General features: G+C 46.0%; 4 protein-coding genes and 1 long non-coding RNA gene across 9 annotated transcripts in view; 2 read left to right on the forward strand and 3 right to left on the reverse strand.

The window, feature by feature from the left end:
* The first annotated feature begins 25118 nt into the window (after positions 1 to 25118).
* Positions 25119 to 71473, forward strand: LOC130117028 (PI-PLC X domain-containing protein 1-like). Of its 4 annotated transcripts, none has more exons than XM_056285167.1 (8): positions 25119 to 25131; positions 27031 to 27183; positions 30249 to 30385; positions 46000 to 46122; positions 60348 to 60503; positions 60951 to 61063; positions 69452 to 69522; positions 69787 to 71473. In XM_056285167.1, the coding sequence occupies exons 2-8, from the start codon at positions 27081 to 27083 to the stop codon at positions 70032 to 70034; spliced, it is 951 nt and encodes a 316-aa protein (XP_056141142.1). In that variant the 5' UTR covers positions 25119 to 25131; positions 27031 to 27080; the 3' UTR covers positions 70035 to 71473. The 4 variants fall into 4 exon arrangements, with proteins under 4 accessions (XP_056141142.1, XP_056141157.1, XP_056141149.1 ...); XM_056285182.1 differs by lacking the exon at positions 25119 to 25131 and adding an exon at positions 30030 to 30137 and having other exon boundaries at positions 27082 to 27183; XM_056285174.1 differs by lacking the exon at positions 25119 to 25131 and adding an exon at positions 30030 to 30133 and having other exon boundaries at positions 27082 to 27183.
* Positions 71474 to 121794: 50321 nt separating this feature from the next.
* On the forward strand, positions 121795 to 156032 carry ppid (peptidylprolyl isomerase D). Its single transcript, XM_056286904.1, has 10 exons — positions 121795 to 121941; positions 122635 to 122775; positions 136870 to 136976; positions 138125 to 138313; positions 138749 to 138871; positions 139197 to 139303; positions 142763 to 142907; positions 148715 to 148801; positions 154643 to 154685; positions 155598 to 156032. The coding sequence occupies exons 1-10, from the start codon at positions 121857 to 121859 to the stop codon at positions 155684 to 155686; spliced, it is 1116 nt and encodes a 371-aa protein (XP_056142879.1). The 5' UTR covers positions 121795 to 121856; the 3' UTR covers positions 155687 to 156032.
* Positions 138113 to 138877, reverse strand: LOC130118522 (uncharacterized). Its single transcript, XR_008810762.1, has 3 exons — positions 138833 to 138877; positions 138328 to 138424; positions 138113 to 138247 (listed from the first exon to the last, which is right to left on the reverse strand). It is a non-coding gene; the product is annotated as an uncharacterized LOC130118522 (long non-coding RNA).
* Positions 156033 to 156237: 205 nt separating the features above from the next.
* Positions 156238 to 240098, reverse strand: etfdh (electron transfer flavoprotein dehydrogenase). The gene is made up of 13 exons (XM_056286790.1): positions 240036 to 240098; positions 238930 to 239088; positions 220564 to 220793; positions 220185 to 220266; positions 217319 to 217437; positions 210809 to 210886; positions 201264 to 201410; positions 189176 to 189316; positions 188151 to 188294; positions 180171 to 180339; positions 175286 to 175468; positions 173507 to 173728; positions 156238 to 157508 (listed from the first exon to the last, which is right to left on the reverse strand). The coding sequence occupies exons 1-13, from the start codon at positions 240064 to 240066 to the stop codon at positions 157345 to 157347; spliced, it is 1869 nt and encodes a 622-aa protein (XP_056142765.1). The 5' UTR covers positions 240067 to 240098; the 3' UTR covers positions 156238 to 157344.
* A 28317-nt stretch (positions 240099 to 268415) lies between these two features.
* The window catches only part of LOC130124727 (transmembrane protein 144-like), a 47771-nt gene continuing 27828 nt past the window's right edge, over positions 268416 to 288358 (reverse strand). For both annotated transcript variants that reach the window (XM_056294060.1, XM_056294067.1), the window contains exons 9-11: positions 274109 to 274206; positions 269623 to 269676; positions 268416 to 268800 (exon numbers count right to left, since the gene is read on the reverse strand). In XM_056294060.1, the coding sequence (XP_056150035.1) occupies positions 268717 to 268800; positions 269623 to 269676; positions 274109 to 274206 (236 nt within the window). In that variant the 3' untranslated portion in view covers positions 268416 to 268716. The remainder of the gene's footprint in view (positions 268801 to 269622; positions 269677 to 274108; positions 274207 to 288358) is intronic.

A 288358-nucleotide genomic window follows, 5' to 3' on the forward strand; every position in this document is an offset into this window, starting at 1 on the left:
GTGTTTTTCTTTTCTTTTCTTTTCCTTATGTTAAACCAATCGACATGTGTGTTATGGGTATCTCTCATTTATTGTTTCATCATTTATTCGTGGTTTAATGTTACTGGGGACTATGTTGTGTTGTAGATGGATTTTGAGCATTCACATAAGTTTTTTCCAAATGTCAACACTGGGTTTTTTCTTGTGATATGGCTCCTCAGATTAGTGTAGGTAACTTTTCGAGTTTTTACTCATTTCTAGTGCAGAGTGAGGTGAGATGTGTGGCGGGAAAGGACATGGGATGATTGTGACTTCTGTCTGATTGCTGAGTTTATACGGAGTGTTTTGCTATACATCTGATGCATCTCAGTTGGCTTACAACTGACAGACAGGCCTCACAGTCATTTTGTGTGAGGCGGGATGTTCCCAACACATATATCCATTGTTATGTGTTCTTTGTTGTTTTATCTAGATGATTTGACATATCTAGATGATTTGATGTTTTATCTAGATGATTTGATGTTTTATCTAGATGATTTGATGTTTTATCTAGATGGTTTTATGTTTTATCTAGGTGATTTGATGTTTTATCTAGGTGATTTGATGTTTTATCTAGATGGTTTGATGTTTTATCTAGATGATTTGATGTTTTATCTAGATGGTTTGATGTTTTATCTAGATGATTTGCTGTTTTATCTAGATGATTTGATGTTTTATCCAGATGATTTGATGTTTTATCTAGATGGTTTGATATTTTATCTGGATGGTTTGATGGTTTATCTAGATGGTTTGATGTTTTATCTAGATGGTTTGATGTTTTATCTAGATGATTTGATGTTTTATCTAGATGATTTGATGTTTTATCTAGATGGTTTGATGTTTTATCTAGATGGTTTGATGTTTTATCTAGATGATTTGATGTTTTATCTAGATGATTTGATGTTTTATCTAGGTGATTTGATGTTTTATCTAGATGATTTGATGTTTTATCTAGATGATTTGATGTTTTATCTAGCTGATTTGATGTTTTATCTAGGTGATTTGATGTTTCATCTAGATGATTTGATGTTTAGATGGTTTGGTGCTTTATCTAGATGGTTTGATGTTTTATCTACATGGGGTTGATGTTTTTTCTGGATGTTTTGATGTTTTATCTAGATGATTTGACGTTTATCTAGGTGATTTGATATTTTATCTAGATGATTTGACGTTTTATCTAGGTGATTTGATGTTTTAGCTAGATGGTTTGATGTTTTATCTAGATGATTTGATGTTTTATCTACATGGGTTGATGTTTTATCTGGATATCCAAAGGAATTGAATCGAGTGCAACTGGACTTGGATATATGTCCGTGAAGACGTTTCGCCTCTCATCCAAGAGGCTTCATAAGTTCATGCCTTTCTGACTAGACCAAGCTACTCTGACTGGCTGGTGATGGAATTCAGATATTTATGTTCTTTGAAGTCGTTATCAGAGCTAATGATGTCCATGGCTCTTTGTGTTCCGATGTTTAACAACGCCCGTCGTTATCATAGGTATTGATATTCATGGCTCTTTGTGATCCGATGTTAAGCAGCGACGGTCGTTGGGGGTGTTGGTTTCGACTTCGTTAGTGTTCCATTCAGTGGTCTTGGGTCGTTGGAGCCATTAGTGACCAACTGCTGTTCTTGGAGGCTAGACTTCTTGAGTCTCCTGGGTAGAGATGAAAGGACGGCATTGTAAGTGGGAGATAGGTGGTGTCGCAGACCTCCTCCTCTGTTGAGGGATGGTTTTTCCAGTCTCGCATAGATGGCTTCCTTCACCCGCCTTTCAAACCATCTATCTTCTCTGTCCAAAATGTGTACATTGCTGTCCTCGGAGGAGTGTGTCTTCTCCTTTAGGTGTAGATAGACTGCTGAGTCTTGTCCTGAGGAGTGTGGCCTTCTGTGTTGGGCCATCCGTTTGTGTAGTGGTTGTTTGGTTTCTCCTATGTATAGGTCAGTGCAATCCTCATTACATTGTACGGCATACACCAGATTGCTTTTCCGGGTGTGTGGTACACGGTCTTTGGGATGAACCAGTCTTTGTTGGAGTGTGTTGCTGGGTTTGAAGTATACCGGGATGCGGTGTTCGTTAAAAATTCTCCTGAGTTTCTTGGAGACCCCAGAAACATACGGGATGACTGTGCTCTTCCTTCTGTTCCTTTCCCCCTCATCGCTCACCCGGTTGGTCTTTCTGGAACGTGTTGCAGTTTTCACAAAGGTCCAACTGGGGTAGCCGCAGGTTTTTAAAGCTCCCCTCAGTTGTTTGTGTTCTTCTCGTTGGGCCTGAGTGCTGCTGGGCACATTGTCAACTCTGTGTTGCAGAGTTCTGATGACGCCCAGTTTGTGTTCCAGAGGGTAGTGTGAGTCGAAAAGTAGATATTGGTATCTATGTGTAGGTTTCCTGTAAACCCCAATGTGGAGGCTCCTGTCTTCCCCAATGTGGACGTCACAGTCCAAAAAGGGCAAACTGTTGTTCTTTACGTCTTCCCTCGTGAACTTAATGTTCTTGTCCACTGAGTTGATGTGTTTGGTAAACGCTTGCACCTCTTGTGTTTGGATTTTGACCCATGTGTCGCCCACATATCTGAACCAGTGGCTCGGAGGTGTTCCTCTGAAGGAGTTCAGGGCCCTGTGTTCTACCTCTTCCATATATAAGTTGGCCACAATGGGCGATACTGGTGAGCCCATTGCACAGCCGTGTTTCTGTCTGTAAAACTGGCCCCTGAATTGGAAATATGTAGTGTTCAGGCAAAGGTCCAGTAGTTGGCAAATCTGGTCTGGGCTGAGGTTGGTCCTATTGTGGAAGGTGTCGTCCCATAGCAAACGTTGCCTCACAGTTTCCAAAGCCTCCATGGTTGGGATGCAGGTGAATAATGAGGTCACGTTGTAGGATACCATGGTTTCATCCAGTTCCAGTTTTACGCCTTGGACCTTATTCACAAAGTCAATGGAGTTTTGGATATGGTGAGGTGTTTCGCCCACTAAAGGGGTCAAGATGTTGGCTATATGTTTGGCAAGTTGTACGTGACCGAGTTTATGCTGCTGATGATGGGCCTGAGGGGGCTTCCATCTTTATGGATCTTAGGGAGTCCATATATGCATGGAATGTTATCTTGTGGGTAGAGACGGAGGTATTGTACCTGATCAATGGTTCCTCCTTTCTGTAGTTTCTGTAGGTACTCTATTATTCTCCTCTTGTAACCACTAGTAGGATCACGTCTCAGAGGTTCATAGGTGTCGGTGTCGCTGAGTAATGACGTGATCTTGGCGTGGTAGTCTGTTGTGTTGAGGATAACCGTGCATCTCCCCTTATCTGCTGGAAGGATAGTGATGTTTTTGTCCTTGCTCAGGGCTGTCACGGCTTTCCTTTCCTCCATGGTTAGGTTGGAAGGAGGGAGTTTCGCATTGGACAGAGCTGCTGATACCTTTAACCTAAGCTGTTCCGCCTCGGTCTCCGTTAGATTGTTTTTCCTTATGGCTGATTCTGTGGATGTGATGAGGTCAACTATAGGTAGTTGTTTGGGTGTCATGGCGAAGTTCAGTCCTTTGGCTAAGACCTCCTTCTCTGATTGGGTAAGTACCTTGTCCGACAGATTCTTGATCCATCTGTTCTGCGTTCTGTTTTGTGTGGGCTGTTCTGTCTTTTGTCTCCAGGTAAGTATATCTGCTTGGCTAGTGATGTTGGTTCGTCGCTGTAAGTTTTGAAACTTCCTTGTCTGCCTTTCTTTGGTTTTGTGGTGTTGAGATAGTTGGGCTTTCTTGGTGAAATCAGTGATCCTCTCCAAGACTGCACCAGGCAAGTGGGATGTTATTTGCTGGAGTAGTTGGTCAGATTTCTCCTTCAGCCCTTCAATAGTGAAATGGACCTGTCTCACTCTTTCATTCAGGAGTTGATTATGTGCCTTCTCTATGATTCTGTCTGCTCTATGTCCTTTCATTGTGGTACACAGGCGCAGGCTAGTGGGTATGAGCCTGTGTTGTCTGCATCTCAGATTGAATCGCAAGTGTTTCTGTAGTCTGCAATCTTCCGAGCCATCCTTTCATATTCCCTCACCATTTTTTTTCCCAAGATGGCGGCACGCTAGTCGCAGTGGCTACTGCGGCTCCCTGTTCAGTGCTATGTTTTCGTTGTTATTCACATGTTAGTTTTAAGTTTATTTACAAGTGTAGGTCATGCTCTCTTCTACAGCCGTCAGGAACTTTTAAACCTCAGAACGGATTACTCACTTCCCTCCACCATCACGGACAATTTCCCCATCGATATTATCCGCTCACCGGCCTCACAGTGGAAACGCTGCCCCCGTCGGCAACGTAAACAAAAGAGGGGGAAACGAGGCGGGCTACATGCTAAGCTAAAGGCTGCAGAACTGCTGTCGGCTGATGTTTACGGAGACTTGGCTCAACAGCAACATAGCGACTCGGCAGTTGAGCTAGCGGGCCGCACAGCCTTCCGTGCCGACAGGACAGCGGACTCCGGCAAGACCCGCGGAGGAGGTTTGAGTATTTATGTCAGTAACTCTTGGTGCAAAAATATAAAGATGGTTGAAAGGCATTGCTCTGCTGATCTGGAGCTCCTTATGATTCAGTGCAGGCCTTTCTACCTGCCCCGGGAGCTAACGGCCATTACCATCGCCGCTGTATACATCCCCCCACATGCTAATGCTAAGGTAGCACTTAAGCAGCTACAATGAGCCATCAGCAGACAACAGACCCAACACCCGGACAATGCCTTTATCATAAGGGGTGACTTTAATCAGGCTAATCTCAGGGCTGTATTGCCCAAATTCCATCAGCATGTCTCCTGCCCCACTAGAGGACAAAACACCCTGGACCATCTCTATAGAAACATTAAGGACTCATACAAAGCTACTCCCTGCCCTCATCTGGGGCATTCTGACCACCTCTGCCTGTTCCTGGTCCTAGCCTACAAATCCCTAATAAAATGGGTCAAGCCAGCAATAAAGACGATCACTGTCCGGCCAGAAGGAACAGTCTCTGAACTCCAGGACTGTTTTGAAAACACAGACTGGAGTATTTTTGCACATTCAGCTATTCATGGCTCCTATACAGACATTACTGAACACACATCTGCCATACTAGCCTACATTAACTTTTGCACTGAGAGTGTCACAACAAAGAAATCAGTCCGCACCTTTCCAAACCAGAAACCCTGGATGACCAGTGAGGTCCAGCAGCTGCTGAATGTCCGGGATGCAGCGTTCAAGTCAGGTAACTGTGAGGCCTACAGCGCAGCCAGATCCAACCTCAAAAGGGTATCAGAACAGCCAAACATAAATTTTCCCTACGAATAGAGGACCACTTTCATAATAACTCTAATCCCCGGTGAATGTGGCAAGGCATGCAGTCTATCACAGACTACAAAAGCTCTAATCGCGGTCCCACTGCCCATGATGCCTCCCTGCCAGACAAGCTAAATCATTTCTATGCCCGCTTCGACAAGGACAATACTGACCCAGCCACAAAAATCCCCAGCCACCCAGAAAACCCGGTGCTCACTCTATCAGTCACAGAGGTCAGAGAATCACTGCGCAGAGTGAACACACGGAAGGCTGCTGGACCAGACGGCATACCGGGTTGGGTCTACCGGGAATGTGCCGACCAGCTGGCTGAGGTCTTCACACCTGTATTTAACCTCTCATTGTCCCAATCTAAAGGCCCGGCATGCTTTAAGACCACCTCTATCATTCCTGTCTTCAAGAAACCAACATCCATATGTCTGAATGACTACCGCCCATAGCACTCACCCCCATTGCCATGAAGTGCTTTGAAAGACTGGTTCTGGCTCACATCAAAAACATTATCCCCCCACATTTGACCCACATCAGTTCGCCTACCGTCCCAAAAGGTCTACTGAGGATGCCATTGCCACTGCCCTGCACATTGCTCTGACCCACCTTGAACTTAACAACACATACATCCGGATGCTGTTTATAGATTACAGCTCTGCCTTCAACACTACCATCCCCACCAAACTAACCACCAAACTCCTCTCCCTTGGCCTCAACCCCTCTCTCTGTAACTGGATCCTGGACTTCCCAACCAACAGACTTCAGTCTGTTAGGTTAGGTGATCACACCTCCTCCACCCTGACCCTCAGCACAGGTGCCCCTCAAGGCTGTGTTCTGAGCCCCCTCCTTTTATCCCTCTTTACCCACGACTGCCTGCCAACTCACCCTTCAAATGTTATAGTTAAGTTTGCAAATGACACCACAGTCATTGGCCATATCACCAACAATGACGAGACGGCCTACAGAGACGAGATTGAGCACCTCACATCATGGTGTACAACCAACAATCTTGTCCTTAATGTGCAGAAGACAAAGGAGCTGATTGTGGACTTCAGGAGGTTTAGAAGCTGCAACCACTCCCCCATACCCGTCACAAGGGTGGAAGTGGATCGTGTTTCCAGCTTTAAATTTCTTTGAGTCCACATCAGCGAGGAGCTTTCATGGACATTAAACACCCAGGCCCTTGTGAAAAAGGCCCAACAACGCCTGCATTTCCTGAGGAGCCTGAGGAGCACCCTTCTACCCCCCAAAATTCTCACCAACTTCTACCACTGCACCATAGAGAGCATCCTGACCATCTGCATCTCAGTGTGGTACGGCAACTGCACCTCAGTAGACCAGAAAGCTCTGCAGCGGATCGTCAAGGCAGCCCAGCATATCACCGGTACCCAGCTCCCAACCATAAAAGACAATTATTACAAACGCTGCCTTCGAAGGGGTCTGAGCATCAGCAGAGATCCCACCCACCCCAACCATGGACTGCTCTCCCCCCTGCGCTCTGGGAGGCGCTACAGGAGCCTCAGAGCCCGCACTACCAGGCTCAAAAACAGCTTCTTTCCACAAACTGTTGCCCACCTGAACCTGGCTACCCACTGAATGTCCGTAGATATTTTTAAATATTTTGTACTCCAGCTCTTTTCTTTTAACTTATTTTTAGCTTTTGGTCTTCATGTGTGTATATCTTATGTTGTGTTTGCTGTGTTTGTCTGTGTCTGTCTTGCACTGTTTGCTGAAGCCACAGCCCTCATTTCATTTTTAACATGTCCCTGCACATTGTTGTTAATGACAATAAATTGAATTGAATTGAACTGAGTTAAGGGTGTCGGACCCAAATTGTTCCGCAACATGTCTGTGGATAATTTGATGTTTTATCTAGATGATTTGATGTTTTATCTAAATGGATTGATGTTTATCTAGATGATTTGATTTTTTTAACATTTAGATGAATTGATGTTTTATCTAGATGATTTGATGTTTTTTCTAGATGTTTTGTTGTTTCATCTACATGGGTTGATGTTTTATCTGGATGATTTGATGTTTTATCTAGATGATTTGATGTTTTATCTAGATGATTTGACATATCTAGATGGTTTGATGTTTTATTTAGGTGATATTATGTTTTATCTAGATGATTTGATGTTTTGTCTAGATGATTTGACATATTATCTAGATAGTTTGATGTTCTATTTAGATGATTTTATGTTTTATCTAGATGATTTGGTGTTTTATCTAGATGGTTTGATGCTTTATTTAGATTATTTGATGTTTTATCTGGATGATTTGATGTTTTATCTAGATGGATTGATGTTTACCTAGATGATTTGATTGTTTTTTTTTATCTAGCTGAATTGACGTTTTATCTAGATGATTTGATGTTTTATCTAGATGGATTGATGTTCATCTAGATGATTTGATGTTTTATCTGGATGCTTTGATGTTTTATCTTGATGATTTTATGTTTTATCTAGGTGATTTGATGTTTTATTTAGATGGTTTGATGTTTTATGTAGATGATTTGCTGTTTTATCTTGATGATTTGTTGTTTGTTTTTGTTTTTTTCCAATTTTCCCCCTTTTTCTCCCCAATTTGTATCTGCTCCACCCCCTCTCTGCCAAACCAGGGACACCCTGACAGACCAGATGAGGCAGTAGTGCAGTGACCAGGACACATACCCAAATCCAACTTCCCACCCGCAGACACGGCCAAATGTGTCTGTAGGGACGCCCGACCAAGCCGGAGGTAACACGAGGATTCGACCCGGCGAACAATTTGATGTTTTATCTAGATGATTTGATGTTTTATCTAGATGATTTGATGTTTTATCTAGATGATTTGTTGATTTATCTAGACGATCAGTGTGCATATTAATTTCTGGAGTGATTCTGAATTGCTCGTTCATCTAGAATAGTGTAAGTATCATCTTTCCTGCTTTACAATTTGCTATTAGTCTTATTCCAGCTGCTTGAGTATTAGGCCTTTTGTCTATACATCTGCTGCTGGTTCCTAGTGGGATCATATTCTAGCTGTAGCTGTCTTACTCTATTTACCTACTTGTCTTATTTACTTATTCTAGCTGTTTTTCACCTAGTGTGTCCTTAAATATTTCTTGTTGCCTAGCTGTTTTGACTTAGTTATCCTTTTAGCTTATAAATATATTCCTTGGTAACTTGCTGTTTGCAGTTTTAATAGTATTGTGTGATGTTTGATAGAGTTTTACGTAAGTGACCAGTTTCTGGGCAATAGGTCCATTTCTAGTTTACCTCTTTAGCCAAGTGGGTGTTAAGTGGCCAGGGTGTGGCCAGAACATCACAGGGATTTATAAGTCTGGTCTCATTCAGTTTCAATCAAGTGTGCATTTTAACTTCTGGAGCGATTCTGAATTGCTGGTTCGTCTAGTATAGAGTAAGTATCATCTTTCTTGCTTAACAAGTTGCTATTAGTCTTATTCCAGCTGCTTGACTATTAGTCCTTTTGTCTATATATCTGCTGCTGGTTCCTAGTGGGATCTTATTCTAGCTGTAGCTGTCTTATTCTATTTACTTATTTGTCTTATTTACTTAATGTAGCTGTAGCTGTTTTTTCACCTAGTGTGCCCTTAAATATTTCTTCTTGCCTAGCTGTTTTGACTTAGTTACCCTTTTAGCTTATAAATATATTCCTTGGTAACTTGCTGTTTGCAGTTTTAATAGTATTGTGTGAGGTTTGATAGAGTTTTACATAAGTGTCCAGTTTCTGGGCAATAAGCCTTTTTTCAGTGTAACTCTTTGGCCAATTGGGTGTTAAGTGGCCAGGGTGTGGCCTGTACTCATGGCAGAAAATTAGCAATCAGTGTTCTTTAAATCACTGCTGCTACTTGGAAGCGTTATCTTCCAAGCGTCAGGCAAACAAGCCTATATTGAACGAAGGCTAGAGTGAAAAAAAGGCAAGCACAACTTTTTCAAGCCAAGACTTCGTCAAGCACGGACTGCTCTTTTTAGATCCGGTCAGCCATCTGTATTTTGTGTACCCAGTATAGACTATGTGTTTCCTTTGCATTCCTGTCCTTTCCTCTTCCCTGGGCTGGCATAGACGTTGGGTCACTGCTAGGTGCTGTGACCCTACCAATCTCATCTATCCCACTCCACTCACGTTGAGCAAGTGGTGACAGGAGGGCTCTGGAATTGCCAGTCTGCAGTGCTGAATGCTGAGTTTATCTCAGGCTATGCATCCTTGCTCTCCCTCAACTTTCTTGCTCTAACTGAGACCTGGATCATGCCAGAAAACACTACCACACCCGCAGCTCTGTCTGATGTGTACTCTTTTTCTTACACTCCCAGAGCTGGGAGGCGGGGTGGTGGTACTGGCCTGCTAATCTCCCTGAAATGGAAATACTCTCTTGTTTCCATTCCACAATTTTTGCCGCCCGCTTTTGAATTTCATGCTGTTACTGTCTCTTATCCACTCAAACTCACCATCGTGGTTGTATACCCCCCACCAGTCTCCCTCGGTGAGTTTCTGGAGGAGCTTGACACACTTGTCTCGCACTTCCCTGTTGATGACTTTGCACTTATCCTTCTTGGTGACTTCAACATGCACACTAACAAGCTAGATCCTCTTCTCTCTTTCCTCTCCTCCTTTGACCTTCACCTCTCACCCTCTCCTCCTACCCACAAGGCCGGCAAGCAGCTGGACCTTATCTTTAGTAGACACTGTCCTATTACCAATCTCTCTGTTACTCCCCTCCAGCTCTCTGACCACTATTTCATGTCCTAGACACCTCCGCTCTCTCTCCGCCACTGATCTTTCTTCCTCTGTTACCTCTATCCTCTCTACAATTGAATCTTTCTCTCTCCTACCCCCTGACACTGCTACTGGTCTTCTTCTCTCTACCCTCTCCTCTTCTCTGGACAATCTCTGTCCCCTCACCTCCAGGCCTGCACGTCCAACTCCACCTACCCCTTGGCTGACCGACTCAGTATGTACTGACAGACGGAGCCTGAGAGTGGCAGAGCGCAAATGGAGAAAAGGCAAACTCCCAGAGGACCTTCTCAACTTCCAAACTCTTCCTTTCCACTCCTCCTCCCTTTCTGCTGCTAAGGCTGCCTTCTATCGCTCTAAAATCCTATCCTCTGCCTCTAATCCTAAGAAACTCTTTGAAACCTTCTCTACACTTCTTCAACCCCCACCTCCTCCTCCTACTTCCTCCATTCTCCCTGATGACTTCGCTAACTTCTTTGACAAGAAGGTTAACGACATCAGATCCTCCTTTTATCACCACCCGGTTAGTGCTGCTTGCACTATCTCACCCTCTGCACCCTCCCTCACCTCTCCACATCCCACCCTATTCCACCTCGCTCCCCTCTCCCCCGATGAGGTTCTAAACCTCATCACATCCAGTCGCCCCACCACATGCTCCCTTGACCTGGTCCCCTCCCCTCTTCTTCAGTCTTGCACCTGAACTCCTTCACTATCTAACACACCTCATCAACACCTCCCTCCAGACAAGATGTTTTCCATCTGCCTTCAAGACTGCTAGAGTCACCCCCCTTCTCAATAAACCATCACTTAACCCCTCTGACGTCAAAAACTACAGACCAGTTTCCCTTCTACCCTTTCTATCCAAAACTTTCAAACGTGCTGTCTTTAACCAATTTTCTTTGTACCTCCACCAGAACAACCTCCTGGACCCCAACCAGTCTGGGTTCAGGGTCGGTCACTTGACAGAGACGGCCCTCCTTGCAGTGACAGAATCGCTGCACTCTGCAAGAGCAAACTCTCTCTCCTCTGTCCTGATACTCCTGGTCCTGTCAGCTGCGTTCGACACAGTGAACCACCACATCCTCCTCTCTACCCTCGAGGGGATGGGTGTCACAGGCTCTGCACTCTCAATGTTTGCATCCTACCTGATGGGTCGCTCCTACCAGGTGACATGGAGGGGATCTGTGTCAGAGCCTCGCAGACTGACTACAGGCGTTTCACATGGTTCGGTTCTGGGTCCTCTCCTTTTCTCCCTGTACACGACAACCCTGGGTTCTGTTATTCACTCGCATGACTTCTCTTACCATTGTTATGCCGATGATACCCAGCTGATCTTGTCCTTTCCTTCCTCTGACACACAAGTAGAGACACGCATTGCTGCGTGCTTGACTGACATCTCGGAGTGTATGGCGACACACCACCTGAAGCTCAATCAGGACAAGACAGAGCTGATGTTCCTCCCGGGGAAAGGTTGCCCGCATCGAGACCTGGCCATCACCATTGACAACACCGTGGTGACGCCAACTCGAACTGTGAGGAATCTGGGTGTGATCCTGGACGACCAACTGTCGTTTGCTGAAAACATTGCATCAGTTGCTCGCTCCTGCAGATTTCTCCTCTATAACATCAGGAGGATTCGCCCATTCCTCTCCGACGAGATGGCACAGGTGCTCATCCAGGCTCTGGTCATCTCCCAGCTGGACTACCGCAACTTCCTCCTTGCCGGCGCCCCGGCGTCGGCCATTAGACCTCTGGAGCTTGTTCAGAAAGCTGCAGCTTTCTGGTGTTCTGGTGGTCAACCCCCCTACGTTCTCCCACACAACTCCCCTTCTCATGTCCCTACACTGGCTCCCAGTAGCTGCTCGCATCCAGTTTAAGACTCTGGTGGTAACCTACAGGGCAGTGAAAGGAACAGCCTCTTCCTATCTCCAGGCCATGGTCAAGCCCTACACTCACGCCTGACCACTTCGCTCGTCTGCCTCAGGACACCTGGTTGCCCCATCGCTCAGAGGCCCTTGCTGCCGATCGACCCGGTCACGGTTCTTTTCTGTCCTGGCCCCACAGTGGTGGAATGAACTCCCCACTGATGTCAAGATAGCGGAGTCGCTGCCCATCTTTCGGCACAGGGTGAAAACTCACCTCTTCAAGAACTACTACCCTCTTACTTGTTCTTAGCACCTATTGTATTCACTCATTTAAAAATAAAAAAAAATCTAATTCTTGCCCTTTTACTTTAGCACTGGTTTTGCTCTTAGATGCTTGTTTAGATGCACTTATGTCCTCTGATGACTAGTAGTTCTCCTGATTTCCTACGTTAAATGATGCACTTATTGTAAGTCGCTTTGAATAAAAGCGTCAGCTAAGTGACTGTAATGTAATGTAAATGATTTGTTGTTTTATCTAGGTGATTTGATGTTTTATCTTGGCCACTTGCTGTTTTATCTAGATGATTTGCTGTTTTATCTACATGATTTGATGGTTTATCGAGATGATTTGATGGTTTATCTTGATGATTTGATGTTTGATAAAATATTTAGATGATAAAATATTTTATTTAAATACTGTAGCAAAATCGGGGGGGGGGGCAGCCGGGGAACCGTTGCCACAGCTGGGACGCGACCTCGTATCTCCCGCACCGTGGGCGACAACGTTCACCAGTCAACTAAAGTGCCTAACCCGTTAGCCAGAACCTAACGTGTTTACTTATCCGTGCACATTACACTACCCGCCCTCCTTCGGGACGCGTGTCCCCGCGCCTCAGCATATCAGCTCTCTATGCCCTCACGCCTCTGGGCGTACGCGCTTCCGATGGCCTCACGGTCTCACCATCCCATTTCTGACACCAATGTAGCGAATTCAGGGGGCACCACGCGGGACAACGTTAACCAGTCGACTAAAGGGTCCGACCCTTTAATTTCCCGAAGGAGGGGGTAGTGTAACGTGCACGGATGAGTAGACACGTTAGCCCTTGGCTAACGGGTCGGACACTTTAGTCGACTGGTTAACGTTGTCGCCCGCGGTGCGGGAGATACGGGTTCGTGTTCCGGCTGTGGCGACGGTTCCCCGGCTGCTCCCCGGAATTCGCTACAATAGTTTATCTAGATAAAATTGACAACCTTCATAGGGTGAAGAGCTCGGACATCCGGAGGGAGCTTGGAGTAGAGCCGCTGCTCCTTCGCATCGAAAGTAGCCTGTTGAGACGGTTCGGGCATCTGATTAGGATGCCTCCTGGGTGCCTTCCTTTGTAGGTTTACAGGCACGGCCAACTGGGAGGAGACCCCGGGGTAGACCCAGAACGCACTCGAGGGACTACATGTCCAATCTGGCCTGGGAACGCCTTGGGATCCCACAGGAGGAGCTGGGGCGCGTTGCTGGGGAGAGGGACGTCTGGAGTGCCCTTCTTAGCTTGCTGCCACCGCAACAAGACCCTGGAAAAGCGGCTGAAGATGAGATAAGATCTTAATGACTTGATCTGTTATCTAGATGATTTGATGTTTATCTGGATGATTTGATGTTTTATCTAGATGATTTGATGTTTTATCTAGACGATTTGATGTTTTATCTAGATGATTTGATGTTTTATCTAGATGATTTGATGTTTTATCTAGACGATTTGATGTTTTATCTTGACGATTTGCTGTTTTATCTAGGTGATTTGATGTTTTATCTAGATGATAAGTTTTATCTAGATGGTTTGATTTGTTGTTGATTAAAAGTAATCAAAAGGGGGGGTGCTGTCAGTATTAGTTAATGTGTACCGGCTCTTTAAGACTCTTCTGTTCACCGATGACGTCACCAGCACCACATCGACAATACAGGAAGTGCAGTAGTCAACAGAAAACCTGATAAAGTCTCGAGACGTTTTGTTCACGATATCGCTATTCTCTACATACATTTCATGCTTTTGGATGCACTGTCGGTATGTTAGTATTCTTAACAAAAGTCTAAATCACATTTGATAGTCATATTAGTTTGGCTTGATGTACATATTTAGTATTTTATCGTATGAGTTCATAATATTACATGTGCTGTTATTAGCTAAAGCTAACGCTAGCGAATTAATTGGATGTGATAATCCCTTGTCATCACTTTAGCCAAAACACTCACCTTCGTTGGTCAATAATAAAGTGTATGCTAGAAATTGTAGAGCAGTAACACACTTGAAATTCAAATGTGATTCCATAGTCATCTTGTTGATGTGTTGAACTTCGTATACTTGTTGTGTTGTATGTCTTGACTTTAATGGTTGACTGGAAGTCAACCATTAAATGGAGTGGAGCTAAGCACCCTCTTCAGCGTGGTGATTGGAGGGGGGGGTTGTCTATCTGCCAGTTTATGCAGGGCGTATAGGGGTGGCAGGGGGATTGTGAGGGCAATTCATATATGTATGTTGCTTACTTTTAATCACTGACCACAGATCAGCTCTACTGTGTTCACATTGTCTGAATGGATGCCTGGGGCTCTTGTGTAGCAGGATGAAGGTGGTGTTAAAAGTGCCTCTTAGTGTAAATATGGTAAGGACCTGATAACAGAGGGAGGGGTGAATGCCCTTTGAGTGTCATGGGAAGCGGACCTGGAGGGTCCTGGGAGAAGGTAAGGACAAAGGGAGATGACCTCTTGGAACAATAAACAAGTTCTGTTACACAGCAGGAGGACAGTTCACCAAGATAAGTTGTCTCCTCCAAGACGGGATGAGGGACAGACTCTTAAGTATGCACCATTGTGGTAGAAACTGCCTCCTCTCCATGACAAGGAGACTCTGGGTAAACATCATTGTAATCGAAGCAATGGGCATTTTTCTGCTGCATGGTATAAAGATGGTGTGCTCTGAGATCAGGGCACACACACACATCTGAACTTATGAATCTGTTCATTGAATATATATTAAAATTGTGTGACAATACTGTAATAGATTTTTGTCTCGCTCCTCATTTAATGTCTGAGTAGAATTAAATAATTGCCACGACATGGACAACTGGTATATGGAGGAAGTGGGAAAGAGGCTCTGATGTCCTATCCAGGGACACCACCTAGCCATTGGTTCAGATTTGTGGACGACACCTGGGTTAAAATTAAATATCAGGATGTAGCTCATTTCACCGACCACATTAACTCCGTGGACACCACATAAAGTTCACCAGGGAGGATGTGGAACATGACAGGGTAGTCTTCATACACTGTGAAATTACAGTTGGTGATGGGGGACATTTGTTTGTTGATGTTTACTGCAAACTTACACATACTGATCAGTACGTAAGGTTTGACTCTCATCGTCCACTGGAGCACAAACTAGGAGTCATCAGGACGCTGGACCACCGAGCTGACAACGTCCCCACCGACACAGCGGCCGGGGAAGGGGAGAAATCCCACGTTAAACAGGCCCTGGTTAAGTGTGGTTACCCTAACTGCAAGTTTGTCTAAGCCTGCTCTGGACATTTCCCCTGCTGAGTGAAAACCATGCTTAATTAAGCGGAATATTGTGTACAAAGAAGTAGGAAATACATTTTTCCAACTGAAAATAATTCATAGATGGCACTGGACACCACAAAAATTGCACAGGAGGAATCTCATACCAGATGACTGCTGGTGGAAATGTAAGAGAGCTGGGGCCTCTATTTCACATAGACTTTGGTTATGCCCAGTACTAAAGGACTGGTTGAATAACATTCAACAAGTTTTATTCGAAGCTGTTAAGAGGCAATCCCAACCACCATAAAGTTGTTTATGTTGGGCTTAACAACAGAACTCAAGGACTCCGGCCTCCCCTCCTTTGAAAAGGGGTGGATTATCCTGGCCACGACAACTGCCAAACGTATACTGTTGAGACACTGGAAAAAAGAATACCACCTCCCTATGAAGAATGGGCTATAAATATGGCTCAGCTGGCTAGCTATGACAGGGTCTCATACTCTCTTTTGGGCAAGATGGACCAATGTGAGCTTACCTGGGGCCCATTTGTGGCTTGGTCAACAAAGACATAGAGGTGGAATTGTGTATTGAATGCTGTTATATGGTATTGTTGCTGAATTTTGAGGGGTAATTTTATTTATTTATTATTATGATACAAATGTCCTTTAACTTCATGCCATAATACAACATAATAAGCGGGCGGGTCCATTCCTTGGGCCTATGGTTAGAATAAGGCCGAAGTCTATTTGATGGATAGTGCCTTTCTTGGGATGTGAGATGTTCCAAGTAGTGCAATCTTCTGTACTTCTTGTATTCTGATGTTACCCGGGATCCGTTGGGTGTATTTCTCCATCCTTTTTTTTGCAAGTCTCAGGGCTCCTGTCACTACTGGTATTGTTGTGGTTTTTACAAGTCCCAGGGCTCCTGTCACTACTGGTATTGTTGTGGTTTTTAAAAGTACCAGGGCTCCTGTCACTACTGGTATTGTTGTGGTTTTTACAAGTCTCAGGGCTGCTATCACCACTGGTCTTGTTGTGGTTTTTACAAGTCCCAGGGCTCCTATCACTACTGGTACTGTTGTGGTTTTTACAAGTCGCAGGGCTCCTACCACCACTGGTATTGTTGTGGTTTTCATTCCCCACATTCGTTCAGTCTGGATTTCAAGGTCTTTATATTTGGACAGTTTTTCAGTTACTTTTACTGAGGTGCTCCTTTCAAGCGGGATGGACATGTCGATGATTAGGCAGCTTTTTCTTTTTTGTTCTTGATGATGATGTCTGGTCTGTTGGCCTTTATCTCGTGATCTGTCTGTACTGGCATGTCCCATAAGATTGTGATGTAGTCTTTTTCTGTTACTGTTTGGGGCTCGTACGCGTACCATTTTCCTTCTGTGTTTGTAAAAAAGGCTCCGACATTTATAGGTGCCCGTCCCTTTAAGACTGCCTGCCCCTTTAAGACTCTGGCCAGATTCTCCTGCTGTGAGTGACGCAGCCTAGGTTTAGTTTTAGTTTTGCTAGATGCCTTGCCTAGCACACATTGAGACTGTGTTCGTGTTATAAGTAAACAGTACATGTAGTTTTCCCCTGCAATTCTCGTATACGTGTATAGTGAATTTGTCCTCGTTTGTCCTTTGTTGCGACCCAGCTTGTCTTTGAGTCACTGACGAAAAAACTCGATATAATTTATGCTGGATTTCAATACAGTTCACACAAACGAAGTCCAAGTCTCCCCTTCATTCCTGTGTTCTGACCAACACACCATCCTGTTTACTCTCTACCTAAGACAAACTAGCCATTCCAAATTATCCCACTAACAAATTGGTCCTTCGAGCCGGATGAGAGTATTCAGGATGGAGTCAGACGAAGAGAGATATCTTGATGTGAGGCCTAAATGACAGATACATCCACCTGCCAGACTGCAAGACTATGAGGTGGACTACGTGGGATATCGCCAGAGAGACCTGCCAGAATGGAGCCTGCCACCTCCAACCCTAGAGATGAGAGTGTCACCACCATGGGAGGGCCCAGTCCAGATGACCCCGTGCCTGATATCCCAGACTCACCCAGAGAGCTACCATGGGAATGCTGCTCAATACGAGATTCCTCAGCTAGCACCAAGTCGCACCCAATGGAGAGATCGGTATAGTGATGCCTGACCTGCACACACACTCTCATATCAGCAGAATCAGTACACCTCCCATTCCCATTCGGAAATGAGAGCTATACAAGAGGCGAATGCTAGGCTGCACCAAACACAACAGGCCTTCCAGGCAGGTCTGAAGGAACTTCATGAGGCACGAGCTGAGCTGAAAGAGCTAATTGAGGTCGCCCGCTCACTGAAAGCAGACACAAGTTGGGTACCCAGCCTAGCCTCAAACTACAGCACCTACGAACCTCCACAAGCCAAAGCTGAAGCCTGGGGCCATCATGTTAAAGCGGAACCGGAGGAGGAGGAAGACTGGCCACCACCCCCACCATGGCCTGAGCTTGATGAGGATCTGCATGGAGGTTTGAGCAAACTTAAACTGCATAAACAAGAGTTCAACAGCAGACAACTCTACCACACTCCTTACAATCCACACCTGCCTTCCAAGCCTCCATCCCCCATAGAAAAGCATCCTCAGCCTTCAGCCCCTGCACCCAAGAGGATCCTGTCCTACCCCCCTCCACAACCCTCTCAGCCGCTGTCACGCCCTGCTCCAGCACCTGCAGGCTTCATGCATCCGACAAGCAACATGTAAAGACTGACGTTTGCCTTGGGAAACGGACAGTGACAGTCCTGCATGGCACTGGAGAGCCTTCAGAGACTGCCTCCCGGCCACAGAAGGAGAGTTAGGAGAACAGGGACGGCAAAGGTAAAGTCTATTGCGCCTACTGCGAGAGCACTGAGCTACCTCAGTCAGTGCAGGGATGTCGCCGAACTAAAGACCAGCTCAAAGAGTGGATCCAGGTTAACAAACGGTGCTGGCGTTGCGCGCGAAAACATCAAGCAGCCCAGTGCACGTTGAAGAAGCCCTGCAATATCTGCCAGGGAAACACCTCCGTGCTCTTCACGAGATAAATACAAAGGCGGCGAAGAGCAGCAAAGAAACAGCAGCTAATGAAGTGAGCTGCTGTACCAACTCTATTCCTAACTCCCTTTACCTGGACGGACCTGGAGCTGAAAATCGTGCCTTGTTAAAGGTTGTCCCAGTGCTCGTACACTATGGAGAGCGCACCCTGGACACCTTTGCAATCCTCGACGACGGGTCCGAGAGGACCATGCTACTCTCAGCCGCAGCTAAGTCCCTTGGCATGAAAGGCTTCCCCGAAGATCTCCCTCTGCGCACAGTCCGACAGGACATTGAAGTACTCCATGGACACTCTGTGTCCTTCCGGGTCTCCACAGCTGCAAACCTCCAGTGTAGTTATAAGATAGATGGTGCCTTCACTGCCAGACGACTCAGATTAGCCCAGCATACCTACCCTGTTGACCGCCTGCAAAGGAAGTTCACCCACCTACGTGGCCTTCCCATACCTGCCCTGAAAGAATCCAAGCCATTACTCCTGATAGGCTCTGATCATCCCCATCTGATAACCCCTGTGGAGCCTGTGAGGCTCGGCCCACCTGGAGGCCCAGCAGCAGTCCACACCAGGCTTGGGTGGACCCTTCAGGGCCCCGTCCCACCCATGGGACGGCCAGCCCTTTTTACGCAGTGCCTGTTCACCTCATCTCCGCCACCAACTGATGAGCTATACCAACACGTCGAAAGGCTTTGACAAGTCAACACCCTACCCTACCGGCACGAGAGAGAGGTGACCCGGTCAAAGCAGGATCAGCAAGCGGTGGCAATGCTTGAAGCCAAGACAGTCCGTATAAGCGTAGTTGGAACCCTCAGGTATGCCACACCACTGCTGCGCCACGCCAACATGCCGCCATTGCATGCACCGAAGGAGTCGGTCATGCCCCTGCTGCATAGCACCGAGAGACGGCTCATGAAGGACCCTGAGAAAGCGGATGCCTACAAGGCAGAAATGCAGAAGCTCATCGAAGCAGGAGCCGTGCGAGAAATCAATCAGGATACGGCTGACACAGAAGGTTGGTACATCCCCCACCATCTTGTCAGCCATAACGGAAAGAATTGCCTTGTCTTCAACTGCTCACACCAATACCTCGGACAGACCCTCAACCAGCACCTGCTAGCGGGCCCTACCCTCGGCGCCCCCCTACTGGGAGTCTTGGTTAGATTCCGCGAGCACGCTGTTGCAGTTAGTGGAGACATAAAAGGAATGCTTCATCAGGTGCGCCTCCTCCCTGATGATCGCCCCCTGCTCAGGTTCTTATGGAGAGACTTGCGAGTTGATGAGCCTCCGAGAACATTCGAGTGGCAGGTGTTGCCGTTCGGCACGACGTGCAGCCCCTGCTGTGCCACCTACGCCCTGCAGCGCCACGTTGTCGACCACAGCCAGCCTGAGGATGAGCGGAGATTCTCTGTGGAGAATTGCTTCTATGTCGACAACTGCCTACAGAGTGTGCATACACCAGGAGAAGCCAAGCTGCTGGTGGACCGGCTCAGAGAACTCCTGGCCTCTGCAAGCTTCGATCTGCGTCAATGGGCCTGCAATGATACAAGCGTCCTGAGCCACCTACCTCAAGAAGCCAGATCAGGAAGCCTGGACCTGTGGCTGGCACAAGATAAGTCCAACCCCCTGGAATCATCACTCGGCCTCAGCTGGAACTGGGAAACAGACTCTCTGGGCTACAAACACAGGCCTGTGGTCTACGATGCCCCAACTCTGAGGAGTATCTACAGAGTCCTAGCTTCGCAATATGATCCCCTGGGGTACCTCCTACCCTTCACCACTCGAGCGAAGCTCATCATCCGACAACTATGGAGCAAACAATATGGTTGGGATGACTCTAACCTGCCCTCAGAACTCCTGCAAGCCTGGTCCAGCTGGGAAGCTGAGCTCGAGTCCCTACCTCTCCTTACCTTTCCGCGTGCCTACACACCTGCAGACGTCAACCTAGAGGGCGCCACCCGCGAAGTGCACATCTTCGCCGACGCCTCGGAGCAAGCCTATGGAGCAGTAGCCTACATGAGGACTGAGGACAAGGAAGGCCGGACACACCTGTCCTTCATGCTTAACCGCTCGTGAGTAGCTCCTAGACGTCTGTTATCCATCCCACGCCTGGAGCTCTGTGCAGCTCTTGTGGCAGCGCAGCTAGCTCACATCCTAGAGAAGGAACTTACCCTGACAGTAGCTCGCACCGTGTTGTGGTCAGACTCCACTACCGTACTAACCTGGCTGCACTCCCAGTCGTGCCGCTACAAGGTTTTTGTGGGAGCCAGAGTAGCAGAGATCCAGGAGCTGACGGGGGACTGCACCTGGCGCTATGTAGACTCTGCGAACAATCCTGCGGACGACCTGACTAGGGGAAGACCCTGGAAGTCCTCAAGGAGCCAAACAGATGGTCACAAGGCCCTCCCTTCCTCCTTCAGAGTCCAGACACCTGGCCTGAGGGCCTCATCTCTGAACCACCCGAGGACAGTGCAGAGCTCAAGAAAACCGCCTTCTGTGGGGTGACGGTTATCTCTCCACTATCCGACAGCCTGGATGACAATGAGTACAACACCTGGCAGGAGCTCCTGGATGGTACTGCTCAAGAACTGCAGGGACAGAACCCCTCCAGTTCTCCACCCACTGCTGAAGAATATCGTCGAGCGGAGGTGACCATCTTTCAGCGAGCCCAACAACAGTCTTTTCCTGAGGACTACAAAGTCCTTACCGCTGGGAAACCTGTCTCATCTGGCAGTCGCCTATTTACCTTAGCTCCTGAAATAGACGAGGCCACGGATCTTATAAGAGTAGGTGGTCGACTCCGATGCCTAGAAGGCCTTGAGGATGCGACTTTACACCCTGCGGTTCTGGACGCCTCACACCCAGTCACTCGCCTGCTCATCCAGAAGTACGACGGCGATCTCCACCACCCTGGGCTAGAGAGGGTCTTTGCAGAACTGTGGAGGTCTTTCTGGATACTTCGCGGCCGAGAGGCCATTCGCAGACATCAGCATGCATGTCCTGACTGTCAGCGCTGGAGAGCTAAGCCTTCCATCCCCAAAATGGCTGACTTTCCCGCTGCCCGTCTCCGACTCCACAAAGCAGCCTTCCACTCCACTGGTGTGGATTGTTTTGGCCCTATGTTAGTGAAGGTGGGCAGACGCAACTAGAAACGGTGGGGGATTATATTCAAGTGCTTAACAACTCGAGCTGTGCACTTGGATCTCCTCCGAAACCTGGATGCCGATGCCTACCTCATGGCCCTGAGGCGTTTCACCGCCAGAAGAGGAACCCCTGCGGAGATGTGGTCAGACCAAGGGACCAACTTTAAAGGCGGGGATCGGGAACTTAGAGAGGCCTTTGCAAGCATGGCGCCAACCTTGCAGAAACAGCTTGCTCGCCAGCAGATTAAGTTCTGCTTTAACCCCCCAGCAGCACCACACTTCGGCGGAGTGTGGGAAAGAGAAGTCCGTTCAGTCAAATCTGCGCTCTACACCTGTGTGGGGGCCCAACCCCTGCACGAAGATGTCCTTCTCACGGTGCTGCTGGAAGTTGAGGCAATCCTCAATTCCAAACCGCTGGGTTATGTGTCTGCAGACATCACGGATGTGGACCCCGTGACTCAAAACAGTCTGCTCCTGGGGCGGCCTGATGGATCACTTCCCCAAGGGGTCTACCCTGAGATGGAGATCTTGAGCGGCAGACGCTGGCGGCATTCGCAGATCCTAGCTGACCAATTCTGGTCACGATTCATCAGACCCGACAGAAATGGCACCGTTCTCCTCCCAATCTGCTGGAGAAAGCCGTTGTCATGCTGGTGGACCCCCAGCTGCCTCGGGCCCGGGGGCCCATTGGACATGTAGTCAAGGTTCACCGCAGCGACGATGGGTGTATCAGATCAGCTGATGTAAACATCAAGGGACATGTGTACACCCGGCCGGTAGCTCGGCTGGTGGCACTACTGGATCTCCCGTCTGGGGAGGATGAACCTTCGCAGAGCGCAGTCCCCCCTGAACTTGACTGATGAGCCTTTAGTTGGAAGCAAATGTGCCCTGCACATTTGGGGGCGGCTGTAAAAAAGGCTCCGACATTTATAGGTGCCCGTCCCTTTAAGACTGCCTGCCCCTTTAAGACTCTGGCCAGATTCTCCTGCTGTGAGTGACGCAGCCTAGGTTTAGTTTTAGTTTTGCTAGATGCCTTGCCTAGCACACATTTAGACTGTGTTCGTGTTATAAGTACACAGTACATGTAGTTTTCCCCTGCAATTCTCGTATACGTGTATAGTGAATTTGTCCTCGTTTGTCCTTTGTTGCGACCCAGCTTGTCTTTGAGTCACTGACGAAAAAACTCGATATAATTTATGCTGGATTTCAATACAGTTCACACAAACGAAGTCCAAGTCTCCTCTTCATTCCTGTGTTCTTACTGACACACCATCCTGTTTACTCTCTACCTAAGACAAACTAGCCATTCCAAATTATCCCACTAACAGTGTTGGTGTTGAATTCTTTGCAGGCGTTGTTGTGTCTTTGTAGGTATTTAGTTTTGGCCAGCTCAGGACACCCTGCCACCATATGGTCAATGGTTTCCTGGAATTGACCACATATCCTGCACACTGGGTCTGTGCCATCTTGGAGGATTCTGCTCCGGTAGTAATTGGTCTTGATGGCCTGGTCTTGGGCAGCGATGATAAAGCCTTCTGTTTGGATTTCAGCCCAGCTGTTTTGAGCCATTGGTTGGTCATATGTTGGTCTACATCTTTCTCACCTACTCTTTTTGGGTATTGCCCATGCATTTGTTTCCCTTCCCATTTTTGTTTCATTTGTTCGTGGGCATGACACTGCTTTTTGTTTGACTTTTTGGGCATGGATGGTTGGAGCTTCGTTTTCAGGTTGCGGTGTTTCAGGGAGGTTGAGATCTCTTCTGAACATTGTGGCTTGGTTAGCTACGGAGTACTTTTTGTTTTGTTTTTCATGCTCTCAAGCAATCATGAGAAGGGGGTCATTTTTGGTGTTAAGGTAAGTATCTAGGCCTATCGTTGTTGTTTTGTAGGCAGTTTCCAGTTGGGTTAGACCCCTGCCACCCTCGTTTCTGGGGAGGTACAATCTAGCCACATCTGATATTGGATGGTGCATCCTCTCTAAGGTGAGTATTTTTATAGTTTTTCTATCTAGTTTCCTGATCTCTTCTCATTTCCAGTCGACGATGTTGAAGCTGTAAGTTAGGACTGGTGTAGCCAGGGTGTTGATGGCTTCCATTCGGTTGGATGCATTAAGTTCGGATTTTGTTACCATTCGTATTCATCTGTAGTACTCCTTTCTGTTCTTTTCTTTCATTTTGGCAAGTAGTATCCCATCCCCTTCTGTCTTTATTATTATTATTATTATTATTATTTTCTGTCCTGTCTTTCTCTTTGAAAAACGTTAATAAAATTGTTCATTGCAAATAAAAAAAGTTGATGGAGTAATCAATGTTGCACCAATTGGAGTACTTTGAATCGCAGAGCATGGCTTCAGTGAATATTCCAGCAAAAAAAGGCAGGACAATGCATGACTACACAACGTCCAAAGTGTAGGTATTCAAAATTGTCAAATAATTATACAAGGTTTGTAATTCCAATTAATATTTCATCTCTTCTTCTTCTTCTTTTGGCTTGGTCCCTGTTTCGCAGGGGTCGCCACAGAGGATTTGATAGTCTCCACCAGTACCCTGTGAGGAGACAGCGGTGATGGTGGCTCTTGTTAACCCAGGCGTCAACTGATCTGTTATAGTCTTGTCAATCTGCATAATGATTTGGAAAAGTTCCACGTCAGTTGTCCTTCCTGACACAACACTAACTATGGATGGCGCACAGGTAAAGGTCTGGATGGCATCCCAGTGTTCATGGACTTCCACCCGTACCTGTCGCTAATCTTTCACCTATTGGTAGCTCTGACGTTCTGCCTACTACTGCTCACTTCCACAAGATGCTTAAATGTGAGTTCATAAACATCAGATCACCGTCTACCAACGCCTTACTGATAGGTGATGTGATTCATGGACAGTTTCGATATGACTGGGTTATGTGAAACATGGCTGAAACCAGATGTTTTCCTTCCCTTAAATGAAGCTTCCCCACCCGACTATGCTTATGCCCATGTAGCTCGGGCAAATAAACAAGGCGGGGGTGTTGCCTTAACATATAATGCTATTTTCAATCTGACTTCTGGACTTGAATCTAAATTCCAGTCTTTTGAGGCTCTTGTTCTGGGTCCATCTCCCACAGCCATGAACAGACTGGGCTCAGTCCAGATTATGGTCCTCTATCGGCCTCCTGGCTGTTACTCTCTGTTTCTTGAAGAATTTGTCTCAGGTGTTGTTACTGGTTCTGATGAGAGTCCAATGCGTGCTCGTTTCAATATTCACCTGAATAAGACTGCTGGTCCTCTAAGCAAACCCTTCTTGTGTGTGTGTGTGTGCGCGTTTGTGCGGGTATGCCTATGTGTGTGATGATGATGTGTGTGCGCGCGCGCGCGCGTGTTAGGGGCGGGTAGATTGTCGACACGTGGTTGGGTGTTTTCGTGGGCGGCTGTAGAAGGAAAGGAAGCGGCGACACGGAAGCTGTGTCGTACTTCACGGGAGGACGAGCCGAGGTACAGAACCCACACGTCTGGTCTTTACTGACTTCTATTTTACACGTCTGTTCTTTACTGACTTCTATTTTACACGTCTGTTCTTTACTGACTTATATTTTACACGTCTGATTTTACTGACTTCTATTTTACACGTCTGTTCTTTCTGTCTTTCTATTTTACACGTCTGTTCTTTACTGACTTCTATTTTACACGTCTGTTCTTTCTATCTTTCTATTTTACACGTCTGTTCTTTACTGACTTCTATTTTACACGTCTGTTCTTTCTATCTTTCTATTTTACACGTCTGTTCTTTCTGTCTTTCTGTTTTACACGTCTGGTCTTTACTGACTTCTATTTTACACGTCTGTTCTTTCTATCTTTCTATTTTACACGTCCGTTCTTTACTGACTTATATTTTACACGTCTGATTTTACTGACTTCTATTTTACACGTCTGTTCTTTCTATCTTTCTATTTTACACGTCTGTTCTTTACTGACTTCTATTTTACACGTCTGTTCTTTCTATCTTTCTGTTTTACACGTCTGTTCTTTACTGACTTATATTTTACACGTCTGTTCTTTACTGACTTATATTTTACACGTCTGTTCTTCCTATCTTTCTATTTTACACGTCTGTTCTTTCTATCTTTCTATTTTACACGTCTGTTCTTTCTGTCTTTCTGTTTTACACGTCTGGTCTTTACTGACTTCTATTTTACACGTCTGTTCTTTCTATCTTTCTATTTTACACGTCTGTTCTTTACTGACTTCTATTTTACACGTCTGATTTTACTGACTTCTATTTTACACGTCTGTTCTTTCTATCTTTCTATTTTACACGTCTGTTCTTTACTGACTTCTATTTTACACGTCTGTTCTTTCTATCTTTCTGTTTTACACGTCTGTTCTTTACTGACTTATATTTTACACGTCTGTTCTTCCTATCTTTCTATTTTACACGTCTGTTCTTTCTATCTTTCTATTTTACACGTCTGTTCTTTATTGACTTATATTTTACACGTCTGTTCTTTATTGACTTATATTTTACACGTCTGTTCTTTACTGACTTCTATTTTACACGTCTGTTCTTTCTATCTTTCTGTTTTACACGTCTGTTCTTTCTATCTTTCTATTTTACACGTCTGTTCTTTATTGACTTATATTTTACATGTCTGTTCTTTATTGACTTATATTTTACACGTCTGTTCTTTCTATTTTACACGTCTGTTCTTTATTGACTTCTATTTTACACGTCTGTTCTTTCTATCTTTCTATTTTACACGTCTGTTCTTTACTGACTTATATTTTACACGTCTGTTCTTTACTGACTTATATTTTACACGTCTGTTCTTTATTGACTTATATTTTACACGTCTGTTCTTTATTGACTTATATTTTACACGTCTGTTCTTTACTGACTTATATTTTACACGTCTGTTCTTTACTGACTTATATTTTACACGTCTGTTCTTTACTGACTTATATTTTACACGTCTGTTCTTTACTGACTTATATTTTACACGTCTGTTCTTTACTGACTTATATTTTACACGTCTGTTCTTTACTGACTTATATTTTACACGTCTGTTCTTTATTGACTTATATTTTACACGTCTGATCTTTCTATTTTACACGTCTGTTCTTTACTGACTTATATTTTACACGTCTGTTCTTTATTGACTTATATTTTACACGTCTGATCTTTCTGTCTATTTTACACGTCCGTTCTTTACTGACTTATATTTTAGACGTCTGTTCTTTCTATCTTTCTATTTTACACGTCTGTTCTTTCTATCTTTCTGTTTTACACGTCTGTTCTTTCTATCTTTCTATTTTACACGTCTGTTCTTTATTGACTTATATTTTACACGTCTGTTCTTTCTGTCTTTCTACTTTACACGTCTGTTCTTCCCCCAGTTACACAGCATCCGGGGATCTACCAGTCTGGCACGCGAAGAGGGCGAGACATGGCCGGAGGAGGCTGGGCATGTGACGGAAGAAACGCCGACTGGATGTCTCGTCTTCCGGCTGAGGCGCGGGACGTCCCGCTGTGGGACTTGGCTATCCCCGGTGGGTTATCAGTGAACTGCCCTCATAGCACCTGCCCTAAACACACTTCAATACATACGGTTTCCCCAGAATCACGGTGGTGTCGTAGCAGTTAAGGTGGCTGCTATACTTGACGTCCAGTGGGGCTGCCTGGCTTCAGCGCAGCCGCTGCACACATTCACACGTTTCATGTGGCCGAACACATTATAGGGTAGATGTTCACACTCAGTACACAGCTTCAAGACAACACGAGTGTTTATTGAAATACAAGCGTGCTTTCTCGACTGTAAAACATCGTATCTCTCTCACTTAATAAATATCAATAAACATAACCCCAGATTTCTCTTTGACACTGTATCTAAACTTCCTAAAAAGCAGTTGTCTATTAACTGCACACCATTCACATGAATTTCTAGACTTTTTCTGCAATAAGGTTGAGGAGATCTTAAACAAAATTAGTTCTTCAACTCCATCTACTCCGGCAGATCCTGTCTTACTAAATCATATCTACACAATGAGTCACTGTCAGTTCCAGTTATTACAGCTTTTGAGACTATCTCACTTGATACTTTGACTAAGTTCGTGTCAGCTTCTAAACCAACTGCTTGCCTACTTGATCCCTTACCAGCAAAACGTTTTAAAGACCTCTGGCCTTTTCTTGGACCTACAATGCTAGAGATCGTTAATTTATCACTTACTACTGGCACTGTTCCCAGCAGTTTTAAGACAGCTGTGGTTAAACCTCTACTTAAAAATCCGCACCTTGATCCAGGGTCTCTTAATAACTATCGGCCAGTCTCTAATCTTCCATTCTTCTCTAAAGTACTTGAGAGAGTTGTGTATCAACAACTTTCGACCCATATAAAAGAAAACTATCTATATGAACCTTTTCAGTCGGCTTTCAGGCCCTGTCACTCCACTGAAACTGCTCTGACCAGAGTGGTAAATGATCTTCTACTGGCTATCGACTCTGATTCCACTTCTGTGCTTCTACTACTGGACCTCAGTGCAGCCTTTGACACCATTGATGAATGTATAATTTTAGATAGATTAAATTGTAATTTTGGTGTCTCTGGCTTAGCTCTCTCTTGGCTTAAGTCCTACTTATCTGGAAGAACACATTGTGTCTGCTATAATAATATTATATAAAAATGTTCTGACATTAAATATGGTGTACCTCAGGGCTCAGTACTTGGCCCTCTACTTTTCTCTCTTTACATTACACCTCTTGGCCAAATTATACGCAGTTATGGAATACGTTTCCATTGCTATGCTGATGATACTCAGTTGTATGTGCCTATAAGGGCTGATGATCATACTCAAATCACTAATTTAGAGGCGTGCTTGGCTACTGTGAAAAACTGGATGTCACTTAACTTTCTGCTTTTAAATTCAGATAAAACCGAGATGCTGGTCATTGGCCCTGCTAGACACAGACACCAATTTGATCAAGTAACGATAACGATCGACAACTCTGTGGTTTCACAAAGTGTGGCAGCCAAAAATCTTGGTGTTACATTTGATCCTGGCCTTTCCTTTGATAAGCACATTAAAGAAATCACCAAGACTGACTTTTTTCACTTACGTAACATAGCTAAAATTCGGTCTTTTCTCTCCATGGCTGACGCAGAGACTCTAATACATGCATTTGTTTCATCCAGACTTGATTACTGTAATGTTCTGTTCTCAGGTCTGCCACATTCTAGTACTAAAAGTCTTCAGATGGTTCAGAAGGCTGCTGCTAGAATCCTAACTAAAACTAGGAAATTTGACCATATTACACCAATTCTTGCCTCCCTTCATTGGCTTCCTATCCATGTTAGATCAGAATACAAGGTGCTTCTGCTGACTTATAAAATCCTAAATCGGCTTGCCCCATCCTACCTGTCTGATCTCCTTAAACCTTACATGCCATCTCGAGCACTTCGTTCTCAAAATACAGGGCTCCTGTGTGTCCCCAAAGTTAAAAAGAAGTCAGCTGGTGGCAGGGCCTTTTCCTATCGGGCTCCATTGTTGTGGAATAACCTGCCTGCTGCCATCAGACAATCGGAGCCTGTTGAGTCTTTAAATCCAAACTTAAAACTCATCTTTTTGCCTTAGCTTACAATTAGTTGCCTTTAAGTTGAGTGCTTTACAACCTGTACTGGATGGTGGGTTGGTTTTCTGTCTCAATGAATTTACCAACCACTGTTCTGCCGACGAGATTATCGAGTATAGATTACAGAGTATAGATTATGAAGAATTGATGACTTAATTGATTATGGCTAATGACTATTGCAAACTGTTCTCTTCTTTAACATGTCTTTTCTCTCTCTGAATGATGTCTTCTCCTTTCTCTTTTTCTGTGTGTGAATGGTGTCATGTGAGTCTCTCTTGCATGCATGTGCAGTCGGTTCTCCTCCCAGGTCTCCGTGTTGATGTTGGCCATCATTTGGATGCTGCCTGCCCTTCCTCTCCTCACATAAGTTTTTCTTTTATTACATGATGATGCTGGTCGCGTGGCTTGGGTCCTGGACTGCTCCGTTGGCACGTGGACACTGCTTGGCATCCTGTGAATCATGTTCTTCATAAATGTGATGTCCATTATAATTCTGTTATCCTCTTTCAATGTTGTATCGTGTAAATTGCGTGAACACAACATCCATTGCACGCTGTCCGTCTTGGGAGAGAGATCCCTCCTCTGTTGCTCTCCCTGAGGTTTCTTCTTATTGTTTCTCCCTGTTAAAGGGGTTTATTTTAGGGAGTTGTTCCTTATCCGATGAGAGGGTCTAAGGACAGGATGTTGTGTTGCTGTTAAGCCCACTGAGGCACATTTGTGACATTGGGCTATACAAATACAATTGATTTGATTTGATTTGATTACACAGCGTGAAGACAACATGAGTGGAACTGAAACTGCTACCTCTAATATCTCTAAGCGTCGTCCAGAGTTGATAAAGGAGCGGACTCACTGATCCTGGGAAGTGATGCTGTAGGTCTGATGATCTTTCTTTGTGTCGTACCTTTGACTGTCTTTCTTCCTGTCTTTCTTCACACTCTCTCTCTTATCTCTTTCTGTCTCTGTCTCCTTCTGTCTCTGGGAACAGGAAGCCATGACACCATGTCTTTTTGTCTTGATGTCTCCTCTCCTGTACTGCTGTCTGAGTCCTGCTTCCTCATCATGATGGACAGGCTATTCCCCTGCTGGACCCGTCCTTGTGTCTACCGCTGGGCCACCACACAGGTCAACACACACACACACACACACACACACACACACACACACACACACACACACACACACACACACACACACACACACACACACACACATGCAAACAAAACAAGCCGTAGTCATGGTTTCCGACCCTCGACTTTCTTGGCTAATGTGTGTGGAGCCCTAACTTTGTATGTTTGTGCTGTAGTGGTGCCCAGGTAAGGGTTCTTAAATTGGCACAAACTAAACTGAACTCGCTTTTTTGCTGCTTATCAGCGTCGGTGACAGTGTGGTTTTAAAATTCATGTATCCATAGTGTAATGTTGACTGTGAGTTCAATAATGTACGTAGATTTCCTAGGTGTTCTGGGAAAAGCCCCTCTTGGTGCCAGCTAGTGGTTGTCACAGGGTCCTTTGAAACTCCTCACTGGAAAAGCGCAGGTGTAGTCAGAAAACATGATGATGGTGGGATCTATTATGCCAGCCTCCCAATGTGCAGATAGTGAGGATATTTACAACATAAATGCAAAAACATGAAAAACAGAGAACAAAATACTCTAAACACAGGATTGCAAAATATTACAAAAAGGAGTTCCTCAATAACTCAATTATCTTTAAAAAAAAGTGTGGCTAAAAAGAATTTACAACAGTACTACAACACTGCACCGAAGCAAAGTAGCTGTTAACCTCCTGTGTAACCAAACTAATTCTGACTCCACCAGGGCCAAAGGCAGCCCCCCTTTTAAACTGGTGCTGGAAAAAAATCTGGTCTGCATGACAACACTTTTCTGGTTATGAGATTTTGTGATGTCATCAAGTACTCTTAATGTTGCCGCACTTTCACTTCTCCAAAGCCTGTGTCTGCAGCTATTCTCAGCATCTCATATGACTGACAGGTGGTGCCATTTATTATCAGCTAATGTTAGTGTGCAGGAATGCTCAAATATACGCCATAAAACATCGCTAACCAACTTTTTTCTTTTGAATTTATTAGGATTATGGGGGCTTTGTCTATATTGTGTCAATTCATATCGTACGTAACGGGGCGGTTTGTATCGTGTATGTTGTGTCAGTTTATATCATTTTTATTGTGGCTATTTGTATCATCTATATTGTGTTAATTCATATCCTCTATATTGTGTTAATTCATATCATCTATATTGTGTGGTTTGTGTTGTCGATATTGTGGCGGTTCATAGCACCTATAGTGTTGTGGTTCATAACTTGTGTCAGGGCTCATAAGTGGTGTTGTGAATTATTACCCAAAGCATCTAAGTTTTAGTGAAGAGGGGAGATCCCTCTGTGGTATTTGATCCTGATATGACCCAGCTAACTCAGTTTCACTCTCCATTGTTTACTCTGGTACCAAGCAGCAAGTCGTATGCATGAGCATTGTGGATTGATTTGTAATCAATCGCACTACCCACATCCCCCTCCCCACCATCCTGTATCCACCCAGAAAATTTCTACTTTAGGATTTGAGGAGGGAACAGAGGTGGACATTTTCCATCTATTTCATGACCCTTTAAAAAACTTTACATTTACTTAAATTAACAAACAGATAACCCATGCTAACCAGCTTCACAGGACATAGAATTTTAATGTGTTCTTGTGAGTTTTGACATGTAAAAAAAAAATGCTTTACTTGAGAAAATATTATTTACCACCATTGATTTAACAGATATAGGGGGAAAAAAACTGCATCAAAAATGTTGCTAAAAAATGTTTTTTTTTTACATTTTAATTTTTGAAATGATAAATACAAACTACGATTTGGTTGACGTAGGCTAGAAAATAGATTTCTAAATCAAAGTAAAACCTGAGCTTGCTGAAATCAATACGAGACAACCTGTGTACTTTTTCTAAAGGGAAATTTCACTGATGGTTTTTGTGTACTGATGAGTAATGTTCATTACTGACAATGTATCCAGGTTGCACCACATAGTGTATTAAAGAGCTAACTATGTATGGTGATGCCAGTGACTTCCAGGGAAAGGCTGGATGACAACCGCAAATAGGGTGGTGACACTGGAAAGACAGTGGACAGCTCGGAGACACTGCAACTGGGGCAGGGAGGGTTAGAACCCCAAGCTGCAGCTCTAGATGGAGCACCCATAAATATGCTACAAAGAGCCTTTCAGAGAAATACCCCCAAGGGGGCCCGAGAGGGGGGAAGGGTGAGTACTCAGAATGAATGGATATACTGGTAATGACCCAAGCCAATCAGCAAATGACTACGAGTGCAGTCTGCAGATGCAGCAAGGTCTGCAAAAACCCAAGAGGTCAAAAGATCCACCAGACCAAGTTGGGCTGCTTGTGGAAGGAGCAAGTGGTGCAACACACAGTGTAAGAACCTGATACAGCATTTACTGAGATGGAGGAGGAGCTAGGCCCAGAGACACCCTGCGTAAGCAGCATCGCCCTGTATGGGTATAACACCAAACTACAGCTTCGTCTCAGCAGTCTGGTAGAGGAGTTCAAGGTCACCTGAGCCAGAGAAGTCCTGCTCTACCAAGATTCTGCTGACACCAAGGTCTCCTCTGCGGGTATCGAGGTCAGAAGAGGAAGGAAGTGGCATGCACAGGAGGCAGTTGAGTGGGCTGAGGCAAGGGTGCTTCATAGCATCCTGATGGGCACTGTGGCAACTGGTCAGGCTCCGGAGCAACTCAAGACCTTGCTACAGTAGAGCCCAAGGAAAGGAGAGGCGAAAGCTGATCCAGCAGGAGGTATGCAGAGTGGTGGAGGAAGCTTGCTACAGGTCCTGGGACTCTTGGGGATTTGTGGGCTGCAAAGAAGAAGAGCCATTAGGAACATATTGGAAGCCACAGGAAAGGCTTCCCATTGGCTCTAGGTGAAGAGGGGTGACGTCTGGCATAATGCGCTACCTGGATACCAAGGATCCTGTTTGTGGACTTCAGCTCAACGTTCGACAACATCATTCCAGAAATCCTCTCCCAGCTCACTGTATCCCCCACCATCTGTCAGTGGATCACCAGCTTCCTGACAGGAAGGAAACAGCAGGTTAGGCTGGGGGGAGTCACTTCTGGTATACAGACAGTCAGCACTGGTGCTCCCCAGAGATGTGTTCGCTCCCCATTGCTCTTCTCCCTCTACACCAACGACTACCCCTCCAAGTTCCACTTATTAAACTACTGAAGCTTGCAGAGAACACTACAGTCATCGGACCCATCCAGGATGGTGATGAGTCTGCATATCAGTGGGAGGTTGAGCAGCTGGTGCTCTGATGTAGTCAGCACAACTTGGAACTGAACATGCTCAAGGCTTTGGTGATGACAGTGGACTTTAGGAGACACCCCTAAGCACTGCTCCCCCTCACAATATCCAACAACTCTGTGTCAACTGTGGTGACCTTCAAGTTTATTGGAACTACCACTACCAAATCAGTACCACTATCAACTCCATCCTCAAAAAGGCCCAGCAGAGGATGTTCTTTCTACGGTAATTGAGGAAATTTGGTCTGCCACTGGAGCTGTTGAGCCAGTTCTACACTGCAGTCACTGAAGCTGTCCTGTGCACATCCATCACGGTCTGGTTCGGAGCAGCAACAAGACTGGATAGGAACAGACTGCAGTGAACAGTAAGTTCAGCAGAATAAAATCATTGGCACTACCCTGCCCACCCTGCAGGACTTGTACACCTCTAGAGACCAGAAACGGGTTAGCAGAATCAGCACAGTGCCCCCAACATCCAGGACACACTTTTTTTGAACTCCTACCCTCTGGCAAGTCCAGCTGAACTGATTCAACTTTCTTTCTCAGATGCAATAAATCGGATCAAGAATGTGTTTGTCTGAGTGCATAGGAAAATAAATATATTGCTGTAATCCAAAACTGTCTAGGCATGATGTAAAATCCCTTGTTAGAGTTTAGTTGACATTATCCATATGTATATTAAAATCACCCAGCAATAATATATTGGAGGACAAATAATATAAGAAGGTTAGAAAAAGAGAAAGTTCATTTAAGAAACCGTTATTGGGCTAGGGTGGTTGATAAACAGTGGCTAGTGTGGTAGGATTTGACCCACTGATTTGTAAGGCAATGATCTCAAATGAAACAGGCACAGTTATAGAAGACATGTTCCACTTTTCACTGTATCGCGACACCACCACCCTGACAGTGGCATGGGATTTGCAGGTGTATACAAACTCAGGAGGAATAGTTTTCTTAAGCTGTGAAAAGACATTAGGTTGCTGCCAAGTGTCAGTCAAGCAAAAACCATCAAATTCATGATCATTCATTCATTCATCTTCAGCCGCTTCTCCGGGGTAGGGTCGCGGTGACAGCAAGCTAAGTAGGGCACTCCAGACGTCCCTCTCCCCAGAAATGCCCTCCAGCTCCTCCTGGGGAATCCCAAGGCGTTTCCAGGCCAGATTGGACATGTACTCCTTCCAGCGAGTTCTGGGTCTACCCCGGGGTCTCCTCCCAATTGGCCATGCCCAGAAAACCTCCAAAGGAAGGCGCCTAGGGGGCATCCTGATCAGATGCCCGAACCACCTCAACTGGCTCCTTTCGACACTAAGGAACAGCGGCTGTACTCCGAACTCCTTCTGGATGTCTGAGCTCCTCACCCTATTTCTATGGCTGAGCCATAACACCCTACGGAGGAAACTCATTTCACATGCTTGTATCTGCGATCTCGCCCTTTTGGTCACTAACCAAAGCTCATGTCCACAGGTGAGGGTTGGAACGAAGATTGTCTGGTAAATTGAGAGCTTTGCCTTCTGGCTCAGCTTCCTCTTCACCACAACGGTCCGGTACAACGTCCATAATAGTGCTGATGCTGCACCAATCCGCCTGTCAATCTCCCGCTTCATCCTACCCTCACTCATGAGCAAGACCCTGAGACACTTGAACTCCTTCACTTGAGGCAACAACTCATCCCCAAACCGGAGGGAACAATCCACCATTTTCTGGTAGATAACCATGGCCTCAGACTTGGAGGTGCTGATTCTCATCCCGGCCATTTTACATTCAGCTGCAAACTGCCCCAGTGCACACTGGAAGTCGGGTTCTGATGAAGCCAACAAAACCACATCATCTGCGAAGAGCAGAGATACAATTCTGAGGTTCCCAAAATGGACACACTCCTCACCTTGGCTGTGCTTTGAGATCCTGTCCATGAATATTACAAACAGAATTGGAGACAAGTGACAACCTTGCTGGAGTCCAACACCCACCGAAAACGCGTTTGACTGTGTGCCGAGTGCGGACAGAGCTCTCACTTTGGTTAAACAAGGACCGGATGGCTTGTAGCAACTGCCCCAGCACCCCCCACAGAGTATCCCGGGTACACGATCATAAGCCTTCTCCAAGTTCACATAACACATGTAGACTGGCTGGTCAAACTCCCATGTCCCCATCAGCACTTTGAGATCCTGTCCATGAATATCACAAACAGAATCGGACAAGGGACAATCTTGGCGGAGTCCAACACCCACCGAAAACGTGTTTGAATTTGTGCTGAGAATGTGGACACAGCTCTCACTTTGGAGGATTGGATGGCTTGTAGCAACTGCCCTGGTACCCCATACTCCCGCAGAACCCCCAACAGAGTGCCCTGGGGTACACGGTCATAAGCCTTCTCCAAGTCCACAAAACACATGTAGACAGGCTGGTCAAACTCTCATGCCTCCCTCAGCATTTCCGCAAGGGTAAAGAGTTGGTCCGATGTTCCACAGCCAGGACAGAATCTGCATTGTTCCTCCTGGACCTGAGGTTCAACAATCGATCAGAGCCTCCTTTCCAGCACCCTAGAGTAGGCTTTCCCCTGGAGGTTGAGCAATGTGATGCCCCAATAATTGGAGCACACCCTCCGGTCCCCCTTTTTAAATATGGGAACCACCACCCCAGTCTGCCACTCCACAGGTACTGTCCCCGACCTCCACGCGACACTGAAGAGGCGTCTCAACCAAGACAGCCCAACAATGTCCAGAGCCTTCAGCATCTCAGGGCGACTCTCATCCACACCCAGCGCCTTGCCACTGAGGAGCTTTTTAACTACCTCAGAGACCTCTGCCAGGGATATGGGTTGGGCTTCCCCTGAGTCTTCAGACTCTACCTCCTCCACTGAGGACGTGTTCGACGGGTTCAGGAGTTCCTCAAAGTGTTCTTTCCACCACTTGACAACCTCCCCAGTCCGGGTCAACAGTTCCCCTCCCTGGCTGAACACAGCCCGAGTCAAGCCCTGCTTCCCCTCCCTGAGTCACCGAATGGTTTGCCAGAACTTGTTTGAGGCCAACTGAATGTCCTCCTCCATAGCATCGCCAAACTCCTCCTACACCCGAGTTTTTGCTTCCACGACCACTGAAGCCACAGCCCTTCTGGCCTCCCGGCACCTGTCTGCTGCTTCAGTAATCCTCTGGGCCAACCAAGCCCGAAAGGCCTCTTTCTTCAGCCTGACGGCTTCCCTCACCACCGGTGTCCACCAGCGGGTTCTTAGGTTGCCGCCTCGACAGGCACTGTTGACCTTATGACCACAGCTCCTGCCTGCCGCATCTGCAATAGAGGCTTTGAATGTGACGCACTCAGAATCCATGTCCCCATTCTCCCTCGGGATACATGAGAACTTCTTCCAGATACGGGAGTTGAAGACCTCACGGACAGGGGCCTCTGCCAGACGTTCCCAGTGCACCCTCACTACACGTTTGGGTTTGCCAGGTCTGTCCGGCAGCCTTCCCGCCATCTGATCCAACTCACAATGAGATGGTGATCAGTTGACAGCTCTGCTCCTCTCTTCACCCGAGTGTCCAAAACATATGGCCGCAGATCTGATGATATGACCACAAAGTCTATCATCTATCTTTGGCCTAAGGTATTCTGGTACCAAACACACTTATGAACTACCTTATGTTCAGATATGATGTTTGTTATGGCCAATCCATGACTTACAGCAGTTTAATAACAAGGCTCCACTCAGGTTCAGATCGGGGAGGCCGTTCCTCCCAATCACGCCCCTCCAGGTTTCTCCACCAATGCCGACATGAGCGTTGAAGTCCGCCAGCAGAACTATAGAGTCCTGGGGTGGAGCTCTATCCAGGACACCACCCAGAGACTCCAAGAAGGCCGGATACTCCAAACTTTTGTTTGGTGTGTAAGCACGCACAACAGTCAGAGCCTTCCCCCCAGCGACTCAGTCATATAGAGGTGACCCTCTCATTCCCCGGGGAGAACTCCAACACGGCGGCGCTCAACTGGGGACTTGTAAGTATCCCCACACCCGCTCAGCACCTGTCACCTTGGCCAACTGTGGGAAAGTAATGAGTCTAGCTCCTCTCCAGCAATTTGGTACCAGAGCCCATGCTATGTGTGGAGGTGAACCCAACTATATCTAGTTGGTACCGCTCCACCTCCCGCACCAGCCCAGCTCAGGCTCCTTCCCTGCAAGAGAGGTGACATTCCACATCCCGAGGACCAATCTGCAATGCCAGAAGTCGGCACACCCCGTTCCCCCCTTTGCTTGCCACCTGGCCTGCATTGCACCCTACCCTAATGCTCATCGCCACGTGTGGTGGGTCCATGAGGTGGTGGCTCCATGTTGTTTTTTCGGGCTGTGCCCGACCGGGCACCATGGGCCAAGGCCCAGCCACCAGATACTTGCCGACGAGTTCAATTCCCAAGTTTGGCTCCAGGAGGAGCCCCGGTTTCCCTTTTCCGGGCGAGGTGCTGTAAGTCTGATCTGAATGATCATTCGGTAGTTCATGAAATAGAAGTCCCTTGTTAGTTAGCAAGCGGATGTTAAATAACCTGATGGTGAGATTGTTTTTCGCGAGTTGCTTCTCTGTTGCTATCCCTGAGGTTTCTTCCCATTTTTTCTCCCTGTTAAAGGGTTTTTTTTTTTCTTTTTTTTAAGGGAGTTGTCGCTTACCCGATGTGAGGGTCTAAGGAGAAGATGTTGTGTTGCTGTAAAGCCCCTCGAGGCAAATTTGTAATTTGTGATATTGGGCCATACAAATAGAATTGACGTGAATTGACCTGAGTTTGACACACGCTGTGGTCAATAGTCCGTCTGGATTTTTTTGAGGGACAAGTAATGGAAGACCAGAAGGAACGTATTGGTTTTGTGTCATCAAGATTGAAGCTCCGGTGGGATCAGTGGTGAATGTATTTCTGATGAAAATTACAAGCAATATCCAGGTGAAGATGCAATGCCGGTGGTGGCCCAGAGAGGTGGGGTTGTAGTTGAAAAAGTTCAGATGCCATATAATGAAGTAACAGTGTTACTGGATGGAGTATAAAAAATAGGGTAATCCAGGCAAACATAATCCATATAAGCAGCCTATTGATCCACATTGTTGCCGGTGTCATACCAAATGCAGGCTCTGAAGTAGAACAACAGCAGCTGGGGGAGGTGAGCTGGGGGCGGCATGGTGGCCCAGTGGTTAGCACTGTCACTTCACAGCAAGAAGGTTCTGGGTTTGAACCCCAGGGTTGTCCAATCTTTGGGGTCATCCCAGGTCGTCCTCTGTGTGGAATTTCCATGGTCTCCCCATGTCTGTGGTGAGTTTACTCCGGGTGCTCCAGTTTCCCCCCACCATAAAAAAAGACATGTATGTTAGGGTCAATACTCCTGTGTGTGCCCCTGACCAAGCCAATGGGAAAAGAACTGAGTTGGTCCCCGGGTGCTGCATTGCAGCTGCCCACTGCTCCTAGATACACAGCTAGGATGGGTTAAATGCAGAGAAGAATTTCCCTGCTGGGATTTACAAAGTATATCTAAATTAAAAAAAAATCCACTGGCAGGTATGAATCAATTAGTAGCCCAAAATACACAGGATTATCAGATAAAAACAAGCAAACAGGTTTCTGAAATTGTCAGCAGAATGAGGCGCTGTTCATTTGGATAAAGGAACAATACAGACGACAAAGCAAAAATCAACAGAAAGATCCAGAGAAGAGTGGCAGCTTGTCACACCAGCGTTCACCCTTCAGGACCAACCGGTAAACTTATGGTTTACTCAAGTCTGCCTTATTTCCTGCAACAGTGTCACATACTGACCAATCAATACAATTCAATGCAATGCAAATTTTCAAATGTAAATACATGTGTCTATGTCTTCTCCTTTCTCTTTTTCTGTGTGTGAATGGTGTCATGTGAGTCTCTCTTGCATGCATGTGCAGTCGGTTCTCCTTCCAGGTCTCCATGGTGATGGTGGCCGCCATTTGGATGCTGCCTGCCCTTCCTCTCCTCACATAAGTTTTTCTTATTACATGATGATGCTGGTCGCGTGGCTTGGGTCCTGGACTGCTCCGTTGGCATGTGGACACTGCTTGGCATCCTGTGCATCATGTTCTTCATAAATTTTATATCCATTATAATTCTGTTCTCCTCTTTCAATGTTGTATCGTGTAAATTGCGTGAACACAACATCCATTGCACGCTGTCCGTCTTGGGAGAGAGATCCTCCTCTGGTGCTCTCCCTGAGGTTTCTTCCTATTTTTTCTCCCTGTTAAAAGGGTTTAGTTTTAGGGAGGTGTTGCTCATCCGATGAGAGGGTCTAAGGACAGGATGTTGTGTTGCTGTTAAGCCCACTGAGGCACATTTGTAATTTGTGATATTGGGCTATACAAATAAAATTGATTTGTTTTGATTTTGAACTGCTTTATACAGGTTACAATTATTGCTGTTATTGTTGTAGTTCTAACTAATACTACTGCTACTTTTGGCTGTTCCCGTTAGGGGGCGCCACAGCGGATCATCCATTTCCATCTCTTCCTGTCCTCTGCATCTTCCTCTGTCACACCAGCCACCTGCATGTCCTCCCTCACCACATCCATAAACCTCCTCTTTGGCCTTCCTCTTCTCCTCTTCCCTGGCAGCTCCATATTCAGCATCCTTCTCCCAGTATACCCAGCATCTCTCCTCCACACATGTCCACACCATCTCCAACTTGTCTCTCTTGCTTTGTCTCCAAACCGTCCAACTTGAGCTGTCCCTCTAATATATTCGTTCCTAATCCTGTCCTTCTTCATCACTCCCAGTGAAAATCTTATCATCTTCAACTCTGCCACCTCCAGCTCCTCCTCCTGTCTTTTCATCAGTGCCACTGTCTCCAACCATATAACATAGCTGGTCTCACCACCATCTTGTAAACCTTCCCTTTAACTCTTGCTGGTACCCTTCTGTCACACATCACTCCTGACACTCTTCTCCACCCACTCCACCCTGCCTGCACTCTCTTCTTCACCTCTCTCCTGCACTCCCCGTTACTTTGGACAGTTGACCCCAAGTATTTAAACTCAAATGCCTTCATCACCTCCACTCCTTGCATCCTCACCATTCCACTGTCCTCCCTCTCATTCACTCATAGGTATTCTGTCTTGCTCCTACTGACTTTCATTCCTCTTCTCTCCAGTGCATACCTCCACCTCTCCAGGCTCTCCTCAACCTGCACCCTACTCTCGCTACAGATCACAATGTCATCCACAAACGTCATCGTCCACAGAGACTCCTGCCTGATCTTATCTGTCAACCTGTCCATCACCATTGCAAAGAAGAAAGGGCTCAGAGCCGATCCTTGATGTAATCCCACCTCCACCTTGAACCCATCTGTCATTCCAACCACACACTTCACCACTGCTACACCTCTCTCCTGCACTCCCCGTTAACTTTGGAGAGTTGACCTCAAGTATTTAAACTCATACACCTTCATCACCTCTACTCCTTGCATCCTCACCATTCCACTGTCCTCCCTCTTTCATGATAGGTTGTGGAGTCGTGGTATGATTTATGGTACAGTGTATGGGCAATAAAGTATATAAGCAATATGGTATATTATATGCGCCAGGTGAATCGGCCATACTAATTGTCCCTAGGTCTGAATGTATGTGTTTGTGTGTGTGTGTGTGTGTGTGTGGGCCCTGTGATGGACTGGCGGCCTGTCCAGGGTGTCTCCCTGCCTGCCGCCCAGTGACTGCTGGGATAGGTTCTAGCATCCCATGGCCCCGGTTGGGATGGGCGGCTCGGATAATGGATGGATGGATGGTATAATATATGGGCATAGGTTGTTGATTACTCAACCATAACAATTGTCTGTATAGTGGTGACATAGTACCTGTTGTGCGTACATACTTGCCTCCACTGTCAAGTCAGTTTTTGTACAGCCCAATATCACAAATTACAAATGTGCCTCAGGGGGCTTTACAGCAACACGACATCCAATCTTTAGACCCTCGCATCGGATAAAGAACAACTCCCTGAAACCTTTAACAGGGAGGATAAACAGGGAGAAACCTCAGGGAGCGCAACAGAGGAGGATCTCTCTCCCAAGACGCACAACGTGACATGATGCTGTGTTACACAATTTGCACAATACAACACTGAAAGAGGATAACACAGTTACAATGGAATTATAAAATATATGAAAAATATGATGAGGAGGATGCCAAGCAGTGTCCAGATGTCACCGAAACAGTCCAGGACCCAAGCCACGTGCCCACGTCACCATGTAGACAAAAAAAACCCAACATTAGTCACATCTTAGTGAGAGAAGGGTATAACATCAAAAAACAGGATAACAACATTATATGAATTCATAACATATATGACAAGAAAATGTGATGAGGGGGATGCCAAGCAGTGTCCAGGTGGTGACCACCATCACCATGGAGATCTGGGAGGAGGACCTACTACACATGCACACAGGGCAGACTCACATCGCACCATTCACACACAGAGGAGGAGAAAGGAGAAGATGTCGTTCAGAGAGAGAAAAGACATGTGAGAGAAGAGAACAGTTTGCAGTAGTCAGAATCTATAATCTATACTCTATAATCTATAATCTATACTCTATAGTCTATAATCTATACTCTATAGTCTATAATCTATACTCTATAATCTATACTCTATACTCTATAATCTATACTCTATAATCTATCGTCAATAATCTATAATCTCGTCGGCAGTGTCATGTTTTTTTAAGCAATATATTTATTGAATTTTGTTTGCAAATTACATCAAAACAAGTAATAGCACAGTACAGCAAACATTTTCACCCTACCCCCCCATAACCCCGTCCCTATAACAAGTAATACAATTCAAAGCAGGGTTAAAGAAGATAAAGATAAAAATTAAATTAATAAAAATAATAAAATAAAATAATAATTTCTTTCACAGACTGATTAGAGGGTGTGTTTTTTTTCAGTTACTTTTACGCATATAAACAGTCAGATAGAGTTGTTCTGCTCCCCCAGAGCTTGTTCTTGCTGAAGCAAGTTACCAACATTAGTATTACGTCTTAAGAAATACAGAAACAATCCCCAGATTTTATCAAAAACACTTTGTTTACGTCTAACAATATACATTATCTTTTCCATTGACATGTTTGAAGCCATTTCTTTAACCCACATACCAATTCTTGGTCCATCAACACTTTTCCAATTAAGAGCAATTACACGTTTTGCTTGTAATATACACATATCTATAAATCTGAACTCATTGCTATGTAAATGTGGGGTGGTAGGATATAAACCAAGAATAAAAAGCTTTGGACTCAATGGTAATTTCTTTGACAAAATTTGATCAATCATATCAACAACATCTTGCCAGAAGGTTTTCACTTCCACACATTCCCATATACAGTGAAACAGCGTCCCCCTTGCCTCACTACACTTAATACAGGTATCAGGAATATTGTCATTAAACTTGTGCAATTTAACAGGAGTTATATATGTACGCATCAGCCATTTATGCTGTAGAAGCTTTAGGTTGCTGCTAACTGTCTGTCTCTGGGCCTCTTTACATGCCTCACTCCATTCTTCTAAAGATATTTCCTCCTCTATATCTCCTTCCCATAATCTCAGTTTTGTCTCTGATGATTCATCAGATCCAGATACAAATAAGTCATACATAGTTGAAATTAAACCTTTATCATAACAGTGTTTTGTGACTGCAACTTCTAATATAGAAATGGTAGGAATGTCTAATGAATGGCTTTGACAGGATGATATAAAACTCCTTAGCTGAAGATTTTTGAAAAAATGATTCCTTTGAATGTCATACTTGGTAGATATTTCCTCAAAGGACATGAATACTTCATCCTCCTCCCTGTACATGTCTTGTACTTTCCTTAACCAGTGTCATGTTGTTATTCCATTACTTTCTTCCTTTTTAAATGTTCCTCCTTTTTCTCCCCAATTGTATCCGGCCAATTACCCCAGTCTTCCGAGCCGTCCCGGTCTCTGCTCCACCCCCTCTGCTGATCCGGGGAGGGCTGCAGACTCCCACATGCCTCCTCCCATACATGTGGAGTCACCAGCCGCTTCTTTTCACCTGACAGTGAGGAGTTTCACCAGGAGGGACGTAGCGCGTGGAAGGATCACGCTATTCCCCCCCAGTTCCCCCTCCCCCCTGAATAGGCGCCCCGACTTTACCAGAGGAGGCGCTAGTGCAGTGACCAGGACAGCGCGCTGGACCAGGACACATACCCACATCTGGCTTCCCACCTGCAGACACGGCAAATTGTGTCTGTAGGGACACCCAACCACCAAGCTGGAGGTAACACGGATTCAGTTCAGATTCGAACTGGTGATCCCCGTGTTGGTAGGCAACAGAATAGACCCCCACGCCACCGGGTCGCCTCGTTCCATTTATTTCTTCTGTTTTTGTTTGCTGTTTGTTTTCTTTTTTCTTGTTTTGTGTGAGTGATGTCTGCAAGTGCTAAAAGTTGCTGTGTACCGGGGTTAAAGTCCTGGTGTGAATAGGCACACTGGGCCAGTAAAGTTGATCCTCATTCTGATCTAATGTCTTTTTCAGTTGACACTGATGTGTATCCGTGCCAACAGACTGGTTTTGCCGGGTTTTTAAGAATTGAGCAAAATAAAACATAATACAATGTTGGGTGATATTGGGAAGACATGCCATCTTGTCTACTTCGTTAGTTCTGCCCGTGGCGCTGATTGGCTAGTCGTTAGTCCCCTTGCAGCGCTGATTGGCTAGTCGTTAGTCCCCTTGCAGTACTGATTGGCTAGCCGTTAGTCCCCTTGTGGCGCAGATTTGCTTGTCGTTAGTCCCCTTGCAGCGCTGATTGGCTAGTCGTTAGTCCCCTTGCGGCGCTGATTGGCTAGCCGTTAGTCCCCTTGTGGCGCTGATTGGCTAGCCGTTAGTCCCCTTGTGGCGCTGATTGGCTAGTGGGTAGTCCCCTTGTGGCGCTGATTGGCTTGTCGTTAGTCCCCTTGCAGCACTGATTGGCTAGTCATTAGTCCCCTTGTGGCACTGATTGGCTAGTCGTTAGTCCCCTTGTGGAGCTGATTGGCTAGTCGTTAGTCCCCTTGCGGCGCTGATTGGCTAGTCATTAGTCCCCTTGCGGCGCTGATTGGCTAGTCGTTAGTCCCCTTGTGGCGCTAATTGGCTAGTCGTTCGTCCCCTTGTGGCACTGATTGGCTAGTCGTTAGTCCCCTATCGGCGCTGATTGGCTAGTCGTTAGTCCCCTTGCGGCGCTGATTGGCTAGTCGTTAGTCCCCTTGCGGTGCTGATTGGCTAGTCGTTAGTCCCCTTGCGGCGCTGATTGGCTAGTCGTTAGTCCCCTTGTAGCTCTAATTGGCTAGTCGTTAGTCCCCTTGTGGCGCTGATTGGCTAGCCGTTAGTCCCCTTGTGGCGCTGATTGGCTAGTCATTAGTCCCCTTGCAGCGCTGATTGGCTAGTCGTTAGTCCCCTTGTGGCGCTGATTGGCTAGTCGTTAGTTCCCTTGCAGCGCTGATTGGCTAGTCATTAGTTCTGCCCTTGGCGCTGATTGGCTAGTCGTTAGTCCCCTTGCAGCGCTGATTGGCTAGTTGTTAGTCCCCTTGTGGCGCTGATTGGCTAATCGTTAGTCCCCTTGTGGCGCTGGTTGGCTAGTCGTTAGTCCCCTTGTGGCGCTGACTGGCTAGTCGTTAGTCCCCTTGCGGTGCTGATTGGCTAGTCGTTAGTCCCCTTGCAGCGCTGATTGGCTAGTCATTAGTTCTGCCCTTGGCCCTGATTGGCTAGTCATCAGTTCTGCCCTTGGCCCTGATTGGCTAGTCGTTAGTCCCCATGCGGCGTTCATTGGATAATCCTTTTTTCGACTGAGAAACGGCTGTTCCATGTCATGATGCCAGAGCAGAAGAATCAGTCACCTTGGTGGAGTGGGCAGAGTCTATGATCTGGTTTCAGGCAGATACTGATGGAGAAATCAGTGTTGCCCTGCTCGTAGAGTCCTCCCCACAGCACATACACGTACTAGAATGCATTTTGCGCAAGCTTCTGTATTGTCGTCTCTAAGACCCTCTGCTCTGCACCTGTGTTGTGGGACATCATGTACAGCTCAGCCCAGACAACGTGAATTTGTTTTTGAACAGCGTGTTCTGCAAAGGCGCAGAAATGATCAGGAACAACTGCAGGTGTTTTTCATGCACTATCCCCATTGCAGATAGACAGACATAAGGTTGAAAATCAGTGAACTTTCCCTTTAAGAAAAATCAGCATGTCCACATGTTCAGGGTTAAATCTTAAACACCTTCCTGTTTTGTTTTGGGTTTTTGTGTGCCAGAGATCCAAACATTAATGTGTTCATTTGGGGGCATTCCTAATACATGTGTATCTCTGTACACAGGGGTTAATTAATCTGTGTGTGTGTGTGCGTGTGTGTGTGTGTGTGTGTGTGTGTAGAACTTTACCATCAGTGAACAGTGTGATTTGGGTGTACGGTTCTTTGACCTGAGAATCGCCAAGAAGCCATCAGGGGACAGAGTTTACTTTGCACATGGGCTCTACACACTGCAGACTGTTAAGGTACACACACACACACACACACACACACACACACACACACACACACGTTATGCGTAATTTCCTCATTGTGAGACAGTGCTGTGAAAAGCAGATGTGTGCACAACAGCCGGTGATAGCCCAGGTTGCGTGCAGGTGCTACTCTTAGCTAATGTAAACTCGAGGATTTTGTGTTTGCAGAAGACAAAGTTATCCTAGGTGGGATTCAGGTGTTATTCTTGAACTTAGTTTTTATTTCAGTTTCAACAACTTATACAACCAAATTCACAACCTTGCCTGCTGTTTTTTTCTTTTCTTTTTTTCAGCTGTACCTATATGGTTTACAGATAATTTAACAAAAGGGAGTTTAAAAAAAACAACAACAAAAAAACCCTTTAGCTTGAAGTTAGTTGTAATGGCGGTATAAATTAAAGACTTGAATAATTAAAAAAAGGGAAGGAGGGGTCGAGGTCGGGGAGGGGAGTTGTGTATGAATGTGTGTAGTGGTATGGGTGCGTGTATATGCATAGACAGATAAGATGACTTGAGAAGATGGAGACCGCATGTATGATGCAGAACGTATACAAGGGTCTGCAACACTTCGCTGTCTCAGTATGGCCATGGCCGGGCTCCTCCACCTTTTAAGAAATATATAGTGAATAAATAAATAAATATATAATATATCAGAAATATATCTTTCTGAAGTCTCAAAGAGTATGTTATTTGTTCCATCTGATATATTTCCCATACTTTCTCAGTCCATAAATTGTATGTTGGGGGTCAGGTTTTAACCACCTAATTGTGATGCATTTAATTGCTGCTGTTAGTAATATTTGTAAAAAAGTATTTTTTAGCTCGTCCATCAATCTTTTGTGAAGTTTTGGTGGAATACTTCTTTAAGTACCCCAAACACCTCTTCCCAAAATGTTCTTAATTTAGGACATGTCCAAGATATGTGGGTATGGTTGCCAATTTATGTTCTACAATTTCTCCAGCATTTATTTGAGTGTGTTGGGCCCATTTTAGCCACTGTTTCTGGTGTCTGAAAGAATCTCATAGTTACCTTCCATTTGAATTCCCTCCATGTATTTGAACTGGTTACTAGATTTGCTTCAGTACATATTTCTTCCCACATGTCCTGTGGTGTATCTGTATTCATTTCAGTTTCCCGTCTTCATTTTATCTGCAGTGTATTATTCATATTCAAGCCTGAAAATATTTGGTAAACATGACTTATGACTTTCTTATCCCCGATCCCTGTTTGTAATTTTATCAAGAACTCTTCAATTGGAGTGGGCACCAACACTCTATCCCACTCTTTATGTTTTGTTAAAAAGTCCCTTAGTTGTAAATATCTGAAAAAAATCTTAATAGGAAGCATACACTCCACTCTCAGCTCTTCAAATGATTTGAGGATGCCGTCCTTATGAAGTTGGTGTAGATTAGTGAGTCCACGTTCTGACCATTTTCTAAAACCTGCATCTATATGGGAGGGTACAAAATCCTTTATAAATCCAATTCTAGTTGGTGCAGAAATTACTTTAGGCAATCCAAATGACAGTTTTATTTTCCTCCAGGTGTTTAGTGTAACTCTAGTCCATCTACCCACCTGAGTTGCTTTTAAGGGGACTCAAAGGAGTTGAATCAAGTGCAACTGGACTTGGTATATATCCGTGAAGACGTTTCGCCTCTCATCCAAGAGGCTTCCTCAGTTCTGCCTTTCTGACTAGACCAAGCTAGTCTGACTGGCTGCTGATGAGACTCAGAATTTATCCTCTAGGAGTCGTTGTCAGAGCTCTTGATATGCGTGGCTCTCCTGTGCTCCGATTAATGACGGGCGCGGCCATAACATCGGTACACAAAAGAGCCACTCATATCTATGGCTCTGTTAGCGACGAGCGTTGGTAAACATCGGGACACAAAGAGCCAAGCATATCAATAGCTCTGACAACGACTCCTAGAGGATAAATTCTGAGTCTCATCAGCAGCCAGTCAGACTAGCTTGGTCTAGTCAGAAAGGCACGAACTGAGGAAGCCTCTTGGATGAGAGGCGAAACGTCTTCACGGATATATACCAAGTCCAGTTGCACTTGATTCAACTCCTTTGGATAACCATGACGACCTGGATCAATGAGAACATTCACGTACATTTTAAGGGGACATCTATGAAAGGCAAGGTCTGTAGGGGCTTCACATTCAAGCGTTTTTCTATGTTAAGCCAACGAGAACGTGTAAGATCCTGAATCCATATTGTTAACGGTTTTAACTGTGCAGCCCAAAAATAATATCTTAGATTCGGGAGTTGGAGGCCTCCATGCGGTTTAGATAGCTGTAATGTTTTTAGTCTAATTCTTGGTCATTTTCCTTGCCATATAAATTTTGAAATGAGCCTGTCTAATTTATCAAATATAGATTTAGGAATATCAATAAGTATCATCTGAAATGGATAGAGTAGCTTAGGTAGCACATTCATACGTATACTCTCAATACAGCCCAACAGAGACAGGGGAAGTATTGACCACTGGTCCAAATCCTTACTGATATTATGAACTATGCATTTGTAATTTGCATCATATCGCTTTCCTAGCGATGGGGGGATTTGAATACCAAGATATTTAATGCCATCTTTAGGCCATTTAAACCCACTCTGGAGTTTGACCGTTTGAGGAATTCTACCACTTATATCCATTGCCATTGTTTTGTCCACATTTACTTTATAACCCGAGAAGTACCCATATATGGAAATAAGATCCTTTAAGTGTGGGATTGTTGTTGTAGGTTCGGCTATATATAAAAGCACATCATCTTCGTATAAAGATAATTTGTATTCTCATTTATTGTCAGTCCCTTTATGTTGTTGTCATCTCTGATAACTGTGCTAGTGGTTCAATACTAATATCGAACAGTAGGGGTGAAAGAGAGCAGCCCTGTCTGCAGCCACGTTCTAGGGCAAATCGGTTTGATAGAGCCACATTTACTTTAACAGCAGCTTGTGGATTAGAATATAGTGTTTGTATCCACTTTATGAAATTAGGGCCAAACTGGAATCGTTTCAGTGTTTGAAGCAAGTATTGCCAGGATACTTGATCGAATGCCTTCTGGGCATCGAGGGATAATATCATTGCTGCCTCCTCCTTGACTTTCGGGTGATTCATTAAATTTGATAGTCTTAATATTGTCCCCATTGTATCTTCCTATGATAAACCTGGTCTGATCAGGATGAATAAGTTCTGTGATAATTTTATTGACGCGTCTCGATAGAATAGCTGTTAGTATACGCAGGTCTCCATTCAGTAGTGAAATAGGCCTGTATGATTAGCATTTGGTGGGGTCCTTGCCTTCCTTATGTATTACAACTATTGTCACTTCTCTCCAGGAGGGGGGCCATTTATCCAGATTGTAGTGCATGGTGGTAAGCTTTTAATAGAAAAGGTGATACTGTCTCTTTTATAAAATTCATTAATATACCCATCTGGACTGGGGCTTTTATTGATTTTCAGTGTAGAGATTACCTGTTGTATTTCCCATTCCTTAATTTGTTCATCCAACTCTTTTGCCATGGTCTCAGGTAGCTCTTTTATTTTGATGTCTTTCAAAAACTGTGCAAACTCTTTATCATCTGTGCAAGTGTCTGTGTTTTTGTATAGAGATTTAAAAAATTCTGCAAAAGACTGAAATTTCATCTGGTTTGGTAAGTGTTGAACTATTAGACTTTCATTTCTGTACTACATTGGACGATTGCTGTTTTTTAAGTCTTAATGCTAACCATCTACTTGTCCTGTTACCGTTTTCATATTTTTGTTTGGTAAACCTTAAGTTGCCCTCAGTGTTTTTGGTGATTAGGCTATTTACGTAGCTCTCTTCGTGCTTGTTTGAGTGCATTAAGTAGATTGGAGGATGGTGTTCATTTATGTTGTTGCTTGAGTTGTCTTATTTTGTCTTCTAATTCATGTTGTTTTGCTCCTTCTCTTTTTTTCACAGTTGTAAATGAGATAATGCGACCTCTAATATAAGCCTTAGCACAGTCCCATAGAATGAGAGGTGATATTTGGGGCGAGATATATTTGTATCTAAATAGTTGTTTAGTTCAGTTGTTATAAATGAGATAAATTCCTTGTCGTTTAAAAGTGATGCATTTAATTGACATTGTTTAGTTGTTGGCCTGTGACCTATGTGCCATGAGAGTGCTAGAGGTGCATGATCAGATAGAGTAATTGGTAGAATCTCCATGTCTTCTATCCTGTGGAGTTCTGCTTTGGGGGTGAAAAAATAATCAATTCTAGAATAGGATGAATGTCTATGTGAGTAAAAGGTGAAATCTCTACCTTTAAGGAATTTACATCTCCAAACATCCAGCAGACCTGACTCTTGTCGATAAGTGTCTTAGAATTTTACTCATTCTAGAAGTGGGAGATTTTGAGGTAGGTTGTCTATCTATCCATAAGCTGAGACATAACACAGTTGAAATCCCCTCCTAGCAGTAAGATACCAGAGCTGTTCTGAAGGATAGTGGTGAAGATTGTACTAATGAAGCCAGGCTCGTCCTCATTTGGAGCATAAATGTTCATAGAAGAGACCTGTATTCCATCAATACATCCATTTACTAGGATAAATCTCCCTTCAGCATCTTTGTGGACTTTAGTTTGTGTAAAATTAACCTGCCTATGTATCAGAATAGATATGCCTCTCTTTCTACCTGATGGGTGTGATGAGTAAAATACTTTGTCCGCCTAAGATTTGTTTAGTTTCTCATGTTGTCTGTGAATGTTCTCATTCATCCAGGTCATGGTTATCCAAAGGAGTTGAATCAAGTGCAACTGGACTTGGTATATATTTTCATAGTTTCTCATGTTGTATTCCCGACAAGTGGGTCTCTTGCAAAAATGCTATCTGAGTGTTGGCTCTTTTTAACTGATTAAGGATTTTCTTCCTCTTTATAGGACTATGAAGACCTTTCACATTGTAACTTATGACTTTAAGGGATCTCATGACTTAAAGTTAGAATTAGGCAGAGTATTAGTTTTGCCCTTGAGTAATGTGGTGGCAAGGGAAGGCAAGTGTGGAGGAGCGTGTTGGAAGTGGGACGTAGCATCGATGTGTGTGATTGTATGAGTGCAGGTGGGTGGGTATAAGAAAGTACCTGCGGTAGGTGAGGGGTAGATAATGTGGGGAAAGTGGGGTATCATAACAAAAGAAAATATATAAAAGTAAACTACATATATAAATGGATATACATGTAAAATTATGAAATAGTGTGTGAGATAATTATTAATACTAAGTACAGCAGTATGATCACCATAATATTTTAACATTAACAAAAAACATTTGTATTTCCCTGTTGCTCTTACTCTTATGGTAGAAACCCTGGGGAACAGTGGGATCTGTGCAAATAGAACTGAACATAAAATAAGATAAATCATGAACTCAGCCAGCATTAGCATCCAATCACTCTTTTAGGACAGGGTCCCAGGCTGCAGGTCTGAACAGGCAGCTGTGCGAACAGTCTTTAAAAAGGTTCGCATTTGCTTGGATATAAAACCAAACATACCAACTAGTGTCATCAATTAGCACTCAGGTTCCTGCAGAACTTACGAATACAACCTAGCAAAGAGAACGACACCTTAACCTCAATGTCTCTGTTGTCAATGTAATTATATATACAGTGCATCCGGAAAGTATTCACACCCCTTCACTTTCCCCACATTTTCTTATGTTACGGCCTTATTCCAAAATGGATTAAATTCCTTTTTTTCTCTCATCAATCTACACACAATACCCCATAATGACAAAGTGAAAAAGGATTTGTAGAAATTTTTGGAAATTTATTAGAAATAAAAAACTTAAATATAGCATGTACATAAGTATTCACACCCTTTGCTATGACACTCAAAATTGAGCTCAGGTTCATCCTGTTTCCACTGATCATCCTTCAGATGTTTCTACATCTTGACAGGAGTCCACCTGTAGTAAATTCAATTGATTGGACATGATTTGGAAAGGCACACACCTGTCTATATAAGGTCCCACTGTTGACAGTGCATATCAGAGCAGAAACCAAGCCATGAAGTCAAAGGAATTGTCTGTGGACCTCCGAGACAGAATTGTAGCGAGGCACAGATCTGGGGAAGGGTACAAAAAAATTTCTACAGCTTTGAAGGTCCCAAAGAGCACAGTGGTCGCCATCATTCGTAAATGGAGGAAGTTTGGATCCACCAGGACTCTTCCTAGAGCTGGCCGCCCAGCCAAACCGAGCAATCGGGGGAGGAGGGCCTTGGTCAGGGAGGTGACCAAGAACCCGATGGTCACTCTGAGAGAGCTCCAGCGTTCCTCTGTGGAGATGGGAGAACCTTCCAGAAGGACAACCATCTCTGCAGCACTCCACCAATCAGGCCTTTATGGTAGAGTGGCCAGACGGAAGCCTCTGCTCAGTAAAAGCCACATGACAGCCCGCTTGGAGTTTGCCAGAAAGCACCTAAAGGACTCTCAGACCATGAGAAACAAGATTCTCTGGTCTGATGAAACCAAGATTGAACTCTTTGGCCTGAAAGCCAAACGTCACTGTTACGGCCACGGGTGTGTCCGTATAGTTTTGTGTTGCCTCCTGTATCACTCTGACTCTACATTCAGGTATCCGCCAGGTGCTCCTCATCACCTAATCAACCGGTCAACGAATCATCCAATTTTCATCAGCTGTGCAGTCTCCCATTTAAACCCCCACTTGTCTTCAGTTCACCGGCCAGCTAGTGTAGTTTGTGTGATCTAGTTACTTTGTGTTTGTAACGTCTGGCCCGTTTTTGGTTTAGTTTGCATTGTGACTATTTTGAGTTATGTTTAGTTGTTTAGCTCTTTTGGGCGAGGGGATCAAGGTAAGATGCCCATGGGCAAACACCCCATCACGTAGCTTACCTCTGTTAGACACACTAGGTTAGCAGCGGTTGCCACCTTTTTGTCTTTAGGTTTGGTGCTTTTCAGCACTGTCAAGGGTGGGTTACTTTTGTTAATAGTTTGTTTTGGCAACCGTTCGGTTCCCTTGTCCTGTCATTGTTAATAAATATATTTATTATATCTATACGTTTATGTCTCACTGTGTTGCACCCTCACCTCACTGTTACTCAGTACACTAATAGTTGCACCCTCTCCAGACCGAGGGTCGTAACAAATGGGGGCTCGTCCGGGATATTGGCGGCTTTGGTCTGGCTAGTTGCCGTTTCCTGTAGTGTGCTGTGTTAGCGTTCGGTGTTGGGTGGTGTTGAGCACAGTGTTCATTATTGTTTAGTGTTGTTGGTGTGTTCTTGGTTTGGTGGTGGGTACGGCCGTGGCTGCTGGTCCACTTCCTTTCATCCTCTGCCATGGTGTTGGTTCTGGTGGCAGAGCTTCGTGCCGACGCGGACGAGGTCCGATGCCAGGGCGGAGCTGCCGGCCAGGCTGTTGTGGTTCGATCCCTGGTCCCCTGTGTTGCACTCGGCGTGGGTGCTGACGCCCGCCTGAGAGGCAGGCTGAGTCAGGTCTCCAGTGGGAGATTTGGGGGGCGGGATTTGTGGCAGAGAGGCTGGAGGGGAGTTGCGGACGGTAGACCTTTAAGGCTATGAGTGCGGGGCGCGCTGCGCTCTTTGCTTCCACCACCAGCTGGTCCACGCTGGCACACCTTGTGTTGTGACTGTGGTCACGAGTTGTAGCTGGCTCACCTGCGGGTCGAACGCAGCTACGTCACTTGGCGTGGGTCGCCACGGTGACCGAGGTGTGGTCACGAGTTGTAGCTGGTTCACCTGCGGGTCGAACGCAGCTACGTCATTTGGCGTGGGTCGCCACGGTGACCGAGGTGTGGTCACTAGTTGTAGCTGGTTCACCTGCGGGTCGAACGCAGCTACGTCATTTAGCGTGGGTTGCCACCGTGACAGTGTGTGTGCTACTTTGTGTTGTCTGTCAGTAACTTGTTGTGGTTGAGGGCCACTTGGTAGGTGACCATGTGTTGGTGGGAAGGTGCTGGCCATATTTGGGTCACATTTTGGATGTAGCGGCGCTACTTGTTGTGGCTGAGGTGCTCCACCGTTTTGTTTGGTCACATGTTGCTGTTAAGTAGCACATTGTCTTGTTTTGGTTCTTGTGGGGTTTTTGTTTTGTTAACAAGCCTGTAGGGGCTTGTTTTTATGGGTGGGGGTGTTACGGCCACGGGTGTGTCCGTATAGTTTTGTGTTGCCTCCTGTATCACTCTGACTCTACATTCAGGTATCCGCCAGGTGCTCCTCATCACCTAATCAACCGGTCAACGAATCATCCAATTTTCATCAGCTGTGCAGTCTCCCATTTAAACCCCCACTTGTCTTCAGTTCACCGGCCAGCTAGTTTAGTTTGTGTGATGTAGTTACTTTGTGTTTGTAACGTCTGGCCCGTTTTTGGTTTAGTTTGCATTGTGACTATTTTGAGTTATGTTTAGTTGTTTAGCTCTTTTGGGCGAGGGGATCAAGGTAAGATGCCCATGGGCAAACACCCCATCACGTAGCTTACCTCTGTTAGACACACTAGGTTAGCAGCGGTTGCCACCTTTTTGTCTTTAGGTTTGGTGCTTTTCAGCACTGTCAAGGGTGGGTTACTTTTGTTAATAGTTTGTTTTGGCAACCGTTCGGTTCCCTTGTCCTGTCATTGTTAATAAATATATTTATTATATCTATACGTTTATGTCTCACTGTGTTGCACCCTCACCTCACTGTTACTCAGTACACTAATAGTTGCACCCTCTCCAGACCGAGGGTCGTAACAGTCACGTCTGGAGGAAAGCAGGCACCTCTCACCACCTTGCTAATACCATCCCTACAGTGAAGCATGGTGGTGGCAGCATCATGTTGTGGGGATGTTCTTCAGCGGCAGGAACTGGGAGACTAGTCAGGATCGAGGGAAAGATGAATGGAGCAAAGTACAGAGAGATCCTCGATGAAAACCTGCTCCAGAGCGCTCAGGACCTCAGACTGGGGCGAAGGTTTACCTTTCAACATGACAACGACCCTAAGCACATAGCCAAGACAACGAAGGAGTGGCTTCGGGACAAGTCTGTGAATGTCCTTGAGTGGCCCAGCCAGAGCCCAGACTTGAACCCCATTGAACATCTCTGGAAAGACCTGAAAATAGCTGTGCAGCGACGCTCCCCATCTAACCTTACAAAGCTCGAGAGGATCTGCAGAGAAGAATGGGAGAAATACCCCAAATATAGGTGTGCCAAGCTTGTAGCGTCATACCCAAGAAGACTTGAGGCTGTAATCGCTGCCAAGGGTGCCTCAACCAAGTACTGAGTAAAGGGTGTGAATACTTATGTACATGCAATTTTTCAGTTTTTTATTTTTAATAAATTTGCAAATATTTCTACAAAACCTTTTTCACTTTGTCATTATGGGGTATTGTGTGTAGATTGATGAGAAAAAAAAGGAAGTTAATCCATTTTGGAATAAGGCTGTAACATAACAACATGTGGGGAAAGTGAAGGGGTGTGAATACTTTCCGGATGCACTGTATATATATGTATATACAAACACACACACACATACATATACTATGTATGTATATATGTGTGTGTATATATATATATATATATATACACATACACACACACACACACATATATACATACATACATACATACACACACACACACACACATATATATATATATAATATGTATATATATATATACTATGTATATATACACTCACTGGCCACTTTATTAGGTACACCTTGCTAGTACCGGGTTGGACCCCCTTTTGCCTTCAGAACTGCCTTAATCCTTCGTGGCATAGATTCAACAAGGTACTGGAAACATTCCTCAGAGAGTTTGGTCCATATTGACATGATAGCATCACGCAGTTGCTGCAGATTTGTCGGCTGCACATCCATGATGCGAATCTCCCGGTCCACCACATCCCAAAGGTGCTCTATTGGATTGAGATCTGGTGACTGTGGAGGCCATTTGAGTACAGTGAACTCATTGTCATGTTCAAGAAACCAGTCTGAGATGATTCGAGCTTTATGACATGGCGCGTTATCCTGCTGGAAGTAGCCATCAGAAGATGGGAACACTGTGGTCATAAAGGGATGGACATGGTCAGCAACAACACTCAGGTAGGCTGTGGCGTTGACACGATGCTCAATTGGTACTAAAGGGGCCCAAAGTGTGCCAAGAAAATATCCCCCACACCATTACACCACCACCACCAGCCTGAACCGTTGATACAAGGCAGGATGGATCCGTGCTTTCATGTTGTTGACGCCAAATTCTGACCCTACCATCCGAATGTCGCAGCAGAAATCGAGACTCATCAGACCAGGCAACGTTTTTCCAATCTTCTGTTGTCCAATTTTGGTGAGCCTGTGCGAATTGTAGCCTCAGTTTCCTGTTCTTAGCTGACAGGAGTGGGACCCGGTGTGGTCTTCTGCTGCTGTAGCCCATCTGCCTCAAGGTTCGACGTGTTGTGCGTTCAGAGATGCTCTTCTGCATACCTCGGTTGTAATGAGTGGTTATTTGAGTTACTGTTGCCTTTCTATCAGCTCGAACCAGTCTGGCCATTCTCCTCTGACCTCTGGCATCAACAAGGCATTTTCACCCACAGAACTGCTGCTCACTGGATATTTTCTCTTTTTCGGACCATTCTCTGTAAACCCTAGAGATGGTTGTGCGTGAAAATCCCAGTAGATCAGCAGTTTCTGAAATACTCAGACCAGCCCGTCTGGCACCAACAACCATGCCACGTTCAAAGTCACTTAAATCACCTTTCTTCCCCATTCTGATGCTCGGTTTGAACTGCAGCAGATCGTCTTGACCATGTCTACATGCCTAAATGCATTGAGTTGCTGCCATGTGATTGGCTGATTAGAAATTTGCATTAATGAGCAGTTGGACAGGTGTGCCTAATAAAGTGGCCGGTGAGTGTATATACATATATATATATATATATATACACACATATGTATATATATACTATGTATATATATATACATACACATACACACACACACACACACACATATATATATATATATACACATATATATATATATACACACACACACACACACACACACACATATATATATATACTCTATAGCTTATTGTGACGCTGGGAAATAGTCACAACCAAGGTAAATACAGAGAAGGAAAAAAAAGTATCCTATGGGGATATGCCCTTTGTTCATTACAGCAGGTTTCCATACACATACGTACACTACCGTTCAAAAGTTTGGGATCACATTGAAATGTCCATATTTTTGAAGGAAAAGCACTGTACTTTTCAATGAAGATAACTTTAAACTAGTCTTAACTTTAAAGAAATACACTCTATACATTGCTAATGTGGTAAATGACTATTCTAGCTGCAAATGTCTGGTTTTTGGTGCAATATCTACATAGGTGTATAGAGGCCCATTTCAAGCAACTATCACTCCAGTGTTCTAATGGTACAATGTGTTTGCTCATTGGCTCAGAAGGCTAATTGATGATTAGAAAACCCTTGTGCAATCATGTTCACACATCTGAAAACAGTTTAGCTTGTTACAGAAGCTACAAAACTGACCTTCCTTTGAGCAGTACATCAAATCCATTCCTAAACACACACAAACACACACACACACAGTACCAAAGCACACGGGCATATCGACATGCAAACGTACAGACAATCACAAGGGATTTGCATATTCTATTAAGGTAGCCATTAATAAGAAATAAAAATACTCATATGGACTGTATGGACTGACATTTAGAAAGTTGTCAATATAGACATGTTCACGTGCTACTCATCATATAAAACAAGGAAGGACACGTTTACGTTGGGTCACTTGCCCGTATCAGTTGATGGAATGATCTTTTTCTTTACATAGTCCATAGCTTTGGCAGTGTCCACAAACTCTTTCTCCTCATTGTTGTGGGAAATGCGGACTCTAGTGGGGAAGAGTATTCCATAACGGGCTCCTGGTCTTCCTTGGAGAATCTTCCTGACGTCCGTGAAAGCTGCTCTGGCTTTAGCGATGTTGGCTGTGTAGTCCGGAAATATGGTGATTGGATTGCCGTTGTAGCTGACTTGGCCACCACGGTCACGGGCCTTCCTCAGGGTGTCATGGCGTCCCTGTCACTGTGTAATTTTGCAATGATCACACATGGCTTGTCTCCCGGTTTTCTCTGTGTCAGACTCCAGTGTGAGCGCTCGATATGTACGTCTGTGTCCATCTGGAACACTTCTGTAAGAATTCTGGAAACTGCCGCGGGAGAGCTTGATCCTGGTTGCTCAGTGACCCCCATGATCCGAATGTTACATCTCCTCATCCTCCCCTCCATGTCCTCACATTGTTCTTTTAAGTCTTCGACCTGCTTCTTGAGGTTGGTTCCAGTGATTTGTACCGACACTACTTCATCCGACCATGTTGACGGTCCTTCCTCCACGGCTTTTACATGAGCTTTAACCCGCTCTATTTCTGCGCGGGTTTCGGTTGTTGTGTTAGTCATTTCAGTTTTCACTGCCTGAATTTCCTTTTTCAATCCTTCGAAATCATCCGCTAAAGCCCTCTTTGGCTCTTCTCTTATTATTACAGAGGATATAACTTTTCTTAACGAGGAGAGGATATCAGCTTTGCTCGATGCGGTGTCCATGGTGGGACTTTCCGCGGGTGTGGGTGAGGCTTGATCGGGGTTACCAGAACTCTTCACCGGTGGATTGGTGGGCCTTGTGTTGATTGGACCATCATATTTATATTTCCAAAGATTAGACACCATCCGCGTTGTTTTTACTGATCTACAGCTATGCTTTGATTTATTAATATTTATAATGACGATGTCGTTAAAATATGGAATTAGCAAGGATTCTGCAGGAGCCCTAAAAAGTAGGCCTTACTCCATTTGCTGCTCAACCGGAAGTCCCAGGTGTTCTTCTGAGGTAGACCTAACTCAAACTTGCTTTAGGTGTTAACGTTGGCTAACTTTTGCCTGGCAGTGTCTTGATTCCTACTCAATAATCCTGGTGTAAAATCCCAGAAAAGTTGAATCATTTCGTCTGGACACAAGATTTAGTGGGAGAAACGTTTCATCACTCATCCAAGTGACTGTCAGTCTCAGCTGCAATCTGACACTATGCAAAATTGCCATGACCATTAATTACAATGGTCACGTGTACTATTCACAAAAGATTGTGAAATAGCTGCAATCACAAGGTTGTAAGATGGTGACAGATGTCCTCTAAGCCCTCCGCCCCCCTCGGTTCAGGGATAGTCGTTCCCTCTTCACATAGATGGTCTCTTTGACTCCCCGTTCAAACCAGCGTTCTTCCTTATCGAGGATGGCCACATCCTCATCGCTGCAAGAGTGGCCACTGGCCTGTAGATGGGTGGGGATACCTGCAGTCAGCTGAGACTGATGAAGTCACTTAGATGAATGATGAAATGTTTCTCCCACTAAACCTTGTGTCCAGATGAACTGATCCAACTTTTCTGACTTCTGTATGGAAGTCCATGAAATGAAATGACAAATGAATGTTCCTGATTCCTGAAGGATTCAGATGGATGTTAGCGTTGGCTAATTTTAGCTCAAGGAGGCTTCAGATGTTCATGTTAACTAACAACAGGTAGGTTTTTGTGTATAAATGGTTGCTGACATGAGTTCAGTCGGTATCAGATGTTCATGTTAGCTAACTTTACTACAGAAAGGGTTTTAGTGTAAGTCCGCGGTGGTGTAGCGGTCTAAGCATCGGCTTTGTGTCGATGCAGTTGCCCACTGGGGACCGGGGTTCGCGCCCCGGTCTCGTCAGATCTGACTATGGACTCAATGAAGCAGCAGTAATTGGCAACGCTGTCTTCGGGAGGGGGGCGGAGTCGGCTTGTGTTCGTCACATGAATGCGTCTCTGTGTGTGTGTGTGGGGGGGCAGTGGTTCGGCCTGGAGTCACCTTGTCACGAAAGTGGCGAGGCGACTCCTTCCAGACTGCCGGCCGGAGAGAGGCAGTTGGCGAACGCATGCAGTACGAGGGTGGGTGCTTGAATTAAAATAGGGATCGATTGGCCACTAAATTGGGAGAAACAGGGAAAAATCAGAAATAATTTTTTTTTAAAAAGAAAAGAAAGGGTTTTAGTGTAATAGTTGACTGTGTTCAGCTTAGCTACGAGTGACCTTCTAAAGAGAAATATGCAATGTTACCAAGGTAAGAAGGGTGTTGGAAAAACGGAGGCAAACGAAAATTGACGTGTCTCTGTGTCTGTTGTGCGTGTGTGTGTGTGTGTGTGTAGGAGGCACTCTGGGAGCTAGCCTGCTGGTTACAGGCTCATCCTACCGAGGTCACTCTTGTCTCCTGCTCCCACTTCTATCATATGACCGACAGTGACCACACCCAGCTTGTCAATTACATCATCACCCTGTTCAGAGACAAAGTGTGTCCTCCACAGGTACAGACAGACCGGTAGAGACTGGTACAGATATCCTATCTACACCTGGTATTGTGATGTTTCCAGATAAGTTATCTTGATAAGCAAACATCAGTGTATTTATAAATGTGTGCAGCAGATATTATGGTTAGAACTTGATTTATGTCTGCCAAACCACCTCCATATGTAGTCTGACTCGCATTGTAATTGAATCTCAGACAGAAATGTATAGGCAATTGTGTAGATCCATACAGCTAGCTCACATACTGCAGCCAGTAAAACACATTGCATCTCATTCTGATGGTCGAGATTTATTCAGATTCACAAAATTCTGACATGTACCTCTCCCATCATGGTAAACCAGTCACTGTAGTTACCTCCACGGCAGTAACAAATATGATTGTTACATAATGACTTGCTCTTTCTGATGATGATGTTGATAGTGTGTATGTGTTTGTTTGAGTGTAGTACACCCCTACCTTGAGGTCCTGTTGGTCCCGAGGTCATCAGGTGATAGTGTCCTATGATGATCAGCAGGTGGCAGTACAACACCCTCAACTTTGGCCACCCATTCCATACAGGTAGACACACACAGAGGCTTTTGCTGTGTTCACATCATATGGAAGTTAATGTAATTACCATCTCCCAACCTTGTTAATATTGTTCACGTCAACATCCAACTGGTAATTATGAATTGTGAATTTTTTCCGAAAGTTCTGATTTATCCAACCAAACAGTAAATAAAACGGAAGGGTCTGAAGAGCATCCAAACATGGATGCCTTAAGTCAGCTGAAGTCCACCATTCAAGTCAACAAGTTCAAGTTCAACTTTATTGTGTAGAATACAATGAAAGTCTTGTGCTTTGGCTCTGTCTTCCTTAACACAAAGGGCACACCACCCCACCCCCACCCCCAAAAAATACAGTACACGATAAGACAACAATGTAAGGTGCATATGGATGCGTCAGCTGTTCAGCAACCTGATTGCCTGTGGAAATAAACTATTACAGAGACAGGTGGTGTGTGATTTGATGCTCCTGTAACGTTTTTTTAGATGGAAGTAGCGAGAACAGAACATGAGCGGGGTGGCTGGTGTCCTTAATGATGTTTTGGACTTTCCTTTTGCAGCGAGTGGTGTAAATATTGTGAAGTGGTGGTAGTTCCATGCCAATGATTTTTGCTGCTGATTTTTTATTTTTGCTCAGGACAGGTTGTTGTGTTGCTATAAATCCCACTGAGGCAAATTTGTAATTTGTTATAATGGGCTATACAACTAAAATTCACTTGACTTCACTTAAACCATCCACCCCAATCCCCCCACAATCCCTTGTCAACTGCCTGCACCAAATAAAAATCTGGATGTCATCAAATCTGCTCAAGCTATATAGCAATAAGACAGAGCTCATGGTTGTGGCTCCCAAGGCATTGCTCCAGAAGGTTGGAGATGTGGATGGCTGCTCCATCTGCCCATCCCCAGAAGTCTGCAACCTGGGTGTCACTCTGGACTCCACTCTCACATTCCAGTCACACATCAAATCCATCACTAAATCTGTTTTCTTTCACCTCAAAACATCTCCAGACTCTAGCGCTCACACTCAGACTCTGTGGTAGTGACCCTCATGCATGCCTTCATTACCTCCTGTCTGGATTATTGCAATGGAGTCCTGACCAGGGTATCCAACAAAGCCTTGGACAGTATTTAGTATGTGCAGAACTCAGCTGCCAGGGTTATCACCCACACCAAGCCGAGGTAGCACGTCACCCCTGCCCTCATTCACCTTCACTGGCTCCCAGTCAAGTCCCGCATGTCCTACAAAATCCTCCTCCTCACCTACAAACCCCTTCATGCCCTTGCCCCCCACCCCCCCACCCCCCACACCAGTACCTCCTCCACCTCTATATTCTGTCCTGGAATTTGTGGTCTGCAGACACGGGCCTGCTTTCCATCCACCACACCAGACTGCTGACTTTTGGGGACAGAGCCTTCAGTATGGTAGCCCGCACCATTTGGAACTTTCTCTCGGGAGAGCTCCGCAACACTGCTTCTTTGGACACTTTTAAAAAGCTACTGAAAACACCTGTTCAGTGTGAGTGTGCATCTTAACTTCTGGAGTGATTCTGAATTGCTGGTTCATCTAGAATAGAGTAAGTATCATCTTTCTTGCTTAACAAGTTGCTATTAGTCTTATTCCAGCTGCTTGAGTATTAGTCCTTTTGTCTATACATCTGCTGCTGGTTCCTAGTGGGATCTTATTCTAGCTGTAGCTGTCTTATTCTATTTACTTACACTACCATTCAAAAGTTTGGGATCACCCAAACAATTTTGTGTTTTCCATGAAAAGTCACACTTATTCACCACCATATGTTGTGAAATGAATAGAAAATAGAGTCAAGACATTGACAAGGTTAGAAATAATGATTTGTATTTGAAATAAGATTTTTTTTACATCAAACTTTGCTTTCGTCAAAGAATCCTCCATTTGCAGCAATTACAGCATTGCAGACCTTTGGCATTCTAGCTGTTAATTTGTTGAGGTAATCTGGAGAAATTGCACCCCACGCTTCCAGAAGCAGCTCCCACAAGTTGGATTGGTTGGATGGGCACTTCTTGCGTACCATACGGTCAAGCTGCTCCCACAACAGCTCAATGGGGTTCAGATCTGGTGACTGCGCTGGCCACTCCATTACCGATAGAATACCAGCTGCCTGCTTCTGCTCTAAATAGTTCTTGCACAATTTGGAGGTGTGTTTAGGGTCATTGTCCTGTTGTAGGATGAAATTGGCTCCAATCAAGCGCTGTCCACTGGGTATGGCATGGCGTTGCAAAATGGAGTGATAGCCTTCCTTATTCAGAATCCCTTTTACCCTGTACAAATCTCCCACCTTACCAGCACCAAAGCAACCCCAGACCATCACATTACCTCCACCATGCTTAACAGATGGCGTCAGGCATTCTTCCAGCATCTTTTCATTTGTTCTGCGTCTCACAAACGTTCTTCTTTGTGATCCAAACACCTCAAACTTGGATTCATCCGTCCACAACACTTTTTTCCAGTCTTCCTCTGTCCAATGTCTGTGTTCTTTTGCCCATCTTAATCTTTTTCTTTTATTGGTCAGTCTCAGATATGGCTTTTTCTTTGCCACTCTGCCCTGAAGCCCAGAATCCCGCAGCCGCCTCTTCACTGTAGATGTTGACACTGGTGTTTTGCGGGTACTATTTAATGAAGATGCCAGTTGGGGACCTGTGAGGCGTCTGTTTCTCAAACTAGAGACTCTAATGTACTTATCTTCTTGCTCAGTTGTGCAACGCGGCCTCCCACTTCTTTTTCTACTCTGGTTAGAGCCTGTTTGTGCTGTCCTCTGAAGGGAGTAGTACACACCGGTGTAGGAAATCTTCAATTTCTTAGCAATTTCTCGCATGGAATAGCCTTCATTTCTAAGAACAAGAATAGACTGTCGAGTTTCAGATGAAAGTTCTCTTTTTCTGGCCATTTTGAGCGTTTAATTGACCCCACAAATGTGATGCTCCAGAAACTCAATCTGCTCAAAGGAAGGTCAGTTTTGTAGCTTCTGTAACAAGCTAAACTGTTTTCAGATGTGTGAACATGATTGCACAAGGGTTTTCTAATCATCAATTAGCCTTCTGAGCCAATGAGCAAACACATTGTACCATTAGAACACTGGAGTGATAGTTGCTTGAAATGGGCCTCTATACACCTATGTAGATATTGCACCAAAAACCAGACATTTGCAGCTAGAATAGTCATTTACCACATTAGCAATGTATAGAGTGTATTTCTTTAAAGTTAAGACTAGTTTAAAGTTATCTTCATTGAACAGTACAGTGCTTTTCCTTCAAAAATATGGACATTTCAATGTGATCCCAAACTTTTGAACGGTAGTGTACTTGTCTTATTTACTTATTCTAGCTGTAGCTGTTTTTCACCCAGCGTGCCCTTAAATATTTCTTCTTGCCTAGCTGTTTTGACTTAGTTATCATTTTAGCTTATAAATATATTCCTTGGTAACTTGCTGTTTGCAGTTTTAATAGTATTGTGTGAGGTTTGATAGAGTTTTACATAAGTGTCTAGTTTCTGGGCAATAGGCCTATTTTCAGTGTATCTCTTTGGCCAATTGGGTGTTAAGTGGCCAGGGTATGGCCTGCACTCATGGCAGACAATTAGCAATCAGTCTCCTTTAAATCACTGCTGCTACTTGGAAGCGTTATCTTCCAAGTGTCAGGCAAACAAGCCTAGGTTGAACAAAGGCAAGCGCGACTTTTTCAAGCCAAGACTTCGTCAAGCACGGACTGCTCTTTTTAGATCTGGTCAGTCGTCTGTATCTTGTGTACCTAGTATAGACTATGTGTTTTCTTTGCATTCCTGTCCTTTCCTCTTCACAGGGTTGACATAGATGTAGGGCCACTCCTAAGCACTGTGACCCTACCAATCTCATCTATCCCACTGTCTCCACTCACGGTGAGCAAGTGGTGATGGGAGGGCTCTAGAATTGCCAGTCTTTGGTGCCTAAAGCTGAGTTTATCTCAGGCTATGCATCCTTGCTCTCCCTCAACTTTCTTGCTCTAACTGAGACCTGGATCATGCCAGAAAACCCTACCACACCCGCAGCTCTGTCTGATGTGTACTCTTTTTCTCACACTCCCAGAGCTGGGAGGCGGGGTGGTGGTACTGGCCTGCTTATCTCCCTGAAATGGAAATACTCTCTTGTTTCCATTCCACAATTTTCTCCACCCTCTTTTGAATTTCATGCTGTTACTGTCTCTTATCCAGTCAAACTCACCATCGTGGTGGTGTACCACCAACCAGGCCCCCTTGGTGAGTTTTTGGAGGAGCTTGACACACTTGTCTCACACTTCCCTGTTGATGGCTGTGCGCTTACCCTTCTCGGTGACTTCAACATCCACACTAACAAGCTAGATCCTCTTCGCTCTTTCCTCTCCTCCTTTGACCTTCACCTCTCACTCTCTCCTCCTACCCACAAGACCAGCAACCAGCTGGACCTTATCTTTACTAGACACTGTCCTATTTCCAATCTCTCTGTTACTCCCCTCCAGCTCTCTGACCACTATTTCATGTCCTACTCTCTCTCCCTCTCTTCACCCCCCTCAGCCCCTTCCCCTACCCACATGGTTTCCACCCATAGACACCTCTGCTCTTTCTCCGCCACTGATCTTTCTTCCTCTGTTACCTTTATCCTCCCTACACCTGAATCTTTCTCTCTCCTACCCCCTGACACTGCTACCGATCTTCTTCTCTCTACCCTCTCCTCTTCTCTGGACAATCTCTGTCCCCTCACCTCCAGGCCTGCACGCCCAACTCCACCTGCCCCTTGGCTGTCCGACTCAGTACGTACTGACAGACGGAGCCTGAGAGTGGCAGACCGCAAATGGAGAAAAGGCAAACTCCCAGAGGACCTTCTCAACTTCCAGTCTCTTCTTTCCACTTTCTCCTCCTCCCTTTCTGCTGCTAAGGCTGCCTTCTATCGCTCTAAAATCCTATCCTCTGCCTCTAATCCTAAGAAACTCTTTGAAACCTTCTCTACACTTCTTCAACCCCCACCACCTCCTCCTACTTCCTCCCTTTTCCCTGATGACTTCGCTAACTTCTTTGACAAGAAGGTTAACGACATCAGATCCTCCTTTTCTCACCACCCGGTTAGTGCTGCTTGCACTATCCCACCCTCTGCACCCTCCCTCACCTCTCCACGTCCCACCCTGTCCCACCTCGCTCCCCTCTCCCCCAACGACGTCCTCAACCTCCTCACATCCAGTCATCCCACCACATACTCCCTTGACTCGGTCCCCTCACCTCTTCTTCAGTCTATAGCACCTGAACTCCTTCCCTATCTAACCCACCTCATCAACACCTCCCTCCAGGAAAGATGCTTTCCATCTGCCCTCAAGACTGCTAGAGTCACCCCCCTTCTCAAGAAACTGTCACTTAACCCCTCTGACGTCAAAAACTACAGACCAGTTTCCCTTCTACCCTTTCTATCCAAAACTTTCGAACATTCTGTATTTAACCAACTTTCTTTGTACCTCCACCAGAACAACCTCCTGGACCCCAACCAGTCTGGGTTCAGGGTCGGTCACTCGACAGAGACGGCCCTCCTTGCAGTGACAGAATCGCTGCACTCTGCGAGAGCAAACTCTCCTCTGTCCTTATCCTCCTGGACCTGTCAGCTGCGTTCGACACAGTGAACCACCAGATCCTCCTCTCTACCCTCGAGGGGCTGGGTGTCACAGGCTCTGCACTCTCAATGTTTGCAACCTACCTGACGGGTCGCTCCTACCAGGTGACATGGAGGGGATCTGTGTCGGAGCCTCGCAGACTGACTACAGGCGTTTCACATGGTTCGGTTCTGGGTCCTCTCCTTTTCTCCCTGTACACGACAACCCTGGGTTCTGTTATTCGCGCCCATGTCTTCTCTTACCATTGTTATGCTGATGACACCCAACTGATCTTGTCCTTTCCTCCCTCTGACACACAAGTAGAGACACGCATTGCTGCATGCTTGACTGACATCTCAGAGTGGATGGCGACACACCACCTGAAGCTCAATCTGGACAAGACAGAGCTGATGTTCCTTCTGGGGAAAGGTTGCCCGCATCGAGACCTGGCCATCACCATTGACAACACCATGGTGATGCCAAATCGGATTGTGAGGGATCTGGGTGTGATCCTGGACGATCTACTGTCGTTTGCTGAAAACGTTGCATCAGTTGCTCGCTCCTTCAGATTTATCCTCTATAACATCAGGAGGATTCGCCTATTCCTCACCGACGAGATGGCAGAGGTGCTCACCCAGGCTCTGGTCATCTCCCAGCTGGACTACGGCAACTCCCTCCTTGCTGGCGCCCTGGCGTCGGCAATCAGACCTCTGGAGCTTGTTCAGAAAGCTGCAGCTCGTCTGGTGTTCAACCATCCTAAGTTCTCCCACACAACTCCCCTTCTCATGTCCCTACACTGGCTCCCAGTAGCTGCTCGCATCCAGTTTAAGACTCTGGTGCTAGCCTACAGGGCAGTGAAAGGAACCGCTCCTTCCTATCTCCAGGCCATGGTCAAGCCCTACACCCACGCCCGACCACTTCGCTCTGCTGCCTTGGGACGCCTGGTTGCCCCGTCGCTCAGAGGCCCCTGCTGCCGATCGACCCGGTCTTGGCTCTTTTCTGTCCTGGCCCCACAGTGGTGGAATGAACTCCCCACTGATGTCAGGACAGCGGAGTCGCTGCGTGTCTTTCGGCGCAGGGTGAAAACTCACCTCTTCAAGAACTACTACCCTGTTACTTGTTCTTAGCACTTATTGTATTCACTCGTTTAAAAAAACAAAAAAAACCCCTCTTTCTTGCACTTTCACTTTAGCACTGGTTTTGTTCTTAGATGCTTGTTTAGATGCACTTATGACCTCTGATGACTAGTACTTCCCCTGATTTCCTACGTTAAATGATGCACTTATTGTAAGTCGCTTTGGATAAAAGCGCCGGCTAAATTACTGTAATGTAATGTAATGTTCACCAGGGCTTTGATCTCGTCACTTTTAACATCCTCAGAAATATTTGCTATTTTAATGTTCTGTTCTTGTGTTATTTGTTTTTTTTTCTGCTCCACTATGTATAAAGTGTCCTTGGGTCCCTTGAAAGGTGCTATATAAATTGCCATTGTCGTTGTCGTTGTTGTTGTTGTTGTTGAGCCTGCCTGTTTCCTGTTTCCCTCCACTGCGCACTGGGGTGGGCGGTTTGCAGCTGAGTGTGAAATGGCCGGGATGAGAGTCAGCATTTCCAAGTCTGAGGCCATGGTTCTCTACCAGAAAATGGTGGATTGCTCCCTCCAGTTTTGGGATGAGTTGTTGCCTCAAGTGAAAGAATTCAAGTATCTCGGGGTCTTGTTCACGAGTGAGGGTAGGATGGAGCGTGAGATTGACAGATGGATTGGTGCAGCATCAGCAGTAGTGCTTACGTTGTACTGGACCATTGTGCGTTGTGGTGAAGAGGGAGCTGCGCCGGAAGGCAAAACTCTGTTTACCAGTCAGTCTTCGGTCCAACCTTCACCTATGGTCATGAGCTTTGGGTAGTGACCAAAAGGGTGAGATCGCGGATACAAGCGGCTGAAATGAGTTTCCTCTGTAGGGTGTCTGGACTCAGCGTTAGAGATAGGGTGAGGAGCTCAGACATCCGGAGATAGCTCAGAGTAGAGCCACTGCTCCTTCGCGTCGAAAGGAGCCAGTTGAGGTGGTTTGGGCATCTGCTTAGGATGCCTCCTGGGCGCCTTCCTTTGGAGGTTTTCTGGGCACGGCAGACTGGGTGGAGACCCCGGGGTAGACCCAGAACTCGCTGGAGGGACTACATGTCGAATCTAGCGTGGGAACGCCTTGGGATCCCTCAGGCGGACCTGGAGGGCATTGCTGGGGAGAGGGACGTCTGGCGTGCCCTACTTAGCTTACTGCCACCATGACCCGACCCCTGAGAAGCAGCTGATGATGAATGAATATTTGGTAAAAAAAAAAAAAAAACTCGTATAGCTTAATGATTTGAGTAAAAATATTTATTGAAGTCAAAGAAAAAAGTGTTTATCTGAATATTATATTTGTTTGCTTATCTGAGTCATTTTCATCCATGTCTCTTCTAAATAAGTTTGACAAATAAGATTGTAAAAAATTTTATAAATCGAGACTTCTGTGAGAAATTGTAATTTTAATATAATTTTGAGTCTAACTCAAAGGACAATTTTCTAATGACTCCCTTGTAAAAGAAGTCTCAATCATATGAGAGGGGGAAGTTGGCTAGCTACTTAGTGGCTAGCTGTTTAGAATCAGCACCCACAGACGACTTGCCTTCGTCATCTTCTGATGCAATTGGCTTTTGATTCACGTTGTTAGAATTCAGAAGGATTTTAATCAGTGGAATGGAAATATAAATCAGAAGTTTGCTGTACTCCGTGTGTGTGTCTCAGGTATGCCGATAGCGCAGACCCTCAGAAGGTCATCTCATATCTGGAAGAACAGAAGACCAAAGGAAGACCAGGTCTGTATCACTGTCTGTCTGTTAGTCTATAAATCAGTCAACCATACTGAGTAACAAGGTGTTTAAAATTAACAGCCTGAATATTTTCTTACCTCATGGTTGGTTATTAGCCTGAGTGCTGACTGATTAATAGATTAACTTAACGTTTGACTGTTTGCTGACTGACTGACTGACTGACTGACTGATTAGTAGACCAACTTACTGTTTGATTGTTGACTGACTGACTGTTTCGTAGGCTTACTTGCTGTATGTTTATATTCCTAGCTTGGTTCTTTGCCAGCGGTCTGAACCTCACAGAGGATGGACAGTATGTGTTCTGCCACCCTCTTCAGTCCATGAGGAAGATGACCATGAAGGCTCTCTCTCAGCTGCTGCAGTGGGTGAGCGAGCAGAGACCTGGCCCCCAGCTGGACGGCCTCAACATTCTGTGCTGTGACTTCATAGGCATCAGTTACTTCTGCTCACTGGTGATTGGTCTGAACCACAGACCAGTGGCCAAAGCCAGAGAGTAACATCTGGTGGACTGTTATAGGTCAAATAATTTCTAGTTTAACTCACCATGCTGTGAAAACTCTTTCTCTCCTCAAGTCAGAAACCTGACTGACACTGACTCATAACAATTGGATCCATTGAGAATCTATTGATCCCACATGAAGAATTCTCTTTTCTGTCATCCCCATCCCAGGGAAGTCAAAGGTCAGTGTGGGTGCAGATGTTTTCCAACTTTTTTTTAATTTTTAAACAGATCGGGCATTTTTTTTCTTTTTTGTGCTTATTTGATAGTGGACAGTGAAGCGGAGGACAGGAAACAAGGGGAGAGAGAGATGGGTATGACATGCAACAAAGGTCCTGGGCTGGAATCGAACCAGGGACACTCTGGTCACGTAGCATGCGCCATAACCATGCAGCCACCGGGGCGCCATCATGATCAAGTTTTTTATTTCCCCCCATTTTCTCCCCAATTGTCCTTGGCCATTTACCCCACTCTTCCGGTCGCTGCCCCCCCCCCTGCCAATCCAGGGAGGGCTGCAGACTACCACATGTCTCCTCTGATACATGTGGAGTCACCAGCTGCTTCTTTTCACCTGACAGCGAGGAGTTTCACCAGGGGGGACGTAGCACGTGGGAGGATCCCGCTATTCCTCCCAGTTCCCCCTCCCCCCTGAACAGGTGCTCGGTCTGACCAAAGGAGGCGCAAGTGCAGCGACCAGGACACGCACCCACATCCAGCTTCCCACCCGCAGACACGGCCAATTGTGTCTGTAGAGATGCCTGACCAAGCCAGAGGTACCACAGGGATTCGATGCAGTGATCCTCATGTTGGTAGGCAACGGAATAGACCGTCACGCCACCCGGACGCCCCTAAGAAACTGTTTTGTTTTTAGTTTTTTACAAACTTATCGGGTTTATAGATTCACATGGACCACTGAATGACCTTTTCAGGTCATCGTCACCATTAATCACTGGGAGAAGATTTAATCACATCTCCACAAGACAGAAACTAACCACTCGATGATGGAGACAGGACAATGACTGGAATTGACCAAGTCAAGCCTCATTCTCTCTCTCTGTCTCTCTGTCCGTCTCTTTCTCTCTCTCTCTCTATCGTGTTATAATCATGAATTACTTTTGATGTTTAAAGGAAAGAACGGATTTTATTGGAGGCTTTCTTGATCCTCCAGTCTCTCTCTCTCTCTCACTCACACACACACATGAAACCCCCTCCTTGTGCAAAATGCTGGTATCTAAGGTCATAACTTGTTAGCATTCCTGGGAAGACAATCAGTTTGACTTACGGTTGTTCTGTACATGTCTGAATAAATGTGAATTGACTGCTTAACCATCAAGTAATTTACTTAATATTACTCAGAAAATGTTTTCATGAATGAATTATATTTTAAAAGCCATGTCAGTGCGATGTAAAATGACTTAGTTATTAAAATTCAGATTTAATGGAGTTTGCCGTGTGACCACACTGCTATCTAGTGACTGTTTTTGGTAAGACAAACCTTTGACATTAACATAGCTGAAGGACCATTATTGTATTGATTTTCTTTAAATGTAATAATTGAATGTATTATCTGGTAATGATTTGAACACTAATGTCTCGAAGTGTACTCCACTTAGTGCTAACCACAACTTAAGAGAATTAATGTAACCAGGTATTGTCGGCCCTGTGATGGCCTGGCGGCCTGTCCAGGGTGTCTCCCCGCCTGCCGCCCAATGGCTGCTGGGATAGGCTGCAGCATCCCCGCCACCCTGAGAGCAGGATAACCAGTTCAGATAATGGATGGATGGATGGATGTTTTATTTTCTTTGTTCTGTATTCATCCATTATCCATCCATCCATCCATTATCCACACCGCTTATCCTGCTCTCAGGGTGGTGGGGATGCTGGAGCCTATCCCAGCAGCCATTGGGTGGCAAGTGGGGAGACACCCTGGACAGGCCGCCAGGCCATCACAGGGCCCACACACACACACATATTCATACCTAGGGACAATTTAGTCCGGCTGATTCACCTGACCTACATGTCTTTGGGCTGTGGGAGGAAACCGGAGCCCCTGGACGAACCCACGCAGACACGGGGAGAACATGCAAACTCCACACCGAGGACGACCCCCTAGGTTGGACTACCCCGGGGCTCGAACCCAGGACCTTCTTGCTGTGAGGCGACCGCACTAACCACTGCGCCACCGTGCCGCCTCTTCTGTATTCACTTGTGTGATTAATATTATGCAATTTCTAAGTGTTTGCCCATAGAATTACATGATGTGTCAATCTTGACGACAGAAATGGGTATCTAGGCTAATTAAAGGTGCATAGCCTTCAAATATAATCCCTAGAGAGGACATAAGCAAGATTACTCTTCACTTAAAGACAAAACAGTCTCATGCTCGAACAAGGAAGCACGGGTGTGTTCCTTTGAAAGCTCGTGGAGGTATCTTGTTTGACATCCACAGCTGAACTCCACACCGTGAGCAGCGCCGTGTATAGGCCCTTTAGAGCTACGTATTGATGACGTCAGGGCGTCAGCTGGCGGCAAAACAAAGCCGGAAGCGGTGACGTTAATACGGATCACGCCTGCAGGCAGCGTGCATCATCTAGCTAGCGTTAGCCAGCATGTCTTCATGCTGTGTCTCTGGGGCCAGAATCGAAGAAGTAATAAACGAAACCTGAAGTTGTATCGCATACCAGTCAACAAGATCGGAGACAACTGTGGTTAAACGCGACAAGACGAAAGGACTGGACTGAGGAAAGTATCAGAAATGCTCATGTTGGTAGCGCACACTTCATATCAGCTAAGTAAGGCAACGTTACACTGTAATTTGGGCTGTTGTAGGTATGGATATGTGTCTCTACTTTGCTCTGTTGTAGGTATGGATATGTGTCTCTACTTTGCTCTGTTGTAGGTATGGATATGTGTCTCTACTTTGGTCTGTTGTAGGTATGGATATGTGTCTCTACTTCGGTCTGTTGTAGGTATGGATATGTGTCTCTACTTTGGTCTGTTGTAGGTATGGATATGTGTCTCTACTTCGGTCTGTTGTAGGTATGGATATGTGTCTCTACTTCGGTCTGTTGTAGGTATGGATATGTGTCTCTACTTTGGTCTGTTGTAGGTACGGATACGTGTCTCTACTTCGGTCTGTTGTAGGTATGGATATGTGTCTCTACTTTGGTCTGTTGTAGGTATGGATATGTGTCTCTACTTCGGTTTGTTGTAGGTATGGATATGTGTCTCTACTTCGGTCTGTTGTAGGTATGGATATGTGTGTCTACTTTGGTCTGTTGTAGGTATGGATATGTGTGTCTACTTTGGTCTGTTGTAGGTACGGATACGTGTCTCTACTTCGGTCTGTTGTAGGTATGGATATGTGTCTCTACTTCGGTCTGTTGTAGGTATGGATATGTGTCTCTACTTTGGTCTGTTGTAGGTACGGATACGTGTCTCTACTTCGGTCTGTTGTAGGTATGGATATGTGTCTCTACTTTGGTCTGTTGTAGGTATGGATATGTGTCTCTACTTCGGTCTGTTGTAGGTATGGATATGTGTCTCTACTTCGGTCTGTTGTAGGTATGGATATGTGTCTCTACTTCGGTCTGTTGTAGGTATGGATATGTGTCTCTACTTTGGTCTGTTGTAGGTACGGATATGTGTCTCTACTTTGGTCTGTTGTAGGTACGGATATGTGTCTCTACTTCGGTCTGTTGTAGGTATGGATATGTGTCTCTACTTTGGTCTGTTGTAGATATGGATATGTGTCTCTACTTCGGTCTGTTGTAGGTATGGATATGTGTCTCTACTTTGTTGTAGGTATGGATATGTGTCTCTACTTCGGTCTGTTGTAGGTATGGATATGTGTCTCTACTTCGGTCTGTTGTAGGTATGGATATGTGTCTCTACTTCGGTCTGTTGTAGGTATGGATATGTGTCTCTACTTTAGTCTGTTGTAGGTATGGATATGTGTCTCTACTTCGGTCTGTTGTAGGTATGGATATGTGTCTCTACTTTGGTCTGTTTTAGGTATGGATATGTGTCTCTACTTTGGTCTGTTGTAGGTATGGATATGTGTCTCTACTTTGGTCTGTTGTAGGTATGGATATGTGTCTCTACTTCGGTCTGTTGTAGGTATGGATACGTGTCTCTACTTCGGTCTGTTGTAGGTATGGATATGTGTGTCTACTTCGGTCTGTTGTAGGTATGGATATGTGTCTCTACTTTGGTCTGTTGTAGGTATGGATATGTGTCTCTACTTTGGTCTGTTGTAGGTATGGATATGTGTCTCTACTTTGGTCTGTTGTAGGTATGGATATGTGTCTCTACTTCGGTCTGTTGTAGGTATGGATACGTGTCTCTACTTCGGTCTGTTGTAGGTATGGATATGTGTGTCTACTTCGGTCTGTTGTAGGTATGGATACGTGTCTCTACTTCGGTCTGTTGTAGGTATGGATATGTGTCTCTACTTCGGTCTGTTGTAGGTATGGATACGTGTCTCTACTTCGGTCTGTTGTAGGTATGGATATGTGTCTCTACTTTGGTCTGTTGTAGGTACGGATACGTGTCTCTACTTCGGTCTGTTGTAGGTATGGATATGTGTCTCTACTTTGGTCTGTTGTAGGTATGGATATGTGTCTCTACTTCGGTCTGTTGTAGGTATGGATATGTGTCTCTACTTTGTTGTAGGTATGGATATGTGTCTCTACTTCGGTCTGTTGTAGGTATGGATATGTGTCTCTACTTCGGTCTGTTGTAGGTATGGATATGTGTCTCTACTTCGGTCTGTTGTAGGTATGGATATGTGTCTCTACTTTAGTCTGTTGTAGGTATGGATATGTGTCTCTACTTCGGTCTGTTGTAGGTATGGATATGTGTCTCTACTTTGGTCTGTTTTAGGTATGGATATGTGTCTCTACTTTGGTCTGTTGTAGGTATGGATATGTGTCTCTACTTTGGTCTGTTGTAGGTATGGATATGTGTCTCTACTTCGGTCTGTTGTAGGTATGGATACGTGTCTCTACTTCGGTCTGTTGTAGGTATGGATATGTGTGTCTACTTTGGTCTGTTGTAGGTATGGATATGTGTCTCTACTTTGGTTTGTTGTAGGTATGGATATGTGTCTACTTCGGTCTGTTGTAGGTATGGATATGTGTCTCTACTTTGGTCTGTTGTAGGTATGGATATGTGTCTCTACTTTGGTCTGTTGTAGGTATGGATATGTGTCTCTACTTTAGTCTGTTGTAGGTATGGATATGTGTCTCTACTTCGGTCTGTTGTAGGTATGGATATGTGTCTCTACTTTAGTCTGTTGTAGGTATGGATATGTGTCTCTACTTCGGTCTGTTGTAGGTATGGATATGTGTCTCTACTTTAGTCTGTTGTAGGTACGGATATGTGTCTCTACTTCGGTCTGTTGTAGGTATGGATATGTGTCTCTACTTTGGTCTGTTGTAGGTATGGATATGTGTCTCTACTTTGGTCTGTTGTAGGTATGGATATGTGTCTCTACTTTGGTCTGTTGTAGGTATGGATATGTGTCTCTACTTTGGTCTGTTGTAGGTATGGATATGTGTCTCTACTTTGGTCTGTTGTAGGTATGGATATGTGTCTCTACTTTAGTCTGTTGTAGGTATGGATATGTGTCTCTACTTTGGTCTGTTGTAGGTATGGATATGTGTCTCTACTTTGGTCTGTTGTAGGTATGGATATGTGTCTAAGGGTTTGTCATACCCACCTCACATTAATCAGAAAGTGGGGACTAGGAGGAATAACGTTGGGTGATTTCTCTCGCAATGTGAACTCTCTCTGCGTTAGCTTAAGCTACCAGTAACGTCCTGTAATCAGGCTGACACTCTGATAGCAAGCTTCAGTTCCATCTTATTTTGTAGGTGAGGCTTCTTTGGATAAACACAGCCCAGGCTTCGTCCCCTCTGTGTTTTCCTATGGACGACAGTGTGGCAGGCCTGCGGAGAAGCTGGAGAGGTAACGTTGGCTAAGTCAAATTGAAGTTTCTAACTGTGGCGGCTGTGAATACTACCGTAGGCTGTGCAATTCCTCTGTGCAGGCTTCTTCACTAATAGTCTACGTTTTGTCACTGATTTGCCCTGTATTTTCTAAGGCTGGAAAGGAAAAGGAAGAAGAAGCTGAGGCTATGGTCCCACAAGAAGCATACAACAGTCTCAGTCAAAAGTATGACCAACTTAGTACTGAATATGGCAACTTGAGAAAAGACTTTAACAAACTCAAAGAGGAATGCAAGATTGAAAGAGCTTCAGAAATCACGCTTCTCATTCTCCATGGTCAGAAACAATGCTGCACACTTTCGGGTTCTCACTGGGCTAACTTCAGTCATTTTCATTTGGTTAATGACAAAAATAAAAGATAGTGTACTGCAGGTCTCATGCTGGAAGATCATTTATTAGTGGTTCTTATGAAACTGAGATCGGGGCTCAGTAACAGAGATATAGCATGTAGGTTCAAAGTTTCAGATGGCACAGTATCAAACATTCTAAGATCCTGGTTGCCTGTCATGGCAAATGTATTGAAATCTCTTATCAAGTGGCCGACTAGGGGTGCTGTCCTTAAAGATATGCCAAAGAGTTTCAGGCAACATTTCAAGAGATGCCGGTGTATAGTTGACTACAGAGATTTTCGTGGTGAGACATACTAACTCGACTGCTAGAGCTCAAACCTGGTCCAATTACAAACATAATAACACAGTTAAGTACCTGGTGGGAATAACGCCTGCGGGGGCAGTTTCATTCCTGTCCCTAGGCTGGGGTGGGAGTGTCAGATAAGCAAATAACAGTTGAATCAGGGTTTTTGCACCTATTAGAACCAAAAGATGAAGTCTTAGCAGACAGGGGATTTTTGATCAGGGATGAGCTTTCTGCATATGGTGCCACCTTGTGTATATCAAGTTTCACTACAGGAAAGCGTCAGTTACCTGCTTCTGACGTGGATTTGTCAAGACAACTGTCTCGTGTGAGAATACATGTAGAGAGAGACAGAGTTATAAGCAGATGGAAGAGTTTCAAAATGTTGCATTGTTATTCCTATTTCACAAGTTAACCTCTTGGATGACATGGTGATTTTGTGTGGTGCTCTTACCAATCTCTGTCGATCTGTAGTGCCCAGGAAATGAAGAGTATGTATGAAATAGCCTACAATGTGTGTGTAAAACAATGAACTCAGTTTTTCTACTCTGCTCATTTTGAGAAAGGAAATGCGATTGTGATTAGAATTTACAAATACCCTGCTTTGTAGACACCTACTTCCTAAATAAGAAATCATTGATTCAAAATTGTGACTTTGAAATCCTTTTGCTGCTTCAGAAAAATGGTAAATCTGGGTTAACACAGTAGCCTAGCCTAAATTGGCTAGCATTAGGTTGGACATACATCTAATGCTAGCATTAGCTTGGACATACATCTTAATACACACATAAAGCAACATACCTGGATTCATATTGGATGTACTGATTTCTTATTAGTACCATCAGATTTCATTTGCCCAAAAATGTAGATTTAGCCAGTGGAATCTTGAATTTGGGTAACCTAGAAGTGGAGCTGCGAAAAGCTAGCATTGCCCATTTGTTGCCATAGCAACTGGTCCAAAAACTTTATAAGTTTCCAATGTTACTATGAACATTTCAAAGCAGTGTAGGCCATTTCATTGTATGTCCTATTCAAAACAGCTAATAAGTCGCAAATATATTATCATATGCTAAGTGGCGAATATATTAAAAGTCGCCATTTTTAAAAGTCCAAGATGGACGCCATATTGCGATCTAAAGAAAATGCCATCATGCATTTTCTGATTTTTTACACTTTGAAGTTTTCAAAAATGTATAGTTTACTTAATCCCCAAAAAAATCCTACGGATGTATTTATCTGGACATAGTGAACTGGACTAAAACATAGAAAGAATCATCAAATAAAGAAACTTCTAAAATCTAATTAAAATGTCTGTTATTTTATTTATAGCAAATAACCACCTCTTACTTTGAAATGTTAATGTATTCCAGAGAATATGCGGGAGTCATACGCTTAAGAATGACAATGGCTTTAGCTGTTACATACTGCAGCGAATTCGGGGGGGGGGGGCAGCAGCCCGGGAACTGCCGCCACAGCCGGGACGCGAAGCCGTGTCTCCTGCACCACAGGCGACAACGTTAACCAGTCGACTAAAGGGTCCGACCCGTTAGCCAAGAGCTAACATGTCTCCTTATCCGTGCACGTAACTTTTTTTGGCACCTTTCCTCCTCAAGTAGCAATAAAAAGGGATTGTTCCCAATGGCTTGCCTGTTGTAATTCAAACGTATATACAGTACATCTTCATATAACAGTGGCCTGTAGAGGAGCTCATGAGGCGTTGGAAGGACTGCGCGGCGTTCTTAAGCCCAAACGGCATGCGCAGGAACTCGAACAGTCCGAACGGAGTTGTCACAGCCGTTTTGGGGACATCAGCGGGACGGACGGGCACCTGGTGGTATCCACGGACGAGGTCCACCTTGGAAAAGATCACTGTCCCAGCCAGGTGGGCGGAGAAATCTTGGATGTGAGGGACCGGGTAGCGGTCCGGTGTTGTTGCGTCATTGAGCCGACGGTAGTCACCACATGGACGCCACCCACCGCCAGGCTTAGGCACTATGTGGAGGGGTGAAGCCCACGGGCTGCTGGAGCGGCGGATGATGCCGAGGCGCTCCATGTTCTCAAACTCCGCCTTGGCGACAGAGAGCTTGGTCGGGTCGAGGCGCCGAGCTCGGGGTGCACCGGCGGGCCGGTGGTGACGATGTGGTGCTCAACCCCATGTTTGGTTATAGATGACGAGAATGTGGGCTGACTGAGGTCAGGGAACTCGGAGAGAAGATGGAGAAACACGTCCTCATTGGAGAGCATGCTGGACAGCCTGACGGAGCCTGTATCGCTGAGTGCACACGCGTGTGAAGCGAAGGTGACGGCGTCAATCAGGCGTCGATTCCTGACGTCCACCAGCAGCCCATGAGCACAAAGGAAATCTGCACCGAGGAGGGGAAATGCCACGTCGGCGGTGACAAAATCCCAGCTGAACCGCTGTCCGTTAAAACGCATGTCAGTGTGCCTCGTGCCTTACGTACGGATAGAGCTGCCGTTAGCAGCTTCCATGGGAGGGCCGTGAGCGCCCGACAGGGCGTCCACCCTCGATGCAGGTACGGCACTCCTCTGCGCCCCAGTGTCGCATAGGAAACGCCGCCCCGAGATGGAGTCTCGCAGGAAAAGTAGCCTGTTGTCCTCCACGCCGACGCCCATGGCCACTAGTGAGCGCCGGCCTTGGCGTTTCCCGACGAGCTGAGATTGCACGGGGAGGTGCACTTTTTCGCCTTGGCCCCGAACTTTGCATGGTAAAAGCACAGGCCGGGCTCCTGTCGCCGACCGGAGGTTGCCGTGGCGACCACCATGGAGTCACCAGGTGGTGGCGAGTGGGGGTGGGCAGGGGTGAGCGCGGACGCGCAGTGCTGCTGTTGGCTGGCCAGGAAGAACTTGTCAGCTTCTTCAGCTAGCTTGCAGCAATCGGTAATGCTGGTGTTAGCCAAAGCGGCCCGCACCTGAGCAGGCAGGTGTCGCAGAAACAGTTGGACAAAGAGGAAATCCGGTGTGTGCGCCGGTCCCAGCAGATTCAGCATCTTGTCCATGAGCTCGGATGGCCTGCTGTCACCCAAGCCTTGCAGAGAAAAGAGGCGGTGGGCCCTCTCGGCGTCGGAAAGTTCAAACATCTTCAAGAGGTGGTCTTTGAGCCCCTTGTGTTTGTCTGCCGCCGGAGGATTTGTAAGGAGACTCACCACTCTAGTTGCAGTCCAACACCCGAGCGCCGATACCACGTGGTAGTATTTAGTAGCATCGTCCGTTATCTTGCGGATAGCAAACTGCGCCTCATCCTGGGCGAACCATGTCGTTGCCGATGACTCCCAGAACTCTGGCCATTTGAGAGAAACCGCGTTGATTTCGTCAACCATGTTCGTTCGAAAGATTGTCTCTGATAACTACCAAGAGACAAACGTCGGGGTCACCAGTATAGAGGAGCTCAAGCAGGAGTCGTGACAACTTTCTCTTTCGGCTACACAACGTGCACCATTTATTCCTTCCCCCATTACAACAACAACCCAAAAAACCCGCGCAGCGGAAGTGTGTCACTGTAAACCCGAACCGAGGAAACGGCAGCTGTAAACTAACGTTCCTACCAGCTCAATAAGGGGAATTATGTAGCCCTATAACCACTACAGGCCAACTGTTTAGACTGACGCAGGTGGGTCAGGTGTATTTATCTACACTGACTGCAGTGCCAGTTCTGGAGCCTCCTCTTCACTTGTGCACAATCATAATGGAAGAAGTGCTTGCTCATCACACACTCGGATCAGTTTTCCAAACTCTGGCTTTTCACGTGATGCAAAATACTGGTGGATGAACAGCAGGACCTTGGCTGCGGGTTAGAAGTTCTGGCAGAATACAAGGTGTAAATGTCTGGCCACTCCACGGTAGGTAGTCCTGTCAAATCGTCCATCCACTGAGTGAGCGTGTATGGGTTAATGTTAATGTTAACTTTTCAAGAGAAAGCAACGGTACATATTCAGAAATACGTGTTTCTTCGTCCATCGTAAATATACAAGCTGACAAAACTTGCCAGCCGGCAGCTAGCTAGCTAGCTAGGTAACGGCTTCCCTGAAACGTCTCTGAGGGGAATGTTTTGCCTCCAGCTAAGCTCCGCCCACAGAAAAACGTCACTAGGTTTACTAACAGAAAAGGGGTCTATAGAGTCTGGCCAGCCTCTGATCTTCGTAACATGCGCTGTGATTGGCTGAGAGACTGTCACGTGCTTGATGGGCGCCATGTTGCCTACCAGCGTCTGGCTCTGTCATGATGTTCCAATGATTTTTCCTGCGTTTTCGGTCCATTTCTCGCCGATTCATAGCAGTTGAAGGAGAAATGGTGTGTTGTGCGGCTTGGGGCTGTTCCGTTCGGCAGGGACAAGGCTGTATGATGCATTGATTTCCACAGGATGCACAAAGGAGGGCAGTTTGGACCGTGGATATTCGCAGGCTGGGCTGGCCCCCTCAGCTTATTCCTACTTGTGCTCGGTGAGTTCATTTCAGTGTTTACGATTTTTTGATAAACTAACTTCCCTAGAGCAATCCGAGAGTCTGTAAGATATTGATGTGGAAATCAGTTGTATAGCACATCCAAGCCACGTATAACCGTTGACAGAAATGAGGCAGATGTAAACAGTGTCAGATTGTCATATGGGATGGATTGAGTGACAGGTTTGAGCCTGAGCCGAGGCAGTGTGTGGGTGGTGTTGAGATGAAGTAGACAAGAGCCCCGATACAGAACTGATTCTGCACTGGCTAGACCTCGAAACAGGTAGGCCTGATATTTCTCAAGTGTCCCTGATATTATTGTTCATCATAATTCACTAGTAGCCCACTGAACGTTGCAAAATATATAATACTGGTACTGACCACCAGTTTACCTACCACACCAGTAGTGTAGTGGATAAAAACTTAAGTCTCTGAAGTAAATTCTTTGGGTTGAAATCTATACATGTATGCAGCAGAGGCCCCTGCTGAGTGCCTGCAACTGTGTTATGACCGCTGGTAGGTTTCTTCCTGAGCTCATCACCTTCACCATGGACTGAAAAAGTGAAACACGTTATTGCCATAGCCTCTGCTGCTGATCTGGTGTTAAGCCACCTACTCTGACTACAGGTACGCAATGATAAAAAAAAAATCTGGTTCTCTGAAACTGGGATTGGATTGATGGAAAATCCATAATGTCTGGAACCCTAAACACTGGTACTGAATGATGTAAAATACATAAAGTGCCTCAAAATTATGTATGCAGTGGTGTCGCCTTAAAAGGCCAAACCTCTTTCTCAATAGCTTCAATATGTTGTCTAAATTTTTAATCTAATAAATTCTTGTTTCCTCTAAATTGGGGTCAAAGTCTAGTAATAGAAATTAACAGAGTGATCCATTCATGGTACATTACACCCACACAACAGGGTCAGCTGTGAGCCTCATTTTGCCATGTGACCAATTAATAAGGTGACAGACACAATAGTCATGTTAAATTCTTATTTAACAGTAGTCAAAAGTGAGGCAACTTTCGGTCAGTTGTCTGATTAAGCTGGTCACATGTCTTAACAAGGCTCATAGTTTACCCTGTTATATGGAGCGCTTCAATCGTCCTCCTGATTTCTATTACTGCACTTGATCCGTGCGTGACCCCTAACTTACAGGAACATGAATTTATTAGATTAAAGAATTTAGACAACATTTTGACACTATTCATAAAGGTTTTTGAGCTTTTCTGGGGCAGTCATTAGCATTTTTAAGACTTGCATACCACTGCATAAATACTTTTGACAGGCACTGTAATTTCTTGTGTGCACTGGTACTGCATGATGGAAAACACAATGTCTGGTACTCTAACTACTGATAATGAGTGATCCAAAATACGTAATTTTTGATATTCTGAATACTTAACTGAATGTTGGAAATTTCAAAATTAATGATACCCTTTGGTACGCAATGATCCTACTACTACTACTTTCTGCTTCTCCTGTTAGGGGTCGCCACAGCGGATCATCCGTTTCCGTTTCTTCCTGTCTTTTGCATCTTACCATCACGATACCTTGAAGTGGTACTCTGTGATACAATATACATAAATTCTAGTATTCTTCATAACATGGAATGATGCAAAATACATTGTGCATCATTAAATCTTAAGTTGTGCACAGAAAATATCAGTACACTTGCTGCTGGCTAACTTCTAATTGTGGACGACTCATGCCCTAGCCCTACCCATAAGAAATTTAAAAAATCATGAACTTTGCCTTAAATTTAGAGACCTTTTATTGTGATAAAGAAATATACGACCTTAAGAAGACCACAAAACAAGCCCAACCCAAACGTCTGGAGTATCGAACTCTATACAGTATCAACAGTAGTTGGGCGAAAGCAAATACACGTGGGCGAATGTAAGGTATTGCCATGTTGCTCTCCTGCTGGTGACATATACCAACCTACATCCTGGTCAGAACCAATCAGAACCTGTAGGCCAATGTGTTCTCCATTGTTATGTCGTTTTGGGGGGAAAAAGTTCACGGCCCGGATGGGCCCCCTGGATCCACGCATGTTATAGGTATAACTGATATACCACCAGTACCGTCCAGTTCACCCACGCTGACCTCAACTTCACTCACAACCATGGTGCGAACTACGGGGGAGCTAGGGGAGGCTCAGCTCCCTTTAATAAGACATGGGCTCCCCTGAAAAAGTGATTTGTGAAATTTTTGGGGGGGGGGTCTCTATTGACAATGTGTTATTTTGACATGCAATTTCAGTTTTGTGTGTCATCATGGATTATTATGTGTAAAATTGCGAATGTGTCATTTATTAATGCATGACGGCGATTTAACACCATTTCACTTCAGTAAAGATAACTACATGTGCTATTCTTGTCATGACCATCAAGGCATGGCGGCGCTGCGGTGCAAATCAAACTCCACTCATGTTTACACGTTAACTCAAATATTCGTAGAACAAATATAAACGTTGGAGGCTGAGGCCCATTGATCTGCGCGTGAAGCCCGTAGCATTTCCTTTCTGCAGTTGGCGTCAATGGCCACGTCAACAAGACAACAAGCCAGTTTAATGAACTTTGGTTTCACTAGAAACCGTGTTCTAGCGATGTTAGCATGACCGAGCCGGTATACATGGCTGTTCGTTAAGGATGGAAGCTTGGGGGGCACCGCTTGCAGGGACGCAAAACCCTTCTTCTGTCTGAGAAGGTGCCTGGCACGCACTTGTCTGAGGAGTGGATTAACGGGGAAGTAAGCAGCAGTGCTCAGCACAAGTTGTGAAGGAAGACATATAAACACAGGGACAGCATTGCTCACAAGAGGGCCATTGAAGGGGCATTGACTAAGCGAAAGGCGATTCTGCCAAATAAAGTCATTGAGGTGAATTCCAGGTGAATGGAGGAGACCGCAGCATCATTCAGGTCCGCCTATATGGTAGCTAAGGAAATGCTGTCTTACAGAAAGCTCACCCCTTTAATGAAGCTTCAGGAGCTTAATGACGCAAATGTGGGAACTGCGCATAAATCAGGTCACTCCTGCGCTGAGATTATAGGTCATATTCCACAGCAAATGCGGAAGAACTTTGTTTCGAATATTCTAGAGCTTAATTAAAAAATCAGCATCACCATTGATGAAAGCACAGTACACGGTCGTGCCTACCTCATCGTATACGTGAGATGTGATGTGAGTGGCAAAGGAGAGTTGGAAAATGTTTTTTTAAACATTGTAGAGCTGACACAGGGCACAGATGCAGAATCCATTTACAGCAGTTTGAGACGGTGCTTTCACACAGCGGGATTAGATGGTGAGTTTTTGGGAAAACACCTCATCAGCATCGCCACAGATGGGGCTTCAGTTCTCACAGGCAAAACCAGTGGAGTCATTGCAAGGCTTAAGCGTGACTTTCCAAACATCCAGACCATACATTGCTTGGCCCACCGCCTTGACTTGGCTGTCCATGATTCTCTGAAAGTGGTTGCTGGATGTAATCATTTCCAGTTTGTCATTGCCAAGCTGTATTCTTTGTACCACCAGTCTGCAAAGAATGTGAGATTGCTTGAGGAAGCAGCTGCAAATCTAAATATGCAGATTTTGAGAATTGGACAGATATTCGTCATCAGATGGGTGGCGAGTAGTTTCAATACTGTAAAGGTAGTCTGGAATAACTACCCTGCTTTACCGCGACATTCAAAACTGCAAGCGAGGATGCATCTCGCAATGACACCGAGAGGAAGAAATTCCTGGCGCTATACAAACACCTCACAAACTCTGGGTTTTACTTGATCTGGCTTGCATGAAAGACAAACTCCGTGAGCTACAGGTCCTGTCACTGAAATGTCAGCAAAGAGACGTCACTCTAGTGGATGCCAGTCGCCACATTCTGCCGCTTATTGATATAATGAAAGCAAGTGGAGGTAAATCCACACAGAAGGCCAAACAGCGCATGTCCCCTGGAACTGTTTAAAGCTGTTCCAACTAGTTAAGGGCACAGGCAAGATTAACCGAAATCAGTTTTATCAATCTGATCGACAATCTCACAAGGCGAATGCCAGAGTCAGACCTCCTACAGATGCTGAAACCCCTGGACAAGAACTTTGGCCACAGGATCGCAATGCTTTGATTCTGTATGGAGAAAACGAAGTACGGGCACTTGCTGAAATGCTTGGAGAACCAGCCAGAGAGGCGGTCAAGGAGTTCCACGACTGGAAGTTACAAGACAGAGCTCCAGGCAGAACGCTGGAAAAGCTTTGTACAGCGAGTAGAACATACCTTCCCACTTCAGCTGGGTAGAACATACCTTCCCACTTCAGCTGAGTGTGCGAGGGGATTTTCTGCCGTCAGTTGATACTGACAGAAATACCCGCAATATTAATGCGGATATTAATGGACCCCCGTTGGAGAGTTTCGACCCAATGCTCTTTATCACATCTTGGATTAAGGCAGGTCATCGCCCGTCCACTTCATGGATTTCTGGACAAACAGCAAAGGCAGCTGACCCCAGGCCTCTGTGGTCGATTCTGTATGAAGGTAAGGCATGTTATTCCCAATGTGTTGTGGCTGGGTTGCTATAGGTCTACGTGACCCTCGATGTCTTAATTGAACAGAGGAATCATGGTGTTCTTCTGTAGCCTGTGATGGGTAACTTTAACAGTTGTTGATGTACTCAATTGTAGGCAGCCTGATGTGTTTTGTTTATAGCCTATTTTTTATAGAGGGAGTATAAGAGTATATATTTATATAGCCTATACAATGTGCTGGCATAAAGCAAGTAGGCCATACACTTGCAGCTGTTGTATCTTTGTAAGTCCTCTTTTTGAGGCACGCGCAAGCGCCCCCCCCCCCCCGTTGGTGGAAAAAAAATGCAAAAAGTGGGCTCCCCTGAAGGCCACGGTATAGGTCGAACACTGCTCACAACACTCGAAATGTACCCGCTTGACGCGTTCTTTCCCTCATGCACGCCGTTGCGTTTGTCACGCCTACCGCACCATAGCCACGCCCACCGTGCCTGAGAACCCCACCCGGCACCTCATCTCTGTGTTCCCTTATTTCTTTGAAAGGGCAGCTTGAGAGATCATGAAGTGAGCGCAATTTTAAATAGCGCACGCATGGGGCTGCCTACCGATTGGTAGGCAATATGGCGCCCGTGTAGCCAGTTGCCCAGACAGCAGATATGTATACGTAGATACCTCGTTTGGAATTTAACGTGCATCTGCGTGGTCGTCTTACTGGGGCGGTCAAGAGTCAGAGAGTTGAGTTGATTCAAAAATGCCTCAGGTGTGTGCTGCGTTTGGCTGTTCGAACAGAAGAAACATTAAAAACAGGTAACACGGGATAACTTTTCGCAAGTAAGTGGCAATTTTATTAACAATAATTTTACATTACAATATTTCACTGTCAAGGCGATTTGCTCAACAGAGCGCTGCATTCGACAAACCACCAACATTACATCAGCAGCTTATCAATGCAGCGTTTCCCTTGTCAACCACATGGTCCAGTCCGACATAGGCTCAGAGGATGTGTTCAATCTTGGTGACCTACTACTACTACTACTACTTTCGTCTGCTCCCGTTAGGGGTCGCCACAGCGGATCATCCATTTCCATTTCTTCCTGTCTTCTGTGTCTTCCTCTGTCACACCAGCCATCTGCATGTCTTCCCTCACCACATCCATAAACCTCCTCTTTGGCCTTCCTCTTCTCCGCTTTCGTGGCAGCGCTATATTCAGCATCCTTCTCCCAGTATACCCAGCATCTCTCCTCCACACATGTCCAAACCATCTCAATCTTGCCTCTCTTGCTTTGTCTCCAAACCGTCCAACTTGAGCAGCCCCTCTAACATAATCATTCCTAATCCTGTCCTTCTTTGTCACTCCCAGTGAGAATCTTAGCATCTTCAACTCTGCCACCTCCAGCTCCACCTCCTGTCTTTTCGTCAGTGCCACTGTCTCCAAACCATATAATGTTATATCAGGTTCACGCTAATTTCAGCTTTATCAGCCACGGAGCTTCAGAATCTTCTGCATTAACAGAGCCTAATAATGCAACGTCCTCTTTGCTGTCACTGTCGGCCATGTTCACTTCTCCTACAGTGTTTGATCGGCAGACTTTTGCATAATGCCCCCTTTTCTTGCAGAAGTTACAGACTGCATCGTGAGCTGGCCATAGTTGCATGCTATGCGCATCCTTCCCACATCTTTTGCATTGTGCACGGTATGACGTACTCTGGACGGGCGCCCTTGCTCCTCTCTGCTTCTCTCTCCCGCCGTTTCTCCAACTTGCACTAACAGCATCCAATTCTGTGCTTGCCTCTGCTGCTCTGTAGCTGCTTCTAAGCATGTCTTGCTGCTTTTTGGCTTGCTCGCTCTGGCAAACCCTAATGACCGCTCTATCTAGCGTTAACTCCGGGTCCATTTGCAGCTGCTCAGATAGGCTAGTAGTGGGGCTAAGAGATAAAAAGCTATCACGAATCATCTCACTGTGTACTTCACCATAACCACAATGCTCTGCTAGGCAATGAAGTGCTGTAATAAATCTATCAGCTGTCTCGCCTACTTCTTGGTGTCTCTGATTAAACTTAGCCCGTTCAAATATCACATTCACCCGCACTACCAAGTGCGCATCAAACCTGGCCTTCACCGTGCCGTACGCGTTTGCTTCATCTGGCGTGAGAAGGAGTGAAGTTAGCACATCCTCTGCCTCTAATCCCATAGTGTATATAAGGGTGTTGATCTGGTTCTCTTCGGACTGTAGCTCCAAGCCTGAAGCTATACGGAACCTCTTGAATCCATGTCGGCCACTCCTATGGTTGCTGAAATTGAATTGCGCCGGTAGAGGAACTTGAAAACGGTCCATCTTCTCCCCTCGTGTGGATGCTAGCCCGTGCTGTGACCAGTGTCCTAACGCTAGTTAGCTTTGAAGCTCGCTAGCTATCATGCACATACCACCGAGACTCCAGTTATTGACCCAATAGGTCCTTTTTTTTCCTTTTAGCACAAATGCTGAGATATCTTCATCCCAGTTCATGTAAGTGGTTTACAGTGACCACTTCTGACACCATGTTATATCAGGTTCACTGAGCATAAAGGAGATGCGTCAGGCACGATGTCCGGAACTAGAAAGATGCTTTATTTCCCCGCCCAGTCTCGGTTATATATCCCACAGCTCCCCTATGGGTGCCCATAAGTACCTAACACAACATATAACATATCTGGTCTCACAACCATCTTGTAAACCTTCCCTTTAACTCTTGCTGGTACCCTTCTGTCACCAATCACTCCTGACACTCTTCTCCACCCACTCCACCCTGCCTGCACTCTCTTCTTCACCTCTCTCCTAGACTCCCCGTTACTTTGGACAGTTGACCCCAAGTATTTAAACTCATATGCCTTCGTCACCTCTACTCCTTGCATCCTCATCATTCCACTGTCCTCCCTCTCATTCACGTATAGGTATTCCGTCTTGCTCCTACTGATTTTCATTCCTCTTCTCTCCAGCGCATACCTCCACCTCTCCAGGCGCTCCTCAACCTGCACCCTACTCTCGCTACAGATCACAATGTCATCCGCAAGCATCATCGTCCATGGAGACTCCTGCCTGATCTTGTCCGTCAACCTGTCCATCACCATTGCAAACAAGAAAAGGCTCAGAGCCGATCCTTGATGTAATCCCACCTCCACCTTGAACCCATCTGTCATTCAACCACACACCTCACCGTTATCACACTTCCCTCATACATATCCTGCACCACTCCTACATACTTCTCTGCAACTCCCGACTTCCTCATACAATACCACACCTCCTCTCTCGGCACCCTGTCATATGCTTTCTCTAAATCTACAAAGACGCAGTGCAACTCTTTCTGGCCTTCTCTATACTTCTCCATCAACACTCTCAAAGCAAACATCACATCTGTGGTGCTCTTTCATGGCATGAAACCATACTGCTGCTCGCTAATCATCTCCTCTCCTCTTAACCTAGCTTCTGTTACTCTTTCCCATATCTTCATGCTGTGGCTGATCAACTTTATACCTCTGTAGTTGCTACAGTTCTGCACATCACCCTTGTTCTTGAACATCGGTACCAGTATGCTTATTCTCCACTCCTCAGGCATCCTCTCACTTTCCAAGATTGTGTTAAACAATCTAGTTAAAAACCCCACTGCCATCTCTCCTAAACATCTCCATGCCTCCACAGGTATGTCATCAGGACCAACTGCCTTTGCACTCTTCATCCTCTTCATAGCTGCCCTCACTTCCCCCTTGTTAATCCACTGAACTTCCGGATTCACTATCCCTACATCATCCAACCTTCTCTCTCTCTCTCATTTTCTTCATTCATCAGCCCCTCAAAGTACTCCTTCCACCTTCTAAGCACACTCTCCTCGCTTGTCAGCACATTTCCATCTCTATCCTTGATCACCCTAACTTGCTGCACATCCTTCGCAGCTCAGTCCCTCTGTCTAGCCAATCGGTACAAGTCCTTTTCTCCTTCCTTAGTGTCTAACCTGTCATACAACTCACCATACGCATTTTCCTTTGCCACCTCTCTCTTTCCTTTACGCTGCGTCTCCTTGTACTCCTGTCTACTCTCTGACAATCCCAATTCTTCTTTGCCAACCTCTTCCTCTGTATAATTGGCTAGATTTTGAGGTCGTAAATACACGACAGTTGCCACTGCTGTCAGAGTCCACGTCAGAGGAGATGGGGCTCATACACTTGACCATCCCAGAGAAGTTCAGAGTAGAAGGGCTCAACGCAGTGGATGACAGCGTCACCATGCCTCTCACCAGAAGTACAGTCATCAGAGCATATCAGGATGTCTTCATTGGTCCTGTGGAGGCACTCCCCGGAAAGGTTCATTTCGACTTGGATCCAGCGGTTCAGCCGGTGCAGAGTGCACCATGCAATGTTCCAGTGGCTATGAAGGAAGCTGTGAAGGCTCAGCTTGGCAAAAGAGAGGGTCATATCACATCAGTCAGTGAGCCCACGGATTGGATCAGCAATATTCAGATTCAGATTCAGACAACTTTATTTATCCCAGAAGAGCAATTCAGTTCCCACAGTCCACCCTGACATACACAAACACACAGACAAGCGGCAATCGTCACCATGTCAGAGACAACAGACAGATCAGTACATGGGCAAGACATGCACACTGCCACCCTCATGTGGCCCTGCATGCAGACTCACACAAGGACCAGGCGAAGGGCAAACATCCATATAAGTCAAAGAATAGAACAATAAATAAACAAATTAAGCATTCCAAGATGCATTGCACACCAAATTCCCCCACTACAGTCAGTGAACACACAGGCCCACAAGCCATGCGAAAAACAGACAAGGTATAAACCAACTATTGTGGTTTAAAACAATATAAAGCATTTATTTAAAATGACTAATCCCAGCATTTAACAGCCTGATAGCAGAAGAAATGAAGGACTAAGAATAGTGATTCGTTTTCCTTGGGGGCACTTTATAGCGCCGGCCTGAGGGCTTTACGTGGTCAGATTGGCTAACAATTCCTTTTGCTTTCTGGGCCACACATTTCTCCCAGAGGGAGCACAAGTCTCTCTGCTGGAACTCCCGATTATTTTGGAGCAGACCTTAATGATACTGTTTAGTCTATTTCTGTCCTTCACAGTCAAACCATTAAACCAACAAATAGAGGAAACAGTTAAAAGACTTTCAACAAATGACTGGTAAAAAATACATAAAATGGGGTTACGGACATTAAAGGAGTTCAGTTTCCGCATTAAGTGAATTCTTTGTTGTCCACGCTTGACAATTAAATTTGTGTTCACCTCGAACTTGAGTTGGGAGTCGAACACGGTTCCCAAGTACTTATAAGTGTCAACAATTAGAACATCCTCACCATGTATAGTGCTAGCTTTGGATATATCACTGCTCTTCCTAAAATCAATGATAAGTTCCTTAGTTTTTGACACATTAAGGTCAAGGAAGTTATCATCGCACCAATCAACAAAGGCAGATAGGACACAACCGTGATCTGACTCCGAGCCCTGAAGAAGAGACAAAAGTGTGGTATCGTCAGAGAATTTCACCAGGTAGCTACCTTCTTTAGAAGACCTACAGGTGTCTGTATACAAAATAAAAAGCAGGGGGGGAAAGAACGCAACCCTGCAGTGAGCCCTTGTTTGAGACCTGGACATTTGACATGACTCCATTAACTAAAATCTGCTGAGTTCTGTCTGTTAAAAAGTTTAAAAGCAACATTAAAAGCTGATCAGGTAAATTAAAATAAGAAGCAAGCCACTCGATCAAAATTTGAGGTTGCATCTTGTTAAAAGCCGAAGAGAAGTCAGCAAAAAAAAAGTCTCACATGAGAACTGGGTTTCACCAGGTGCTTATATACTTTGTCAAGTATAAGAGTTTTGAATCCTCCACACCCTTGCCAGCTTGATAAGCAAACTGCAAGGGGTCTAGATTACCATCAACTAGGGAGACAACTTCATCTTAACATTTTCTCAAAGTTTTTCATTGCAAGTGATCTAAGTGCAACAGGTCTAAACTCATTTAGGTCTCTGGAATTTTTTGATTTCGGAATAGGGATTATAGTGGAAGTTTTCCAGATTGAAGGTAACTGGCAGCAGTCGGCACACACCTGAAAGAGTTTAGTGAAGACCTCACTGAGCTGGTCAACACAGTAGCGCAGAGTGCGCCCGCAGATGGCATTGGGGCCAGCAGCCTTCCTTATGTTAATTTTCTTAAATAAGGCTGTGACATGTTTTGAGATATCACAATGTTATTCTGAAGTATAAGGGACTCCCTTAACCTGGAAATATTCTGAGTAAAATCAGACCTTTCAAAGCGAGAGAAAAAGGAATTAAAAGTGTTTGACAGATCAGCATCCTCCACTCCATTAACACTGATAAATTGCTTGGTCTCACTTGCATATTGGTTAAAGGAGGCCGTTGATTTGATCCCTTGCCAGGCTGCTCTAACGTCACCACTGCTATATTGCTTTTCTATTTTTTTTTTCTATACTTCATTTTGGCCTCAGCTATTTCATTCCTCACTTCTATGGACACAGCCTTTTTCTCGAGAGGATCGCCGGTGTAAAATATCATTTTCTTTTTATTAATAACCGAATTGAGCTCTTTAGCCATCCAAGATTTGTTGTTTGGGTAAGTAACAACCTTTTTAGTTGGGATAACTGAGTCAACACAGAATGTGATGTAAGACGAGATAGTGTCAGAAAGTTCATCAACATCATCGCAAGCATCATAAAAACGTTGCCAGTCAGCGCAATAAAAACATGCCTGAAGAGAGGAGACCCTGTCCTCTGACCAAGTCTTTACTTGTCTCTCCCCACGGTCAAGGCGCCTGAAGGAGGGTTTGTACGTGGGCATAAGAGACACGCTGTTATGGTACGACGCACCAAAGGAAGCATAGGCAAGGACTTGTAAGGGCCGCACACCGAATCATAACACAGGTCTATGGTGGTGTTCTTTTGTGTGGTGGCACAAGTCACATACTGTTCGTATCTCCTCAGAGTGTTGTTTAAAATACAGTGGTTAAAATCTCCAAGGATAAATCTGGGGGTATCCGGGCAGATTGAATCGAGCCTGCATGTTATGTCGGCAATCAATTGTGCAGCGGCGGATGCATTAGCTCGCGGATGAATGTACTCTATCGTGAAGAACAGCTGTTGGAATTCACACGCCAAGTAGGAAGGGCGGAGTGAGACTGACAATGGTTCAATGTCAGGAGTGCATATCTTCTCCCAAACCACAACGGTGTTACAGTACCTCTGATTGACGAAAAAACACACTCCCCCTCCTCGACTCTTCCCGGTAATATCCTGCGACTGGTCCAGCCGAAATTGGCTACCAAATTCACTTATCGTAAGGTTCTCGTCCCGGTCCGGTCCATTTCGCTGAGCCATGTGTCAGTAAAGGCAAGAAGGCAGGTTTCTTTTATTTCACGTCTGTATTTGGCCCACGCTTCCAGCTCCTCTACCTTATGCCTGATAGACTGCACATTGGATAGCAGGACTGTTGGCAGTGGAGTATGAGAGGCCGTATAGGCCATATTCCATACTTTACCTCTCACACACACCACTGAAAATGCTCTTATGTACACATGTGAAATGCTCTCACATACACATGTGAAATGCTCGCACATACACATGTGAAATGTTCGCACATACTACTGAAATTCCTCTTACTAACAACTATTGCATGTCAGTAGTATGTGAGAGTATTTTCAGCAGTATGTGAGGGTATGTCACATGTGTATGTGAGAGCATTTCACATGTGTATGTAAGAGCATTTTCAGTAGTGTATGTGAGAGGTAAAGTATGGAATATGGCCTATACGGCCTCTCACAGTGGAGGAAGCCTGCGGCGATTGTCACCTGAAGGGGCACTTGTCCGGCGCTATTATGAGCCGTGCAGGGGTGGAGTTATCGGGTCAAACACTGCTTTTGTTGCGGGATCGATGAGTATGCCTGCTGGTGATATGGTCACTCACTAGTCTTGCTAAATGAACATGCGGGTTTTGTCATACAACTGCCGTGGCCTGCATCTGGGCCAGAGTGCAGGGGATAAAGCTCGCCGCATAGTTGTTGAAAACCTTTTGGAGAACTGTGACATACTATGTATGCAAGAGACATTTTTGGCAAAGCAAGAGCTGGAAAAACTAAACTCCTTCAATGGGAACTTTCATGGGGCTGGGGAGTCTACAACTGACCTTGGCGTGGGAATAGTCAGAGGCAGGATACCAGGGGGTGTGGCTATTCTATGGAATAAGAAGCTCGACTCATTGATAAATGTGGTTAGGCTTGGTGTTGACTGGTGCATTGCAATACAGTTTACTCACAATGACAGGGGATTCTTTATCCTAAATGTGTATAGACCCTATGAATGCCAGCAGAATGAGGAGGAATATTTAAATAGGCTTGCACTCATCAATTCCTTTATTCAAGATAATACTTATTCCAGTGTGTATGTCATTGGGGATCTGAATGCTGATATCTCAGACAGGAATTCGTTATTTGCCAATCACATAGTTCAGTTCTGTCAAGATAATAATCTTATATTGTCAAGCAAAGTCTTGTTGCCTACAAATACTTTTACATACTATATATAAGTGAGGCCTGGCACACTGCGTCATGGCTGGACCACTGTATTTGCACTGCTGATGCATATGCCTCGTTGGGGAGTATGGGTATTATGTATGGGGCAGCACCGACTGATCACATACCTCTTGCTATGGCTATAAATGTTGAACATCTGCCTGTGCTGTCTAGTAATGGAGATAGTGATAATGCAGAAAGGTTGGACTGGTCAGCTCTTACAAAGGAGGACATCTTAGCCTATCATGCCCGTACAGATGAAACCTTGGGTAATATACATCTGTTTAGAGATGCAATTATGTGCAGAGACATGAATTGTAAGGATATGAGGCGTAGGAGAGATCTCTGCTGCATGTATGATGATATTGTTAGAGGTCTGTATGAAGGTAGTAAGCCCTACTATAAGTATGAAAACAAGACACACAACGTCAGGCCTGGCTGGAACAATTATGTAGCTGGGCATCATGAAGCACGTTAAGCCTTTAAATCATGGGCTATGGCAGGCAGACCCAGACGAGGGCCTGAGCTTGAACACAAGAAGCTCACTAATGCAAGATATAAGTACGCCATTCCTTCAGCTTTAAAAATGAGCAAGCCATGAGGGCAGATTCCATGGCTAAGAAGCTGCTAAGAAATGATCCTGCTAATTTTTGGAAAGAAGTGAGAGCTCTCAACAACTGTAAAATATCTCTGCCATGCACTGTTGATGGTATCGCCAGTACACACAATATTGCTGAGTTATGGTGACAGCATTATAGTACCTTATTCAACTGTGTCCATAGGGATCTGTATAAGGTGGGCAATATTTTTCTTTAAATGTATTTCTGATTGTTCCCTTTTTCTCCCAATTTAGTGGCCAATCGATCTCTATTTTAGTTCAAACCCCCACCCTCGTACTGCATGCGTTCGCCAACTACATCACTTCCGGCCGGCAGTCTCAAAGGAGTCGCCTCGCCACTTCCGTGACAAGGCGACTCTAGACCGAACCACTGCTTTTGCCCACACACCCCGAGACGCATTCATGTGACGAACACAAGCCGACTCCGCCCCCTCCCGAAGACAGCGCTGCCAACTGGCCTTTCGCAAAGTACCGCCCCAGAACGGTGCTTGTCCAATCCTACCTTAGCAACGGTTTCCATGTGAGGGAGGTCCGTCAAGCTTTCAAACACACAGCAAAATGCTGAAACGTGTGCCTATGGGATCTGCAAATCGGACACTAGATATGTGAAAAGTTTGGAGGGGTGTAATTTTCTTTCCCTTCCCGAAACCCAGAACGCAAGAAGCGCAATGTGAGCAATGGATTTGGCAGTATAGCAGACCCCCTGGCCAGCTTAATCCATCCAGAATCAACACAAATACCTGTCTGCTCCAAGCTAAGCTTGCTACTAGCTATTATTGATAGCTAATTGTGGTGTATGAAACACTAATACTGTTCTAAAAATGTTTAAGCAGTAACGTAGTATATGTATTCTTACACTGTAACAACCTAGCTATCCCGAATAGAGCGGAGTACCAAGAGAACGCCCTGGTGGCGATTCTGCCTTATATACTCTTCAGGAACAACCAATAGCTGACCTCCACCTCATTCAGCACCAATCACATTTGAATGTGCACATTCAAAACCAACCAACCCACACTGGTTAATATTCTGTGTTGGGAACACTACAGCTCCTCCCCTGTAAATTCAAACTTCATTTTTTTTCTAGGATTCTAACATATCCTTTTTGCTCTTAAGCTCATAACCATGTACAGTATTTCTTCAACAGTAACCATACATTACATTACAGATTTCTTTTCTCTTTTTTTTTTCAATAACCAATCTGCATGTCAGTCACAAGTTCAGTCTATCAGGAGGACGTCTGTCTCTCACAGGACGAGTGTTCCTTTCCACAACTGGCGGTGGTGGTTCTACAGGTCGTTCTTCCACAACCTGTGGTTCAGGATGTTCTGACACATCAGTGTCTGCATTGAAATCATCAATCTCCCAAGAAGCTCTATCACAAGAGTCCATTTGAGTCTGATTTGGATTTCCCTTGACACCCAACATCTGGTTCACATGTCTTTTCACACAATTTCCATTTACTTCAACACTGTATGTGACAGGACCCAACACTTCACTTATAACTCCATTCAATCATTTCTCCCCTCCCCTGTAATTTTTTACCAACACGTGTTGACCAACCTTAAAAGACCTAACACGGGGAAGATTTGGTTCAGACTCAGTCTGCATTCTCTGAGAGAACTCTGGTTTGATAAGACACAACCTGGTTCGCACCTGTCTTCTCAGAAATAGCTCAGCTGGGGTCTTTCCTGTCTTAGTATGGGGTGTGTTTCTGTACCCAATCAGAAAATTTGCTACACAGTGCTCAAGCGTCATACCACCAATGGCTCTATTCTTTGCAAGGGATTTCTTAAGATTTTGGACCAATCTTTCAGCTAAACCATTACTTGCAGAATGGTATGCAGGTGACTTGATGTGTTTTACTCCATTTTTAGTCAAAAATGACTCAAACTCTTGCGATACGAACTGAGGTCCGTTATCAGTTACAACCTCTTTAGGCAACCCATAAGCTGCAAATAAATTTCTCATTGCTTCAATTGTCTTAGATGAAGTAGTAGTGGTCATGGGGACTATCTCTGGCCATCTAGCATAGGCATCCATCACTAATAAAAACATCTGCTTGTGGTCCTCAGCAAAATCAAGATGTACTCTTTCCCATGGACTCGAAGACCATTTCCATGTATGTATCGGTGCGGTAGCAGGCATACTACGCTGCTGCTGACAAACAGTACACTGATTCACTTCACGTTCAATACTGTCATCTAATGTAGGCCACCAGAATAAACTTCTGGTGAGGGGCTTCATTTTAACTATTCCCCAGTGGTGCTCATGTAATTCCGACAATAGCCTGTCTCTTAGTTTATCAGGCACTACCACACGGTAACCCCATAATAAACAATCATCCTCAGTGCTAAGCTCTAATTTTCTCTGAAAATAAGGCTTCAGTGACTCATCCTGTACATGTTTAGGCCATCCAGTTAACACCAACTGTTTAACCACTCTTAACACAGGATCTCTGTCTGTTTCTTTGGCTATTTCTCTAGCAGTAAGAGGTAAGTCTTCCAGGTAAGACACTCTGTAAATTGGGTTTGACACCACATCTACATCAGGCTTCACAGGTAATCTTGATAAAGCATCAGCATTGCTATGCTGCTCTGACTTCTTGTACTGGATTTCGTATGTATACGCTGCCAAAATTAGAGCCCACCTTAGTAATCTAGCGGCGGCCAGTGTTGGCACACCTGTTTTAGGCCCCAGAGTTTTCAACAGTGGCTTGTGGTCTGTCAATAACAAGAATTTCCTTCCATAAAGATACTCATGGAATTTCATAACTCCAAAAACAAGACCCAGTGCCTCTTTTTCCAGTTGAGAGTAATTCTGTTCTGTTTTAGTTAACATTCTGGATGCAAATGCAATAGGTCTCTCACTTCCATCTTTCATTTTGTGGCTGATTACAGCACCAACTCCATAAGGAGAAGCATCACATGCTAGTATGATATGTAACTCTGCATCAAAATGTACTAACAATTTATCTGACTGAAGAGACTTCTTTGCACTATCAAATGCACTTTGACATTTCTCTGACCATTCCCAGGTTGCATCTTTATGCAGCAATGCTGTCATTGGATGAATCAGAGTAGATAGATTAGGGATAAACTTCCCATAGTAGTTTAACAGAGCTAAGAATGACCTGAGTTCAGTTACATTTTTCAGAACTGGAGCCCTCTGAATAGCATCTGTCTTTTCCTTCATTGGATGTATGCCCCTGGCATCAATGACATGCCCTAAGTATGAAACGCTGTTCTGCATGAATGCACACTTCTCTCTTTTAACCCTGAGATTGTAAGTTTCAAGTCTACTAAGCACCTCTTCCAAGTTAGTCAGGTGCCTTTCTGTATCTTTTCTAGTAATTAAGATGTCATCTAAATAACAGATGACCCCTTCCATGCCCTGGAGAACCTGATCCATAATCTTTTGAAAAATAGCAGGGGCGCTAGCAACACCGTAGGGTAACCTATTGTAGTGATACAACCCTCTGTGCGTGTTGATAGTTAGGTAATGTCTTGAATTGTCCTCTAACAGAACTTGCTGATAAGCCTGCGACAAGTCTAATTTGGTAAACTGCTGACCTCCTGCTAGTTTAGCAAATAAATCTTGGGTTTTGGGTAGTGGATACTGTTCCACATTCAACCATGGATTGATGGTGACCTTGTAGTCTCCACATTTTCTCACACTATCATCCTTTTTAGGCACACAAACTATTGGAGCTGCCCACTCTTTTTCATCCATCTCACACCCAACTTGCGGGGCATATGCGCTGATAACATTCAGCAATAAACCTTCAATTTCCAGCTTCATACTCATCACTCTGTCTGACACTCTTCACCTCCAGCACGCTCTTGACATACTCTTCCTTCAGAATTACCCCTACCCCATTACTCCTCCCATTCGCACCATGGTAGAAGAGTTTGAACCCACCTCCGATACTCCTGGCCGCGCTTCAGCATATCAGCTCCCTCACGCCTCTGGGCGCCTACGCTTCCGATGGCCTCACGGTCTCACCATCCCATTTCTGACACCAATGTAGCAAATGTGAGAGGGGAGGAACCACAGGAACTGCCGCGGCCGGGACGCCAACCCGTATCTCCCGCGTCGCGGGAGACATCGCTAACCGCTCGACTAAAGGGTCCGACCCATTGGTCAAGGACCAGCGTGTCTACTTATCCATGCACGTTACAGTATTGTTATGACATTGTATTTTTAACACGTATTGTAATGTCACTGTATTGTTTATAAGGGTGGGGACCACGGCAGTTAGGTGAGACTGAAGAGGTCACTTAGATCAGTGTTTCTCAACCGGGGGTCCGCGGACCCCTAGTGGTCCGTGGTGTAATTGCAAGGGGTCCGTGACAATAAAATATCTTTAAAAAAAGATCCTATGACATTTATAGAAATAGGATTATTTTACTCAAGTGTGACTGAGACCTTTATCTACCTAAACTATAAAGGGTAACAGGACTTTTTTCTCTAATTACATCTGTTTCACAAGTGTAATTTATTGTATTTTAATAAGAGATCTCGCTCCCGTTTGCATTGTTAAAAGTTACTGCATAAAAATTCTGTTGTTACATATATCTGAAAGTTACTGCATAAGAATTCTGCTTTGTTACATATATCTGAAAGTTACTGAATACATATTCTGCTTTGTTACAAATATCTGAAAGTTACTGCATAAGAATTCTGTTTTGTTACATATATCTGAAAGTTACTGAATACATATTCTGTTTTGTTACATATATCTGAAAGTTACTGAATACATATTCTGTTTTGTTACATATATCTGAAAGTTACTGCGTAAGAATTCTGTTTTGTTAACTATATCTAAGTTACAACTGAAAGCTCTTATTTTTGCCCCAAAGAGTGAATAAATGCTATAATGCAATTTAAAATGCAGTTTCTACTGTTTCTACAAATTGCAACCCCCCTCCCCCAAGATCAGGTGGAGGGGTCCTCAGGGTAGATCAAAAATACGCAGGGGGTCCAGGACCCCAAAAAGGTTGAGAACCACTGACTTAGATGATTATGAAACGTTTCTGTCAATAAACGTTGTGTCCAGATGAACTGATTCAACCCACACACGCAAACACACACATCATCATCATCATCATCATCATCAGGGATAGACGCTAATATTTTTAAGCACTGGCCCCATGGGCCACCAAGCCCCTAAATTTGGTGGCCAAAGTACATTTTTGGTGGCCCAAATGTAAAAACACAGAAAAGAAACAGAAACATCGGTACACAAAAGAGCCACTCATATCTATGGCTGTTAGCGACGGGCGTTGGTAAACAACGGGACACAAAGAGCCACGCATATCTATGGCTCTGACAACGACTCCTAGAGGATAAATTCTGAGTCTCATCAGCAGCCAGTCAGACCAGCTTGGTCTAGTCAGAAAGGCACAAACTGAGGAAGCCTCTTGGATGAGAGGCGACACGTCTTCACGGATATATACCAAGTCCAGTTGCACTTGATTCAACTCCTTTGGACAACATATGGTACATAGTGTAACGTGCATGGATAAGTAGACACGTTGGTCCCTGACTAACGGGTCGGACCGTTTAGTCGACTGGTTAATGTTGTCGCTTGCGGAGCGGGAAACACGGGGTCGCGTCCCGGCTGTGGCGACGGTTCCCGGGCTGCCCCCCGAATTCGCTACAACATATTCTCTCTCTCAGTTCAGTCTTTTCCGCATCCCTCTGCCTCATACACGCTCTCGCTTGCTTGCTCCCTCCCTGCCAGCATTGTCCCGGCGTCAGTCACGTGTGCAATAAAAACATTACAAAAAGCAGTAGAATTCTAATCCGCAAGAACCGAAATATAGCGGGCTTGGCACAGCTTCTCCAGTGTTGGTTCCCAGATGTCGTTGTAGATGTGGGGAATGAATCCACAGCCGTAAAGTTGCCGACAACAACGTTAACACCATTAAGTATGAGCAACTAGCTGCAAAACCAACAGGAAATATGCTACGCCAGCTAGCCAACAGTAGCCTACTGCTGATGAAGAGTAGCTAACCTTCCATTATTTGTCCAATAAGTTTAGGTAGCTGCTCTACTTAGTAGCATTAGCACTACGTTACTTTGCAGCATATAAACCTAAGCAGCTAGCTAGCTAGCTAGACTAGAATTAAACCAACCCACCGTGCTGTGGCTTTGTCGTTTGCATGTCCACGCACCGTGTCCACGCACCGTGTCCACGCACCGTGTCCACGCACCGTGTCCACGCACCGTGTCCACGCACCGTGTCCACGCACCGTGTCCACGCACCGTGTCCACGCACCGTGTCCACGCCGTTCTGGATGTGGAGCTCGATAAGCCCGGGAAAGCACTGGATGCGGTTTCCTTACGTACAGACAAGGCTCAACGTTTTTGGTTTTTATTTTTCAAAGCCATCCAGCATTGCCGAATTTCGCCACAAGGGGACACTGTTACGTAACCTCACACGAACAGGAACAACGTTTGGATCCGTGGAAACATAAAACCCGGGTGAAAATCAGTTTAAACCGATCCCCTTCTCTTAAAAGAATCCGGGTATTTTTCGGTGAAAATCGATAAAACCGAAAACGCCGAGCCTTGCGTACAGAACAGGACGCCATGTTGACATTTCTAATCATTTTCTCCCTTTATCCACGCGCCATGTGACGTATTGTCTCCGCATGGCGTACTGTCAGCCGATGTAAGCGCAAGCTGTGCGCCTGAAGTGTTGTCCACTTCTTCCGTGACTCGTGGTGTGGCGTTTCTGCAGGCCTTGGCTCCGGTGAAACAGGAGCTGGACTTCTTCTGGGCTTGTGGAGGGACCCGGCGGCACGCCGCACTACGTCCCGTCCTTACATGTCTCGTGTCCCGTCCCTAGATGTGTCGTGTCCCGTCCTTAGATGTGTCGTGTCCCGTCCTTACATGTGTCGTGTCCCGTCCTTAGATGTGTCGTGTCCCGTCCTTACATGTGTCGTGTCCCGTCCTTAGATGTGTCGTGTCCCGTCCTTAGATGTGTCGTGTCCCGTCCTTAGATGTGTCGTGTCCCGTCCGTAGATGTGTCGTGTCCCGTCCTTACATGTGTTGTATCCCGTCCTTACATGTGTCGTGTCCCGTCCGTAGATGTGTCGTGTCCCGTCCTTACATGTGTCGTGTCCCGTCCTTACATGTGTCGTGTCCCGTCCTTAGATGTGTCGTGTCCCGTCCTTAGATGTGTCGTGTCCCGTCCTTACATGTGTCGTGTCCCGTCCTTAGATGTGTCGTGTCCCGTCCTTAGATGTGTCGTGTCCCATCCTTACATGTGTCGTGTCACGTCCTTACATGTGTCGTGTCCCGTCCTTAGATGTGTCGTGTCCCGTCCTTACATGTGTCGTGTCCCGTCCTTAGATGTGTCGTGTCCCGTCCTTACAGATGTGTCGTGTCCCGTCCTTAGATGTGTCGTGTCCCGTCCTTAGATGTGTCGTGTCCCGTCCTTACATGTGTCGTGTCCCGTCCTTAGATGTGTCGTGTCCCGTCCTTAGATGTGTCGTATCCCGTCCTTACATGTGTCGTGTCCCGTCCTTAGATGTGTCGTGTCCCGTCCTTAGATGTGTCGTATCCCGTCCTTACATGTGTCGTGTCCCGTCCTTACATGTGTCGTGTCACGTCCTTACATGTGTCGTGTCCCATCCTTACATGTGTCGTGTCCCGTCCTTAGATGTGTCGTGTCCCGTCCTTAGATTTGTCGTATCCCGTCCTTACATGTGTCGTGTCCCATCCTTACATGTGTCGTGTCACGTCCTTACATGTGTCGTGTCCCATCCTTACATGTGTCGTATCCCGTCCTTAGATGTGTCGTGTCCCGTCCTTAGATGTGTCGTGTCCCGTCCTTAGATGTGTCGTGTCCCATCCTTACATGTGTCGTGTCACGTCCTTACATGTGTCGTGTCACGTCCTTACATGTGTCGTGTCCCGTCCTTAGATGTGTCGTGTCCCGTCCTTACATGTGTCGTGTCCCATCCTTACATGTGTCGTGTCCCGTCCTTACATGTGTCGTGTCCCGTCCTTACATGTGTCGTGTCCCGTCCTTAGATGTGTCGTGTCCCGTCCTTAGATGTGTCGTGTCCCGTCCTTACATATGTCGTGTCCCGTCCTTAGATGTGTCGTGTCCCGTCCTTACATGTGTCGTGTCCCGTCCTTACATGTGTCGTGTCCCGTCCTTAGATGTGTCGTGTCCCGTCCTTAGATGTGTCGTGTCCCGTCCTTAGATGTGTCGTGTCCCGTCCTTACATGTGTCGTGTCCCGTCCTTAGATGTGTCGTGTCCCGTCCTTAGATGTGTCGTATCCCGTCCTTACATGTGTCGTGTCCCGTCCTTACATGTGTCGTGTCACGTCCTTACATGTGTCGTGTCCCATCCTTACATGTGTCGTATCCCGTCCTTAGATGTGTCGTGTCCCGTCCTTAGATGTGTCGTGTCCCGTCCTTACATATGTCGTGTCCCATCCTTACATATGTCGTGTCCCGTCCTTAGATGTGTCGTGTCCCGTCCTTACATGTGTCGTGTCCCGTCCTTACATGTGTCGTATCCCGTCCTTACATGTGTCGTGTCCCGTCCTTAGATGTGTCGTGTCCCGTCCTTACATGTGTCGTGTCCCGTCCTTAGATGTGTCGTATCCCGTCCTTAGATGTGTCGTGTCCCGTCCTTACATGGGTCGTGTCCCGTCCTTAGATGTGTCGTGTCCCGTCCTTACATGGGTCGTGTCCCGTCCTTAGATGTGTCGTGTCCCGTCCTTAGATGTGTCGTGTCCCGTCCTTGCATGTGTCGTGTCCCGTCCTTACATGTGTCGTGTCCCGTCCTTACATGTGTCGTATCCCATCCTTACATGTGTCGTATCCCGTCCTTACATGTGTCGTGTCCCGTCCTTAGATGTGTCGTGTCCCGTCCTTACAGATGTCGTGTCCCGTCCTTAGATGTGTCGTGTCCCGTCCTTACATGTGTCGTGTCCCGTCCTTAGATGTGTCGTGTCCCGTCCTTACATGTGTCGTATCCCGTCCTTACATGTGTCGTATCCCGTCCTTACATGTGTCGTGTCCCGTCCTTACATGTGTCGTATCCCGTCCTTACATGTGTCGTGTCCCGTCCTTACATGTGTCGTGTCCCGTCCTTACATGTGTCGTGTCCCGTCCTTACATGTGTCGTGTCCCGTCCTTAGATGTGTCGTGTCCCGTCCTTACATGTGTCGTGTCCCGTCCTTACATGTGTCGTGTCCCGTCCTTAGATGTGTCGTGTCCCCTCCTTAGATGTGTCGTGTCCCGTCCTTACATGTGTCGTGTCCCGTCCTTAGATGTGTCGTGTCCCGTCCTTACATGTGTCGTGTCCCGTCCTTAGATGTGTCGTGTCCCGTCCTTACATGTGTCGTGTCCCGTCCTTACATGTGTCGTGTCCCGTCCTTACATGTGTCGTGTCCCGTCCTTAGATGTGTCGTGTCCCGTCCTTAGATGTGTCGTGTCCCGTCCTTACATGTGTCGTGTCCCGTCCTTAGATGTGTCGTGTCCCGTCCTTACATGTGTCGTGTCCCGTCCTTAGATGTGTCGTGTCCCGTCCTTAGATGTGTCGTGTCCCGTCCTTACATGTGTCGTGTCCCATCCTTACATGTGTCGTATCCCGTCCTTACATGTGTCGTATCCCGTCCTTAGATGTGTCGTGTCCCGTCCTTACATGTGTCGTGTCCCGTCCTTAGATGTGTCGTGTCCCGTCCTTACATGTGTCGTGTCCCGTCCTTACATATGTCGTGTCCCGTCCTTACATGTGTCGTGTCCCGTCCGTAGATGTGTCGTGTCCCCTCCTTAGATGTGTCGTGTCCCGTCCTTAGATGTGTCGTGTCCCGTCCTTAGATGTGTCGTGTCCCCTCCTTACATGTGTCGTGTCCCGTCCTTAGATGTGTCGTGTCCCGTCCTTACATGTGTCGTGTCCCGTCCTTAGATGTGTCGTGTCCCGTCCTTACATGTGTCGTGTCCCAGCCACTGAAACTCCCGCTGCCGTTCCGTTTGTTCACAACCCGCCTCTTGTGTTTGTGGTTCTCCTGTAGGGGGCGTGTTCGCAGCTCGAGTGACGTCAGGCTTAGCGAACCCAGACCTCAGCAGCCCCGACATGTCGGCAGCTAGCCAGCTAGCCGGCGGTGAGTAAGTTAAGTTCTTGTTAGCTGTTTTCGTAGAATGTTGAATTATAAGGCGCGAATTAATCGGGATGTTTGTGGAACTGTGACGTTGCGTTTGTGAAGGGCAGGGGGTATTTTTTCTTTATTTAACCTTGAGTTGGTGGCCACATGGGGCCACCTACTGGGGATATATGGTGGCCACGGAGTAACTTTTTTATGGCCACGGGCCATCGGGCCATGGTTAATGTCGAACCCTGACATCATCATCATCATCATCATCGTCGTCGGCGGTCACTCAGGGTGGAGTATGACTGTCCTCCTTCTTGGTCCTTGTTGGTCCTCAGGTGGGCGAAGAGGCCGATCCTGGAGCCGCATATGTTGGTGCAGTGTGGCAGGGGTGGGTGGTGGTAGTCGTGGGATTGGTTTGGGTCTTTTCGGTGGAAACTCCCTCCTGTCTGAGTCTGCGCTTGTCTTCTGCAGCACAGTGGAGATCATTATTATAAAGTGCAGCTCCTCCCCGGACAAGATTTCTCCAGGTGGCGCTGTTGGTTGCCGTGTCCTCCCAGGTCTTAGGGTCTATGCAACAGTTTTTGATGTTCACTTGGATGTTATCCTTATACCTTTTCTTTTGACCTCCCGGTGTTGTGCTTACACCGCCCCGAGCTGCCTCCCCGGCACGTTCAAGCCACTCCCCCAGCTCGGACGTGCCGGAAACATCCGAGCGCTCGGCTCGCGCCCTGAGGAGACGAGCGCAGCACTGCACCAGGTGTTTGCCATCATCCATCAGGCGCACCTGTGGCAATCAGGCAGCCTTCTACAAGAAGCCTCCCAGAACGTCTCTCAGTGCTTCGACGTACTGAACCCTGCGACTCTCCCTCCGCGATTTCCACGGCTCCCCGCGTCTCCCTCGTCCCCAGCGACCTTCACGTTTCTCCCCGGACCTCTCCTGCGATCTCCCCCCTTGTCCCTCTATCTGGACCCCTCCTTTCGGACTCGACTTCCCGGATCTCGGACCTGGACTTTCTCGGACAACCCCTCTTGGATCACGGACTGGACTTTCTCGCCAGGTGCACGCACATTATTTCAACACCTCCTGGTCATTTACATACCGCACCACACATTGGCTAAAAACACTCACACATAGTTATTCACGCAAACCACGGGACACCACACATAGTTTATTCACACATCCCACTAACAGAACGCCTTTTTTCACCATACATTTCCCTCCCACAATAAAACTTCCCTTTGTAGCTTTTGAAGTCATCTCGTGTCTGTCTGTCTTGGGTTTCGCCACACGGGTCAGGTTCTGGTGCGCGAGCTTAACAGAACGTCGAAGCCATTATGGACCCAGGCAAACCCAAGGAGCAGACGGTCCCTGTGACGCCCCAGAGCCCCGTCCCCCTAGAGGCAGTAGTAAGAAGTCACAGCTGCCAACTTGCCTCTCTCCGCTCAGAGCTTACTACTGCCTTCACCCGTGTCACCGGAGAGATCAGCGATCTTCAGTCCGGCTCCCAGGCCGCGACGAGCGCGTTAGATGCCCTCACCGCGCAGATCGCTGCACTCTCCACAGCGGTCACCAGGATGCCCTGGCCTCGGTCTCTGCCCCCAGCTCGGCCTCCGGTTTCCCCGTTCCTGGTCCCGACGTTCCCCCTCCGAGTCAACCCCCACTGGACCCCCGGTGCGAGCCTAACCTCCCCTGCCCCAAGGCCTTCGGTGGGGAGTTCGAGCTGTGCAGGGGTTTCCTTGGTCAGTGTGAGCTCCTGTTCAAACACCAGCCAGCTAGGTATAGGACAGGAGAGACCAAGGTAGCCCTTGTCATGTCCCTCCTCACCGGCAAAGCCCTCGGCTGGGCCATAGCGGCGGTAGGCCATACCGAGCAGCTCGCCTCGGACTATGGTGCCTTCCGCCGCGAGTTCAATCTGGTGTTCGACCACCCAGCTGACGGGCAGGACGCTGCCGGCCGCCTCCATTCCATCCAACAGGGAGCCCGGTCGGTGGCCGAGTATTCCCTGGAGGTAAGGATACTCGCGGCAGACAGTGGGTGGGATGACACTGCGCTCAAGAGCGCGTACAGGAGGGGGCTGAGCGAGCCCATCAAAGATCTTATCGTTCGGGACCGCCCTGCTTCCTTCAACGAGCTCGTCACCCTCGCCCTCCAGATGGACGAACGGCTGCGGGAGCGGCGCCAGGAACGCGCCCCGCGCGCTGGCCCCTCCCATAGACCAACCCCCGTCCGTCCTACCGGTGCCTTCCCTGGGTCAGCGTCCCGTGGGCTCTCTCCACCCTCACACTCCCCCTCGCAACCCTGGGTGGCTTCTGGATCCAGGCCGGAGGAGGAGCCCATGCAGTTGGGTCGGTCACGGCTCCCGCTGGAAGTTAGGGAGCAGAGGATGCATGGCCACCTCTGCCTCTACTGCGGGAGGTCGGGCCACTATATCAAGGCCTGCCCGACTCGCCAAAAAAGACCCGGCTCACTAGTGAGGGGTGTCCTAGTGAGCCTGACGACCCTTCCTCAGCCCCAGCCCAAGAAGGAGCACAACCACCTTTTTCCGGTCACTCTCACCTGGGGTAACCGCTCACTGTCTGTCGGTGCACTCCTGGATTCGGGGGCGGACGAGTGTTTGATGGACACCTCGCTGGCCCGGCAGGCCGGCATTCCACTCGTCCCCCCTAGACACACCCCTCACAGCCCAAGCCCTAGATGGACGTCCTTGGTAAAATCACACACAGCACTGCTTCCCTCACCCTCACTCTTTCGGGTAATCACGTGGAAGCTATCCGTTTCTTGGTTTTGCGCGCCCCTGGTGTTAGGAAGACAGTGGTTGGAACGGCACGATCCCTACATCTCTTGGTCTACTGGGCGGATTTTGGGTTGGAGCGTTGCGTGTCATGCCAACTGCCTTCGCTCCGCCCACTCCCCGTCCAGCGGCCTCAGACCCGTGCCTCCTCCCACGGATCTCACTGGTGTTCCTTCCATTTATCACGATTTAGCCCCTGTATTTAGTAGAGTGCACTTTCCCTCCCCCCTCACCGTCCCTATGATTGTGCCATAGATCTCTTTCCCGGGGCCGCCCTTCCCACCGGTCGGTTGTATAACCTCTCCGTCCCACAGAAGGAGGCTATGCGCAATTATATCACAGAGTCCCTGGCCTCAGGAATCATAAGGCCCTCGTCTTCCCCGGTGGCGGCGGGCTTCTTTTTTGTGGCAAAGGAGGGCAGCCTGAGGCCTTGCATAGATTATCGAATGTTAAATAATATCACGGGGAAAAATAAATACCCACTCCCCCTTATGAGTTCCACGTTCGAGCCACTCACTCACGCCACGGTGTTCACGAAGCTGGACCCGCGCAGCGCGTACCACCTGGTGCGCATCCGGGAAGGGGATGAATGGAAGACGGCCTTCAACACCCACCTAGGGCATTTCGAGTACCTCGTTATGCCCTTCGGCCTCACCAACGCCCCGGCCGTCTTCCAGGCATTGGTCAACGACGTGCTCCGGGACATGCTGAACACGTTCGCGGTGGTATACCTGGATGACATACTCGTGTTCTCCAGGACTGAGGAGGAACACCACCAGCATGTCCGCCTGGTCCTCCAACGGCTGCTGGAGAACAGGCTCTTCGTGAAAGCCGAGAAGTGCGTGTTCCACTCCGCCTCCGTGGAGTTCCTTGGCCACATCGTGGAGAAGGGGCTCGTCCGCACTGACCCCAGGAAGACCCGAGCGGTGGAGGAGTGGGCACGGCCCACCAACAGGACGCAACTCCAGCGCTTCCTGGGGTTTGCAAACTTCTACCGGCGCTTCATCAGGGGGTTCAGCCGTGTGGCCGCCCCCCTCACTGCACTCACCTCCAACCTCCGCCCCTTCTCCTGGACCTCGGAGGCGGAAGCCGCCTTCTTGGCCCTGAAGAGGCTGTTCACAACGGCTCCGGTGCTCGCCCACCCGGACCCGTGCAGACAGTTCATCGTGGAGGTCGACGCATCGGACACGGGCATCGGAGCCGTCCTCTCCCAGCGGTCGGAGGAGGACCGGAAGATCCACCCGTGCGCCTTCTTCTCCCAGCGTTTCAGTCCTGCGGAGAAGAATTATGACATTGGCAACAGGGAGTTGCTGGCCGTCCGCGCCGCCCTAGAGGAGTGGAGACACTGGCTGGAGGGAGCAGGGCAGCCGTTCATCGTATGGTCCGATCACAAAAACCTGACCTACGTACGGACGGCTAAGAGGCTCAACCCCAGGCAGGCGCGCTGGGCTCTCTTCTTCAGCCGGTTCGACTTCACCCTCACCTACCGCCCGGGCACCAAGAACGTCAGGGCAGACGCCCTCTCCCGTCTGTTTCCCGAGGGGTCCCCTGACGCCCCAGACACCATCCTTCCCCCGGCCCGGGTGGTGGGCGCCGTCACCTGGGCCATCGAATCAGTGGTGAGAAGGGCCCAGCGCGCCCATCCCGACCCAGGCAATGGACCCCGGAACCGGCTATTTGTGCCTCCCTCTGTCCGGCCCCAGGTGCTGGAGTGGGCCACTCCAGCCATCTTGCCTGCCACCCCGGTGTCTACCGAACGGCGGCCTTCATCCGCAGGGGTTTCTGGTGGCCCACCATGGAGGCAGACACCAGAGAGTTCGTGGCAGCCTGCACCACCTGCGCCCGCAGCAAGGCTCTCTATCGCCCTCCAGCAGGTCTCCTGCGCCCCCTTCCTGTCCCCGGCCGACCTTGGTCCCACATTGCCTTGGACTTTGTAACTGGCCTCCCCGTGTCCCAAGGCAATGACACCATCCTGACCATTGTCGACCGGTTTTCCAAGGCCGTCCATTTTGTTGCCCTCACCAAACTCCCCTCTGCAGCCGAGACGGCGGACCTTCTCGTCTCCCACGTCGTCCGACCTCATGGGATTCCCCTGGACATTCTCTGACCGTGGTCCCCAGTTCACTTCGAAGGTATGGCAGGCCTTCTGTAAGGGGATTGGGGCCACGGTCAGCCTCTCCTCCGGGTATCACCCCCAGACCAATGGCCAGGCAGAGCGGGCCAATCAAGCCCTGGAGGCGGCTTTGCGTTGCGTTACCACCAGCAACCCCGCCTCCTGGAGCAAGTACCTGCCCTGGGTGGAGTACTCGCTCAACTCCATGGAGAGTTCGGCTACCGGTTTGTCCCCCTTCGAGTGTTCCCTGGGCTATCAACCCCCTCTGTTCCCCCATCAGGAGTTGGAGGTGGCGGTCCCGTCCACGAGGGCCCATCTCCGCCGATGTCGGCGCGTTTGGAAGACCGCCCGGGCCGCTATGTTGCGAGCTACAGAGCGGGCCCGGCGCAGCGCCAACCGGCGGAGAGTGCCGGCCCCAGCTTATCGACCTGGCCAGAGGGTATGGCTCCTGGCCCGGGACCTGCCCCTCCCTACCCTCAACCGGAAGCTGGCTCCCCGCTACGTCGGTCCCTACACCATCGACCGCATCGTCAACCCTTCGGCGGTGCGTCTCCATCTCCCTACCTCACTCAAGATCCATCCCGTCTTCCATGTCTCGCGCCTCAAACCGGTAGCCACCCCCCAGGGTCCTCGACGGTGGTGACATGGTCTGGGATGTCGACCAGCTGCTCGCCGTACGCCGCCGGGGGCGTGGGTACCAATACCTGGTGGACTGGGTTGGCTATGGGCCCGAGGACCGCAGCTGGGTTCCCCGGTCCTACCTGGCCGACCCTGCACTCCTGGAGGAGTTCTATCGGGCCAACGCCATCGGACGGTCGCCCGGTGTCTCCCGTAGGAGGGGGGGGTCCTGTTGTGCTTACACCGCCCCGAGCTGCCTCCCCGGCACGTTCAAGCCACTCCCCCAGCTCGGACGTGCCGGAAACATCCGAGCGCTCGGCTCGCGCCCTGAGGAGACGAGCGCAGCACTGCACCAGGTGTTTGCCATCATCCATCAGGCACACCTGTGGCAATCAGGCAGCCTTCTACAAGAAGCCTCCCAGAACGTCTCTCAGTGCTTCGACGTACTGAATCCTGCGACTCTCCCTCCGCGATTTCCACGGCTCCCCGCGTCTCCCTCGTCCCCAGCGACCTTCACGTTTCTCCCCGGACCTCTCCTGCGATCTCCCCCCTTGTCCCTCTATCTGGACCCCTCCTTTCGGACTCGACTTCTCGGAACTGGACTTTCTCGGACAACCCCTCTTGGATCACGGACTGGACTTTCTCGCCAGGTGCACGCACATTTTTCACCACCTCCTGGTCATTTACATACCGCACCACACATTGGCTAAAAACACTCACACATAGTTATTCACGCAAACCACGGGACACCACACATAATTTATTCACACATCCCACTAACAGAACGCCTTTTTTCACCATACATTTCCCTCCCACAATAAAACCTCCCTTTGTAGCTTTTGAAGTCATCTCGTGTCTGTCTGTCTTGGGTTTCGCCACACGGGTCAGGTTCTGGTGAGCGAGCTTAACACCCGGGGCACGTTGTCCTGTGAGGAGCTGGGAGTATAGGACTTGTTTTGGAAGGCGAGAGTCAGGCATATAGATGACATGGCCAGGCCATCTGAGCTGGTGCTGGGCCATGGTGGCAGTGATGGCGGGATGTTAGCCTCCTCCAGGACACTGGTGTTGGGCCGTGATGGCGGGGATGTTAGCCTCCTCCAGGACGCTGGTGTTGGGCCATGGTGGCAGTGATGGCGGGGATGTTAGCCTCCTCCAGGACGCTGGTGTTGGGCCATGGTGGCAGTGATGGTGGGGATGTTAGCCTCCTCCAGGACGCTGGTGTTGGGCCATGGTGGCAGTGATGGCGGGGATGTTAGCCTCCTCCAGGACGCTGGTGTTGGGCCATGGTGGCAGTGATGGCGGGGATGTTAGCCTCCTCCAGGACGCTGGTGCTGGGCCATGGTGGCAGTGATGGCGGGGATGTTAGCCTCCTCCAGGACGCTGGTGTTGGGCCATGGTGGCAGTGATGGCGGGGATGTTAGCCTCCTCCAGGACGCTGGTGTTGGGCCATGGTGGCAGTGATGGCGGGGATGTTAGCCTCCTCCAGGATGCTGGTGTTGGGTCATGGTGGCAGTGATGGCGGGGATGTTAGCCTCCTCCAGGACGCTGGTGTTGGGTCATGGTGGCAGTGATGGCGGGGATGTTAGCCTCCTCCAGGATGCTGGTGTTGGTGCGTCTATCTTCCCAGGTGATCTTGAGGATTTTTCGGAGAGACACACACACACATACACACTCACTCATGATGACTGCGAGACACACAAAACAGGCCTGTACTGCAATGTAATTCTTTTTTCCTGTATCTGTGTTGACGTGTGTGTAGGTTGCAGCATGCAGACAGGCAGCAGATTATATTCCCTGTAATACGGAGAAATAATGGGGGAAGCTGCTGCTGCTGTGTTCGGTAATGATGGGGGAGAAGCTGCTGCTGCTGTGTTCAGTAATGATGGAGAAGCTGCTGCTGCTGTGTTCGGTAATGATGGGGGAGAAGCTGCTGCTGCTGTGTTCGGTAATGATGGGGGAGAAGCTGCTGCTGCTGTGTTCGGTAATGATGGGGGAGAAGCTGCTGCTGCTGTGTTCAGTAATGATGGGGGAGAAGCTGCTGCTGCTGTGTTCAGTAATGATGGGGGAGAAGCTGCTGCTGCTGTGTTCAGTAATGATGGGGGAGAAGCTGCTGCTGCTGTGTTCAGTAATGATGGGGGAGAAGCTGTTGCTGCTGTGTTCGGTAATGATGGGGGAGAAGCTGCTGCTGCTGTGTTCAGTAATGATGGAGAAGCTGCTGCTGCTGTGTTCGGTAATGATGGGGGAGAAGCTGCTGCTGCTGTGTTCGGTAATGATGGGGGAGAAGCTGCTGCTGCTGTGTTCGGTAATGATGGGGGAGAAGCTGCTGCTGCTGTGTTCAGTAATGATGGGGGAGAAGCTGCTGCTGCTGTGTTCAGTAATGATGGGGGAGAAGCTGCTGCTGCTGTGTTCAGTAATGATGGGGGAGAAGCTGCTGCTGCTGTGTTCAGTAATGATGGGGGAGAAGCTGCTGCTGCTGTGTTCAGTAATGATGGGGGAGAAGCTGCTGCTGCTGTGTTCAGTAATGATGGGGGAGAAGCTGCTGCTGCTGTGTTCAGTAATGATGGGGGAGAAGCTGCTGCTGCCGCCGCCAAGCTCAATGTGATCCCAATGCCTGACAATACCATCCAGCGCCACATCTCACACCTGGCATCTGATGTTTAAAACGTTTGAAAATGTTTAAAAGATGTTTAAAAACATAAAAGATCATCTTCAAAGATTTACCATTTATTGTTGAAACCCGTTTTTATACCTGAGTGGAACATACATTACAGCAACAACAATAATAATTGGGAGGGGGCGCATCTGTTTTTATGTTCTCACTTTCCAACTTTGAAAACCCCAGACCTAGTGACTCATAATAATGTATTAACCATATGATGTGGCATAACTCCATGTCATGTAATATGACCAGTTACCAGTGTGCTGCATAGTTTTCCTCTTCTTCAAAACGGTGAACCTTTTATACTGCTAGTATAACCGCCGCATGCCATTGGCTCTGAATGTAGCGGCTTGCTAAGGTGCTCGGGTAGACCATCGCGATGACGCAATCACTCGCCAGAGTGTGTTGGGATCGCCAGGACGCATTGTTGCATCGTCACTAAATGACACATTTCAGAGAGCAAACCAGACATTAACTCGGCTTTCATTTTAAAACCGGATATGTATGAAAAGACCGTGAACATGCATATTACTACAGTACAACACTTACCAATAACTGGGTTCTCAGAAATGGCCGGGAGATTTGTCTCGGGACAAAACGGTTCCGCCATTAGACACATGCAACGCGCTGCCCAGCTGACTGCACACACTACGGCAGTTTAACTTCCAATAGACGCTTAATACGTGCACACCACTTATGTGACTACCACATTATCCTGTTTACAGCTTCACACTTCACATCCAATATATCTGGTATGTTTGTGCACACCACTAACCTGTAATACGGGAGAAGGAAGTTGACAGAGAAACGTACGCTGCTTTCCACACGTTGCTCTCAATAGAACGACGAACCCCAGCGATCGCCGAGCAACAACCAGTCACTCCAATGCTGCGTACGTCCCAAAGTCAGCGCCCCCTACTGGCTGGGAGAGGCAGTAAATCAATCTACTACTACTACTACTACTTTCAGCTGCTCCCGTTAGGGGTCGCCACAGCGGATCATCCGTTTCCATTTCTTCCTGTCTTCTGCATCTCCTTCTGTCACACCAGCCACCTGCATGTCCTCCCTCACCACATCCATAAACCTCCTCTTTGGCCTTCCTCTTCTCCTCTTCCCTGGCAGCTCCATATTCAGCATCCTTCTCCCAATATACCCAGCATCTCTCCTCCACACGTCCACACCATCTCCATCTTGTCTCTCTTGTGTAACGGGGGCAGTCCTATGCTGTTCTATGCTGGTCAGCCTGCTGCACGCCCGTCACTCTCATCAGTAGCTCTGCGTTGTGTTCTATTTTCGGTGGGGTCCCAGGTGTTGTGGGGGCCCTCAGTTTCTCATCATCATCATCATCATGATCAAAGAAGGAGGGGGGGGGACACACAGGACTCTATTTGGCCCACCTTGCCATTTATTTTGGTTTCAAACTATTCGACAAACGTCCAGTCCCCCAGCGGGAGCGGTGTTAATTACGGACGTGGGGGTCGAAGTTCAACCACTACCCGGACTTCACTCGTGTGCGTTAGGAGAAACCGTCCACGGGACTCCGATGTAAGAAAGGATAAACAAGTATTTTATCCCACAGCTTGCAGTATCTTCTTACAGGGATACTCAAAGTTACGTTCTCCTCAACCAGCAAAAAAAACTGTCCTACGGTAAGAAACACGTGTGGCTCGGCTCATTGCTGCTTGAGACTCCTCCTACAAAACAAAATGGCCTCTCCCGCTTTCCCTCTTCCGTGTACCCACAAGACCTCTCTCTTAAAGCGACAGTACACGTATATGACGGTCGTTGTAAAACATACATAAAAGTAAATAATGACATAAAATAAAATGTAGTAAACACAAATAACAGCACACAGACAGGATTTGGTGATATTTCATACTCAAATAAAATAAAAACATTAATTTTAACCTGGTTACATTCACCCCTCCTGAAATTCACCAACATCCTGACAGCAGGATAAAAAGAGAAAGAGGAAAGGAAAAGCCCATCACTGACTACCGGCACAAGTGAAAAGAAGGACCTAGTCCTCCAGTCAACTTAGGAGCTACCTCGGTTACGAGGTTCAGAAAATAATGAGGTTGATCAAGTCTCAGTATTCCCCTAGATCAATGTGACGCCTGATACGCCACACCATGCACTTGGCCCAAAACAACCCTGTCTGATAGACACCTAATAACTCACATTAAACTAGTTTGAATGACTCCAACCTCAATCAAAGTTCAAACCCTCACACTCCGTAGAAATGGCATCTGAGCCATAGATTCTATTAACCTGTTCACTGACCTCACCACCCTCCCTGTGCGTGTCCTAACCCGACCATCGCTCTCTACTTGTGTGCGTGAGACAGTGCGAGCTGCAACATCTGTATCGAGTGAGTGTGGTGCTTCTGTGTGCGAATCAGTGTGAGATATAACACCTACATCGAGTGAGTGTGATGCCTCTATGTGTGGTGCATGTGTGTTGTGTGGTGCGTGTGTGTTGGGTGGAGACTGAGCAGTGGCCCCCACAAGACTGACTACCAGACTAGACGGAATGAACTCTTCCGCTTCTGCCCACTCAGATCTAGGCGAGTCTCCGAGTGATGAGACTGCTAGCCCCACTGCATCCCCTGAGACCGTCAGGACATCTGCACTGTCCTCCTCATCGGACTCTGCGCAGTCAAACAACTGACTGGTTGTACTGGACTCCTCACCCTGATCTAACTCAGGAAGGGGCAAGAAGTTGACCTCCAACAAACGGTTCCTGTGCACCACCCTGGTGTGCCCCTCTGCATCCTGAATCTTGTAGACGTGGATATTGGGGTTGACACCGACAACCGTGTACACTCCGTTCTCCCATTTGTCAGCCAACTTTCTCTTCCCTCGCTCACTCTGGTTCGCAACCAAAACACGATCCCCGACAGACAGGACAGTGCCCTTGGCATGTCTGTTGTACTGTCGCGCCTGATGCTGCTGCTCAGCCGTGGAGTGCTTCTGAGCGATCTCCATTGCACTTCTTAGACAGGAAAGCAGAGACTGAGCATAAGAGTCATAGTCAACAACGTGAGGGTCATGCAAAACCTGCCTGAACATAACATCCACCGGCAGTCTTGGGACACGCCCATACATCAGGAAGAAAGGCGCGTAACCCGTGGTCTCGTGAACAGTGGCATTGTACGCGAGCGTGAGAGAATGGATCTGCTGAGGCCACTGTTGCTTCTGCTGAAGCGGAAGGGAACGGAGCATATTCCCCATCGTGCGATTAAACCGCTCTGTCCCGCCATTACCCATAGGATGGTAGGCCGTCGTGTGGGACTTCGCTACACCCGCCAACCTGAGAAGCTCTGCAATCAGGTTGCTCTCAAAGTTTGTGCCCTGGTCAGAATGTATTCTCTCCGGAAACCCGTAAACACAGAATACATGATCCCAGAGTTTCTTGGCGACCTGCTTCGCTGTCTGATTGGCGCAGGGGAACGCGTGAGCAAGCTTAGTGAAGTGGTCAGTAACCACTAGGACATCGACCGACCGCTGCTTACTGTCCTCAGTGGACCAGAAATCCATACACACAAGCTGCATCGGTGCGGAAGTTTTAATGCTCTCCAGGGGCGCGCAAGCAGCTGGCTCTGGGGTCTTCCCAAACACACATCTCCGACAGCATCTGACATATGCTCTGATATCTTTACAGTTCATGAGTGGGAGAGCCTTATGACTTTGTATTTGAGGAAGCGAGCCATTCCAGTTAGTGAGCAGTCACATGAGATTCTAGCTAAGCTTATGGGGAAAGCAGGGGACGTGGTGAGGATAAAGCTGCGCAACACATCTGTCGACCACATAGCGAACCCCCACATTATTTTTGATGTACTGAAGCAACACTTTAGTGACCTCACATACTCGAGCATGCCCCTGGCGGACTTTTACAGTACGCTGCCCAAGCCAGGTGAGGACGCTATGGAGTATTGGATTAGGCTTAATAAAACAGTGGAGGTGGCTGACGAATGCTTGAAGTGGCAGGGCCGTAGTATTGAAGAGCCAAGCCACGAGGTAAGCATGATGTTTATCAAACACTGTCCAGATCAGTCTCTTGCCAATGTTTTTAAGTTCAAGTCCGCAGGGAAATGGTCTGCTAGCGAGATCCAGGAGAGGCTTGATGAGCACATGCTGGAGAGGAAGTCCCGTGTTGCTGCAGGTGGACAACGTGAAGCAGGCGCGGTAGAGCGTAGGTTCCATTCACAGGTTCATGTCCCTGTAGTCGACATGGCTCCCGACTTGAAAACGACCGTGGCGGTGGTGCCATCTCCCGTCCCGGCTCATGCGTCATCTCCTATACCATTTTGTGCAGGGTCTCCTACACCGTCTCCCGCACCGTCTCCCGCACCTGTCTCTGGCGGTGATGACTATATGAGGAGTTTGGTGAGCTTGCTAGACCGTTTGGTCACAATGCAGACTCAGGTTCCAGTTAGCGCTGCAGTCCGGACACCGACGCTGACTCAACCGCCAGCTAACGCCGCAGGGCGGGTGCCAGACACACCACAGAGGTTGTGCAGGGTTTGTAAGTCTCCGGATCACTCCACATTTTCCCACTGCAGCCGGGAGAACCGATGTATAAACTGTTTGTCTCCTGGTCATTGGAAGAGGGACTGTCCTCACCCTCAGCCGCCCAACCAGCTCCGTTCTCAGCCTGGTGGAAGAGCTGGTCATCAGTCTCGTCCGTTAAACTACTAAACCCACACCTAGAGAGGGATGGTGTGGGTAATGTAGATGTATCCCTCACTGATGTCTCCGACCTGGCTCACTTGTATGAAGACAAGTGTGCCAAAGCACCTCAGGGTTCGCGTATGGTCATTCAGGCGACACAGAGGATTCAGGCTTTCAGTGACTTGTTCTATGCTCCTGTTCTTGTCAACCAGAGTGTGCAGCTTAATGGCATGTTGGATACTGGCTGTATGGCATGCAGTATCAGTGAAAATGCAGTAGAGAAGCTCCGCTCTGGGGGTGTTTTACCTGAGAAGCAGCAGCCTGAAGAGAACATTGTCTTGATTGGCTGCGGTGGACTGGAGACTAGGCCTGATGGTTTTTATGACCTCAACATGCAGCTTTATGGTGTTTCCTTTGTCATACCCACTCTGGTCGTGCCCGGTCAGCATGATGATCTGATAGTCGGCACAAACGTCATTAAACATGTGGCCCATGTACTCAAGAGTGTTACTGAGTACTGGGACATCGCGTCCAGACAGGAACATCCGTCTAGTCCTGACGTTGAACAGTTCTTGTCCATGTTCACGAATGTAGAGCGCTGGAGGGGTGGTGCAGTTCCTGAGAAGATAGGTACTGTTAAGCTCACCCAGGCCGTGACACTCTTACCGAGGCACGAGCACTTAGTCTGGGGCAGACTTCCTGCTAAGGTGCCTATGTCAGCTGGAAGCACTGTTGTTGTGGAGCCGACAGACTCCAAGGCCATGCCACGCAGTGTCCTCGTAGGTCGACTTGTCACACCGCTCTGGGGTGATAGGTGGGTACCCATGACTGTTGTCAATCCATCTGACAAAGCCATCACACTGAAAAGGAACTGCAAGTTGGCTGATGTGTTTCCATGCTTGGCGATTGAGGACTTTAATGTTTTCCAGGGACTGCAATCAGTTGCAGGGAGGCATGAGTCCAACGCCACAGATAGTGCCTGTCCCCCTGTCCAGCCGGCTAGGAGTTTGTCAGAGCTCGGACTCAGTGACATTGACCTCAGCTCCTGTCAGGTTAGTGAGGCATGCAAGTCCCAGCTCACTCAGCTGCTCACCGAGTACCATGACATCTTCTCCAGGGACTCTCTGGACTGTGGCGAGGTCACAGGATACACACATCGCATCCATCTGGTGGATGAGCGCCCCTTTCGCTTGCCCTACAGGAGGGTTCCCCCAGCCCACTATCAGAAGTTGAGACAGGTTCTCACTGATATGGAGGAGAAAGGGATTATCCGGGTCACGGCACCAATGTAACGGGGGCAGTCCTATGCTATTCTATACTGGTCAGCCTGCTGCACGCCCGTCACTCTCATCGTTAGCTCTGCGTTGTGTTCTATTTTCGGTGGGGTCCCAGGTGTTGTGGGGGCCCTCAGTTTCTCATCATCATCATCATCATGATCAAAGAAGGAGGGGGGGACACACAGGACTCTATTTGGCCCACCTTGCCATTTATTTTGGTTTCAAACTCTTCGACAAACGTCCAGTCCTCCAGCGGGAGCGGTGTTTCTTACGGACGTGGGGGTCGAAGTTCAACCACTACCCGGACTTCACTCGTGTGCGTTAGAAGGAGAAACCGTCCACGGGACTCCGATGTAAGAAAGGATAAACAAGTATTTTATCCCACAGCTTGCAGTATCTTCTTACAGGGATACTCAAAGTTACGTTCTCCTCAACCAGCAAAAAAAACTGTCCTACGGTAAGAAACACGTGTGGCTCGGCTCATTGCTGCTTGAGACTCCTCCTACAAAACAAAATGGCCTCTCCCGCGTTCCCTCTTCCGTGTACCCACAAGACCTCTCTCTTAAAGCGACAGTACACGTATATGACGGTCGTTGTAAAACATACATAAAAGTAAATAATGACATGAAATAAAATGTAGTAAACACAAATAACAGCACACAGACAGGATTTGGTGATATTTCATACTCAAACAAAATAAAGTAAAAACATTAATTTTAACCTGGTTACACTTGCTTTGTCTCCAAACCGTCCAACCTGAGCTGTCCCTCTAATATACTCCTTCCTAATCCTGTCCTTCTTCATCACTCCCAGTGAAAATCTTATCATCTTCATCTCTGCCACATCCAGCTCATCCCCCTGTTTTTTCATCAGTGCCACTGTCTCCAAACCATATAACATAGCTGGTCTCACCACCATCTTGTAAACCTTCCCTTTAACTCTTGCTGGTACCCTTCTGGCGCACTTTGGACAGTTGATCCCAAGTAGGTTGACGGACAAGATCAGGCAGGAGTCTCCATGGGCGATGATGTTATCGGATGACATTGTGATCTGTAGCGAAAGTAGGATGCAGGTGGAGGAGAGCCTGGAGAGGTGGAGGTATGCACTGGAGAGAAGAGGAATGAAAGTCAGTAGGAGCAAGACGGAATACCTATGCGTGAATGAGAGGGAGGACAGTGGAATGGTGAGGATGCGAGGAGTGGAGGTGACGAAGGCATATGAGTTTAAATACTTGGGGTCAACTGTCCAAAGTAACGGGGAGTGCAGGAGAGAGGTGAAGAAGAGAGTGCAGGCAGGGTGGAGTGGGTGGAGAAGAGTGTCAGGAGTGATGTGTGACAGAAGGGTACCAGCAAGAGTTAAAGGGAAGGTTTACAAGATGGTTGTGAGACCAGCTATGTTGTATGGTTTGGAGACAGTGGCACTGATGAAAAGACAGGAGGAGGAGCTGGAGGTGGCAGAGATGAAGATGATAAGATTTTCATTGGGAGTGATGAAGAAGGACAGGATTAGGTAGGAGTATATTAGAGGGACAGCTCAGGTTGGACGGTTTGGAGACAAAGCAAGAGAGGCAAGATGGAGATGGCTTGGACATGTGTGGAGGAGAGATGCTGGGTATACTGGGAGAAGGATGCTGAATATGGAGCTGCCAGGGAAGAGGAGAAGAGGAAGGCCAAAGAGGAGGTTTATGGATGTGGTGAGGGAGGACATGCAGGTGGCTGGTGTGACAGAGGAAGATGCAGAAGACAGGAAGAAATTGAAACTGATGATCCGCTGTGGCGCCCCCTAACGGCAGCAGCCGAAAGAGTAGTGTGTGTGTGTGTGTGTGTGTGTGTGTGTGTGTGTGTGTGTGTGTATAGCGTTTTCTTCTGAAACCGTCAATGCTGTTGCGAGTGCTCAATTAATGAGGAGCGGGCTGTCAACACGGATACAGGAAGAAATAGATTATTACATAGCAGTTATGTACCTGCTATGTATCTGCACAAAAAGTAAGTAAATGTGTGTTTGGTAGATTATTTCTTTGTTGTAACAATGCTTCTTGGCAATAAATCTTATACCGTTGGAAAGCCTGTTTATTTGCCTTTTAAATGGGGCCACATGTGTAAGGAACATGCATTTGTGGGGTGAGCAGCAGAGCTCAGTATGTGGGTTGCGCCCATGAAACATTTACCAAATCTTCTCTGCCAATGCAAACAGCTTATTTTGCTGCTGCTGTTGACTCTTGTGTTGAGCTTCTGGTACCCCAGGTGCTGATCATCAGCTGCCTGATAGAAGATGTCCTGCCAAGAAGCATCGTTACAACAAAGACATAACCTACCAAACACGCATTTCCTTACTTTTTGTGTTAAGTTTATATATATCAGAGAACCTGCTACAGACCTCACTGGTTCAGAGAACCTGCTACAGACCTCATTGGTTCAGAGAACCTGCTACAGACCTCATTGGTTCAGACCTCACTGGTTCAGAGAACCTGCTACAGACCTCATTGGTTCAGAGAACCTGCTACAGACCTCATTGGTTCAGAGAACCTGCTACAGACCTCACTGGTTCAGAGAACCTACTATAGACCTCATTGGTCGAGAGGAGAACCTGCGTCAGACCTCATTGGTTCAGAGACGGGATGGGGCGGAGCTTCTCCGTTCGGAGTTGGTGAGCTGGTAACAAGCACACAAGAGCAGGCACGGTGCTGGTAGTGCTCGTAGTGAGTTAGCTAGTCATTTGTTTATAATTCATCTATTTTGAAAATAAAAACATGTCTCACGCAACCCCGGCAGACAAGCCTTCAAACCCCGAGAACCCCCGTGTCTTCCTTGACGTTGACATCGGAGGAGAAAGAGGTCAGGAGAATCTAACAAGTTTTAATGCTGAATGGTACAGCCGTTAGCCTGGCTAGCTTAGCATCACATCGGCAGGTCATTGATCGTGATACTGTGTAGAAAACACGGACTCATCCAGTTCTCGTTACGTTATGTTGACTATCACAAAACAAAGTGGACCTGCAAGTGCGGAACAGTTTACGAGTGGTTTGTGAAACGAGGAGTCCCAGCAGCACGTGTAGCGCTACGAGACCTGGGTCCAGAGAAACGCGGTTCCTTCACCGAGAAGGGAAGGAACCACGTGGGTCAGCTACCTAAAAATAAGTCGCTCCTCGCTGTAGCGTGCATGATGATGGGCAGCTTGTAACGCAGGTCATGCTAGGTTGACATGGCATCGTTTCAGCTGCTTGTTAATGAATGCAAGGCAAACGATATGGTTTCACGTGAATCTCGCTATTGACTGCAGTTAATCGTTTGCTGTCAGCTGATCGACGTTTCGCTTGGCCAGTCTGGCCAGTCTTGTGTGCGAGCGGCGTGCAGTCTGGCTGCTGATGAAGACAACCACTCAGCGTGCTTTTCTTCTGCTTGCTTCTTCGGTTCAGTTTGTTTATGCTACTTTCTTATAAGACTTATTGTGGGGATTGCAAACTTGGGTCACTGGCTGATGCGTCATTTGGAATTTAAACTTAAATGTCCCCTGTTTTCTGTTCCCAGTGGGCAGAATAGTTCTGGAACTGTTTGCTGATATTACCCCCAAAACTGCTGAAAACTTCCGGGCGCTCTGCACTGGAGAGAAACAAATTGGCAAATGCACAGGGAAACCACTGCATTTCAAAGGATGCCCATTCCACAGAAGTAAGTAGTACTTTGAGGTACGTTGCTTGAACATTTACATGGTTTACTTTACTTTCTTTTTTATCAGCTAATGAGTGGGCAACCCCTAGAATCAATCATCCCAGGGAGCTATAATTAGGAACACTCATCCCTTAACACAAAGACTAACGAGGAGATCAGAATATGTGTAACCAGGTAATCATGATAACTTTGTCTTTAGGCCTATAACAGTTCTCTGAAATAAAAATGTGCTTCACAATCCAAACAAGACATCAAAAAATGGCGACGCAGTGAAAAGAATGACAATTAAAAATTAGAAAATTTAAAACAACACTAAGCCAAAACCTTGTATATGGCTGGACTGTGTATAGTCAATGTTCAAAATTATGGCCAATCTGTTACAAGGATAGTCATTGGTAGTGTGTATAATGGGAATTCCCAGGTATTGAATGTTCATCTTCTGTTTTCTGTGGCAGTCCCAGTAATATTTATTAAAGTATACTGAAGTAAGATATTGCATGACATGGTTAAGCTACGTTTGGGGAGGGGAGAGGTTATAAATGCAGTTGCAAGAACAATTCTTTCCATTCATGTCTTGGGATGTTTGATTTTAAAGATAACTTGGGTAAAATAGTTATAATTACAGTTACAGTGGTGCTTGAAAGTTTGTGAACCCTTCAGAATTTTCTATATTTCTGCATAAATATGACCTAAAACATCATCAGATTTTCACACACGTCCTAAAAGTAGATAAAGAGAACCCAGTTAAACAAATGAGACAAAAATATTATACTTGGTCATTTATTTATTGAGCAAAATGATCCAATATTACATATCTGTGAGTGGCAAAAGTATGTGAACCTTTGCTTTCAGTATCTGGTGTTGTTGCCCCCCCGTTTGTGCAGTAATAACCACAACTAAACGTTTCTGGTAACTTGGTCAGTTCTACACATCGGCTTAGAGGAATTTTAGCCCATTCCTCCATACAGAACAGCTTCAACTCTGGGATGTTGATGGGTTTCTTCACATGAACTACTCGCTTCAGGTCCTTCCACAACATTTCGATTGGATTAAGGTCAGGACTTTGACTTGGCCATTCCAAAACATTACCTTTATTCTTCTTTAACCATTCTTTGGTAGAATGACATCAGCGACCCTAAGCTGACATGTCATTGACGTGTGCTTAGGGTCGTCTTGCTGCATGACCCACGTTCTCTTGAGATTCAGTTCACGGACAGATGTCCTGACATTTTCCTTAAGAATTCACTGGTATAATTCAGAATTCATTGTTCCATCAATGATGGCAAGCCGTCCTGGCCCAGATGCACAAAAACAGGCCCAAACCATGATACTACCACCAGCATGTTTCACAGTTGGGATAAGGTTCTTATGCTGGAATGCGGTGTTTTCCTTTCTCCAAACATAACACTTCTCATTTAAACCAAAAAGTTCTATTTTGGTCTCGTATGTCCACAAAATATTTTTCCAATAGCCTTCTGACTTGGCCATGTGATCTTTAGCAAACTGCAGATGGGTAGCAATGTTCTTTTTGGAGAGCAGTGGCTTTCTCTTTGCAACCCTGCCATGCGCACCATTGTTGTTCAGTGTTCTCCTGATGGTGAACTCATGAACATTAACATTAGCCAATGTGAGAGAGGCCGTTAGTTGTTTAGAAGTTACCCTGGGTTCCTTTGTGACCTGGCGGACTATTACACGCCTTGCTCTTGGAGTGATCTTTGATGGTCAATTACTCCTGGGGAGGGTAACAATGGTCTTGAATTCCTCCATTTGTACACAATCTGTCTGACTGTGGATTGGTGGAGTCCAACTCTTTAGAGATGGTTTTGTAACCTTTCCAGCCTGATGAGCATCAACAACGCTTTTTCTGAGGTCCTCAGAAATATACTTTGTTCTTGCCATGATACACTTCCACAAACATGTGTTGTGAAGGTCAGACTTTGATAGAGCCCTGTTCTTTAAATAAAACAGGGTGCCCACTCATACCTGATTGTCATCCCATTGATTGAAAACATCTGACTCTAATTTCACCTTCAAATTAACTGCTAATCCTAGAGGTTCACATACTTTTGCCACTCAGATATGTAATATTGGATCATTTTCCTCAATAAATAAATGACCAAGTATAATATTTTTGTCTCATTTGTTTAACTGGGTTTTCTTTATCTACATTTAGGACTTGTGTGAAAATCTGATGATGTTTTAGGTCATATTTATGCAGAAATATAGAAAATTCTAAAAGGTTCACAAACTTTCAAGCACCACCGTACATTATCTGTTAACTCTCCCTCCTCTTTCATCTGTTTCTATCTGCGGATGTCTTGTTTTTGAAAGACTCAATCTGTATTGACTGTTTTGTCAGAGTGATTGGTACTTGTGGCACTTAAATAGTGCACTCTCCATCATGCCTCTTGGCGCACGGAGAGGCATTTTCTCTCCTATTCTGCTCTATGCTGGACTGTTGCAGTGCGCAACCAGATTTGGAAAGAGCAGCAAAATATTCTGTTCTGGGCACTTCAGTAGTAACCATGAGCAGCAGTATATTCTGTTCGTTAGCGTGCGATAAATATGGAATGAGCTGGAACCGCTACGCCAATTCATTTTGAAAGAGCAACAGCCACGTCGTTAGTTGGCTGAGCAATTGTGTAACTTCAGTGACGTCATTGGTCACCTGCTCTAGCGGCCAATTGTGTAAGCACTCAGTCACTCCAAACATAATTACAGTTAATGTTTCACATTCACACAGTGGCGGCTCCTGCAAAATCTGTTTTTTTGGGGGGGGGGGGGCAATTGTTTTGATGACAGCTAAGGTGACCCGTTCAGTGAGTAAATTAAGCTAAATCAGCTGCTAACTTGACCTTGTCACATTGCATTGTACAATTTGGGTTTTTTTTCTGGTCACTTCATGTAGCAATACCATCAGTAACCAGTAGGTGGCCACTTAAGACAAGGATTGTTCTTTAGGCTACAGTTGACCTTTTGCAAAGCACCGCCCCAAAACGGTGCTTGTCCAATCCTACCTTAGCAACGGTTTCCATGTGAGGGAGGTCCGTCAGCCTTTCAAACACACAGCAAAATGCTGAAACGGTGTGCCTATGGGATCTGCAAATCGGACACTAGATATGTGAAAAGTTTGGAGGGGTGTAATTCTCTTTTCCTTCCCGAAACCCAGAATGCAAGAAGCACAATGTCGCCAATGGATTTCGCAGTATAGCAGACCCCCTGGCCAGCTTAATCCATCCAGAATCAACACAAATACCTGTCTGCTCCAAGCTAAGCTTGCTACTAGCTATTATTGATAGCTAATATAGCTAACGTATTATTACTGTTACTTTTACCCACACAATGATTATTACCATTATCAACGTATCAACAACGTGTTACTAACAAAATAGCATTATTAATGTACCCGATGAACGTAACCAGCTTAGTCTGTGGCCAGAGATACCTCATTTAATGATAGCTAATGATAGCTAGCCTACTAACATAACTCTGTTATCTTAGTCACAGGTTAGCCAGGTTCCACCTTTCATTTCAGAGCATCAAGACCCGCACGGAGGGTCGGCTGGGATGGTCTCTGGCCAGTCTGACCTCCCCATATCCAGCCTGTTTTAAACGTTTCTCCCCCTCTGTGAGCTCCAGGTGGGGACCGGCCATTCAGAAAAGTCATTCCGCCCACGGGGGCATCTCGTTTGCCTTATTTTCTTGAAAATACCGGTTCTGGTCCAAAGGTTAAAAAAAATCATGGGGCGGTTCCCCCAGCCCCGGGGCATGGCCCTGGCCACCCTGCGACCCCCAGCAGCCCATACAGGGCCCTCGAAAAAGCCTGGATAAAAGAATGCCACGGGGAACTGTGGCCAAAATCAACACAATAATACTGTGATGTTGACAATGGATTATTAAAAAATATACCAATAATAAGTGAAATATTCAATTCAATTTTATTGTCATTAAAAACTATGTGCAGGCACATGTTAAAAATGAAATGAGGGCTGGGGCTTCACCAATCAGTGCAAGACAGACACAGACAAACACAGCAAACACAATATAAGATATACACACATGAAGACCAAAGCTAAAAATAAGTTAAAAGAGAGCTGGAGTACAAAATATTTAAAAATATCTACAGACATTCAGTGGGTAGCCAGGTTCAGGTGGGCAACAGCTTGTGGAAAGAAGCTGTTTTTGAGCCTGATAGTGCGGGCTCTGAGGCTCCTGTAGCGCCTCCCAGAGTGCAGGGGGGAGAACAGTCCATGGTTGGGGTGGGTGGGATCTCTGCTGATGCTCAGACCCCTTCGAAGGCAGCGTTTGTGATAAATGTCTTTTATGGCTGGGAGCTGGGTACCGGTGATATGCTGGGCTGCCTTGACGATCCGCTGCAGAGCTTTCTGGTCTACTGAGGTGCAGTTGCCGTACCACACTTGAGATGCAGATGGTCAGGATGCTCTCTATGGTGCAGTGGTAGAAGTTGGTGAGAATTTTGGGGGGTAGACAGACGCTCCTCAGGAAATGCAGGCGTTGTTGGGCCTTTTTCCACAAGGGCCTGGGTGTTTAATGTCCACGAAAGGTCCTCGCTGATGTGGACTCCATGCTCCACTTCCTACCCATTGATGTGTATGGGGGAGTGGCTGCAGCTTCTAGACCTCCTGAAGTCCACAATCAGCTCCTTTGTCTTCTGCACATTAAGGACAAGATTGTTGGTAGTACACCATGATGTGAGGTGCTCAACCTCGTCTCTGTAGGCCATCTCGTCATTGTTGGTGATATGGCCAATGACTGTGGTGTCATCTGCAAACTAACAATAACATTTGAAGGGTGAGTTGGCAGGCAGTCGTGGGTAAAGAGGGAGAAAAGGAGGGGGCTCAGAACACAGCCTTGAGGGGCACCTGTGCTGAGGGTCAGGGTGGAGGAGGAGTGGTCACCTAACCTAACAGACTGCGGTCTGTTGGACAGGAAGTCCAGGATCCAGTTACAGAGGGAGGGGTTGAGGCCAAAGAGAGGAGTTTGGTGGTTAGTTTGGCGGGGATGATAGTGTTGAAGGCAGAACAAATATTTAACTTACCCTACAGTGCAAGAGCACAACTGGTCCACAATGTGTTTCAGAATTAGTTGATGGGGTTTCTCATTCTCTGATTGCGACCAGTAAGCTTTACCCTCAATTACAGTCGCACCCGGCAGCCCGGAGTCCACGCACGTCAGTTTTACTTTTGATATTCTGAATGTATCCCTCCTGCATACTGTAGCCCCTTCTGCCTTTCACGGGATGATATAAAGAACGAATTACTCCAAAATGAGGGTCCGCGGTGGTGTAGCGGTCTAAGCATCGGCTTTGTGTCGATGCAGTTGCCCACTGGGGACTGAAGTTCGTGCTTTGGTCTCATCAGATCCGACTATGGCGGGATTCGATGAAGCAGCAATAATTGGCAACGCTGTCTTCGGGAGTGGGGCGGAGTCGGCTTGTGTTCATCACATGAATGCGTCTCTGTGTGTGTGGGGAAAAAAAGCAGTGGTTCGGCCTGGATTCGCCTTGTCACGGAAGTGGCGAGGCGTCTCCTTCGAGACTGTCGGCTGGAGAGATGAGGTTGGCGAATGCATACAGAACGAGGGTGGGTGTTTGAACTAGAATAGGGATCGATTGACTACTAAATTGGGAGACAAAGGGAAAAATCAGAAATAAATTGGAAAAAGATTACTCTTTTAATTATTTTTCTAATTATTATTTTAATAATTAATATTATTTTAATTATAAAAAAAGAATACACTTATTTTCTCTGGGAATGCGTTGATTTCTTCCTTTATGTTTTGGGGTTTTCTGGCTACTTCCTGGATGGTTCTGAAAAGCTTGGTGGGCATAGCAACAGTAACTAAGGGGGGCGGGACTTTGCGAAAGGTCAATTTTAGGACTGCTACTTCTAGGGGTTCATTGTAAATGTCTTGAATATAATTATTTTGGCCCTATAACGATTGAATCATCCATTGTGGTCATCAACAGATAAATTGTCATCTATGGGTTTACCCTCACAAATACCTTTGAATGTCGGCGTCTGGGTGGTGTGATGGTCTATTCTGTTGCCTACCAACACGAGGCTTGCCGGTTCGAATCTCATTGTTACCTGTGGCTTGGTCGGGCGTTTCTACAGACACAACTGGCCGTGTCTGCAGGTAGGAAGCTGGATGTGGGTATACAGTGCATCCGGAAAGTATTCACACCCCTTCACTTTCCCCACATTTTGTTATGTTACAACCTTATTCCAAAATGGATTAAATTCCTTTTTTTCTCCTCAATCTACATACAATACCTCATAATGACAAAGCGAGAAAAGTTTTGTAGAACTTTTTGCAAATTTATTAAAAATAAAAAACTGAAATATTGCATGTACATAAGTATTCACACCCTTTGCTATGACACTTGCTTTCATCAGATGGCCTTGCTTTTGTCAGATGGCCTTGCTTTCGTCAGATGGCTTTGCTTTCGTCAGATGGCCTTGCTTTCATCAGGTGGCCTTGCAGTTGTCAGGTGGTCTTGCTTTCATCAGATGGCCTTGCTTTCATCAGATGGCGTTGCTGTTGTCAGGTGGCCTTGCTTTCATCAGATGGCCTTGCTTTCATCAGATGGCCTTGCTTTCGTCAGATGGCCTTGCTTTCATCAGATGGCCTTGCTTTCGTCAGGTGGCCTTGCTTTCATCAGGTGGCCTTGCTTTCGTCAGATGGCCTTGCTTTCGTCAGATGGCCTTGCTTTCATCAGGTGGCCTTGCTTTCGTTAGGTGGCCTTGCTGTCATCAGGTGGCCTTGCTTTCATCAGGTGGCCTTGCTTTCATCAGGTGGCCTTGCTTTCGTCAGGTGGCCTTGTTTTCGTTAGGTGGCCTTGCTGTCGTCAGGTGGCCTTGCTTTCATCAGTTGGCCTTGCTTTCGTCAGGTGGCCTTGCTTTCGTCAGTTGGCCTTGCTTTCGTCAGATGGCCTTGCTTTTGTCAGGTGGCCTTGCTTTCGTCAGGTGACCTTGCTTTCGTCAGATGGCCTTGCTTTCATCAGTTGGCCTTCGAACACTCCAAACAACTTCACACAGTCGATAAAACGGGTTAGAATTTGTCAGTTCTTGCTCGTCACATTCTTGTGATAATGCACAGTTGTCCTGTTGCGCTGGTCCAACTGTGTGACAATGTTGACCCTCCCGAAAGCCGAAAAGTTTAGGCAACTGTGCATAAGCATCTTCAATGTTTCATGCTTCTTGACCTTCTCTGAGACATGATGCATATCGGTGAAACCCGTGGTTGTCTGAGCAACCAGGTGGCTTCATGACAGGATAATAGATATAGAAATGTACATTTTTTGAGACACTCACAAAGGCTGAAATTCTAAATAATTTACAATCGATGTTGCCTATTATTAGACCAGCATCTGCGTGTCCCAGAGGAAGTTGTGGCTATTCAGAAAGTGGATGTTTTGGCATAGAGCTAATTGGATCCACCCACAGTAACTGAATTTAATCTCAGTAGGTGACCAGTAATTTAATCTCAGTAGGTGACCAGTAATTTAATTTCAGTAGGTGACCAGTAATTTAATCTCAGTAGGTGACCAGTAATTTAATTTCAGTAGGTGACCAGTAATTTAATCTCAGTAGGTGACCAGTAATTCAATTTCAGTAGGTGAACAGTAATTTAATCTCAGTAGGTGACCAGTAATTCAATTTCAGTGGGTGACCAGTAATTTAATTTCAGTCGGTGAACATTAATTTAATCTCAATAGGTGACCAGTAATTTAATTTTAGTTGTAATTTAATCTCAGTAGTTGACCAGTAATTTAATTTCAGTAGGTGACCAATAATTTAATTTCAGTAGGTGACCAATAATTTCATCTCAGTGGGTGACCAGTAATTTAATCTCAGTGGGTGAACAGTAATTTAATTTCAGTTGATGACCAGTAATTTAATTTCAGTACGTGACCAGCAATTTAATCTCAGCAGGTGACCAGTAATTTAATCTCAGTAGGTGAACAGTAATTTAATTTCAGTGGGTGACCAGTAATTTAATTTCAGTAAGTGACCAGTAATTTAATTTCAGTAGGTGACCAGTAATTTAATTTCAGTAGGTGAACAGTAATTTAATCTCAGTAGGTGACCAGTAATTCAATTTCAGTGGGTGACCAGTAATTTAATTTCAGTAGGTGGCCAGTAATTTAATTTCAGTCGGTGAACAGTAATTTAATTTCAGTAGGTGACCAGTAATTTAATTTCAGTAGGTGAACAGTAATTTAATCTCAGTAGGTGGCCAGTAATTTAATTTCAGTGGGTGACCAGTAATTTAATTTCAGTAGGTGACCAGCAATTTAATCTCAGTAGGTGACCAGTAATTCAATTTCAGTGGATGACCAGTAATTTAATTTCAGTAGGTGGCCAGTAATTTAATTTCAGTGGGTGACCAGTAATTTAATTTCAGTAGGTAATCAGTAATTTAATTTCAGTAGGTGACCAGTAATTTAATTTCAGTGGGTGACCAGTAATTTAATTTCAGTGGGTGACCAGTAATTTAATTTCAGTAGGTGATCAGTAATTTAATTTCAGTAGGTGACCAGTAAAATGTTAAATTTCTCACCTTTATAACAAACCACATCTCATGAGAACTGGTTCAGAATTAAAATACAGTCGATTTTGCAGTGAAATCTGCGTCTCTCACGGCACATTTTACTTGTTTATTAGCGTATTTTCAACACTCCAATATGGCGACCCAGCAGATGCACAGCAGTGAAATACACATTCAGAGTCACACAACTTTATTTATCCCAGAAGGGCAATTCAGTTCCACAATCTACCCAGACCATACACAATGTACCCACACCATACACAATCTACCCAGACCATACACAGTCTACCCAGACCATACACAATGTACCCAGACAATACACAACGTACCCAGACCATACACAGTCTACCCAGACCATACACAATCTACCCAGACCATACACAGTCTACCCAGACCATACACAATGTACCCACACCATACACAATCTACCCAGACCATACACAGTCTACCCAGACCATACACAATGTACCCAGACCATACACAATCTACCCAGACCATACACAGTCTACCCAGACCATACACAATGTACCCAGACAATACACAACGTACCCAGACCATAAAGTCTACCCAGACCATACACAGTCTACCCAGACCATACACAATGTACCCAGACAATACACAACGTACCCAGACCATACAGTCTACCCAGACCATACACAACGTACCCAGACCATAAAGTCTACCCAGACCATACACAGTCTACCCAGACCATACACAATGTACCCAGACAATACACAACGTACCCAGACCATACAGTCTACCCAGACCATACACAGTCTACCCAGACCATACAGTCTACCCAGACCATACACAGTCTACCCACACCATACACAATGTACCCAGACAATACACAACGTACCCAGACCATACACAGTCTACCCAGACCATACACAATCTACCCAGACCATACACAGTCTACCCAGACCATACACAATGTACCCACACCATACACAATCTACCCAGACCATACACAGTCTACCCAGACCATACACAATGTACCCAGACAATACACAACGTACCCAGACCATACAGTCTACCCAGACCATACACAGTCTACCCAGACCATACACAATCTACCCAGACCATACACAATCTACCCAGACAATACACAACGTACCCAGACCATACAGTCTACCCAGACCATACAGTCTACCCAGACCATACACAATCTACCCAGACCATACACAATCTACCCAGACCATACACAATGTACCCAGACCATACACAGTCTACCCAGACCATACACAATCTACCCAGACCATACACAATCTACCCAGACCATACACAGTCTACCCAGACCATACACAATCTACCCAGACCATACACAGTCTACCCAGACCATACACAATCTACCCAGACCATACACAATGTACCCAGACCATACACAATCCACCCACACCATACACAGTGTACCCAGACCATACACAATCTACCCAGACCATACAGTCTACCCAGACCATACACAATGTACCCAGACTATACACAATGTACCCACGCCATGCACAATCTACCCATACCATACACAGTCTACCCAGACCATATAGTCTACTCAGACCATACACAATCTACCCACACCATACACAATGTACCCAGACTATACACAATGTGCCCACGCCATGCACAATCTACCCATACCATACACAGTCTACCCAGACCATATAGTCTACTCAGACCATACACAGTCTACCCAGACCATACACAATCTACCCAGACCAAACACAATCTACCCACACCATACACAATCTACCCAGATGTACCTAGACCATACACAATCTACCCAGATGTACCCAGACCATACACAATCTACCCAGACTATACACAATCTACCCAGACTATACACAATCTACCCAGACCATACACAATCTACCCACACCATACACAATCTACCCACACCATACACAATGTACCCAGACAATACACAACGTACCCAGACCATACACAGTCTACCCAGACCATACACAATCTACCCAGACCATACACAGTCTACCCAGACCATACACAATGTACCCACACCATACACAATCTACCCAGACCATACACAGTCTACCCAGACCATACACAATGTACCCAGACCATACACAATGTACCCAGACCATACACAATCTACCCAGACCATACACAGTCTACCCAGACCATACACAATGTACCCAGACAATACACAACGTACCCAGACCATACAGTCTACCCAGACCATACACAGTCTACCCAGACCATACACAATCTACCCAGACCATACACAATGTACCCAGACCATACACAGTCTACCCAGACCATACACAATCTACCCAGACCATACACAATCTACTCAGACCATACACAGTCTACCCAGACCATACACAATCTACCCAGACCATACACAGTCTACCCAGACCATACACAATCTACCCAGACCATACACAATGTACCCAGACCATACACAATCTACCCACACCATACACAGTGTACCCAGACCATACACAATCTACCCAGACCATACAGTCTACCCAGACCATACACAACGTACCCAGACTATACACAATGTACCCACGCCATGCACAATCTACCCATACCATACACAGTCTACCCAGACCATATAGTCTACTCAGACCATACACAATGTACCCAGACCATACACAATCTACCCAGACCAAACACAGTCTACCCACACCATACACAATCTACCCACACCATACACAATCTACCCACACCATACACAATCTACCCAGATGTACCTAGACCATACACAATCTACCCAGATGTACCCAGACCATACACAATCTACCCAGACTATACACAATCTACCCACACCATACACAATGTACCCACACCATACACAATCTACCCACACCATACACAGTCTACCCAGACCATATACAATATACCAAGACTATACACAATCTACCCAGACCATACACAATCTACCCACACCATACACAATCTACCCAGACCATACACAATCTACACACACCATACACAATCTACCCAGACCATACACAGTCTACCCACACCATACACAATGTACCCAGACCATACACAATGTACCCACACCATACACAAACTCACAGACAAGCAGCAAGTCAACAGTATGTCAGAGACAACAGACAAATCAATACATGGGCAAGAGATGCACACTGTCACCCTTGTGTGGCCATGCATGCAGACTCACACGAGGACCAGGCGAAGGATAAAAATTCACATTAGTTAAAAGAATAAATAGATAAATGAAGCATCCTAAGATGAATTGCACGTTACATTCCACCACTACATTCAGTGAACGTACAGACCCACCAGCCATGTGGAAAACACACAAGGTGTAAACCAACTGTTGTGGTGTAAAACAATATATGTAAACCATTTATTTAAAATGACTACTCTCGGCATTTACCAGCCTGATAGCAGAAGGAATGAAGGACCTAGAATAGCGATTTGTTTTCCAAGGGGGCACTTTATAGCGCTGGCCTGAGGGCATTACAGTGAATTTACTGGACAGGATGTGGTCAGATTGGTAATAATTAGTGTGAATGCTGGGGGCATTCACACTAGTGCACACTGAGTGCAGCCTTTGATACCATCTCACACAACATCCTCCTAGAAAGATTAGCTTCAATTGGAATAACTGGCACCCCCCTTGACTGGTTTAGGTCATATTTCTCTGGCCGCACTCAGTTTGTCCAACTTAAAAATTTGAGATCTCACTCCTTTGCTGTTATTACTGGTGTTCCCCCGGGCTCTGTACTGGGACCCCTCCTATTTATTATTTACCTACTATCTCTTGGCCACATTTTCAGGAAATTTGGCATTCAATTTCATTGCTACACGGATGACACCCAGCTTTATCTATCCACCAAACCTACCTCCACTCTTCCGCCCACATCCCTTTCTGACTGCTTGCTAGAAATTAAATCCTAGTTCTCATACCACGTCCTCAAACTTAATAGTCATAAAACTGAGGTCCTTTTAGTTGGCACTAAATCTACTAAATCTACTGTTGATTTTATACTTACCTGTTGTGTTAACTTTTATTGTCTACCCTGCTTTGTTTTGATTTTACGCTGTCTGATACATTGCTGTTTTTTTTTTAACGTTCTCTGAGCGTTTTGAAAGGCGCCCACAAATAAAATGCATGATAAGTGTCAACAATTCGAACATCCTCGCCATGTGTACTACTAGCTTTGGGTTTATAACTGCTCCTCTTAAAATCGATGAGTTCCTCAGTTTTTGACACATTAAGGTCAAGGAAGTTATCATCACGCCAATCAACAAAGGCAGGTAGGGCACAACTGTGATCTGACTCCGAGCCCTGTAAAGTAGCGGCCAATGAGGCATGGCTAGGCACCCCGGCTATGTATGTCAAACAGGTGGTAGTGCACACCCTTCCGGAGTCTATAGAGACTGCTTTGCAGTGTCTGCAGTTTGAAAACAATTGCCTTACCATGAAAGTCTGTCAGAGAGATCTGGAAGATTTTCAACCAGACTGAAATCGCCCCAAAGGCACGGCACTCCACAGAACATGACTTGACTCTGATTGGACTGTGATATTGAACTATGATATTCAGATGCAGGACAAATTGTCTAGAACAGTCACAGCTAGCCTAACACTCGTAGAATGTGATAGAAAAATTCTCTCCCTTTTTCCTTTGGTAGTGCGTTGCCCGATCGCTCTTAGGAACAAACCACCCTTGCATTCACACAACACGTTCACTCATTCCGACTTCAGACACTCCCAGGAAAGGCGCTGCCTTGCAACAAGTAACCTTCTTGTTGGGAGCAGTTTGAGGTTTTTGCCTTGCTCAGAGACACTTCAGCACAAGGTGAGGAGGAGCCAGGGGCAAACCACCAACCTTCAGATTACTGAACAACCACTCTACCTCCTGAGCCACCATCACTCAAGTGAATTGAAATTGCATGGGTCATATTATTTCAAGAGCTGAATGTCATGCCAACGGGTCCCCTGGACTGCTAACATTGAAGGTTGACTGCTGTTTAAATTGTGAAATGTGTGCTTCTTAAAAAGAAGTGAAGCTATAACACGAGTGTGATGTAACAGCCCAAGTGAAGTGTTTCACTGGACATGAAGTGGTCTGTTATGTTCATTTCAAAGTCACTCCAAAACTTTGAGGGTTTTTGCAGTTGGCCTAGGGGTTCCTTGGGATCCCTCAAGAGAGACTGGAGGAAGTGGATTGGGGAATGGACATCTGGGCCTCTCTGCCAGCCCTGTTTCCTCTGTGACCCAGAAAAAAGCTTAGAGAACAGGGATCGATGCTTTAGTTGTTTACAAGTAAAACATATACCAAATGAATGGTCATTTAAAAGGCATATTATGCCACCACAGCACATGTATACCATTACATGATGTCAGGTGAATCAGACAGGTTAGTTGCTTCATTCAGTGCAAGAAAGAGTTGTTCAAAAGAGCAAAATATGAAGTATTCAAGTGTGAAATGCAACATAATTTCAAGTGAAAAGGACATTTTATAAACCCTAGTATCATGATGTTGACAATCTCCAAAAATGACCTTGCTGTCAATATGTTAACGGCAGTTATCAAGAAGTTCATGATTCAGGGGGGGGACTTCTCCAACCACAATGGCACCGGAGGTGAGAGCATCTACGGGGAGAAGTTTGCAGATGAAAACTTCCATTACAAGGTAAAGGAGTCATCATTTGAACCCTATTATTTAAGTCATTGTGATGAACTGGTTCTCTGTATGTTCTCCAATGGGGTTATCAAATCCCTTCCCAACTTATTCAAACTTGTCAGCATTTGCCTGTGGTGTTATGGAATCTATGTGCAATCAAGTTAAGTCAAGCCAGGTCGAAAACACAATTCAGTCCCAGAGAGCTTTACAATCACATTATATTCTGTGCGCCGTACAACACCTCTCATCATCAGGTCCTGTCGATTTGGATGAGGAAGAACTCAACAGAAAAAAAAACCTGCCAGGAAAAAATAAATCGGCTAAATCTTAAGAGCATCAAAGGAGGGACTTCTCTTTCAGCACCAATAGATGTGTAATAGGTGCCGAGTGGATAGAGTAGACCAACATCATCATAGTCATAATAACCACTATGTTTGTACAATAAATTAATATGTACACAATTTACAGAGCTGTGAAAACATTTTAACAGAGAATCCAAAAAAAGAAGAGAACTAACCAAGCTAAGTAATTCTCAAAAAAAAAATGTTAACATGAGGGGCGTCCGGGTGGCGTGGCAGTCTATTCCGTTGCCTACCAACACAGGGATCGGCGGTTTGAACCCCCGTGTTACCTCTGGCTTGGTCGGGCGTCCCTACAGACACAATTGGCTGTGTCTGCAGGTGGGAAGCTGGCTGTGGATATATGTCCTGGTCGTTGCACTAGCGCCTCCTCTGGTCGGTCGGGGCGCCTGTTCATGGGGGAGGGGGAACTGGGGGGAATAACGTGATCCTCCCACGCGCTACGTCCCCCTGGTGAAACTTCTCACTGTCAGGTGAAGAGAAGCGGCTGGTGACTCTACATGTATGGGAGGAGGCATGTGGTAGTCTGCAGCCCTTCCCGGATCAGCAGAGGGGGTGGAGCAGAGACCGGGACGGCTCGGAAGAGTGGGGCAATTGGCCGGATACAATTGGGGAGGAAAAAAAATGTTAACATAAGAATAACCCCTTTCATCTCAAAAAGTCTGAAGTGCTTGATCTGCTTTTTTTTTGGGTTCCACTGAAAACCTGCCGGGACTGTTTTTAAGACGTGTTTTGTCCGAATAGTGGCGCTTTCCTTCTCTCTGAAATACTTTTCCTTACCTTTGTTCATTCATGTAGCATGACAAAGTGGGTCTGCTCAGCATGGCCAATGCCGGACCCAACACCAACGGTTCCCAGTTCTTCATCACCACGGTTCCCACACCACACCTAGACGGCAAGCACGTGGTTTTCGGCCAGATTCTGAAAGGGATCGGTGTGATGAAAATGTTGGAGGCCATAGATACAAAGGATGATGCCCCCGTGAAGGTTATTAGTTCTACCTTTTGAGTTTGGAGAAATCTGGGCTTGTCAAGTTTCATTCAAAAATGACAACCACAATTTGACAAAAATGTCATGCGGTGACATCAGCATATCATTCTGTGGAAAAAACAAAGGTTATAAACCGTTGCCTCCGTACTCATGGTTCTTAGAAGGCTGATAAAGCCTTCATGTCAACCTTCAGAGGGTCAAACATAGGATTTAGCATTTTGGCCTCATACATCCTGGCAAAAAACATGTGGCCTAATACATTAGGCCAATATGAATCTAAATAGTCCTACAGAAATCATATTTACATGATTCTAGTTTGTATTTTGAAGTTTAAAAAACTGGAGACAAATGTAGAGTACAATAAATTGAACCGTATAATAAATTACAGTAAAAACAGTAAAGAGGGTTGTGTCAATGTGTGTGGCTCTGCAGCCATGTGTCATTGCCGACTGTGGCGAGCACAAAGACGGAGACGAGTGGGGTGCGACACCACAGGACGGGTCCGGAGACACTCACCCAGACTTTCCCGAGGACTCGGATATCAACTTCAGAGACGTAAGCATCCGTCAAGTGTTTGATCGCCTAGGAAAGAGGTCAGTCTTATTTTGTTCTGGAGCGTCGGGCTGCTGTCTTCTCTACCTTTACCATGGACAGTAACACAAGCTCGAGCATCTTGGTGAATTACTTAAAGTATTGTTCAAAGGTTCCTTCCATATATTATACTTGCATGGGAAGAAATGTAAGATATTTTTGCTTTATGTTTTAGAAAGTACACAGTCAAAAAGCTTAAATCCAATAGAAAAGTGGTTTACATTTATTCTAGATTTTTTTCCAGGGACAACTGTCTCATGTTGGGCTGCTCACCTGTGTTGTCTCTCAGGTTGACCAAGTGCTGTCTGTCGCCGAGGACATGAAAAGCATCGGAAACAACTTCTTTAAGAGTCAGGACTGGCAAAATGCAATCAAGAAGTACTCTAAAGCCCTGAGGTGAGCTGCCGCATGGATGTGCTTTGGTTCTGCGATCTCTTAGCGGGGTAGGAGTTTACATTCCACACTGCAAATGAATTACAAAATCCATCCATCCATCCATTATCTGAACCGCTTATCCTGCTCTCAGGGTCGCGGGGATGCTGGAGCCTTTCCCAGCAGTCATTGGGCAGCAGGGAGGGAGACACCCTGGACAGGCTGCCAGGCCATCACAGCCCCCCCCCCCCTCACACAGACACACACACACACACACACATTCATACCTAGGGACAATTTAGTAGAGCCGAGTCACCTGACCTACATGTCTTTGGACTGTGGGAGGAAACCGGAGCCCCCGGAGGAGGCCCACAGACACGGGGAGAACATGCAAACTCCACACAGAGGATGACCCGGGACAACCCTCAAGGTTGGACTACCCCAGGGCTCGAACCCAGGACCTTCTTGCTGTGAGGCGACCACGCTAACCACTGCGCCGCCGTGCCGCCTAAATTACAAAATGATTTGCAAAATCTTACAATTACACATTGAACCAACAACGCTGACGATAATTTTTGTGGTTGAATAGTGTGTCTCCTATGTAGGTGTTGGTACTGTGGTGATACACAATTCAGGATAGATTCACCAGGGGCTGCTGCTCCTTTAAGGCAGACGTTCAGAGTGCTGAGGTAGGCACTGCTTAGAGTTTCCGGGGTGGAGCCATTTTGGCAGCAGCCTAGTGGTTAGCTGGTTGCCACGAGAGATTGTGCTGTATCGGTGTTGTTTGGTGTGGCGAGTAAACGGAATTGACTCGATCTCTCCATCTCCTCATTCCTGCACTCCCACAGTACGATGTTTTTTGAGCTTCATTCCAGATGAACGGGAGTCAGTAGTGCTGTTGTGTCAGAAACAAACCTGGTTGAACCCGAGTTTTACTTATTTTCTTACCTCTGGTAACACCCTCTAATAGCACATCTGTTTCTGACTTCCGGCTTCTTAAGCTCAGTAGCTGCTGTTTATTCTCTTAGGGCCGTGACACACCAGGCCGATGTCGGGCCGTCGGTGAGCGTCGGTGGCCCTAGTTTTTGCGGCATGTCCCGCGCTGTCGGCAGCTTTTCGGGGCCCGTCGGTGAGGGAGATCACTCTGATTGGCTGTTCAGCTTAGCGAATCAGGGCCGTCGCTGTAGTCTTTGCGGTGTGTTCAAATGCTACGTTTTGGCCCAGTCCGCAACAGTCGGCCCTCGCCGACGCTTCTCCTCTTTATTCTGCTTTAACCGCTTCATTTGTCCTACTGATGTAGCCATTTTCTGTGCTTAGTTGACTTACAGCTGGAGTCTCTCGTTTTCTTTCAAACGACTCTTGTGTTTAGTAGGCAGCCTCTCGTTCCTAGTTTGTTACTAGCTTCGAGCTTAGCCTAGCTTAGCAGTTAGCTCTACTGCATTTGCAGTAGAAGCAGCTTCGTATATACTCGATAATCTATAATCGATACTCTGTAATCTGTAACCGATACTCTGTAATCTATAATCGGTACTCTATAATCTCATCAGCAGAACAGTGGTTGGTAAATTCGTTGAGACAGAAACCGACCTGCCATGCAGTACAGGTTGTGAAGCACTCAACTTAAAGACAACTAATTGTAAGCTAAGGCAAAAAGATGAGTTTTAAGTTTGGATTGAAAGGACTCAACACCCTCTGATTGGCTGATGGCAGTAGGCAGGTTATTCCACAAGAACAGAGCCCGATAGGAAAAGGCCCTGCCACCAGCTGACTTCTTCTTAACTTTGGGTACACACAGGAGCCCTGTATTTTGATAGCTGAGAGCTCGAGATGGAATGTACGGTTTAAGGAGATCAGACAGGTACGATGGGGCACATAGGCTGTTCTGGTGGCATCTGGATAATGTTTGGCATCTTGCTCATTATTCTTAATAGAGCTTATAATTCCATTATAATTCTGTTATCCTCTTTCAATGTTGTATTCTTTAAATTGTGTTTTACCCTGTGCACACAACATCCATTGCAAGTCTATTTGTCTTGGGAGAGAGATCCTTCGTCTGTTGCTCTCCCTGAGGTGTCTTCCTATTTTGCTCTCCCTGTTAAAAGTTTTTTAGAGAGTTGTTCCTTATCTGATGCAAGAGTCTAATGTATTGTTGTAAAGCTCACTGAGGCAAATTTCTAATTTGTGATATTTGGCTATCCAGATAAAATTGACTTATTGATGATCTGTTGGTAAAGGTCTTCTACCAGCTTGTTCTGTCATACCTGCTTGTTGGACACAACAACTTCTCTTCTTCACTATAAAAGAAGTGATAGAAAGGGTCAACAGTGATGTTGGTTTTCATCTACATTTTTAGGTTTGTTGTTTGTTATCTTACATCATGCTGACATATTTGTCTTGAATGCTTTTCAAAGTAGACCGGAGGGTGTGCTCCAATTATCGGGGCATCACATTGCTCAGCCTCCCTGGGAAATTCTACTCTAGGGTGCTGGAAAGGAGGCGCCGACCGACTTTTGAACCTCGGATCCAGGAGGAACAATGCGGATTCCGTCCTAGCCATGGAACTGAGTGCTGAGGGGGGCATGGGAGTTTGACCAGCCAGTCTACATGTGTTTTGTGGACTTGGAGAAGGCTTACGACCGTGTACCCCGGGGCACTATGTGGAGGGTACTGCGGGAGTATGTGGTACCGAGGCAGTTGAGAGCTCTGTCCACATTCTCAGCACAAAGTCAAACACGTTTTCGGTGGATGTTGGACTCCGCCAAGGTTGTCCCTTGTCAATTTAACCAGTCAGTCTTCGTTCCAACCCTCACCTATGGTCATGAGCTTTGGGTAGTGACCGAAAGGGTGAGATCACGGATGCAAGCGGCTGAAATGAGTTTCCTCTGTAGGGTGTCTGGGCTCAGCCTTAGAGATAGGGTGAGGAGCTCGGACATCCGGAGGGAGCTTGGAGTAGAGCCGCTGCTCCTTCACGTCGAAAGGAGCCAGTTGAGGTGGTTCGGGCATCTGATTAGGATGCCTCCTGGGCACCTTCCTTAGGAGGTTTTCCGGGCATGGCCAACTGAGAGGAGACCCCAGGGTAGACCCAGAACTCGCTGGAGGGACTACATGTCCAATCTGGCCTGGGAACTCCTTGGGATTCCCCAGGAGGAGCTGGAGGGCGTTGCTGGGGAGAGGGACGTCTGGAGAGCCCTACTTAGCTTGCTGCCACTGCGACCCTATCCCAGAGAAGCGGCTGATGATGAGATGAGATGATTTCAAAGCAACATGAACTCGTGTCAGTAGATGGATTGGGATTTGTGTCCAAGGGATTTGTGGCACATCTCTGTGAATGACTGAAAATAGTTGTTGTGAATGTGACTTCAGTTTTACTGGCGGCTTGAAAGCAGATGTGGTCTAATTTCCAATCTACCACACAAATCATAGGTCATCATAGACCAATATCACTCGACAGGTGCATCTAACCCCTCCCCTCCTCCTCCCCAGGTACTTGGCGGTGAGCGGGGAGCAGCTGGAGGAGGAGGAGATCCAGAAGAAGATGGAGTCAACAGCCCTCAGTTGTATCCTAAACACAGCTGCATGTAAACTGAAGCTGCAGCTCTGGCAAGAGGCCCTCGACAGCTGCACCGAGGTACGCATGCGCAAACACACACACACACATTTACACCTAGGGACCATTTAGTATGGCCGATTCACCTGACCGACATGTCTTTGGACTGTGGGAGGAAACCCACACAGACACGGGGAGACATGCAAACTCCATATAGAGGATGACTCGGGATGACCCACCATGGTTGGACTACCCCGGGGCTCGAACCCAGAACCTTCTTGCTGTGAGGCGACCGCACTAACCAAATTAATTTCTATTTTCTATTTAAAGGCTCAGTGGGTCCCTTAGTGATGAAGTAATATAGCATGAGTCTTTAAAATAAAGTATATGTGTGTGTGTGTGTGTGTGTGTGTGTGCTTTCTAGCTCTCCTCAACTGACTCCACTGATCTTTTTTATCTTAATCTTGCATTGCATCATAAAACTTTCTTCTAAGTTTTCATAAAACAGACACTACCGTCAGTGTGGTGACATTACGCATGTACACAACACACAAACATTTTGTCTGTTGCTCTGGATACATATACGCAACACACAACCATTCTGTCTGTTGCTCTGGATACATATACACAACACACAACCATTCTGTCTGTTGCTCTGGATACCACGGAGTGTTAGAGCCACATTGAGGGGAAACAAATTCTGACATTTCAGATTAAGTGGTAATGTTACAAGAATAAAGTCATTATATGAGAATAAAGTGGTAATGTTACAAGAATAAAGTCATTATATGAGAATAAAGTGGTAATGTTACAAGAATAAAGTCATATGAGAATAAAGTGGTAATGTTATGAGAATAAAGTCATTATATGAGAATAAAGTCATATTGTTATGATCATTATGATACAAATGTCCTTTAACTTCGTGCCATAATACAACATAATAAGCGGGCGGGCCCATTCCGTGGGCCTCGGGTTAGAATGAGGTAGAAGTCTATTTGATGGATAGTGCCTTTCTTAGGATATGAGATGTTCCAAGTAGTGCGATCTTCTGTACTTCTTGTATTCTGATGTTACCCCAAGATCCGTTGGGTGTATTTCTCCATCCCTTTTTTTTACAAGTCCGAGGGCTCCTATCACTACTGGTATTGTTGTGATTTTTACAAGTCCCAGGGCTCCTATCACTACTGGTATTGTTGTGGTTTTTACAAGTCCCAGGGCTCCTATCACTACTGGTATTGTTGTGGTTTTTACAAGTCCCAGGGCTCCTACCACTACTGGTATTGTTGTGGTTTTTACAAGTCCCAGGGCTCCTATCACTACTGGTATTGTTGTGGTTTTTACAAGTCCCAGGGCTCCTATCACTACTGGTATTGTTGTGGTTTTTACAAGTCCCAGGGCTCCTATTACCACTGGTATTGTGGTTTTTACAAGTCCCAGGGCTCCTATCACTACTGGTACTGTTGTGGTTTTTACAAGTCCCAGGGCTCCTATCACTACTGGTATTGTTGTGGTTTTTACAAGTCCCAGGGCTCCTATTACCACTGGTATTGTGGTTTTTACAAGTCCCAGGGCTCCTATCACTACTGGTACTGTTGTGGTTTTTACAAGTCCCAGGGCTCCTATCACTACTGGTACTGTTGTGGTTTTTACAAGTCCCAGGGCTCCTATCACTACTGGTATTGTTGTGGTTTTTACAAGTCCCAGGGCTCCTATTACCACTGGTATTGTGGTTTGTACAAGTCCCAGGGCTCCTATCACTACTGGTACTGTTGTGGTTTTTACAAATCCCAGGGCTCCTATCACTACTGGTACTGTTGTGGTTTTTACAAATCCCAGGGCTCCTATCACTACTGGTACTGTTGTGGTTTTTACAAGTCCCAGGGCTCCTATCACTACTGGTATTGTTGTGGTTTTTACAAGTCCCAGGGCTCCTATCACTACTGGTACTGTTGTGGTTTTCATTCCCCACATTCGTTCAGTCTGGATTTCAAGGTCTTTATATTTGGACAGTTTTTCAAGTTACTTTTACTGAGGTGCTCCTTTCAGTCAGCATGGACATGTCGATGAGTAGGCAGCTTTTTTATTTTTTGTTCTTGATGATGATGTCTGGTCTGTTGGCCTTTATCTCACGGTCTGTCTGTACTGGCATGTCCCATAAGATTGTGATGTGGTCTTTTTCTGTTACTGTTTGGGGCTCTTGCTCGTACCATTTTTCTTTTGTGTTGATGTTGAATTCTTTGTAGGTGTTCCAGTGCAGGTATGTGGCGGCCTTGTTGTGTCTTTTTAGGTATTTAGTTCTGGCCAGCTCAGGACACCCTGCCACGACATGGTCAATGGTTTCCTGGAATTGACCACATATCCTGCATGCTGGGTCTGTGCCATCTTGGAGGATTCTGCTCCGGTAGTAATTGGTCTTGATTGCCTGGTCTTGGGCAGCGATGATAAAGCCTTCTGTTTGGATTTCAGCCCAGCTGTTTTGAGCCATTGGTTGGTCATATGTTGGTCTACATCTTTCTCACCTACTCTTTTTGGGTATTGCGCGTGTATTTGTTTCCCTTCCCATTTTTGTTTCATTTGTTCTTGGGCGTGACACTGCTTTTTGTTTGACTTTTCGGGCGTGGATGGTTGGAGCTTCATTTTCAGGTTGTGGTGTTTCAGGGAGGTGGAGATCTCTTCTGAACATTGCGGCTTGGTTAGCTACGGAGTACTTTTTGTTTTGTTTTTCATGCTCTCTAGCAGTCTTGAGAAGGGGGTCGTTTTTGGTGTTAAGGTAAGTATCTAGGCCTATTGTTGTTGCACAACATCCTGTCCTTACACCCTCTGTACTGTAAGTGTAACACAAAATCCTGTCCTTACACCCTCTCTACTGTAAGTGTAACACAACATCCTGTCCTTACACCCTTTGTACTATAAGTAATAATAATAATAAATCAATCTTGTATAGCGCTTTTCTAGTACTCAAAGTTGCTTAACAATAAATGGAGTGAAACAAAAAGACAGATGAACATAACACAGACATACAGGGGTGGATGGGCTGGGGGCTACGAGAGGGAGAAGCGGCAGCCACAGACAACACCAGCAGTACTCTCCGACTTGGACAGACATAAAGAGAAAGAAAAACAAACATCATAAATCACAGATGCAGGTCAAGGGCTCAGTCCCCAGCCTGCCCCAGACCAGGGCTGTATGAGCGGACGGGGGGGGGGGGGCACGAGAAGGCAATGGAGAAAAGGTGTGTCTTGAGACGGGATTGGAAGAGTGAGAGGGATTTTAAGTCTCTAATGATTTGGGGAAGTGAGTTCCAGAGCCTGGGAGCTGCTCTGGAGAAGGCTTGGTCACCAAAGCCGTGGAGGTTAGCCCTGGGGGTAGAGAGAAGGGAGGCTGAGGTGGATCTGAGGGACCGAGAGGGTTGGTAGGGGGAGAGGAGATCAGTGAGGTATGGGAGAGCCAGTTTGTGAAGGGCTTTATAAGTAAGAACCAGGATTTTGTAATTGATCCGTTGGGAGATGGGTAGCCAGTGGAGGTCTTTTAGGACTGGGGTGATGTGGTGCCAGGATTTGGTGAAAGTTAAAAGTCGGGCAGATGCGTTCTGAACCCATTGGAGTCTCTTGATAGAGCTAGCACTGATGCCATAGAGGAGTGAGTTGCAGTAATCGAGGCAGGAGGAGATGAAGGCATGGATCAGTATCTCAGCAGCAGGGCGTGTGAGAGAGGATCTTATTTTTGCAATGTTGTGATGATGGTAGAAGGAGGATTTGACCATTTGGCGGATAAGTGGCTCAAGGGAGAGGGTGGGATCAAGGATCACACCAAGGTTGCGAGCCTGGGGGGGAGGGGAGACAGTAGTGCCATTGATGGTGAGTGCAAGGTTGTTGATTTGGCTGAGAGTGGACTTGAGGCCAATGAAGAGGAGTTCAGTTTTGTCACTGTTGAGTTTGAGAAGGTTTTGCTGCAGACAGACAGGAGTCGATGTGAGAGAGGGGTGGATTGTGATGGGATTTGGTGCTGAGGTATATCTGGGTGTCATCAGCATAACAGTGGAAGTCCAAGTTGAAATGGCGGAGAATCTGACCAAGAGGAAGGATGTAGATGATGAAAAGGAGTGGGCCAAGTACAGAATCTTGGGGAACACCTTGTGTGACTGTGGATGGAACAGAGGAGTGGTTGTGAAGTGTGACCTGTCGGAGAGGTAGGACTGGAGCCAGCTGAGTACGGTGCCTTCAATACCGACATCTTTCAATCTGGTGAGCAGGATGTTGTGGCTCACAGTATCGAAGGCTGAACTCAGGTCGAGGAGGATGAGGATGTTAAGGGCTCCAGTATCAGCAGAGATGAGGAGGTCATTAAGTACTTTAAGGAGTGCAGTTTCAGTGCTGTGGAGTGGGCGAAAACCAGACTGGAGGGGTTTGAGTAGGTTTTTGGAGTGTAGGTAGGTTTGGTGTTATGTGGCGACAATGTGTTCCAGGGTTTTAGAGAGGAAGGGGAGATTGGAAATTGGCCAGTAGTGGTTGAAGCAGGATGGATCAAGACCGGGTTTCTTGAGAATTGGGGTGACAGCTGCAGTTTTGTAGGCAGAGGGGACAATTCCATGGGGCAGTGAGAAATTGAAAAGGTTGGTGAGGTAGGGGCATAGGGCAGGGAGGCATTTCTTCAGTAGAGGGGTGGGGAGGGGATCAAGGGAGCAGGTTGTGGATTTTGATGAGCTGATGAGTTCAGAGATAGTGGTAGGGGCAACTGGAACAAACCGGGAGAGGCGGCAATCAGGGGGAGGGGTAGGGAGGTCAAGAGGAATGGGGAGAAGAGGGGCCGGAGTAGGTGCTGCTGAGTCAGATGCAGGGGACAGTGATTTGTTGATAGCGGCGATTTTGTCTGCAAAAAATTGGAGAAATTAGTTGCATTGTTTAGCAGTAGAGTTGGAGAGGGCATCGGCACGGGGCTTGAGGAGGTTGTTTACAGTGGAGAAGAGGGTGCGGGGGTTGTGGTTGGAATCATTAATGATGGTGGAAAAATAGGCAGACTTGGCGGCGGTGAGGGCATCTTTGTAGGCAGAGAGGTGGAGGTTGTGGGCTTCTTGATGTACAGTGAGAGATAAGTGTTGCACATCCTGTCCTTACACCCTCTGTACTGTAAGTGTAACACAACATCCTGTCCTTACACCCTCTGTACTGTAAGTGTTGCACAACAACCTGTCCTTACAGCCTCTGTACCGTAAGTGTAACACTAATAATAATGTTTATTATATGATAAAAATAATTATGTTTGTAATGGTAATACTAGTTACAAACAGTTTGGCTCTTCAGTAGCTTACAACATCTGTTGCCTGTAGGAACTATCTGGACAAGGTTTCCACAGGAAGTTTACCAGCACTTCAAGTTACCATGGCTGCCACTGCTAACGATAAAACACATTTGAAATGTGTCACGTGAAACCCGTAGAGAAATGTGTACTTGTGCTTGGTGGCTGGCTGCTCTGTGCCCTCTGATGAAGTGACCAGTTCTGCAGACGGGACCAGTTCTGGTCCCTTCTTTCCTCTCACATGACCCCACAGTGTCTCTGTCAGAGCAACCAACTCGCTTCCTTCCTTCCTTCTTTCAACCCACCTTAATCTGAGCATGACTGTTAGACTGATTTATGGCATTTTTTAGCTAATGTGAATCCCTTGACCTCATATGCATTTTTGGCTATGAGTGTGGTGTTGTCCATCTTTGTAAGTTGAATCTTCAATCTGCCACCTGTTATTAATGACCTACGGCACAACTGTAATATGCTGCCTGTTGGTGACACATCTGTCTGCCAATTGGTGACTCTCAAAATTTTCCTTGGAAAAAAGTGTATTAATAAAAGCCAATCAAGAAAATGTAAATTGTATGTTTGTGTGTCTCTTACAGGCTCTGGAGTTGGACCAGTCCAATACTAAGGCACTTTTCCGGAGGGCTCAGGCATGGCAAGGGTTAAAGGACTATGACAAAGCAATGGTAATCTCAAAACCACCTCTTCACAGTTGCAATGTCTATGCTGCATGGATAAGTTTGAAAATGCATCTTTCCTTCTGTTTTGGCCTTCCAGCCACACTAAGCCAGCATTTCTCCAACCCTAACCCTAACCCTGGGGCCAAATGTGTAAACCATGTGTACACACGTAACCTGTACCTACACTAAACTTGGCCCATATTCTTACCATTTTGTTGGGGTTTGGGGGCATGAAAAATTGTCTTCCTCCAAAGGGGGCATGACAGAAAAAATTTGAGAACCACTGTCCTAGTAGGCACTAAATCTACTTTGGCTAAACCTGATAGTTTTTCTCTGACTATTAACAATTCTATAGTTCCTCCATCGTCTCAGGTTAAGAGTCTGGGTGTCATCCTGCACAGCACATTATCTTTTGAAGCTTACATCAACAGTGTTACTCGGTCTGCATACTTCCACCTACGCAATGTTAATCGTCCTCATCTGTCACTTATACCTAACAGCACCGCCATACTCACTCACACCCTGGTTACATCCCGTATTGACTACTGTAATTCTATCCTCTCTGGTCTTCCCCTCAAGTGTCCTCATAAACTTCAGTTGGTCCAGAATCCAGCTATCATTACCAGAACTCCTTCCATAGATCATATCACTCCTGTTCTTCAGCAGCTCCATTGGCTCCCTGTTAAATACCACATTGACTTCAAGATCCTGCTCCTCACCTCTAAGACCCTTAATAACCTTGCTCCTTCATATCTTTCCGAACTCCTTCATATCCACATGCCCTCCCGCACTCTCAGATCCTCTTCTGCTCTCCAACTCATTACACCATGGCTGGACTACCATGGGGTCTAGAGCCCTCAGCCATTCTACCCCCCACCTATGGAATCTCTCCCACAAGACATTCACAGCATTGACTCTCTTTCAACCTTCACATCCCATGTCAAAACGCATCTTTTCAAACTGGTATATTCAGTCTGATCCACGCTTCATTGAGTTTTGTGCAGATGTTGATTTTATACTTATCTGTTGTGTTAACTTTTTATTGTCTACCCTGCTTTGTTTTGGTTTTATGCAGTCTGATACAGTGCTGCTGGTTTTTTACTGTAAGGTGTCCTTGAGTGTTTGAAAGGCGCCCACAAATAAAATTATATTATTACTGTTATTATTTAGAGAAAGCATATGACTGGGTGCCGAGAGAAGAGGTGTGTTATTGTATGAGGAAGTCGGGAGTTGCAGAGAAGTATGTAGGAGTGGTGCAGGATATGTATGAGGGAAGTGTGACAATGGTGAGGTGTGTGGTTGGAATGACAGATGGGTTCAAGGTGGAGGTGGGATTACATCAAGGATCGGCTCTGAGCCCTTTCTTGTTTGCAATGGTGATGGACAGGTTGACCGACAAGATCAGGTAGGAGTCTCCATGGATGATGATGTTTGTGGATGACATTGTGATCTGTAGTGAGAGTAGGGAGCAGGTTGAGGAGAGCCAGGAGAGGTGGAGGTATGCACTGGAGAGAAGAGGAATGAAAGTCAGTAGGAGCAAGACGGAATACAGGAATACATAGTATGTGTGAATGAGAGGGAGGACAGTGGAATAGTCAGGATGCAAGGAGTGGAGGTGATGAAGGCATAAAAGTGTAAATACTTGGGATCAACTGTCCAAAGTAACAGGGAGTGCAGGAGAGAGGTGAAGAAGAGAGTGCAGGCAGGGTGGAGAAGAGTGTCAGGAGTGATTTGTGACAGAAGGGTACCAGCAAGAGTTAATGGGAAGGTTTACAAGATGGTAGTGAGACCAGCTATGTTATATGGTTTGGAGACAGTGGCACTGACGAAAAGACAGGAGGAGGAGCTGGAGGTGGCAGAGATGAAGATGATAAGATTTTCACTGGGAGTGATGAAGAAGGACAGGATTAGGAACGAGTATATTAGAGGGACAGCTCAGGTTGGACGGTTAGGAGACAAAGCAAGAGAGACAAGATGGAGATGGTGTGGACATGTGTGGAGGAGAGATGCTGGGTATATTGGGAGAAGGATGCTGAATATGGAGCTGCCAGGGAAGAGGAGAAGAGGAAGGCCAAAGAGGAGGTTTATGGATGTGGTGAAGGAGGACATGCAGGTGGCTGGTGTGACAGAAGAAGATGCAGAGGACAGGAAGAGATAGAAAGGGATGATCCGCTGTGGCGCCCCCTAACGGGAGCAGCTGAAAGTAGTAGTATTCTGTATTATTGGGGAGTAGGAATAACCTACACCTTCAGTTGTGATTTTTATTTTAATGTCCTCCAGGGTGCATAGCTCAGAACTAAGGGCGTTCACTGCTTCGGTTACTTGCTGCCATTAAACTTGTTTCATTTTGCTGGTAATGGCAGAGCTTCCACATGATATGTGTTTCTTCTATCAGTTTGGTAGAAGAAACACATATCGTAGTAGTAGTAGTAGTAGTCTGTCAGTTTGGTAAAAGAAACACATATCGTAGTAGTAGTAGTAGTAGTAGTAGTAGTCTTGTCAGTTTGGTAGAAGAAACAGATATCGTAGTAGTAGTAGTAGTAGTAGTAGTAGTAGTCTGTCAGTTTGGTAAAAGAAACACATATCGTAGTAGTAGTAGTAGTAGTAGTAGTAGTAGTAGTAGTAGTAGTCTGTCAGTTTGGTAAAAGAAACACATATCGTAGTAGTAGTAGTCTTGTCAGTTTGGTAGAAGAAACAGATATCGTAGTAGTAGTAGTAGTAGTCATCTGTTAGTTTGGTCGACCATTATTTCAAGTTCACAGTCTATTCTAGTTCAAACCGCCACCCTCGTGCTGCATCTCTCCGGCTGGTAATTGCTCCTTATTCTAGTTCAAACCCCCACCCTCGTGCTGCATCTCTCCGGCTGGTAATTGCTCCTTATTCTAGTTCAAACCCCCACCCTCGTGCTGCATCTCTCCGGCTGGCAATCGCTCCCTATTCTAGTCCAAACCCCCACCCGCCAGCAATCGCTTCCTGTTCTAGTTCAAACCCCAACCCTCGTGCTGCATCTCTCTGGCCGGCAATCGCTCCCTATTCTAGTTCAAACCCCCACCCTCGTGCTGCATCTCTCCGGCCGGCAATCGCTCCCTATTCTAGTTCAAACCCCCACCCTCGTGCTGTATCTCTCCGGCCGGCAATCGCTCCCTATTCTAGTTCAAACCCCCACCCTCGTGCTGCATCTCTCTGGCTGGCAATCGCTCCCTATTCTAGTTCAAACCCCCACCCTCATGCTGCATCTCTCCGGCTGGTAATCGCTCCTTATTCTAGTTCAAACCCCCACCCTCGTGCTGCATCTCTCCGGCTGGCAATCGCTCCCTATTCTAGTCCAAACCCCCACCCGCCAGCAATCGCTTCCTGTTCTAGTTCAAACCCCCACCCTCGTGCTGCATCTCTCCAGCCGGCAATCACTCCCTATTCTAGTTCAAACCCCCACCCTCGTGTGCTGCATCTCTCCGGCCGGCAATCGCTCCCTATTCTAGTTCAAACCCCCACCCTCGTGCTGTATCTCTCCGGCCGGCAATCACTCCCTATTCTAGTTCAAACCCCCACCCTCGTGCTGCATCTCTCCGGCCGGCAATCGCTCCCTATTCTAGTTCAAACCCCCACCCTCGTGCTGCATCTCTCCGGCTGGTAATCGCTCCTTATTCTAGTTCAAACCCCCACCCTCATGCTGCATCTCTCCGGCTGGCAATCGCTCCCTATTCTAGTCCAAACCCCCACCCACCAGCAATCGCTTCCTGTTCTAGTTCAAACCCCCACCCTCGTGCTGCATCTCTCCGGCCGGCAATCGCTCCCTATTCTAGTTCAAACCCCCACCCTCGTGCTGCATCTCTCCGGCCAGCAATCGCTCCCTATTCTAGTTCAAACCACCACCCTCGTGCTGCATCTCTCCGGCCGGCAATCGCTCCCTATTCTAGTTCAAACCACCACCCTCGTGCTGCATCTCTCCGGCTGGCAATCGCTCCCTTTTCTAGTTCAAACCCCCACCCTCGTGCTGCATCTCTCCGGCTGGCAATCGCTCCCTTTTCTAGTTCAAACCCCCACCCTCGTGCTACATCTTTCCGGCCGGCAGTCGCTCCCCATTCTAGTCCAAACCCCCACCCTCATGCTGCACGCACTCACCAGCTGCATCTCCAGCAGTCTTGAAGGAGTCACCTCGCCACTTTGGTGACAAGGCGACTCCAGGCCGAACCACTGCTTTTTACCACACACCCAGAGATGCATTCATGTGACGAACACAAGCCGACTCCGCCCCCTCCTGAAGACAGCGCTGCCAATTATGGCTGCTTCATCGAGTCCGGCCATAGTCCGACATGACGAGACCGGGGTGCGAACCCCGGTCCCCAGTGGGTAACTGCATCGACACAAAGCCAATGCTTAGACTGCTGTGTACACACATTTCTACACCTAAACATCCTGCATGGCCCCAGCTGTGTTGTGTACACACATTTCTACACCCAAACATCCTGCATGGCCCCAGCTGTGTTGTGTACACACATTTCTACACCCAAACATCCTGCATGGCCCCAGCTGTGTTGTGTACACACATTTCTACACCTAAACATCCTGCATGGCCCCAGCTGTGTTGTGTACACACATTTCTACACCTAAACATCCTGCATGGCCCCAGCTGTGTTGTGTACACACATTTCTACACCCAAACATCCTGCATGGCCCCAGCTGTGTTGTGTACACACATTCCTACACCTAAACATCCCGTCTGGCCCCAGCTGTGTTGTGTACACACATTTCTACACCTAAACATCCTGCATGGCCCCAGCTGTGTTGTGTACACACATTTCTACACCCAAACATCCTGCATGGCCCCAGCTGTGTTGTGTACACACATTTCTACACCTAAACATCCTGCATGGCCCCAGCTGTGTTGTGTACACACATTTCTACACCCAAACATCCTGCATGGCCCCAGCTGTGTTGTGTACACACATTTCTACACCTAAACATCCTGCATGGCCCCAGCTGTGTTGTGTACACACATTTCTACACCTAAACATCCCGTCTGGCCCCAGCTGTGTTGTGTACACACATTTCTACACCCAAACATCCTGCATGGCCCCAGCTGTGTTGTGTACACACATTTCTACACCTAAACATCCTGCATGGCCCCAGCTGTGTTGTTTGTACAGATTTCTACACCCAAACATCCTGCATGGCCTCAGCTGTTGTGTGGACGGGGAAGACGGAGCTTTTTGAAAAACAATGATGCATGATTGTCATGTGATCGTCACGGTTGTCATGTGATCGTCATGTGATTATCATGTGATCGCTGTGAACCTGTCCACTCCGGTGGCCTGTTCATGGCCAATGGAGACACGTCTTCTCTAGTTTTGGTGTTTCAGAGTGTGACGTTTTTTTAAAACACATGTGTGGGCAGAAAACTTGTTGCCTGTGCTCATTATGAAAGCAGCAGTTTCACATGTCCACACACGTTAACACACGAGTGTGTGCAGATGTTGGTGAGATGCAACCCTGAAAACGTTTGGGTTTGGCTTTATTTGAATGTTATTTTATACAAATACTTCATATGCATTCTTTCATACACCTGCAGTAGGACATGAGACTTTTGTGTGCAAATGGGGAACCAACGCACAAATATGTGTTCATCCTTGATTCTTATACACCCATAATCCACAGCCAGGCTAACAAGCCAGCTGTTCCCCAGCCAGCTGTTTCCACGCCAGCCAGCCTACGAGGTTTACCTTCGCCGACACACAAACTTCGCCGGAGTGATTCTGGGACAGTAAACTGGCAAGAGAGATGGTCGATATTGTGAGTGGGTTTTTTTCCAGTCAAAGTGAACCGTTTTTCCTGTCTCTTTCTTTACAGACTGATCTGAAGAAAGCTCAGGAAGGAGCACCAGCGGATAAAGGTGTGTGTCTTTGTCTTCCTCTGATTTGTGTCCTCAGAGCTAGGAATCACTTGTTGGCTCTAGATAGAAGTTACCTCCTGAGGTCTCAAGAGAACTTCATGGCTGTTTTCCAACCTAGTGCTCCTTGTTTAAGGTGTTTACCCATCTGACCGATGAAAAACCAACATGATACCAGAAAACGATTATAAACGGTCCACGAGTAGCGAGACAAAACTGCGACCTCATTTAAAAAAATGCCAACAGCAGCAAATGAAAAGCAACCGAGATGTAACGCGAGTCAGAAGTGCATTTGGTCTGTTTTAAGTGGAGATTTATCAGATCACCGCTTGGTTCCATGAACAGGATGAATCACATGTCTAAAACCTCCAGAGCAGAACCAAAGAACCATCTCACCTCGTTAGATCAGGGTCCTGAGCTGATGGTGGATTTAAGAATTTTTACACCATCCTGTGGGATTTCAGGTCTATATAGATTTAATGGCGTGAATCAGCAGTTACTGATTGTGGTTGAAAAACAGGTCTTTATCCCGGGAGACTGAAACACGTAAGGTGGAATTGTTAGTTTATACAGAAATCTCATTAGTTATTTAAGAGCAGTACTGTCAAAATGCGTCCAAAAATGTAAACTGCTAGCTTGAAGCAGTATATTAAGTGCTGTTCCAGCTTCAAACCAAGGCTCTCACTTGAGTTGAGATGGAAAGAATAAAACTGACAGAACTGCCACAGAGACAGAGAGAAGGTCCACACCAGAAGCCACAGAAATGATTAGAGAATCACAGTCATGACCGCTCCTGCTCGCACGACATCCTCCTCAACAGAATTCTGTCTGAACCACCAGCAGACTGGTTTTACTGAGCGGCTCCATCGTCACCCTTGTCTGGACAGCCGAGTTACATTTTCCTTCTTTTCACAGCTATCAGCAACGAGATCAAGAAAGTCCAGCTCAAAGTCAAGGAGCAGAAGGAGAAAGAGAAGAAAATCTATGCCAAAATGTTTGCATAAACATTTATGCTGACCAAAGGAAGAAGGCCGTGCTACCAGTCACGTCAGACAGGGAGCGCTGTGCAGCAATGCGGTCACATGTTCAGTGGCAGGATCCTAACCCTTCCATGACAGCAGCGTGTCTATGTTCCCTCAGCCGTATTTCCTTCAACTTACCTAACCTAGCTTAACCCAAAACTTACCTTACCCTAACCCAAAGCTTACCAATGTGCCTGCACATTGTTTTTAATGACAATAAAATTGAATTGAACTTAACCCTAACCCTACGCTTACCTTATGCTTACCAATGTGCCTGCACATTGTTTTTAATGACAATAAAATTGAATTGAACTTAACCCTAACCCTACGCTTACCTTAACCTAAACCTAACCATAAGCTTACCGTAACCTTACCCTAACCATAAGCTTACCTTACCCTAACCCTACGCTTACCTTATGCTTACCAATGTGCCTGCACATTGTTTTTAATGACAATAAAATTGAATTGAACTTAACCCTAACCCTATGCTTACCAATGTGCCTGCACATTGTTTTTAATGACAATAAAATTGAATTGAACTTAACCCTAACCCTACGCTTACCTTATGCTTACCAATGTGCCTGCACATTGTTTTTTAATGACAATAAAATTGAATTGAACTTAACCCTAACCCAAAGCTTACCTTAACCTAACCCTAACCCTACACTTACCAATGTGCCTGCACATTGTTTTTAATGACAATAAAATTGAATTGAACTTAACCCTAACCCTACGCTTACCTTATGCTTACCAATGTGCCTGCACATTGTTTTTAATGACAATAAAATTGAATTGAACTTAACCCTAACCCTACGCTTACCTTAACCTAAACCTAACCCAAAGCTTACCTTAACCCTAACCTAACCCCAACTTAACTTAACCTTCCCCACAGGGCTGAGGGAACATAGGGCTGACCAGTCCGTGACTGCCACAAGGCTCATTGATTTATTTTAGCCTATTAAGACCAGCGCCATCATGTATAAGTGGCTTGAATACTGTCATGCTGTCATAGTGACCTAGTTATCTGAAGGATAACCTTTTGTCTTGGTATTTAGAAGTCACAATCAGTGTTTCAACACTTGGAAAAAGGCAAAAGTTGTGGATGTTATGTCGTTAAATACTGTATTCATTTTATTTATTTTTACAGACATCAGAATAAAGTGACAACAGTCAACTGTTATTCTATGAACAACATTATATACAGTATCCTGCGGATAATCAGCTGTAAATTAAACAGAACTTGCGATAGTTATGTATGAAATAAACAACTTAGGCACGGCTCCTCGAGTGTGTGTTTCATTAACTTGGTTTCTAAAGGCATTGGTGAGTTTCCTCTGCTTAGAAGAACATGTGTTTGCTTGTGTAACGTCCAAGTCTATTTGAATTTAACTTCAAAACAATGTAATCTGTAAACCCCCCAATTTAATTTAAACCACACCTTAGCATCCATGGGAAAAGAGGCTGTCATTACTTCCTAAGGTTTTAAGAAATGTTGAAATGAGAAGCTCTGTATGTAGGCACATAAACCATTAGCTGGAGGCCAACCCTTAATGGACCATTAGAAAGCCACAGCCTTGCTACACCTGTGGCTTCGTGATATGACCCCTCCTCTCCTCCATCCCGGTTTAAAAATGGGAAAGTCACATTCCATTGTAGGCGGGGCCTCCACTACCCTCCGGCACCACCCAGTTGATGTTCTGGCTTGGGTCCTTGATGTCACACGTCTTACAGTGAACACAGTTCTGTGCGTTGATCTGCAATCGCATCCCATCTCCAGTCTCCGTAGGAACGTACTCGTACACACCTGGGGGGGGGGAGGTTTAGTGACAGATTGAACAGAAACCTTTTTCTAAGGCTGCAGCTTCTGTTATTGTCCCTACAAATGAGTACTTAGATACTCAAACTGACTAGTGGCACTTGCCAGCAAATATGAACCATTTGCTATTATTACTGGTGCGTACTGTATTGCAAGCAGGGTTCATACACTCTTTCACCAGTGACTTTCCATGACTTCTCCACCTCCTTTCACTGAGTTTCCATGACTTCTCCACAACCTATCACTGAGTTTCCATGACTTCTCCACAACCTCTCACTGACTTTCCATGACTTCTCCACAACCTTTCATTGAGCTTCCATGACTTCTCCACAACCTCTAACTGACTTTCAATGACTTCTCCACAACCTTTCCCTGGGTTTCCATGATTTCTCCACCTCCTCTCACTGACTTTTCCATGACTTCTCCACCTCCTCTCACTGACTTCTCCGCAACCTTTCACTGAGTTTCCATGACTTCTCCACAACCTTTCATTGAGCTTCCATGACTTCTCCACAACCTCTAACTGACTTTCAATGACTTCTCCACAACCTTTCACTGAGTTTCCATGACTTCTCCACAACCTTTCACTTCACTGAGTTTCCATGACTTCTCCCCAACCTTTCCCTGGGTTTCCATGACTTCTCCACAACCTTTCCCTGGGTTTCCATGACTTCTCCACAACCTTTCATTGAGCTTCCATGACTTCTCCACAACCTCTAACTGACTTTCAATGACTTCTCCACAACCTTTCCCTGGGTTTCCATGACTTCTCCACAACCTTTCACTGAGTTTCCATGACTTCTCCACAACCTTTCCCTGGGTTTCCATGACTTCTCCACAGCCTTTCACTGAGTTTCCATGACTTCTCCACTACCTCTCACTGACTTTCCATGACTTCTCCACAACCTTTCACTTCACTGAGTTTCCATGACTTCTCCACAACCTTTCACTTCACTGAGTTTCCATGACTTCTCCACAACCTTTCACTTCACTGAGTTTCCATGACTTCTCCACAACCTTTCACTTCACTGAGTTTCCATGACTTCTCCAAAACCTTTCACTTCCATGACTTCTCCACAACCTTTCACTGAGTTTCCATGACTTCTCCACAACCTTTCACTGAGTTTCCATGACTTCTCCACAAACTTTCGCTGACTTTCCATGACTTCTCCGCAACCTCTCGCTGAGTTTCCACGTCTTCTCCACAACCTCTCACTGACTTTCCATGACTTCTCCACCTCCTCACTGACTTTCCATGACTTCTTCACTGAGTTTCCATGACTTCTCCACAACCTTTCACTGACTTCTCCACAACCTTTCACTGAGTTTCCATGACTTCTCCACAACCTCTCACTGACTTTCCATGACTTCTCCACAACCTCTCACTGAGTTTCCGTGACTTCTCCACAACCTCTCACCGAGTTTCCATGACTTCTCCACAACCTCTCACTGAGTTTCCATGACCAAAAAAATTACTTAATTGTTCACTGAAAATTATTTTTTGTAGCACCAAGTAAAATTAGGTCTGCATCTCAAACATGTGGTGCCTCTCTAAAACAAATCTTTGCAGTGTATTTCCTTGTATTCACTTTTAACAAAATAAATACATAATACATTTATCTAAAATGAAATAAAACATCCATCCATCCATTATCCGAACCGCTTATCCTGCTCTCAGGTTGGCGGGGATGTTGGGAGCTTATCCCAGCAGTCATTGGGCGGCAAGCGGGGAGACACCCTGGACCAGGCCGCCAGGCCATCACACACACACTCACACCTAGGGACAATTTAGTACGGCCGATTCACCTGACCTACATGTCTTGACCCACCAAGGTTGGCCTACCCCAGAGCTCGAACACAGGACCTTCTTGCTATAAGGCAACCGCGCTAACCACTGCGCCACTGTGCTGCCCAAATAAAATTGAAATAAAACAATTCTCCCAAAACCTAGAGATGGAATGTGTCACTCAATTGTGTGAAATAAATTGAAACAGTTTCACAGCAAATATTAACATAAGTAACAAAACTCACACTAAATAAATCTCTCTTGTGATGCTGTTGAAGATCAGCAATTTTGGGATGAACAGAGGATCCTTGGAACTATTCTTCATGGCCTCAAAAGACTTAACCATAGGATCCGGTAGACCACCCATCCACACCATCTCCATGTAGGTTGTCACGTGAGGCCAAAGCTTCAAAGCTCGGTCAGACACACCAACAATTTCAAGCCAACGGTGTCTGCAGAACTTGAGCATCTCGGTGCTGCATCCAGTGGCGGTGACAAAGTCCTCATGACAAGCGGGACAATCACGGAAAAGCCAGTATAGGCTCAAGAGTGTATGCTCAACGTTCCAGCCGGTAGCTGTGCATCCCTCTCTGAAAGCATTGTGCACGATATGCAAACCGCAAGATCCAGTGTTGAGAAGCGATTTGTCCAACTGCTTCTGCATCTCTTTCTGTATTAGTTCAGACGCTTTACAGTTCACGTTTGGCCCGTCCATAGACAGCTGGACGAGGTTATGAACTCTTGTCTCAGACGGCGCTTTGCTTATATTTTCGACGATATCAACTGCAGTGGAATGTCCTATAAATTCAGAGCCAGTGTATTTAGTCTTAATCTGTGCTCCTTCCCAAAGCCTCACATGTAAATCCATTTGTTTAGACTGCAAATGGTGGTTTAGGCTCTCGTCAAATAGCACGACATATGCTGTTTGTTGGGACACTTCTGCCAGTAAGAGCCTCTTAAATTACGGAGCATGCCCAAATGTGCTGACATATGCACACTTTCTCTCACTGCAGGCAAATCTTGCTGCATTCTGGCTGTCCAGGAACATGGCTGCGAAAAGACGGCTCGGGTCCTAGGATGACTTAAATGAGCAGTGCGAATTCATGATTTTTAATGCCCATATAATCTCCACTTTGAGGGCTTTGTTTTTTTTGCTGAAACGTCCGAAGTTGTGTTTCTTCATTGTTGATGCTGCAGCAGCGTTGCTGGATTTATTTGATACACCGGCGTTCACAAACTCACCGATGGGAATTGCGGTGCGGTGGTAGCAGTAGCGGCTGCTGTCTCATGCTTTTTTCCCTTCGTGTGGCTAACAAGCGGCACACTGAGTTTTGCTGTCATGCCGAGGCAAATCTTGCTAGTGGAACTGATCACAGCCACGGAATCAGTGATCCGTAACAACAACATCATGGACCCGGAAGCGGAGCAACTGCGGATGAAAGGTTCAGCCTGCCTCAACAATGTGAAGGCTCTGCCGCCCAACATCAACAGAGATGAGAGGAAAGCTCTGACAACTCTCAGTAAGGACAATAACATCATCATCCTTCCAGCAGACAAGGCAGATGCACTGTTGTATTAACCCAGACTATCATCTGCCATCTAGCTATGACAGATTTGCGGTCAGTGTCATCAATGTGGATATTAAAATCAAGAAAGGTAGGTGAGATTAGGCAGGTCATCATTACTGCTATGGCAGGCATAAACATCAGGCCACCTATACATTTGTATAACAGCTTGTTATCCATGTCAAAATTTGATGCTATCAGCTACAAGTTGCTCAAGGAAATTGTGCTTTCTCTCAACTCATCCACCCGTTGTCTTGATGCTACAGACCTAATGCAAATAAGTAATACTTCTCTCCTGTAATTTTCCAAAGGCCTTAAAAACTACTGTCATTAAGCCTCGCGTAAAGAAGTGTAACATTGATGCCTTGGTGATTGGCAATGACAGACCAATTTCGAATTTGTCTTTCATAGGTAAAATAATCAAAACGGTTGTTTTTCAACAAGTCAGTAGCTTTTTAACATTAAATGGTTTGCTGGACAATTTCCAATGTTGATTTCGGGCCCACCACAGCACTGAAACGGCAAAATCTCTTACCACAACTATGCGGATGATACTCAAATATACATAGCTTTCTTGCTGAATGATTATAGTCCCTTAGATATACTTTGTCAGTGCTTGGAACAAATTAATGACTGGATTTCCCATAATAGTTGTAATAACCACAGCATTTTGAGATGGCGACAAATGTACAAATATTTTCATCCCCCGGTTCAGGGATGGTCGTTCCCTCTTCACCTAGATGGCCTCTGGCTCCCTGTACAACATTCAAGATTCAAGATGTAGTTTGTTGTACCTGTGTACATAAAAAAATGAAATGCCATTTCTCCCAGCCCACAGGTGTGCAATAGAAAAGATCGAAATATCAAAAATTTCCCTAAAAAAAATGCTACCACTAAAAACATAAAAAACCGAACAAAACAAAACAATCCATTCAAGTGCAACACAGTCCATTAAAGAGCAATTTCAGTTCAATGTTGACAGCTGGTGTCTGTCAACAAGTGACCAGCCCTGATGGGGGGGGGGGGCACAGTTTGTCAATGATCCTGACTGCTTGTGGGTAGAAGCTATGTAGCATTCTGCTGGATTTAGCACAGATGCTACTGTAGCTCTTCCCAGATGGCAGGAGGGAAAACAGGTTGCGAGCAGGATGGTGGAGATCCTTAATGATGCTGGAGGCTCTGTGAACACAGCGTTGATGGTAAATCTCTAACAGGGAGGGGAAAGGCACAAATGATCTTGCTAGCTGTCTTCACTATCCTGTTCAGCTGGTGCTGTTCAGTCGCTTTGCAGTTACCGAACCAGGGAGTGAGACCGTAGGTTAGAATACTTTCAATGGTGCTCCTGTAGAAGGTAGTGAGGGCTGGAATGGGGAGACTTGCCCTTTTAAGTCTCTGGAGGGGATGGGGCCGCTGTTGGGCCTTTTTAACAATGGCCAAGGTGTTAATGTTTGAGGTCAGGTCGTACAAGCCAGCGTTCCTCCCTATTAAGGCTGTACACCTCCTCATCCTTGAAAAAGTGGCCACTGGCCACTCCACTGGCCTGACGAGGTAGCTGTTCTGTATTGTGCCATCCTCTTTGCCAGTGTCCGTTTGGTTTCCCCAGTGTACAAGTCACAGCAATCCCGCCGGCACTTAGCAGCGTGCTGCAAATGTGTGTCTATTTGTATTTGTATATATTTTATTTTGTACCACTAGGGAGTTGCACTTAATTTCGTTGTACAGCTGTGCAATGACAAATAAAGGCATTCATTCATTCCTCTTTATTTGACATTGTATTCTTTCCTTTGAATTTGTTCTCTGCATTTAACCCATCCTATTGTATAGTAGCGGTGGGCAGCTGCAGGGCCCGGGGACCAACTCCAGTTCTTCTTTCCATTGCCCTAATATTGCTCTGTTTGTGCCAGGGGACCCGATCCTTGGGGTGGACCAATTTCTGGCGCAGAGTGTTTTGGGGTTTGAAAGCAACTGAGACACGGTGTTTGGAAAATATGTGTCTCAACTGTTCCGACACTGCCGCCACATACAGAATCACCTTTCCTTTACAGTTAGACAGCTCTTGTCCTCCTCCTCGATTCGATTGGCTGGTGCACTGTTTGGGCGTCTTCCTGGCCTTGATAAATGCCCAGTTAGGATACCCACAATTAACAAGCAAATGTCCCCTAGGATAACCACAATCAAGAATCAAATGTCCTCCATCACCGACTGTAATTTCACAGTGTAAGAACACTAACCTGTCATTTTCCACATCCTCCCTGGTGAACTTGATGTGGTTGACCACAGAGTTAATGTGGTCGGTGAAATGTGCTACATCCTGAGATTTAACTTTAACCCAGGTCTTGTCCACAAATCTGAACCAATGGCTAGGTGGTGTCCGTGGATAGGACATCAGAGCCTCTTCCCCTTCCTCCATATACAAGTTGTCCACTATTAGGGATGGGTATCGTTAAGAAGATTTTAATGGTACTACTACTCTTACCGATACTGCTTATTGATCCGGTACTTAAATGATCTTATTGGTTATTTTTGCTATTTTTTTACGAGGAAAAAAAATAACAGCAAAGCAAATTAAGAACAGAATTAACGTTGCTTTATTTTCTCATGTCTGGACAGAGCGTTACTTTTAATCATTAACCCATGTTTGTATAATTAAGTTAGCCCCGTGTGGGCTGCAGGCTGCTAGCACACATAACACACCTGAGGTGGCTAGGGCAACGGGAGATGAGCTAAGAGCTAGGCAGTTGAACACTGTGACTTTCTCTGCCTGTAGTTTAAAAAAAAAAAAATGTCCCCCTTTTTTCTCCCCAATTGTATCCGGCCAATTACCCCACCATTCCAAGCGGTTGCGATCTCTGCTCCACCCCCTCTGCCAATCCGGGGAGGGCTGCAGACTACCACAATTCTCCCCCCATAGATGTGGAGTCGCCAGCCACTTCTTTTCACCTGACAGTGAGGAGTTTCGCCAGGGGGACGTAGCGTGTGGGAGGATCACGCTATTCCCCCCAGTTCCCCCTCCCTCCCGAACAGGCGCCCCGACCGACAAGAGGACCAAGCCGGAGGTAACACGGGGATTTGAACCGCTGATCCCCGTGTTGGTAGGCAATGGAATAGATCGCTATGCTACCTGGACACCCCTCTCTGCCTGTACTTGATGCACTTTCACTAGATGTTTGGAAAGTGTGCTTGTGTTTCTGCCCTTACATGCAGAAGACTTGTTACACTTGTGGCAACGAGCATTGTCAGCATCAACTCTAGTGAAGCACAACCAGACCTCTGGCCATTTAGTTCTCTGTAATTCTATTAATAGTTAGAGCATGGCAGAGCTGGCCCCGCCCCTCGGCTCAGACATGGCAGGCTCCGAAAGATCTCTCTTCTGGATTGGGAATAGCGAAAATGCATCATAGACAAATGTCTTAATCTATCTAGCTATCTTAATCTTAATCTTAATCTAACTATCTATCTTCATCTTTATCTATGTCTTCATCTTAATCTATCTATGTATCTTCATCTTAATCTATATAGCTTCCTCTTAACCTATCTGTCTTCATCTATCTTCATCTTAATCTATCTATGCATCTTCCATCTTAATCTATGTATCTTCATCTTCATCTAACTTCATCTTACTCTATCTATCTTCATCTTTATATATCTTCATCTTTATCTGTTGATCTTCATCTTTATCTAAGTATCTTCATCTTTATCTATCTATCCTCATTGTAATCCATCTATCTTCATCTTAATCTATATCTGTCTTCATCTTTATCTATCTATCGGTCTTCATCTTTATCTATCTATCTTCATTGTAATCCATCTATCTTCATCTTCATCTAGCTTCATCTTTATCTTCATCTTACTCGATCTTCATCTTTATCTAAGTATCTTCATCTGTATCCATGTATCTTCATCTTAATCTATCTGTCATCTTTATCTAAATATCTTCAGCTTAATCTATCTATCTATCTATCTATCTATCTATCTTCAGCTTAATCTATGTATCTTCATCTTAATCTATCTATGTATCTTCACATTAATCTATCTGTCATCTCTATCTATCTTCCTCTTAATCTATCTATGTATCTTCCTCTTAATCTATCTGTCTAGCTTCATCTTTATCTATCTTCCTCTTAATCTATCTATATCTTCATCTCAATCTATCTATCCAGCTTCATCTTTATCTATCTTCATCTTAATCTATCTACCTATCTTCATATGTATCTATCTCTTCATCTTAATCTAGCTTCATCTTTATCTATCTATCTTCCTCTTAATCTATCTATATCTTCATCTTCATCTTAATCTATCCATCTAGCTTCATCTTTATCTATCTTCATCTTAATCTATCTACCTATCTTCATATGTATCTATCTCTTCATCTTAATCTAGCTTCACCTTTATCTGTCTTCATCTTACTCTATCTTCATCTTTATCTATGTATCTTCATCTTTATCCATGCATCTTCATCTTAATCTATGTCTTCATCTTTATCTATCTTCATCTTACTCTATCTTCATCTTTATCCATGTATTTTCATCTTAATCTGTCTTCAACTTTATCTATGTATCTTCATCTTAATCTATCTATCTATCTTCATCTTACTGCAAACTAGAAACCGAGTTGCTGAGATAAAAAAGTTCATGATAACGTTTATGTAGCCTAAATAAATAGGACATTTATTTTTTTAATTTCTCAAATACCGTTAGCAGAACCATTAATGTTGGAGCTTATCAATACTACAGTCTCCAATAGTTTAATAAAAATTTAAGTAATTTATTTTTAAATTGAACAAAAATAATAAAAATGTGAAGGTGTAGCATGGCTTGAATAATATCTTTACAGATTTATTTTAAGTTCAGTATGACACTGAGCAATTACTGAAGGTAAATAAACAACTGTCCTGATAATGTTCTACTAAAACTCTTCACAGAGGCTTATGTTTGGAAAACCCTTTTTTTGGTTGTGGGAAGATGGCAGCACCAACTCGCATTTGCAGCGGCCTCACTCAGTGCTGACTATGCAGTGTCTTTGTCCACGTCTAAGTTTGTGTCGTTTTGTGAAGTTTTTTTTGGTCAATTTTTTTCATTTAATGGTTGGGAGAGCTGGCGTTGGATCGGCTGAGAGAGCTTACGGCCCTGCCCGGAGCTGTACGGCCCTGCCCGGAGCTGTAGCTGAGAGGAAACACTGAGGCGGTCTGGCGGCGGCCTCGCCTAGTGTCGACTGTGCAGTGTTTTTGTTTACATCTGCGTCGTCTTGTGGAGTGCGGGGGAGGTGTGTTGACGGTGTCTGGCTGGGAGAGCTGGTGTTGGATCGGCTGAGGGAGCCTGGTCTGCTGCGTCCGATGGGGCCAGGGACCACGGCCCCTGACTGGAGCTGAGCCCGGGGAGGAAGCACCGAGGGAGGTCTGGCAGGACGCAGAAGCGGGGCAGGCTAAGCTAACTGCTAACCCATGCAGAGCGGCAGTTCCGACAGTCATCCTGGCTGGCATTCGTTCTCTGGACAGAAGAATTTTTTGGACTGCGTTGCACTGAGTGTACTGTTGTTAACCGTTTGTGGTTTTTTGCTTCGTTCCCTCTGTTTTTGTATATTTTTGGTGGTGTCATTTTTGGGAAATTTTGGATGTGTGTTTTTTGTGTTGCACTGCTGTGGACTAGGGGAAACAACATTTCATTTCTTTGTGTATGCAGGTGAATGTAAGAAATGACAATAAATTGTTCCTGATTCCTGATTCCTGAACTCAAACCAAAAACCCACCTAAAAACTTTAAGAGGGTCGACAACAATGTAACTCACATGAAATCAAAATGGGAAAGGGATGGAAACCGAGGTTTCATGGAAGAGCAAATGGAGAATGTATGTGCGCTACAATGGAAAACTTCAAGTTCAGCTTCATGGAGAGAGTTTTTTTTTATATAATTCTTTATTTTTCACAGCAGTATATATTACAAAATGTATATCAAAACAAGAACAGTTTCATTTTCTTCTGCCATTCGGTTTTTTTTAAACTTACAAGAGAAAGTAAACAAACAAAACAATATATATATATATATATATATATATATATACACACACACACACACACACACTTTACACAATTTGGGCAAGGTAACGTGTGTACATAAGACTATGCAGGAGAGAGGTGATACGAGGATTCCCAGTTTGTGGTAGGGAGAGTGTGAAGGTTCCCAATGCATGGTAGGGAAAAGGAGTGTGAGGCTAGAGAGAGAGGGTGTATTCAAATCTAATTAATTCAATATCTCCACAAAATCTGGCCTTAAGGGCCTCACATATTTGACCCACTTGGTCCAGAATTTAACAAACTTCTTTTTCTGAAGACGGAGGGAAAAAGTCATCTTTTCCATAACATAAATGTCATTTACTATATCTATCCACTCCTGTATTGTGGGGGGTTCAGGAAGTGACCAGTGTCTTGCGAGTGCTTTTTTACCAGCATATGTCAAAATACCAAATAAATATTCATCCGGCCGTCCTGCCTGGGAATCGGCATTTCCTAAGAATATTGTGGAAAATTGCAAGGGCAGATCATTATTAAGTATGCTTTTCAATGCTTGTGAAGCTCTGCCCAGAAAGGTCTTATCATTGGGCACTCCCAGAATATGTGCCAGTGGTTGGCTTCCTGAAGTCCACACTGTCTCCAACATTTGGTGTCCCCCCCATCAATATGTGCTTTCTGTTTTGGTGTAATAAAAAGTCGACTAAAACACTTCCACCCAAACTCCCGCCATATGTGGGAGTTGGTGCATTTCCAATGGAATTTACATACATCAAGCCAACCGTCATTTGATATTGTCAAGTTACCTTCTTTCCCATTGTTCTTTGATGTATTCTGTAGAGTGGGATTTTTTTGTCATAAGGCCTTTATAAAATCTGGAGACAACACCCCTATTTGAGTCTTTTTGATAGGCACCAATAAATATCCTCAGTATAGGATCATTAAAGTCTGTTTTATCTTTAATGTTATGTTCAAAATGATTGCGTATCTGGAGATACCTATAAAAATCAGATTTTTCAAGATCATATTCTTTCCTCAACTTTTCAAAGTCTTTTAAGTGTCCCTTTTCTGTTAGGGAATAAAATGTTGTTATTCCTTTTGAAATCCAGGACTTAAATCTATAATCCGTTTTATTAGGCTTGAACTCAGGATCATAGGCACACCATTGAATTATTTGTAATGTATGGCCCAGTTTATATTCTTCTCTTATCATATTCCACATTTTTAGTTGGGTGTTAACCCATGGATTTTGCACCTTATCTATAAACCTTCCTAAATCTTTGTGAGCCAATACTGCATGAATTGGAGGATCATTCATAATGGAGAGTTCAATATCTTTCCACCTGGCATGAAATGTTGGGTTACATATGTTGATTAAAGGTTTAGTCTGAGCTGCATTAAAATAATCCTTAAAACAGGGTAATGACATTCCTCCTTTCTCCCATGGTAGTTGTAGAGTTTTGAGTTTAACCCTGGGTTTTTTCCCTGCCAAATAAATCTGGAAATGATCTTATTCAATTCTGAGAATTGTTTTGAAGACATTTCTACAGGGAGTGCTTGAAATAAATAGAGATATTGTGGAAGGATGTTCATCTTTACAGAATCAATCCGATGACTGAGATCAAGGAAAGAGACAGCATTCCATCTGTGTATGTCGTCTTTAATTTTTGTTAAGAGGGGACCATAATTTATCTCTGCCAGTGTTGAGATTTTTTTTGGTAAGTATATTCCTAAATATTTCAATGAGTTCTTATTCCAATTAAGGTGGAATTTTTCCCTAAGGTGTTTTGAGGGTGTATAATTAAAAGCCAAAATCTGTGTTTTCTTTACACTTAGCTTGTATCCTGCATATCTACCAAATGTTTCTAGGAGTTTCATTAACTCAGAAAATGAGTTCGGGGGTTTACTTAAATACATCAAAATATCATCAGCGTACAATGCCAGTTTGTGGTATTGTCCATTTATGCAGATGCCTTTGATGCTTTCAATCTGCCTTATCCACTGTGCAAGAGGGTCAATATAAAGCGCAAAGAGTAACGGTGAGATTGGGCACCCTTGTCTCGAACCACGCTGTAATATAATAGCGTCTGAAAGGTATCCATTTATTTTAATTTGGGCTAATGGTTTATTATATAACGTACAGATGCCCTTTACACAGTTTTTGTGTAGGCCATATTTTTCAAGAACGTTGTACAAGAACGGCCAACTCACTGAATCAAAAGCCTTCTCAGCATCCAGACTAACTAAGAGGGCTTCCATTTTATTATGTTGGATATGGTTTAATATGTGCAACAATCGTCTAATATTATCGTGAGCTTGTCTTTGTGGGATAAACCCAGTCTGGTCATTATGTATAAGCTGGGGAAGGATCTTTTCCAGTCTTTTGGCAAGGATGGCTGTTTACAATTTGTAATCAATATTCAGCACTGAAATTGGTCTGTATGATCCACATTCTAATCTGTCCTTTCCCTCCTTTGGGATAACTGAGATAATTGCCTCGCTCCATGATGGAGGCATTTTAGCATCCATTAAACATGTATTGCAAGCCCAAAGAAGGTTTGGTATTAACTCGAGTCGAAAAGCCTTATACCTCTCTTACGGGAAGCCATCCGGACCGGGTGACTTATTCGCTTTGAGCCTGGAGTTTGCACTGTTTAGCTCTGTCTCAGTTACTGCAGCTGTTAATGTTTGATTTTGTTCCTCTGATAGAACAGGTAAATTGAGAGAATCAAGGAACTTTCAAATTTGTTGCTCGTCCTCTAAACGGGGTTGTGTGTACAAGGACTTGTAGTACTTTTTAAACGTTTTTTGTATTTCATCTTGTTTTAATTGTATGGTCTTAGAGACCAGGCCCCTTATTTTGTATACTGTGTTAGCCGCTTGTTGTTTTTGTAGCTTCCTTGCTAAAAGTTTACTTGATTTTGAGCCTGACTCATAGTATTTCTGTTTTGTAAATATCATCTTTTTTTCAATTTCCTGTGAACACAATATATTTACTTCATCTCTGATTTTCTTTATTTTTGTCACCAGATTCAGTTTTTGTTCCCTTTTATGTTGTGTCTCAAGATCTTTTAATTCTTTATTAAGGTTTATTAGTCTTAATTGTTTTTCTTTCTTTTCAGGTGCACAGAAAGATATAATTTTCCCCCTAACGACTGCTTTTAAGGTATCCCATACCATAGCCGAATCAACCTCTCTCTTATCATTCTCTTCTAGAAACATTTTTATTTCCTCTCTCATTTGAGTCTTAAATTGTAGATTGTTTAGGACACTTGTATTTAGCCTCCACAATGTTCTCCCCGGGTTATCTCTGATATGTATAGTGCAAGAGAGAGGTGCATGATCAGATAAGTCAATACTTCCAATATCGCAACTATGCATTCTATGGCAGACTGTCTTTAACACAAAAAAATAATCTATCCTTGAGTATACATCATGGGGGCATGAATAAAAAGTATAATCACGGCCTGATGGATAAAAATCTCTCCAAAGATCTAATATGCCCAATTCTGCCATTAGAACATTAATTTTCCCATGTAATAATGTAGCGGATGAGTTTTTTGATGAATCTAGTTTTGGGTTGAGACGTATGTTCCAGTCTCCACTGCATATGACAATTCCTGTGGCCCCTATCATCAAATCAAATATTTTTCTGTAAAAAGCAAAATCACTTCCAAGGGGGACATAAATGCTACCCAGTGTTATGATAATATTATCTATTTTTCCTGAGACTAATATATACCTCCCTTCGTTGTCTGAAACCGCCGAAAGTTGTTCAAATGGTACTTTTTGTGATATTAAAATTGCTACGCCTCTTCTATGACCTGATTTATAGGATGAATAATACACCCTCGAAAACCCCATTCTTTTTAGTTTTTCATGCTCTGATGACGTGAGATCCGTCTCTTGCAGGAGCACTATCTGTGCATTTTCCCTTTTAATTTTTGACAGCATTTGACTTCTCTTAGCTGGGTTTAAAATCCCATTCACATTAAATGAAATAACTTTAAGGACTTGGTTATTCATAGTCTCCTACATTGGTTACCACAAATAAACCTCTCCCGACATCTCTACTGGCATTAGATTTGTACAACAAAAATATCTCTCCCAGGGAACAAACATAAAACAAGAACCAAGTCAAAACAATTTTTAACAAAACGCCACCGAAACAGTTACGAACAGTTGTTTCCGGTGTTGAGGCTCGTTTCAAAAGAGTCTTACGGAGCCCCCATAAGGGAATGTCCCACGTTGCAACAGAGGTGGGGCCCTAAGATGTGGCCGCATGCTAGCCAAAGTCCAAATAAAGTTGTAAATAATAGTGAGATTATAGAGAGAGAAGAAGAAAGAAAAACAAAACAAAACAAATTGTGAACAGTTCGCCAATTAACAAGTCCCGACTCTTTTAATTCGTTAGAAAATAGAACTGTAGGATTTATATGTAGCTATGTAAATAACCATGGTGAGACACAGCACTCAGAAATCAGATCAAACTTAGCTGCATTTTGACCAAAACTGTAGACCATCAGTCTCCTGTTGTGGGGGATCGCCTTCTGAATTTCTGGAGATTTTCTTTATATTGAGAGCAGAGGTTTTTCTTGGGCTGTGTGCCGCCTTCCGCAGAGTTGAGTTCTTGATCTACACCCCGGTCACGCCGTCTCCCCGCCACCTGCCAGGTAGACAGGAGCCTGATCTCTTCTCGATGCGGAGAGGCGGAGGACTTCACCACAGACACTGGGAATCCTCGTGGAGCCATATCCCTCGTTGCCTCCATAGCATCCTTGTATAGCCGGGTGCCGTCGTCGTAGAAGACCCGCATCTTTGCAGGGTACGGTGTCCGAAACTTTTATTTGTTTTCTTTCAAAACTTTCTTGGCTTCGGCATATTCACTACCTTTCTTAAGCACTTCCGGGGGGAAGTCATTGTCGAAGTAAAAGCGGACATTGTTGCAGAACACTTCTTTTTTCTGCCATGCGCTCTGGAGCACCTCCTCTTTCGTCCGATAACTCCCGAACTTGACCACTAGAGATCGGGGCTATGCCTGTGGGCCGCTGGGCTTCGGTGCTAATGCCCGGTGTGCCCGCTCAGTTCCGAGGTCTCTTGTTACGGGGAAGGTCCAGCGCGCTTTTAAATAAGTTGTCTATAAAGCCCACCATATCGGTGCCCTCTTTATCTGCGGGTATTCCGTAAACCCTTAAATTATCTCTCCGTGCTCGACCCTCCTGGTCTATCACCCCAGCTTCCAGGTTAGTCTGCCGCTGTATTAGTCGCTTGATTAGCGTTGATGTGGCTTGAAGCACGGACTCCATTTCGTTAATTCTGCCCTCTACCTCGTCCAGTCTGTCGTTTGTTCTCTTTAGTTCTTGTTTAAGGTCGAAGAGCTGTGCCTTGTTGTCTCTTCTGAACTTCCGGAGTTCGTTGAGAACACATCGCAGGCTAACTTCGGGGCCGTCTTCGCCATGTGGCGGAGATGAGTTTGGGGAGCTACTTCGGCTGCCTCGTCTCACTTTGGGATCGTTTTCCATCACGTTTCCATCGTTGTCCTACGTCTAGTATTACCCCTTTTCTTCATTGTTCGACAAAAACGTCACAAGGGTTAACAGAACTAAAGTTTTTGGGGTTATTTCTCAAAACCGTCGGGGAGTTCGAAAATTAGGCTGCCATTCTCTCGGTGGCAGAACCAGAACCCCCATGGAGAGAGTTTTGATGGAAAAACCTCATGAGGTTTTTTTCTTACTGCAGTTCAACAAAGTCATTAGACCAAATCTTCCAGCTGCTGCAGACAGTGTGGGTCTTCCGAGGCAAATCATCATCATCATATATTCTGGTCTCGCCCAATATTAACTCGTTTCTGGAAGGAGGTTCGTCAAGTTTTGCAAAAGGTATTCAGGTGGATATCCCATTTAAACTAGAGAGCCTGCATTTGGGCACCCTGCCACCTGAAAATGTCACCTCTTATGTTGGATCTCTATTTTGGATTCTAAGCGCTGCTGGAACGAAAGTCACCACTAGGAAGTGGCTAAAACCAGAAATATCTACAACTGATAACTGGACTGACATTATTGATGATATTTTTAGGATGGAAAGAATACCTTTCTCTATTAGACTGCAACAGGACAAGTTATGGAAAAGACAGGAACGTTGGATTGGGCACATTACACCTGTATGACCATTTGTTTAATGTGAATTTCTTTGTCTTTTTTGGGCTTATTTTCTTACCTTTTTGTTAAATGATTTGAGTAGCATGAAGGTCCACCCCAACATTCTGGTTCTATTTGCTAAGTTTGGTTTTCTATTTTTATGCTTGTATTTCTATTGACTTTATTGGTCCTTATTTGCTTCTGTATGATCTAATTTCACTCAGTTTTATTACAACTGTGTTTTACAGAAGACTTGGGTGGATGAGGCTTTTAAGTGCTATGAAAATGATTACACTGGTTGTATGGACCTTGATGTAACTCAATAAAAAGAAAAGAGAGCTTTCCATCATTCAACGTTTCAAAACATGAAGAAATACATAACATCTGTAAAACACCCCCACAAAACGTTAGATGTATTGTAAAACAAAGACTCTCTGCCTTGTAGAGAGTCACATGGATTTAACAGGCTTTTCTAACAAATGTGTGTGTTGTTACCTGCAGGACAGAAACGTTGTTCTGGTCCGTCGTATAAGGCCAGATTCCTGGCCACTGGGATGCTATCGTCCTTCAGGGTCAGGTGGGGGGGCTGGTCCCCCTCATGGTTGGTGCCACTTAGGGCCACAGAGGACAGCAGGTCAAAGCTGAGCTTGCCATCGGGCTTGGGATACTCAATCGGGATGCACTCCTTTGCCGGCTTCAGCTGGGCTGAGTCAAGGCCTGACAACAAAACCAGCAAGCCTACTATGAGAAATCCAAGATGACCCTGTCTTATTCATAGAGCTCTTCAGCTTCCTAGTGTTTTGCAGACACAGGCCACACAGAGCTGTGCTTTGAGACAAAATAATCAAACACAAGAACTGGACCATGACACTCGGGGGGGGGGGGGGGGGTTCCACCCCAATATGGCTGCTTCATGGTAACATTTAGAACAGGGGTGTCAAACTCCAGGCCTCGAGGGCCGCAGTGTCTGCAGGTATTTGTTGCAACCGTGAACTACACCACCTGATTTAACTAATTAGCTCACCTCCTGGATCAAGGAGGGAAAGGAACTAGTTTAATCAGGTGGTGTAGTGCATGGTTGCAACAAATACCTGCAGACACTGCGGCCCTCGAGGCCTGGAGTTTAACACCCTTGATTTAGAACTACACAAAACCGCTACTCTTCTGAGTGATGAAATTTATCTATTAGGCCCTGTGATGGCCTGGCGGCCTGTGCAGGGCGTCCCCTCACCTACCACCCAATGACTGCTGGGATAGGCTCCAGCATCCCCGCCACCCTGAGCGCAGGATAAGCGTTTTGGATAATGAATGGATTGATGGATGGATGGATCTGTCAATAAATGTGTCCGGATGAACTGATTCAACCTTCTGTGATTTTCTTACCTGGATTACTGAGCATGCATCAAGACATTACTACTCTTCTGTTGTTCATAAAATATATTCTTTTTTTAAATATACTTAGCTGTTGCATCAACGAGTATGTACAACTATAACACAGCCCATCTCTGAAGATGTTATTTTTTTGATATGCTACAGAGGCAGTGCTTTTAGTGACCTGGAAGTGCTTCAGCACACCGCTCATATCCAGACTTCTAACCTGAGTCACATCAACAGCCCCATCAGTTCTCTACTTTTCTATACTTTGCTGCTGCTGTCACTTTGTTGGGTACACTTTTTCCTGCAAACTTGTTGTATCCTTACAAACTTACTACTGAATAGCTTAGCCCTTAGCTTATCATGAATTATTTCATTAGCAGTTAGCTTAACTCTTGTTCTGGTAGTAATGGTACTGCTGTGTTTAGCAGTTGTCACACTGGCCCCTAAATCTTAATCAGACTTGGTGATATACTACCAGATATCCTGTCTAGAAATATGCTCCCAGATGATTACTTTACTTCATAGCTTTCAAACCAATTTAAATGTTGTGTCAAAGTTTAGGAAACTCAAAAATCACCAGAAATCAGACAGTCACTGCCTTCCAGCTCTTTCCCTAGAATGTGTCTGTCGTACATGTTGTCCTGTTGTAGAAATAAGAATGTTTAGAACTGAGAGCACAGGAATCTTCTGATCCTTTACATCAACTGTTTCAAATGTTGGCCGTCCTATTCCATGACTACAGTCCTATTCCACGAATACAGTCAGCTTCCGTTGCTCTGAACAAGACGTTTAACTGAATGGCAGGAATGGAGACATTTGAGTCAACACAGAAACAAGGCTGTACTAGACTGAATGTTGTCAGGTCACAGACCAGTAAGCAGACAACAGGTAACCTACCACAGTGTTTCAGAGTCCAGGGCTCTTTGCCTCTAAAGATCCAGTAGAAGATTCCAGTGTAAATCATCCCGCCAAATAGGCCAAAGTAGTTGTGGAAGGATGGCCTGATGTTCCGCACGGCATACAGCTCTTTCCATACCCACGACTTCTTCAAGTTATCTGCATACTCAGGGACGTGAAGTCCTACAAGTCAACAGTTAACAAAACACAGAGATTGTCATCAATGTGTTTGCCCATCTAGACATCATACCACTGGTCTAATGTGTACAGTTACACAGTAGACCAGTGCTATTCAATAGTATACCATGGAAGTAACATCATTTACTACCTGAATGTCTCCACCCTACAGGGATGCAAACAAATAACTTTTCGCCCAATGTCACTTTTTTCACGTCAATTTGGGTGACTTGTGTGATCGTCCAGATATAAAGATTTGTTTTTGGGGGGGTGGGGGGTGGGGGTGGTATGGGTGATGGACAAGCGATATTAAGTAATTACTCTCACTGCCTGAAGGGGGAGACAAAACTTCCACATCCCAGGTTTAAAGCAAGATGGCTTTTCATTTTCATTTTTTTACTGTTTCTAAATGATAAAAAGGAAAAGGGCCCCCGTGCAAAGGTTTGGGGACCCTTTTGGATTATTCTGTTACTTTTTAAAAAGATGGTTACTGAGGCCCAGACCCAGGTTATTTACTTGTTAGGGCTTCAGTGAGTCAGGTGAATATAATTCCAGGGCTGAACCATTTATTCTGAAGTAACGCCATGCCTTCTAAAATATCCAGCTGCGGTGGTTGTTCTGTCTGGTGTTAACAACCATGGGTTCCTCTAAACAGTTGTCCAAGGATGTCAGAATCAAGATGGTTCACTTCCACCTACAAGGAGACGGCTACAAAAAACTATCTCAACATTTCAAACTACCCATTTCCACTCAGAATAATTACAAACCTTGGTTACTCGTTCCACCACTACGGAACTACATAAGAGTCTGGCTAGCGACTTAGGTCCCTGATGTGGTGGTAGTACCAAGCATAGTGAGCGGGAGGAAGCGTAGACCTGAATGAGGGAGTTCAGGTAGAAGGGCGCTGTATTAGTTGCTTTTTTGCAAGTGAGTGTCAGGTTTTGATGACATTTTGGCAACGACTGGGAGCCAGTGGAAGGATATGAACAGTGAGGTGACGTGCTCTTTTGAATTTCTGCCCTTTGCCTGGTCCTCATGTGAGTCTGCATGCAGGGCCACATGGGGGTGACTGTGCATCTCTTGCCCATGTACTGATCTGTCTGTTGTCTGATATGGTGATGATTGCCGCTTGTCTGTGAGTTTGTGTATGTCTGGGTAGACTCTAAGAACTGAACTGCCCTTCTGGGATAAATAAAGTTGTCTGAATCTGAATCTGAATGTGTGTGTGTGTGCTTGTGGGCCCTGTGATGGCCTGGTGGCCTGTCCAGGGTGTCTCCCCGCCTGCTGCCCAATGACTGCTGGGATAGGCTCCAGCATCCCAGCGACCCTGAGAGCAGGATAAGCTGTCAAGATAATGAATGGATGGATGAATCTGAATCTTTTGGGCTGGTTGGAGACCAGACATGCCGTACAACGTACATTAGTCACAAGAAAACTAAGCAGTCCAACTTCATGATTTCTAGTCAGATGGATGAATTTTCATGTTTTCGTCATGCTATTTCAACAAAAAATGATGTTGATTTTGTCCAGAGCACTTGATTTTCATTACCTTCCTGCCGTAAAATCCTCACTATTAAAGCCATTTCCCGTCCAGTACGGTAGGGGCCAGAGCTCTATTTTGAAGAAGATGGCTCACTCCAACAATCTGAGTACATTGTGTTCTCTCTTCCAAAGTAATAGTTAGCTAACATCCAGTTGAAATGACTTGCTGATCGTTTGACTGCACAAATGTAAAGCTTTAGAAAGAGGCATCACTGGTCTCTGCAGGTCTCAGCGTTATAGAGCTAGAGCTAGGCACAATGAGTCAACGTTTTCACTGGAAGTACCACCAATATGCATGAGGGCGCACGATGCATGGGGCTGCAAATTATGCAATACACATGGGGGCCCACAGCGGATGGACACACTGTTTTAGCTTCCCTCACAAGTTGTAGTTCTGGAGAGAGTTTCATCAGATGATTTTTCAAACGGTCATAATTCAGAACAGGATGAACTTTTTTGAGGCGCATTAATCCTATGAGTTAGTAATTATCTTAGTAATTATTTTATGGTGTGTTCACACGAGTATCTTAGCAGTTAAGGGGCAAGGCCAACTTTACCTACAGGGAAAACCAATCACGGAGGAGGCACTGTGCTAGCCTTCTCACCACCACCACTACACCAGGCGGAGGCAAATACAGGACGAGACAGACTAGAGATACGACAGGCTGGCGCGCACGGAGAGAGAGAGACAGAGGGACACAGGGTATCTGCAGGTTTCAGTAAGTTAAATTTAAGACCTTTTTAATGCCACTTGGAACGAAATTTAAGACCAAGATCTACAACAAAATATATACATATGGTTGGTAAGAACTAACGCCCAACAGCTGAATATTTAAACATTTGATTCGTGCGAGTGCAGTTTTACCGAAATGGTTAAACAAATGTATGTTTTGTGACACGCTGATGTTGTAACCGCATTTCTTGACGTTCAGACCGAATATTTAACCATTTGATTCGTGGAAATTCGCGCGATTGCAATCAGATAAGCTGAAGTCCTCCTCCATGTTGAAAAAGCTGCCAGAAACTACACGCTGCTGTGATCGGTTGATTCGCTGTAAGCATTTGATGACAAAACAACGAATCACAGCAGAGCGCGCAGCGGAGGCCCCTCCCCCTCCCTCCGGATGATCAATTCTAGCATCAACTTTTCTTCTTCTCTCGGCTGCCATTTTGTCATGACTTAGTTAGCATTTGTCCGCCAAATTCTATATAGGCTATACCATTTAGCAATTAACCGCTCAGTAAAACCAACATCGGTATTCTTTTCGATAACTAGTTACATTAATATTACCTACAACCGTGAGTTGCAGGTAATATTGCCATGGTATCGCATCATCCAGGTCATTTATTGGTCTATGGGGATACATATTTGTTTTAATTACAGGAAATAGCATGCTATAGCTAACAGGTGCGCCTGATACGAACCTGGAATTCATGAAAATAGCATGTGGTGGAATGAATATGTACCATATAAGTGTGTGTCAAATATTATCTTATGTCAGTTTAGGTGTTCAATAGATTTTTCGTTCGTTTTAAAAGGCGTTATTTTATTATTTTTGCGGAGGTACAGGAACGTGACTTACCACTGCTCAGAATTTTCATCTCTGCTGTGGATTTCCGGTTTCCAGAGGCTTCTATAAGCGATTCTATCTGACCAATAGACGTCGCTGGCTGAACACATTTATGCATTTCACCATAGAACGGTCTATTTACAACCTCACATTAGCTGCAGCGAAAAAAGCAGCCAACTCTAGTCATGACTGCAAGTAGTTACCAGAATGATTCGCGCTCTGCACGCAACCCAAGCTAAATTAATCTTTGCACAACACAAACGAAGAGGAAGAAATAGTCCTCTCCCAGACAGTTCTTTTTAAGACCTTTGAGTAATGAATTTAATACCATTTTCCGACATTTTTAATGAATTTAAGACATTTTAAGGCCTTTAATTTAGATACATGAATTTAAGACTTTTTAAGGATCCGCGGACACCCTGGGACAGCTGGGGCAGACCAGCGCCACAGGGGAGTGCTGGGTCATGGGCATCGAAGGAGATGCCGCATGTACCACGGATGGCATGGCATGCGAGGGTGCTGCCGGCTGGCTGCCACTGAGGGGATGCGGCTCTGTGGACAGAAGAAGGGGTGCCAGGGGTGGGTGGAGAAAGCGCTCCAGGCCCGTAAGATCTCTGGGTGACTCTTGTCTGCACAGACACAAACAAGTCCCCACCCCCACTGCCACATTTATTTTATATATTTGTTGTATTTAAATTAATTTTATCTTTATTTAAACTATTTCAGAATAAAATTCTGCTTTGGAGACAAAGAAATATAACGACTAGTTTTCATTTGACCACTCATTCACATTGTGCACCACAGTGGAACCTACATGAGGCATGACTAGATATCAAAGCAAGGCCTGAACAGCGTCAGAAGGTGTCCTGTCATGGAACACAACAGAAATGTAAAAATGAATGAGCTGTTAGAGGAAGAAACGCCACTTGGCACACTGGATATGTTTTGGAGAGGTTTGGAAAGGCCCCCTGGGTCTATCCTCACTACGATGTAGGTAGAACAGTAGTGCTTTGCTCTATCACCACCAAACTTGTCCCGGTTATAGTCAAGGGGCTGGGGAATCTTTTCAGCAGAAATTGGACCTAGCAAGTCTTTGCGTTTGTGGTGTTATTCACTTCTGAAATGAGGACAACAGGAATAAAAAACCTCTAGGTGATCTCAGTTTATAGTAGAATGGTAGAAGGTATGACTACACAGACTCTTGCTCTACATTTTCAGCTTGTTAGCTATCCAGAGACCAAGATGATGCTGAGACGCTGTACTGTTGTGGAGCTACACTTCAGTAATTTTGGGTACGTAATTTCTTTCCAAAAACAGATCAGGTAGTGAGGGGTTACACCATAATCCCCTAATATTCAAATCCTCCACATCACTGCAGTCAGTTAAGCCAAGCAGAACTGACAGTCATCCAGACTGGAGCTCTGACTGACACTTCAGTCTTCTCATTCTGTTGTGACTGTGTCTCACGTTGTTCTGAACCTGACTGAGTTGGCCTCAACTAGCTGTAGTCCCATAAATACAGTTAATACAACAACTAGTAATTATTATTGTTGTTGTTTTTGTCATTATGACCATCATTTTAAGATCTTACTCACCTGTAGTCTCAGACTCCAGGCTCTCGGCAGTGACTTTGAGGAAGATGGCTTCGGCGGCGAGCATCCCACTCTTCATGGCAGTGTGAGTTCCTTTGATCTTGGGGACGTTCATAAAGCCTGGGCTGCAGCCAATCAGAATGCCACCTGGGAAGGTCAGTTTAGGGACGGACTGGGCAGGGAGAAGACAGGCTCTGTTAAACTCCACATTTTGTGCCCAATATGCTGATGTTCCTCTCTGACTAGATTTTTAAAAAACGTTGTTCATTTTACTCCAGAGCTGTGTGTTTTTCTTTACGATACAGATATCACAAAGTAAAGGTAACATGCTCATGGCCACTGTGGACTACTACAGTATTTCAGATTAAATTCCCTGGCTTTACTAATGTTATGCAGGAATCTATGCACACATCCTGACAGGAAGACAGTGTAGTTCAGCTAATCAAAAATCACATTTTTTCTTTTCTTACTCGGGTTTAAAGTACACCTATTCCAGATAAAGTTGGTTCCAAAAATAAATAAGTAAATAAACTAGAAGAGTGCAGATCTCTGCCAGACATATCTCCTCTTCTCCAGCACTCCCACTTAGGTGAACAACTCCCACTTAGGTGAACAACCAGCTGAGGAGTCAGTACTCACTTGTGATAGAAAACGGGTTTTTCACAGGTTTTGAATCACACAAGCGGTCCTTGATCATACAGTCATAACTGTGTACAAAAGTTATTAGACTGGGGGCGTCCGGATAGTGTAGCGCTCTATTCCGTTGCCTACCAACACAGGGATTGCCGGTTCAAATCCCCGTGTTACCTCCGGCTTGGTTGGGTGTCTCTACAGACATAATTGGCTGTGTCGGCGGGTGGGAAGCCAGATGTGGGTATGTGTCCTGGCTGCTGCACTAGCACCTCCTCTGGTCGATCGGGGCGCCTGTTCAGGGGGGAGGGGGAACTTGGGGGGAAAAGCGTGCTACATTCCCCTGGTGAAACTCCTCACTGTCAGGTGAAAAGAAGCGGCTGGCGGCTCCACATGTATCGGAGGAGGCATGTGGTAGTCTGCAGCCCTCCCTGGATCAGCAGAGGGGGTGGAGCACAGCAGTGCGATGCCCCGATAATTGAAGCACACCCCCCCTTTCTCCCCAGTTATACCTGGCCAAATACCCCACTCTCCGAGCGGTCCTGGTTGCTGCTCTACCCCCTCCACCAAGCCAGAGAGGGCTGCAGACTACCACATGAGTAAGATAAGATAAGATACTTTATCCATCCATCCATTGTCTTAACCGCTTATCCTGCTCTCAGGGTCGTGGGGATGCTGGAGCCTATTCCAGCAGTCATTGGGCGGCAGGTGAGGAGACACCCTGGACAGGGCCCCAGGCCATCACAGGGCCAAAATAAAGTAATTTTATTGTAATTTATCAAAGTATAAATACATTACAATAAAATTACTTAATTGTAATTTATTTATACTTTATTATACAACAGTTAGTTCCAACCAAGTCATTCGATTGGACAAGAGGCATTCCATGACTGCTGATATTCAGTATAACAGCACTGGGACTTTTAACTATATATATCACTCCGCCGCACAGATGTTCTCTTAATAACCGTTAATTAGGATTACATTAACAGTCGTTATCAATATCAGATTGTAACAAACTTGCACGGCAAAGATGGATATATTTCCACAAATAACATTTGAGTTAAATTACGAATGGTCTACACACAGTAACATGTACAGACCTATACAAAGTAGCAAACTGTGCAGCAAAAGGTTTGTGTTCAGGTTGCCTGGCAACGGTCCAAGTTCAAGAGCGCAGCTGTGGAACTATTTGTTGGCGGAGCTAAATAAATGACTAAATAAACAAACAAATCATAATCTGTTGTCGCTTATTACCGTGAACTAATTAATGGCGATTGTAGAACTGTTGTATAAAAGCAATATCACACTCGAGGTCGTGCTGTTATACTGGATATCTGCCGCCTCGTACCTATGACCGAATCACAGCCATGCTGATATTCAGTATAACAGCACTCCCTCTTGTGTGATATTGCTCAATTATTACTATCTAGAGGAGGCGCTAGTGCAGTGACCAGGACACATACTCATATCCGGCTTCCCACCCGCAGACACAGCCAATTGTGTCTGTATGGACACCCGACCAAGCCGGAGGTAACATGGGGATTCGAACCAGTGATCCCGGTGTTGGTAGGCAACAGAATAGACCGCTACGCTACCCAGACGCCCCCCAGCTTCCACTTGCTGACACTGGATCCAACAGTGTTCCGTGGGACATGCAAACACTTGGATATTGTTTTGTGTCCCTTTTCCGCCTTCTGCATTGTAATCACTTGGTGTCTTACGTCAGTATTCTGCTGCTGTGTCTCCATGTTCTGATGGAGTTCACACCCACCCACCCAGCTGATGAACTTTACACACACTGACACACACCCATAAACCACACCAGTACTCTAACATCTGCTGCTGTGTCTCCATGTTCTGATGGAGTTCACACCCACCCACCCAGCTGATGAACTTTACACACACTGATTTTAGACCCATAAACCACACCGGTACTCTAACATCTGCTGCTGTGTCTCCATGTTCTGATGGAGTTCATACCCACCCACCCAGCTGATGAACTTTACACACACTGACACACACCCATAAACCACACCAGTACTCTAACATCTGCTGCTGTGTCTCCATGTTCTGATGGAGTTCACACCCGCCCGGCCAGCTGATGAACTTTACACACACTGATTTTAGACCCATAAAGAACACCAGTACTCTAACATCTGCTGCTGTGTCTCCATGTTCTGATGGAGTTCACACCCACCCACCCAGCTGATGAACTTTACACACACTGATTTTAGACCCATTAACCACACCGGTACTCTAACATCTGCTGCTGTGTCTCCATGTTCTGATGGAGTTCACACCCACCCGCCCAGCTGAGGAACTTTACACACAGATTTTAGACCCATAAACCACACCGGTACTCTAACATCTGCTGCTGTGTCTCCATGTTCTGATGGAGTTCACACCCGCCCGGCCAGCTGATGAACTTTACACACACTGATTTTAGACCCATAAACCACACCGGTACTCTAACATCTGCTGCTGTGTCTCCATGTTCTGATGGAGTTCACACCCACCCACCCAGCTGATGAACTTTACACACACTGATTTTAGACCCATAAACCACACCGGTACTCTAACATCTGCTGCTGTGTCTCCATGTTCTGATGGAGTTCACACCCGCCCGCCCAGCTGATGAACTTTACACACACTGATTTTAGACCCATAAAGAACACCAGTACTCTAACATCTGCTGCTGTGTCTCCATGTTCTGATGGAGTTCACACCCACCCACCCAGCTGATGAACTTTACACACACTGATTTTAGACCCATAAACCACACCGGTACTCTAACATCTGCTGCTGTGTCTCCATGTTCTGATGGAGTTCACACCCGCCCGGCCAGCTGATGAACTTTACACACACTGATTTTAGACCCATAAAGAACACCAGTACTCTAACATCTGCTGCTGTGTCTCCATGTTCTGATGGAGTTCACACCCGCCCACCCAGCTGATGAACTTTACACACACTGACACACACCCATAAACCACACCAGTACTCTAACATCTGCTGCTGTGTCTCCATGTTCTGATGGAGTTCACACCCACCCGCCCAGCTGAGGAACTTTACACACACTGACACACACCCATAAACCACACCAGTACTCTAACATCTGCTGCTGTGTCTCCATGTTCTGATGGAGTTCACACCCACCCGCCCAGCTGATGAACTTTACACACACTGATTTTAGACCCATAAAGAACACCGGTACTCTAACATCTTACAGCTGCGCACTGGTTATGTCCAACTGTGTCTAGCTGAGTGTGTTTTAGGAATAACTTGTCATGTGTGTAAACCTGGAGCTTTCAGAGCACAAGAGGTTGAATCCATAGTTTTCACGTGATGTCACATTCATATTCACACTTCCACCTGGCGGGCAGGCAAAACACTTCCCAAACGGCAACATTATTGACCCATCCAGAACTAAAATACATACAACTGTCTGTACTTCTGTAACTTTCATCCTTGCGGCAGTGTAAGGAGAGGGATTCTTCACAAGATCTATGTCAACATCGCCAGACTGGAGCTCTGGCAGGGACTTTGCTGTGTTTAGAGACTGAAATACTGCGGTGGGTGCTGTATATGGATTGCAAGTGCCCAAAACTTGTAGTTTGTTAATATATATTTGTTTTTCTTCTTTCGTAAGGTGATCCAGATAGTTGTTGCTTGGAACAGCTGGAAAACTGACAGGTCTGTGCTGCTGCTCTACGGAGTTACCACTGCTGGCCGCCATCCTGGAACTTTGTTTTGCCCGCCAAGGCTCCGCGTCAGTCACGTGACTGAAAACTATGGCTATTTATGCAGGAAGTATATTTTTGTTTTTACTTTATTAATAAAAAGTCAGTGAAACATAACTTATTTTGGCTGTGGGAACATGCTGTTAGAGCTTATGGCTTCACAACAACAGTACTGTTCAGGAACACATGTGAGTATCTCTTATGATGACTGTCATACTGACAGCTGTCAAGGTTATGATGCAGACATTACTGACGACTGTCAAGGTTATGATGCCTATCATACTGACGACTGTCAAGGTTATGATGACTATCATACTGACGACTGTCAAGGTCATGATGCAGACATTACTGACGACTGTCAAGGTTATGATGTCTGTCACACTGATGATTGTCAAGGTTATGATGCAGGCATTACTGACGACTGTCAAGGTCATGATGATTGTCATACTGACGACTGTCAAGGTCATGATGCAGACATTACTGACGACTGTCAAGGTCATGATGCAGACATTACTGACGACTGTCAAGGTTATGATGCAGACATTAGTGACGACTGTCAAGGTTATGATGCAGGCATTACTGATGACTGTCAAGGTTATGATGACTGTCATACTGACGACTGTCAAGGTTATGATGCAGACATTAGTGACGACTGTCAAGGTTATGATGTCTGTCACACTGATGATTGTCAAGGTTATGACGCAGACATTACTGATGACTGCCGAGGTTATGATGCAGACATTACTGACGACTGTCAAGGTAATAATGCAGACATTACTGACGACTCTCAAGGTTATGATGCAGACATTACTGACGACTGTCAAGGGGCTTGAATACTTCTGCAAGGCACTGTACCATGCGGACAAGCACACACTTCAGGCACTGTACAATGTAGACAAGCACACACTTCAGGCCCTGTACCATGTAGACAAGCACACACTTCAGGCCCTGTACCATGTAGACAACCACACACTTCAGGCCCTGTACCATGTAGACAAGCACACACTTCAGGCCCTGTACCATGTAGACAAGCACACACTTCAGGCACTGTACCGTGTAGACAAGCACACACTTCAGGCCCTGTACCATGTAGACAAGCACACACTTCAGGCCCTGTACCATGTAGACAAGCACACACTTCAGGCCCTGTACCATGTAGACAAGCACACACTTCAGGCCCTGTACCATGTAGACAAGCACACACTTCAGGCACTGTACCATGTAGACAAGCAAACACTTCAGGCCCTGTACCATGTAGACAAGGACACACTTCAGGCCCTGTACCATGTAGACAAGGACACACTTCAGGCCCTGTACCATGTAGACAACCACACACTTCAGGCCCTGTACCATGTAGACAACCACACACTTCAGGCCCTGTACCATGTAGACGAGCACACACTTCAGGCCCTGTACCATGTAGACAAGCACACACTTCAGGCCCTGTACCATGTAGACAACCACACACTTCAGGCACTGTACCATGTAGACAACCACACACTTCAGGCCCTGTACCATGTAGACAAGCACACACTTCAGGCACTGTACCGTGTAGACAAGCACACACTTCAGGCACTGTACCATGTAGACAAGCAAACACTTCAGGCACGGTACCATGTAGACAAGCATACACTTCAGGCACGGTACCATGTAGACAAGCACACACTTCAGGCACTGTACCATGTAGACAAGCACACACTTCAGGCACTGTACCATGTAGACAAGCAAACACTTCAGGCCATGTACCATGTAGACAAGCACACACTTCAGGCCCTGTACCATGTAGACAAGGACACACTTCAGGCACTGTACCATGTAGACAAGCAAATTTCAGGCACTGTACCATGTAGACAACCACACACTTAAGGCCCTGTACCATGTAGACAACCACACACTTCAGGCCCTGTACCATGTAGACTACCACACACTTCAGGCACGGTACCATGTAGACAAGCATACACTTCAGGCACGGTACCATGTAGACAAGCACACACTTCAGGCATGGTACCATGTAGACAACCACACACTTCAGGCACGGTACCATGTAGACAAGCACACAATGGTACCATGTAGATAACCACACACTCCAGGCACTGTACCATGTAGACAAGCATACACTTCAGGCACGGTACCATGTAGACAACCACACACTTCAGGCACTGTACCATGTAGACAAACACACACTTCAGGCACGATACCATGTAGACAAGCACACACTTCAGGCACTGTACCATGTAGACAAGCACACACTTTAGTCATGGTACCATGTAGACAAGCACACACTTCAGGCACGGTACCATGTAGACAAGCACACACTTTAGTCATGGTACCATGTAGACAAGCACACACTTTAGTCATGGTACCATGTAGACAAGCACACACTTCAGTCATGGTACCATGTAGACAAGCACACACTTCAGGCATGGTACCATGTAGACAAACACACACTTCGGGCATTCAGGCCTGAAGACCCCCTCTAAACAGCTGGAGTGAAGACTACACTCCACTCGTATACTGCTGTAGTACTGGAAGTAATGGAGATACACCCGTCTTCTCTTAAACATCTTATTAGCATATCCATCTGATTCAACGGCACTTCCTTTAACACTAGAACGACCAAGGCCGTCATTTTGACCGTTTTGGATTTTCAAAGTTTAAGAACTTGGTGGAAAAAAAAAAAAAGAAAAAAAAAACGGAAAAAAAAGATATAGACCTACTGCTCCCTGAATTCTCCTATAAGTGTATATATTTATATTAAAATTAGTTTTCGATCAATTGCACAAAAAAGTTATGATAAGAGCTACCTAAAATGACCATGAGCAGTCAAAATGACCGCGTATAAATTGCGCGTGATTGTGTGTGTCATGTCACTATTTATGACGTGTGTTGGTCGCATCACTTCCTTCACGAAGTTCATCGCTGTGTCCTAGAAACACACTAGCGCTCTCCAGTGCACAGAAATAGTCAAGTGAAGTCAGTTTTATTTGTATAGCCCAATATCACAAATTACAAATGTGGCTCAGGGGGCTTTACAGCAACACAACATCCTGTCCTTACACCCTCACATCATATAAGGAACAACTCCCTAAAAACCTTTAACAGGGAGGAATCCAGGGAGAAACCTCAGGGAGAGCAGCAGAGGAGGATCTCTCTCCCAAGACGCACAACGTGACATGATGTCGTGTTTACAAAATACAGCACTGAAAGAAGACTGGTTACAGAAGCCGTTACAGATGCACCATGACTACCACCAAGGCGTTGCAGTATTTACAGGTGTTGGACAGCAGCCATTTTAAATTGTTTGAAAAATAGTATTAAAGTTGTTAAAATGTTAATTTTGGTGTCAGTTAGTTCCATAACAGACACACTAACATATGTAATGCATTAATATCTCAGCTGGGTATTTATCTTGAGACAATATAGAGTTTAAAAACCGACGGTCATTTTGACTGCTCATGGTAATTTTAAGTAGGAGTGAAATCCTGGTCGTTCTAGTGGTAAACAAATGATACACATGGTATAATTCATAATGAACAGTGTCATCTACATGTAACTCTCACTCACAAACACACACACACACACACACACACACACACACACACACACACACCTGGAAGCCTCCCTCATTCAAGGCCCTGGCGCCATAGGCTATTCTGCTGCCTCCTTCCAGAGTAGCAGCAATGAAGGGGTGGTGTTTCCAGCGCTGGAACTCTCTGAAAGGACTAAGGTAGGGGTTGGTGTAGTCCAGGCCCACCTGAGGGGAGAGGATGAGGGAATGGGGGGTTATTTAATCACTTCATGCTCAAGCAAGAGGTTGATGGTCCAGAGAGCAGTACATCCAGTACAGCAGTACATAATGAAACATGATAGAGGACATCTATAAGCTACTACTACTTTACTTTCGGCTGCTCCCGTTAGGGGGCGCCACAGCGGATCATCTGTCTCAATCTCTTCCTGTCCTCTGCATCTTCCTCTGTCACACCAGCCACCTGCATGTCCTCCCTCACCACATCCATAAACCTCCTCTTTGGCCTTGCTCGTCTCCTCTTCCCTGGCAGCTCCATATTCAGCATCCTTCTCCCAATATACCCAGCATCTCTCCTCCACACATGTCCAAACCATCTCCATCTTGTCTCTCTTGCTTTGTCTCCAAACCGTCCAACCTGAGCTGTCCCTCTAATATACTCATTCCTAATCCTGTCCTTCTTCATCACTCCCAATGAAAATCTTATCATCTTCAACTCTGCCACCTCCAGCTCCACCTCCTGTCTTTTCATCAGCGCCACTGTCTCCAAACCATACAACATAGCTGGTCTCACATAGCTGTGAGGCCTACAGTGCAGCCAGATCCAACCTCAAAAAGGGCATCAGAACAGCCAAACATAAATGTTCCCTACGAATAGAGGACCACTTTCACAATAACTCTGATCCTCGGCGAATGTGGCAAGGCATTCAGTCTATCACAGACTACAAAAGCTCGAATCGCGGTCCCACTGTCCATGATGCCTCCCTGCCAGACAAGCTACAAGCTTTAGTATGAAACTAAAGCATATGCATTGTCCTAAGGTTAAACACTTCCCAGTTGAGGTTGTCATCCAGTTTGTAAGATTAAAAAATGTTCCATCTCAAACTCACCACAAAGCCTAGGGCCACGAGCGGCTCGCCTTCGTTCAGGTGATAGAGGAAGGAGCCGCCATAAGTGTTCCTGTTGAGTGGCCAACCCACTGAGTGCTCCACCCGGCCCGGCCGCCACTTCTTCTCATCAATCGTCCACAGCTGAAAGAAAGTGACAGCCATGAGCAGAGACCGACTCAGTTGTCGGCAGCACCACCTCACAGCAGGAAGGTCGTGGGTTCGGCCCTGGCCTTTCTATGTGGAGTTTGTGTTCATACATGTCACATATCAGATGACAGGTGCAGTATGAATGGTGTGAGTGACAGGCAGTGATGGTCCCAGTTTGAACAGCAGTCAGTAAAATGATTTCTGTATTAACAGAGCTCAATACATTTTAAACTAGCACAGATGTCAAAATCAGTCATGGCATCAGGCCAGGAATTACACAGCAGCCACAAGCTAAAAATGTGATTTTAATTGCCGTTTGTGAATTTTTCTATTCAGGTGCTAACAATATGTTTTTTGAACATCACCCTGACTGACAAAATAGAGTTGCTGGTGTATTATGGGATGCCCCTGCCATTGTAGCAGTTTGACAAGAACTTAAGTTCCCTGCTTGGAAGATGACGTTACAGTGGTCCTGAGCACCTGCATCCAACCAATATTAACAGCTCACTGAGAGAAGAATATGTATTTATGAAAATGGCATCCACATGCTGTGTGTTGGGCGGCATGGTGGCGCAGTGGTAAGCACGGTCGCCTCACAGCAAGAAGGTCCTGGGTTTGAGCCCAGGGGTAGTCCAACCTTGGTGGGTCATCCCAGCTCACCGTCTGTGTGGAGTTTGCACATTCTCCTCGTGTCTGTGTGGGTTTCCTCTGGGTGCTCCAGTTTCCTCCCACAGTCCAAAGACATGTAGGTCAGGTGAATCGGCTGTACTAAATTGTCCCTAGGTGTGGGTGTGAATGTGTGTGTGTGTGTGTGTGTGTGTGTGTGTGTGTGCGCGCGTGTGCCCTGTTCAGGGTGTCTCCTGCCGCCCAATGACTGCTGGAATAGGCTCCAGCCTCCCCACGAACCTGAGAGCAGGATAAGCGGGTCAGATAATGGATGGATGGATGGATGGATGCTGTGTGTTAGCCATGGAGTATTTATTGACAACGTTTCAATCAGTCTTTATCAGATCCTGATGAAGATCCTCAGAGGAATGTGAATCGTGTTCATAAACACCTGACTGGAGCACAACTGTGAGCTTTCTTATTATTAACTCTGACTAGACCGATAAACACTAGGCTGGGAGGGATTTTTGGTTCTGCCCACATGAAGCAACTAATTCCCTCACTGAGACAGACTGGTTAAAAAAATAGAATCACATTGGTTACGTTGGCAAACGTGCCCAGATCAAGTGATTCAACCTTCTGTGATCACACTGGTTCATTTTCCCATTCCTTACATTCAATTAAAAAGTCACAGAAAAGTAAAAAGGTTTCTTCATATCATTCACCAGCGTTTTGGGGATGAACCAGTGTTTAGTAATCTTCTCCATCTCTTTTAAAGGGCGCAAGTAGAGTGAGACCTATTGTACATAAAGTGGTGCCTCGGTGGGATCTGTACTTGGTTCTGAATGTTTTGCTAGGACAGCCATACAAAAGAGTCAGAGTCAGAATCATGTTTATTGGCCATGACGGTTTGCACATACATGGAATTTGACTCTTTGTTTCATGGCTCTCTCAGTGTACCTACAGAAAATTAACCCCTACAGAAAATCAACGTCCACAGTGCTGTTGTTTTTCTTGCCCCTTTTGTATGCGTTTAAGTGGGAGAATACTGCTGGCATCGTGTGTGTGGCTGCCACTTCTGCCTCTCGTAGCCCCCCTTCCCATCCACCCCGTATGTCTGTGTTGTGTTTATCTGCTGTCTTGTTTCACCCCGTTTATTGTAAAGCCACTTTGAGCGTTAGAAAAGCGCTATATAAGTTTAATTTATTATTGTTATTATTATTACTTAACATAGAATAACAACACCACAACAAGACAACATTCAGATATATACAAAAGGATTGACTATGTACAGGTGAAAGAAGAAGTGATAACGTGCAATGGTGCCGAGATCACACCAGAGATGTTGAGATAGATGTTAGCAGGTTACTTACACACATGCCTGAGCTAGATGGACATGACAGTGTACCAGTATATGTACAATGTACAGTACAGTATATACAACATGGTTGGATTTACTAACAGTGTTAAGCGTTCATTTGAATGACAGCCCGTGGAAAGAAACTGTTTTATATCTGGTTGTATTGGGGTACAGTGCTCTGTAGCGCCTACCAGAGGGGAGGAGTTGGAACAGGTTGTGACCAGGGTGTGATGGGTCTGCAGTGATGTTGCCTGCCGGGAAACCCATTTAACATCCGTAGGCTCCAAGCGGTCACAAAAATGACATGTGAGCACATCATGGAGTTACAGTACGCAGATGATTCTGCAGTTGTGGCCCACACATCCGAGGCACTACAAGCTACCCTTGCAGCTGCTGCAAGGGCGTATGGTAGGCTGGGGCTCTCTATAAACGTGGCAAAGAATGAAGTAGTATGCCAATGGACATCTAATCCTCCATCTCATTCACCAACCTTCACCATCTCCGACAAACCACTGGCAACAGTGGAATCCTTCAAATACCTGGGCAGCTTCCTCTCTGATGACTGCAGCATCGGCAGGCAGATACAAAACCGGATTAAACAAGCGTCATCCTCTTTTGGCAGACTTAGGAGAAGGGTCTTTCAAAACAAAGTCCTCAATCTCCACACCATAACATCTGTCTACTTGGCAGTTGTCATCACGACTCTCCTCTACAGCTGTGAGGCGTGGACCCTGCACAGCCACCACCTCAGGATGCTTGAGGCCTTCCACATCAGATGCCTACAATGCATCCTGAGGAGAACCTGGCGTGACCGAGTGCCCCATACTGAAATACTCCGCAAGACCAACTGCATCAGCATGGAGGCTACCGTCACCCAGCACCAACTTCGATGGCTCAGTCACGTCATCAGGATGCCAAAGGAGCGCTTACCGCGTAAAGTGCTGTATGGCCAGCTACATCTTGGCCGCCGCTTGGCAGGGGGCCAGAAAAACGGTACAAAGAGCAACTGAAGACCATCATAAGAAAGTGCGGCCTGGAGGACACTGCTGCCTAACGCTCCATCTGGCGGCAGCTCTGTCAACAAGGGGTGCAAAAGCTCGAGAAGGGCTGCGGTGATCGACGGACCAGGAGACGTCTGAAGAGACATGAAGCCAGTACCACACCTACACCCCCAGTCAGTACACCTACACTCCCAGTCAGTGATCTCACCTGTTCTGTCTGTGGCAGACAGTGTGGATCGCGGATTGGCTTTACAGCCATAAGACTCACAAGTGACAGAGGCAGGATTGTCATCATCGGACACGACGGACAAACTTAAGCAAGTAAGTAAGCTAAGATGGGTCTGCAGTGATGTCGCCTGCCTGTTTCCTGAGTCTGGAGGTGTATAAGTCCTGAATGGAGGGCAGGTTGGCACCAATGATTTTCTCTGAAGACTTAACTGTCCGTTGTAGTCTGTCCCTGTCCTGTTTGGTGGCTGATCCAAACCAGACAGTGATGGATGTGCAAAGGACAGACTGGATTATTGCAGCGTAGAACTGAATCAGCAGTTCCCGAGGCAGGTTGAATTTCCTGAGCTGGCAGAAAAAGTCCACCCTTTGCTGGGCCTTTTTGATGATTGTGTCTATGTTGGATGCCCACCTTAGGTCCTAGGAGATTGTGGAACCCGGAATTCTGTAGGTTTTGATGGTTGTGTCATCTGCAAACTTCAGGAGTTTAACAGACAGATCATCTGAGGTGCAGTCATTTGTGTAGAGGGAGAAGAGTAGAAGGGAGAGCACACATCCCTGGGGGGGGGGCAGTGCTGACTGTCTGGGTGATGGGTGTGATTTTCCTCAGCCTCACCAGCTGCCTCCTGTCTGTCAGGAAGTTTTTAATCCACTGGCAGATGGGGGCTGATACAGCCAGCCGGGTAAGTTTGGAGTGGAGGCTATCTGGGACGATGGTGTTGAACAATGAGCTGAAGTCCACAAATAGGACCCTTGCGTATGTCCCTGGGGAGTCGAGGTGTTGGAAGATATAATGCAATCCCATGTTGACTGCATCCTCCACTGACCTGTTTGCTCAGTAGGCAAACTGCAGGGGGTTGAGCAGGGGGCCTGCTATTTCCTTCAGGTGGACCAACAGCATTCTCTCAAAGAATTTCATGACCACAGATGTTAGGGCAATGGGCCTGTAGTCATTTAATGCTGTGATACGGGGTTTCTTGGGGACCAGGATGATACGGGAGCTCTGGAAGCAGGAGGGGACTTCACACAGCTGTAGTGATCTGTTGAAGATGTCAAAATGGGGGCCAGCTGGTCAGCACAGACTTTAAGACAGGAGGGTGACATGCCATCCAGGCTCAGTGCCTTCCTGGTCTTCTATCTCTGGAAGAGCTGGCGCACATCTTCAACAAAGATCCTGAGTGTGGGTGGGGGTCGTTGGGTAAGGGAAAGGGGCTGGCAGGGTGTGCAGTTGGTTGTGTTTTGTGGCCGAAGAGGGTGAGGAGTGTGAAAGTTTGCTTATCAAATCTGCAGTAACAGCCATCTAGATTGTCAGCCAGTTGATGCTTCCCTGCAGTGTGGGGGGATGGTCTCCTATAGTTGGTAATGTCTGTCAAACTTCTCCAGACTGATGATGGGTCGTTGGCAGAAAACCTGTTTTTCAACTTTTTAGAGTAGCACCTTTTTGCCACTCTGATGTCCTTTGTTTTTTTTAACAATATATTTATTGGTTTTCAGTTTGCAAATCACATCAAATTGTACGCCAACAGTACAGAACACAGCAAACATTTTTCACCCTGTTCTCGCTTCCATAACCCAATCCCTAACAACTTAAGTACAAAACAGAAAGTTATATGAAATAAATAAATTATATAACCTAAAGTAACGAGAAGGGGAAAAAAAGAAGAAAAAACCATTAAAAAGAAAGATCTAAAGGGTGTTTTTCTGGTCAATATACACGATCATATAAAGCTACCCTACTCCCCCAGAGCTCGTTCTTGCTGAAGCAAGTTGCCAACATTAACATTATGCCTTAAGAAGTACATAAAGGGTCTCCAGATATCATCAAAAACATTCTGTTTACATCTAACAATATACGTTATCTTTTCCATTGACATGTTGGACATCTTTACCTATTTCAATGATTGGCAGGATAAATATTCTAATAATGAACATACTCCCTAAATTTCTTTATTTGTTCCAGAATATCCCCCTGCCCCCTCCCTCATCTTTATTCCCTAGAATCAAGAAGTTGTTTACCAACTTTATTTGGCAAAATTAGCGTCCCCGATTACGTCTATCTTTACTCCATCTACCATATGACTGAGGAGGCCTTAAATGCCCAGACATCCAATGGTATTACTGGGCAGCTCAATTGCGGTCCATAATGTTTTATTTTTCATCCGGAACCCTCCCTGCTTGGACTTGGAATCTTCTTCTGTTACAACAAGATTACCATTGCACTTATATTTGTATTCAGCAGATTGTAAATACCGGGGGGAAAATACAGAGAACCCTATTATAATGAATATGATTGATGTTTGGTTTGACACTTGTAAATATTTGAATATAAACTCTTCCTGGTCACACTTCAGTCCTATTCGGGGTAATGCCAATTTTAAACCAGGGAAAAGTGATACAGGATTTCGAATGTGGGCTGAAAAGGGGTTAAGGAAAGTGCAAGACATGTACAGTGAAGAGGAAGTATTTATGTCCTTTGCAGAAATATCAACCAAATATGACATTCCAAAGAATAATTTTTTCAAATATCTTTAACTTAGGAGCTTTATATGCTCATCTCAAAATCATTCATTAGATAAGCCTGGCATTTCTACATTAGAGGTAGCAGTCACAAGACATTGTTATGATAAGGGTTTAATTTCAACTCTGTATGACTTGTTTGTGTCCGGATCTGATGATTCATCTGCATCAAAACTGAGATTATGGGAGGAAGATATAGGGGAGGAAATATCTTTAGAAGACTGGAGTGAGGCATGTAAGGAGGCACAGAGGCAGACAATCAGCAGTAGCTTGAAACTTATCCAGTATAAATGGCTGATGCGGACATACACTACCGTTCAAAAGTTTGGGATCACCCAAACAATTTTGTGTTTTCCATGAAAAGTCACACTTATTCACCACCATATGTTGTGAAATGAATAGAAAATAGAGTCAAGACATTGACAAGGTTAGAAATAATGATTTGTATTTGAAATAAGATTTTTTTTACATCAAACTTTGCTTTCGTCAAAGAATCCTCCATTTGCAGCAATTACAGCATTGCAGACCTTTGGCATTCTAGCTGTTAATTTGTTGAGGTAATCTGGAGAAATTGCACCCCACGCTTCCAGAAGCAGCTCCCACAAGTTGGATTGGTTGGATGGGCACTTCTTTGAGCAGATTGAGTTTCTGGAGCATCACATTTGTGGGGTCAATTAAACGCTCAAAATGGCCAGAAAAAGAGAACTTTCATCTGAAACTCGACAGTCTATTCTTGTTCTTAGAAATGAAGGCTATTCCATGCGAGAAATTGCTAAGAAATTGAAGATTTCCTACACCGGTGTGTACTACTCCCTTCAGAGGACAGCACAAACAGGCTCTAACAGGTACTATTTAATGACGATACCACTTGGGGACCTGTGAGGTGTCTGTTTCTCAAACTAGAGACTCTAATTTACTTATCTTCTTGCTCAGTTGTGCAACGCGGCCTCCCACTTCTTTTTCTACTCTGGTTAGAGCCTGTTTGTGCTGTCCTCTGAAGGGAGTAGTACACACCGGTGTAGGAAATCTTCAATTTCTTAGCAATTTCTCGCATGGAATAGCCTTCATTTCTAAGAACAAGAATAGACTGTTGAGTTTCAGATGAAAGTTCTCTTTTTCTGGCCATTTTGAGCGTTTAATTGACCCCACAAATGTGATGCTCCAGAAACTCAATCTGCTCAAAGAAGTGCCCATCCAACCAATCCAACTTGTGGGAGCTGCTTCTGGAAGCGTGGGGTGCAATTTCTCCAGATTACCTCAACAAATTAACAGCTAGAATGCCAAAGGTCTGCAATGCTGTAATTGCTGCAAATGGAGGATTCTTTGACGAAAGCAAAGTTTGATGTAAAAAAAATCTTATTTCAAATACAAATCATTATTTCTAACCTTGTCAATGTCTTGACTCTATTTTCTATTCATTTCACAACATATGGTGGTGAATAAGTGTGACTTTTCATGGAAAACACAAAATTGTTTGGGTGATCCCAAACTTTTGAACGGTAGTGTATATCCATCCATCCATCCATTATCTGAACCACTTATCCTGCTCTCAGGGTCACGGGGATGATGGAACCTATTCCAGCAGTCACTGGGCGGCAGGCGGGGAGACACCCTGGACAGGCCACGAGGCCATCACAGGGCCCCCACACACACACACACACGCATATATATATGTATATATATATATATATATATATATATATATATATATATATACACGTATATATACACGTATATATACGTATATATATATGTATATGTATATGTATATATGTATATGTATATATATACATATACACACATACACACACATACATATATATATACATACACACACATATATATACATACATATGTGTGTGTGTAGATATACGTATATATAGCTACATATAGATATATATATATAATCCAGTTAGTCAAGTAAATTCTCTGAAAAACTCCTTGAAATGCCTTATTTCAAACCCGAGAAGTTCATAAGAGCGGTAAGATGGAGAGCTTTTTTTCTTTCTAAATCCGGACAATAAACCAATTCACAAGCAAAATTATGGATTCAAATCTACCAAATCCCCACCGTCCATCCCCGAATTGAAACTCGTTGAAGATGGCATGCCGGAAATGATTAAAAACATCACATTTAAACCAGCAATTAAAACATTCCAGAAAAAACTGCACAGTGATTCAAAACAGATAAAAAAGATGATATGCTCCTCATTGCAGCCGACAAAACCAATATCTTCTCCAAATTAAAACCCGAGCAATACGGCAACCTCCTAGAAAATACTGTTCCAACATCATACAAGAGGGCCGCAGAGACCGCCGAAAGAGAGGCACTGACGAAAGACCAAAAGAAATCGACTCTGATGTCACTGCCCGGAACCAAGCCATCATCACCCTGAAGGACCACAAACCCAACTTTTTAAACAAGCCAACATGTAGACTGATCAACTCCACCAAGCCGGAAATCGTAAATATAAAAAAATCATGGAAAACATGAACGATCAAATCTTGAAAAAAGTGCCCGTAAACCAATGAAAGACACGTACCAGGTATTAGCCTGGTTTAAGTTATATACATATACAAACCAATGAAAGACACATACCAGGTATTAGACTGGTTTAAGTTATAGACATATGCAAACCAATGAAAGACACGGACCAGAGACATTATATACCAGCACACAGTGATACCTGAGCAAGACAGAGACATTATATACCAGCACACAGTGATATCCGAGCAAGACAGAGACATTATATACCAGGACACACAGTGATACCCGAGCAAGACAGAGACATTATATACCAGGACACACAGTGATACCCGAGCAAGACAGAGACATTATATACCAGGACACACAGTGATATCCGAGCAAGACAGAGACATTATATAGCAGGACACAGTGATATCCGGGCAAGACAGAAACATTATATACCAGGACACACAGTGATACCCGAGCAAGACAGAGACATTATATACCAGGACACACAGTGATACCCGAACAAGACAGAGACATTATATACCAGCACACAGTGATACCTGAGCAAGACAGAGACATTATATACCAGCACACAGTGATATCCGAGCAAGACAGAGACATTATATAACAGGACACACAGTGATATCCGAGCAAGACAGAGACATTATATACCAGGGGACACAGTGATACTCGAGCAAGACAGAGACATTATGTACCAGGACACACATTGATATCCGAGCAAGACAGAGACATTATATACCAAGACAGAGACATTATATACCAGGGGACACAGTGAAACCCGAGCAAGACAGAGACATTATATACCAGGACACAGTGATATCCGAGCAAGACAGAAACATTATATACCAGGACACAATGATACCAGAGCAAGACAGAGACATTATATACCAGCACACAGTGATACCTGAGCAAGACGGAGACATTATATACCAGCACACAGTGATACCTGAGCAAGACAGAGACATTATATACCAGGACACACAATGATACCTGAGCAAGACAGAGACATTATATAACAGGACACACAATGATACCCGAGCAAGACAGAGACATTATATACCAGGACACACAGCGATATCCGAGCAAGACAGAGACATTATATACCAGGACACACAGTGACACCCGAGCAAGACAGAGACATTATATAACAGGACACACAGTGATACCCGAGCAAGACAGAGACATTATATACCAGGACACACAGTGATATTCGAGCAAGACTGAGACATTATATACCAGGACACACAGTGATACCCGAGCAAGACAGAGACATTATATACCAGGACACACAGTGAAACCCGAGCAAGACAGAGACATTATATACCAGGACACACAGTGATATCCGAGCAAGACAGAGACATTATATACCAGGACACACATTGATATCCGAGCAAGACAGAGACATTATATACCAAGACAGAGACATTATATACCAGGGGACACAGTGAAACCCGAGCAAGACAGAGACATTATATACCAAGACAGAGACATTATCTACCAGGACAGAGACATTATATACCAGGACAGAGACATTATATACCAAGACAGACAGATTATATACCAGGGCAGAGACATTATATACCAAGACAGAGACATTATATACCAGGGGACACAGTGAAACCCGAGCAAGACAGAGACATTATATACCAAGACAGAGACATTATCTACCAGGACAGAGACATTATATACCAGGACAGAGACATTATATACCAAGACAGGCAGATTATATACCAGGACAGAGACATTATATACCAAGACAGAGACATTATATACCAGGACAGAGACATTATATACCAGGCGAAGGAATCACTTCTGTACCACAAAGGAAACCCATGGCAGAAACAAGGTAGTAGTAGATGTGATGTAACCATGGGCAACTTCGACAGGGCGGAAACTTGTGAACTAGTTGGAATGTATTTGTTGTCTCAACTACAGGAGCTGGACATCAATGTTGGACTCTACAGGGATGATGGGCTAACAGTTTGTATCAAAATACCAAGAGAGGTCAAACAAATTAAGAAAACAATCTGCAAAATATTCTCAAACAATGGGCTGAAAATCACAATTGAAGCAAACTAAAAACAAATGGACTTTCTGGACATCTCAGTGGACCTTAGGAACGACTCATACAAGCCATACATGAAGCCCACCAACACGCTGCAGTATGTCCACAGAGAAAGCAACCACCACCCTCCATCTAGAAGAACATCCCAAAAAGCATTAATAGAAGACTCTCAAAATGATCACCTAGTGAGTCCATCTTCAATTAAGTTACACCCCCCCCCATACCAAGATGTATTACAAAAGAGCGGCTCAAGTACAACCCACCATTACGCACTGACTGACCATAAACCAACAAACGTAGCAGAACACGAAACATCACCTGGTGCAACCACCCTACAGTGACACCGTGGCATCAGTAAGCAGAGTTTTGAACTTTTGGATAAATGCTTTACCACGGACCACCAACTGAGGAAGATGTTCAATAGGAACAACATCAACATGAGTTACAGCTGCATGCCTAACATTCAACACATAATATCGTCCCATAACACAACAATCATCAACACATCAATGACGCCTTCATCACAACCGGACTCCCCCAACTGCAACTGCCGTGTGAACGACTCACGCCCCCTCGAGGGAAAATGCCACACGAAGGGAGGTATCTACCAAGCTATGGTGACAAGAGATGACAACGACAAAATAGAGACATACGTGGGTCTAACAGAGGAACATTCAACAAGAGGTTTAATGCACACGTGTAGCTTTAGAAACAACCGTTTAAAGAATGTCACATGTTTAAGCCCTTATATTTGGTCATTGGTGGACAGAAACATTCATTATTCAACCACCTGGAAAATCCTCTCAAAGAACAAAACATATTCACCCAGCAGTAAAATGTGTAATCTGTGTCTAACTGACAATATTTTATCCTCTGCAAACCACAAATCTCCACACTGAATAACAGGAATGAACTGGCCAGCAGTTGCAGACATAGATATAAACACCTATTTTGTAATTATAAATAAATCATGACAATAGACAAATATACCCCCCCATTGGACCGTTAGCGATCACGTGTTTTTGAAATGCGCACCTCTCCCTTTCCCATTGGACAATGTGCACGTGATGTGTATGACGACGCAGTAGAAGGTATGTCCTTCCTCGAGTAGTTTCATTGACAGCTGATGATTGCTTATTGCATGAAACAGGCCTGTACTGTATCATAAAGAATCTATTTGACTCACTGGATTATTTTGCTCCTTATTTGTTGAGCACTTTCCCTACCTTTGAGTGTTCCTTTTAACAAAGCTATATTTATTTACTTAACTATATATATATATATATATATATATATATATATATATATATATATATATATATGAATGTGTTGTGAGGACAGTCATACAAACCACCGGAAAAGATATCTTTGGGAGTACTGTCTATCGAGACAGCATTACTGATTGCGTTGACCTTCACTAAGAGTCAGCAACTGTGCACAAACGTGTACTGTCTGTTCATTGCGATTGTTTCATTATGAATGGCGAATTGGTTGATGCCATCAAGCACCAAATTCCCTCCTATCAAGATTCAACACTTTATTGCAATTTGTTACAGTGTGCTCAGGCAGGAGAAGAACACCACGAGGACATCAGCATACAATATGGAGAAACATGAAAGACAACTTCAAAGTGTCATAACGATGGAGCAAATTGACTGGCTTAGGGAACGTACCTCCTTCAGGCCAATGGCGTAGGTCTGTGGCTCACACTTTTCTCGCAGGTTGAACTGCTTGTATAGCTGCTTGGCCAAGTGGCCATGGCAGCCCTCCCCAAACAATGTAACTTTAGCATGCAGCTCCATCCCCCTCTCAAACACATCCTAGGGGGAGAGGGGAGGGAGAGAATGGGGGAACAGGGAAAGATTAATAATGTATCTGGATACAACAAAGATTTCAAGCAGGTTCTCAGAATTGATGTTCATGGAAATGTGGACTGATTAACATAAATCTGATTCTAAGAAAGAAAAAAGACAAAAGAAAAAACAGGAACAGGCTAGTGTATCTCTCTGCCTTTCGCTCCATAAAGTCCTCTCTATGGCTATAACAGAGCCACTTAATTAATATGGTTATCATGTCTTGAGTCATGCTCAGTAATCCAGGTAAGGTAATCCCAGAGTGTTGAATCAGTTCATCTGGATATACATTTTAGTGGGAGACATGTTTCATCGCTCATCTAGGTTACTTCGTCACTCTCAGCTGACTGCAGGTATCTCCAACCCCATAAATGGCACAGTTGCATAATGATCGAAACCGATCACATGCAAATGCCATGACCATTATTTATTTATAATGGCCACGTGTACTATTCACAGAGGACTGGGGAATAGCTGCAATCACAGTGTTGTAAGACGGCAACGGATTGTCACTCGAGATAGCAGTTGGTTGGTAAACCACCACCACGGTTTAAGTTTCCATTGCTACGCTGATGACATGCAGCTTTATCTCAGCACTAGACCATCCTCTCAGCTCCCAGCACAAATAACCCCCCATAAACTGGTACACAAACTCAGCAACCTAGGATTACCCACCTCACTCTGTTCATGGATTATGGACTTTCTCACTCACAGACCACAAAATGTCAGGATAGGAAACCATACATCTTCAACCCTCATCCTGAACACAGGTGTACCGCAGGGTTGTGTGCTCAGTCCAACCCTCTTCACCCTTTTCACCCACGATTGTACCCCATCCACTCCTCCAACACTATAGTGAAGTTTGCTGATGACACCACTTGTGGGACTCATAACCAACAATGAGGAGACACACTACAGAGAGGAGGTCCAACATCTGGCTGGGTGGTGTTCAGACAATAACCTGGTCCTGAACACCAGTAAAACAAAGGAGATCATTGTGGACTTTAGGAGATCCAGGTGTGGAGTACAAAACGTACTCCATATGCACTCCTTATGAACTCTGTAGTTTTCTAATTCTCTGTGTGTATGAAACTTTCCACACAAAGATAACAACAGATGGTCACTAACACATGAGGGCCTCTCCGGCCTTGGGCAGTAAAGATAACAACAAATGGTCACTAAAACATGAGGGCCACTCCGGCCTGGGGCAGTAAAAGAATAAATCTACAGACACTCACCAGTCACAGAACATGATTGATGTTTTCCTGCATTCCTTTGTAAGACAACACCTTGGTTAATGCAAGAAACATAGGGTATGACACGACGGACTGTGCTATAAAAACCCCTATCTCCAGTATATGGGCAGAGCATATCCTCACAGACTAACTTCTCTGTGGTCATATGACTCTCCATCTGCAGATGCAGTAAAGATTCTCTGTTTGCTCCAATATTTGTCCAATGATTATTCTTCCCAAAGGTTGCTGGGGCAAGAGCCCATTAAAAGGTTAAAGGAAAATCCACGACAATTTTGGTGTCAGAAGTGGGATCTCGCATCGCCCACCAAACGGACAACTGGCTAACTGATCATCTCGGGACGAGGACATAGTCACCGATCTCCCAATAACCTCACCAGGTTTGAGAAGAAGAAAGGGAGAGGCGGGTGGTCCGTTTGGTCGGTGTCGCCGAGATTCCTCAGCGAAACCCTGGGAGATTCATCGTACGGGTAAGCAGAATTCTTTAAAGGATAAAATGATCATTTAAAACGCGTATGAGGTCGTGCACTGACAATTAAGCGGTTGTTTACCCTCGGTTTCCCACTTCTAAAGTGATAACCTGGTAGGATCAAGTGAACCGGCGCTGCGTTAAGCGGTTGTTTACCCTCGGTCTCACACTAATAAAAGTGGTTACCTGGTAGGGTTAAGTGAGAAAAAATAAAATAAAGAAGAATGGGTAACAAGGGCAGTAAACTGCCCCCGATAGATATGGAGGGTCTGATCTATCAGATAATGATAAGGAAATATGGTGAAGACTCGGTAAAATATGTTTTAGACTGGATACAGAGTCATGAGTTTCCTGTTGAAGGAACTTTGAGCAAGAATAAACTAATGAAAGTCCGACAGTCCATGGAAAAGGGGGGGTTGCCTTGACTGACCCTGACTGACTTTTGTGTTTGACATGACTTGTCTGTGTGTGTGTTCATAGTTTGTTCCGTGTTTGTCCGTCTGGCCATTTTGTGTTGTTTAGAAGTTGCAAGTACTTGAGAGTGGCTTAAATGGGGATATAAAAGCCGGGGGAGGTTTTGTTTTGGCTTTTCCAAACATTTTGTTTTCCTGACAATTGGGGTGTGAGAGGGGTTTTTCAGAGACCACCTCATTTAGCATCCTTATCAGACCCAACCCGGCTTTTGTTCCTGTGTGACAAACAACTGGCTTTAGAAAGTCACCAACCTGAAGCATTGTTTATTCAAATCCTTTCAAGAAATCTACTTCTTTTCTTTCTGAGGTACTTCATATAAAATGTGATATATCCATTTGGTTTTTTTTGGAGCATTGAAAAAGTTGTTGTGTATTTTTCACTTGAAATTGATCCTGTCCTCACTTCTTTTAGGATTCCCCAAAACCGAAGGATTTCCTGTCCCTATTTCATTTTCTGAACTGTTAAGCAGAACTCTTATGTCCAACGCCACAGTTGCAATATTTTTAATTTTACTTATTCTGTTTTTCTTTCTGTTACTGAGATTTTTTTTTTTAAGAATAACTGGTGGGAACCAACTGCCTACCCACTTCACACCTTGGGGGAATGGGGGGTTGCCTTGAGAGTAACAGGGACAATGTAAACCACAGTTATGTTGTTTAAGCTGTTGTTGTTTTTCTTTCCGTTAGAAGACACCCATTGGTTCATTTGTTTTTATGTTGACTTAACTCTGTGTTAAATTGAACTTGTTTTTGTTTTTCGACACTAAGGTGTGAATTTTAGGATTTTTTTTTTTAGAGGGTATTCATTTCTTTGACAATTTCTTGTGTGGAGGACGATTACATTTTATTTGAATATGAATGAAACCTACTGAGTCCTGCGTTTTAAAGGTCTATGCTATGGCTACGTTTATGTTATTTTTTACCATGAGTTTGAACCTCCTCATAAGACTCATTTCTGGTTTGATTTATTTGGTTTTGGCTGATTACATCAATTTCTTTGTATTGTTAATTGAGCGTTTCTTTTCTTTGAAACCCCACCCCCCTCCCTCTTTTTGGGGCCTGAAAGGGGCTTGTTGTTTCACTTGGTTAAGATGGGGGGCATTTGTTTTTGTCTTCAAACAGCTCATTGTTTCAGTGATTTACAAGATACCTTATGGTTTTATTAATTTAGGTTTATTTGAACGTTCAGGATCTGAGACAACAACTATCTTTATCATCCCTCATCTGTTCTAGTTTTAAAGACAATTTATTTCACATAAGTACAACATTACAGACTTCGGAACATTTGTGGACAGCTTGGATGAAATGAAAGTCCGATTCATTTGACTGCATGAAACTGTTTTTGGTTTACTAACAACTGACATACAAACTGATATCATAATTTCATTTTTTCTTTTTTCCTTCATGGTTAAATGGGTTGACACAATGTGTTTTGTTCTTATGTAAAAAGAGGGGTAGTGAGAATGAGGAATTGAAATTTAGGATGGTTGTGAGCCTTTTTCTTCACAGTTTTCTTTGATTTTTTTACTTCATAGGAAACAAACAAATACAAACTTAGATCATAGCGGAAGTATCTGAAGAACATTGAATCAAGTTGACTACGAATCTTCAGAATCCTAGAATGACATTGTTTTCAGTGTTGTGCAGTTTCACTCTGAAAGTTTTTCCCTCCAGATATTGTCACCACCTGCTCCTCCCCCTCCTCCAGACGGGCTGGGTAACACCCCCACTCCCGTGGTACCGGGTCCAGGGCCCCGGGGTATGCTCCACGGAAAGACAGGCTCCCGGCTGGACAGAACAAAGAACAACCCGCCACATAGCGCGGCTGTAGGAGCTGTGTCGGTGTGAGGGTGGTCTCCAAGGTGTCCCGGTCAGCTTCCGGGTGAGAGAGGTCAGGGTGGTCTGCTCCTGGCCCAGCCAATCCTCCCACACATGAAGACCCCTCTGGTTGTCTAGATGAGACTAGCACCAACTACCTAGCTCTGGAGACCACGGATTTGGGTTTGGCTTTGAGAGTCCGAAATCGCCTTGCCTCTGTGGAGTCTGTAACCAGTGACAACTTTGAACGTTTAACTGCAGCTGAGTCCACCATCAAAATGCTCCGAACCCAAAACCTGTCTCTGCAGGACCGAATCGACGACCTCGAGAACCGATCTCGGAGGGCCAATCTCCATGTACTGAACATTCCTGAAGGCAGTGAAGATCCAGTGCAGTTCATGTCGGAGATGCTGATGCAAATAATGGGTCCTGATGTCTTTTACTCGCCTAGCCATAGCAGCATCACTTTTCCTGGGTGCCCTGCTACTCCTCACCTGCTGCATTGTGCCCATAGTTCGGCGTTTGATACACGGCCTCATTGCTACTCAGCTTGTGTATTATCACCTCCTTGCCCAACAGGACGGGGACCTTGTTTCGTCTTCCCCCTCTCCACCACCACTGCCCCCCCCCCAAGGACTCTGGTTCTGAATCCTCCTACACCTCCTCTGATGACAGCAACTCCCCCGTATGAATGATACTTTATGATGAACACTGGTTAAACACCGTTTATCATTTCTGTATATGCATGTTATGTGTGCTGATTTGTATTATTTCTATGTTATCTCTTGGTGTTCAATGATGAACAAAAGGGGGGAATTGTGGAGTACAAAACGTACTCCTTATGAACTCTGTAGTTTTCTACTTCTCTGTGTGTATGAAACTTTCCACACAAAGATAACAACAGATGGTCACTAACACATGAGGGCCTCTCCGGCCTTGGGCAGTAAAAGAATAAATCTACAGACACTCACCAGTAACAGAACATGATTGATGTTTTCCTGCATTCCTTTGTAAGACAACACCTTGGTTAATGCAAGAAACATAGTGTATGACACGACGGACTGTGCTATAAAAACCCCTATCTCCAGTATACGGGCAGAGCATATCCTCACAGACTAACTTCTCTGTGGTCATATGACTCTCCATCTGCAGATGCAGTAAAGATTCTCTGTTTGCTCCAATATTTGTCCGATGATTATTCTTCCCAGAGGTTGCTGGGGCAAGAGCCCATTAAAAGGTTAAAGGAAAATCCACGACAATTTTGGTGTCAGAAGTGGGATCTCGCATCGGGTTCTTAAGTTGCCACCTCGACAGGCACCAATGACCTCATGACCACAGCTCCTGCCTGCCGCATCTCAAATGGAGGCTTTGAACATGGCCCACTCAGACTCCATGTCCCCAGCCTCCCTCGGGATACAAGAGAACTTCTTCCAGAGGTGGGAGTTTAAGACCTCATGGACAGGGGCCTCCGCCAGATGTTCCCAGTTCACCCTCGCTACACGTTTGGGTTTGCCAGGTCTGTCTGGCAGCCTTCCCCGCCATCTGATCCAACTCACCACCAGGTGGTGATCAGTTGACAGCTCTGCTCCTCTCTTCACCAGAGTGTCCAAAACATACGGTCGCAGATCTGATGACACGGCCACAAAGTCTATCATCGATCTTCAGCCTAAGGTGTTCTGGTACCAAGTACACTTATGAACTATCTTATGTTTGAACATGTTGTTTGTTATTGCCAATCCATGTGTCGCACAGAAGTCCAATAACAAGGTACCGCTCGGGTTCAGATCGGGGAGGCTGTTCCTCCTAATCACGCCCCTCCAGGTTTCTCCATCGTTGCCCACATGAGTGTTGAAGTCCCCCAGCAGAACTATAGAGTCCTGAGGTGGCGCACTATCCAGGACACCACCCAGAGACTCCAAGAAGGCCGGATACTCCAAACTGCTATTTGGTGCATAAGCACACACAACAGTCGCAGACTTCCCGCCAGCGACTCACAGTCATGTAGAGGCGACCCTCTCATTCCCCAGGGGAGAACTCAAAACACAGCGGCGCTCAACCAACGACTTGTGAGTATCCCCACACCCGCCCGGTGCCTGTCACCTTGGCCAACTCCGGAAAAGTATGAGTCCAGCCCCTCTCCAGAAGTTTGGTACCAGAGCCCATGCTATGTGTGGAGGTGAGCCCAACTATATCTAGTTGGTACTGCTCCACCACCCGCATCAGCCCAGGCTCCTTCCCTGCCAGAGAGGTGACGTTCCACATCCTGAGAACCAATCTGCGATGCCAGAAGTCAGCACGCACCAGTCCCCGCCTTTGCCTGCCACCCGGCCTGCATTGCACCCCACCCCAATGCTCATCCCTGCGTATGGCGGTGGGGGTAGTGGCTCCATGTTGTTTTTTCGGGCTGGGCCCAACCGGGCCCCATGGGCCAAGGACCGGCCACCAGACGCTCGCCGGCAAGCTACCCTCCCAGGTCTGGCTCCAGGAGGGGGCCCCGGTTTCCCTTTTCCACGCGAGGTGCTGTAACTCTGCTGGTGTAAATTCATTGGGTTTTTGTGGGAATCGCTCTTAGTCTGGCCCCTCCCCTGGGACCAATTCGCCTTGGGAGACCCTACCAGGGCCTACTGCCCCTGACAACAACACAGCTCCCAGGATCACCAGGACACACAAACCCCTCCACCACATTAAGGTGACGATTCTTGGAGGAGATATTATAAACTGTTATTTAAAATCAGGTATCTTTCCTGATTCACTGAAAACAGCTATAGTAAAGCCCTTACTCAAGAAGAATAATATTGATCCGTCGGTGCTGAGCAATTATAGGCCCATTTCTAATCTGCTGCCTTTTCTGGGCAATATTTTGGAAAAGGCAGTATATAAACAATTGGATGGGTTTTTGCATGAAAACAACATTCATGATAAATTTCAGTCTGGTTTTAGAAATGGACACAGTGTTGCAACAGTGCTTGTAAAAGTAGTTAACGATCTCAGAGTGAGCGCTAATAATAAAAATGCTTCCATTCTTTTAATCCTCGATCTGACGGCTGCCTTCAATACATTCGATCATGACAATACTTCTAGACTGCCTTGAGAATTGGATTGGCCTTTCAGGCACCGCCCTATCATGGTTCTACATTTATCTTACTAGCAGAAGCTATTTTGTTAGTCTTTCTGACCATGTCTCGGGCAAACATGTAACTTTCTCAGGTATTCCACAGGGTTCCATTCTTAGTCCTTTATTGTTCTGTCTGTACATGCTGCCGCTTGGGAAAATTATCTGTGATCATGGAGTGAAATTCCATTTTTATGCTGATGATACTCAGTTATATTTTTCTGTAGCACCAGATGACCCCAATGCTCTCAATCCCTTGATGAATTGCCTGTCTAGTATTAAACAGTGGATGAGTGAAATTTTTCTCAAATTGAACAAAGACAAGACAGAAATTCTCATAATAGTTACTAGTGCACAGAGAGAAATTACATCAAGTAGAAGGGAAGTCTGGCTGCACAGAATAAGACTGTAGCAAAAAAAACCTGGGTTTTATCATTGACTCTGTGTTGGACTTTAAGTCACATATCAACAATATTACAAAGGGTGCCTTTTTCACCTAAAAAATATTGCTAGAATTAGACCCTACCTCTCCCTGGAAGACGCCAAAAAGGTGACGCATGCTTTTATCTCGTCGTGTCTAGACTATTGCAATGCATTTCTTACTGGTTTACCCAAAAAAGTATCGATAGACTGCAACTAGTACAGAATGCGGCAGCAAGGGTCTTAACAAAAACCAGGATGTGATCAAATTACTCCAGTTTTAGTGTCTTTGCACTGGCTTCCTGTAGCATTGAGGATTGATTTTATAATTATTTTACTTGCGTTTAAAGTTCTACATGGTTTAGCACCCTCATACCTATCTGACTGCTTATCTGATTATGTTTTGAGCTGCTCTCTTAGATCCTCTGGTGCTGGCCTGCTTAATGTCCCTAGAATGAACAACAAAAAGTATGGCGAAGCAGCATTTTGTTGTTTATGCACCGGCGGCTTGGAATAGACTCACCCAACAAATAAGATAAGCAACGTCCATAGATAGTTTTAAGAATCAGCTCAAGACCCATTTTTATACTCTTGCTTTTAATTAATTCCACTTTACATTTCTTTTTATTCTTATTTTTTATCTTGCACTGTAGTTTTCTTTCTTGCCTTATTTTATGCTTTTTTGCTTAGGTCTGTGTTTTATTGTTTTTAACTTATTTTATCTGTATTGTTGTTGATTTTTATTGTTTCCCCTGTTTTTAATGTAAGGCACTTTGAGCTGCATTTTATGTATGAAAGGTCTATACAAATAAAGTTTACCATTTATTTTTTATTTTTTTTTCTAAAATTTATTTCTGATTTTTCCCTTTTTTCTCCCAATTTAGTGGCCAATCGATCCCTATTTTAATTCAAACACCCTACCTCGCACTGCATGCATTCGCCAACTGCATCTCTCCGGCCGGCAGTCTCGAAGGAGACCGCCTCCCCACTTTCGTGACAAGGCGACTCCAGGCCGAACCACTGTTTCCTCCGACACACACAGAGACGCATTCACGTGACTAACACAAGCCGACTCCGCCCCCCTCCCGAAGACAGCACTTGCCAATGATTGCTGCTTCATCGAGTCCGGCCATAGTCGGATCTGACGAGACCGGGGCGCGAACCCCAGTCCCCAGTGGGCAACTGCATCGACACAAAGCCGATGCTTAGACCGCTACACCACCGCGGACCACCATTTATTATTATTATTAAGGTTGTCTGAAGCTGTTAGAATAGGACAATGCTATTGACAGAATGTTGTACCACAGATTATACCCACAGGAAGCTACACCTAGTCTGTATGGTTTACCTACGATACATAAACAGGATGTGCCATTACAGCCTATTGTTTGTACTCAGTGACCTATAACATCTTTAAGTTTCTGACATCTATTCTTAACCCGTTGGTAGGCAGTAATGAACATCACATTCAGAACAATATCGATGTTGTGGATAAGGTGAGGGACATCATTATGGAAGTGGATGAAACAATGGTCTGTTATGATGTTAAGTCCCTCGTCATGTGCGTTCCTGTTGTTGAAGCGATGGAGGTAGTAGGTATTAGTCATTAAGCAGCTACGGTGTTTATAAGGGTAGGGATACCTGCAGTCAACTGAGACTGACGAAATCACTTCGATGAGTGATGGAACATTTCTCCCACCAAACTCTGTGTCCAGAAGAACTGATTCAAATTTCTGGCTTATGGTTATTACAAAGTGGAATATGGAATCAACACCATCTTGGTTCCATGAAATGTGTATTGGGTACATTTCTAAGAATACCTTTGGTGAACCATCCTTGGCAATGCCCACGTCATTGGTGGCAATTCCCTTCACACTCCCGTCCTCATGGTACAAGATCTGGCCGACAGAGAGACAGATGGAGAGAAAACACCTGAGGATGAGTGGGAAATGTAAATAGGTTTAATGAAGCCAGCTGAATGACTATGTTCCTAACAGGGTCGATGGTAAGCCATGTATGAATCAACCGTAAGTACGTTTTTCTGTGATTATCCAGCAAATATAGATGCAGGTTAATGAATTGAGGTTGACACACAAAGGCATTCACATTTTGAAGATTTTACACATCAGAAGATTTTGTATTCAAGGTATTTTACTGATGCTATAACCCACTAGAGGAGTGAAAGAGGCTGGAGGTAGGTCAAAGCCACAGCAGCCTGACACGAAGTGTCAAATAAAGCATAAAAAAAAAGAAGAAAAAAGATTTCAGTGGCAGGAGTTTTGTTTTTGGTTGTTAGGCATTTTAGTTTCCTTTAAAATTATTAAATATTGAGGATTTATTAATATTGGAAATGGATGATCCGCTGTGGCGACCCCTAATGGGAGCAGCCGAAAGTAGTAGTAGTAGTAGTAGAGAGGATTTATTAATATATTTAATATGTATTAAAGATAATAAAAACACAAACACACACACCAATCAGCCAAAACATTAAAACCACTGTAAGGTAATCGAAGAAGGTAGAATCAGTTAATCTGGACACAACGTTTATTGAGAGCCATATTTCATCATCATCTAAGTGACCTCAGTCTCAACTGACTGCAGGTGTCCCCACCCTTATAAACAATACAGTGGCATAACACCCAAACCAATGACCAGTTTCATATGCAAATATGGTGTGACCATTAACTAGAGTTACAATGGCCATGTGTACTATTCACAGAGGATTGGGGAATAGTTGCAAATAGGGTTAGGGTTAAGATGGTTATTTGTAAGTTGGTGACAGATGTACTCTTAGCCCCTCCTCGGTTCAGGGATGGTCGTTCCCTCTTCACATGGCCTCTTTGACTCCCCGTTCAAACCAGCGTTCCTCCGTATCAAGGATGTGCACATCCTCATCCCTGAAAGAGTGGCCACTGGCCTGTAGATGGTGTAGACTGTGGAGTCCTGGTCTGACGTGTTAGCTCTCCTGTGTTGTGCCATCTTCTTGGCCAGTGTCTGTTTAGTTTCCCCAATGTACAAGTCATGGCAATCCTCCTGGCACTGAACAGCGTACACTATATTGCTCTGTTTGTGCCAAGGGACCCCACCCTTGGGGTGGACCAACTTCTGGTGCAGCGTGTTTTGGGGTTTGAAAGCAACTGAGATGTGGTGTTTGGAAAATACGTGTCTCAGCTTTTCCAACACTCCACATACAGAATCACCACTGGTTTACACTTAGACAGCTGTTGTCCTCTCTTCTCTTCGATCGGCTGGTGCACTGTTTGGATGTCTTCCTGGATTTGACCAACGCCCAGTTAGGATAACCACACTTAACCAGGGCCTGTTTAATGGGGGACTGCTCCCCTTGCCCAGCCACTGACACAGCGGCTGGGGAAGGGGAGTGAATAGGGATAATCTGTGAATAGTACACATGACCATCAAAACCCTGGATAATGGTCACAATCATATTTACATATGAAACTGATCGTTGGTTTCGGTTGTTAGGCAACTGTATTGTTTATAAGGGGTGGGGAAGCTTGCAGCCAGCTGAGACTGAAGAGGTCACGTAGAAGATGATGAAACGTTTCCGTCAATAAATGTTGTGTTCAAATGAACTGATTCAACCTTCTTTGATTTTCTGACCTGGATTATTGAGCATGCATCAAGACGCTGTAAGGTAAGTGAATACCATTGATTATCTCGATACAATGGCACCTGTCAAGGGGTGGGATATATTAGCCAGCAAGGGCTAATATATCCCAAGTCAGTTCTTGAAGTTGATGTGTTGGAAACAGGAAAAATGGGCAAGCGTAAAGATCTGACTGACTTTGACAAGGGCCAGATTGTGATGGCTTGATGACTGAGTCCAAGCATCTCCAAAATGGCAGGTCTTGTGGGGAGTTCTCAGTATGCTGTGGTCAGCACCTACCAAAAGTGGTCCAAGGAAGGATTCCCAGTGAACCGGCAACAGGGTCATGGGCGCCCAAGGCTAATTAATGCACATGGGGAGCAAAAGTTAGCCTGTCTGGTCCAATCCCACAGAAGAGCTACTGCATCTCAAATGGCAGAAAAAGATAATGCTGGCTATGCTAGACAGGTATCAGAACCCACAGTGCATCGCAGCTTGCTGTGTATGGGGCTGTGTAGCTGCAGACTGGTCAGTGTACTCACGATGACCCCTGTCCACCGTCAAAAGTGCCTACAATGGGCACGTGAGCGTCAGAACTGGACCATGGAGCAGCAGAAGAAGGTGACCTAATCTGATGAATCACGTGTTCTTTTACTTCATGTGAACAGCCAGGTGTGGGAATGTTGTTTACCTGGGGAAGAGATGGCACACCAGGATGCACTATGGGAAGAAAACAAGCCGGCAGAGGCAGTGTGATGCTCTGGGCAATGTTCTGCTGGGAAACCCTGGGTCTGGCCATTCATGTGGACGTCAACACGTGCCACCTACTTCAACATTGTTACGGGCCAAGTACAATCCTTCGTGGCAATGGTAGTCCCTGATGGCAGTGGCCTCTTTCAGCAAGATAATGTGCCCTGCCACGCTGCAAAAATTGTTCAGGAATGGTTTGAGGAATATGACAAAGAGTTCGAGATGTTACCCTGGCCTCCAAATTCCCCAGATCTCAATACGATCAAGCACCTGTGAGATGTGCTGGAAAAACAAGTCCGATCCACGGAGGCTCCACCTCGCAACTACAGGATTTAAAGGATCTGTTACTAACGTGTTGGTGCCAGATACCAGAGTACACCTTCAAAGGTCTTGTGGAGTCCATGCCTTGATGGGTCAGAGCTGTTTTGGTGGCACGATGGGGTCTACACAATATCACAATATTAGGCAAATGGTTAATCTAATCTAATGTGTGTGTGTATATATATATATATATATATATATATATACACACACACACACACACACACACACACACACCATATGTACAAAAGTATTGGGAGACCTGGCCATTACACCTGCAGGAGTTTTTATGACATCCCATTCTAAATCCATAGGCATTAATATGGAGTTGGTCCCCCCTTTGCAGCTATAACAGCTTCCATTCTTCTGGGAAGGCTTTCCAAAAATATTGGAGTGTGTCTGTGGGGAATATTTGCCCATTTATCCAGCGGAGCATTTGTGAGGTCAGGCACTGATGTTGGACGAGAAGACCTGGTTCACAATCTCCACTCTAGTTCATCCCAAAGGTGTTCGATGGGGTTGAGGTCAGGGCTCTGTGCGGGCCAGTCAAGTTCTTCCACACCAAAGTCACCCAACCATGTCTTCATGGACCTTGCTTTGTGCACTGGGGCATAGTCATGCTGGAACAGAAAAGGGCCCTCACCAAACTGTTCCCACAAAGCTGGAAGCATAGAATTATCCAAATTGTCTTGGTATGCTGAAGCATTACAATTTCCCTTCACTGGAACTAAGCGGTCTAGCCCAACCCCTGAAAAACAACCCCACACCATTACCCCCCCCCCCACCAAACTGTACAGTTGGCACAATGCAGTCAGGCAGGTAACATTCTCCTGGCATCTGCCAAACCCAGACTTGTCCATCAGACTGCCAGACAGAGAAGCGTGATTCGTCACTCCACAGAACACAGTCCAGTGGCAGCGTGCTTTACACCACTCCATCCGACACTTGGCATTGTGCTTGGTGATGTAAGGCTTGCATGCAGCTGCTTGGCCATGGAAACCCATTCCACGAAGCTCCCGGCACAGTTTTTGTGCTGATGTTAATGCCAGAGGGAGTTTGGAACTCTGCAGTTACTGAGTCAACACAGTGTTGGTAACCTTTACGCAACGCACTATGCGCCTCAGCAATCGTTGACCCCGCTGTGTGACTTTACGCAGTTTGACACTTCGTGGCTGAGTTGCTGTTGTTCCTAAACGCTTCCACTTTTCTATACCACTTACAGTTGACTGTGGAATATCTAGCAGGGAAGAAATTTCATGAACTGACCTATTGCAAAGGTGGCATCCAGTACCACGCTTGAATTCACTGAGCTCTTCAGAACGACCCATTCTTTCACAAATGTTTGTAAATGTAAACTGCATGGCTAGCTGCTGGATTTTATACACCTGTGGCAATGAAACACCTGGATCCAATGATTAAGAAGTGTGTCCCAATACTTTTGTACATATAGTGTGTGTGTGTGTGTGTGTGTGTGTGTATATATATAGGGATGCCCCCCGAAACCCGGTTCTAAACGGGAACCTGTTCTAAATTAGTAAAAAACCGGAGCATTTTTAAGATCCGACGTTTTCGGTTCTGCTATCGGTAGTCAGTAGGTACTCGAGAAATCATGGAGTGAGATTTATATTGTGGCAATTGTGTTTTTCGAGGAATTTAAACGTCGCGAACATAATCTTGTTTGCCGTTTTCTCCATCTCTCTGTCTCTCTCTCTTACTGCGCAAGGGGCGGGGCTGTGCTGTGCTCCACACACTCGCTCACACACACACAGACAGCTCTGCTCAAGGGCTCATCATGGCGGAGAGAACTAAACGTTCAAAAGTTTGGGTATATTTTTCAAAAGTCGATGACAACAACGCTCGTTGCCACAAGTGCAACAAATCATTTGCCAGTAAGGGTGGCAATACAAGCAATCTGTAGAAACATCGTTTGTCGAAACATGGTATTAATCTGCAGAAATGCGGAGTTTTCGACTGCTTTACTCGTAGTGTTCCATCCACGTCCACTACAGGTAAGCCGTATGAGCCATAGATATGGAGTTAGCTAGGCTAATAACAAATTATTACGAATAGGCCAATAAATAAAATATAATTGCTTAGCTAATTGTTTAGCTACAAATATATAAGCCATAGATATGGAGTTGGCTAGGCTAATAGCCGGGCACACTATAAGTCAGGAGAGATCACGACTCCTGCCGGAAGGCAGATATGTTGATTTTTCTGCAGAAGAACTGTTAGGATAATGTTCTAGGTTCTTGTTTGTTTGAACTTCCGTTAGCCTTTTGCTGTAAAAATTTATTTTTAATATATTTTTTTTTCTTTATCTTTATCTACTTTTATTTTTTATCTTATTTGTTGTTGTTGAATGTTGATTATAAAGTCTATAATTCAGACGCATTTAAAACATTGCTGCTGCTGTTGCTGCTGAATAAATAATATTTGTTTATATTTATATAAAGTTATATAATAGAATAATAAAGCAATGTCGATTCTGTTCTTAATTAAGTGTGTTTTTTCGTGCATAATAATCAAAAAGAACCGATAAGAGTATCGATAAAGTACTGAACCGATGAGCCGTACCGATAAGAGTAGTAGTATCGATAAAATCCTAACAATACCCATCCCTATATATATATAACCTCAAAAGTAGGGGAAGTGCTCAACAAATAAGAGCAAAATAATCCAGTGAGTCAAGTAAATTCTTTATGAGACAGTACAAGCCTGTTTCATGCCATAAGCAATCATCAGCTGTCAATACAGCTACAGGGAAAGAACATACCATTTACCTACCCCCCCCCCCCCCACTGGACTGTTAGCAATCATGTGTTTTTGAATTTTTGAATGTTGCACCTCTCCCTTCCTCATTGGACGTTGTGCATGTGATGTGCATGACAAGGCAGGAAATGGTATGTTTTCCTACAATTGAGTGTTTCTTTTAATGAAGTTACACACACACACACACACACACACACACACACACACACACACCGGCACTCTTCCATGATCGGTCACTCACTTCTTTTAAATCTTATCTTATGAGTGTGTATATATATATATATATATATATATATATATAAACTTAGCACAAAAAGTAAGGAAATGTGTGTTTGGTAGGTTATCTCTTTGTTGTAAGCTTCTTGGCAATACATCTTCTATCAGGCACCTGATGGTCAGAACCTGGGGTACCAGAAGCTCAACACAAGAGTCAATAGCAACAGCAAAATAAGCTGTTTGCATTGGCAGAGAAGATTTGGCAAATGTTTCATGTGCGCAACCCACATACTGAGCTCTGCTGCTCATCCCACAAATGCATGTTCCTTACACATGTGGCCCCATTTAAAAGGCAAATAAACAGGCTTTCCAATGGTATAAGATTTACTGCCAAGAAGCATTGTTACAACAAAGACATAATCTACCACACACATTTCCTTACTTTTTGTGCTAAGTATATATAGATAGATAGATAGATAGATAGATAGATAGATAGATAGATAGATAGATAGATAGATAGATAGATAGATAGATAGATAGATAGATAGAGATAAAATAAAAAAATAAAAAAACAAAATATAAGATTTAAAATAAGTGAGTGACAGATCATGGAAGAGTGCTGATGTGTTACCTGTCAGAAGAGTGTGTGGCTTGAGTTGATCACCTCTGCTGCAGCATAACCCGGGTACAGCTCCACCCCCAGCTCCTCCGCCTGCTCCCCCAACCAACGCACAAAGTTCCCAAGCCGCACAATGTAGTTGCCATGGTTATTCATGGGTAAACCTGCAAACATCACCAATTTTCACTCACACACGCACGCACACACGCACGCGCACACACACACGCACAAAGAAACAATGTTTTTGACTGACAACCATTTTCAGAATATGTTTGATGAAGCCAGTTCACATGTGTTGAAGATCCACTTCCCTGTATGGTGATGGTGTAACAGGTCCAACTTTACTTCCACCAGCTAACTAATATGTTGTCGACAACTTTTTTGTAGTCATGTCTTCTGGTATTAGTCTTTCCTATCTTTCTAACCGTTCCACCATTCCTCAGGTGGACTTACGGACAACGTTACACCTATGAGGGAGCAGGTGTACATTTAAAGTTACAGCTTAACTCTACGCTGGAACTAACGTGCACGGTGCAACGGGTTTACATGAAGTCACACAGCAAGTGTTTCTCTTCAACCCACGTGTGCATGGTGCAACGGGTTTACATGAAGTCACACAGCAAGTCTTTCTCTTCAACCCACGTGTGCATGGTGCAACGGGTTTACATGAAGTCACACAGCAAGTCTTTCTCTTCAACCCACGTGTGCATGGTGCAACGGGTTTACATGAAGTCACACAGCAAGTCTTTCTCTTCAACCCACGTGTGCATGGTGCAACGGGTTTACATGAAGTCACACAACAAGTCCTTCTCTTCAACCCACGTGTGCATGGTGCAACGGGTTTACATGAAGTCACACAGCAAGTCTTTCTCTTCAACCCACGTGTGCATGGTGCAACAGGTTTACATGAAGTCACACAGCAAGTCTTTCTCTTCAACCCACGTGTGCATGGTGCAACGGGTTTACATGAAGTCACACAACAAGTCCTTCTCTTCAACCCACGTGTGCATGGTGCAACGGGTTTACATGAAGTCACACAGCAAGTCTCTCTTCAACCCACGTGTGCATGGTGCAACGGGTTTACATGAAGTCACACAGCAAGTCTTTCTCTTCAACCCACGTGTGCATGGTGCAACAGGTTTACATGAAGTCACACAGCAAGTCTTTCTCTTCAACCCACGTGTGCATGGTGCAACGGGTTTACATGAAGTCACACAACAAGTCCTTCTCTTCAACCCACGTGTGCATGGTGCAACGGGTTTACATGAAGTCACACAGCAAGTCTTTCTCTTCAACCCACGTGTGCATGGTGCAACGGGTTTACATGAAGTCACACAGCAAGTCTTTCTCTTCAACCCACGTGTGCATGGTGCAACGGGTTTACATGAAGTCACACAACAAGTCCTTCTCTTCAACCCACGTGTGCATGGTGCAACGGGTTTACATGAAGTCACACAGCAAGTCTTTCTCTTCAACCCACGTGTGCATGGTGCAACGGGTTTACATGAAGTCACACAGCAAGTCTTTCTCTTCAACCCACGTGTGCATGGTGCAACGGGTTTACATGAAGTCACACAACAAGTCCTTCTCTTCAACCCACGTGTGCATGGTGCAACGGGTTTACATGAAGTCACACAGCAAGTCTTTCTCTTCAACCCACGTGTGCATGGTGCAACGGGTTTACATGAAGTCACACAGCAAGTCTTTCTCTTCAACCCACGTGTGCATGGTGCAACGGGTTTACATGAAGTCACACAGCAAGTCTTTCTCTTCAACCCACGTGTGCATGGTGCAACGGGTTTACATGAAGTCACACAGCAAGTCTTTCTCTTCAACCCACGTGTGCATGGTGCAACAGGTTTACATGAAGTCACACAGCAAGTCTTTCTCTTCAACCCACGTGTGCATGGTGCAACGGGTTTACATGAAGTCACACAGCAAGTCTTTCTCTTCAACCCACGTGTGCATGGTGCAACAGGTTTACATGAAGTCACACAGCAAGTCTTTCTCTTCAACCCACGTGTGCATGGTGCAACGGGTTTACATGAAGTCACACAGCAAGTCTTTCTCTTCAACCCACGTGTGAACTTGCACACAGCTGCTGCACAGACACCTGAGATAACTAACAATAAGCAAGAAGTTTGTGGAATCATGTGGTGTGTTGTCCTTCTCTACATCTGTCAGACAGGATGCTCCTCTGATGCAGAGGCTTCCTTGTACGCGACTAAACCTGTTTTTACACATACTACGTGCATCAGTGCTCATCAGGCTGACAGTTTACACCGCCCTGCACTCGGCGACCCGCTGGCCTTTACACACATATTGTGCCAAGCAGTCTGGCAGACTTTTCTAGATTCCAGAAGTAAAGTGTAAGTACAACATAACACTAGCTGAGGACCACCAGGTCAACCCAGTGATTATACTGTGTAACTACGCAACTGCTGAGGTTTTTACAATGAAGGAAAAGGTCTGGAGCACCCAACTGATGGTAACAAGACTTTGTTTGGTGGCAGTTATTTAATGCCTTCACAGTTAGTTTCTCTTTATTCTGATGAAGACACGCCATGTTGAAGTATTACTTTGTTTGAACCTATTAAAATATTGTTACTACTGCCTGTGTGCTCCAGACCCTCCACTTCATTCAGTTTCTCTGTACTTCAAAAACGGTCAAATCTAGACAGAATCCCCGTCAGCAGAAAAATTGCCCTTTTCAACCAATTCTGGGTGCATTTTGGAATTTTTGCTTCTTCAAGTAACATTCAAGACATTGATATAACAGCTACAATAATGATGGCGAAATGTCCCTTTAATAACCTGAGCCTGATCCGTGCATGTCTGCAGATCCTAAACTTGTTAACAAGCAGACAGGACGAGCCTGGTTTTCTTTAGGTTGAATAAAGTGAGCTCTCACCTGGCAACATGGGAACAGGAATTCGGTACTTCTCCGTTAAAATGCTGAACACGTCTTCAGTCACTGCCGTGTTGAGAGGAGCCTGAGGCAAGAACACAACATCTTACTGCCCTGCTTGGGACTGAGTGACCGATGCCGCTGTGTCACACTGCGTTCACATCAACCAGGTGTCAGCAGTGTGTGTCTTAGTGTGTGTCTCAGTGTGTGTGAGCCCATAAGAGCATTCCTTTAAAATAAACTCATAGTGAAAACACTTAGAGCCCCCTGCTGGGATTGTGGGTAACAATCTAAAAGGCAATGACCTAACTGTGTGTGTGGGCCTGTGTAGTGAACAGAGAGAGAGGGAGAGAGAGACACACAGAAGCACACAGACACTCACCCCTCTTTCTTTCCAATCAGGGAAGAGCTCGTTCAGGGCGGTGGGCTCCACACAGGCCCCTGACAGAGTGTGGGCTCCAATCTGAGAGGCTTTCTCCACCACACATACTCTGAGCTCTTTCTGGTGCTCAGTGGCTAGCTGCTTCAAACGGATGGCTGCTGACAAGCCGGCGGGGCCTCCACCAACAATCACCACATCAGCCTCGTCTGCAAACCTCTCCATCTCCACGCCTGCATGGAGGCACATAAGGAAGACATTCACAACTTTTTAAACCTGACTTTTATCAAACCTTACACTCCTAATCCTTATTAACAGTTTCCCTCTTTTTTTCTTCTTCAATTGTCCCCCTTTTTCTCCTCCGATTGTACTTGGCCAATTATCCCACTCTTCCGAGCAATTCCGGTCGCTGCTCCACCCCCTCTGCTGATCCGGGGAGGGCTGCAGACTACCACGTCTCCTCCGATACATGTGGAGTCACCAGCCGCTTCTTTTCACCTGACAGTGAGGAGTTTCACCAGGGGGATGTAGTGCATGGGAGGATCACGCTACTCCCCCCAGTTCCCCCTCCCCCCTGAACAAGCACCCTGACCGACCAGAGGAGGCACTAGTGCAGCGACCAGGACACATACCCACAGCCGGCTTCCCACCCGCAGACACGACCAATTGTGTCTGTAGGGACACCGGACCATGCCGGAGTTAACACAGGGATTCGAACCACCGATCCTCGTGTTTGTAGGCAATGGAATAGACTGCCACACCACCTGGATGCCCAAACAATTTCCCTCTTTTTTAGGGGATCCATTCCCAGTCTGCCTCAGTTAGCTGAGCATGGCACCCCACGCTGCAGTTACATTCTCACTCAAACCATCAAATATTATAACCACAATAAAATTCATAAACTTGACGAAGCAGAGGAATGGATGGCTAGATTATCACTGCTGCCTCAAAACAGATCCAATCTAACTAGCAGAATGCAACCAGGGGGTTTAGAAGAAAGGAATCATGCGGACCTGAAAAATAGAAGGAGATAAATGTGTGGTTATGAAGGGAGAAAGCTTGCAGAGAGCTTTGAAATATATTATTGGTTAGAATGTTGGCTAATTCTCAAAACTAGGTTTACCAAGAAGGAGGAGAAATGCAGATTGATATTAAAAAACAAGATGGCACAAATTTTGTAGTCTTTGGGCATTGTTGTATAATGAGAATATACGGCGTTGGGAACGAACAAAGCTGAAATCCACCACAGCGACGGCTGAGTTCAGTGCCTGTTCAGCAGTCCATCTGAAGCCACGAGAAACAGCAGTGCCTGTTCAGCAGTTCATCTGAAGCCACGAGAAACAGCAGTGACTGTTCAGCAGTCCATCTGAAGCCACGGTGAACAGCAGTGCCTGTTCAGCAGTCCATCTGAAGCCACGGCGAACAGCAGTGACTGTTCAGCAGTCCATCTGAAGCCACGGCTAACAGCAGTGACTGTTCAGCAGTCCATCTGAAGCCACGGTGAACAGCAGTGACTGTTCAGCAGTCCATCTGAAGCCACGGCGAACAGCAGTGACTGTTCAGCAGTCCATCTGAAGCCACGGCGAACAGCAGTGACTGTTCAGCAGTCCATCTGAAGCCACGGCTAACAGCAGTGACTGTTCAGCAGTCCATCTGAAACCACGGCGAACAGCAGTGACTGTTCAGCAGTCCATCTGAAGCCACGGCGAACATCAGTGACTGTTCAGCAGTCCATCTGAGCCACGAGAAACAGCAGTGACTGTTCAGCAGTCCATCTGAGCCACGGCGAACAGCAGTGACTGTTCAGCAGTCCATCTGAAGCCACGGTGAACAGCGGTGACTGTTCAGCAGTCCATCTGAAGCCATGGCGAACAGCAGTGACTGTTCAGCAGTCCATCTGAAGCCACGGCGAACAGCAGTGACTGTTCAGCAGTCCATCTGAAGCCACGGCGAACAGCAGTGACTGTTCAGCAGTCCATCTGAAGCCACGGCGAACAGCAGTGACTGTTCAGCAGTCCATCTGAAGCCACGGCGAACAGCAGTGTCAAACAGCGATGCACCAATCTCACACGTTCGCTGCCGATACCGATTCAGAGTTTTGGCCAATACGGAGTACTAATCCAACCCATTACTTCTGCCTATCAATGCAGAGTTAGACATGTAGTTTGGGGTCAACATGCAAACAAATTGAAACAAACTTGTACCTCATTCGCACATGCATTCTTTCCCTGACACGTTCAGGGGCACTTCCTGCATGGGGTGACGTGTCAATGGCAGCAGAGATCATTATAAAGGGCCTAAATCTGTACCATCAATTTCCCTACAATGAAAACCTATGATGGCGCCGCTGAGCATGGCAGCCATCCTGGTAGTTACACAACAGCTGTGCTTTCTTTCTGTATTTTTCTGCTGCCTTTTTCTCACTCATTCTGCACCCTCTTTATCTGGGTTATTGACTTATGATTTTAAAACACTTTTTAACATCAGAGCTCAGTCTACTCCCACCAGCACAATGCCCCCCCCCCCCCCCAAGGACATCTGCTCCTGGATGAATAATGACTTCCTTCAGCTCAACAGCACCAAAATGGAGGCAATCCTGATTGGGACCACCATCCAAGTTGCCAACGCCGGCAGCATTGGTCCGTCCCTCGATGGCCAACTCATTCCCCGCTCCTCTGTCGTCGCCAATCTCGGTGTTAAGTTCAACTCCACACTCTCATTCCAAGCCCACAACAAACACATCTGCAAGATTTCCTTTTTTTCCACTTTAAAAATACAGCCAGACTGAAGCCATCACTTTCAAAAGATCACACCAAAGCACATCCGGGTCGCATGACGGGTCTATTCCGTTGCCTACCAACGTGGGGATCACTGGTTAAAATCCCCATGTTAGTTCGTTGCGGGATTTTTACCTAAACTCCTGGGAGTGCAGAACTTCCCCGGTGGACTGAAAGTGGACCGGGCGCACCGCATAGGCGTGCAACCATCGCCCGCAAGACCCCGCACCATGATCGCCAAAATCCACCACTTTCCGGAGAAGGAGAAGATCTTGAAGCTTGCAAGCCAACAATCTCCTCTGTCCTTTAACGGAGCTCAGATCAACGTGTACCCAGACTTCTCGCCTGAAGTAGCTGAGCAACGCCGAGCCTTTGACGGAGCGAAGAAGAAGCTGAGAGATGCAGGGATAAAACACGGCCTCCTTTTCCCTGCGAGACTGATCATCACCCATAGAAACAAACAGAAAATATTCCAGAAACCCGCAGATGCCGAAGCTTTCATAGACAGGATCGCGTCTAGCACCGCTGCCAGTGGGTCTCCATGTTGAATCACCGGGACTTGCATTCTCGCCAATACCGGGGGCCTGTGATCCCCCGCTTTGCTCAACTTGAACTTGCCGTGTGAGTGTTACGGACGTGAGGGTGGACAGAGCTTCTTAACTACACTGATAAGGTATACGTAGCCAGTCAATCTCTTTTGTAGAGTTAACGTTGGTGTTATTTCATTGCTGCGTTTAGCTGTTTCTCAGTGTTTATGAGGGAACTTGCGCTTTACTTCGTTTGGGGTAGTGGGCGGGGGAAAGGTTTGTTATGCATTTTTCTCTGTTCCGAGTTTCTGCTCTCACTGCTCATGCACCGACAGTATTATTATTGATGAGGATGCGTCACATAATGTTTGAATAATGTTTCTCTATGGCTGCAACAGGTTACACAGGCTCGCCACAAGGCGGCAGCCTAACCCTACTCAGCTGAAATGTGAAAGGCTTAGGGTCCAATCTGAAAAGAGGAAAGGTTTTCTCGCACTTGAAATCCTTATCTGGGGATATAATGTTTTTTTACAAGAAACGCATATTAAGCACACAGAACAGTGGAGGTTAAAATGGAGCTGGGTATCTCAGGTATTTCAGTCCACCTTTTCGTCCAAAGCCAGAGGAGTCGCCATATTAATTCGCAGGAATGTCCGGTTTGTTCACGTCTCGACCATCTCTGACCCGAATGGTCGTTATCTTATAGTAACAGGCAATATTTTATCACGGCATGTCACCTTCTTGAATTTTTATGCACCCAATTTTGATGACCCTGGATTTTTTAGAAAAGTTTTTAATCTTATCCCTAATCTATCGACCACCCACCTAATCACCGGTGGAGATTTCAATACTATATTAGACTGTTTCACCGACAGAAGTTCTACGTGCCCCATTTTCCCGTCTAATTCCACCATAGCCCTTAATCATCTGATGGGGTCATTGAACCTGGTTGATATTTGGAGGCAGCAGCACCCGTCTGGTAGAGATTATTCTTTTTTTTCACAGGTGCATAAATCTTATACAAGAATTGATTACTTTCTAATAGACGCCAAGCTGTCCTCGGACATAATTTCCACCAAGTATCACAACATTTTGATATCAGACCATAGCCCCGTAGAATTTAAACTTGATATGAAAATGGCTAGGCCCGCATACAACTGGCGATTCAACCCTCTCTTACTTAATGATGAACAATTCCGACTACAAATTCTGAACTCAATCACAGCCTACTTGGCTGAAAACGACACTCGTGATGTAAGCGACTCCACTTTGTGGGAAGCCCTTAAGGCTGTCGTACGTGGCCATATTATTGCTTACGAGGCCAAATTGAAAAAGGACAGAATGAAAGAAATGTCGTAAATTTCTGTTAAGCTTTCAGCACTTGAGAATGAATATAGATCGTCAGCTTCGCCCTCCACACTTGGTGACATAATGAAACTAAAATTCAAATATAACTGTATTCTCTCCGACCAGGTCAGCAAAACATTATTGAAAATGAAACAAAAACACTTTGAGATGAGTGACAAGCCGGATAAACTATTAGTGTGCCAACTTAGGGGTATTCAGGCCAAACGAATGATTAATAAAATTAAAACCAAAACGGGCTCTATATCCACAGACCCTAAACAGATGGAGTGTTTCCGTGAATTCTATGAGAATCTCTCCACCTGGAGAATCACTGCTGATACAGCGCGGATTTCAGACTTTCTCAACGCTCTATGCCAACCTAAACTGTGCGCCTCGGTGCAAACTGAATTAAATGCAGATATAACTTTAGAGGAAGTTACAGAAGCAATACGCTCTTTCCCTAACGGGAAGGCTGCCGGACCGGACGGGTATGGCACAGAGTTCTATAAAGCATACTCGGACAAAGTCTCTCCCTTTATGTTAAGGATGTTTAATCGTTCTATTGCAACGGCACTTCTCCCTGAATCCCTGTACGCGGCTAACATATCCCTGTTATTGAAGAATGATAAGGATGAAACTGATCCAGCATCATACTGTCCTACTGCCCTCCTCGGCTGTGACCTAAAGGTGTTCACCAAGATACTTGCAAACAGACTTAATAGATGTATAGCAACTATAATCCACCATGGCCAAACTGGATTTATCCCAGGAAGATTTTCCTTCTTTAACGTCAGACAATTAATGAATATAATGTACTCTAAATATGATAAAGACGCCAGTATTGCTGTCTTGGCACTCGATGCCGAAAAAGCCTTTGGTCAGTTTGAATGGAGATATGTTTTGACAGTGTTGAGAGAGTTTGGCCTAGGTGACAATTTCACCTCATGGGTCAAAATGCTATACGCCAGCCCAACAGCCTCAGTTATCACCAGCAGTGATAAATCACCCGCCTTTACATTGCACCACTCCTGCCGTCAAGGCTGCCCTTTAAGCCCATTACTACTTGCACTCGCCAAGGAGCCCCTTGCTATTAGTATAAGAAACCATCCCTCTATAGCCCTATTGATGCTAGGCAAGGTGGAGCACCGCATCTCGCTCTACGCGGATGATGTGGTTCTGCTTCTCTCCCGCCCCGAAGAATCTCTACTAGAACTAATTACAGAGTTTGGTGAGCTTTCTGGGTACACTATAAACTGGGACAAAAGCCAATTCATGCAGCTTAAAGGGAAGTTGAACTCAACATTTGTAAAAAATGTTCCCTTCCACATTACTACAGATAAGATTAAATATTTAGGCGTGGTCATCCCTAGAGATCCCAAACTGATTTATAAACTGAACTATTTGAGCATGGTAGACAAATTGAAATCCAATATTGAAACCTGGAGGCTCTTACCTTTATCCATGATAGGATGAGTCAACGCAGTTAAAATGGTGGCTCTCCCCAGGTTTCTATACCTCTTCCAGAATCTACCAATATTTTTGCCCAAGTCTTTCTTTAAGCTACTAGACTCTATTGTCCTTCCCTTTGTCTGGGGATACAAGGCACATCGTATAGCCAAAAAGCACATACTCAAACCCAAAAGTGTGGGGGGGCCTCAGTCTGCCTAATTTCCAATCCTACTACTGGGCTGCCAACTTCAGAGCGCTGATGTACTGACAAGGCGTGTACCCAAACAGTCTCACCACCTCCACCCCTTCATGGCTTGCAATAGAGCAGGATATCACCAAAAGCTCTCTCCCCGCTCTTCTCTTCGCTAGGAACGTACCTCCAAAAGCCACTGTGGGTGATAACTTTATGCTTATTAACTCTCTAAAAAATCTGGTATCAAATTAGGAAAGTGTTTGCTCTACCTGACATCTCTGCCTACACTCCTGTTTGCAACAGCCATGCCTTTTCCCCTTCTCTAACTGATAATGCCTTCACAATTTGAAGAAACAAAGGTATCATCACTATTGCAAACCTTTACATAGATAATGCATTCGCCACCTTCGCACAGTTGAAGGAAAAGTATGCACTCCCTGCATCCCATTTCTGCCGTTATCTCCAGATTAGAGACTACGTCCGTACCAACCTGCCTAACTTTGAGGTGTTCCCTGCCACTGTCAACATATATACCCTTATGAATCAGCCCCCTCATTCAAGGAGACTTGTTACTAGATTTGTTGATGTTTTTACAACACACGATTCAGTCTCCACACAGCACTTAAAAGAAGCTTGGGAGGAGGATCTTGGTATGGCAATCGAAGATGGGAGCTGGGAAACAAGCCTTAAAGCTATCCACAACTGTTCTATAAACTCGCGACACCAACTTATCCAATTTAAAGTGATTCATAGGCGGCACTACTCCTGTACCAAGCTACACGCATTTTATCCCTCTGTTTCCCCAATCTGCCCGAAGTATAAAGCAGCGGAGGGCACACTGGGCCATCTTTTCTGGTCTTGCCCTAAACTAAATAAGTTCTGATCAGATATTTTTAAATGCTTTTCTAACGTATATAGTTGTGACCTCACACCAGACTCATACACCGCCATCCTGGGGGAAACCAAGCATCATCTAATTCTGTCTCATTTGGAACAGAAGACAATACATTATGGCATGGTTGTTGCAAAAAGGATTATACTCACAAAGTGGAAGGGTGAAGAGGTGCCTGTGTTTAGAACCTGGTTAGCTGAAATCACCAATCTGCTACATATGGAGAAGATCCGATAAACTGTCTCTCTTAAGTCTGCAACCTTTAACACAGGGGTGCCCACTACGTCGATCGCGATCGACCAGTAGATCGCGAAGGCAGTGCTGGTAGATCTCCATGACATTCCAAAAAAACTTATTTTTTTTCCCAAGACATTAGCCTATCATCTGTCCTCCATTTGGCATGTGCCTTTTGATTGACGTAAAGGACGGCCAGTCTGCTGTTGCCTAAAACCAAAGATTCTAGAGCGGAACCTAAAACTTTGTTACATTAGATTACCATAACAACCAGAGCCCTTCTCGAACGTACCTTGAAGTTCACATGCCCACAACGTCAGCTAACGCAGAACTGCATTGAGCTAGCTAGTTCAACTCTCTAAAAAAAAATTCTACTAAAAAGTGAAACAAAACAAAAATGAGTGGGGGAGCCGGACCTAGCAAGAAACAAAAAACGTACGATTTCCATGTGGAATGGGAGGAGGACTTTTTTTTCACTATGTCTTATTCCAAATGCGTTTCTCTCCTCTGTCAGTCTAGCATTGCTATTCCAAAGAAAGGAAATGTGGAGAGGCACTTTCGAACTGTTCATAAAAACTATGACAACGACTTCCCTCTGAAAAGCGAGCTGAGAAAGAGAAAGGTGAGGGAACTAAAATCACAGTTAATCGCCCAGCAGTCACTTTTCACGCAGCCGCATTCAAAGGCAAAGGCAGCCACCGAAGCATCTTTACGGGTGAGTCACTCCATCATTAAGCATAAGAAAGCCTTCCAAGGTGGAGAGATGATGAAAGAGGCCTTCCTTCAGGCAGCAGATTCGTTGTTTCGGGACTTTAAAAACAAATCAGAAATGATATCTTCAATCAAAGCTCTCCAGTTATCAAGAGATTCCGTCACAAGGCGCTGTGAAGTGATGGGCGATGATTTGACACAGCAGCTTTGGAGGGACATCGTGGACTGCGAGTGTTTCTCACTACAATTGGATGAGTCTACGGACATCAGTGATACGGCCCAATTGTGCATTTTCATTCGCATGGTGTTTCAAGATATGACCGCAAAAGAGGAGCTGTTAACAATACTACCCATGAAGGAACACACGCAGCGAGAGGACATTTTTCAGATCTTCAAAAACTTTGTGGATAAAACCCAGCTCCCAGTGTGTAAACTGGTGTCAATCACCACGGATGGTGCGCCTGCTATGGTGGGCCGCTCCAATGGATTTATTGCCAAGTGCAGGGAGGACGATGCTTTCCCTGGCTTCCTTAATTACCATTGCATAATACACCAACAAGCATTATGCGCAAAAATGCTAAACATGAAAGAGATCATGGATGTGGCAACCAAACCCGCCTGTTCTATTCGAGCGAGGTCTCTTCAAAGACGGTTGTTTGGTACACATTTGGAAGAGGCCGACTGTAACTACTCTGACCTCTTGCTACACACTGACGTGAGAAGGCTTAGTAGAGGGAGATTCTTGCAGAGATGTCGAGAGCTCTGTCCGGAGATTAAGGAGTTTCTCCTTATCACTAAACATGCGGAACACAAGCAACTTAATGACAATCAGTGGCTGCTAGACTTGGCGTTTTTAACTGATTTAACCAACATGTTGAACGAGCTTAATTTAGAGCTGCAAGGAAAAAACAAAAGTGTGGTAAACATGATCAGCTCAGTTAACGCTTTCAAACAGAAAATGCAACTTCTGTCCTCAAAGTTGCAGCGCCGTGATTTGGGAAACTTCTGAAACCTCGCAGCAGAGCTGGAGAAGCAAGGGAGGGCGTGTGCGCAACTTGACAGTGCACGCTACACAGAGCAGATTGAAAATGTCCGGTCAGACTTTGACAAACGGTTTCAAGACGTTGCTTTGCTTGAGCCAATCGCTACATTTATGTGCTACCCATTTGGGGAAGATACAGAGGTGGATTCCCTCGCCTCAAAAATGGCAACACTGTTTCACCTGAACTCGTCTGCAGTGGAGGATGAGATGCTGACAGTACAGGCTGACATTCAGCTTAAGTCCAGGGCGCATGGAGAGTTTTGGAACTTACTTACAGAGGACAAGTACCCAAACATGAGGAAATGCGCAACCTCCTTGACGGCATTATTCGGCTCTACTTATTTGTGTGAGTCAGCCTTTTCTCACATGAAGATTATCAAGTCCAAATACCGTTCCACCATGACAGATGATCATTTGGAGGCCTGCTTGAGGCTGGCTACCAGCAGCTACTGTCTGAACTATGCAACCCTGTCTGACTCCCTCCAGTGCAGGTCATCCTCAGAGTAGAGAGGTAGAGATCACAAATCTATTTACCACAGCTGTAAAGGTTCATGCAGTGATGCAATTTCAAAATAGTGTAGTAGCAAATGCTTGGTATGATTATTGCCTGTGTAAGGTTCAATATAACTGCAAATCCATTGCAATACTGTATATGTAACACAACATGTATATAAATACACACACTGCATATAAATGTTCATATATATGTAAAACATGTAATGAGTATTTTTATTATTATTATTATTATTTTTAATATGAGTAGATGATTTTGACCTGGTCATTTTAAAAGTAGCTCAAGAGTCAAAAAATTGTGGGCACCCCTGCTTTAACACAATGTGGCAACCATTCCTTTCTTACCTGTCAAAATCATCTTGAATTGAAAAAAAAAAATTTTGGGGGGTGGGGGTTAATTTATATAGCTGAGTGTACTACATTGTATTAAGTCTTTATACTGTACATTTTTCCTTTTTTAATTTTTAATTTTTTTAAATTTTTTTTTACCTTCAGTGCGAGACATCTATTCGCATCTATCCCATTTAAAAGATGGTGCTGAATGTCATTTCTTTATGTATCTTAAGAGCAGTTCTGTTGTTGTGGTTGCTTTTGTTATTGTCCTTGTGTCTGTTTGATTTGCTTAGGGGTGGGGGGAGGAGGGAGGTGGGGGGGGATTTACTGTTTTTGTGATCTGTCTCGTCTATCCCTGTTAATTGAACATTTTATAAATAAAATATTTTAAAAAAAAATTTTTTTAAATCCCCGTGTTACCTCTAGCTTGGTTGGGTGTCTCTACAGACACAATTGGCCGTGTCTGCAGGTGGGGAGCCGGATGTGGGTATGTATCCTGGTCGCTGCACTAGCGCCTCCTCTGGTCAGCTCGGGGGGGGGGGGGGGGGGACTGAGGGGAATAGCATGATCCTCCCGTGCGCTACATCCCCCAGGTGAAACTCCTCACTGTCAGGTGCAAAGAAGCGGCTAGTGACTCCACATATATCGGAGAAGGCATGTGGTAGTCTGCAGCCCTCCCTGGATCAGCAGAGGGGGTGGTGCAATGACCGGGACGGCTCGAATGAGTGGGGTAATTGGCCGGATACAACTGGGGAGAAAGAGCGGGAACCCCCCCCCCAAAAAATAAAAAAAGATAACAATAAAAAATTGGTCCATGCACTAATTTTCTCCCAAGTTGACTATAGCAATGCCCTTCTCTCTGGTCTCCCAGTCAAATCTATCAGCCGTCTACAACTCATTCAGAACAGTGCCGCCAGTGTCCTCATCGGCTCAAAAAAGTCAGCCCACATAACCTCCATACTTACCCAACTCCACTGGCTCCCAGTCCACTACGTGTGATGTTTGGAAAATATGCGTCTCAACTGTTCCGACACTCCTGCCACATACGGAATCACCGCTGGTTTACACTGAGGCAGCTGTTGTCCTTCTCCTCTCTTCGATCGGCCGGTGCACTGTTTGGTCATCTTCAGTGCCCAAAAGGTGCCCAAACAAGGGTGGGCCACTAAAAAAGGCTTAAAAGAAGACCTGCCAATAAAAAAGGGTTTTAAGACCTGTTTTAAAAACAGTGCACCAGCCGATCGAAGAGAGGAGATGGACAACAGCTGCCTACGCATAAACCAGTGGTGATTCCATATGTGGTGGGAGTGTCGGAAAGTTGAGATGTGTATTTTCCAAACACTGTGTCTCAGTTGTTTTCTAACCCCAAAAACATACTGAACCACAAGTTGGTCCACAGTCTACACCATCTACAGACCAGGACTCCACAGTCTACAAAATCTACAGACCAGGACTCCACAGTCTACACCATCTACAGACCAGGACTCCACAGTCTACACCATCTACAGACCAGTGGCCACTCTTTCAGGGATGAGGATGTGCACATCCTTGATAGAGAGGAATCCTGGTTTGAACGGGGAGTCAAAGAGGCTAGGGCCGGGTGGTACATCGACTTTTTACGTTATATAAATATATTTTCAAACAAGATGTAGAATGAGACAATATCATTTATATCGATATAGTTTGATGTTGCGTTAAAATACATACCGTTTAATAACACTAGAACGACTGGGATTTCACTCCTACCTAAAACGACCATGGGCGGTCAAATCGACGGCCAGTTTTTAAACTCGATATTCTGTCAAGATAAATAGCCTATTGAGATACTAATGCATTACACGTGTGTCTATTGTGAAACTAACACCAAAATTAACACTTTAACAACTTTAATACTATTTTAAAATGGCCACTGTCCAACACCTGTAAATACTGCAACACCTCAGTGGTAGTCATAGTGTGTGTAACCAGACATGTAGGACATAATCACAAATCAAGTTTAGACTATTTCTCTGCACTGGAGAACGCTAGTGTGTTTCTAGGACAGAGCAATGAACTTCATTCATGAAATGTGTGTGTGTGTGTGTGTGGCCTGTGTGATGACCTGGGGGCCTGTCCAGGATGTCTCCCCGCCTGCCACCCAATGACTGCTTGGATAGTCTCCAGCATCCCCATGACCCTGAGTGCAGGATAAGCGATTTGGCTAATGGATGGATGGATGGATATAATATATATCCAGTCTTGCTATCAAATGTTAAAAAGGCCACTTGTAGTTTTTAAGGCTTTTTAGATATCTTGAATTTAGTTTCATCTAGTACAGTCAAAGTTGTAGATATGTTGAAATACAATTTCTACTGTTAACACTATTATTGTGGATATCTTTAACTACCATCCTGACCAATGAGAATACAGTGTTGAGCAGGGCAAATGTTACTATGGATATCTAAACTATAATTACACACAGGAGTGCAGTTTGATTAAACGTAGGAACACGTGCCATAGGTGCTCGGCCGACAAATCATGTAAAATCAGTGTTGTTGGTCACCTGATTCAGGGGCCCAGTCGTGTCAAACTGACCGCTCTAAACATGACCACCGAGTCAGTCATTCAGGCTAGCTTGGTCGTTCAGTCAGGGACCTTCGTGTTTGTAGGGCTGGAACACCGGCCAAACAAAATCGCCCCAGGCCACAACTGATAAATTGTGGAGGCCAATACCGATATCACAATTAATCTTCTCTCTCTCTCTCTCTCTCTCTCTCCCTATATATATATATATATATATATATATATATATATATATATATATATATATATATATAAAGCAAGAGTGTATGTTCGCTTAAAACTCCAGAAATACTCATTGTAGAACAAAAACAAAGGTATCTTTACAATCAGTACTTCATTTCAATTCAATTCAATTTATTGTCATTAAAACAATGTGCAGGCACATGTTAAAAATGAAATGAGGGCTGTGGCTTCAGCAAACAGTGCAAGACAGACACAGACAAACACAACACACACAGTATAAGATATACACACACATGAAGAAGAAACGCCAAAATAAGTTGAAAAAGAGCAAGAGTACAAGATATTTAGAAGTATCTACAGACATTCAGTGGGTAGCCAGGTTCAGGTAGGCAACAGCTTGTGGAAAGAAGCTGTTTTCGAGCCTGATAGTGCGGGCTCTGAGGCTCCTGTAGCGCCTCCCAGAGCGCAGGGGGGAGAACAGTCCATGGTTGGGGTGGGTGGGATCTCTGCTGATGCTCAGACCCCTTCGAAGGCAGCGTTTGAGATAACTGTCTTTTATGGCTGGGAGCTGGGTACCGGTGATATGCTGGGCTGCCTTGACGATCCGCTGCAGAGCTTTCTGGTCTACTGAGGTGCAGTTGCCGTACCACACTGAGATGCAGATGGTCAGGATGCTCTCTATGGTGCAGTGGTAGAAGTTGGTGAGAATTTTGGGGGGTAGATGGGCGCTCCTCAGGCTCCTCAGGAAATGCAGGCGTTGTTGGGCCTTTTTCACAAGGGCCTGGGTGTTTAATGTCCAGGAAAGGTCCTCGCTGATGTGGACTCCAAGGAATTTAAAGCTGGAGACACGCTCCACTTCCACCCCATTGATGTGTATGGGGGAGTGGCTGCAGCTTCTAGACCTCCTGAAGTCCACAATCAGCTCCTTTGTCTTCTGCACATTGAGGACAAGAATGTTGGTAGTACACCATGATGTGAGGTGATGAATCCCATCTCTGTAGGCCATCTCATCATTGTTGGTGATACGGCCAATGACTGTGGTGTCATCTGCAAACTTAACTATAACATTTGAAGGGTGAGTTGGCAGGCAGTCATGGGTAAAGAGGGAGAAAAGGAGGGGGCTCAGAACACAGCCTTGAGGGGCACCTGTGCTGAGGGTCAGCGTGGAGGAGGTGTGGTCACCTAACCTAACAGACTGAGGTCTGTTGGTCAGGAAGTCCAGGGTCCAGTTACAGAGGGGGGGGTTGAGGCCAAGGGAGAGGAGTTTGGTGGTTAGTTTGGCGGGGATGATAGTGTTGAAGGCAGAGCTGTAATCTATAAACAGCATCCGGATGTATGTGTTGTTAAGTTCAAGGTGGGTCAGAGCAAAGTGCAGGGCAGTGGTAATGGCATCCTCAGTAGACCTTTTGGGGCAGTAGGCAAACTGATGTGAGTCGAATGTAGGGGGGATAATGTTTTTGATGTGAGCCAGAACCAGTCTTTCAAAGCACTTCATGGCAATGGGGGGTGAGTGCTATGGGTCGGTAGTCATTCAGACATGTGGATGTTGGTCTCTTGGGGACAAAAATGATAGAGGTGGTCTTAAAGCATGTCGGGACTATGGATTGGGACAGTGAGAGGTTAAATACAGGTGTGAAGACCTCAGCCAGCTGGTCGGCACATTCCCGGAGGACCCGACCCGGTATGCCGTCCTGTCCGGCAGCCTTCCGTGTGTACACTCTGCGCAGTGATTCTCTGACCTCTGCGACTGATAGAGTGAGCACCTGGTTTTCCGGGTGACTGGGGATTTTTGTGGCTGGGTCAGTATTGTCCTTGTCGAAGCGGGCATAGAAATGATTTAGCTTGTCTGGCAGGGAGGCGTCATGGACAGTGGCAACGCTATTGGAGCTTTCGTAGTCTGTGTTAGACTGAAGGCCTTGCCACATTCGCCGAGGATCAGAGTTATTGTGAAGGTGGTCCTCTATTCGTAGGGAATATTTATGTTTGGCTGTTCTGATGCCCTTTTCTTAGGTTGGATCTGGCTGCGCTGTAGGCCTCACAGTTACCTGACTTGAATGCTGCATCCCGGACTTTCAGCAGCTGCCAGACCTCACTGGTCATCCAGGGGTTCTGGTTTTTGTTGTGACACTCTCAGTGCAAAAGTTAATGTAGGCTAGTATGGCAGATGTCTGTTCATTAATGTCTGTATGGGAGCCATGGGTAGCTGAATGTGCAAAAATACTCCAGTCTGTGTTTTCAAAACAGTCCTGGAGTTCAGAGACTGCTCCTTCTGGCCAGACAATGATTGTCTTTACTGCTGACTTGACCCGCTTTATCAAGAGTTTGTAGGCTGGGAACAGGAACAGGCAGTTCCAGTTTCTAAGGATTGCACAGTTCGAAAAATATTTCAAAAACCAAGTAAAAAAATTTGATTTATTTGCGAAAGACGATGCTCCAACGATGCTTTGTAGAGACTTCTGGCAAATCCTTCCAGGGGTCAAGGAAGGCACTACACCTAATATTGTCAATGCTAGCCTGAAGGCACGCAACGTGGTTTACCCTGAGGCGCTGGCGCACTGAGCGATTAATACACACACTGGCAAAGAAGCTTGATGAATGGATTGAAAATTATGACATCTTATCATAGTGTTGTTATTAGTGCTCAACTAATGAGGAGCGGAATATCAATACAGTGGAATATCAATGAGAGTATGTATTAAAACTTTTTTCCTGCATCTGTATTTATATATAAATATATATATATGTGTGTGTGTGTGTGTCTGTGTGTGTCTGTGTATGTATGTATGTATGTATGTATGTATGTATATAGTATGTTTGTATGTTCGCTTAAAACGCCAGAAATACTCATTGAACAAACTCATAGAACAAAAACAAAGGTATCTTTAGAATCGGCACTTTCCAAGGATTGCAGTTTGAAAAATATTTCAAAAGCCAAGTAAAAAAAATTTGACTCATTTGCGAAATTGGGTTCATTTTGCTCGCTCTGCTTCTTTCATCTGTCCTTACAGCAGTCCCTCTCCGCCATCCATCGTCTCACAGTGCCACCGAGTGGCGATGGAGTGTAGCGTCGACAAACAAAACATCTCTCCCATTACTCATGGAACTACTACTATGCCATTATGACTGAACTTAGCCTAAGCAGCTTTAAACATTTTCATCTGGAGAAGCAAGCAAAAAAGCAAAAAAAACTGACCTCCAGATGGACCACATACAACTTCAAAAAAAAGAAAGAAAAGAAAATGAAATAGTGGAGCACAGTTTGGTGGGTTTGTAAAATGACAGGTTAGGCTTCTTAGACTGTGAAATTGCAGTTGGTGATGGGGGACATTTAATTGTTGATGTTTACCATAAACCAACACAGACTTTTAAAACGACTGGAGTAGATGTTTCTGCTCCATGTTTCTCACACGGCCAGTTGTATGTGGTTGCCTCCACAACTGGTAGTGCAGAACAGCTTTCTACCCAAGCGCCAAGTAATAAGACGTGCAACATGGTTTACCCTGAGGCGCTGGAGCCCTGAGCGATTAATACACACATTAGCAAAGAAACCTGATGAATGGATTGAAAATGACATTTGATAATTTTCCTTAATAAGATTTGTTTATTCGACATTCGTTTATCACATGTATCCTGTCATAAATTATCCTATATTTCATCATCGATTATATCGTAAAGATCAGAGATCGCGTTGGTTGTTTTGGTGAAAACATTTTCCCCGGGCAATGCCGGGTACCTCTGCTAGTATACAATTAATTGTGCAGCCCTACGCCCATGCACTTTGACCATTCAATTCCATTTGGTATGATAAAAAGAACACAAAGAAAGTCTTCGTGTACTTCACCATTAGGTTCACTACCTCACATATATCACAAGGTCAGAAAGACAAGTGATATCCAGGGGTAGCATAAAAGCAACTCTCACAGCCCTGTTCATAAATTTTATTAATTATTATAATTGTGTTATCCTCTTTCAGTGTTGTATTGTGTAAATTGTGTAACACAACATCATGTCACGTTGTCCGTCTTGGGAGAGAGATCTTCCTCTGTTGCTCTCCCTGAGGTTTCTTCCTATTTTTTCTCCCTGTTAAAGCTTTTTAGGGAGTTGTTCCTTCTCCAATGTGAGGGTCGAAGGACAGGATGTTGTGTTGCTGTAAAGCTCCCTCAGTCACATTTGTAATTTATGATACTGGGCTATACAAATAAAACTGACTTAACAAATGCTGGGTTACATCAACTGTCATCACATTTATTCTACATTAATGTCTTATCTGAAAGTGCTATCTTTTTTTATTTGTTTTTATTTTCCACCCTCTTTCTCCCAATTGTACTTGGCTAATTACCCCACTCTTCTGAGCTGTCCAGGTCTCTGCTTTCATTTGCAGCACGTAAAATCAGATTCTCCCAAACTGTTTGTGGCTTTTCAGCCTTTGCTATAAGCTGCACCACTATATGACAGGATGCTAAACAGCTTTGGCATTTTAGCATCCAGTGCTGGCTAATTCTGTTTCCTGCTACGATAATTAAAGCTTGTTTTTGAAAAGCTCAATGGGCTTGGATACTGACTATGCTTAGTCTCCAGTCAGCAACGTAATTTATTTGGCTTCATTTGACAGGACCTCTGAGCACAGAATACATTGTGGTAGAGGTTTGTTTTCAGTTCCCAAACATGTGAAGCCTTCTGTTCGGTATTCATCGGTGGATCTTGTTCATTTTGCTTTATGCTTGTTCTTTTCATTGTCAAACACTTGAGCTGTATCCATACTTCCATACAACATAGCTAAAATGACGGAAAGGTTGATCATGTAGTTTGCCAACCTAGACCAAACAGCAAGTTCTTCCTTAATTTGATGCTTTATTTTTTGCAAAAATAATCAGAAGACAGAATATTTAAGTTGTGTTATTTATCCTTTGTAAATAACATATTTTTAAAGAGTTTGCAATTTAAAAAAAAAATACCATGTTTTCAGGGTCTATGGCTCAAAATCCTAGAAAATTATTCCCGAGTACAATACAGCAACTTCCATGGGCACAGGCATCACACCATTTGCACTTTAAAAAAAAAAGTAACCAATGAAAATGCATGTCCACATTCTGTTGGCACAAGTTAAGACATTGGCTTCATGTTTTAGCAGCCAAATATTCCTTCCATTCTCCCACACTAAAGCTGTAGTGTGGAACTGGTGTAATATCAGCAAAAATCAACTCCACATCATTGAAATACAGGCTTGCATAACTCCAGCCTAAATACCGGCAATATATGAAAATTAGCAGCATTCATTTCAGGAAAAATGTCCACTGCTCGTTTTCATACTCACTGTAAATAAAGGGGATGTTACAGAGATGATCAGAGGGCAGGAGGGGGTCTGACAACGACAACTAAGAGATTTGCCGAACATGTGTGAAAGAGGATTTTGCAAAAAGAAGCTGAAATCAACAAGTTGGTCTGCAAGGGGGTTATCACCAATTCCTGATTTGAAATCCAGAGAAGGGCCAGAATATTGGTCTTAAATAAGCTTATCTTTTCTAACAATTTCTGTGAGCTAAACTGGTGTGATAGTGCTTCGTTTTAATTGAGACTTTAATATGAGTCAGGATATTCCAGAGGCTTACCTTCCCACCGTGGATCTTTCTCGCGGGGGTGGATGGTGTAGTGTGTTGTGATGGGTGGTGCTGCAGCTGAAGAGCAGCTGCGTCTGTGCACTGCTGTGTACAGCTGAGGGCTGCCATGGTCTGTCTGGACAGGTTTCAGTGCCCTGATACACCTGTGGGCTGCAAGACAGACCAGCTTCCAGTCAATTCCATTAGAAAGCAGTCAGGATGAGTTTATAGCCAACTGAGTTCTTTCTGGACTGGTTTGGTCTAATCATTGTCAATATTACTCTAAAAACAAAGGACTGAATAAAAGGACAAGATCCCAACAAAAACTACAAAGCTGTGTGGGTGAGAGAAACCCCAGGGCGCTCAGAAAGAACCTTTCACTTAAAAAATAAAGCACTAGACATACAAGTTTTTGTAGCAACACACTAATCATTAGAAGTAATCTTCATGTGGGAAGTTTTACAACCTGGATACGTTAAAATTCAGATGCGAAATGTAATATCTAAAGATGAAAGAGGGCTGGTAAAGGATATTTGGTCACACGGGACAGATGCCAGCAGGAACCATCCAAAATGTAGAGAAAAGACACCCTTTTCCCCAGGCACAACGTGTAAGACACTTGTGTTATGAGGTCAACACATAACCACTTCGACATGATCAGGAAGAGTCATGATTAGCTCCGACCTGCTACAGGGAGCCAGCCTATGCCGGTGACCTGCTACAGGGAGCCAGCCCGTGCCGGTGACCTGCTACAGGGAGCCAGCCCGTGCCGGTGACCTGTATCTGGATTCAACTATGACCCAAATTCTCGCCGCTGACGCCTGTGGGACAACTCAGCTGCTGGCTAATGCTAACGCTAGCTAAGCTAAGATAGCGCTAGCGCTTGTAGAGCCGCCACACCAACTTGAGACCGGCTGCAAGTCAGTGTGAATTAAAACACTTTAAAACAAACAGTCTCTACTTTTCTTGGAAATTGCCTGTAGAAATTTTTTAACACTGTCTGTAAAATAAAGTTGGCAACCGAAAGCTCGTTAGCATGCAGCGGCTAAATTATCTCGAGCTGAACGTGTACAAGTGTAAACTCGTTAGCTTGCTCGTTAGCTTAGCAGCTGACTTACCTCGAAAGGGGAATCTGCAGGCTGGGAACATGGTACGGCTCAGTCGGCTCCAGCAAGCTCTTCTCACGGACAAACAAACGAACAAAACCTCTTTTCTGTTATCCAGCTGCCGTCCGGCGGAGCCTCACTGCGGTCGGAGAATCCGGGGCCTAAACAAAATGCGTCTCATAACACACACACACTGAGGCGTGTCGAGAGTTGCGCTGCGGCGGCGAGGCCGGCGCAGCGCAACAGGTAAAAAATTTGCGGAATCTGCGTCCCAGTAGATCTGCAGAGCCGCAGATAGATTTACCTGACTTGAACCACGCGCTCACGCTGGCAACACTTTTCCCCCCAGCGGAATGGGTCACATGCTTGTCATTGCTTTGTTTTTTTATGTTTATGCTCTCTATGTAATATTTTGAACTGGATTTAAATAAAGTTTTGTTCAGCCTTTGTACTTTGCGTTTTACTGGAGGATTCCACTAGCGAACCACCACAGAACTAAGGACACGCCATAGGCACCGGCCCGCCCCTAAGTGGCGTGGTTCTCTGCGTTGGGGAGTGTGGTGGTGTGACCGACGACGCTACGCCGACCAGGTGGATGAGATCGTACTTATGGCCATCAGGAGCCTGCATGAAAACAGCACACAGCAGTGAATATACAGGTCTCCTTCCGCATACAGTGCCCACAGCCTGCGACTGATTCACCAACAACGCTATTTTCAGTACATCAGTGGGCAACAGCACCCTCTAATGGACATCCTAACAATGCACTCCCACGCTAGAACGACATGTGCAGTTACCGTCACATTTTCTACGCTTTAAAAAAGTCCAGAGGTAAGACAACGCACCAGGCGCGAACGAAGTTCCACAAAGGAAGAGTCCATTATATTATAGATTCTTCATAACGCCAAATATCAGCTTTGAAATGTTATGACCGGATTCTATCAACTTTATAATAACTTCCGAAATGGACGTTGACCATTAGATGTGTACAAGTGCGTTGTAAAAAGTTAATATGAAAACCGGAAGTCACCCACATAAAACAAAACCAGTTGATATCGTCCTTTGCGCTGGAACTTCCGCTCTGTAACCTTTAATGCATATTACATTACATTCCAGTCATTTAGCCGACGCTTTTATCCAAAGCAACTTACAATAAGTGCCTTTAATGTAGGAAATCAGGAGAACTACTAGTCATCAGAGGTCATAAGTGCATCTAAACAGGCATCTAAGAGCAAAACCAGTGCTGAAGTAAGAAAGAGATTTTTTTTTAACGAGTGAATACAATAAGTGCTAAGAACAAGTAACAGGGTAGTAGTTCTTAAAGAGGCGAGTTTTCAACCTGCGCCGAAAGATGGGCAGCGACTCCGCTGTCCTGACATCAGTGGGGAGTTCATTCCACCACTGTGGGGCCAGGACAGAAAAGAGCCGTGACTGGGTCGATCGGCAGCAGGTGCTTCTGAGCGACGGGGCAACCAGGCGTCCCGAGGCGGTAGAGCGAAGTGGTCGGGTGGGGTTGTAGGGCTTGACCATGGCCTGGAGATAGGAAGGAGCTGTTCCTTTCACTGCCCTCTAGGCTAGCACCAGAGTCTTAAACTGGATGCGAGCAGCTACTGGGAGCCAGTGTAGGGACATGAGAAGGGGAGGTGTGTGGGAGAACTTAAGGCGGTTGAACACCAGATGAGCTGCAGCTTTCTGAACAAGCTCCAGAGGTCTGATGGCCGACGCCGGGGCGCCTGCAAGGAGGAAGTTGCCGTACTCCAGCCGGGAGATGACCAGAGCCTGGATGAGCACCTGTGCCATCTCGTCGGTGAGGAATGGCCGTATCCTCCTGATGTTATAGAGGAGAAATCTGCAGGAGTGAGCAACCGATGCAACGTTTTCAGCAAACGACAGTTGGACGTCCAGGATCACACCCAGATTCCTCACAGTCCGAGTTGGCGTCACCACGGTGTTGTCAGTGGTAATGGCCAGGTCTCGGTGCGGGCGACCTTTCCCCAGGAGGAACATCAGCTCTGTCTTGTCCAGATTGAGCTTCAGGTGGTGTGTCACCATCCACTCTGAGATGTCAGTCAAGCACACAGCAATGCGTGTCTCTACTTGTATGTCAGAGGGAGGAAAGGACAAGATCAGCTGGGTGTCATCGGCATAACAATGGTAAGAGAAGTCATGCGAGCGAATAACAGAACCCAGTGATGTTGTGTACAGGGAGAAAAGGAGAGAACCCAGAACCAAACTCTGTGGAATGCCTGTTGTCAGTCTGCGAGGCTCAGACACAGATCCCCTTCATGTCACCTAGTAGGAGCGACCCGTCAGGTAGGATGCAAACATTGAGAGTGCAGAGCCTGTGACACCCAGCCCCTCGAGGGTAGAGAGGAGGAACTAGTGGTTCACTGTGTCGAACGCAGCTGACAGGTCCAGGAGTATCAGGGCAGAGGAGAGAGAGTTTGCTCTCGCAGAGTGCAGCGATTGTGTCACTGCAAGGAGGGCCGTCTCTGTCGAGTGACCCACCCTGAACCCAGACTGGTTGGGGTTTAGGAGGTTGTTCTGGTGGAGGTACAAAGAAAGTTGGTTAAAGACAGCACGTTCGAAAGTTTTGGATAGAAAGGGTAGAAGGGAAACTGGTCTGTAGTTTATGACATCAGAGGGGTTAAGTGATGGTTTCTTGAGAAGGAGGGTGACTCTAGCAGTCTTGAAGGCAGATGGGAAGAATCCCTTCCTGGATGGAGGTGTTGATGAGCTGGGTTAGATAGGGAAGGAGTTCAGGTGCTATAGACTGAAGAAGAGGGGAGGGGACCGGGTCAAGGGAGCATGTGGTGGGGCGACTGGATGTGATGAGGTTTAGAATCTCGTCGGGGGAGAGGGGAGCAAGGTGGGATAGGGTGGGACATGGAGAGGTGAAGGAGGGTGCAGAGGGTGGGATAGTGCAAGCAGCACTAACCGGGTGGTGAGAAAAGGAGGATCTGATGTCATTTACCTTCTTGTCAAAGAAGTTAGCGAAGTCATCAGGGAGATGGGAGGAAGTAGGAGGAGGAGGTGAGGGTTGAAGAAGTGTAGAGAAGGTTTCAAAGAGTTTCTTAGGATTAGAGGCAGAGCATATGATTTTAGAGTGATAGAAGGCAGCCTTAGCAGCAGAAGGGAGGAGGAGAAAGTGGAAAGAAGAGACTGGAATTGAATTTCATGCTGTTACTGTCTCCTATCCAGTCAAACTCACCATCGTGGTTGTGTACCGCCCACCAGGCCCCCTTGGTGAGTTTTTGGAGGAGCTTGACACACTTGTCTCGCACTTCCCTGTTGATGACTCTGCACTTATCCTTCTCGGTGACTTCAACATCCACACTGACAAGCTAGATCCTCTTCTCTCTTTCCTCTCCTCCTTTGACCTTCACCTCTCACCCTCTCCTCCTACCAACAAGGCCAGCAACCAGCTGGACCTTATCTTTACTAGACACTGTCCTATTTCCAATCTCTCTCTTACTCCCCTCCAGCTATCTGACCACTATGTCATGTCCTCTCTCTATCCCTCTCTTCACCCCCCTCAGCCCCTTCCCCTACCGGTATGGTTTCCACCCGTAGACATCTCTGCTCTCTCTCCAACACTGATCTTTCTTCCTCTGTTACCTCTATCCTCCCTACACCTGAATCTTTATCTCTCCTACCCCCTGACACTGCTACTGATCTTCTTCTCTCTACCCTCTCCTCTTCTCTGGGCAATCTCTGTCCCCTCACCTCCGGGCCTGTACGCCCAACTCCACCTGCGCCTTGGCTGTCCGACTCAGTACGTACTGACGGACGGAGCCTAAGAGTGGCAGAGTGCAAAAGGAGAAAATGCAAATTCCCAGAGGACCTTCTCAACTTCCAATCTCTTCTTTCCACTTTCTCCTCCTCCCTTTCTGCTGCTAAGGCTGCCTTCTATCACTCTAAAATCCTATACTCTGCCTCTACTACTACTACTTACGGCTGCTCGCGTTAGGGGTCACCACAGCGGATCATCCGTTTCCATCCCTTCCTGTCTTCTGCGTCTTCCTCTGTCACACCAGCCACCTGCATGTCTTCCCTCACCACATCCATAAACCTACTCTTTGGCCTTCCTCTTTTCCTCTTCCCTGGCAGCTCCATATTCAGCATCCTTCTCCCAATATACCCAGCATCTCTCCTCCACACATGTCCAAGCCATCTCAATCTTGCCTCTCTTGCTTTATCTCCAAACCGTCCAACCTGAGCGGTCCCTCTAATATAATCTTTCCTGATCCTGTCCTTCTTCGTTACTCCCAGTGAAACCCTTAGCATCTTCAACTCTGCCACCTCCAGCTCCGCCTCCTGTCTTTTCGTCAGTGCCACTGTCTCCAAACCATATAGCATAGCTGGTCTCACAACCGTCTTGTAAACCTTCTCTTTAATTCTCCCTGGTACCCTTCTGTCGCAAATCACTCCTGACACTCTTCTCCACCCACTCCACCCTGCCTGCATTCTCTTCTTCGCCTCTCTACTGCACTCCCCATTACTTTGGACAGTTGACCCCAAGTATTTAAACTCATATGCCTTCGTCACCTCCACTCCTTGCATCCTGACCATACCACTGTCCTCCCTCTCATTCACGCATAGGTATTCCATCTTGCTCCTACTGACTTTCGTTCCTCTACTCTCCAGTGCATACCTCCACCTCTCCAAGCTCTCCTCAACCTGCACCCTACTCTTGCTACAGATCAAACTGTCATCCGCAAACATCATTGTCCATGGAGACTCCTGCCTGATCTTGTTCGTCAACCTGTCCATCACCATTGCAAACAAGAAAGGGCTCAGAGCCGATCCTTGATGTAATCCCACCTCCACTTTGAACCCATCTGTCATTCCAACCGCACACCTCACCATTGTCACACTTCCCTCATACATATCCTGCACCACTCCTACATACTTCTCTGCAACTCCCAACTTTCTCATACAATACCACACCTCCTCTCTCGGCACCCTGTCGTATGCTTTCTCTAAATCTACAACAACACAATGCAACTCTTTCTGGCCTTCTCTATACTTCCCAATCAACATTCTCAAAGCAAATATTGCATCTGTGGTGCTCTTTCATGGCATGAAACCATACTGCTGCTCACTAATCGTCACCTCTCCTCTTAACCTAGCTTCTATTGCTCTTTCCCATATCTTCATGCTGTTGCTGATCAACTTTATACCTCTGTAGTTGCTACAGTTGTGCACATCGCCCTTGTTCTTGAAAATTGGTACCAGTATGCTTCTTCTCCACTCCTAAGGCATCCTCACACTTTACAAGATTGTGTTAAACAATCTAGTTAAAACCCCCACTGCCATCTCTCCTAAACATCTCAATGTCTCCACAGATGTGTCATCAGGACCAACTGCCTTTCCACTCTTCATCCTCTTCATAGCTGCCCACACTTCCTCCTTGCTAATCCACTGAACTTCCAGATTCACTATCCCTACATCATCCAACCTTCTCTCTCTCTCTTATTTTCTTCATTCATCAGCCCCTCAAAGTACTCCTTCCATCTTCTCAGCACACTCTCCTCGCTTGTCAGTACATTTCCATCTCTATCCTTGATCGCCCTAACTTGCTACACATCCTTTGCAGCTCGGTCCCACTGTCTAGTCAATCGGTACAAGTCCTTTTCTCCTTCCTTAGTGTCTAACCTGTCATACAACTCATCATACACTTTTCTTTTGCCTTTGCCACCTCTGTCTTTGCTTTACGCTGCATCTCCTTGTACTCCTGTCTACTTTCTTCATCTCTCTGACTATCCCACTTCTTCTTTGCCAACCTCTCCCTCTGTATACTTTGCTGTACTTCCTCATTCCACCACCAAGTCTCCTTGTCTTCCTTCCTCTGTCCTGATGACACACCAAGTACCTTCCTAGCCGTCTCCCTCACTATTTCTGCAGTGGTTGCCCAGCCATCTGACAACTCTTCACTACCAACCAGTGCCTGTCTTAACTCCTGCCTAAACTACACACAACAGTCTTCCTTCATCAACTTCCACCATTTGACCGTCGGCTGTGTCTTCACTCGCTTCCTCTTCTTGGTCTCCAAAGTCATCTTACAGACCACCATCCGATGCTGCCTAGCTACGTTCTCCCCTGTCACCACCTTGCAGTCTCCCATCCCTTTTAGATCGCGCCTTCTACATAAGATATAGTCCACCTGTGTGCACTTTCCTCCACTCTTGTGTGTCACCCCGTGTTCCTCCCTCTTCTTCAAATATGTTTTCACCACGGCCATTTCCACCCTTTTTCGCAAAATTGACCACCATCTGTCCTTCCACATCTCTCTCCTTGACTCCATACCTTCCCATCACCTCCTCATCACCTCTGTTCCCTTCACCAATATGTCATATGTCAATTGAAGTCCGCTCCAATCACTACTCTCTCCTTCTTGGGTACCCTCTCCACCAGGTCGTCCAACTCACTCCAGTATTCTTCTTTTGTCGTCCATCTCACACCCAACTTGCGGGGCATATGCACTGATAACATTCAGCAATACACCCTCGATTTCCACCTTCATACTCATCACACTGTCTGACACTCTCTTCAACTCCAGCACGCTCTTGACATACTCTTCCTTCAGAATTACCCCTACCCCATTTCTTCTCCGATTCGCACCATGGTAGAAGAGTTTGAACCCACCTCCGATACTACTGGCTTTACTCCCCTTCCACCTGGTCTCTTGCATACAGTATGCCTACCTTTCTTCTTTCCATCATATCAGACAGAGGTAGAGGATAGGACATCATCGTATCCTATGCTCTGCCTCTAATCCTAAGAAACTCTTTGAAACCTTCTCTACACTTCTTCAACCCCCACCTCCTCCTCCTCCTCCTCCTCCTCCTGCTTCTTCCCTTCTCCCTGATGACTTCGCTAACTTCTTTGACAAGAAGATAAACGACATCAGATCCTCCTTTTCTCACCACCAGGCTAGTGCTGCTTGCACTATCCCACCCTCTACACCCTCCCTCACCTCTCCACATCCCACCCTATCCCCTCTCCCCCGACGAGGTCCTCAACCTCATCACATCCAGTCGCCCCACCACATGCTCCCTTGACCCGGTCCCCCCCCATCTTCTTCAGTCTATAGCACCTGAACTCCTTCCCTTTCTAACCCACCTCATCAACATCAACACCTCCCTCCAGGCAGGATGCTTTCCATCTGCCTTCAAGACTGCTAGAGTCACCCCCCTTCTCAAGAAACCACCACTTAACCCCTCTGACGTCAAAAACTATAGACCGGTTTCTGTTACGGCTCGCCCACCCCGCACCTGCAGCCAATCAGCTCGTCAGGGCTGGGTTTAAGTCGTCAGGGGTGGGCTTAAGTTTGCTGGTCTCCCAGAGCTTGTTGCCAGTTTGTGCCGTAACCTCCTCGTTGAAGTGGTTACTCTTCCCTCCCTGTGTATTCTCTCCGAGTTTATCTCAGCCCGTGGATTTGCTATTTTCTCTGTGGAGTTTTTTTCCCTGCGGAATCATCCTGCCGTGTCCCCAAATAGGATTACCCGTGAGTTTTCTCATACTTTCTCTGTTTGTTGGGGACTACTCGCAATTTGGATTACCCGTGATTTGTCTTGTACTTTCTCTGTTTGTTGGGGACTACCCGCAATTTGGATTACCCGTGAGTTTTCTCGTACTTTCTCTGTTTGTTGGGGACTACCCGGAATTTGGATTAACCATGAGTTGTCTTGTACTTTCTCTGTGTGTTGGGAACTACCCGCAAAGTGGATAACCGGACTCTTTTTGTTGTCGTGCATGTTTCAGTGAGTTTTCTTGTACTTTCTCTATTTGTTGGGGACTACCCGCAAAATGGATTGCCGGACTCTTTTCGTTGCCATGCATGTTGTCTCGTTGGACCTTTGTATGAACTATTAATAAAGTGCGCCAGTTTCGTCGAACTCTATCTCTGCTTGGTGTCATGCGCTTGGGGTCTCCCGCAAACCCTAACAGTTTCCCTTCTACCCTTTCTATCCAAAACTTTCGAACGTGCTGTCTTTAACCAACTTTCTTTGTACCTCCACCAGAACAACCTCCTAAACCCCAACCAGTCTGGGTTCAGGGTGGGTCGTTCGACAGAAACGGCCCTCCTTGCAGTGACACAATCGCTGCACTCTGCGAGAGCAAACTCTCTCTCCTCTGTCCTGATACTCATAGACCTGTCAGCTACGTTTGACACAGTGAACCACCAGATCCTGCTCTCTACCCTCGAGGGGCTGGCTGTCACAGGCTCTGCACTCTCAATGTTTGCATCCCACCTGACAAGTCGCTCCTACTAGGTGACATGAAGGGGATCTGTGTTGGAGCCTCGCATACTGACAACAGGCATTCCACAGGGTTCGGTTCTGGGTCCTCTCCTTTTCTCCCTGTACACGACATCCCTGGGTTCTGTTATTCGCTCGCATGACTTCTCTTACCATTGTTATGCCGATGACACCCAACTGATCTTGTCCTTTCCTCCCTCTGACACACAAGTAGAGACATGCATTGCTGCGTGTTTGACTGACATCTCGGAGTGGATGGCGACACACCACCTGAAGCTCAATCCGAACAAGGCAGAGCTGATGTTCCTCCCGGAGAAAGGTTGTCTGCACCGAGACCTGGCCATTACCACTGACAACACCGTGGTGACGCCAACTCGGACTGCGAGGAATCTGGATGTGATCCTGGACGACCAACCGTCATTTGCTGAAAACGTTGCCTCGGTTGCTCGCTCCTGCAGATTTCTCCTCTATAACATCAGGAGGATTCGCCCATTCCTCACCGACGAGACAGCACAAGTGCTCTTCCAGGCTCTGGTCATCTCCCGGCTGGACTACGGCAACTCCCTCTTGCTGGCGCCCCGGCGTCGGCCATCAGACCTCTGGAGCTTGTTCAGAAAGCTGCAGCTCATCTGGTGTTCAACCACCCTAAGTTCTCCCACACAACTCCCCTTCTCATGTCCCTCCACTGGCTCTCAGTAGCTGCTCGTATCCAGTTTAAGACTCTGGTGCGAGCCTACAAGGCAGTGAAATGCACAGCTCCTTCCTATCTCCAGGCCATGGTCAAGCCCTACATCCCCGCCCGACCCCTTTGCTCTGCTGCCTCGGGACGCCTGGTTGCCCCGTCGCTCAGAAGCACCTGCTGCCGATTGACCCGGTCAAAGGTATTTTCTGTCCTGGCCCCACATTGGTGGAATGAACTCCCCACTGATGTCAGGACAGCGGAGTCGCTGCCCATCTTTCAGCCCAGGTTGAAAACGCACTTCTTCAAGAACTACTACCCTGTTACTTCTTCTTAGCACTTATTGTATTCACTAATTTTAAAAAAAATCTCTTTCTTGTGCTTTTAATTTAGCACTGATTTTGTTCTTAGATGCTTGTTTAGATGCACTTATGACTTCTGATGACTAGTAGTTCTCCTGATTTTCTACGTTAAATGCACTTATTGTAAGTCACTTTGGATAAAAGTGTCAGCTAAATGACTGTAATGTAATGTACCCAGCCTAGTACGAATCCCCTCTCTCTGAGTGTCAGCAGATACACTCGGCAGGTCAATGACTGTGGCCGGCTTAGACTCATTCACAGGTGTTGGCAAGGATGGTTCATAGGGGACCTCCTCCGGAGCCATCACATCTCTAGTGAAAGATTCAACAGTGGTAGTGTCTGACAATTGATCGCTAGCCTGGTAGACAATCACTGAGTATAAATTGTGCAATCCATTCTCCGTATCTAGTCCGTCCTGTCCACTTCCATGCTCTCCAAAGGTAGGTGTCTCATCCATGATTCCATGATCCTCAGAGTCCTGTCTCTTTTCAGTCTCCACATTTTCCACATGTCCCTCTGCCTGCTCCGGCATATCTGTCACATCCGTGTTATTTGCCACCCCATTTGCACAGGGCTCAGGAAGATGGGCAACCCACTGGGCAGTTCTGACATCACTCAATTCATCCCGATTTGTGTCTTCTGTCACCCCTTCACTTGAGAGAAATCAGGGTGAGCTAACAGGACTTGATCAGTCAACACAGCCTTCAGAGCACTAAATGCCTCCTTACACTCAGTAGTCCAGTCTGCTGTAGTGATTTTACGAGATAGAACAGGCCTCTTCTTTAGTTTGCCTCTCCATGGCTTTTTCCTGCCAGTGGTCAGTTGGAACAGCGATTTTGCGCCCCTGGAGCAGTTCTCAATGTAGTGCTGGTAATATACTACAATGCCTAAGAACGACTGGACCTTACTGACAGATGGAGTGACGCCGTCCGGCTCCATAATATCACTCTCAGACACACTGACAATGGCCTGCACCTTATCCGGGTGTGTGGCTATCCCTTCCTGAGAGATGATGTGTCCTAAAAACGTAACTGACCTTCTCAAAAAGTGGCACTTAGATGGAGACAGCTTTAGGTTGTGTGCTCTTAGGCGCTGGAACACTACCTTAAGCCTTTGCAAACTCTCTTCCTCTGATTTACCGAAAACCAACAAATCATCTAAGTAACAGAGAAGGCTTTGAAAGTTTTGATCGCCGATGATTGAGTGCATCATTCTCATGAAGGTCGCCGGGCTGTTACAAAGCCCCTGGGGCAGAAGATTGCACTCATGCAACTCAAGAGGTGCGGAGAAGGTGGTGAATTTCTTATCATCCTCGTGCAGTGGGACATTGTAGTAACCAGATGTTAGGTCCATGGTGCTGAAAAAGGTGTTGCCTCCCAGTGCGGCCAGAACATCGGCTTGATGAGGAAGGGGGTGTGCATCTTAGACTGTGCGAGCATTGAGCCACCTGAGATCTGTGCATAACCTCAGATCACCATTCTTTTTTCAACAGAGGACAAGTGGGGACGCATACTCGCTACTAGACTTCCTGATAATGTCCCTTGCCTCCATCTCATCCAGTGTTTCCCTCAGTTTTTGGTAATGAGTGGGAGAAAGTCTTCGATAAGGCAAGCGGAAGGGGTGGTCATCTTTCAGCCGAATCCAATGACAGAAGCCGCTAGCCTCACCACAGTCCAAGTGGTGTCTAGAAAACACATCTTCATACTGTTCAATCAGATCAGTCATGTTTTCCTTCCAGAACGATAACACCTCACACTCATCAACAGGCAGATTCTGGAGCCCCAGACCAGCCATTCTCTCATTCCCTTTTGCCGCACAGCTGCCTCCAACACTCTTAGCTGTTAGACTGCCATGAGAGCTGCCACTGCTCACTTTACTCACATTCTGATTCATCATCTTTTCTGTCTCATCATCAAAATCGTCTAAGGCAATGCATGGGTAGATGTCGGCCACTTTAGCATTCCTTTTCAAGGTGATAGGAGATGTAGTCAGGTTGACAATTTTAACAGGAAGCCACCCGTCCCCCCACAGAGGCGTAACTACTCTGCCCACCAGTATGTTATGGTGCACACAGCGAGACGTGATTGGCTCTACGATAACAATACTTCCTACAGAGAATTTAGTCATGGGTGGAAGATGGCCCCAGACTACATGTTCACTCATTGGTGCTAGAGTCACTGCTTGTTTTAGCTTGACCATTCCCAATTTATCAGGGATTTCCTCTCCCATACATCTCTCAAGGTTGGCCAGGAATCTGATAAACTGGCTGTTCTCGCCTTGACATGACTCTGGTTTTTCCAATATTCTCCAGTAAGCCTCGTTGGATTTGAACTGTCTGATGAGAGGTTTCATCACATTTGTACCTATAATCAGCTCGTCTGCCTGACCTTCTACTATCAGGACTGGCACTAGGTAGTCAAACCCGTGCAACTTAAGTTTCAGCTCGCATATCCCAACTGGACTAGTCTGTTTCCCACCACACCCCACAAGGATAACGTCAGTAGAGGATATCATATCGCCACTTACTACACCTGCCTCCCTCAGCCGAGGAACAAGGTCTGCACGCAGTGAAGTAGCCATGGACCCACTATCCATCATCCCCTGTAACTCAACCTTACCCCCTGCTATTATGGTGGTGAAAAACAAACTCTCACTTTTGGATGTTCTTATCACATTCTGGGAAATCACTGTTTTGCCTTTGGATGCTGCTTCACAAACGGACGTATAAACAGACTGAATATCGTCATCACAGTTGGAGGGAACACTATACAGGCCTACATTGCCCTCCTCCGAATGGAGGCCATCTAATTTCCCTGGGATGGAGCTTGGCTCCGACTGGGAGGAGACTGGGGTGGAGTGTTCTGTCCACAGTTGATGCTGAGGTGGCCAGCAGAGAGACATGTAAAGCACAGTTTGTTCAGCCTACAGTGCGTTCTAGTGCTGTGCTCCTTACTGCCACAAACATGGTGCTCACGAGGGCATTTGGGAGGTTGTTCGCGGAACCCTTTGTGCACTGACTGTTGTTGTTGAGTGTTGCAAGCTAATCCCATCTCCAACAGACTCAGAACTTTTTCCATTGTGCTCTGCGCAGACGTTGAAGATTGCCGGTCTGACCGTTTTGTGCTCCATTCAAAGGTCGACGGTATGTGTGGCTTGGTGCCAGTGCGAACACTCTCCTGCGGTGACTGCTCAATTGCAGCAACGTGCTGTGACAGCATGCCTCGACTAACCTTGCTTTCCTTTAAGTACTCCTCCAGACAATCCTGCACTTCATGTGCTGTCCACTCACGAGCGGGCTTACTTTTAAACACTAGGGCCAGCTCCTTGTCAGGGCAATTATGGATGAACATGAGAACTAGGTGCAAGCTAAGGTCAGTCATTGGCTCCCCCTTGCTAGTAAGACACTGCTCAGTGACCTCTGCAGCTTTGTTAAGCTGAATCCAGTAGTCAAGGGACCCCTCATTTGCATATGGTATGGCAGCATAAAAATCTGCTAACGGCAGATCTGAATGAACAGTATCACCAAAGTGCTGCCTCAGAATGCTGAAAATAACATTCACATCGCTAACAGCTGAGTTACTGCGGATCCAGACTTTAGTCATATCCCTCCCCATTAGCTTATTCATAACTTTCTCCAGCTGCTCAGACCTATTACATTCCTTTTTTTCTGAGATATGCCCTCATTAGCTCCTCCCATTCAAATACAGAGCACTTATCTGAATTGTCACCTCTAAAGTAAGGAGGGGAGTTTACATCTGAATGTAGCTCAAGGTTCATCTTGGACGCATCTATCACAGTAGTACCACAGTAGTCAGAGTGAGAAGCATTCCGGGTTTGATCAGGGGCTACTACAGGTGAAGGCGCTCATCTTAATAGATTCTCCTATCTCAGACCCAATGGACTTAATCAGTTCGGCTAACTGACCGTGGGATGACTCACTACCATTGGCCGTATCAGAGGGTGGGGAGACAATAGGGGACCTACCAGGGGACAAAATCAAAGGTAGGACACCAGGACCAAAGGAATTAACCAATCTTCCCCTCCCCCTGTCAGAGAACACTGGATTTCCTGGAGTAGATTTTGCTATAGGCGTATACATTATTAGACCTCTCCCTCTCCCAACACTCAAACCCCCAGTATTAGGAACAGAATTCCCCTCTACAGTGAAAGTCTCCATTAAAATGATAATCAACAATACTCAGAAAATGAAAAAACAAAAAACATGTACTCAGTAAAAAAACTTCTGTGACTATTCAAAACCTCAAGACCGATATTCACACATATTCTGCAAAGGATTCAGTTTGACCGGAATCCCTTTGACCCAAGAAGAGAAGTTAGCTCCAGCTAACCAGTCAACGAGTCACGGCACCAGTTGTAGCGTGGTTCTCTGCGTCGTGTAGTTTGTTGGTGTGACTGACGACGACCAGGTAGATGATATTGTGGAGATACACAATTGAGGGTAGCTTCAGCAGGTGCTGCTGCTCCTTTAAGGCAGACATTCAGAGTGCTGACGTAGCACTGCTTGGTGTTTCCGGGGCGGAGCCATGTTGGCAGCAGCCTAGCGGTTGGTTAGCTGGTTGCCAGGGGAGATTGTGTTGTATCGGTGTTGTTTGTGGGGGGAGTAAACGGGATGGACTCGACTCGATCTCTCTGTCACCTCATCCCTGCACTCCCACATCGGTGACCCCGCACGTTGACAACGAACATGTCGACCCAAAGCGATGACGACACCGCTCCGGCTGCGAGTGATGCTAATGGTACGGCTCATGTTAGCGCTAGCATCTCAGCAGCGACGGTGAAGTAACCCGAGTTTTGGCAGCACCGTCCCCGCCCGGCCATGGTTTCAGCACATTGAAGCCCAGTTCGAGCTGGGAGGAATAACGCGGGACGGTACGAGGTGTTTCCATGTGGTGGCGGCGTTGGATGCCCGGATGACGGCCCGAGCTATGGGGCAACTGGAAGCCCCCCGGCTGTGGGGAAATGGGGCCCACTCAAGGCCTTCCTTTTGCAGCTCTTCCAGCTGTTGGAGATGGAGAAGGCGGGTCGCCTGTTGTCACTCAACGGACTCGGCGATAGCAAACCTTCCGAGCTGCTGGAGAAGATGTTTGGGCTCGGCGGACCCCTCCTTCATTTTCACCCATATGTTTCTGCGGCAGCTCCCAGCGCCTGTGCGCACAGCGCTAGCCAGCCCCCCCCCCTCTCCTCCACCAAAGACTACCGCGCTCTGGGTGCGGAAGCGGACAGGATTTCCCTCGCCAACCGGCAGCAGTTCGTTCCTGCGATGCTCCCCACCCAGACCTCGCCCCCGCCGCTAGAGGACGCAGCGGGCACCGCGGCTGCGGTGGCTGCCCGCCGCCAGCAGCGGGCTGTGTTATTACCACAACAGGTTTGGTGCCAGGGCCAAGCAGTGTCGCCCGCCATGCAGCTTCCGCGTCCAGGGAAACGCCAGGGGGCGCTCAATAGCAGCTATGAGCACCGGCGAGAACAGCAGGCTGTTGTTTATCAAGGACGCCTCATCTGGCCGGCGGCTGCTGGTCGGTTCGGGCGCCCAGCGTAGCATCCTGCCTGCATCGGCCGCGGACACCATGGCCGGCGGACAAGGCCCCCGGATGGATGCCGCGAACGGCACGCCCATACGTACCTACGGCATCAGGTATGTGGAGGTGTGTTTCGGCGGGCGGCGTTTCGGCTGGGACTTCGTTATGGCCGCGGTGTCGGTTCCCCTCCTGGGCGCGGACTTCCTGTGCGCCTTCAGGCTGCTGGTGGATGTTACGAACCGTCGCTTGATCGATGCTGTCTCTTTCGCTACATACCCGTGCACACTGGGAGGTGCAGGGACGCTCGGCCTGTCAAACATATCAACGACTGCTCGCAGACTTCCCTGACCTCACCACTGCCTCCGTCAGTCCTACGTCCCCAAGGATCTGCTGTCGGCCAGGTACGTCTTCATCCGCCACGACAGCCACCGTACCCCCCTGCAGCCCCCCCTACGACGGGCCCTTCCGCGTCCTGGAAGCGGGGCCTAAGAACTTTGTGGTGGACATGGGGGGCAAGCCAGAGCGGGTCTCGGTGGACCGTCTCAAGCCTGCCCATTTGGACCTGGGTGGGCCGGTCGAACTGGCCCTGCCCTCGCGGCGTGGACGCCCCCCTTTTCAGGCCCCTGGCCCAGCCTCGGCCCCTGCCCGGGCTCCGGCTCTGTCCCCTGCCCCCGTCCCCATACCCATTCAGCTCAGCCGTTTTGGCCGCCTGGTCCGCGCCCCGAGACGTTGACCGTTTCATTGAGTACTTTTGTGTTGCATTACTGTTTTGCATTTTTTCGTGATGGTGAATTCTGGGGGGGCCTGTGTGGTGATACACAATTGAGGGTAGATTCACCAGGGTCTGCTGCTCCTTTAAGGCAGACATTCAGAGTGCTGACGTAGGCACTTTTTAGAGTTTCCGGGGCGGGGCCATGTTTGCAGCAGCCTAGCGGTTAGCTGGTTGCCACGAGAGATTGTGCTGTATCGGTGTCGTTTTGTGTGGTGAGTAAACAGAATTGACCTTTTGCAAAGTCCCGCCCCCCTTAGTTACTGTTGCTATGCCCGTCAAGCACCTCATAACTATCCAGGAAGTAGCCGGAAAACACCTAAACATAAAGGAAGAAATCAACGCATTGTGTGGGTAAAAGTAACAGTAATAATACGTTAGCTGTATTAGCTATCAATGATAGCTAGTAGCACTTTTAGCTTGGAGCAGACAGGTATTTGTGTTGGTTTTGGATGGATTAAGCTGGCCATGGGGTCTGCTATACCGCCAGATCCATTGCCGACATTGCGCTTCTTGCGTTCTGGGTTTCGGGAAGGGAAAGAGAATTACACCCCCTCCAAACTTTTCACATATCTAGTGTCCGATTTGCAGATCCCATAGGCACACCGTTTCAGCATTTTGTTGTGTGTTTGAAAGCCTGACGGACCATTGCTAAGGTAGGATTGGACAAGCACCGTTCTGGGGCGGTACTTTGCGAAAGGTCAATTGACTCGACTCGATCTTCCGTCTCCTCATTCCTGCACTCCTACAGTATCGTATTTATTGCCATCAGAAACCTGCATGAAAACAGTACACAGCAGTGAATATACAGGTCTCCTTCCGCATACAGTGCCCACAGCCTGCAATTGATTCACCAACAACGCTATTTTCAGTACATGAGTGGGTAACAGCACCCTCTAGTGGACATTCTAACAGTGCACTCCCACACTAGAACGACATGTACAGTTACCATCACATTTTCTACACTTTAAATCCACGTAAATGAACAGAATAGTTGAGAATTGCAACACAAAACACAAACTAGTTAACAGTTATTACCATTACCGTTGATGGTAAATGAGAAACCGTATTTACAGGGTAATTTACCAAAACTCTTAACAGCACACAGAATACACACCGTCTCTTTCAAAGTCCAGAGGAAAGGGAACGCACCAGGCGCGAAGAGCTTGTTCCACAACGGAAGAGTCCATTATATTATAGCTTCTTCATAACGCCAAATATCAGCTTTGAAATGTTATGACCGGATTCTATCAATTTTATAATGATTTCCGAAATGGACTTTGACCATTAGAATGTACAAGTGCGTTATAAGAAGTTAATATGAAACCAGGACGTCACCCACATAAACAAAACCAGTTGGTATCGTCCTTTGCGCTAGAACTTCCGCTCTGTAACCTTTCACAATAAGAGACCAGTCATTCTTATAATGCATATTGAATGAAAGACTCAGTCCACAATCTGGCATAACAACATCACTCTGCTACAGTCACACTTTAATATTTATTATTTTTTAATTTCATCGACAAACATTTTTTCATAAAATTCATTTTACAGCTTAGCCTTAAAGATAGTCAATGGTACCCGTACCAAAGAAAAATAAGGAACCGGCTAGAATATGCGTAGATTTGAAGAAGCTAAACAAAGCAGTGAAGAGAGAGAAATACGTATATGCTGCCTACGATAGGTGACATTTTACCTAAGCTGGCTCATGCAAAAGTGTTTTCTCTGCTGGATGCAGCTAGTGGTTTCTGGCAGATACCATTAGACACAGAGCGTGCTAAATTGACCACATTTATTACAGCATTTGGAAGATATTTTTTCGATAAACTTCCATCTGGGATCACGAGTGCCCCAGAAATCTTCCAGCGGGATATAACAGAGCTTTTAAAGGACCTAGAGGATGTGGCCATATACATGGATGATATTTTGATCTACTCCAAGACTGCCAAACAGCATGAGGTGAGGCTTCAGAACCCCCTGGAAACATTGAGGAAAGCAGGGTTGAAGCTAAACCATGACAAGTGCTTGTTACGTCAGCGGCAACTCAACTACTTGGGCAGTTGCATCGACAAGCATGGAATCCACCCAGATGACACCAAAGTCATAGCCATCACTCAGCTACAACCACCAAACAATGTACATGAGCTCAGAATAATCATTGGCATGATACCTAGGCAGGTGTCTCCCACACCTGTCTGATGTCACAAAGCCCTTGACTGACCTGCTTAAAACTAAAGTAATGTGGACTTGGGGTGCAGCGCAGGAGGAGGCCTTTAAGAAAGTAAAACGGCTCGTTACAGAGGCCCCTGTGTTAGCATTCTTTGATGTAAAAAAAACACACTGTTGTCCATGCTAATGCGAGTAGCTATGGGCTGGGTGGGGTTCTACTGCAGACACATGATGGACAATTAAGACTAGTAGCATACTGCCCCAGAACATTGACTGGTGTGGAAAAGTGCTATGCGCAAATAGAAAAAGAATGTCTCGCTGCAGTCTGGGCATGTGAAAATTTTACAAGATACTGTATGGTCTAGATTCATTCACATTACAGAGTGATCACAAACCACTCATTCCACTCATCAACAGCAAAGACCCAGGCTCTGTACCGATGAGATGTCAGAGACTGTTACTTCATATGATGCGGTATAACCCTACTGCCGAGTATGTTCCAGGGGAACAGCTTGTCATTGCAGCCACCCTGTCCAGACACCCTCAGACTACAGCTCCACAGGAAATTGCAGAGTTGACCAGTGAGCTGGAGGCTTACGAGGAAGCTGTCCAGGAGGTGTGGCCCATCACACCCAGCAAGCTTGGCATGGTCAAACAGCAGATACTGCAGGATGCCAAGTAGCAGTTGGTCAAACACTACATTGACTGATGGGTGGCCTAAGTACTCTGCTGATATACCACTAAAGGTAAAGGCCTTCTATTCACACGGAGATCACCTGACAACATCTCAAGGGCTAGAGTTGTACAACAACAAGATTGTGGTGCCCCAGAGCATGAGAACTGAGATATTGGAACATATACGTGACAGCCACCAAGGTATTGTTAAGTGCCGTGAGAGAGCAAAGTGTAGTGTATGGTGGCCCGGACTAAGCCAAAACATTCAAGGAATAGTCAGCACTTGCAGAAAGTGCCAGGAGATTAAGCCAACTCAGAGGAGAGAACCTCTCATCTGTACACCACAGATGAGAGGGTAGCAGCAGACATTTGCCAGTTAAACAAAGAGAACTACTTAGTACAAACCCCAATTCCAATGAAGTTGGGGCATTGTGTAAAACGTAAATAAAAACAGAATACAATGATTTGCAAATCCTTTTCCACCTATATTCAACTGAATACACTACAAAGACAAGATATTTAATGTTCAAACTGATAAACCTTATTGTTTTTTTGCAAATGTTCACTCATTTTGAATGTGATGCCTGCAACACGTTCCAAAGAAGCTGGGACAGGGGCATGTTCACCACTGTGTTCCACCACCTTTCCTTTTAACAACACTCAATAAGCGTTTGGGAACTGAGGACACTGATTGTTGAAGCTTTGTAGGTGGAATTCTTTCCCATTCTTGCTGATGTACGACTTCAGTTGCTCAACAGCCCGGGGTCGCTGTTGTCGTGTTTTGCGCTTCATGATGCGCCACACATGTTCAATGGGAGACAGGTCTGGACTGCAGGCAGGCCAGTCCAGTACCTGCACTCTTTTACTACGAAGCCCCGCTGTTGAAACACGTGCAGAATGTGGCTTCGCATTGTCTTGCTGAAATAAGCAGGGACGTCCCTGAAAAAGACGTCGCTTGGATGGCAGCATATGTTGCTCCAAAACCTGTATGGACCTTTCAGCATTAATGCTGCCTTCACAGATGTGCAAGCTACCCATGATGCCATGGGCACTAACACCCCCCATACCATCACAGATGCTGGCTTTTGGACTCTGCGCTGATAACAATCTGGATGGTCCTTTTCCTCTTTAGCCCGGAGGACACGACGTCCATGATTTCCAAAAACAATGTGAAATGTGGCCTCGTCAGACCACAGCACACTTGTCCACTTGGCGTCAGTCCATCTCAGATGAGCTCGGGCCAGAGAAGCCGGCGGTGTTTCTGGGTGGTGTTGATATCTGGCTTTGACTTGCACTTGTAGATGTAGCGACCAACTGTGTTAACTGACGATGGTTTTCCCAAGTGTTCCTAAGCCCACGTGGTCATATCCTTTACACAATGATGTCGGTTTTTAATGCAGTGCCGCCTGTGGGGTCGAAGGTCACGGGCATTCAGTGTTGGTTTTGGGCCTTGCCGCTTACGTGCAGAGATTTCTCGGGATTCTCTGAATCTTGTGATGATATTATGGACTGGAGATGAGGAAATCCCTAAATTCCTTGCAGTTGTACGTTGAGAAACGTTGTTCTTAAACTGTTGGACTATTTGCTCACGCAGTTGTTCACAAAGTGGTGAACCTCGCCCCATCCTTGCTTGTGAACGACTGAGCCTTTAAGGAGGCTCCTCTTATACCCAATCAGGACACTCCCCTGTTCCCAGTTAACCTGTTCACCTGTGGAATGTTCCACACAGGAGTTTTCTGAGCATTCCTCAACTTTCCCAGTCTTTTGTTGCCCCTGTCCCAGCTTCTTTGGAACGTGTTGCAGGCATCAAATTCAAAATGAGTGAATATTTGCAAAAAACAATAAAGTTTATCAGTGTGAACATTAAATATCTTGTCTTTGTAGTGTATTTAATTGAATATAGGTGGAAAAGGATTTGCAAATCATTGTATTCTGTTTTTATTCACCTTTTACACAATGTCCCAACTTCCTTGGAATTGCGGTTTGTAGTTGTGGACTATTTTTCAAGATACATACAGTGGCTTGCAAAAGTATTCATACCCCTTGAACTTTTCCACATTTTGTCACGTTACGACCACAAACATAAATATATTTTATTGGAATTTTATGTGAAAGACCAACACAAAGTTGCACACAACTGTGAAGTACAAAGAAAATTACACGATTTAAAAATTGTTTTACAAATAAAAAACTGAAAAGTGCGGTGTGCAAAAGTATTCAGCCCCCTTTTCTCTGAGTGCAACCCATAGCCTTCAGAAGTTGCCTGATGATTGTTGAATGATCGAATGTTGACCTAATGACTAAATAGAGTCAACCTGTGTGTAATCTAATCTCAGTACAAATACAGCTGTTCTGTGACGGCCTCAGAGGTTTGTTAAGAGAATATTGGGGAGCAAACAGAATCATGAAGTCCAAGGAACACACCAGACAGGTCAGGGATAAAGTTGTGGAGAAGTTTAAAGCAGGGTTAGGCTATAAAAAGATTTCCCAAGCTTTGAACATCTCACGGAGCACTGTTCAATCCATCATCCGGAAATGGAAAGAATATGGCACAACTGCAAACCTACCAAGACACGGCCGTCCACCTAAACTTACAGGCCGAACAAGGAGAGCGCTGATCAGAGATGCAGCCAAGAGGCCCATGGTGACTCTGGACGAGCTGCAGAGATCCACAGCTCAGGTGGGGGAATCTGTCCACAGGACAGCTATTGGTCGTGCACTGCACAAATCTGGCCTTTATGGAAGAGTGGCAAGAAGAAAGCCATTGTTAAAAGAAAACCATAAGAAGTCCCGTTTGCAGTTTGCCAGAAGCCATGTGGGGGACACAGCAAACATGTGGAAGAAGGTGCTCTGGTCAGATGAGACCAAAATTGAACTTTTTGGCCTAAATGCAAAACGCTATGTGTAGCGGGAAACTAACACTGCACATCACTCTGAACAGAACACACCATCCCCACTGTCAAACATGGTGGTGGCAGTATCATGCTCTGGGGGTGTTTCTCTTCAGCAGGGACAGGGAAGATGGTCAGAGTTGATGGGAAGATGGATGGAGCCAAATACAGGGCAATCTTGGAAGAAAACCTGTTGGAGTCTGCAAAAGACTTGAGACTGGGGCGGAGGTTCACCTTCCAGCAGGACAACGACCCTAAACATAAAGCCCGGGCTACAATGGAATGGCTTAAAACACAACATATTCATGTGTTAGAATGCCCCAGTCAAAGTCCAGGCCTAAATCCAATTGAGAATCTGTGGCAAGATCTGAAAACTGCCGTTCACAAATGCTCTCCATCTAATCTGACTGAGCTTGAGCTGTTTTGCAAAGAAGAATGGGCAAAACTGTCAGTCTCTAGATGTGCAAAGCTGGTAGAGACATACCCCAAAAGATTTGCAGCTGTAATTGCGGCAAAAGGCCGTTCCACAAAGTATTGACTCAGGGGGGCTGAATACTTTTGCACACCGCACTTTTTTTTATTTGTAACATTTTTTTTAAAATCATGTATAATTTTCTTTGTACTTCACAACTGTGTGCCACTTTGTGTTGGTCTTTCACATAAAATTCTAATAAAATATATTTATGTTTGTGGTCAAAACGTGACAAAATGTGGAAAAGTTCAAGCGGTATGAATACTTTTGCAAGCCACTGTAGAAATAGCTCACCTCACTAATAGGTCTGCAGATACAATTATAGCTAGTCTGAACAACATCTTTGCCAGTTGGGGATGTCCAAATGAACCGATTACAGATAATGGACCCCAATTTTCCGGGAAAGCTTTTGTTCAATTTTCAAAAACTTTTAATTTCAAGCAAATCACTACAAGCCCTCATTATGCGCAAGCCAATGGCGAAGCAGAGAGAGAGCTGTGCAAACAGCTAAACAGAATCTGAGACAATCTGATCCTTTCTTAGCACTGTTGTCCTGCAGAGCAACTCCCTTGCAGGCGATGGGGTGGGGGTGGGGGTGGGTGGGGGTAGCACAGCTAATGATGGGCAGACAAATCTGTTCTACGCTTCCTACTCTGGAGGCTAACTTACAGCCTGTATGACCAGACCTTCAACAGGTGCGGCAGATCGACGACAGAGCCAAACAGAGATACAGTCGACTGTACAACACAAGGTACAAAGTCAGACCACTACCTGAACTTCAACCAGGGACCAGTGCTGCAGTAAAGCTGGACAATGACAGGAGCTGGACCAAATCAGCTTCAGTTGTGCAGAAGGGTGACACACTGAGGTCCTACATTATACAAATGGATAAAGGGGAGCTCCGGAGGAATAGGCATCACCTTAGACCCATCTCAAGGGCTCCAGAGGCCCTTTCAGAAAGACAAGTACAGATGGACCGCAACACTAAGACAAACAGGAACTGTGATACACAGACTGACTTACCTGTTACCGACAGAGACCAACCTCCTGTCTCACTCACTGTCACTGCACCGGTGATTCCAGAGTATCTGAGCAGCAGAATGGTGAACCCACCGGACAGATATGGGCAATATGTTTAGAATTAAACCTGGCTGCTCTGACAGGGGCAGAATAACCCTCTGCATTTGTGACTGACTGGTTGTCCACCCAGTTCACATGGGAAGGGATTGGCTTAATTGTTCATGCCAGTTTGCTTAAGAAACAAATGGTCTATCTGTTCATATTGGCCTGATTAAAAGTAAATAGTAAAAATAGAAATGTTACTTGTGGAAGCAGGAGTGTAAAAAAAGAAAAAGAAAAAAAAGGAAGGTGAAATGTAACATATTCATTAATACCTGTGTTGGTTAAAAGCAGAATGTGTTATTGAATTAGCTGTGTTTAATTGTTTACAAGTTTGGTGATCAATCTTCTGTGATTTAAGTGCATGTCTTAAAATACTCAATGAAAGGGAGGTGTGTTGTAATTGCAATATTTTATAAGAGTGCAGAGGGCATTGATATGTTGTGTGACGTTTCAAGTAAGGAGTTCCAGTCGAGGGAGGAGGAGTAACGGTTTTTTATTCAGTTTGAAGCTCCATGTTGATGCCCCGGATTAGTCAATAAATTCTCCTCAGACAATGGATGTTTGTGTGTTCCTAACACTACACTGATCTCACACCAGCTGTCCTGATCTCTCACCAGCTGTCCTGATCTCACACCAGCTATTCTGACAAGTGTATTTGTCAGTGTGTAGCGGCCATGACACATCATACAGATGCAGGTAATTGTTTTCACTTCCCCCTGCAAAGCCTTGCGGTCCAGGGTGGTGCAGCTGCCATACCAGGTGGTGATGTAGTCAGCCAGGTTACTCTTGATGGTGCATCTGTAGGAGTTGCAGAGTATCCTGGAGTTCATGCCAAAGTTCCTCAACCTGTAGAGGAAGAGCAGTTGTCTCGCCACCTTGACAACGATGCTTGTGTGGTGTGGTTAGGTCCTCACTGATGTTCACCCCAAGGAACTTGAAGCTGCTGACCCGCTGATGTAAGTGGGGATGTGTCCTCCCATCTGCAGCTTCCTGAAGTTGACTATTAGCTCCTTGGTTTTGCTGACGTTGAGATGGAGGTTGTTGTCCTGGCACCATGACGTGAGTCCAGGGTGTCAGGCAGCAGTGAGGTGACATGAGTTTTGACTAGCCGGAGGAGGGGTTGGAAAATGTTGCCGTTTTGTGGTAAAAGAGCTGTTCAGAACACTTTGTATAGTGTAGGTGATCGTTAAATCAGTCAAGAGTGGGAAGAGAAAAGAACCCAGTGAGTCGTGTCATCGAAGATCCTGCTTAATTAAAAGTGGATTTTAAAAATCCAATATTCCACTATGCAATGCCTTTATTTAGGCTACATTATGTGACTTGCAAAGTCCCACTATACAACAAGTTCAGAATGTTTAATTTCAATCAATTTTTTGGGAAATTGCACTCAGCTTATTTTAGATAAATAATTTCAAACTCCATGCTTAGCCCAATCAGTAGTATTCAACCATGCATCATGAAAGAGGAAAGAAAGCCACTTTATTTTGTCATTGTATTCTTACAATGAATTTGTTGTACACTTTTAACCCATCCCATGTGTCCTGTGGCAGCACGGTGGCCCAGTGGTTAGCACTGTTAAGTTCGAACTCCAGGCCATCCCAGGTTCTTTGTGTGGAGTTTGCATGTTCTCCCCATGTCTGCGTGGGTTTCTTCCGGGTGCTCCGGTTTCCTCCCACCATCAAAAAGACATGCATGTTAGGGTTAATACTCCTGCCTGTGCCTCTGAGCAAGGCAGTGGAAAGAAGAACTGGAGGTGGTCCCTGGGTGCTGCAGCTGCCCACTGCTCCTACACAATAGGATGGTTACATGCAGAAAACACATTCATTGTAAGAATACAATGTCAAATAAAGTGGCTTTCACTTGAAATTTTATAGGAGCAGTGGGCAGCTGCAGCACCCGGGGACCAACCACCCTGGGTCAAACAAATCCGCTTGTCCGATCCAGCTCGTGTTTTTGAGTGCAGTACTCTTCCCATATTTCTGTATTCTGCATTTTGCTTCAGTGCCACTCAGTAACTCCTGCTGATATCTATTACTACTACTTTTGGCTACTCCCGTTAGGGGTCGCCACAGCGGATCATCCGTTTCCATTTCTTCCTGTCCTCTGCCACACCAACTACCTGCACCACATCCATAAACCTCCTCTTTGGCCTTCCACTTCTCCTCTTCCCTGGCAGCTCCATATTCAGCATCCTTCTCCCAATATACCCAGCATCTCTCCTCCACACATGTCCAAACCATCTCCATCTTGTCTCTCTTGCTTTGTCCCCAAACCGTCCAACCTGAGCTGCCCCTCTAATATACTCGTTCCTAATCCTGTCCTTCTTCATCACTCCCAGTGAAAATCTGCCGATATCTACTAGTCACATATTTTCTAGTTACTTTCTAGTTCCATTTACTAGTCACATCATGCTTCAGGATATCAGAAATATCACACAGAACCTTTCACGCGTCAAATTCTGTCTAGTGGCTGTTTGAGGACGCATCAGGGAACCCTGCTTAACAGCTTTGCTTCAGTTTCATGTCAGGCCTTTACCAGCCCTGATCCTCCATTTTGTCTTTAAGACCAAAGGAAAAAATATCCTCCCTGGGAGACGTTTTGCTGATCTCTGTCTCTACATGAAATCCTAATTCTCTGACTAAATCCTAAAACATGAAGGCTAAATTTCAAAAGCAATAGCTGTAAACATGTTTTCTATGTTTTTCATATACCAGAGTACGGTCAGTGCAAATGCCAAATCGTGTTTGTTTAGTCTTGATGCATGCTCACTAATCCAGGTAAGAAAATCAAAGAAAGCTGAATCAGTTCATCCGGACACAACGTTTACTGACAGGCTTTTACTTGTCAGTAAACGTTGTGTCCAGATGAACTGAGTCAAACTTCTTTGGCCATGTGTACTATTCACAGATGATTGGGGAATAGTTGCAATCACAGAATTTTAAGATGGTGACCGATGTACTCTTATCCCCCCTCGGTTCAGGGATGGTTGTTCCCTCTTCACATAGATGGACTCTTTAATTCCCCATTCAAACCAACATTGCTCCCTATCAAGAATGTGCACATCCTCATCCCTAAAAGAGTGGCCGCTGGCCTGTAGACGGTGGAGTCCTGGCCTGTAGATGGTGTATACTGTAGAGTCCTGGCCTGTAGATGGTGTAGACTGTAGTCCTGGCCTGTAGATGGTGTAGACTGTGGAGTCCTGGCCTGTAGATGATGTAGACTGTGGAGTCCTGGTCTGTAGATGGTGTAGACTGTGGAGTCCTGGTCTGTAGATGGTGTAGACTGTGGAGTCCTGGCCTGTAGATGGTGTAGACTGTGGAGTCCTGGCCTGTAGATGGTGTAGACTGTAGAGTCCTGGCCTGTAAATGGTGTAGACTGTGGATTCCTGGCCTGTAGATGGTGTAGACTGTGGAGTCCTGGCCTGTAGATGGTGTAGACTGTGGCGTCCTGGCCTGTAGATGGTGTAGACTGTGGAGTCCTGGCCTGTAGATGGTGTAGACTGTGGAGTCCTGGCCTGTAGATGGTGTAGACTGTGGAGTCCTGGCCTGTAGATGGTGTAGACTGTGGTGTCCTGGCCTGTAGATGGTGTAGACTGTGGAGTCCTGGCCTGTAGATGGTGTAGACTGTGGAGTCCTGGTCTGTAGATGGTGTAGACTGTGGAGTCCTGGCCTATAGATGATGTAGATTGTGGAGTCCTGGCCTGTAGAGGGTGTAGACTGTGGAGTCCTGGCCTGTAGATGGTGTAGACTGTGGAGTCCTGGCCTGTAGATGGTGTAGACTGTGGAGTCCTGGTCTGTAGATGGTGTAGACTGTGGAGTCCTGGCCTGTAGATGGTGTAGACTGTGGAGTCCTGGTCTGTAGATGGTGTAGACTGTGGAGTCCTGGCCTGTAGATGATGTAGACTGTGGAGTCCTGGCCTGTAGATGGTGTAGACTGTGGAGTCCTGGTCTGATGTGTTAGCTCTCCTGTGTTGTTCCATCCTCTTGGCCAGCGCCTGTTTAGTTTCCCCAATGTACAAGTCACGGCAATCCTCCTTGCAGTTAAGAGCTACACTACATTGCTCTGTTTGTGCCGGGGGACCCCATCCTTGGGGTGGACCAACTTCTGGTTCAGCGTGTTTGGGGATGTGAAGGCAAGTGAGACACGGTGTTTTGAAAATATGCATCTCAGTTTTTCCACCACTCCCACCACATACAGAATCACCACTGGTTATTCTGTATGTGATGGGACAGATAAACGTGTCTCAATAAATGCTGTATCCAGATGAACTGATTCAACCTTCTGCGAGTGTTTGTTTAGGTGCTATTTTTCATATTTTGTAGCCGTCATATGATAAAGAGCTTTTTAAAAGCTTTGTGCATTTTATATAAAAACATTAGAGATGACGGTCATCTGTATTACCACGGAGCCATGCAGATAGACATTCATCTGCTGACTGTTAGTCTGTCATCATCTTTAGCTGCCCCCAGCTTCACAACTACAGCTTTCTTCTCCAGAAATGAAGAGCTTAAAATCCAACAAAGCAGAGATGTAAGAGGGCTTACTGTATCAACAATAACCCACATACCTGCCCCATCCTTATTTTGCAAGACCAGCTAAAGAACAGTCAAGCTGAATACTTCCATGTTAACATGCAGGCATGAAGCTGATCATCATCCTAATCACAAAATCAGCAAAATACATACTTAGTCCAGATAACCTGAATTCCTACTCAGTTTCTGTGTGGGGTGATAGGATCATGTAGCTGATGTGCCCGAGTTGAAATTCCCCCCATCACACGTTTAAGTTGACGTCATTAACAAAACAGAAAATAGTAAAAATATCAAAGATTCAAACATTTGAGGAGCAGAAAGATACCCATGCCCTCAGTTACTCACCAGAAACTGACAAAACTCTTGGCCATTCTGAAGTCCAGTTTGAAGACCAGATCCAGGATGAGGACCAGGTCCCCAGTATTAAGACATGGCCCAGGGTAAGAACAGGCTGGCAGCCTTGAGGCTTTGCAATGGTGTGCCAGAGGACATGGCCAGATAAGTCAGTCATCTAAGTAGATGGTGTTAAATAACAGATCGCCCCGGCTTGATATTCAGAACCCCTTTTAAAACTGCAGCCTGCCGGCTCCTCAGCTGGAAATTATTTTAACATTTGTGATTTCATTGATGTGAAAATATTTGAAATTTAAGCCAAAATATGTAAGCGAGTCACTCTCCTGGGGTCCCCCTCAGGTTTAGCGGGGGGCCGTGTATACTTCTGATTAACCATCATAGGGACCACAGAACTACCCTGCAGCAAAGACGTGATCCAAACTTGATTCAGTAAGAAAAACCCCCCATTCAAACCACAAAGAGTCCGGTATGCTCAGCTGTTGTTCAGCTGAGAACTGCCAATGACGTGCGTCTTTGAACAAAAACTCGTTTATCAACAGTATCAATTTATTCTAACAGATCAACACCAAATTCCACTTTTCAAATGACAAAATCAATCAAGTCTTTTTTTAAACAATGGCCCATACAGTTGTTTTTATAAATAACGTGCAGTTTCTTATTCCATCTAAAAAAATTATCATCCTGAATGTGAAGCAGAACAGAAGTATACAGATTAATGACCCAGCTGAACATCTACAGCCAGAGCCCAGCAGACGAGCAGACCCGAAGACCTGCACCAACACCAACTGTTCCCACTTCACCAGTCCTCAGCACCACTTCAGGGGATTGGGGGTGACACTGCCACCAACTGGTAGCTAGTGTTTCCCCCTAGAGTTTAGAGAAGGCAGTCAGGAAGGATCCAGTCAGCACCACACAGGAGGCCAGGATGAACACAGAGCAGTTTCCAAAACCCTGAGAAAAAGATGAGGGTTATACCAGGAAACGTGACAGGACCGCTCACATGTCACATGAACACAACTTGCTTTGGCTCTGAGGATATCATAAGGCTAAGAGCAGTGACACTCATCACATCACGTTGCATGGAGAGCCATGTTTACGTGGGTCCTTTCCAACAAACATCTTTCAGCCCAACAGGAGGAATCATCAGCTGGTGTAGCTTCAAGTTGGAAAGAAAACTGGTATACATATAGTTCTTCATGGCATATGATCGAATACCACAGATCATACATCTACATCAAGTTTAAAACATCCTGACATGGATAGTTCTCCCAATGATGGGGTGTCGGCATGAGTTAGAAGACATGTAGAAAGACCCATCTGAGCAACGACAAGTGACTTCTGTAGTTATTGAATTACATTCACAACTTGGTTAGATATTAAAGAAATGTACGCAGAGATGTGCAAAAACTTAACAAAATAATGTATTTAGTGAAGGGCATCTAGTTATGGGAACCTCCACATGTCAGACAAGGTCATCTCATCAAATACAAGCTGATTAAACCGCCTCATGAACCACTGGTGTTAACTGTATGTGATGCCCATCCATGCAAATTACAAATTACATTCTATTAAGTGTTGCTTGTAAGTAGCCAGTTGTCCTGAGGCCAAGCAATACCTCAACCATCTGAAAATATAGGTTGCATGTTTGCCAGTCACCAGGCTCACATAGACACGAGTCAAGGTCGACATGTTTTCTGCCATGGCGGAGCACATACAGACCCACTGTGTGTCCAACACCAACAAAAAGATTCAGTGTTCAGTGTGGATTCTTACCCTGACCTCCCTGAAGACCAAGGACCCCCAGAGGGCTGCAACCAGGCCGTACCCCTGGCAGGACCAAGCAGAACATGATGGTTAACAGGTGGAACACAAACATGTGTCTGATCTGTAAATCCACAATCAGTATTTGCCAGTTGTGTTTGTTCAGTTTTTCCCCCATAAACACTTGTCATTTTGAGTTTAATTTGTCTTGATGCATGCTCAATAATCCAGGTAAGAAAACCAAAGGAGGTCGAACCATCTGGACACAATGTTTATTGACATACATTTCATGACTCATCTAAGTGACCTCTTCAGTCTAAAGCCTCTGACACACCAGGCCGACGGTGAGCGTCTGTGACCCTAGTTTTTGTGGTGTGTCCCGCACCATCGGCACTAGTCGGACCCGTTGGCAGCTTTTTGGAATCGGTGGAGCCAGTCGGTGAGAGAGGTCACTCTGATTGGCTGTTCGGGTTAGTGAATCGGTGTACGAGAAGAGAAACGGAAGTTACGAAAGCAAGCAAACAACGAAGTCAAGAGGCCACACACAGAAGGTTCTGAACATTTCTCGTCTTCATCTCACCTGAACCTTTCAAGAAGCTAATGCTTTCACAACGACATGAAGAAACGGAAGACCAGCTGATCAGCATGATTCAGGAGAGGCCAGCTCTGGACGACATGACAGAAAAACGTCATGCCAACCGAGTGGTGAAAACCCAACTCTGGCGTGAGCTCGCCAGTGCCATTTGCAACTTTTTATTATCAGTGCTATATCACGACACCGTCCGTAGCGAGCGTGAGTTGAGTGAAAATGGTAAGCAAACGCTGCTTTGTTTACGGTTTGTATATCCGCAGTCCCAGGTCTTCCAGTTTCAAATTGTGAATGACAAATACAGACTACCGCCCCCTGCTGGTACAGAGAGTTATTTCCTCTCATGCAGGTGCAGAATGTACATGCTAGTTGGCCGTAGTCTCTGCGGTGTGTTCAAGTGCTTCTTCTTGGCCCAGACGCAGGCAACGTGAGATGATGCAACAGTCGGCCTTCATCGCCGCTAGTTCTCTGATATGGGTTGGGTGTGTCTGGGCCCTAAACTGACTGCAGGTGTCCCCACCCTTATAAACAATACAGCTGCAATAGCAACCCAAACCAACGACCAGTTTCTTATGCAAATGTGGTGTGACCATTACCTAGAGTTACAATGGTCAAGTGTACTATTCACAGAGGATCGGGGAATAGTTGCAATCACAGCATTGTAAGATGGTGACAGATGTACTCTTAGCCCCCCTCGGTTCAGGGATAGTCGTTCCCTCTTCACAGAGATGGCCTCTTTGACTCCCCGTTCAAACCAGCGTTCCTCCCTATCAAGGATGTGCACATCCTCATCCCTGATAGAGTCGCCACTGGCCTGTAGATGGGCAACGATCCCTAATCCTCTGAATAGTGCACATGGCCTTTGAAACTCTGGTTACTGATCATGCCCATATTTGCATATGAAAATTGTTGTTGGTTTCGGTCATTATACCACTGTGTTGTCTTGATACAGGCTCACCCAGGCGGAGAAAGACATCCTTGCTAAGGGGCTGAATTTTGCTGTCACGCTGAGGGAAATCCCGCCAGTAGAACTGATCACAGCCACCAAATCAGCGATCTGAAAAAAACAACATCGCGAACCCGGAAGCGGAACAACTAAGGAAGAAAGTTTCAGCCTGCCTCAGCAATGCGAAGGCACCGCCATCAAACATCAGTAGAGACGAGAGGAAAGCTCTCATGACTCTCAGTACAGACAATAACATCATCATCCTTCCAGCGGACAAGGAAGATGCACTGTTGTATTAAACCAGACAGACTATCATGAAAAAGTTATGATGTTACTTAGCAACATGAAGACTTATGAGCCCCTGAAACCAGATCCAGGCAGTGGTCACAACAAAAGGGTGATAGATGGTCTGAAGTTGTTAGAACAGGGCAATGCTACTGATAGAATGTTGTACCACAGATTATACCCAGGGGGCGCTATACCTAGTCTGTATGGGTTACCCAAGATACATAAACAGGATGTGCCATTATGACCTATTGTTAGTATGATTAACTCAGTGACCTATAACCTCTCTAAGTTTCTGGCATCTATTAGCCCGCTGGGGGGCAGTAATGAACATTACATTCACAGCACTATGGATGTTGTGGATAAGGTGAGGGACATCATTATGGAGAGGGATGAAACAATGGTCTCTTATGATGTTAAGTCTCTTCATCTGTGTTCCTGTTGATGAAGCAGTGGAGGTAGTCTGTATGAAATTACAAAATGACCCCACCCTTAGCAATAGGACCACCCTTAACACTGACCAAGTGTGTCTGCTCCTGAAGCTGTGTCTTCAGTCCACATACTTCACATACAGGGGGCAGTACTATAGGCAGAGGCATGGGGGCGCTATGGGTTCCTCAGTCTCACCTGTAGTGTCCAACTTGTATATAGAGGAAGAGGAAAAGAGGCTCTGATGTCCTATCCAAGGACACCACCTAGCCACTGGTTCAGATTTGTGGACGACACCGGGGTTAAATTAAATCTCAGGATGTAGCACATTTCCCCGACCACATTAACTCTGTGGCACCACATCAAGTTCACCAGGGAGGATGTGGAACATGGCAGGTTGGTCTTCTTACACTGTGAAATTACAGTCAGTGATGGAGGACATTTGATTGTTGATGTTTACTGTAAACCAACACATACTGATCAGTACTTAAGGTTTGACTCTCATCATCCACCGGAGTACAAACCAGGAGTCATCAGGACACTGGACCACCGAGCTGACAACGTCCCCACTGACACAGCGGGCGGGGAACGGGAGAAATCCCACATTAAACAGGCCCTGGTTAAGTGTGGGTATCCTAACTTGGCATTTGTCAAAGCCAGGAAGACGCCAAACAGTGCACCAGCTGATCCAAGAGAAGGACAACAGCTGTCTAAGTGTAAACCAGTGGTGATTGCGTATGTGGCGGGAGTTTCGGAAAAGTTGAGATGCATGTTTTCAAGACACCGCATCTTGGTTGCTTTCAAACCCCAAAACACACTGCACCAGAAGTTGGTCCACCTCAAGGATTGGTTCCCCCGGCACAAACAGAGCAATATAGTGTAGCTGTTAAGTGCCGGGAGGATTGCTGTGACTTATACATCTGGGAAACTAAACAGATGCTGACCAAGAGGATGGCACAACACAGGAGAGCTAACACATCAGACCAGGACTCCACAGTCTACACCATCTACAGACCAGGACTCCACAGTCTACACCATCTACAGACCACTGGCCACTCTTTCAGGGATGAGGATGTGCACATCTTTGATAGGGAGGAATGCTGTTTTGAACGGGGAGTCAAAGAAGCCATCTATGTGATGAGGGAACGACCATCCCTGAACTGGGAGGAGGAGGGGGGCTAAGAGTACATCTGTCACCAATTTACAGTGCTGTGATTGCAACATTCCCTAGTCCTCTAGTACAACATTTCTCAAACCTCTCCTGGAGGACCACTTGTCCTGCATGTTTTAGATCGCTCCCTGCTCCAAACACAGCTGATTCAACTGATCAACTCGTTAGGAGCTCCCGAAGCTGCCTAATAACAACACTGATCATTTAAATCAGCTGTGTTTGGAGCAGGGAGAGATCTAAAACATGCAGGACAAGTGCTCCTCCAGGAGAGGTTTGAGAAACGCTGCTCTAGTACACATTGCCTGTGAAGCTCGAATTAATGGTCACACTCATATATGCATATGAAACTGATCGTTGGTTTCAGTCATTATGCCAGTGTATTGTTTATAAGGGTGGGGACACCTGCAGTCACTGTATTTTTATAAGGGTGGGACACCTGCAGTCACTGTATTGTTTATAAGGGTGGGGACACCTGCAGTCACTGTATTTTTATAAGGGTGGGACACCTGCAGTCACTGTATTGTTTATAAGGGTGGAGACACCTGCAGTCACTGTATTGTTTATAAGGGTGGGGGTACCTGCAGTCACTGTATTGTTTATAAGGGTGGAGACACCTGCAGTCACTGTATTTATAAGGGTGGAGACACCTGCAGTCACTGTATTGTTTATAAGGGTGGGGACACCTGCAGTCAGTTGAGGCTGAAGAGGTCACTTAGATGATGATGATGACATGTTTCTGTCAATAAACGTTGTGTCCAGATGAACTGATTCAACGTTCTTTGGATTTCTTTAATCGGATTTTTTGAAGAATTAGTGTACAACGCCATCCCAGTAAAAATGTGTTTTGTGGTATTGCCAAGACCTCACCAAATGAATTTGAAGAACCAAACAATCATTGTGTAATTTCAAAATACAGGAGGTTTTTCTGGCGTTTGCGGCTACATTCCGTCATCAGCCTTGATTTCACAAGAAGAGACTCCCCCTAACAACAAATAATTCTGATTTTATGTACCCAGCATTTTGAAGCTTTTTACAGCCGCTGGCTGTTTGTTGGCCTACCACAGCATCGTGTACTCACGGCAGTGATGATGGGGAAGGTGATGACAGCACTCAGGTAGTTATTAGCCAGGAACCAGCAGTATGTGGCCAATGTCCACATCACACCAGACAGAAATCCTAATGGAGAGAAGACAAGACACTCAGAAGTACAGAAATACAACACCCCCCCCCCCAAAAAAAGAGAAAAAAAGTATTTTCAATGAAGAGCGATACATGTTGGTCAGTGTTGGTGAAGACATCTTTGACGGTCTCAAACTAGGGAAGGCTGATGAATGTTTTCATGCTGGCCTTTCTCTCCAAAGTTCAGTTCTCTGTCATGTCACATTACACAACTGATGTTTCCAAGCCTAATAATCCAAAAACTCAGATTCTGTGTAGTCTGGCCTTGGTGAGAACATGGGTTCCAGCCCCAGTAATAATGGCTCATTAGCATCACCTTTTGGGTCACTTAATTAGACCTGATAACAGTTGAACATAATTGAAATACCTGGCAGAGGATTAGCCTATTTAACAGCCTGCTATTAATATTAGACATTAATCATTTCCACAGCCATGCAATAAATTAGACATTTTTTATATACTTTATGCTTTATGTCCTGACTTTAAATTGTAACTTTGCACTTCCGGTCAAGATGGCTGAGTGAGTGGTCTGCGCTGGCTTAACGCCAAGACCGTCAAGGATGCCCACCCGCTGCCTCATCAAGCCGACTGCCTTGCTGTCCTTGGTGGAAACGCCTTTTTCAGCACCATGGACCTCACATCGGGGTTCAACAACAACACCTCCATGAGTCTGACAGGCGGTACACAGCGTTTACGACACCCTTAGACCTGTACGAGTACAACAAACTTCCCCAGGGCCTGTGCAACCATCTATCTTCTCTGTCCAAAATGTGTACGTTGCTGTCCTCGAAGGAGTGTGTCTTCTCCTTGAGGTGTAGATAGACTGCTGAGTCTTGTCCTGAGGAGTGTGGCCTTCTGTGTTGGGCCATCCGTTTGTGTAGTGGTTGTTTGGTTTCTCCTATGTATAGGTCAGTGCAGTCCTCATTGCATTGTACGGTATACACCAGATTGCTTTTTTGGGTGCCTGGTACACGGTCTTTGGGATGAACCAGTTGTTATGGATGTTGATATTGAGCACTTAGCGACACCTAGTGGTCTGTTACGTTATCTGAGGCCCATAATGCTGTGCGCTGTTCTGCCGAGTCATTCTAATAAAGATTCGTGAACTGAAACATGGCGTCAGAAGCGGTCTAGCTAATAGCTAGTTAACAAACGCCATGGCGAGCAATATCGTTCCAGCACCAGAGGGCATGCAGATGTCCGGGGATTTGGTGAAGAACTGGGAGGGTTTCCGTGCGGAATTTGAGGACTTGTTGTTAGCCACGGGTCTAAAAGAGAAGGCGAAGGAAGTACAGGCAGCCTCGCTGAGACGGCTAATGGGTAACGAGGGCCGTCATGTTGCCATGCACAACGGAGCACTGACTGAAGAGCAAAAGACAGACCCTGCTGCCACCCTAAAGGCTTTGGGGGAGCGTTTTAAGCCGGCGAAAAATCTAATATAGGAAAGATGTATGTTTGGGTGCTGCAAACAGGAGGCTGATGAACCAATAGACGGTTTCCTAAGCGGACTACGGGGAAGAGCTGCGTCGTGTGAGTTTCGTGGGCTGAAAGACGACATGATTCGAGACAGGCTCGTGCTCGGTGTCGCAAGGGAGGACACCAGAAGGCGCGTGCTGCGCGAGCGAGAGCTGATGCTGCCGTCAGCGGTGGAAATACGTCGTCTTGCAGAACTGACAGAGAAGCGCATGAGAAGTATGGAGAGCCCACAAGTGTCGACGGACAGTGTAAACACAGCAGACAAACAAAACGAGAGACGTAAAACTCAAGACAGGAGAGGAAGAGATCTACAGTATCTACCGTGCAGATACTGTGGAAACAGCCACAAGCGGGGCAGAGAGCAACGCCCAGCCTACGGTAAGACACGCAGAACATGCGGCGTTTCAAACCACTTGGCAAAGTATGTCAGGCAGGCTAGTAGCAAGACAAAGAAGGTGGATGTGCTGGAAGATGTTGAGCAAGGGGAAGGGGACGCAGATACGGAGGACATGTTCCTAGCCACAGAATGCATCAGCAATATGAAATCAAAGGGGCTCAAATGGTTCGTGCACCTGCGTGTGAACAAGAAAAGGTAAGCATGTCAGCTAGATACAGGTGCCACGTGTAATGTTATGAGCAGCAAGACCAAAGAGAAGTTGTCACCCGGAACAGTGTTACGCCCGAGCACAACCAAGCTGATACTATATTCTGGGGAAACTCTGCCATCACAAGGGAGATTCCACACAGATGTGTCATTCGAGGAGAAAAGCACGAGCTGGTCTTTGAGATAGTTGAAACTCCACAGGAGCCTCTCCTCTCAGGGGCCACATGTGAGTGTCTGGGCCTAATGACATTCACAAGCCTAGAGGAGCTGAACAAAGTAGAAGCAGGTCAGTGCGTGCCCCTCACAAAAGATCAGCTGTTGAATGACTACACTGATGTCTTCAAGGACCCAGTTGAGTCAGTCCCAGGCGAAATACACTTCGAGCTGGATCCAAATGTATCTCCTGTACAGTGCGCACCTTGAAATGTTCCGGTAGCGTTGAGGGAGAAGGTCAAGGAAGAGCTAGACAGGCACATCAGAGCAGGCAACATCACACCAGTGAGCGAGCCCACGGCGTGGATAAGTAATATGGTGACTGACGCAAAACCAGAAAAGATAATACTGTGCATCGACCCCAAACCCATTAACCGAGCACTGCCGAGGTCCCACTACCATATGCCGACGCTGGAGGATGTGTTGTACAAGCTACCCAAGGCTCGTATCTTCACATTGGTGGATGCTCCCGACGCCTTTCTACAGTGCAAGCTCGACGACGCAAGCAGCCGTCTGATGACCTTCTGGATGCCGTGGGGCCGCATGAGGTGGCTCAAACTCCCATTCTGTTTCTCTGTGGCACCGGAGATCTATCAACGCAAACAGCACGAACTGCTAGCAGGTCTGGCTGGCATTGAACCAATAGCCGATGACATCCTGGTGGTTGGGTGTGGCGACACAGAGGCGGAAGTGGAACAGGACCATGACAACAACCTGCGTGCTCTCATGGAGCGACGCAGAGCCGTGAAGCTGAGACTGAGCGAGTACAAGCTGCAGTTCAAACTTCAAGCAGTCCACTTCCACGGACACATACTGTCCTCGGAAGGACTGGAGATCGACCCAGAGAAAACACGGGCTGTGTTGGAGATGCCGACACCTACGGATGCAAAAGCTGTGAAATGCTTCATTGGGTTTGTGACTTACCTTGCAAAATTCCTGCCAAAGCTCTCGGAGGTCTGTGAGCCGCTCCGCAGACTTCTGGACAAGGACACAGAATGGCATTGGCTGCCCAAACATGAGGATGCGGTGCAGGAAATAAAGCAACTGGTCTCCAACACACCTATTCTCAGATACTACGACGTCACAAAGCCTGTCACAGTCTAGAGCGACGCCAGCATGAATGGGCTGTGATGCTGCTTGCTGCAAGGGGGGCAGCCTGTGGCCTTTGCCTCGAGAGCCCTGGCACAAACAGAGCAAAACTACGCTCAAATCGAGAAAGAATGCTTGAGCATAGTCTTCGCATGCCAAAGATTCCACCAATAATTATACGGCAGAGAAACAGTCATTGCAGAGACGGACCACAAACCACTGATCACCATCTTCAAGAAGCCCCTCCTGAGTGCACCGAAACGCCTTCAGGGAATGTTGATGCAGCTGCAATGTTACAGCCTCGATGTTGTGTACAAGCCTGGGACACAAATGCCCATCAGTGACACTCTAAGCCGAGCTACTCTGCCGCGCCAGAGGTCAGACACCCCACATGTGCGACATGCAGTGTTTGCCATGGACAACGACCAGACAGAGCTGGACCAAGCTCAGCACCTGAATGTCACCGCCTTCAGATTCCGCCAAATAACACAGCACACAGACACGGATGATGTACTCCAAGAGCTGAAGACGGTGATCCTGGATGGGTGGCCTGACTTCAAGGAGGACACCCCACTGGCAGTGCGGGAATACTGGCCCTTCTGGAATGAGCTGAATGTGCAAAATGGGGTGCTGTACAGAGGACAGTGTGTCATTATCCCGAAGGACTTGAGAGCAGAGCTACTCAAGCCAATACACTCAAGCCACATTGGTGGCGAGGCCTGTTAGAGACGGGCCAGGGATACCCTCTTCTGGCCGAGCATGAAAGTCGAAATAAAGGACTTTGTGTCCAACTGCTCTACATGCAATGAGTACGCAAAGAATCAGCAGAAGGAATCTATGATGTCACGTGAGATACCAACACATCCATGGCAAACTGTGAGCATGGATATCTACTCCTACGCCGGCAAAGACTTTCTCATCCTGGTAGACCACTACTCAGATTACTGGGAAATCAACCAGCTGCCAGACCTATCGGCCGACACTCTCATCACGTGCTGCAGAGCCCAGTTTGCGCGTTATGGACAGCCTGACAAAGTGGTCACAGATAACGGCCCACAATTTGTTTGTGAACAATTCAGGAGGTTTGCAACCAGCTGGGGTTTTACCCATGTCACATCCTCCCCCCGACATCCGAAATCCAACGGCAAGGCCGAGGCGGCTGTGAAGATAGTGAAATCACTCCGCAAGCGGGCAAAAGCAGATGGTACAGATGTATGGATGGCCATCCTCCACTGGCGCAACACGCCCACAGAGGGGCTAGACAGCAGCCCCACTCAACGCTTAATGTCGCGTAGGCTCAAAACCTCACTGCCGGTTGCAGACAGCCTGCTGCAGCCACATGTTGTGGTCGGAGTGACTGGGAAGCTGCGGTGGAAAGGGCGGATGGCGAAATCGACCTACGACAGATCTGCCAGGGACCTCCCAGTGCTGAACGTGGGAGATCGGATAAGAATGAAACCACTACCAGGAGATCGCACAGGAAGATGGCCGCTGGGCCAATGCATCCAGAAAGTCGCTCCTCGTTCATTCGTGGTGGATGTCAACGGCACACAGTGGAGACGCAACCATGTGGATCTACGGGTGGCAGAGCGCTCAGCTGAAGCACAACAGGTCAGTATGCCTGAGCAGCGCAGTCCTGAACAGGGACACATGACTGGGAAGTCAGCCGAGACCAGGCATGGGTCAGGCCAGGGCGAACCAGAAGGGATGGAAGCCCCTCACACACCAAGCAGTCTGGCTCCTCGCCCCCCAAGTACACCGGTGCCTGGACGGTGCCGGACACCGGGGTATCACAGCAGCACACCGGGCCATGCAGTGTACTCACGCAGTGGCCGCCTCTCACGGCCACCTCAAAGACTGAACTTGTGACTTTGTGAGAACTTTGGTTCAACTGAAGCGCACATACATGAGAACATGGGTTCAACTAGGGTGTAGGCGGATCGCTGCCCTTACTAATGCCCACACACACACACACACACACATACACATTGGCAGCACACACATGAAGAAATGTCACAAAAGACTGTTGGCCTATTCCTTTATTATTAGTATTTTTAGAAAAAAAAGAGAAAAGTTGTGGAAGGACAGTTAATGTCACGCATGTTGCAATGTGATACAAGAAGTTATTGATAAGTTGTGTTATTATGCAACGGTTATTGAGAAGTTAAGAGTTCAAAGTATTTACAGAACATTAATCTAAAGGAAGGAAGATGTTATGGATGTTGATATTGAGCACTTAGCGACACCTAGTGGTCTGTTACGTTATCTGAGACCCATAATGCTGTGCGCTGTTCTGCTGAGTCATTCTAATAAAGATTCATGAACTGAAACACCAGTTTGCGTCGGAGTGTGTTGCTGGGTTTGAAGTATACCGGGATGCGGTGTTTGGTGAAAATTCTCCTGAGTTTCTCGGAGACCGCAGAAACATACGGGATGACTGTGCTCTTCCTTCTGTTCCTTTTCTCCTCGTCGCTCACCCGGTTGGTCTTTCTGGAACGTGTTGCAGTTTTCACAAAGGTCCAACTGGGGTAGCCGCAGGTTTTTAAAGCTCCCCTCAGGTGTTTGGATTTTGACCCATGTGTCGTCCACATATCTGAACCAGTGGCTTGGAGGTGTGCCTCTGAAAGAGTTCAGGGCCCTGTGTTCTACCTCTTCCATATATAAGTTGGCCACAATGGGCGATATTGGTGAGCCCATTGCACAGCCGTGTTTCTGTCTATATTTCCAAACACAAGAGGTGCAGGCGTTTACCAAACACATCAACTCAGTGGACAAGAACATTAAGTTCACAAGGGAAGACGTAAAGAACAACAGTTTGCCCTTCTTGGACCGTGACGTCCACATTGGGGAAGACAGGAGCCTCCACATTGGGGTTTACAGGAAACCTACACACACAGACCAATATCTACTTTTCAACTCACACCACCCGCTGGAACACAAACTGAGCATAATCAGAACTCTGCAACACAGAGCTGACAATGTGCCCAGCAGCACTCAGGCCCAACGAGAAGAACACAAACACCTGAGGGGAGCTTTAAAAACCTGCGGCTACCCCAGTTGGACCTTTGTGAAAACTGCAACACGTTCCAGAAAGACCAACCAGGTCAGCGACGAGGAGAAAAGGAACAGAAGGAATAGCACAGTCATTGTTAAGGTTTGTGGAAGACCCCAAGCGCACAACACCAGACAGAGATGGGGTTAGCCGAAACTGGCGTACTTTATTCCTTGCGCGTACAACAGTCAAACACAGGAAGGCAATAAGCGACAAGAAAACGGGAAGTCCAAGAGAAAAAACTCACGGGTAATCCAAAACGGGAACACGGCAGGATACTTCCACGGGGAAACTTTGCAAGGGAAACCATAAACCAAGGGCTGGGTCAAGCTCAGAGAGAAAAGCACCGTAAGGGAAGAGTAGCCACTACTGCGAGGAGGTTACGGCACGAACTGACAATGGGCGCTGGGAGACCACCAAACTTAAGCCCAGCCCTGACGGCTAAGCCCGGCTGTGACGAGCTGATTGGCTGCCGGCGCGGGGTGGGCGGGTCACGGCGCGGGGTGGGCGAGCCGTAACAGTACCCCCCCTCCACGGGAGCCACTAGGTGACTTGCCCGGCTTGTCGGGATGGGAATGATGGAACTCAGTGAGCAGCCCAGGGTCCAGGATGAGCTGGCGGGAGACCCAGCTACGTTCCTCCGGACCGTAACCCTCCCAGTCCACCAAATACTGGAACCCCCGTCCTCAGTGCCGGACGTCCAGCAGCCGGCGGATCTTCCACTGGGGGTGCCCATCCACGATCTCAGGGGGAGGCGAAGCCGGGGCATCAGAGAACTGTGGGAGACAGGCTTAACCCCAGACACATGAAAAACGGCATGGATCTTCAAGGAAGCTGGAAGCTTCAGACTCACCGCCGCGGGACTGAGCACCTTCCTGATCTCAAAGGGCCCGACAAACCGGGGGTTCAGCTTCTTCGCGGTGGACTGAAGCGGGAGGTCCTTCAAGGACAGCCACACCCTTTGGCCTGGTTGGTACGTAGGCGCTGGGGACCGGCGTCGGTTGGTCCCCGACTGGCGCGCTCAGCTGCCCGGAGCAGAGCAGCTCTGGTCACCTCCCAGACGCGACGACACCGGTTCAGATGGGCCTGCACGGAGGGAACTGCCACTTCCAACTCCTGCGCAGCAAAGACATGCGGCTGGTAGCCCAGGGACACCTCCAAAGGTGAGAGGCCGGTGGCAGAGCTGACCAGGGAGTTGATGGCATACTCGACCCAGGGGAGGAACCGACTCCAGGAGCTGGGCTTCTTGGCGGCCATGCACCGGAGGGCAGACTCCATGCTCTGGTTCATCCTCTCCGTCTGCCCATTAGTCTGTGGGTGATATCCAGAGGAGAGACTAACAGAGGCACCCAACCCCTTACAAAAGGCCCGCCATACCTGGGAGACGAACTGGGGCCCTCGGTCCGAGACGACGTCCAGGGGAAGGCCGTGGAGACGGAACACGTGGCTCGTCAGGAGGTCCGCTGTCTCAGAACTGACAGAAGCCGATGGGAGATTGGGGAGGGCCACCAGGTGCACTCCCTTACTGAAGTGGTCCACCACTGTCAGGATCACAGTGTTACCCTGGGAGGGAGGCAGTCCGGAGACAAAATCCAACGCCACATGGGACCAGGGCCGGCTTGGAGTTGGGAGGGGCTGCAGCAGACCCGCGGGTGCCTGGTGAGAGGCCTTGCTGCGAGCACAGACGGAGCAGGCCTTTACGAAGTCCCTGACGTCATTCCTCATGGTGGGCCACCAGAAACGCAGAGCCAGGAAGGTGAAGGTGCGGTGGACACCCGGGTGGCAAGCAAACTGACTGGCATGGCCCCACTGAAAAACCCGGGACCGGACTGAGTCCGGGGCGAACAGGCGGTGTGGAGGTACGTGGATCGGGGCGGGATGGGAGTGCAACGCCTGCCTGACCACGGTCTCGATGCCCCAGGTAACCATGCCAACCACCCTGGCCTCAAGAAGGATGGGAGTCGGCTCCTCTGTAGCTGGCTCCCTCCTCAGGTGTTGTCGGGACAGGGAGTCTGCCTTCGTGTTGCAGGACCCGGGGCGATAAGTCAAACCGACTGAGGAAGCTGGCCCACCGTGCCTGCCGACCATTGAGGCGCTTGGTTGCTCGGATGAACGTCAAGTTCTTATGATCAGTCCAGATGGTAAACGGCTGTTCCGCCCCCTCCAGCCAATGGCGCCACTCCTCCAGAGCAGCCAGCACTGCCAGCAGCTCCCGGTTCCCGACATCGTAGTTCTCCTCAGCGGGAAGGAACCGGCGAGAGAAGAAGGCGCATGGATGGACCTTCTGGTCAGACGCTGACCACTGGGAGAAGACAGCCCCCAACCCGGTGTCCGAAGCATCCACCTCCACGACGAACTGCCTCTTGGGGTCGGGGTGGAGCAGGACCGGGGCGCTGGTGAACCTTTCCTTGAGGAACTGGAACGCAGAGCAGGCAGCCGGGGACCAGACGAACGGCTGGGAGGGGGAGGTCAGCCTGGTGAGAGGTTCTGCCACGCGGCTGTAGTTCCGGATGAAACTCCGATAGAAGTTCGCAAACCCGAGGAAGCTCTGTAATTCCTTCCGGGATGTGGGATCAGGCCAGTCCACCACAGCCTGGATCTTGCGGGGGTTGGCCCGGGTCTGTCCTCTCTCAACGACAAAGCCCAGGTAGTCAACGGAAGGGGAATGGAACCGGCACTTCTCTGCCTTGACAAAGAGCCGGTTCCGGAGAAGACGTTCGAGTACCTCGAGGACATGCTGGACATATTCCTCGAGGGTCCTGGAGAAGATGAGGATGTCATCGAGGTAGACCACCACAAACTCGCCGAGCATGTCGCGGAGAATGTCATTCATGAGAGCCTGGAATACCGCTGGGGCGTTGGTGAGGCCGAACGGCATGACCAGGTACTCATAATGACCCCGGGGCATCTTAAAGGCTGTCTTCCACTCGTCCCCCTTCCGGATCCGGACCAGATGATAGGCACACCGGCGGTCCAGCTTAGTGAAGACAGTAGCCTGGGTGAGGGGCTCAAGGGTGGAACTCATGAGAGGAAGGGGGTACTTGTTCTTGACAGTTATCTCATTGAGTTGGCGAAAGTCAATGCAGGGTCGGAGGCCCCCATCCTTCTTCACGAAAAAGAATCCAGCTGCCACCTGGGAGGACGAGGGCCGAATGAGCCCCGCTGCCAAGGACTCGGAGATGTACTCGTCCATCGCAGCCTTCTCGGGGATGGTCAGACTGTACAGACGACTGCTGGGAAGGGGTGCCCCAGAGTGGAGGTCGATAGCACAGTCATAAGGCCGATGAGGAGGAAGAGATTGGGCCCGGGTCTTGCTGAAAACCTCACCTAGCTCATGGTACTCAGGGGGAACAGAGGAGAGGTCGGGAGGCGGGGCTCTAGGGGCACGTCGGGGGGATGGGCCGGGAGCAGCCTGGAGACATTGGGCATGAAAGGAGGAGCTCCACTCCATGATGGTACCGGAGGCCCAGGCGATGTGTGGCTCATGCTGCATGAACCAGGGGTGCCCTAGGATAACAGGGACTAACGGGGACTGGATGATGTAGAACCAAAGTCTCTCCACATGGTTCCCTGCTATGGTGAGAGAAACAGAATGGGTGCGTTGGGTGACGCTGGCCAGGCAGCGCTCGTCCAGCTCGTCCATGGGCTTCTCCAGCATCTCTAGCGGGATGTTAGCCTGGGCAGCAAACTCTGAGTCCAGGAAACACTCATCAGCCAGCGAGTCGAGGAGTGCACCCACCGTGAGCCGCTGGTCAGCCCAGGCCAGGGTAACGCTAACTAGATGGTTCTGTGGGGCAGGACGGCGGGAACAGGAAAGGCAGCTCACTAGGATCTCCCGGGGTCCCAGTGAGCCTAGTCTTTTGGCCAAGTGGGGCAACCGCTGATCCGATATCCCTTCTGGCCACAGTATAGGCATTGATGCGCCTTGAACCGGGACTCCCATTCGGCCGGACTAAGGTGCGTGTGCCCCAGCTGCATAGGTTCCTGCCCCGTCATGGTCTGGGGTGCGGGGGGAGAAACGGCCACAGGGAAAGTGGGGCGAACAGGAGTAGGGATCCTGTTAGGAGTGCTGGATGACTGGGGAATGGACGGGGATCCACGCAGGGCTCGCTCGCGCCTCCTCTGCTGGAGGCATCCGTCGATGCGGATGGCGAGCTTGATCAGGTCATCGAGGGAGGTGGGCTCCTTCCGGGTGGCTAGCTGGTCCTTGACAGCCTCGCTGAGACCTCTCCGGAAGGTGACCCGAAGTGACTGGTCGTTCCAGCCGCTCTCAGCTGCGGCCAGCCTGAACTCCACAGAGTAGTCTGTGACACTGCCACTGCCCTGCTGGATACTGCTCAGCCGAGCACCAGGATCCTGGCCACCGACTGGATGGTGGAAAACCTTCAGTAGTTCCGCCTCAAAGGTCTCATAGGTGAGGCAGAAACGGGCCTTCATGGACCAGGAAGCAGTGGCCCATTGAGCTGCTCGGCCTGTGAGCAGGTTGGTCACGTAAGCGACCCGGGCAGCATCAGAATGAACATGCTGGGTGGGTGCAGGAAGACCAGCTCACACTGCATGATGAACGTCGCACAGGTCTCAAAGTTGCCATCAAATGGTCGTGGGCTGGAGAGGCAGGGCTCCCGGGGAACTGGGTTGAGCACCACAGGGTTAACTGGGCCAGTGGGCCCAGGGGGCGGGTTACCCACGACTCCAGGGGCAAGCTGGCCCGGCGGCTGGATGGTGAGAGCCACCGTGATGGTCTGCAACTGCCGCAGGATCTCTGCTTGTTGGCTTGCCAACGCCGCCTGCTGGCTCGTTAGGTTACCCACACAGGCCTGGACGACCTGGACCTGAGTCTGAAGATCCCTTACCGCAGCAGAGGCCGCCTTTAGCTGCTGGGTGTGGGAGTTGGTCAGTTGGATCTGTCTGATGAGAGCTGCTTGAACCGGACTGGTCGGTACGTTCTCTGTGCCGGCTGGGGTCATCAGGGTCAGTTCGTACGGTTAAGGTTTGTGGGAGACCCCAAGCGCACGACACCAGGCAGAGATGGAGTTAGCCGAAACTAGCGTACTTTATTCCTTGCGCGTACAACAGTCAAACACAGGAAGGCAATGAGCGACAAGAAAACGGGAAGTCCAAGGGAGAAAACTCGCGGGTAATCCAAAACGGGGACACGGCAGGATACTTCCACAGGGAAACTTCGCAAGGGAAACCATAAACCAAGGGCTGAGGTAAAGCTCGGAGAGAAATGCACCGTAAGGGAAGAGTAACCACAACTGCGAGGACATTACGGCACGAACTGACAATGGGCGCTGGGAGACCACCAAACTTAAGCCCAGCCCTGACGAGCTGATTGGCTGCCGGTGCGGGTAGGGTGGGCCACGGCGCGGGGTGGGGTGGGTGAGCCGTAACAGTCATCCCGTATGTTTCTGGGGTCTCCGAGAAACTCAGGAGAATTTTCAACAAACACCACATCCCGCTATACTTCCAACCCAGCAACACACTCCGACAAAGACTGGTCCATCCCCAAGATAAAGATAGTCATGGGATCACGAAGGGACTATGTAACGTTTGTCATATTAAAAAAAAAAAAGCTCTACAAAGAATTCATAAAGTACAGAACCATGGAAGCAGACATAAAATACAACAAATATAGAAACGAGCTAACATTATGAGGATATGCAAGAAGGAATACTACAATAAAAAACTAGAGACCAATAAAACAACACCTAAGGTATATGGAAGGTGTTGAATAGTGTTATTAGAAACAGATCTAGAAGGCCAAGCTGTCCTCAGTACTTTACAGATGGTGACAAGACTATAAACAACACGGAAGACGTGGTCGACGGCTTCAACACATTCTTTGTAAATGTGTGGCAGGAAAAACCAATGACACACAAACAATCACAGAGGGGAATGACGGTGATGACGGGGACAGAAACCCAAGTTCCATGTTTCTTAGAGTGGGGGAAGAGAAGGACATCGTGGACAAATGAGAGAACAAGAAATCTACTGACTGGAATGATGTTGATATGACAAAAGTTAGAAAGTAATCGAATGTATTGCTACACCACTGACCCATGCAAGATATCAGAAATATTGAAATGTGCTCTATTTGCTGATGACACGAATATCTTTTGTTTTGGTGAGAATGTACAGCAGCTTTTGGAGGTGACCACAATAGAAATGCAAAAATTAAAACGGTGGTTTGACAAAAACAAATTATCCTTAAATCTGGACAAAACAAACTTTATGTTGTTTGGAAATCAAATGATGAACACCAAAGTAAAATTAATGAAACAACGTCCAACTAGACAGAGTATATGAAAATAAATGTCTAGGTGTGATACTAGACCACAACACCTGCTGGAAACCTCACACAACATGTGTGCAAGCAAAGCTGCAAGGTGCATTGCAGTCATGAGCAAATCAGGTCACATTCTGGATCATAAAACATTGTACACTCTGTATTGTTCAGTTATTTTACCATATCTGATCTACTGTGTGGAGGTATGGGGTAACACCTACGCAACCAACCTACAACCATTCCACTAAGACTAAATGCTTCGCCAACAGTATTTTCCCCCTGGCCATCAGGACTCCGAATTCCTCCCTGCTGTCCCTCCTCACATACCACTGGCATAAATATCACCATTCACCTTGTTGTTATGCCCAATATGTTTATTTCTTGTTATTGTGTAACTACTCTTCATGATAATATGTGTAGTGTCTGTAGTTGTCCATGTAGGTATTGTGCTGCAGAGTGTAAAATGTACCAAAAACAAATTCCACCGGCTTTGGTCGTGTGGCTAATAAACCAAGCTATCTATTATGTATACTACACAAAAGAGCCATGAGGACAGTTAACATAGGCTATGGTGAACACATCAACAAGCCGTTTCTCAAGTCATGTGCCTTGAAGTTCAGGGATTTAATAGACTAACACAGCACAAATAATGTTCAAAGCAAGAAACACTCCGCTACCCAGTAATACACAAAAAAATAGTATCAGATAGAGAAGGGGAATGGGCATTTCAATTTGTTGGGTACAATTGTGGAACAGTTTGAGTAGGAACACAAAGTACAAACCACGCAGTTCAAGACGTACGAAGGACTGGTTATCAAGCAATATCGGCATGATGAAAGGTTGTGTTAACTGTTAAAGTTTTACTTATCTCCGAACATTCCTATTAACGTGTCTGTGAATGTTCTCATTCATCCAGGTCATGGTTATCCAAAGGAATTGAATCGAGTGCAACTGGACTTGGTATATATCCATGAAGATGTTTCGCCTCTCATCCAAGAGGCTTCCTCAGTTCGTGCCTTTCTGACCAGACCAAGCTGGTCTGACTGAGTGCTGATGAAATGTCTGTGATATTCAGAGACATGTGGCAGAACAATTTGGGTCTGACACCCTTAAAAAGGTGAGGGAATATGAAAGGATGGCTCGGAAGATTGCAGACTACAGAAACCACTTGCGATTCAATCTGAGATGCAGACAACACAGGCTCATACCCACTAGCCTCCGCCTGTGTACCACAATAAAAGGACATAGAGCAGACAGAATCATAGAGAAGGCACAGAATCAACTCCTGAATGAAAGTGTGAGACAGGTCCATTTCACTATTGACGGGCTGAAGGAGAAATCTGACCAACTACTCCAACAACTAACATCCCACTTGCCTGGTGCAGTCTTGGAGAGGATCACGGATTTCACCAAGAAACCCCAACTA

This window comes from Lampris incognitus, chromosome 1 (genome assembly GCF_029633865.1).
Source record: "Lampris incognitus isolate fLamInc1 chromosome 1, fLamInc1.hap2, whole genome shotgun sequence".
Classification (NCBI taxonomy): Eukaryota; Metazoa; Chordata; class Actinopteri; order Lampriformes; family Lampridae; genus Lampris; species Lampris incognitus.

What these genes read in the sequence shown, in the direction of transcription:
- etfdh (XM_056286790.1), bottom strand. Translation starts at nt 240,066, where the DNA reads ATGTTCCCAGCCTGCAGATTCCCCTTTCGAG. An exon ending in TCGTGGCCCTAGGCTTTGTG is followed by an intron (nt 188,295 to 189,175) that starts GTGAGTTTGAGA and finishes CTCTCCCCTCAG; the next exon opens with GTGGGCCTGGACTACACCAA. An exon ending in CCTGGAGTCTGAGACTACAG is followed by an intron (nt 175,469 to 180,170) that starts GTGAGTAAGATC and finishes GTTGACTTGTAG; the next exon opens with GACTTCACGTCCCTGAGTAT.
- ppid (XM_056286904.1), top strand. Translation starts at nt 121,857, where the DNA reads ATGTCTCACGCAACCCCGGCAGACAAGCCTTCAAACCCCGAGAACCCC. An exon ending in AGGATGCCCATTCCACAGAA is followed by an intron (nt 122,776 to 136,869) that starts GTAAGTAGTACT and finishes TGTTAACGGCAG; the next exon opens with TTATCAAGAAGTTCATGATT. An exon ending in AAGTACTCTAAAGCCCTGAG is followed by an intron (nt 139,304 to 142,762) that starts GTGAGCTGCCGC and finishes CCTCCTCCCCAG; the next exon opens with GTACTTGGCGGTGAGCGGGG.
- LOC130117028 (XM_056285167.1), top strand. Translation starts at nt 27,081, where the DNA reads ATGGCCGGAGGAGGCTGGGCATGTGACGGAAGAAACGCCGACTGGATG. An exon ending in GTGGGACTTGGCTATCCCCG is followed by an intron (nt 27,184 to 30,248) that starts GTGGGTTATCAG and finishes CTCTGGGAACAG; the next exon opens with GAAGCCATGACACCATGTCT. An exon ending in TGGCCACCCATTCCATACAG is followed by an intron (nt 61,064 to 69,451) that starts GTAGACACACAC and finishes TGTGTGTCTCAG; the next exon opens with GTATGCCGATAGCGCAGACC.